At 52.4% G+C, this 288,358-nt stretch overlaps 2 protein-coding genes across 10 annotated transcripts; both read right to left on the bottom strand.

Annotated features, from left to right (window-relative positions):
- Nucleotides 1-69,679: 69,679 nt before the first annotated feature.
- On the bottom strand, nt 69,680-217,563 carry tbrg1 (transforming growth factor beta regulator 1). Of its 7 annotated transcripts, none has more exons than XM_041176520.1 (17): nt 217,386-217,563; nt 212,267-212,433; nt 209,640-209,697; nt 205,554-205,636; nt 180,029-180,065; nt 176,607-176,669; nt 170,367-170,606; nt 169,637-169,707; nt 168,924-169,165; nt 157,249-157,388; nt 153,647-153,793; nt 142,156-142,253; nt 141,764-141,874; nt 130,724-130,866; nt 126,759-126,887; nt 119,100-119,216; nt 69,680-69,950 (listed from the first exon to the last, which is right to left on the bottom strand). In XM_041176520.1, the coding sequence occupies exons 1-17, from the start codon at nt 217,494-217,496 to the stop codon at nt 69,826-69,828; spliced, it is 2,082 nt and encodes a 693-aa protein (XP_041032454.1). In that variant the 5' UTR covers nt 217,497-217,563; the 3' UTR covers nt 69,680-69,825. The 7 variants fall into 7 exon arrangements, with proteins under 7 accessions (XP_041032454.1, XP_041032455.1, XP_041032456.1 ...); XM_041176521.1 differs by having other exon boundaries at nt 119,106-119,216; XM_041176522.1 differs by having other exon boundaries at nt 119,160-119,216.
- Nucleotides 217,564-226,432: 8,869 nt separating this feature from the next.
- Nucleotides 226,433-266,515, bottom strand: LOC121270743 (leucine-rich repeat-containing protein 20-like). Of its 3 annotated transcripts, none has more exons than XM_041176124.1 (5): nt 266,476-266,515; nt 241,840-241,950; nt 234,070-234,219; nt 230,349-230,516; nt 226,433-227,120 (listed from the first exon to the last, which is right to left on the bottom strand). In XM_041176124.1, the coding sequence occupies exons 2-5, from the start codon at nt 241,907-241,909 to the stop codon at nt 226,987-226,989; spliced, it is 522 nt and encodes a 173-aa protein (XP_041032058.1). In that variant the 5' UTR covers nt 241,910-241,950; nt 266,476-266,515; the 3' UTR covers nt 226,433-226,986. The 3 variants fall into 3 exon arrangements, with proteins under 3 accessions (XP_041032058.1, XP_041032057.1, XP_041032059.1); XM_041176123.1 differs by lacking the exon at nt 266,476-266,515 and adding an exon at nt 243,970-244,112; XM_041176125.1 differs by lacking the exon at nt 266,476-266,515 and adding an exon at nt 237,478-237,588 and having other exon boundaries at nt 241,840-241,941.
- Nucleotides 266,516-288,358: the final 21,843 nt, after the last annotated feature.

The following is a 288,358-nucleotide window of genomic DNA, read 5'->3' as shown; positions in this document are numbered from 1 at the left end:
ATGATCACCTGCAGCATATTATGCAGCTGTTGTGTGATCACATGCAGCTTATCATGCAGCTGGTGTGTGATCACATGCTCCGTATCATGCAGCTAGTGTATGATCACATTCATTATCATGCACCTGATGTATGAGCACATGCAGCATATCATGTCGCTGGTGTATGATCACATGCAGCATATCATGCAGCTGATGAGTGATCACATGCAGCATATCATGAAGCTGGTGTATGATCACATGCATAGTATCTTGCAACTTGTGTGTGATCACCTACAGTCTATCATGCGGCTGGTTTATGATCAAATGCAGCATATCATGCAGCTGGTGTGTGATCACATGCAGCGTATGATGCAGCTGGTGTATGATCACATGCAGCTTATCATGCAACTGATTTATGATCACATGCAGCATATCATGCAGCTGGTGTATGATCACATGCATTGTATCATGCAGCTGGTATGTGATCACATGCAGCATAGTATGCGGCTGGTATGTGATCACATGCAGCATAGCATGCAGTTGTTGTGTGATCACATGCAGCGTATCATACAGCTGGTTTATGATCACTGGAAGCATATCATGCAGCTGTTGTGTGATCACATGCAGCATATCGTGCAGCTGTTGTGTGATCACATGCAGCGTATCGTGCCGCTGTTGTGTGATCACATGCAGCATATCATGCAGCTGGTGTGTGATCACATGCAGTGTATCATGCAGCTGGTATGTGATCACATGCAGTGTATTATGCAGCTGGTATGAGATCACATGCAGCGTAACATGCAGCTGGTGTGTGATCACATGCAGCGTATCATACAGCTGGTTTATGATCACTGGAAGCATATCATGCAGCTGTTGTGTGATCACATGCAGCATATCGTGCAGCTGTTGTGTGATCACATGCAGCGTATCGTGCCGCTGTTGTGTGATCACATGCAGCATATCATGCAGCTGGTGTGTGATCACATGCAGTGTATCATGCAGCTGGTATGTGATCACATGCAGTGTATTATGCAGCTGGTATGAGATCACATGCAGCGTAACATGCAGCTGGTGTGTGATCACATGCAGCGTATCATACAGCTGGTTTATGATCACTGGAAGCATATCATGCAGCTGTTGTGTGATCACATGCAGCATATCGTGCAGCTGTTGTGTGATCACATGCAGCGTATCGTGCCGCTGTTGTGTGATCACATGCAGCATATCATGCAGCTGGTGTGTGATCACATGCAGTGTGTCATGCAGCTGTTGTGTGATTACATGCAGTGGATCATGCAGCTGGTGTATGATCACATGCAGCGTATCATGCAGCTGGTGTATGATCACTTGCAGCATATCATGCAACAGTTGTGTGATCACATGCAGTGTATCATGCAACTGGAGTATTAGCACATGCAGCGTATTATGCAGCTGGTGTGTGATCACATGCAGCGTATGATGCAGCTGGTGTGTGATCACATGCAGCATAACATGCAGCTGTTGTGTGATCACATGCAGCCTATCATGCAGCTGGTGTATGATCACTTGCAGCATATCATGCAGCTGTTGTGATCACATGCAGTCTATCATGCAGCTGGTGTATGATCACCTGCAGCATATTATGCAGCTGTTGTGTGATCACATGCAGCTTATCATGCAGCTGGTGTGTGATCACATGCTCCGTATCATGCAGCTAGTGTATGATCACATTCATTATCATGCACCTGATGTATGAGCACATGCAGCATATCATGTCGCTGGTGTATGATCACATGCAGCATATCATGCAGCTGATGAGTGATCACATGCAGCATATCATGAAGCTGGTGTATGATCACATGCATAGTATCTTGCAACTTGTGTGTGATCACCTACAGTCTATCATGCGGCTGGTTTATGATCAAATGCAGCATATCATGCAGCTGGTGTGTGATCACATGCAGCGTATGATGCAGCTGGTGTATGATCACATGCAGCTTATCATGCAACTGATTTATGATCACATGCAGCATATCATGCAGCTGGTGTATGATCACATGCATTGTATCATGCAGCTGGTTTATGATCACTGGTAGTGTATCATGCAGACACTGTGTGATCTCATGCAGCGTATCATATAACTGTTGTGTGATCACATGCAGCATATCATGCAGCTGGCAGGTGATCACCTGCAGCGTATCATGCAGCAGTTGTGTGATCACATGCATCATATCATGCAGCTGGCGTATGATCACATGCAGCGTATCATGCAACTGTTGTATTATCACATGCAGTGTATCATGCAGCTGGTGTGTGATCACATGTAGCGTATAATGCAGCTGGTGTGTGATCACATGCAGCATATCATGCAGCTGCTGTGTGATCGCATGCAGTGTATCATGCAGCTGTTGAGTGATCACATGCTGCGTATCATGCAGCTGGTGTATGATCACATGCAGCGTATCATGTAGCCGGTATAGGATCACATGCAGCGTACCATGCAGCTGATGTATGATCACATAGAGTGTACCATGGAGCTGGTGTATGATCACATGCAGCGTATCATGCAACTGGTGTGTCATCGCTTGCACCGGATCATGCAGCTGGTGTGTCTTCACATGCAGCTGGTATGTGATCACATCCAGCGTATCATGCGGCTGGCATGTGATCACATGCAGCGTATCCTGCAGCTGCTGTATGATCACATGCAGTGTATCATGCAGCTGGTGTGTGATCACAAACAGCGAATCATGCAGCTGGTGTGTGATCTCATGCAGCGTATCATGCAGCTGCTCTATGATCACATTCATTATCATGCACCTGATTAATGATCACATGCAGCACATCATGCAGCTGGTGTGTCATCACTTGCTCAGTATAATGCAGCTGCTGTATGATCACATTCAGCGTATCATGTGGCTGGTTTGTGATCACACGCAGCGTATCATGCAGCTAGTGTATGATCACATGCAGCGTATCATGCAGCTGGTGTATGATCACATGCAGTATATCATGCAGCTGGTGTATGATCACATGCAGCACATCATGCAGCTGATGTATGATCACATGCAGCATATCATGCAGCTGATAAGTGATCACATGCAGCGTATCATGATGCTGGTGTATTATTACATGCAGGGTATCATTCAGCTGGTGCATGATCACATGCAGCATATCATGCGGCAGGTGAATGATCTCATGCAACGTAACATACACCTGGTGTATGATCACATGCAGCATGTCATGCAGCTGGTGTGTGATCACATGCAGTGTATCATGCAGCTATGGTGTATGATCACATGCAGCTGTGGTGTGATCCCATGCGGCATATCATGCGGCTGTTGTGTGATCACATGCAGTGTAACAAGCAGCTGGTGTATGATCACACGCAGTGTATCAGGCAGCAGTTGTGTGAACACATGCAGCGTAACATGCAGCTTGTGTATGATCACATGCAACGTATCGTGCAGCTGCTGGGTGATCACATGCAGCTTATCATGCGGCTGGTGTATGATCACATTTGGTGTATCATGCAGCTGGTGTATGATCACATGCAGCATATCTTGCAGCTGGTGTATGATCATATGCAGCGTATCTTGCAGCTTTTGTATGATCACATGCAACGTATCATGCAGCTGTAGTATGATCACATGCAGCATTTCATGCAGCTGGTATGTTATCACATGCATTGTATCATGCGGCTGGTATGTGATTACATGCAGCGTATCATACAACTGGTGTGTGCTCACATGCAGCATATCTTGCAGCTGGTGTATGAACACTGGTAGCGTATCATGCAGCTGCTGTGTGATCTCATGCAGTGTATCATGCAGCTGGTGTGTGATCACATGCAGCCTTTCATGCAGCTGGTGAATGATCACTTGCAGCATATCATGCAGCTGTTGTGTGATCACATGCAGCGTATCATGCAGCTGGTGTGTGATCACATGCAGCGTATCATGCAGCTGGTGTATGATCACTTTCATTATCATGCAGCTGATATATGATCACATGCAGCGTATCATGCATCTGAAGTATGATCACCTGCAGCATATCATGCAGCTGGTGTGTGATCACATGCAGCGTATCATGCAGCTGGAATACGGTCACAAGCAGCGTATCATGCAGCTGGTGTATGATCACATGCAGCATATAATGCAGCTGGTGTGTGATCACATGCAGCGTATAATGCAGCTGGTGTGTGATCACATGCAGCGTATGATGCAGCTGGTGTTTGATCACATGCAGCGTATAATGCAGCTGGTGTGTGATCACATGCAGCGTATGATGCAGCTGGTGTATGATCACATGCATCGTATGATGCAGCTGGTGCATGATCACATTCAGCATATCCTGCAGCTGGTGTATGATCACATTCATTATCATGCAGCTGATGTATGATCACATTCAGCGTATCATGCAGCTGGTGTATGTTCACATGCAGCATTTCATGCATCTGAAGTATGATCACCTGCAGCATATCATGCAGCTGGTGTGTGATCACATGCAGCGTATCATGCAGCTGGTATACGGTCACAAGCAGCGTATCATGCAGCTGGTGTATGATCACATGCAGCATATAATGCAGCTGGTGTGTGATCACATGCAGCGTATAATGCAGCTGGTGTGTGATCACATGCAGCGTATGATGCAGCTGGTGTTTGATCACATGCAGCGTATCATGCAGCTGGTGTGTGATCACATGCAGCGTATGATGCAGCTGGTGTATGATCACATGCATCGTATGATGCAGCTGGTGCATGATCACATTCAGCATATCCTGCAGCTGGTGTATGATCACATTCATTATCATGCAGCTGATGTATGATCACATTCAGCGTATCATGCAGCTGGTGTATGATCACATTCATTATCATGCAGCTGATGTATGATCACATTCAGCGTATCATGCAGCTGGTGTATGTTCACATGCAGCATTTCATGCATCTGGTGTATGAACACATGCAGCTTATCATGCAGCTGGTGTCTGACCACATGCAGCCTATCATGCAACTGCTGAGTGAGCACATGCAGCGTATCGTGCAGCTGGAGTATTATGACATGCAGCGTATCATGCAGCTGGCATGTGATCACATGCAGTATATCATGCAGCTGGTATATGATCTCATGCAGCATATCATGCATTTGGTGTCTGATCATTTGCATCTTATCATGCAGCTGGTGTGTGATCATTTGCAGTGTATCATGCAACTGGTGTATGATCACAGGCCGTGAAACTTGCAGCTTTTTTATGATCACATGCAGTGTATCATGCAGCTGGTGTGTTATCACATGCAGAGTATCATGCAGCTGGTGTATGATCACATGCAGCGTATCATGCGGCTGGTGTGCAATCACATGCAGCGTATCTTGCAGCTGGTGTATGATCACTGGTAACGTATCATGCAGCTCCTGTGTGATCTCATGCAGCGTATCATGTAGCTGTTGTGTGATCACATGCAGCATATAATGCACCTGGTGGTTGATCACATGCAGCGTATCATGCAGCTGTTGTGTGATCACATGCAGCATATCATGCACCTGGTGGTTGATCACATGCAGCATATCATGCAGCTGCTGTGTGATCACATGCAGCCTTTCATGCAGCTGGTGAATGATCACTTGCAGCATATCATGCAGCTGGTGTATGATCACTTTCATTATCATGCAGCTGATATAAGATCACATGCAGCGTATCATGCATCTGGTGTATGATAACATGCAGCGTATCATGCAGCTGGTATGTTATCACATGCAGCGTATCAAGCAACTGGTGTATGATCACATGCAGCTTATCATGCAGCTGGAGTGTTATCACATGCAGCATATCTTGCAACTGGTGTATTATCACATGCAGTGTATCATGCATCTGGTGTGTGATCAGATGTAGCGTATAATGCAGCTGGCCTGTGATCACATGCAGCATATCATGCAGCCGCTGTGTGATCACATGCAGTGTATCATGCAGCTGGTGGGTGATCACATGCAGCGTATAATGCGGCAGGTGTATGATCACATGCTGTGTAACATGTAGCTGGTGTGTGTTCAACTGCAGCGTATCTTGCAGCTGATGTATGATCACATTCAACATATCATGCAGCTGGTGTATGATCACATGCAGTGTATCATGCAACTGGTATGTGATCACTTGCAGCGTATTATGCGGCTGATATGTGATCACATGCAGTGTATCATGCAGCTGGTGTGTGATCACATGCAGCGTATCATGCAGCAGGTTCATGATCACTGGCAGCATATCATGCAGCTGTTATGTGAACACATGCAGCATATCATGCAGCTGGCGGGTGATCACATGCAGCATATCATGCAGCTGCTGTGTGATCACATGCAGTGTATCATGCAGCTGGTGTATTATCACATGCAGCATATCATGCAGCTGGTGTGTCATCACTTGCACCATATAATGCGGCTGATGTATGATCACATCCAGCGTATCATGCAGCAGGCAAGTGATCACATGCAGCGTACCATGCAGTCGGTATATGATCACATGCAGCGTATCATGCAATTCGTGTGTGATCACTTGCCCATTATCATGCAGCTGGTGTGTGATGACATGCAGCGTATCATGCAGCTGTTGTGTGATCACATGCAGCTTATCATGCAACAGGTGTATGATCACATGCAGTGTATCATGCAGCTGGTGTATTATTACATGCAGCATATCATGCAGCTGGTGTGTCATCACTTGCACCATATAAAGCGGCTGATGTATGATCACATTCAGTGTATCATGTGGCTGGTTTGTGATCACTCGCAGCGTATCATGCAGCTGGTGTATGATCACATGCAGGGTATCATGCAGCAGGTTCATGATCACTGGCAGCATATCATGCAGCTGTTGTGTGATCACGTGCAGCATATCATGCAGCTGGCGGGTGATCACATGCAGCGTATCATGCAGCTGGTGTGTGATCACTTGCAGTCTTTCATGCAGCAGTTGTGTGATTACATGCAGCGTATCATGCAACTGGTGTATTATCACATGCAGTGTATCATACAACTGGTGTGTCATCACTTGCACCGGATCATGCAGCTGGTGTGTCATCACATCCAGCGTATCATGCAGCAGGCAAGTGATCACATGCAGCGTACCATGCAGTTGGTATATGATCACATGCAGCACATCATGCAGTTCGTGTGTGATCACTTGCCCATTATCATGCAGCTGCTGTGTGATGACATGCAGCGTATCATGCAGCTGTTGTGTGATCACATGCAGCTTATCATGCAACAGGTGTATGATCACATGCAGTGTATCATGCAGCTGGTGTATTATCACATGCAGCATATCATGCAGCTGGTGTGTCATCACTTGCACCATATAATGCGGCTGATGTATGCTCACATTCAGTGTATCATGTGGCTGGTTTGTGATCACTCGTAGCATATCATGCAGCTGGTGTATGATCACATGCAGCGTATGATGCAGCAGTTGTGTGAACACATGCAGCGTAACATGCAGCTTGTGTATGATCACATGCAGCGTATCATGCAGCTGCTGGGTGATCACATGCAGCTTATCATGCGGCTGTTGTATGATCACATTCGGTGTATCATGCAGCTGGTGTATGATCACATGCAGCGTATCTTGCAGCTGGTGTATGATCACATGCAGCGTATCTTGCAGCTTTTGTATGATCACATGCAGCACATCATGCAGCTGTAGTATGACCACATGCAGCGTTTCATGCAGCTGGTATGTGATCACATGCATTATATCATGTGGCAGCTTTGTGATTACATGCAGTGTATCATGCAGCTGCTGTGTGATCACATGCAGCGTATCTTGCAGCTGGTGTATGATCACTGGTAGCATATCATGCAGCTGTTGTGTGATCTCATGCAGCATATCATGTAGCTGTTGTGTGATCACATGCAGCATATAATGCACCTGGTGGTTGATCACATGCAGCATATCATGCAGCTGCTGTGTGATCACATGCAGCATATTATGCAGCTGCTGTGTGATCACATGCAGCATAACATGCAGCTGTTGTGTGATCACATGCAGCCTTTCATGCAGCTGGTGAATGATCACTTGCAGTGTATCATGCAGCTTTTTTGTGATCACATGCAGCGTATCATGCAGCTGGTGTGTGATCATATGCAGTGTATCATGCAGCTGGTGTATGATCACTTTCATTATCATGCAGCTGATATATGATCACATGCAGCGTATCATGCATCTGGTGTATGATCACCTGCAGCATATCATGCGGCTGGTGTGTGATCGCATGCAGCATATCATGCAGCTGGTGTATGGTCTCAAGCAGCATATCATGCAGCTGGTGTATGATCATATGCAGAGTATCATGCAGCTGCTGCATGATCACATGCAGCGTATCATGCAGCCGCTGTGTGATCACATACAGTGTATCATGCAGCTGGTGTAGGATCACTTTCATTATCATGCAGCTGATATATGATCACATGCAGCGTATCATGCATCTGGTGTATGATCACCTGCAGCATATCATGCAGCTGGTGTGTGATCCCATGCAGCGTATCATGCAGCTGGTATATGGTCACAAGCAGCGTATCATGCAGCTGGTGTATGATCACATGCAGATTATCATGCAGCTGCTGCGTGATCACATGCAGCGTATCATGCAGCTGGTGTATGATCACATACAGTGTATCATGCGGCTGGTGTATGATCACATTCATTATCATGCAGCTGATGTATGATCACGTTCAGCGTATCATGCAGCTGGTGTATGTTCACATGCAGCATTTCATGCATCTGGTGTATGATCACATGCAGCCTATCATGCAGCTGCTGAGTGAGCACATGCAGCTTTTTGTGCTGCTGGAGTATTATGACATGCAGCGTATCATGCAGCTGGCATGTGATCACATGCAGTGTATCATGCAGCTGGTATATGATCACATGCAGCTTATCATGCATTTGGTTTGTGATCATTTGCACCTTATCATGCAGCTGGTGTGTGATCACTTGCAGCGGATCATGCAACTGGTGTATGATCACAGGCCGTGAATCTTGCAGCTTTTTTATGATCACATGCAGTGTATCATGCAGCTGGTATATGATCACAAGCAGCTTATCATGCGTTTGGTGTGTGATCATTTGCACCTTATCATGCAGCTGGTGTGTGATCACTTGCAGCGGATCATGCAACTGGTGTATGTTCACAGGCCGAGAATCTTGCAGCTTTTTTATGATCACATGCAGTGTATCATGCAGTTCGTGTGTTATCACATGCAAAGTATCATGCAGCTGGTGCATGATCACATGCAGCGTATCATGCGGCTGGTGTGTGATCACATGCAGCATATCTTGCAGCTGGTGTATGATCACTGGCAGCGTATCATGCGGCTGCTGTGTGATCTCATGCAGCGTATCATGTAGCTGTTGTGTGATCACATGCACCATATAATGCACCTGGTGGTTGATCACATGCAGCATATCATGCAGCTGTTGTGTGGTCACATGCAGCATATCATGCAGCTGCTGTGTGATCACATGCAGCTGGTGTGTGATCACATGCAGCATAACATGCAGCTGGTGAGTGATCACTTGCAGCATATCATGCAGCTGTTGTGATCACATGCAGTGTATCATGTAGCTGGTGTATGATCACATGCAGCGTATCATGCAGCTGGTGTATGATCACATGCAGCGTATCATGCAGCTGGTGTGTGATCACATACAGTATATCATGTGGCTGGTGTATGATCACATGCAGCGTATAATGCAGCTGGTGTGTGATCACATGCAGCGTATCATGCAGCTGGTCTATGATCACATTCATTATCATGCACCTGATGTATGATCACATGTAGCACATCACGCAGCTGGCGTGTCATCACTTGCTCCGTATAATGCAGCTGCTGTATGATCACATTCAGCGTATCATGTGGCTGGTATGTGATCACATGCATTGTATCATGCGGCCGGTATGTGATTACATGCAGCGTATCATGCAGCTGGTGTGTAATCACATGCAGTGTTTATCTTGCAGGTGGTGTATGATCACTGTTAGCGTATCTTGCAGCTGCTGTGTGTCTCATGCAGCATATCATGTAGCTGGTGTGTGATCACATGCAGCATAACATGCAGCTGTTGTGTGATCACATGCAGCCTTTCATGCAGCTGTTGAATGATCACTTGCAGCATATCATGCAGCTGTTGTGATCACATGCAGTGTATCATGTAGCTGGAGTATGATCATTTGCAGTGTATCATGCAGCTGTTGTGTGATCACATGCACCGTATCATGCAGCTGGTGTGTGATCACATGCAGCGTATCATGCAGCTGGTGTATGATCACTTTCATTATCATGCAGCTGATATATGATTACATGCAGCGTATCATGCATCTGGTGTATTATCACCTGCAGCATATCATGCAGCTGGTGTGTGATCACATGCAGCGTATCATGCAGCTGGTGTATGGTCCCAAGCAGCGTATCATGCAGCTGGTGTATGATCACATGCAGAGTATCATGCAGCTGCTGCGTGATCACATGCAGGGTATCATGCAGCTGGTGTATGATCACATGCAGCATATAATGCAGCTGGTGTGTGATCACATGCAGCGTATGATGCAGCTGGTGCATGAACACATTCAGCATATCCTGCAGCTGGTGTATGATCACATTCATTATCATGCAGCTGATGTATGATCACATTCAGCGTATCATGCAGCTGGTGTATGTTCACATGCAGCATTTCATGCAGCTGGTGTATGATCACATGCAGCGTATCATGCAGCTGGTGTATGATTACATGCAGCCTATCATGCAGCTGCTGAGTGAGCACATGCAGCTTTTCATGCAGCAGGAGTATTATGACATGCAGCGTATCATGCAGCTGGCATGTGATCACATGCAGTATATCATGCAACTGGTGTATGATCACATGCCGTGAATATTGCAGCTTTTTTATGATCACATGCATTGTATCATGCAGCTGGTGTGTTATCACATGCAGAGTATCATGCAGCTGGTGCATGATCACATGCAGTGTATCATGCAGCTGCTGTGTGATCACATGTAGTGTATCTTGCAGCTGGTGTATGATCACTGGTAGTGTATCATGCAGCTGCTGTGTGATCTCATGCAGCGTATCATGTAGCTGTTGTGTGATCACATGCAGCATAAAATGCAACTGGTGTTTGATCACATGCAGCGTATCATGCAGCTGTTGTGTGATCACATGCAGCTGGTGTATGATCACATGCAGCATAACATGCAGCTGTTGTGTGATCATATGCAGATTTCATGCAGCTGTTGAATGATCACCTGCAGCATATCCTGCAGCTGTTGTGATCACATGCAGTGTATCATGTAGCTGGTGTATGATCACTTGCAGTGTATCATGCAGCTTTTGTGTGATCACATGCAGCGTATCATGCAGCTGGTGTGTGATCCCATGCAGCGTATCATGTAGCTGGTGTATGATCACTTTCATTATTATGCAGCTGATATATGATCACATGCAGCGTATCATGCATCTGGTGTATGATCACCTGCAGCATATCATGCAGCTGGTGTCTGACCGCATGCAGCGTATCATGCAGCTGGTGTATGATCACATGCAGCGTATCTTGCAGCTGGTGTATGATCACATGCATCGTATCTTGCAGCTTTTGTATGATCACATGCAGCGTATCATGCAGCTTTAGTATGATCACATGCAGCGATTCATGCAGCTGGTAAGTGATCACATGCATTGTATCATGCGGCTGGTATGTGATTACATGCAGTGTATCATGCAGCTGGTGTGTAATCACATGCAGCGTATCATGCAGCTTTAGTATGATCACATGCAGCGTTTCATGCAGCTGGTATGTGATCACATGCATTGTATCATGCGGCCTGTATGTGATTACATGCAGCGTATCATGCAGCTGGTGTGTAATCACATGCAGTGTTTATCTTGCAGGTGGTGTAGGATCACTGTTAGCGTATCTTGCAGCTGCTGTGTGTCTCATGCAGCATATCATGTAGCTGTTGTGTGATCACATGCAGCATATAATGCACCTGGTGGTTGATCACATGCAGCGTATCATGCAGCTGTTGTGTGATCACATGCAGCATATCATGCAGCTGCTGTGTGATCACATGCAGCATAACATGCAGCTGTTGTGTGATCACATGCAGCCTTTCATGCAGCTGTTGAATGATCACTTGCAGCATATCATGCAGCTGTTGTGATCACATGCAGTGTATCATGTAGCTGGAGTATGATCATTTGCAGTGTATCATGCAGCTGTGTGATCACATGCACCGTATCATGCAGCTGGTGTGTGATCACATGCAGCGTATCATGCAGCTGGTGTATGATCACTTTCATTATCATGCAGCTGATATATGATTACATGCAGGGTATCATGCATCTGGTGTATGATCACCTGCAGCATATCATGCAGCTGGTGTGTGATCACATGCAGCGTATCATGCAGCTGGTGTATGGTCCCAAGCAGCGTATCATGTAGCTGGTGTATGATCACATGCAGAGTATCATGCAGCTGCTGCGTGATCACATGCAGGGTATCATGCAGCTGGTGTATGATCACATGCAGCATATAATGCAGCTAGTGTGTGATCACATGCAGCGTATGATGCAGCTGGTGCATGATCACATTCAGCATATCCTGCAGCTGGTGTATGATCACATTCATTATCATGCAGATGATGTATGATCACATTCAGCGTATCATGCAGCTGGTGTATGTTCACATGCAGCATTTCATGCAGCTGGTGTATGATCACATGCAGCGTATCATGCAGCTGGTGTATGATTACATGCAGCCTATCATGCAGCTGCTGAGTGAGCACATGCAGCTTTTCATGCAGCAGGAGTATTATGACATGCAGCGTATCATGCAGCTGGCATGTGATCACATGCAGTATATCATGCAACTGGTGTATGATCACATGCCGTGAATATTGCAGCTTTTTTATCATGCAGCGTATCATGCAGCTGGTGTGTGATCCCATGCAGCGTATCATGTAGCTGGTGTATGATCACTTTCATTATTATGCAGCTGATATATGATCACATGCAGCGTATCATGCATCTGGTGTATGATCACCTGCAGCATATCATGCAGCTGGTGTCTGACCGCATGCAGCGTATCATGCAGCTGGTGTATGATCACATGCAGTGTATCATGCAGCTGCTGCATGATCACATGCAGCGTATCATGCAGCTGGTGTGTGATCACATACGATCTATCATGCGGCTGGATTATGATCACATGCAGCATATAATGCAGCTGGTGTGTGATCACATGCAGCGTAAGATGCAGCTGGTGCATGATCACATGCAGCATATCCTGCAGCTGATGTATGATCACATTCATTATCATGCAGCTGATGTATGATCACATTCAGCGAATCATGCAGCTGGTGTATGTTCACATGCAGCATTTCATGCAGCTAGAGTATGATCACATGCAGCGTATCATGCAGCTGGTGTATGATCACATGCAGCATATCATGCAGCTGCTGAGTGAGCACATGCAGCGTATCATGCAGCTGGAGTATTATGACATGCAGCGTATCATGCAGCTGGCATGTGATCACATACAGTGTATCATGCAGATGGTATATGATCACATGCAGCTTATCATGCATTTGGTGTGTGATCACTTACACCTTATCATGCAGCTGGGGTGTGATCACTTGCAGCATATCATGCAACTGGTTTAGGATCACATGCAGTGAATCTTGCAGCTTTTGTATGATCACATGCAGTGTATCATGCAGCTGGTGTGTGATCACATGCAGCGTATCATGCAGCTGGTGCATGATCACATGCAGCGTATCATGCAGCTGGTGCATGATCACATGCAGCATATCATGCAGCTGTTGTGTGATCAATTGCAGCGTATCATGCAGCTGTTGTGTAATCACATGCAGCTTATCACGCAGCTCGTGTGTGATCACATGCAGCGTATCATGCAGCTGTAGTATGATCACATGCAGCGTTTCATTCATCTGGTATGTGATCACATGCAGCGTATCATGCGGCTGGTATGTGGTTACATGCAGCGTATTATGCAGCTGGTGTGTGATCACATGCAGCGTATCTTGCAGCTGCTGTGTGATCTCATGCAGCGTATCATGTAGCTGTCGTGTGATCACATGCAGCATATAATGCACCTGGCAGTTGATCACATGCAGCGTATCATGCAGCTTTTGTCTGATCATATGCAGCATATCATGCAGCTGTTGTGTGATCACATGCAGCTGTTGTGTGATCACATGCAGCCTTTCATGCAGCTGGTGAATGATCACTTGCAGCATATCATGCAGCTGTTGTGTTCACATGCAGTGTATCATGTAGCTGGTGTATGATCACTTGCAGTGTATCATGCAGCTGGTGTGTGATCACATGCAGCGTATCATGCAGCTGGTGTATGATCACTTTCATTATCATGCAGCTGATATATGATCACATGCAGCGTATCATGCATCTGGTGTATGATCACCTGCAGCATATCATGCAGCTGGTATGTGATTGCATGCAGCGTATCATGCAGCTGGTGTGTGATCACTTACAGTGTATCTTGCGGCTGGTGTATGATCACATGCAGCGTATAATGCAGCTGGTGTGTGATCACATGCAGCGTATGATGCAGCTGGTGTATGATCACATGCAGTGTATCATGCAACCGGTGTATTATCACATGCAGTGTATCATGCAGCTGGTGTGTCATCACTTGCACCGGATCAAGCAGCTGGTGTGTCATCACATGCAGCTGGTATGTGATCACATCCAGCGTATCATGCGGCTGTTTTATGATCATATGAAGCGTGTAATGAGGCTGGTGTATGATCACATGCAGCGTGTAATGCGGCTGCTCTATGATCACATGCAGCGTATCTTGCGGCTGGCATGTGATCACATGCAGTGTACCATGCAGTTCGTGTGTGATCACTTGCACCTTATCATGCAGCTGGTGTATGATCACAGGCAGCTTATCATGCAACTGGTGTATGATCACATGCAGCATATCATGCAGCTGGTGTATGATCACATGCAGTATATCATGCAGCAGGTGTGTGATCACAAGCAGCGAATCATGCAGCTGGTGTGTGATCACATGCATCATAACATGCGGCTGGTGTATAATCACATGCAGCATATCATGCGGCTGGCGTGTGATCACTTGCAGTGTACCATGCAGTTCGTGTGTGATCACTTGCACCTTATCATGCAGCTGGTGTATTTTCAAATGCAGCTTATCATGCAGCTGGTGTATGATCACATGCCACATATCATGCAGCTGGCGTATGATCACATGCAGTGTATCATGCAGCTGGTGTGTGATCACAAACAGCGAATCATGCAGCTGGTGTGTGATCGCATGCAGTGTATCATGCAGCTGGTGTATGATCACATGCAGTGTATCATGCAACTGGAGTACGATCACATGCAGCGAATCATGCAGCTGGTGTGTGATCACATGCAGCGTATCATGCAGCAGGTTCATGATCACTGGCAGCATATCATGCAGCTGTTGTGTGATCACACTCAGCATATCATGCACCTGGCAGGTGATCACATGCAGCGTATCATGCAGCTGTTGTGTGATCACATGCAGCATATCATGCAGCTGGTGTGTGATCACATGCAGTGTATCATGCAGCTGTTGGGTGATTACATGCAGCTTATCATGCAACTGGTGTATTATCACATGCAATGTATCATACAACTGGTGTGTCATCACTTGCACCGGATCATGCAGCTGGTGTGTCATCACATCCAGCCTATCAAGCGGCAGGCAAGCGATCACATGCAGCGTACCATGCAGTCGGTATATGATCACATGCAGCGTATCATGCAGTTCGTGTGTGATCACTTGCCCATTATCATGCAGCTGGTGTGTGATGACATGCAGCATATCATGCAGCTGTTGTATGATCACATGCAGCTTATCATGCAACAGGTGTATGATCACATGCAGCGTAACACGCAGCTGGTGTATGATCACATGCAGTATATCATGCAGCTGGTGTGTGATCACATGCAGCGAATCATGCAGCTGCTGTGTGATCACATGCAGTGTATCTTGCAGCTTTTGTATGATCACATGCAGCGTATCATGCAGCTGCTGTATGATCACATGCATTGTATCATGCAGCTGGTTTATGATCACTGGCAGTGTATCATGCAGCCGCTGTGTGATCACATGCAGCATATCATGCAGCTGGCAGGTGATCACATGCAGCTTTTCATGCAGCTGTTGTGTGATCACATCTAGCATATCATGCAGCTGCTGTGTGATCACATGCAGCCTATCATGCAGCTGCTGTGTGATCGCATGCAGTGTATCATGCAGCTGTTGGGTGATCACATGCAGCGTATCATGCGGCTCGTGTATGATCAGATGCAGTGTATCATGCAGCTGGTGTATGATCACATGCAGCGTATCATGCAGCCGGTATATGATCACATGCATTGTACTATGCAGTTGATGTATGATCACGTAGAGTGTACCATGCGGCTGGTGTATGATCACAAGCAGCGTATCATGCAACTGGTGTATTATCACATGCAGTGTATCATACAACTGGTGTGTCATCACTTGCACCAGATCATGCAGCTGGTGTGTCATCACATGCAGCTGGTAGGTGATCACATCCAGCGTATCATGCGGCAGGAAAGTGATCATATTCAGCGTACCATGCAGTCAGTATATGATGACATGCAGCGTATCATGCAGTTCGTGTGTGATCACTTGCCCATTATCATGCAGCTGGTGTGTGATCACATGCAGCGTATCATGCAGCTGGTGTATTGTCACATGCAGCATATCATGCAGCTGGTGTGTCATCACTTGCACCGTATAATGCGGCTGCTGTATGATTACATTCAGCGTATCATGTGGCTGGTTTGTGATCACTCGCCGCATATCATGCAGCTGGTTTATGATCACATGCAGCGTAGCATGCAGCTGGTGTATGATCACATGCAGCATATCATGCAGCTGGTGTATGATCACATGCAGTGTATCATGCAGCTGGTGTGTGATCACAAACAGCGAATCATGCAGCTGGTGTGTGATCGCATGCAGTGTATCATGCAGCTGGTGTATGATCACATGCAGTGTATCATGCAACTGGAGTACGATCACATGCAGCGAATCATGCAGCTGGTGTGTGATCACATGCAGCGTATCATGCAGCAGGTTCATGATCACTGGCAGCATATCATGCAGCTGTTGTGTGATCACACGCAGCATATCATGCACCTGGCAGGTGATCACATGCAGCGTATCATGCAGCTGTTGTGTGATCACATGCAGCATATCATGCAGCTGGTGTGTGATCACATGCAGTGTATCATGCAGCTGTTGGGTGATTACATGCAGCTTATCATGCAACTGGTGTATTATCACATGCAATGTATCATACAACTGGTGTGTCATCACTTGCACCGGATCATGCAGCTGGTGTGTCATCACATCCAGCCTATCAAGCGGCAGGCAAGCGATCACATGCAGCGTACCATGCAGTCGGTATATGATCACATGCAGCATATCATGCAGTTCGTGTGTGATCACTTGCCCATTATCATGCAGCTGGTGTGTGATGACATGCAGCATATCATGCAGCTGTTGTATGATCACATGCAGCTTATCATGCAACAGGTGTATGATCACATGCAGTGCATCATGCAGCTGGTGTATTATCACATTCAGCATATCATGCAGCTGGTGTGTCATCACTTGCACCATATAATGCGGCTGCTGTATGATCACATTCAGCGTATCATGTGGCTGGTTTGTGATCACTCGCAGCGTATCATGCAGCTGCTCTATGATCACATGCAGCATATCATGCAGCTTGTGTATGATCATATGCAGTATATCATGCAGCTGGTGTGTGATCACAAACAGCGAATCATGCAGCTGGTTTGTGATTACATGCAGTGTATCATGCAACTGGAGTACGATCACATGCAGCGTATCATGCAGCTGATGTACGATAACATGCAGCGTATCATGCAGCTGGTATGTTATCACATGCAGCTTATCATGCAGTTCGTATGTGATCACATGCAGCGTATCATGCTGCTGGTGTATGATCACATGCAGCATATCATGCAACTGGAGTACGATCACATGCAGCGTATCATGCTGCTGGTGTATGATCACATGCAGCATATCATGCAACTGGAGTACGATCACATGCAGCATATCATGCAGCTGGTGTATGATCACATGCAGTGTATCATGCAACTGGAGTACGATCACATGCAGCGTATCATGCAGCTGATGTATGATAACATGCAGCGTATCATGCAGCTGTTATGTTATCACATGCAGCTTATCATGCAGTTCGTATGTGATCTCATGCAGCGTATCATGCTGCTGGTGTATGATCACATGCAGCATATCATGCAACAGGAGTACGATCACATGCAGCATATCCTGCAGCTGGTGTATGATCACATTCATTATCATGCAGCTGATGTATGATCACATTCAGCGTATCATGCAGCTGGTGTATGTTCACATGCAGCATTTCATGCAGCTGGTGTATGATCACATGCAGCGTATCATGCAGCTGGTGTATGATTACATGCAGCCTATCATGCAGCTGCTGAGTGAGCACATGCAGCTTTTCATGCAGCAGGAGTATTATGACATGCAGCGTATCATGCAGCTGGCATGTGATCACATGCAGTATATCATGCAACTGGTGTATGATCACATGCCGTGAATATTGCAGCTTTTTTATGATCACATGCATTGTATCATGCAGCTGGTGTGTTATCACATGCAGAGTATCATGCAGCTGGTGCATGATCACATGCAGTGTATCATGCAGCTGCTGTGTGATCACATGTAGTGTATCTTGCAGCTGGTGTATGATCACTGGTAGTGTATCATGCAGCTGCTGTGTGATCTCATGCAGCGTATCATGTAGCTGTTGTGTGATCACATGCAGCATAAAATGCAACTGGTGTTTGATCACATGCAGCGTATCATGCAGCTGTTGTGTGATCACATGCAGCTGGTGTATGATCACATGCAGCATAACATGCAGCTGTTGTGTGATCATATGCAGATTTCATGCAGCTGTTGAATGATCACCTGCAGCATATCCTGCAGCTGTTGTGATCACATGCAGTGTATCATGTAGCTGGTGTATGATCACTTGCAGTGTATCATGCAGCTTTTGTGTGATCACATGCAGCGTATCATGCAGCTGGTGTGTGATCCCATGCAGCGTATCATGTAGCTGGTGTATGATCACTTTCATTATTATGCAGCTGATATATGATCACATGCAGCGTATCATGCATCTGGTGTATGATCACCTGCAGCATATCATGCAGCTGGTGTCTGACCGCATGCAGCGTATCATGCAGCTGGTGTATGATCACATGCAGCGTATCTTGCAGCTGGTGTATGATCACATGCATCGTATCTTGCAGCTTTTGTATGATCACATGCAGCGTATCATGCAGCTTTAGTATGATCACATGCAGCGATTCATGCAGCTGGTAAGTGATCACATGCATTGTATCATGCGGCTGGTATGTGATTACATGCAGTGTATCATGCAGCTGGTGTGTAATCACATGCAGCGTATCATGCAGCTTTAGTATGATCACATGCAGCGTTTCATGCAGCTGGTATGTGATCACATGCATTGTATCATGCGGCCTGTATGTGATTACATGCAGCGTATCATGCAGCTGGTGTGTAATCACATGCAGTGTTTATCTTGCAGGTGGTGTAGGATCACTGTTAGCGTATCTTGCAGCTGCTGTGTGTCTCATGCAGCATATCATGTAGCTGTTGTGTGATCACATGCAGCATATAATGCACCTGGTGGTTGATCACATGCAGCGTATCATGCAGCTGTTGTGTGATCACATGCAGCATATCATGCAGCTGCTGTGTGATCACATGCAGCATAACATGCAGCTGTTGTGTGATCACATGCAGCCTTTCATGCAGCTGTTGAATGATCACTTGCAGCATATCATGCAGCTGTTGTGATCACATGCAGTGTATCATGTAGCTGGAGTATGATCATTTGCAGTGTATCATGCAGCTGTGTGATCACATGCACCGTATCATGCAGCTGGTGTGTGATCACATGCAGCGTATCATGCAGCTGGTGTATGATCACTTTCATTATCATGCAGCTGATATATGATTACATGCAGGGTATCATGCATCTGGTGTATGATCACCTGCAGCATATCATGCAGCTGGTGTGTGATCACATGCAGCGTATCATGCAGCTGGTGTATGGTCCCAAGCAGCGTATCATGTAGCTGGTGTATGATCACATGCAGAGTATCATGCAGCTGCTGCGTGATCACATGCAGGGTATCATGCAGCTGGTGTATGATCACATGCAGCATATAATGCAGCTAGTGTGTGATCACATGCAGCGTATGATGCAGCTGGTGCATGATCACATTCAGCATATCCTGCAGCTGGTGTATGATCACATTCATTATCATGCAGATGATGTATGATCACATTCAGCGTATCATGCAGCTGGTGTATGTTCACATGCAGCATTTCATGCAGCTGGTGTATGATCACATGCAGCGTATCATGCAGCTGGTGTATGATTACATGCAGCCTATCATGCAGCTGCTGAGTGAGCACATGCAGCTTTTCATGCAGCAGGAGTATTATGACATGCAGCGTATCATGCAGCTGGCATGTGATCACATGCAGTATATCATGCAACTGGTGTATGATCACATGCCGTGAATATTGCAGCTTTTTTATCATGCAGCGTATCATGCAGCTGGTGTGTGATCCCATGCAGCGTATCATGTAGCTGGTGTATGATCACTTTCATTATTATGCAGCTGATATATGATCACATGCAGCGTATCATGCATCTGGTGTATGATCACCTGCAGCATATCATGCAGCTGGTGTCTGACCGCATGCAGCGTATCATGCAGCTGGTGTATGATCACATGCAGTGTATCATGCAGCTGCTGCATGATCACATGCAGCGTATCATGCAGCTGGTGTGTGATCACATACGATCTATCATGCGGCTGGATTATGATCACATGCAGCATATAATGCAGCTGGTGTGTGATCACATGCAGCGTAAGATGCAGCTGGTGCATGATCACATGCAGCATATCCTGCAGCTGATGTATGATCACATTCATTATCATGCAGCTGATGTATGATCACATTCAGCGAATCATGCAGCTGGTGTATGTTCACATGCAGCATTTCATGCAGCTAGAGTATGATCACATGCAGCGTATCATGCAGCTGGTGTATGATCACATGCAGCATATCATGCAGCTGCTGAGTGAGCACATGCAGCGTATCATGCAGCTGGAGTATTATGACATGCAGCGTATCATGCAGCTGGCATGTGATCACATACAGTGTATCATGCAGATGGTATATGATCACATGCAGCTTATCATGCATTTGGTGTGTGATCACTTACACCTTATCATGCAGCTGGGGTGTGATCACTTGCAGCATATCATGCAACTGGTTTAGGATCACATGCAGTGAATCTTGCAGCTTTTGTATGATCACATGCAGTGTATCATGCAGCTGGTGTGTGATCACATGCAGCGTATCATGCAGCTGGTGCATGATCACATGCAGCGTATCATGCAGCTGGTGCATGATCACATGCAGCATATCATGCAGCTGTTGTGTGATCAATTGCAGCGTATCATGCAGCTGTTGTGTAATCACATGCAGCTTATCACGCAGCTCGTGTGTGATCACATGCAGCGTATCATGCAGCTGTAGTATGATCACATGCAGCGTTTCATTCATCTGGTATGTGATCACATGCAGCGTATCATGCGGCTGGTATGTGGTTACATGCAGCGTATTATGCAGCTGGTGTGTGATCACATGCAGCGTATCTTGCAGCTGCTGTGTGATCTCATGCAGCGTATCATGTAGCTGTCGTGTGATCACATGCAGCATATAATGCACCTGGCAGTTGATCACATGCAGCGTATCATGCAGCTTTTGTCTGATCATATGCAGCATATCATGCAGCTGTTGTGTGATCACATGCAGCTGTTGTGTGATCACATGCAGCCTTTCATGCAGCTGGTGAATGATCACTTGCAGCATATCATGCAGCTGTTGTGTTCACATGCAGTGTATCATGTAGCTGGTGTATGATCACTTGCAGTGTATCATGCAGCTGGTGTGTGATCACATGCAGCGTATCATGCAGCTGGTGTATGATCACTTTCATTATCATGCAGCTGATATATGATCACATGCAGCGTATCATGCATCTGGTGTATGATCACCTGCAGCATATCATGCAGCTGGTATGTGATTGCATGCAGCGTATCATGCAGCTGGTGTGTGATCACTTACAGTGTATCTTGCGGCTGGTGTATGATCACATGCAGCGTATAATGCAGCTGGTGTGTGATCACATGCAGCGTATGATGCAGCTGGTGTATGATCACATGCAGTGTATCATGCAACCGGTGTATTATCACATGCAGTGTATCATGCAGCTGGTGTGTCATCACTTGCACCGGATCAAGCAGCTGGTGTGTCATCACATGCAGCTGGTATGTGATCACATCCAGCGTATCATGCGGCTGTTTTATGATCATATGAAGCGTGTAATGAGGCTGGTGTATGATCACATGCAGCGTGTAATGCGGCTGCTCTATGATCACATGCAGCGTATCTTGCGGCTGGCATGTGATCACATGCAGTGTACCATGCAGTTCGTGTGTGATCACTTGCACCTTATCATGCAGCTGGTGTATGATCACAGGCAGCTTATCATGCAACTGGTGTATGATCACATGCAGCATATCATGCAGCTGGTGTATGATCACATGCAGTATATCATGCAGCAGGTGTGTGATCACAAGCAGCGAATCATGCAGCTGGTGTGTGATCACATGCATCATAACATGCGGCTGGTGTATAATCACATGCAGCATATCATGCGGCTGGCGTGTGATCACTTGCAGTGTACCATGCAGTTCGTGTGTGATCACTTGCACCTTATCATGCAGCTGGTGTATTTTCAAATGCAGCTTATCATGCAGCTGGTGTATGATCACATGCCACATATCATGCAGCTGGCGTATGATCACATGCAGTGTATCATGCAGCTGGTGTGTGATCACAAACAGCGAATCATGCAGCTGGTGTGTGATCGCATGCAGTGTATCATGCAGCTGGTGTATGATCACATGCAGTGTATCATGCAACTGGAGTACGATCACATGCAGCGAATCATGCAGCTGGTGTGTGATCACATGCAGCGTATCATGCAGCAGGTTCATGATCACTGGCAGCATATCATGCAGCTGTTGTGTGATCACACTCAGCATATCATGCACCTGGCAGGTGATCACATGCAGCGTATCATGCAGCTGTTGTGTGATCACATGCAGCATATCATGCAGCTGGTGTGTGATCACATGCAGTGTATCATGCAGCTGTTGGGTGATTACATGCAGCTTATCATGCAACTGGTGTATTATCACATGCAATGTATCATACAACTGGTGTGTCATCACTTGCACCGGATCATGCAGCTGGTGTGTCATCACATCCAGCCTATCAAGCGGCAGGCAAGCGATCACATGCAGCGTACCATGCAGTCGGTATATGATCACATGCAGCGTATCATGCAGTTCGTGTGTGATCACTTGCCCATTATCATGCAGCTGGTGTGTGATGACATGCAGCATATCATGCAGCTGTTGTATGATCACATGCAGCTTATCATGCAACAGGTGTATGATCACATGCAGCGTAACACGCAGCTGGTGTATGATCACATGCAGTATATCATGCAGCTGGTGTGTGATCACATGCAGCGAATCATGCAGCTGCTGTGTGATCACATGCAGTGTATCTTGCAGCTTTTGTATGATCACATGCAGCGTATCATGCAGCTGCTGTATGATCACATGCATTGTATCATGCAGCTGGTTTATGATCACTGGCAGTGTATCATGCAGCCGCTGTGTGATCACATGCAGCATATCATGCAGCTGGCAGGTGATCACATGCAGCTTTTCATGCAGCTGTTGTGTGATCACATCTAGCATATCATGCAGCTGCTGTGTGATCACATGCAGCCTATCATGCAGCTGCTGTGTGATCGCATGCAGTGTATCATGCAGCTGTTGGGTGATCACATGCAGCGTATCATGCGGCTCGTGTATGATCAGATGCAGTGTATCATGCAGCTGGTGTATGATCACATGCAGCGTATCATGCAGCCGGTATATGATCACATGCATTGTACTATGCAGTTGATGTATGATCACGTAGAGTGTACCATGCGGCTGGTGTATGATCACAAGCAGCGTATCATGCAACTGGTGTATTATCACATGCAGTGTATCATACAACTGGTGTGTCATCACTTGCACCAGATCATGCAGCTGGTGTGTCATCACATGCAGCTGGTAGGTGATCACATCCAGCGTATCATGCGGCAGGAAAGTGATCATATTCAGCGTACCATGCAGTCAGTATATGATGACATGCAGCGTATCATGCAGTTCGTGTGTGATCACTTGCCCATTATCATGCAGCTGGTGTGTGATCACATGCAGCGTATCATGCAGCTGGTGTATTGTCACATGCAGCATATCATGCAGCTGGTGTGTCATCACTTGCACCGTATAATGCGGCTGCTGTATGATTACATTCAGCGTATCATGTGGCTGGTTTGTGATCACTCGCCGCATATCATGCAGCTGGTTTATGATCACATGCAGCGTAGCATGCAGCTGGTGTATGATCACATGCAGCATATCATGCAGCTGGTGTATGATCACATGCAGTGTATCATGCAGCTGGTGTGTGATCACAAACAGCGAATCATGCAGCTGGTGTGTGATCGCATGCAGTGTATCATGCAGCTGGTGTATGATCACATGCAGTGTATCATGCAACTGGAGTACGATCACATGCAGCGAATCATGCAGCTGGTGTGTGATCACATGCAGCGTATCATGCAGCAGGTTCATGATCACTGGCAGCATATCATGCAGCTGTTGTGTGATCACACGCAGCATATCATGCACCTGGCAGGTGATCACATGCAGCGTATCATGCAGCTGTTGTGTGATCACATGCAGCATATCATGCAGCTGGTGTGTGATCACATGCAGTGTATCATGCAGCTGTTGGGTGATTACATGCAGCTTATCATGCAACTGGTGTATTATCACATGCAATGTATCATACAACTGGTGTGTCATCACTTGCACCGGATCATGCAGCTGGTGTGTCATCACATCCAGCCTATCAAGCGGCAGGCAAGCGATCACATGCAGCGTACCATGCAGTCGGTATATGATCACATGCAGCATATCATGCAGTTCGTGTGTGATCACTTGCCCATTATCATGCAGCTGGTGTGTGATGACATGCAGCATATCATGCAGCTGTTGTATGATCACATGCAGCTTATCATGCAACAGGTGTATGATCACATGCAGTGCATCATGCAGCTGGTGTATTATCACATTCAGCATATCATGCAGCTGGTGTGTCATCACTTGCACCATATAATGCGGCTGCTGTATGATCACATTCAGCGTATCATGTGGCTGGTTTGTGATCACTCGCAGCGTATCATGCAGCTGCTCTATGATCACATGCAGCATATCATGCAGCTTGTGTATGATCATATGCAGTATATCATGCAGCTGGTGTGTGATCACAAACAGCGAATCATGCAGCTGGTTTGTGATTACATGCAGTGTATCATGCAACTGGAGTACGATCACATGCAGCGTATCATGCAGCTGATGTACGATAACATGCAGCGTATCATGCAGCTGGTATGTTATCACATGCAGCTTATCATGCAGTTCGTATGTGATCACATGCAGCGTATCATGCTGCTGGTGTATGATCACATGCAGCATATCATGCAACTGGAGTACGATCACATGCAGCGTATCATGCTGCTGGTGTATGATCACATGCAGCATATCATGCAACTGGAGTACGATCACATGCAGCATATCATGCAGCTGGTGTATGATCACATGCAGTGTATCATGCAACTGGAGTACGATCACATGCAGCGTATCATGCAGCTGATGTATGATAACATGCAGCGTATCATGCAGCTGTTATGTTATCACATGCAGCTTATCATGCAGTTCGTATGTGATCTCATGCAGCGTATCATGCTGCTGGTGTATGATCACATGCAGCATATCATGCAACAGGAGTACGATCACATGCAGCATATCATGCAGCTGGTGTATGATCACATGCAGCATATCATGCAGCTGGTGTATGATCACATGCAGTGTATCATGCAACTGGAGTACGATCACATGCAGCGTATCATGCAGCTGATGTATGATAACATGCAGCGTATCATGCAGCTGTTATGTTATCACATGCAGCTTATCATGCAGTTCGTATGTGATCTCATGCAGCGTATCATGCTGCTGGTGTATGATCACATGCAGCATATCATGCAACAGGAGTACGATCACATGCAGCATATCATGCAGCTGGTGTATGATCACATGCAGTATATCATGCAGCTGGTTTATGATCACTAGCAATGTATCATGCAGCTTCTGAATGATATCATGCAGCGTATCATGTAGCTGTTTTGTGATCACATGCAGCATATCATGCAGCTGGCGGGTGATAACATGCTGCGTATCATGCAGCTGGCGTGTGATCACGTGCAGCAGATGATTCAACTGATCTATTATCACATGCAGTGTATCATGCAGCTGGTGTGTGATCAGATATAGCGTATAATGCAGCTGGTGTGTGATCACATGCAGCATATCATGCAGCTGCTGTGTGATCGCATGCAGTGTATCATGCAGCTGTCGGGTGATCACATGCTGCGTATCATGCAGCTGGTGTATGATCACATGCAGTGTATCATGCAGCTGGTGTATGATCACATGCAGTGTATCTTGCAGCTGGTGTATTATCACATGCAGCGTATCATGCAGCTGGTATATGATCACATGCAGTGTATCTTGCAGCTGGTGTATTATCACATGCAGCGTATCATGCAGCAGGTTCATGATCACTGGCAGCATATCATGCAGCTGTTGTGTGATCACATGCAGTGTATCATGTAGCTGGTGTGTGATCACATGCAGCATATCTTGCACCTGGTGTATGATCACTGGCAATGTATCATGCAGCTGCTGTGTGATATCATGCTGCGTATCATGTAGTTGTTTTGTGATCACATGCAGCATATAATTCAGCTGGCGGGTGATAACATGCAGCATATCATGCAGCTGTTGTGTGATCACATGTAGCATATCATGCAGCTGGCATGTGATCACATGCAGCATATCATGCAACTGGTATTTTATCACATGCAGTGTATCATGCATCTGGTGTGTGATCAGATGTAGCGTATAATGCAGCTGGCCTGTGATCACATGCAGCATATCATGCAGCTGCTGTGTGATCATATGCGTCGTATCATGCAGCTGGTGGGTGATCACATGCAGCGTATCATGCGGCGGGTGTATGATCACATGCTGTGTATCATGCAGCTGGCATGTGATCACATGCAGCATATCATGCAACTGTTGTATGATCACATGAAGCATATAATGCAGTTCGTGTGTGATCACTTGCACCTTATCATGAGGCTGGCGTGTGATCACATGCAGCGTACCATGCAGCCAATATATGATCACATGCAGCGTATCATGCAGTTCGTGTGTGATCACTTGCACCTTATCATGCAGCTGGTGTGTGATCACATGCAGCGTATCATGCAGCTGTTGTATGATCACATGCAGCTTATCATGCAACAGATGTATGATCACATGCAGTGTCTCATGCAGCTGGTGTGTGATCACAAACAGTGAATCATGCAGCTGGTGTGTGATCTCATGCAGCGTATCATGCAGCTGGTCTATGATCACATTCATTATCATGCACCTGATGTATGATCACATGCAGCACATCATGCAGCTGGTGTGTCATCACTTGCTCCGTATAATGCGGCTGCTGTATGATCACATTCAGCGTATCATGTCGCTGGTTTGTTATCACACGCAGCATATCATGCAGCTGGTGTATGATCACATGCAACGTATCATGCAGCTGGTCTATGATCACATTCATTATCATGCACCTGATGTATGATCACATGCAGCGTATCATGAAGCTGGTGTATTATTACATGCAGGGTATCATGCAGCTGGTGTGTGATCACATAGAGTGTATCATACGGCTGTTGTATGATCACAGGCAGCGTATCATGCAGCTGGTGTGTGATCACATGCAGAGTATGATGCAGTTGGTGTATGATCACATGCAGCATATAATGCAGCTGGTGTATGATCACATGCATTGTATCATGCAGCTGGTTTATGATCACTGGCAGTGTATCATGCAGCCGCTGTGTAATCTCATGCAGCATATCATGTAGCTATTGTGTGATCACATGCAGCATATCATGCAGCTGGCAGGTGATCACACGCAGCATATCATGCAGCTGCTGTGTGATCACATGCAGCATATCATGCAACTGGTGTATTATCAAATGCAGTGTATCATGCAGCTGTTGGGTGATCATATGCAACCTATCATGTGGCTGGTGTATGATCACATGCAGTGTATCATGCAGCTGGTGTATGATCACATGCAGCGTATCATGCAGCTGGTATATGATCACATGCAGCGTACCATGCAACTGGTGTATGATCACATGCAGTATATCATGCAGATGGTGTGTAATCACAAACAGCGAATCATGCAGCTGGTGTGTGATCGCATGCTGAGTATCATGCAGCTGGTATATGATCACATGAAGCGTATCATGCAGCTGGTGTGTGATCACATGCAGCGTATCATGCAGCTGGTGTATGATCACATGCAGTATATCATGCAGCTGGTGTGTGATCACAAACAGCGAATCATGCAGCTGGTATGTGATCACATGAAGCGTATCATGCAGCTGGTGTGTGATCACATGCAGCGTATCATGCAGCTGGTGTATGATCACATGCAGTATATCATGCAGCTGGTGTGTGATCACAAACAGCGAATCATGCAGCTGGTGTGTGTTCGCATGCAGCGTATCATGCAGCTGGTCTATGATCAAATGCAGCATTTCATGCACCTGATTTATGATCACATGCAGCGTATCATGCAGCTGCTGTATGATAACATGCAGCGTATCATGCAGCTGGTATGTTATCACATGCAGCGTATCATGCAGTTCGTATGTGATCACATGCAGCGTATCATGCAACTGCAGTACGATCACATGCAGCGTATCATGCAGCTGGTGTATGATCACATGCAGCATATTATGCAGCTGGTGTGTGATCACATGCAGCATATCTTGCACCTGGTGTATGATCACTGGCAATGTATCATGCAGGTGCTGTGTGATATCATGCAGCTTGTCATGTAGTTGTTGTGTGATCACATGCAGCATATCATGCAGCTGGCGGGTGATAACATGCAGCGTATCATGCAGCTGCTGTGTGATCACATGTAGCATATCCTGCAGCTGGCATGTGATCACATGCACTGTATCATGCAACTGCTGTATTATCACATGCAGTGTATCATGCATCTGGTGTGTGATCAGATTTAGCGTATAATGCAGCTGGCCTGTGATCACATGCAGGATATCATTCAGCTGCTGTGTGATCACATGCATTGAATCATGCAGCTGGTGGGTGATCACATGCAGTGTATCATGCGGCTGGTGTATGATCACATGCTGTGTATCATGCAGCTGGTGTGTGATCACCTGCAGCGTATCTTGCAGCTGATGTATGATCACATTCAGCGTATCATGCAGCTGGTGTATGATCACATGCAGTGTATCATGCAGCTGGTATGTGATCACATGCAGCGTATTATGTGGCTGGTATGTGATCACATGCAGTGTATCATGCAGCTGGTGTGTGATCACATACAGCATATCATGCAGCTGTTCTGTGATCACATGCAGCATATCATGCAGCTGGTGTGTGATCACATGCACTGTGTCATGCAGCTGTTGTGTGGTTACATGCAGTGGATCATGCAGCTGGTGTGTGATCACATGCAGTGTATCATGCAGCTGGTGTATGATCACTTGCAGCGTATCATGCAACAGTTGTGTGATCACATGCAGTGTATCATGCAGCTGGTATATGATCACATGCAGCGTACCATGCAGCTGGCGTATGATCACATGCAGTATATCATGCAGATGGTGTGTAATCACAAACAGCGAATCATGCAGCTGGTGTGTGATCGCATGCTGAGTATCATGCAGCTGGTATGTGATCACATGAAGCGTATCATGCAGCTGGTGTGTGATCACATGCAGCGTATCATGCAGCTGGTGTATGATCACATGCAGTATATCATGCAGCTGGTGTGTGATCACAAACAGCGAATCATGCAGCTGGTGTGTGTTCGCATGCAGCGTATCATGCAGCTGGTCTATGATCAAATGCAGCATTTCATGCACCTGATTTATGATCACATGCAGCGTATCATGCAGCTGCTGTATGATAACATGCAGCGTATCATGCAGCTGGTATGTTATCACATGCAGCGTATCATGCAGTTCGTATGTGATCACATGCAGCGTATCATGCAACTGGAGTACGATCACATGCAGCGTATCATGCAGCTGGTGTATGATCACATGCAGCATATTATGCAGCTGGTGTGTGATCACATGCAGCATATCTTGCACCTGCTGTATGATCACTGGCAATGTATCATGCAGCTGCTGTGTGATATCATGCAGCGTGTCATGTAGTTGTTGTGTGATCACATGCAGCATATCATGCAGCTGGCGGGTGATAACATGCAGCGTATCATGCAGCTGCTGTGTGATCACATGTAGCATATCCTGCAGCTGGCATGTGATCACATGCACCGTATCATGCAACTGCTGTATTATCACATGCAGTGTATCATGCATCTGGTGTGTGATCAGATTTAGCGTATAATGCAGCTGGCCTGTGATCACATGCAGGATATCATTCAGCTGCTGTGTGATCACATGCATTGAATCATGCAGCTGGTGGGTGATCACATGCAGCGTATCATGCGGCTGGTGTATGATCACATGCTGTGTATCATGCAGCTGGTGTGTGATCACCTGCAGCGTATCTTGCAGCTGATGTATGATCACATTCAGCGTATCATGCAGCTGGTGTATGATCACATGCAGTGTATCATGCAGCTGGTATGTGATCACATGCAGCGTATTATGTGGCTGGTATGTGATCACATGCAGTGTATCATGCAGCTGGTGTGTGATCACATGCAGCGCATCATGCAGCTGGTGTATGATCACTGGCAGCATATCATGCAGATGTTGTGTGATCACATGCAGCATATCATGCAGCTGGCGGGTGATCACATGCAGCATATCATGCAGCTGTTCTGTGATCACATGCAGCATATCATGCAGCATATCATGCAGCTGGTGTGTGATCACATGCAGTGTGTCATGCAGCTGTTGTGTGGTTACATGCAGTGTATCATGCAGCTGGTGTGTGATCACATGCAGTGTATCATGCAGCTGGTGTATGATCACTTGCAGCGTATCATGCAACAGTTGTGTGATCACATGCAGCGTATGATGCCGCTGGTGTGTGATCACATGCAGCATAACATGCAGCTGTTGTGTGATCACATGCAGCCTATCATGCAGCTGGTGAATGATCACTTGCAGCATTTCATGCAGCTGTTGTGATCACATGCAGTCTATCATTCAGCTGGTGTATGATCACTTGCAGCGTATTATGCAGCTGTTGTGTGATCTCATGCAGCATATCATGCAGCTACTGTATGATCACATTCATTATCATGCACCTGATGTATGAGCACATGCAGCATATCATGCAGCTGGTGTATGACCACATGCAGCGTATCATGCAGCTGGTGTGTGATCACATGCAGCATATGATGCAGCTGGTGTATGATCACATGCAGTGTATCGTGCAACTGATGCATGATCACATGCAGCATATCATGCAGCTGGTGTATTATCACATGCATTGTATCATGCAGCTGGTTTATGATCACTGGTAGTGCATCATGCAGACACTGTGTGATCTCATGCAGCGTATCATGTAACTGTTGTGTGATCACATGCAGCACATCATGCAGCTGGTGTATGATCACATGCATTGTATCATGCAGCTGGTTTATGATCACTGGTAGTGTATCATGCAGACACTGTGTGATCTCATGCAGCGTATCATGTAACTGTTGTGTGATCACATGCAGCATATCATGCAGCTGGCATGTGATCACATGCAGCATGTCATGCAGCTGTTGTCTGACCACATGCATCATATCATGCAGCTGGCGTGTGATCACATGCAGCATATGATGCAACTGGTGTATTATCACATGCAGTGTATCATGCAGCTGGTGTGTGATCAGATGTAACGTATAATGCAGCTGGTGTGTGACCACATGCAGCATATCCTGCAGCTGCTGTGTGATCGCATGCAGTGTATCATGCAGCTGTTGGGTGATCACATGCTGCGTATCATGCGGCTGGTGTATGATCACATGCATTGTATCATGCGGCTGGTGTATGATCACATGCATTGTATCATGCAGCTGGTTTATGATCACTGGTAGTGTATCATGCAGACACTGTGTGATCTCATGCAGCATATCATGTAACTGTTGTGTGATCACATGCAGCATATCATGCAGCTGGCAGGTGATCACATGCAGCATGTCATGCAGCTGTTGTCTGACCACATGCATCATATCATGCAGCTGGCGTGTGATCACATGCAGCATATGATGCAACTGGTGTATTATCACATGCAGTGTATCATGCAGCTGGTGTGTGATCAGATGTAGCGTATAATGCAGCTGGTGTGTGACCACATGCAGCATATCCTGCAGCTGCTGTGTGATCGCATGCAGTGTATCATGCAGCTGTTGGGTGATCACATGCTGCGTATCATGCGGCTGGTGTATGATCACATGCATTGTATCATGCAGCTGGTTTATGATCACTGGTAGTGTATCATGCAGACACTGTGTGATCTCCTTCAGCGTATCATGTAACTGTTATGTGATCAGATGCATCATATCATGCAGCTGGCGTGTGATCACATGCAGCATATGATGCAACTGGTGTATTATCACATGCAGTGTATCATGCAGCTGGTGTGTGATCAGATGTAGCGTATAATGCAGCTGGTGTGTGATCACATGCAGCATATCATGCAGCTGCTGTGTGATCGCATGCAGTGTATCATGCAGCTGTTGGGTTATCACATGCTGCGTATCATGCGGCTGGTGTATGATCACATGCAGTCTATCATGCAGCTGGTGTATGATCACATGCAGCGTATCATGCAGCCGGTATATGATCACATGCAGCGTATCATGCAGCTGGTGTGTGATCACATTCATTATCATGCAACTGATGTATGAGCACATGCAGCATATCATGCAGCTGTTGTATGATCACATGCAGCATATCATGCAGCTGATGAGTGATCACATGCAGTGTATCATGAAGCTGGTGTATTATCTCATGCAGGGTATCATGCAGCTGGTGTGTGATCACATACAGTCTATCACATGGCTGGTGCGTGATCACATGCAGCGTATCATGCAGCTGGTGTGTGATCACATGCAGCGTATCATGCAGCTGGTGTATGATCACATGCAGCGTATCATGCAACTGGTGTATTATCACATGCAGCGTACCATGCAGCTGATGTATGATCACATAGAGTGTACCATGCAGCTGGTGTATGATCACATGCAGCGTATCACGCAGCTGCTGTGTTATCACATGCAGTGTATGATGCAGCTGGTGTATGATCACATGCAGCGTATCATGCACCTGGTATATTATCACATGCAGTGTATCATGCAACTGGTGTGTCATCGCTTGCACCGGATCATGCAGCTGGTGTGTCATCACATGCAGCTGGTATGTGATCACATCCAGCGTATCATTCGGCTGGCATGTGATCACATGCAGCATATCATGCAGCTGTTGTATGATCACATGAAGCGTGTAATGCGGTTGGTGTATGATCACTTGCACCTTATCATGCGTCCGGCGTGTGATCACATGCAGCGTATCATGCAGCCGGTATATGATCACATTCAGCGTATCATGCAGTTCGTGTGTGATCACTTGCACCTTATTATGCAGCTGGTGTGTGATCACATGCAGCGTATCATGCAGCTGTTGTATGATCACCTGCAGCTTATCATGCAGCAGGTGTATGATCACATGCAATGTATCATGCAGCTGGTGTGTGATCACAAACAGTGAATCATGCAGCTGGTGTGTGATCACATGCAGCACATCATCACTTGCTCCATATAATGCGGCTGCTGTATGTTCACATTCAGTGTATCATGTGGCTGGTTTGTTATCACATGCAGTGTGTCATGCAGCTGATGTATGATCATATGCAGCGTATCATGCAGATGGTGTATGATCACATGCAGTATATCATGCAGCTGGTGTGTGATTGCATGCAGCGTATCATGCAGCTGGTCTATGATCACATTCATTATCATGAAGCTGATTTATGATCACATGCAGCACATCATGCAGCTGATGATTGATCACATGCAGCGTATCATGAAGCTGGTGTATTATTTCATGCAGGGTATCATGCAGCTGGTGTGTGATCACATAGAGTGTACCATACGGCTGGTGTATGATCACATGCAGCGTATCATGCAGCTGGTGTGTGATCACATGCAGCGTATGATGCAGCTGGTGTATGATCACATGCATTGTATCATGCAGCTGGTTTATGATCACTGGCTTTGTATCATGCAGCCGCTGTGTGATCTCATGCAGCATATCATGTAGCTATTGTGTGATCACATGCAGCATATCATGCAGCTGGCAGGTGATCACATGCAGCATATCATGCAGCTGTTGTGTGATCACATGTAGCATATCATGCAGCTGGTGTGTGATCACATGCAGCATATCATGCAACTGGTGTATGATCACATGCAGCGTATCATGCAGCTGGTATATGATCACATGCAGCATACCATGCAGCTGGTGTATGATCACATAGAGTGGACCATGCGGCTGGTGTGTGATCACATGCTGTGTATGATGCAGCTGGTGTATGATCACATGCAGCATGTCATGCAACTGGTGTATTCTCACATGCAGAGTATCATGCAGCTGGTGCGTCATCACTTGCACCGGATCATGAAGCTGTTGTGTCATCACATGCAGCTGGTATGTGATCACATCCAGCGTATCATGCGGCTGGCATGTGATCACATGCAGCATATCATTCAGCTGTTGTATGATCGCATGAAGCATGTAATGCGGTTGGTGAATGATCACTTGCAACTTATCATGCAGCTGGTGTGTGATCACATGGAGCGTATCATGCAGTCGGTATATGATCTCATGCAGCATATCATGCAGTTCGTGTGTGATCACTTGCACCTTATCATGCAGCTGGTGTATGATCACATGCAGTGTATCATGCAGCTGGTGTATTATCACATGCAGCATATCATGCAGCTGGTGTGTCATCACTTGCACCGTATAATGTGGCTGCTGTATGATCACATTCAGTGTATCATGTGGATGGTTTGTGATCACACGCAGCGTATCATGCAGCTGGTGTGTGATCACAAACAGCGAATCATGCAGCTGGTGTGTGATCGCATGCTGCGTATCATGCAGCTGGTATGTGATCACATGCAGCATATCATGCAGCTAGTGTGTGATCACATGCAGCGAATCATGCAGCTGGTGTATGATCACTGGCACCATATCATGCAGCTGTTGTGTGATCACATGCAGCATATCATGCAGCTGGCGGGTGATCACATGCAGCGTATCATGCAGCTGTTGTGTGATCACATGCAGCATATCATGCAGCTGGTGTGTGATCAAATGCAGTGTGTCATGCAGCTGTTGTGTGATTACATGCAGTGGATCATGCAGCTGGTGCGTGATCGCATGATGCGTATCATGCCGCTGGTATGTGATCACATGCAGCGTATCATGTAGCTGGTGTGGGATCACATGCAGCGTATCATGCAGCTGATGTATGATCACTGGCAGCATATCATGCAGCTGTTGTGTGATCACATGCAGCATATCATGCAGCTGGCGGGTGATCACATGCAGCATATCATGCAGCTGGTGTTTGATCACATGCAGTGTGACATGCAGCAGTTGTGTAATCACATGCAGCATATCATGCAGCTGGTGTGTGATCACTTGCCGCGTATCATGCAACTGGTGTATGATCACATGCAGTGTATCATGCAGCTGGTGTGTGATCACATGCAGCCTATCATGCAGCTGGTGCATGATCACATGCAGCGTATCATGCGGCTGGTGTATGATCACATTCAGTGTATCATGCAGCTGGTGCTTGATCACATGCAGCATATCATGCAGCAGTTGTGTGATCAAATGCAGCGCATCATGCAGCTGTTGTGTGATCACATGCAGCATATCATGCAGCTGGTGTGTGATCATATGCTGTGTATAATGCAGCTGGCATGTGATCAAATGCAGCATATCATGCAGCTGGTGTATTATCACATGCACTGTATCGTGCGGCAGGTTTATGATCACCTACAGCATATCATGCAGTTTGTGTGTGATCACTTGCCCATTATCATGCAGCTGGTGTGTGATCACATGCAGCGTTTCATGCAGCTGGTGTATGATCACATGCATTGTATCATGCAGCTGGTGTGTGATCACATGCAGTGTATCATGCAGCTGGTGTATGATCACATGCAGCTGTGGTGTGATCCCATGCAGCATATCATGCGGCTGTTGTGTGATCACTTGCAGCGTATCAAGCAGCTGGTGTATGATCACATGCAGTGTATCAGGCAGCGGTTGTGTGAACAAATGCTGCATAGCATGCAGCTTGTGTATGATCACATGCAGCGTATCATGCAGCGGCTGGGTGATCACATGCAGCTTATCATGCAGCTGCTTTATGATCACATGCAGCGTATCTTTCAGCTTTTGTATGATCACATGCAGCATATCTTGCAGCTGTAGTATGATCGCATGCAGCGTTTCATTCAGCTGGTATGTGATCACATGCAGTGTATCTTGCAGCTGGTGTATGATCACTGGTAGCGTATTATGCAGCTGCTGTGTGATCTCATGCAGCGTATCATGTATCTGTTGTGTGATCACATGCAGCATATAACGCACCTGGCGGTTGATCATATGCAGCGTATCATTCAGCTGTTGGGTGATCAAATGCAGCATATCATGCAGCTGCTGTGTGATCACATGCAGCTGGTGTGTGATCACATGCAGCATTACATGCAGCTGTTGTGTGATCACATGCAGCCTTTCATGCAGCTGGTTAATGATCACTTGCAGCATATCATGCAGCTGTTGAGATCACATGCAGTGTATCATGTAGCTGGTGTATGATCACTTGCAGTGTATCATGCAGCGGTTGTGTGATCACATGCAGCGTATCATGCAGCTGTTGTGTGATCACATGCAGCGTATCATGCAGCTGGTGTATGATCCCGTTCATTATCATGCAGCTGATATATGATAACATGCAGGGTATCATGCATCTGGTGTATGATCACCTGCAGCATATCATGCAGCTGGTGTGTGATCACATGCAGCGTATCATGCAGCTGGTGTATGATCACATTCAGCATATCATGCAGCTGGTGTATGATCACATGCAGAGTATCATGCAGCTGGTGTGTCATCACTTGCACCGGATCATGCAGCTGGCGTGTCATCACATGCAGCTGGTATGTGATCACATCCAGCGTATCATGCGGCTGTTTTATGATCACATGAAGCATGTAATGCGTCTGGTGTATGATCACATGCAGTGTGTAATGCAGCTTCTCTATGATCACATGCAGCGTATCATGCGGCTGGCATGGGATCACATGCAGTGTACCATGCAGTTCGTGTGTGATCATTTGCACCTTATCATTCAGCTGGTGTATGATCACATGCAGAATATCACGCAGCTGGTGTATGATCACATGCAGTATATCATGCAGCTGGTGTGTGATCACATGCAGCGAATCATGCAGCTTGTGTGCGATCACATGCGTCATAAAATGCGGCTGGTGTATGATCACATGCAATGTATCATGCAGCTGGTGTATTTTTAAATGCAACTTATCATGCAACTGGTGTATGATGACATGCAGCGTATCATGCAGCTGGTTTATGATCACATGCAGCATATCACGCAGCTGGTGTATGATCACATGCAGTATATCATGCAGCTGGTGTGTGATCACATGCATCGTATCATGCGGCTGGTGTATGATCACATGCAGTGTATCATGCGGCTGGTGTATGATCACATGCAGCGTATCATGCTGCTGGTTTATGATCACATTCAGCGTATCATGCAGCTGCTGTATGATCACATGCATTGTATCATGCAGCTTTTTTATAATCACTGGCAGTGTATCATGCAGCCACAGTGTGATCTCATGCAGCGTATCATGTAACTGTTCTGTGATCACATGCAGCATATCATGCAGCTGGCAGGTGATCACATGCAGCGTATCATGCAGCTGTTGTGTGATCACATCTAGCATATCATGCATCTGCTGTGTGATCACAAGCAGCATATCATGCAGCTGCTGTGTGATCGCATGCAGTGTATCATGCAGCTGGTGTATGATCACATGCAGCGTATCATTCAGCTTGTGTATGATCACATGCAGTGTATCATGCAGCTGGTGTGTGATCACATGCATCATAACATGCGGCTGGTGTATGATCACATGCAGCATATCATTCAGCTTGTGTATGATCACATGCAGTGTATCATGCAGCTGGTGTGTGATCACATGCATCATAACATGCGGCTGGTGTATGATCACATGCAACGTATCATGCAACTGGTGTATTATCACATGCAGTGTATCATACAACTGGTGTGTCATCACTTGCACCGGATCATGCAGATGGTGTGTCAGAACATGCAGCTGGTATGTGATCACATCCAGCGTATCATGCGGCAGGCATGTGATCACATGCAGCATATCATGCAGCTGTTGTATGATCACATGAAGCATGTAATGCGGTTGGTGTATGATCACTTGCGCCTTTTCATGCCGCTGGTGTGTGATCACATGGAGCATATCATGCGGCAGGCATGTGATCACATGCAGCGTACCATGCAGCTGGTATATGATCACATGCAGCGTATCATGCAGTTCGTGTGTGATCACTTGCACCTTATCATGAAGCTGGTGTGTGATCACATGCAGTGTATCATGCAGCTGTTGTATGATCACATGCAGCTTATCATGCAACAGGTGTATGATCACATGCAGTGTATCATGCAGCTGGTGTATTATCACATGCAGCATATCATGCAGCTGGTGTGTCATCACTTGCACAGTATAATGCGGCTGCTTTATGATCACATTCAGCGTGTCATGTGGCTGGTTTGTGATCACTCGCAGCGTACATGCAGCTGGTGTATGATCACATGCAGCGTATCATGCAGCTGCTGTATGATCACATGCAGTATATCATACAGCTGGTGTGTGATCGCATGCAGCATATCATGCAGCTGGTGTATGATCACATTCAGCGTATCATGCAGCTGGTGTATGATCACATGCAGTGTATCATGCAGCTGGTGGGTGATCACATGCAGCGTATCACGCGGCTGGTGTATGATCACATGCAGCGTATCTTGCAGCTGATGTATGATCACATTCAGCGTATCATGCAGCTGGTGTATGATCACATGCAGTGTATCATGCTGATGGTGTATGATAACATGCAGCGTATCATGCAGCTGGTATGTGATCACATGCAGCGTATCATGCAGTTTGTATATGATCACATGCAGAGTATCATGCTTCTGGTGTATGATCACATGCAGCGTATCATGCAACTGGAGTACGATCACATGCAGCGTATCATGCAGCTGGCGTATGATCACATGCAGCGTATCATGCAGCTGGTGTGTGATCACATGCAGCATATGTTGCACTTGGTGTATGTTCACTGGCAATGTATCATGCAGCTGCTGTGTGATATCATGCAGCGTATCATGTAGTTGTTGTGTGATCACATGCAGTATATCATGCAGCAGGTGGGTGATAACATGCAGCGTATCATGCAGCTGTTGTGTGATCAAATGTAGCATATCATGCAACTGGCATGTGATCACATGCAGCGTATCATGCAACTGGTGTATTATCACATGCAGTGTATCATGCATCTGGTGTTTGATCAGATGTAGCATATAATGCAGCTGGCCTGTGATCACATGCAGCATATCATGCAGCTGCTGTGTGATCACATGTAGTGTATCATGCAGCTAGTGGGTGATCACATGCAGCGTATCACGCGGCTGGTGTATGATCACATGCAGCGTATCTTGCAGCTGATGTATGATCACATTCAGCGTATCATGCAGCTGGTGTATGATCACATGCAGTGTATCATGCAGCTGGTATGTGATCACATGCAGCGTATTATGCGGCTGGTATGTGATCACATGCAGCATATCATGCAGCTGGTATGAGATCACATGCAGCGTATCATGCAGCTGGTGTATTATCACATGCAGCATATCATGCAGCTGGTGTGTCATCTCTTGCACTGTATAATGAGGCTGCTATACGATCACATGCAGAGTATCATGTGGCTGGTTTGTGATCAAATGCAGCGTATCAGGCAGCTGGTGTATGATCACATGCAACGTATCATGCAGCTGGTGTATGATCACATGCAGTGTATCATGCAGCTGGTGTGTGATCACATGCAGCGTATCGTGCAGCTGGTGCCTGATCACATGCAGCGTATCATGCGGCTGGTGTACGATCACATTCAGCATATCATGCTGCTGGTGCATGATCACATGCAGCATATCATGCAGCTTTTGTGTGATCAAATGCAGCGTATCATGCTGCTGTTGTGTGCTCACATGCAGCATATCACGCAGCTGGTGTGTTATCGCATGCAGCGTAACATGCAGCTGTTATGTGATCACATGCAGTGTATCATGCAGCTGGTGTATGATCACATGCAGTGTATCATGCAGCTGGTATGTGATCACATGCAGCGTATCATGTAGCTGGTGTGTGATCACATGCAGCGTATCATGCAGCTCATGTATGATCACTGGCAGTGTATCATGCGGCTGCTGTGTGATCTCATGCAGCGTATCATTTAGCTGTTGTGTGATCACATGCAGCATATCATGCAGCTGGCGGGTCATCACATGCAGCATATCATGCGGCTGGTGTATGATCACATGCAGCGTATCATGCAGCTGGTGTATTATCACATGCAGTGTATCATGCAGCTGGTGTGTCAACACTTGCACCATATCGTGCAGTTGGTGTGTCATCACATGCTGCTGTTTTGTGATCACATGCAATGTATCATGCAGGAGGTGTATGATCACATGCAGCATATCATTTGGCTGGTTTGTGATCACGTGCAGCGTATCATGCAGCTGGTGTATGATCACATTCAGCTTATCATGCAGCTGGTGTATGATCACATGCAGCGTGTCATGCAGCTGGTGTATGATCACATGCAGTGTAGCTTGCAGCTGGTGTATGATCAAATGCAGCGAATCATGCAGCTGGTGTATGATCACATGCATTATCATGCAGCCGGTTTATTATCACATGCAGCGCATCATGCAGCTGGTGTATGATCACATGCAGCGTATTATGCAGCTGGTGTATGATCATATGCAGCGTATTATGCAGCTGGTGTATGATCACTTGCAGCGTATCATGCGGCTGGTGTATGATCACATGCAGCGTATTATGCAGCTGGTGTATGATCACATGCAGCGTATCATGCAGCTGCTGTATGATCACACGCAGCGTATCATGCTGCTGGTGTATTATCACATGCAGCATATCATGCAGCTGCTGAGTGAGCACATGCAGCATATGATGCAGCTGGAGTATTATGACATGCAGCAGTTCATGCAGCTGATTTATGATCACATGCAGCGTATCAGGCATCTCTTGTATGAACACAAGCAGCAGATCATGCAGCTGGTGTGTGATCACATTCATTATCATGCAACTGATGTATGATCACATGCAGCGTATCATGCAGCTGGTGTATGATCACATGCAGCGTATCATGCAGCTGGTGTGTGATCACATGCAGGGCATTAGGCAGCTGGTGTATGATCACATGCAGCGTATCATGCAGTTGGTGTATGATCACATGCAGTATATCATGCAGCTGGTTTGTGATCAAATGCAGCTTATCATGCGGCTGGTGTATGATCACATGCAGCGTATCATGCGGCTGGAGTATGATCATATGCAGCGTATCATGCAGCTGGTGTATGATCATATGCAGCGTAGCATGCGGCTGGTGTATGACCACATGCAGCGTATCATGCAACTGGTTTGTGATCACATGCAGCGTATCATGCAGCTGTTGTGTGATTACATGCAGTGTATCATGCGGCTGGTGTATGATCCTATTCAGCGTATCATGCAATTGTTGTGTGATCACATGCAGCATATCATGCAGCTGGCGTGTGATCACATGCAGCATATCATGTAGCTGGTATGTGATCACATGTAGCATTTCATGCAGCTGGTGTGTGATCACATGCAGCATCTCATGCGGCTGTTTCGTGATCACATGCAGCATATCATGTTGCTGGTTTATGATCACATTCATCGTATCATGCAGCTGTTGTGTGATCACATGCAGCGCATCATGCAGCTTTTGTGTGATCACTTGCAGTGTATCATGCATCTGGTGTGTGATTACATGCAGTGTATCATGCAGCTGGTATGTGATCACATGCAGCGTATTATGCGGCTGGTATGTGATCACATGCAGCATATCATGCAGCTGGTGTGTGATCACATGCAGCGTATCTTGCAGCTGGTGTATGATCACTGGCAGCATATCATGCAGCTGTTGTGTGATCACATGCAGTATATCATGCAGCTGGTGTGTGATCGCATGCAGCATATCATGCAGCTGGTGTATGATCACATGCAGCGTATCATGCAACTGGAGTACGATCACATGCAGCGTATCATGCAGATGGTGTATGATAACATGCAGCGTATCATGCAGCTGGTATGTGATCACATGCAGCGTATCATGCAGCTGGTGTATGATCACATGCAGCCTATCATGCAGCTGGTGTGTGATCACATGCAGCATATGTTGCACTTGGTGTATGTTCACTGGCAACGTATCATGCAGCTGCTGTGTGATATCATGCAGCGTATCATGAAGTTGTTGTGTGATCACATGCAGTATATCATGCAGCAGGTGGGTGATAACATGCAGCGTATCATGCAGCTGTTGTGTGATCACTGGCAGCGTATCATGTAGTTGTTGTGTGATCACATGCAGTATATCATGCAGCAGGTGGGTGATCACATGCAGTGTATCATACAACAGTTGTGTGATCACATGCAGCATATCATGCAGCTGGCAGGTGATCACATGCAGCGTATCATGCAGCTGTTGTGTGATCACATCTAGCATATCATGCAGCTGGTGTGTGATCACATGCAGCGTATCATGCATCTGGTGTATGATTACATGCAGCATATGATACAGCTGGTGTATGAACACATGCAGCGTATCATGCAGCTGGTGTATGATCACATGCAGCGTATCATGCAGCTGTTGTGTGATCACATACAGCATATCATGCAACTGGTGTGTGATTACATGCAGCGTATCATGCAGCTGTTGTGTGATCACTTGCAGCGTATCATGCATCCGGTGTGTGATTACATGCAGTGTATCATGCAGCTGGTATGTGATCACATGCAGCATATCATGCGGCAGGCATGTGATCACATGCAGTGTACCATGCAGCTGGTATATGATCACATGCAGCGTATCATGCAGTTCGTGTGTGATCACTTGCAGCTTATCATGCAGCTGGTGTGTGATCACATGCAGCTGTTGTATGATCACATGCAGCTTATCATGCAACAGGTGTATGATCACATGCAGTGTATCTTGCAGCTGGTGTATTATCACATGCAGCATATCATGCAGCTGGTGTGTCATCACTTGCACCGTATAATGCGGCTGCTTTATGATCACATTCAGCGTGTCATGTGGCTGGTTTGTGATCACTCGCAGCGTATCATGCAGCTGGTGTATGATCACATGCAGCGTATCATGCAGCTGCTGTATGATCACATGCAGTATATCATGCAGCTGGTGTGTGATCGCATGCAGCATATCATGCAGCTGGTGTATGATCACATGCAGCGTATCATGCAGCTGGTATGTGATCACATGCAGCGTATCATGTAGTTTGTATATGATCACATGCAGAGTATCATGCTGCTGGTGTATGATCACATGCAGCGTATCATGCAGCTGGTGTGTGATCACATGCAGCATATGTTGCACTTGGTGTATGTTCACTGGCAATGTATCATGCAGCTGCTGTGTGATATCATGCAGCGTATCATGTAGTTGTTGTGTGATCACATGCAGTATATCATGCAGCAGGTGGGTGATAACATGCAGCGTATCATGCAGCTGTTGTGTGATCACATGTAGCATATCATGCAACTCGCATGTGATCACATGCAGCGTATCATGCAACTGGTGTATTATCACATGCAGTGTATCATGCATCTGGTGTTTGATCAGATGTAGCATATAATGCAGCTGGCCTGTGATCACATGCAGCATATCATGCAGCTGCTGTGTGATCACATGTAGTGTATCATGCAGCTAGTGGGTGATCACATGCAGCGTATTACGTGGCTGGTGTATGATCACATGCAGCGTATCTTGCAGCTGATGTATGATCACATTCAGCGTATCATGCAGCTGGTGTATGATCACATGCAATGTATCATGCAGCTGGTATGTGATCACATGCAGCGTATTATGCGGCTGGTATGTGATCACATGCAGCATATCATGCAGCTGGTGTGTGATCATATGCAGCGTATCATCCAACTGGTGTAAGATCACATGCAGCGTATCATGCAGCTGTTGTATTATCACATGCAGCATATCATGCAGCTGGTGTGTCATCTCTTGCACTGTATAATGAGGCTGCTATACGATCACATGCAGAGTATCATGTGGCTGGTTTGTGATCAAATGCAGCGTATCAGGCATCTGGTGTATGATCACATGCAACGTATCATGCAGCTGGTGAATGATCACATGCAGTGTAGCATGCAGCTGGTGTGTGATCACATGCAGCGTATCGTGCAGCTGGTGCCTGATAACATGCAGCGTATCATGCGGCTGGTGTACGATCACATTCAGCATATCATGCTGCTGGTGCATGATCACATGCAGCATATCATGCAGCTTTTGTGTGATCAAATGCAGCGTATCATGCTGCTGTTGTGTGGGCACATGCAGCGTATCACGCAGCTGGTGTGTTATCACATGCAGTGTAACATGCAGCTGTTATGTGATCACATGCAGGGTATCATGCGGCTGGTGTATGATCACATGCAGTGTATCATGCAGCTGGTATGTGATCACATGCAGCGTATCATGCAACTGGTGTGTGATCACATGCAGCGTATCATGCAGCTCGTGTATGATCACTGGCAGTGTATCATGCGGCTGCTGTGTGATCTCATGCAGCGTATCATTTAGCTGTTGTGTGATCACATGCAGCATATCATGCAGCTGGCGGGTCATCACATGCAGCGTATCTTGCAGCTGTTGTGTGATCACATGCAGCATATCATGCAGCTGGTGTGTGATCAGATGCAGCGTATCGTGCAGCTGGTGCCTGATCACATGCAGCGTATCATGCGGCTGGTGTACGATCACATTCAGCATATCATGCTGCTGGTGCATGATCACATGCAGCATATCATGCAGCTTTTGTGTGATCAAATGCAGCGTATCATGCTGCTGTTGTGTGGTCACATGCCGCATATCACGCAGCTGGTGTGTTATCACAAGCAGCGTAACATGCAGCTGTTATGTGATCACATGCAGTGTATCATGCGGCTGGTGTATGATCACATACAGCGTATCATGCAGCTGGTGTATGATCACATGCAGTGTATCATGCAGCTGGTATGTGATCACATGCAGCGTATCATGCAGCTGGTGTGTGATCACATGCAGCGTATCATGCAGCTCGTGTATGATCACTGGCAGTGTATCATGCGGCTGCTGTGTGATCTCATGCAGCGTATCATTTAGCTGTTGTGTGATCACATGCAGCATATCATGCAGCTGGCGGGTCATCACATGCAGCGTATCTTGCAGCTGTTGTGTGATCACATGCAGCATATCATGCAGCTGGTGTGTGATCAGATGCAGCATATCATGCGGCTCGTTTATGATCACATGCAGCGTATCATGCAGCTGGTGTATTATCACATGCAGTGTATCATGCAGCTGGTGTGTCAACACTTGCACCATATCATGCTGCTGGTGTGTCATCACATGCTGCTGTTTTGTGATCTCCTGCAATGTATCATGCAGGAGGTGTATGATCACATGCTGCATATCATTCGGCTGGTTTGTGATCACGTGCAGCGTATCATGCAGCTGGTGTATGATCACATTCAGCTTATCATGCAGCAGGTGTATGATCACATGCAGCGTGTCATGCAGCTGGTGTATGATCACATGCAGTGTAGCTTGCAGCTGGTGTATGATCACATGCAGCGTATTATGCAGCTGGTGTATGATCACTTGCAGCGTATCATGCGGCTGGTGTATGATCACATGCAGCGTATCATGCAGCTGCTGTATGATCACATGCAGCGTATCATGCTGCTGGTGTATGATCACATGCAGCATATCATGCAGCTGCTGAGTGAGCACATGCAGCATATGATGCTGCTGGAGTATTATGACATGCAGCAGTTCATGCAGCTGATTTATGATCACATGCAGCGTATCAGGCATCTGTTGTGTGAACACAAGCAGCAGATCATGCAGCTGGTGTGTGATCACATTCATTATCATGCAACTGATGTATGATCACATGCAGCGTATCATGCAGCTGGTGTATGATCACATGCAGCTTATCATGCAGCTGGTGTGTGATCACATGCAGGGCATTAGGCAGCTGGTGCATGATCACATGCAGCGTATCATGCAGTTGGTGTATGATCACATGCAGTATATCATGCAGCTGGTTTGTGATCAAATGCAGCGTATCATGCGGCTGGTGAATGATCACATGCAGCGTATCATGCGGCTGGTGTATGATCACATGCAGTGTATCATGCAGCTGGTGTATGATCACATGCAGCGTATCATGCAGCTGGTATATGATCACATGCATCATACTATGCAGCTGATGTATGATCACATAGAGTGTACCATGCGGCTGGTGTATGATCACATGCAGCGTATCATGCAACTGGTGTATTATCACATGCAGTGTATCATACAACTGGTGTGTCATCACTTGCACCGGATCATGCAGCTGGTGTGTCATCACATGCAGCTGGTATGTGATCACATCCAGCACATCATGCGGCAGGCATGTGATCACATGCAGCATATCATGCAGCTGTTGTATGATCACATGAAGCATGTAATGCGGTTGGTGTATGATCACTTGCACCTTTTCATGCCGCTGGTGTGTGATCACATGGAGCGTATCATGTGGCTGGCATGTGATCGCATGCAGCGTACCATGCAGCTGGTATATGATCACATGCAGCGTATCATGCAGTTCGTGTGTGATCACTTGCACCTTATCATGCAGCTGGTGCGTGATCACATGCAGCGTATCATGCAGCTGTTGTATGATCACATGCAGCTTATCATGCAACAGGTGTATTATCACATGCAGTGTATCATGCAGCTGGTGTATTATCACATTCAGCATATCATGCAGCTGGTGTGTCATCACTTGCGCCGTATAATGCGGCTGCTTTATGATCACATTCAGCGTAGCATGTGGCTGGTTTGTGATCACTCGCAGCGTATCATGCAGCTGGTTTATGATCACATGCAGCGTATCATGCAGCTGCTGTATGATCACATGCAGTATATCATGCAGCTGGTGTGTGATCACAAACAATGAATCATGCAGCTGGTGTGTGATCGCATGCAGCATATCATGCAGCTGGTGTACGATCACATGCAGTGTATCATGCAGATGGTGTATGATAACATGCAACATATCATGCAGCTGGTATGTGATCACATGCAGCGTATCATGCAGTTTGTATATGATCACATGCAGAGTATCATGCTGCTGGTGTATGATCACATGCAGCGTATCATGCAACTGGAGTACGATCACATGCAGCGTATCATGCAGCTGATGTATGATCACATGCAGCGTATCATGCAGCTGGTGTGTGATCACATGCAGCATATGTTGCACTTGGTGTATGTTCACTGGCAATGTATCATGCAGCTGGTTTATGATCACATGCAGCGTATCATGCAGCTGCTGTATGATCACATGCAGTATATCATGCAGCTGGTGTGTGATCACAAACAATGAATCATGCAGTTGGTGTGTTATCGCATGCAGCGTATCATGCAGCTGGTGTATGATAACATGCAGCGTATCATGCAGCTGGTATGTGATCACATGCAGCGTATCATGCAGTTTGTATATGATCACATGCAGAGTATCATGCTGCTGGTGTATGATCACATGCAGCGTATCATGCAACTGGAGTACGATCACATGCAGCGTATCATGCAGCTGGTGTATGATCACATGCAGCGTATCATGCAGCTGGTGTGTGATCACATGCAGCATATGTTGCACTTGGTGTATGTTCACTGGCAATGTATCATGCAGCTGCTGTGTGATCACATGCAGCATATCATGCATCTGGTGTGTGATTACATGCAGCATATCATGCAGCTGTTGTGTGATCACTTGCAACGTATCATGCAGCTGGTATGTGATCACATGCAGCGTATTTTGTGGCTGGTATGTGATCACATGCAGCATATCATGCAGCTGGTGTGTGATCACATGCAGCGTATCATGCAGCTGGTGTGTGATCACTGGCAGCATATCATGCAGCTGTTGTGTGATCACATGCATCGTATCATGCAGCTGGTGTATGATCACATGTAGCGTATCATGCAGCTGATGTATGATCACATGCAGTGTTTCATGCAGCTGGTGTATGATCACATGCAGTGTATCTTGCAGCTTTTGTATGATCACATGCAGCGTATCATGCTGCTGGTGTATGATCACGTTCAGCGTATCATGCAGCTGCTGTATGATCACATGCAGCGTATCATGTAGCTGTTTTATAATCACTGGCAGTGTATCATGCAGCCGCTGTGTGATCTCATGCAGCGTATCATGTAGCTGTTGTGTGATCAGATGCAGCATATCATGCAGCTGGCAGGTGATCACATGCAGTGTATCATGCAGCTGTTGTGTGATCACATCTAGCATATCATGCAGCTGCTGTGTGATCACATGCAGCATATCATGCAGCTGCTGTGTGATCGTGTGCAGTGTATCATGCAGCTGTTGGGTGATCACATGCAGCGTATCATGCAGCTGGTGTATGATCACATGCAGTGTATCATGCAGCTGGTTTATGATCACATGCAACGTATCATGCAGCCGGTATATGATCACATGCATCGTACTATGCAGCTGATGTATGATTACATAGAGTGTACCATGCGGCTGGTGTATGATCACATGCAGCGTATCATACAACTGGTGTGTCATCACTTGCACCGGATCATGCAGCTGGTGTGTCATCACATGCAGCTGGTATGTGATCACATACGGCGTATCATGCGGCAGGCATGTGATCACATGCAGCATATCATGCAGCTGTTGTATGATCACATGAAGCATGTAATGCGGTTGGTGTATGACCACTTGCACCTTTTCATGCCACTGGTGTGTGATCACATGGAGCGTATCATGCGGCTGGCATGTGATCACATGCAGCGTACCATGCAGCTGGTATATGATCACATGCAGCGTATCATGCAGTTCGTGTGTGATCACTTGCACCTTATCATGCAGCTGGTGTGTGATCACATGCAGCGTATCATGCAGCTGTTGTATGATCACATGCAGTGTATCATGCAGCTGGTGTATTATCACATGCAGCATATCATGCAGCTGGTGTGTCATCACTTGCACCGTATAACGCGGCTGCTTTATGATCACATTCAGCGTATCATGTGGCTGGTTTGTGATCACTCGCAGCGTATCATGCAGCTGGTGTATGATCACATGCAGCGTATCATGAAGCTGCTGTATGATCACATGCAGTATATCATGCAGCTGGTGTGTGATCACAAACAATGAATCATGCAGCTGGTGTGTGATCGCATGCAGCGTATCATGCAGCTGGTGTATGATCACATGCAGCGTTTCATGCAACTGGAGTACGGTCACATGCAGCGTATCATGCAGCTAGTGTATGATAACATGCAGCGTATCATGCAGCTGGTATGTGATCACATGCAGCGTATCATGCAGTTTTTATATGATCACATGCAGAGTATCATGCTGCTGGTGTATGATCACATGCAGTGTATCATGCAACTGGAGTACGATCACATGCAACGTATCATGCAGCTGGTTAATGATCACATGCAGCGTATCATGCAGCTGGTGTGTGATCACATGCAGCATATGTTGCACTTGGTGTATGTTCACTGGCAATGTATCATGCAGCTGCTGTGTGATATCATGCAGCTTATCATGTAGTTGTTGTGTGATCACATGCAGTATATCATGCAGCAGGCCGGTGATAACATGCAGCGTATCATGCAGCTGTTGTGTGATCACATGTAGCATATCATGCAGCTGGCATGTGATCACATGCAGCGTATCATGCAACTGGTGTATTATCACATGCAGTGTATCATGCATCTGGTGTTTGATCAGATGTAGCATATAATGCAGCTGGCCTGTGATCACATGCAGCATATCATGCAGCTGCTTTGTGATCACATGTAGTGTATCATGCAGCTAGTGGGTGATCACATGCAGCGTATCATGAGGCTGGTGTATGATCACATGCAGCATATCACTGCAGCGTATCATGCAGCTGGTTTATGATCACTGGCAGCATATCATGCAGCTGGTGTGTGATCACATGAAGAATATCATGCAGCTGGCTGGTGATCACATGCAGTGTATCATGCAGCTGTTGTGTGATCACATGCAGCATGTCATGCAGCTGGTGTATGATCACATGCAGTGTATCATGCAGCTGGTGTGTGATCACATGCAGCGTATCATGCAGCTGGTGCCTGATCACATGCAGCGTATCATGCGGCTGGTGTACGATCACATTCAGCATATCATGCTGCTGGTGCATGATCACATGCAGCATATCATGCAGCTTTTGTGTGATCAAATGCAGCGTATCATGCTGCTGTTGTGTGATCACATGCAGCATATCACGCAGCTGGTGTGTGATCTCATGCCGAGTATCATGCGGCTGGTTTGTGATCACATGCAGTGTATCTTGCAACTGGTGTATGATCACATGCAGTGTATCATGCGGCTGGTGTATGAACACATTCAGCGTATCATGCAGCTGGTGTATTATAACATGCAGCGTAACATGCAGCTGTTATGTGATCACATGCAGTGTATCATGCAGCTGGTATGTGATCACATGCAGCGTATCATGCAACTGGTGTGTGATCACGTGCAGTGTATCATGCAGCTGGTATATGATCACTGGCAGTGTATCATGTGGCTGCTGTGTGATCTCATGCAGTGTATCATTTAGCTGTTGTGTGATCACATGCAGCATATCATGCAGCTGGCGTGTCATCACATGCAGCGTATCATGCAGCTGTTGTGTGATCACATGCAGCATATCATGCAGCTGGTGTGTGATCACATGCAGCATATCATGCGGCTGGTGTATGATCACATGCAGCGTATCATGCAGCTGGTGTATTATCACATGCAGTGTATCATGCAGCTGGTGTGTCAACACTTGCACCATATCATGCATCTGGTGTGTCATCACATGCTGCTGTTGTGTGATCACATGCAACGTATCATGCAGGAGGTGTTGTGTGATCAAATGCAGCGTATCATGCTGCTGTTGTGTGATCACATGCAGCATATCACGCAGCTGGTGTGTGATCTCATGCCGAGTATCATGCGGCTGGTGTGTGATCACATGCAGTGTATCTTGCAACTGGTGTATGATCACATGCAGTGTATCATGCGGCTGGTGTATGAACACATTCAGCGTATCATGCAGCTGGTGTATTATAACATGCAGCGTAACATGCAGCTGTTATGTGATCACATGCAGTGTATCATGCAGCTGGTATGTGATCACATGCAGCGTATCATGCAACTGGTGTGATCACGTGCATTGTATCATGCAGCTGGTGTATGATCACTGGCAGTGTATCATGCGGCTGCTGTGTGATCTCATGCAGTGTATCATTTAGCTGTTGTGTGATCACATGCAGCATATCATGCAGCTGGCGTGTCATCACATGAAGCGTATCATGCAGCTGTTGTGTGATCACATGCAGCATATCATGCAGCTGGTGTGTGATCACATGCAGCATATCATGCGGCTGGTGTATGATCACATGCAGCGTATCATGCAGCTGGTGTATTATAACATGCAGTGTATCATGCAGCTGGTGTGTCAACACTTGCACCATATGCAGCTGGTGTGTCATCACATGCTGCTGTTGTGTGATCACATGCAACGTATCATGCAGGAGGTGTATGATCACATGCAGCGTATCATTCGGCTGGTTTGTGATCACGTGCAGCGTATCATGCAGCTGGTGTATGATCACATTCAGCTTATCATGCGGCTGGTGTATGATCACATGCAGCGTGTCATGCAGCTGGCGTGTGATCCCATGCGGCATATCAGGCGGCTGGTATGTGATCACATGCAGCGTATCATGCAGCTGGTGTATGATCACATGCAGCGTATCATGCAGCTGGTGTACGATCTCATGCAGCGTAGCTTGCAGCTGGTGTATGATCAAATGCAGTGTATCATGCAGCTGGTGTATGATCACTTGCAACGTATCATGCGGCTGGTGTATGATCACATGCAGAGTATTATGTGGCTAGTGTATGATCACATGCAGCGTCTCGTGCGGCTGGTGTATGATCACACGCAGCGTATAATGCTGCTGGTGTATGATCACATGCAGCATATCATGCAGCTGCTGAGTGAGCACATGCAGCATATGATGCAGCTGGAGTACTATGACATGCAGCATTTCATGCAGCTGGTTTATGATCACATGCAGCGTATCAGGCATCTGTTGTGTGAACACAAGCAGCAGATCATGCAGCTGGTGTGTGATCACATTCATTATCATGCAGCTGATGTATGATCACATGCAGCGTATCATGCAGCTGGTGTATGATCACATGCAGCGTATCATGCAGCTGGTGTGTGATCACACACAGGGCATTAGGCAGCTGGTGTATGATCACATGCAGCATATCATGCAGCTGGTGTATGATCACATGCAGTATATCATGCAGCTGGTGTGTGATCAAATGCAGCGTATCATGCGGCTGGTGTATGATCACATGCAGCGTATCATGCGGCTGGTGTATGATCACATGCAGCGTATCATGCAGCTGCTGTATGATCACATGCAGCGTATCATGCACTCGTGTATAATCATATGCAGCATTTCTTGTGGCTGGTGTATGATCACATGCAGCGTTTCATGCAGCTGGTTTGTGATCACATGCACCGTATCATGCAGCTGTTGTGTGATTACATGCAGCGTATCATGCGGCTGGTGTATGATCACATTCAGCGTATCATGCAATTGTTGTGTGATCACATGCAGCATATCATGCAGCTGGTGTGTGATCACATGCAGCATATCATGCAGCTGGTATGTGATCACATGCAGCATATCATGCAGCTTGTGTGTGATCACATGCAGCATATCATGCGGCTGTTGTGTGATCACATGCAGCGTATCATGTGGCTGGTGTATGATCACATGCAGCGTTTCATGCAGCTGGTTTGTGATCACATGCAGCATATCATGCAGCTGGCGTGTGATCACATGCAGCATATCATGCGGCTGGTATGTGATCACATGTAGCATTTCATGCAGCTGGTGTGTGATCACATGCAGCATCTCATGCGGCTGTTTTGTGATCACATGCAGCATATCATGAGGCTGGTGTATGATCACATGCAGCGTATCATGCTGCTGGTTTATGATCACATTCATCGTATCATGCAGCTGTTGTGTGATCACATGCAGCGCATCATGCGGCTGGTCTGTGATCACATGCAACGTATCATGCAGCTGGTGTGTGATCACATGCACCTCGTGTATGATCACATGCAGCGTATCATGCAGCTGGTGTGTGATCACATGCACCTGGTGTATGATTACATGCAGCGTATCATGCAGCTGGTGTGTGATCACATGCAGCGTATCATGCATCTGGTGTGTGATTACATGCGGCATATGATACAGCTGGTGTATGTACACATGCAGCGTATCATGCGGCTGGTGTATGATCACATGCAGCATATCATGCAGCTGTTGTGTGATCACATGCAGCATATCATGCATCTGGTGTATGATTACATGCAGCATATCATGCAGCTGTTGTGTGATCACTTGCAGCATATCATGCATCTGGTGTGTAATTACATGCAGCGTATCATGCAGCTGATGCATGATCACATGCAACTGGTGTATGATCACTTGCAGCGTATCATGCAGCTGTTGTGTGATCACATGCAGTGTAATATGCAGCTGGTGTATTATCACATGCAGCATATCATGCAGCTGGTGTATTATCACATGCAGCACATCTTGCTGGTGAATTTCGAGTTTCTTGGCAGTAGTCATGATGCCTTCATTCTGCAGTTGTCACTGTACTGTCTGCCTTTGCAAACACACAGAGGGTGGGAACTGGACATGGATGGTATGGGTCACAATCATTGTGTACACATACACACAATTCGCCCAAGGGTTGATTCGAACAAAGTTTTGAAGATATTAAGAGTAAAGACAGGGTAAGGCAGGGTAAATTGAGAGAAACTCTTTCCGCTAGTTGGGAAGTGTAGGACTGTGCACCGCTATTTCACATGAGTTAGCCAATTAAGGCCCGCCCAGCGTGATGCATGGCCAGCAGCGCTCAGCACTCTGTGTGCAGGCAGGGGGAGGAGGGAGGGTCAGAGTCAGCGTTTAGCGTGCAAAAGGGAGCAGAAATCTCCCTGAGGGGATGCCTCAGGGAGATTCAGTACATAATAAAATTTCCTGAATAATAAAATTTAAAATGATTTAGATGTGTCCCCTCATGTGACGTGGGCTGGGACGTGTTTATGAATTGTGCAAAAATGATTTCATTATTTAATAAAATCTTCAGGAAACCTCATCCCACCCGTGGATGAGGCTTTCCTGAAAAATGCAAAGACCTTAAGGTTGGACAGGCAGCATTGGTTAAAGCAGTTTAATTGGGTTTTTAATGGCATTGACAGTTCAGCAGGCGTGCAGCTGCTGAATGTAATATCTAAGTGACCCGTGCTGATGTTGCCACGTGTCATTTTACACATCAGCATGCCCGGCCCACCCCCACACACCCTGGTCAAAATTCTGGCCATAATTTCATTTACAATGTACTCAGCAGCAACTACACGTGTGCTTTCAACTCCAACTCTGTCTCTATACTGACTGTTCCGATGGCCTGTGCTACTCTCCTATTGGTTACTACCGATCATGTGATCTTCCTTAACAAGTGTTATTCTTAAAGGTACGTTACCCACCGAATAAAACCATAGGTGCTACAGTGACAGAGCAGACTGTTGGGCTAATGCCAGGGAAATAGTAACACAATTGAATATTGGCTGGACACTGAGAATCCACCCTGATTTTGAATGAATACAAAAATTCCTCAACTCAACCAGTTCCATGTTAAATTGTGAGGAACTGTGCTTTGAATTACAGAACCCTGTTTAATTAATCATCCCAGCCTTAGTTAACAGTTGATTGTTCGTTGACCTCCGTCACACACTACATGAATGTTCACAGAAAGAGACAATGAGTCAATGCAAATGTTCTTATCTGATTCTGGGTAGGGTTAAATTAGCCTTTTATACTACTTCATTTTAAGAAGCAAGGTGTAATTACCAAACAACATTCTCACAGGAAAGTTATCTTTCAGTTAATCAACCAAGAAAACAATAGATTTATTCAGTGATTAACAGAAAACAGCAAATACATACTGGAAATATGTAAAAAATATGGCACACCTTAGAGATAGATCACTCAGTGAGACTACAGTAACCACAGCCTCATGGTTTACTAGGTCATGCTCATTGTACAGATTGATTGTTCACGCAGTGCCAATCAAACTGACTTTCTGTGATCAATCCTCAGCTCTGAGATCTGTATGCCCTCAAACGCACAGAGAGCTCTGTGTGGGAGGCATGTACTGCACTCAGTAAGGGCACAGACTGACTGTATGGCCTGCAATGTGCTTACAGCACCTAAACAGCCATTGATGCCAAATGGACATTGCACGATAGGTCAACTTGCTCAAGTTGGGAAATGTTATTTACAATCTGAGTGAGGAGCAATGGGTCAACCCAATGATTTGGTCGTTCATTTAGTGAATTTTATTTCTTGTTATCTTTACTGAAGCTTTCCACGACATTTTAACGGTTCCCTTCGAACATCCAGTGTGTTTGCCAAGGTTACTGTGACTGTCCCCAGGGTCTCTGAACATCCTGCACCAGGTTCTGGAGGAATGAGCACTTCAGGGGGGTCTGGGAGACAGTAGTCATTGGACCTTAGTGGATGAAGATGCTGCCATTACACCTTTACCCAACTGTCCCCAGCCAATGAGTCACAGGCACCATTGAATCATAGAACAGCTACAACACAGGAGGAGGCCATTCAGCCCATCGTGTCCATGATGGTTATCTGCAAGAGCAATTCTCCTAGTGCCATTCCCCTATCTTCTCTCTGTCGCCCTGTATATTTTTTCTTTTCAGGTAATTATCCAATTCCCTTGTCAGAGCCAAGATTGAACCTGCCTCAGCACATTCCAGATCCTAACCACTTCCTACAGGAAAATGATTTTCCTCATGTCTCCATTGCTTCTTTTCCCAATTATCTTAAATCTGTGCCCCCTCATTATCGATCCTTCAACCAATGGGAACAGTTTTTCCCTATCTACTCTGTCCAGGCCTCTCATGATTTTGAACACCTCTATCAAATCTCCTCTTAAACTCTCCTCAACCAGTCCCAACCTCTCCTGTCTATCTCCATAACTGAAGTTCCCCATCCCTAGAACTGCTCTCATGAATCTTTTTTGGCTTCTCTCTATAATCCCTTCACATCCAGCCCAGGACAATCCACAATGCTCCAGCTGAGAACTGAGTTTTGTACAGGTTTATCTTAAATTACCAGCTTTACTTTTCTGCCCCTATTGAGAAACCCCAGGATCTTGCCCACTGCTTTAACTACACTCTCAATATCTCTGCCAAGCCAGGACATTCGAGGACTCCTGCTGGCAGACACCCTGATTCCCTGAGGAATCTATTAATGAATCCAGTAATCTTCTGCAGACACTCCCTGGTTAGGGGCTCAGCCAACACTGACTGAGCCAAAGTTTTGAATCACTGTGTTCTTCTAAGTACCAACCAATCACTAGTTAAAGCTTCTAATCCCTTCTAAAGAATACACAAAAGAACAAACATGGGCTGGTAACTAATGCCCAGGTATGTTGACCCAGTGAACATATACATTAACACACAGAAAACAACCAGTAACAGAAAAATATTTAAACCTATCATAGGATCACATCTGTTACAGGATCACATCTGTTACAGGATCACACCTGTCACAGGATCACACCTGTCACAGGATCCCACCTGTCACAGGATCCCACCTGATAGAGGATATGAAGTATTACAGGAGCACCTCCAGCCAAAAATATTGGAAAATTGGTTACATAAAAATTTCAATGGTAGCAGGACAAATCCTCTCTGGCCAGTTCCCATCCCATCAGTCTACTCCCAGTCATCAGCATTTAGTGATAACACAATCAAACAACATTTACTCAGGGAAAACCTGCTCACTAATGCTCAGTTTGGGTTCTGCCAGGACCACTCAGCTCCTGACTTCATTCCAGCCTTGGTTCAAAGGTGAACTGTTGGTGAAAGGTGAACAAAACAGCTGAATTGCAGAGGTGAGGTGACTCTGGGGGACCAAGCGTTCCAGATTTTACAGGACCGTCCCATAACTGAGGTGGGTTTTTTGATGCTGGGACGTTGTTTATCCCGTGTGTCCAATTCACTGCTCCGGAGACCACATCGGACTCCTCACTTCTTCATTTCTGGAGTTCCTCCCAGTGGCCTGCTCCCAAAGAGTGCACTGCAGGAACTCACCAAGGCTCCTTAGACAGCACCTTCCAAACCCACGACCACTACCATCTAGAAGGACAAGGACAGCAGACACATGGGGAACACCACCACCTGGAAGTTCCCCTCCAAGCCACTCACCATCCTGACTTGGAAATATATCGGCCGTTCCTTCACTGTCACTGGGTCAAAATCCTGGAACTCCCTCCCTAACAGCAATGTGGGTGTACCTCCACCACATGGACTGCAGCGGTTCAAGAAGGCAGCTCACCACCACCTTCTCAAGGGCAATTAGGAATGGGCAATAAATGCTGGGCCCAGCCAGCAATGCCCACATCCCATGAATGAGTGAAAAAAGGGTGGAAAGGTCCCCAACCCCGCTCCCACAGCCTGGGTAGAATACCCCGCCATGCCAGCCCACCCCCACAGTCTGGATAGCATCCCAACCTCTCTTCCCATAGTATGGAAGCCACCCCATCTACTCCCACAGTCTGAACGTACCCCACCCCAACAGTCTGGAAGTACCCCCAAACCCTGGGTCCTACTGTTCCCCACACCAAAGTGTCCCCTATATTGCTACCTGACACTGAGTCACCCTGGAGTAACTGCCCTTGAAATCAAATGCCCTGCTTTTGACCGAGTGTGGCATCAAGGAGCCCAAACAAAGCTGGAGTCAATGGGAATCAGGGGGAAAGCTCTCCGCTGGTTGGAGTCATACCTAGCACAAAGGAAGATGGTTGTGGTTGTTGGAGGTCAGTCATCTCAGCTCCAGGACATCACTGCAGGAGTTCCTCAGTGTAGTGTCCTTGGCCCAACCATCTTCAGCTGCTTCATCAATGACCTTCCTTCCATCATAAGGTCAGAAATGGGGATATTCACTGATAATGGTACAGTGTTGAGTTCCATTTGTGACTTCTCAGGTACTGAAGCAGTCCATGCCTGCAGACAGCAAGACCTGGACAATATCTGGGCTCGAGCTGCTAACTGGCAAGTGATATACAATTGTCAAGCAATGACCATCTCCAGCAGAGAGTCTAACCACCTTTCCTTTACATTCAATGGCATTACCAAATCATTGAATCCCTCACTGTCACCATCCATGAGGTTACCATCGACAAGAAACTGAACTGGACTAGCCATATAAATATTATGGCCCCAACACAGGTCAGAGGCTGGGAGTCCTGTTGTGAGAAACTCGCCTCCTGACTCCCCAAAGCCTTTCTGTCACCTGTTGCTTAGGTGCTAACACCCTTGGCTCTAAGTCACAAAATTCTGGGTTCAAGTCGCACTGGAGGGCCTGAGCACTAAAAAGAGCTACACTAACACTTGAGTGCAGTACTGAGGGAGTGCTGCATTGTCAGAGGTGCTGCCTTTTGGATGAGACGTTAAACCATATCTACCTGCTCAGGTGGATATAAAAGGGCACATGATGCTATTTGGAAGAACAGACAAATCCTCCCAGTGTCCTGGCCAATACTCAACCCTCAGTCAACATCACAAGAAAAAGATCATAGTTCCTGGTCATCATCACAATGCAGGCGTTCCAAGATTTTCCAGTAATAGTGAGCATGGTTCCATGGTGACATGGTTCCAAGTCAGGATGGTAAGTGGCTGGGAGGGGAACTTGCCGGTGGTGGTGTTCCCACGCGTCTGCTGCCCTTGTCCTTCTAGGTGGTCGTGGTTGTGTGTTTGGAAGGTGCTGTCGAAGGGGTCTTGATGCACTGCTGCCATGCATCTTGTAGATGGTACACACTGCTGTCACTGTGCATTGGTGGTAAAGAGTGAATGTTTAGGGTGGTGGAAAGGGTGCCAATCAAGTGGATTGCTTTGTCCTGGATGGTGCCAAGCTTCTTATGTGTTATTGAAGCTTCATTCACTTTAAAGTGCTATATAAATGTAAGTCTTTATTTATTTCTGCAAAACACAAGTCAGGAGGGTAATGGAATACTCTGCGTTTGTCTGGATGAGTGCAGCTCCAGCAACACTCAAGAAACTCAACACCATCCAGGACAAAGCGGCCCACTTGATATTAAAAGGAGGAGAGTAGCTAAAGCAAATCATGTTCCCTTAGAGGCTGAGACAGGAGAAATTATCATGGGGGGTGAAGAAACATCAGTGGGAAATATTTTGTGTCTGTCTTCACAGTAGAATACACAATTTACACGTCAGAAATGGAGGGTAACCAAGGGGATTATAAGAGTGAGGAAATTAAGACAATTACTATCAGCAAAGAACTAGAGAAACCTAAGGTACTAAAATTCAACAAATCCCCAGGATCGGATGACCTACATCATAGATTCTAAAAGAGGGAGCTGCTGAGATAATGATGTGGTGGTTATCAGTTTTTTGTGGATGTAACTAGTAGGGTAGATAAAGGTGAACCAGTAGATGTAGTATGCCTGGATTTCCAAAAGGCATTTGATAATGTGCCACACACAAGATAAAGGCTTATGGATTTGGGGGTGTTATATTAGGAACACAAGCAGGAGTAGGCCATTCAACCCTTCGAGCCTGCTCCACCATTCAATAAGATCGTGGCTGGTCTGGTTGTGGTCTCAACTCTACTTTCCTCTCTGCACCTCTACAACCCCCGTCTATCAAAAATCTGGCTAACTCTGCATGAGATAAGTTCAATGACCCAGCCTGCACTGCTATCTGGGGAAGAAAATTCCACAGACTAATACACTCTGAGAGAAAAAAATCTCATCTCCGTCTTAAAAGGGAGACCTCTTACTCTTAAACTCTTTTCCCTAGTTCTAATCTCCCCCACAAGTGGAAACATCCTCCCACTATCCACCCTGTCCTCTCAGGATCTTATATTTTTCAATAAAGTCACCTCTCATTTTTCTAAACTCCAATGAGTTCAGGCCCAACCTGTTCAACCTTTCCTCACAAGCTCTTCATCCCAGGAATCAGTTACGTGAACCATCTCTGAACTGCTTCTAACACCATTATATCCTTTTTCAAATAAGGAGACCAAAACTGCGCACTGTATTCCAGATGTGGTCTCACCAAGGCCCTGCACAGCTGCAGTAAAACTTCCTTACTTTTATATCCCATCCCCCTTGCAATAAATAACAGCTTTCCATTTGCCTTCCTAACCACTTGCGGGTTCTTCTGCATACTAACTTTCAGTGATTCATGTACCAGGACACCCAGATCCCTCTGTACCTCAGAGTTCTGCAATCTCTCCCCATATAAACAATTTGTTGTTTTTCTATTCTTCCTGCCAAAGTGGACAAGCTCACATTTTCTCACCTTATACTCCATCAGCCAATTTTTTTCCCACTCACTTAACCTGTCTATATCCTTTTGCAGACTCTCTACCTCCACTTGACAACCTATCTTTGTGTCATTGGCAAATTCAGCCACCATACATTCAGTTCCTTCATCAAGTCATTGATCTAGACTGTAAATAGCTGAGGCTCCAGCACTGACCCCTGTGGCACTCCACTAGTTACAGCTTGCCAACCCAGAAAAGATCCATTTATTCCTACTCTCTGCTCCCTGTTAGCTAACCAATCCTTTATCCATGCTAATATGTTACCCCTACATCATTATCTTGTATAGTAACTTTTGATGTGACACCCCATCAAATGCCTTCTGGAAATCCAAGTACACGACGTCTACAGGTTCCCCTTTATCCAGCTTGCTTGTTACTTCCTCAAAAAACCCTAATAAATTAGTTAAGCATGATTTTCCTTTCACAAAGCCATGTTGACTCTCCCCAATTATATATTAACATGATTATGATTTTCTAAGTATTATGCTTTAATCTTCTTAATAATGGATTCTAGCAATTTTCCTATGACAGATGTTAGGCTAACTGACCTGTAGTTTCCCATATCCTGTCTCCCTCCTTTCTTGAATAAATTTGTTATATCAGTTATTTTCCAATCCAATGGGAATCTTCCAGAAACTCAGCAATTTTATAACCAATACATCTATTATCTTTTATACTTTTCATTCGTGGGATGTGGGCATCACTGGCTAGGCCCACATTTACTGCCCATCCCTAACTGCCCTTGTTCAGAGGGCATTTCTTAAGAGTCAACCACATGGTTGGTGGGTCTGGAGTCACATATAGGCCAGACCAGGTAAGGACAGCAGACTTCCTTCCCTAAAGGACATTAGTGAACCAAATGGGTTTTTACAACAATCAGACTTCTAATTCCAGATTTTTATTGAATTCAAATCCACCATCTGCTGTGCCCGGGTCCCCACAGCATTACCCTGGGTCTCCGAATTACCAGTCCAGTGGCAACCCCACTTCACCACCGCCTCCACATCTCTGCAGCCACTTTCTAGGATGCAAGCCATCTGGTCCTGGGGGCTTGTCGGCATTTAGGTCTAATAGTTTCCACAGCACCTTATCCTTGGTGAATATGATTGTTTAAAGTTCCTTCCTCCCGATCACCTTTAAGGTGAAGTAAAAGATTTTCAAGTATCTTTGGGGAGTTTTCTAAGGGCAGGATTTTATTTGTGGTGTGTGGGTGGGTGACCAGGCGTAATGACCTCGGGAGAGAGTCCTGACATCATTGTGACTTTTGCGACCTTTCGGTCAGCGGGGACATGTGAGAGTCAGCAACATGTCCGCTGACAATTAAGAGACTTACTAAGGCCCTTAAACAGGTAATTCATTTGTATTTTTCGCTGCCCGCTCAACCTTTCGGCCAAACCGACCAGGCAACCTTTGCATTTTTAAACAAAACCTCATCCAAGGGAGGGATGAAATTCCCAATGGCAAATAACAACACCGAAAAACTTTTCAACTTCATTTCAAACGTGTCTCTCTTCATGTGACTGAGTCACATGTGGGGACACGTTTATATCGCTTATTAAATCTTTATTTCCCTTTGTCCAAATATTCAGCTCCCCGAGACAGCTCGGTGCCCTCAGGGAGCTGACAGCGCCCACGCAAACCCCCCCCAACAACCCCACACCCCCACACACACGCAGACTCCCACACTCGCCCTCCTCCCGCCACCACCCCGGCAGTACTGAGCCTATCAGGACCAGCCCGGGTGAAATCGCGGGGGGGGGGGTGCCATTTCGTGGCCTCTCCCAGTCCCACCTGATGAAGGGAAAATCCTGCCCTAAATCTTCTACAGCGATGACAGACACAGAATACCTGTTCAATGCCTCTGTCATTTACCTGTTTTCCATTATCCATTCCCCAGACTCACTCTCTGGGGGGCCAACACTCACTTTAGTTACTCTTTACCCATTCAGATTCTTGTAGAAAATCTTACTATCTGGTTTCATGTTACTAATTAGCTTTCTTTCATACTCTATTTCTCCCTCTTTATTATTTTTAGTCATTCTTTGCTCATTCTTAAAATCTGACCAATCTTCTGACCTTCCACTAGTTACAGGATCGAACTCATTACAGGGTCAGATCCATGACGGGACCAAACTCATTACAGGATCAAACTTCTGACAGGATCTCACCTGTTACAGGGTCAATCCCATTGCAGGATCACACCTGTTACAGGATCAAACCTGCTCCAGAATCAAACTCATTACAGGATCATACATGTTACAGGATCAAACTCGTTACAGGATCAGACCCATTACAGGATTAAACCTGTTGCAGGATCAAACCCATTACATGTTGCTCCTGATGCCAGTTTGTATCGCTGCAATTGTCGTGGTCATCTGGCCTTATTAACTTTTGAGGATGTACTTCTCATGTATTTGTGCTGCCTTCTGCCTCAGTGATCTTGTTCATTCTGATGTGGTTGAGTTGATGTATCCTTATGATGTGCATGCAGAGGGACCAGAGCTGGTGCACAGCGACTGCTGATGCTTTATGAAGGTGCAACCCAGCGGTGCTGCTTCTCTCATTGGACGAGAGTTGCTCCTGTGTGAGTCACTTCCTCTGGCACTGGCTCTGTGGTTAAACAGCTGCCATGATTTCATTTGTTTATCGTGCAGTGAGCGGATGGGATTTACAAACACTGAAACGCAGCAAGAAAGTCCAACCAGTGTCCCTGCTCCAAGTACTGCTTATCCCTGCAGTCACCTTTAAAGACGTTGGCCAAATATCCAATCCCAAAAGTGTGGATAAGTAGCAGATGGGTGGCTTCAGTAATCATTCTCCAGCACAGGACTAACTCTAACCTTATTCTAATTTTAAACATTTTTTCAAAACTCCATCACTTCAACAAGTTCTCTGCAGTATCTCCGAACCTCTCTTCCCCATTCCAGCAGATATTCCTGAAACCCATCTATCAAACCTTTTGCAATGGTGAAGATTGCAGTTGGTGCTCAGATTAGCATTTGTACCTTCCCCACATACGAGCAAGGAGCAGGAGTAAGCCATTCAGCCTCTCGAGTCTGCTCCACCAATTAGTAAGATCATGGCTGATCTGATAGTAACCTCAAATCTGCATCCTGCCCACCCCCAATAACCCCCTTGCTGACCAAGAATCTATCCACCTCTGCCTTAAAAGTAAACAAAGACTCTGCGTCCACCACCTTTTCAGGAAGGGAGTTCCAAAGACTCATGATCCTTTGATTGAAAAAATTTTGCCTCATCTTCATTTTAAATGGGCGGCCCCTTATTTTTAACCAGTGATCCTTAGTTCTAGATTTTCCCACAAGAGGAAACATCCTCTCCACATCCACCCTGTCAAGACCCCTCAGGATCTTATATGTTTCAATTAAGTTGCCTCTTACTCTTCTGAACTCCAGCAGATACAAGCCTAGTCTGTTAGTCTGTCCAACCTTTCCTCATAAAACAACCCATCCATTCCAGGTATTAGTCTCTCTGAACTGCTTCCAATGCATTTACATCTTTCCTTATACTGTACACAGTACTCCAAATGTGGTCTCACTAGCGGCCTGTACAACCAATGCATAACCTCCCTACTTTTATATTCAATTCCCCTCACAATAAATGATAACATTCTATTCGCTTTTCTAATTATTTGCTGTAACTCTTTCGAGTACAAACCCGTTTCCATCTGTTTCCAGATGAAGTTACATTGTTTCATAGTTTGCCATTGTGAGATTTGAACTCTTGATCTTGGTACTTGCCTTTTGTGATTCATGCACTAAGACACCCAGATCCCTCCGTATCTCAGAGCTCTGCAACCTCTCACCATTTAGATAATAAGCTTCTCTTTTATTCTTCCTGCCAAAATGGACAATTTCACATTTTCCCACATTATACTCTATCTGCCAGATCTTTGCCTGCTCACTTAACCTATCCAGATCTGTTTGTAACCTCCTTATGTCTTCTTCACAAATTACTTTCCTACCTATCTTTGTGTCATCAGCAAATTTGGCAACCATCCCGTCCATCCCTTCATCCAAACCATTTCTATAAATTGTAAACAGTTGAGGTCCGAGCACTGATCCCTGTGACACACCACCCATTACATCCTGCCAATAAAATTCTATGCTTATTAAAATGAAGCTTTATTTTAACCTCAGAGAGTAGGAATGTATCTGACCAGTGTCTTCATCCTCCTTTTGACTCATGGGAAAAAAGGATTTGAACATACATTCAGCACCTGTACAGGGATCTGGGTGTCCTTTCCTCAGAGTTCATCTTCTGGCTGAACAGAGATGGTCAACGTTATCAAAACCAGAGTGTGGTAGGGACAGAGGCATCTCTGAAGACCCAAAACCAGCATTAAAATAACTTAACCTGTTTCAGGCTATTAAATACCACACTTGGGAGCAGAGCTGTATGTGGAAAGGAGCAGGGTAGCTATGGATCATGCAGTTTCAATGTTGGGTGTCACTGAATAATAGCAGTATTTTGGATGTGTTATAGAAACTGAGGATATAGCAGTTAGAGGGAAATGTGGTGTATCGGGAGGCAAAGTTAGGGGCATCATGGTACACCTCAACAGCCACAGTTTCTCCTGCTATCCACACCTTAGGCACGGTCGACAACTGGAGGAGGTCCTCCTCCATTCAGGTTCAGTGACACGTTGTGTAAGATAGATAGGCTCCCAATCCTATACAGTTCCAACATGTAGTCTACATCTATCAGAAAGGCCTTGCTGCAAGTCCACAAATTGCTCCCTTGTTCTAACACATGTACGTCAGAGCTTGGATTGGGAAAGTGCAGCAAATTTAACAGCACTGGCTAACAGACTGCACTGGTGGAAAGGTAAGACCTCTTAGCCTTGGCCTTAGGTCAGCTACCCTTCCCCAGAGCCCAGGAGCAGACTTTCATACAACAGGGCTTGGTTTTAGCAAAATACTAGGTACCATCAGTCACCCAACACTGATCGTTTTATTCATTCCCAGGATGTGGGCTCCGGTGGCTGGGCCAGCATTCTGCCCTTGAGAAGGTGGTGGTGAGCTGCCTTCTTGAACCGCTGCAGTCCATGTGGTGTAGGTACACCCACAGTGCTGTTAGGGAGGGATTTCCAGGATTTTGACCCAGCGACAGTGAAGGAACGGCCGATATATTTCCAGGTCAGGATGGTGAGTGATTTGGAGGGGAACTTCCAGGTGGTGGTGTTCCCATCTATCTGCTGCCCTTGTCCTCCTAGATGGTAATGATTGTGGGTTCAGATGGAAGGTGCTGTCTAAGGAGCCTTGGTGAGTTCCTGCAGTGCATCTTGTAGATGGTACACACTGCTGCCACTGTGCATCGGTGATGGAGGGAGTGAATGTTTGTGGATGTGGTGCCAATTAAGAGGGCTGCTTTGTCCTGGATGGTGTCGAGTTTCTTGAGTGTTGTGGGAGCTGCACTCATCCAGGCAAGTGGGGAGTATTCCATCACACTCCTGACTTGTGCCTTGTAGATGGTGGACAGGCTTTAGGGAGTCAGGAGGTGAGTTACTCGCCACAGGATTCCTAGCCTCTGACCTGTTGTCATAGCCACAGTATTTATATGGCTCGTCCAGTTCAGTTTCTGGGCAATGGTAACCCCCAGGATGTTAGTGGTGTGGATTTTGTGGGGGGGGGGGGGGTGGTTTGGGTGGGGGGGAACAGGAGGAAATTTAGCAAACAATCCAGAAATCTGACTGGGCAAACTTTCCCCCATTCCCAAGTCATTAGGCACTGTGCACAATCCCACACTCCCCATCACCTAGATTCACAAACCAACCCTCAAAGTTTTATTCCGATGAGATTTAACCCCGTACAGTTTCAACTGACAAACAACAGAGCAGACAAAGTGTCAAAACCATCTCACTAGCTGCCAGAGACGGGTTTGAGTGATCCAGACTGAGACGGGTTTGTGAGTGATCCGGACTGAGACGAGTTTGTGATTGATCCAGACTGAGACGGGTTTGAGTGATCCGGACTGAGACGGGTTTGTGAGTGATCCGGACTGAGACGAGTTTGTGAGTGATCCAGACTGAGACGGGTTTGAGTGATCCGGACTGAGACGGGTTTGTGAGTGATCCGGACTGAGATGGGTTTGTGAGTGATCCGGACTGAGATGGGTTTGTGAGTGATCCAGACTGAGACGGGTTTGAGTGATCCGGACTGAGACGGGTTTGTGAGTGATCCGGACTGAGACGGGTTTGTGAGTGATCCGGACTGAGACAGGTTTGTGAGTGATCCGGACTGAGACGAGTTTGTGAGTGATCCGGACTGAGACGGGTTTGTGAGTGATCCGGACTGAGACGGGTTTGTGAGTGATGCGGACTGAGACGGGTCTGTGAGTGATCCGGACTGAGATGGGTTTGTGAGTGATCCGGACTGAGATGGGTTTGTGAGTGATCCGGACTGAGACGGGTCTGTGAGTGGTCCGGACTGAGACGGGTCTGTGAGTGGTCCGGACTGAGACGGGTCTGTGAGTGGTCCGGACTGAGACGGGTTTGTGAGTGATGCGGACTGAGACGGGTTTGTGAGTGATCCGGACTGAGACGGGTTTGTGAGTGATCCGGACTGAGATGGGTTTGTGGGTGATCCGGACTGAGACGGGTTTGTGAGTGATCCGGATTGAGACAAGTTTGTGAGTGATCCGGACTGAGGCAGGTTTGAGTGATCTGGACTGAGGTGGGTTTTTGAGTGATCCGGATTGACACGGGTTTGTGAGTGATCCGGACTGAGACGGGTTTGTGAGTGATCCGGACTGAGACGGGTTTGTGAGTGATCCGGACTGAGACGGGTTTGTGAGTGATCCGGACTGAGACGGGTTTGTGAGTGATCCGGACTGAGATGGGTTTGTGAGTGATCCGGACTGAGACGGGTTTGAGTGATCCGGACTGAGACGGGTTTGTGAGTGATCCGGACTGAGACAGGTTTGTGAGTGATCTGGACTGAGACGGGTTTGTGAGTGATCCGGATAGAGGCCGGTTTGTGAGCTATCCGGACTGAGACGGGTCTGTGAGTGATCTGGATTGAGACGGGTTTGTGAGTGATCCGGACTGAGACGGGTTTGTGAGTGATCCGGACTGAGACGGGTCTGTGAGTGGTCTGGACTGAGACGGGTCTGTGAGTGATCCGGACTGAGACGGGTTTGTGAGTGGTCCGGACTGAGACAGGTTTGTGAGTGATGAGGACTGAGACGGGTTTGTGACTGATCCGGACTGAGATGGGTTTGTGAGTGATCCGGACTGAGACGGGTCTGTGAGTGGTCCGGACTGAGACGGGTCTGTGAGTGGTCCGGACTGAGACGGGTTTGTGAGTGATCCGGACTGAGACGGGTTTGTGAGTGATCCGGACTGAGACGGGTTTGTGAGTGATCCGGACTGAGATGGGTTTGTGAGTGATCCGGACTGAGATGGGTTTGTGAGTGATCCGGACTGAGATGGGTTTGTGAGTGATCCGGACTGAGACGGGTCTGTGAGTGGTCCGGACTGAGACGGGTCTGTGAGTGGTCCGGACTGAGACGGGTTTGTGAGTGATCCGGACTGAGATGGGTTTGTGGGTGATCCGGACTGAGACGGGTTTGTGAGTGATCTGGATTGAGACAAGTTTGTGAGTGATCCGGACTGAGGCAGGTTTGAGTGATCTGGACTGAGGTGGGTTTGTGAGTGATCCGGATTGACACGGGTTTGTGAGTGATCCGGACTGAGGTGGGTTTGTGAGTGATCCGGACTGAGACGAGTTTGTGAGTGATCCGGACTGAGGTGGGTTTGTGAGTGATCCGGACTGAGACGAGTTTGTGAGCTATGGTACTGATCTGGTTTGATATTGGAACCCAATGATGAGACATTTAGAAAGGATACTGGATATTTTGGCCACTTCAGCACTGACCTGGGCATATCAACAACCACATTAACCACTACAGTCATCCCAGCTTTCAAGATCCACATAAAGGTTGACACCCCACACCCCCACGACCCTGAATTCCATTTCCTGGATGTATTTGATCTGCTGCTATCCAGAATCTCACACACACCAGGTGGGAGCTTGGTGCAGTCCCTCCAGTGATAAAAGGTGATCAACAATGATGAACAATCAGAAACAACAAACCAGTTAATAAATGAATGAAATAGGACTGAGGGTTTGAAAACTGTAAAACTTTATCACCTATTTAAATCAGTTCATGTGTAGAACATCAATATCACATCTTGCTCGAGGTAGCTGCACATTCCCAGCAGACACCCAGCCACCTCCATTCGCCACATTGGGCCGGAGAGTCCCCTCACTCAGCCAGTTTGGGAGAGGTGAATGCTGATCTGTGCTGTTGCGAGGAGGTAATCTGTGGGGGTGGTATCCATGCTAAAACAGGCAGCTGGGAAGCGAGACTCCTACTTAAGTCCAGTGAAGCTGTAACAAGATCACAGCAATGTCAAGTGAGGGATCACAGAAAGGTCCAGCACAAAACAATCATCTCGTCACTGCTTTTCTCCGTAAATCCAGGCTAATCCCACTCTCACGCTCCCCTCTTCAAAAGCTTTAGCATTCCCTTTTTCCAACATGTATCCTGATTCACTTCATCATCGACCACACCAAAACATTCTAATTCCGTCCCACTCCAAAGCGAGCGACTTTACACCGTCCCATCAAGCTCTCTCCCCGCTCCGTCACACTCTCTCCCCGCTCCGTCACACTCTCTCCCCGCTCCGTCACACTCTCTCCCCGCTCCGTCACACTCTCTCCCCGCTCCGTCACACTCTCTCCCCGCTCCGTCACACTCTCTCCCCGCTCCGTCACACTCTCTCCCCGCTCCGTCACCCGCTCTCCCCGCTCCGTCACACTCTCTCCCCGCTCCGTCACCCGCTCTCTCCCCTCTCAGTCACACTCTCTCCCCGCTCCGTCACATTCTCTCCCCGCTCCGTCACACTCTCTCCCCGCTCCGTCACCCGCTCTCTCCCCGCTCCGTCACACTCTCTCCCCGCTCCGTCACACTCTCTCCCCGCTCCGTCACCCGCTCTCTCCCCGCTCCGTCACCCGCTCTCCCCGCTCCGTCACACTCTCTCCCCGCTCCGTCACATTCTCTCCCCGCTCCGTCACACTCTCTCCCCGCTCCGTCACACTCTCTCCCCGCTCCGTCACCCGCTCCGTCACACTCTCTCCCCGCTCCGTCACCCGCTCTCCCCGCTCCGTCACACTCTCTCCCCGCTCCGTCACCCGCTCTCTCCCCGCTCCGTCACACTCTCTCCCCGCTCCGTCACACTCTCTCCCCGCTCCGTCACACTCTCTCCCCGCTCCGTCACCCGCTCCGTCACACTCTCTCCCCGCTCCGTCACCCGCTCTCCCCGCTCCGTCACACTCTCTCCCCGCTCCGTCACACTCTCTCCCCGCTCCGTCACCCGCTCTCCCCGCTCCGTCACACTCTCTCCCCGCTCCGTCACCCGCTCTCTCCCCTCTCAGTCACACTCTCTCCCCGCTCCGTCACATTCTCTCCCCGCTCCGTCACCCGCTCTCCCCGCTCCGTCACACTCTCTCCCCGCTCCGTCACCCGCTCTCTCCCCGCTCCGTCACACTCTCTCCCCGCTCCGTCACACTCTCTCCCCGCTCCGTCACCCGCTCTCTCCCCGCTCCGTCACCCGCTCTCCCCGCTCCGTCACACTCTCTCCCCGCTCCGTCACATTCTCTCCCCGCTCCGTCACACTCTCTCCCCGCTCCGTCACACTCTCTCCCCGCTCCGTCACCCGCTCCGTCACACTCTCTCCCCGCTCCGTCACCCGCTCTCCCCGCTCCGTCACACTCTCTCCCCGCTCCGTCACCCGCTCTCTCCCCGCTCCGTCACACTCTCTCCCCGCTCCGTCACACTCTCTCCCCGCTCCGTCACACTCTCTCCCCGCTCCGTCACCCGCTCTCCCCGCTCCGTCACACTCTCTCCCCGCTCCGTCACATTCTCTCCCCGCTCCGTCACCCGCTCTCCCCGCTCCGTCACCCGCTCTCCCCGCTCCGTCACACTCTCTCCCCGCTCCATCACACTCTCTCCCCGCTCCGTCACACTCTCTCCCCGCTCCGTCACACTCTCTCCCCGCTCCGTCACACTCTCTCCCCGCTCCGTCACCCGCTCTCCCCGCTCCGTCACACTCTCTCCCCGCTCCGTCACCCGCTCTCCCCGCTCCGTCACACTCTCTCCCCGCTCCGTCACCCGCTCTCCCCGCTCCGTCACACTCTCTCCCCGCTCCGTCACACTCTCTCCCCGCTCCGTCACACTCTCTCCCCGCTCCGTCACACTCTCTCCCCGCTCCGTCACCCGCTCTCTCCCCGCTCCGTCACCCTCTCTCCCCGCTCCGTCACACTCTCTCCCCGCTCCGTCACACTCTCTCCCCGCTCCGTCACACTCTCTCCCCGCTCCGTCACCCGCTCTCCCCGCTCCGTCACACTCTCTCCCCGCTCCGTCACCCGCTCTCTCCCCGCTCCGTCACCCGCTCTCCCCGCTCCGTCACACTCTCTCCCCGCTCCGTCACACTCTCTCCCCGCTCCGTCACCCGCTCTCCGCGCTCCGTCACCCGCTCTCCCCGCTCCGTCACCCGCTCTCCCCGCTCCGTCACACTCTCTCCCCGCTCCGTCACCCTCTCTCCCCGCTCCGTCACACTCTCTCCCCGCTCCGTCACCCGCTCTCCCCGCTCCGTCACCCGCTCTCTCCCCGCTCCGACACCCGCTCTCTCCTCGCTCCGTCACACTCTCTCCCCGCTCCGTCACACTCTCTCCCCGCTCGTCACACTCTCTCCCCGCTCCGTCACCACTCTCTCCCCGCTCCGTCACACTCTCTCCCCGCTCCGTCACACTCTCTCCCCGCTCCGTCACCCGCTCTCCCCGCTCCGTCACACTCTCTCCCCGCTCCGTCACCCGCTCTCTCCCCGCTCCGTCACCCGCTCTCTCCTCGCTCCGTCACACTCTCTCCCCGCTCCGTCACACTCTCTCCCCGCTCCGTCACACTCTCTCCCCGCTCCGTCACCCGCTCTCCCCGCTCCGTCACCCGCTCTCCCCGCTCCGTCACCCGCTCTCCCCGCTCCGTCACACTCTCTCCCCGCTCCGTCACCCGCTCTCCCCGCTCCGTCACCCGCTCTCCCCGCTCCGTCACACTCTCTCCCCGCTCCGTCACCCGCTCTCCCCGCTCCGTCACCCGCTCTCCCCGCTCCGTCACACTCTCTCCCCGCTCCGTCACCCTCTCTCCCCGCTCCGTCACACTCTCTCCCCGCTCCGTCACACTCTCTCCCCGCTCCGTCACCCGCTCTCTCCCCGCTCCGTCACCCTCTCTCCCCGCTCCGTCACCCGCTCTCCCCGCTCCGTCACACTCTCTCCCCGCTCCGTCACACTCTCTCCCCGCTCCGTCACACTCTCTCCCCGCTCCGTCACACTCTCTCCCCGCTCCGTCACCCGCTCTCCCCGCTCCGTCACACTCTCTCCCCGCTCCGTCACCCGCTCTCCCCGCTCCGTCACACTCTCTCCCCGCTCCGTCACCCGCTCTCCCCGCTCCGTCACACTCTCTCCCCGCTCCGTCACACTCTCTCCCCGCTCCGTCACACTCTCTCCCCGCTCCGTCACACTCTCTCCCCGCTCCGTCACACTCTCTCCCCGCTCCGTCACCCGCTCTCCCCGCTCCGTCACCCGCTCTCTCCCCGCTCCGTCACCCGCTCTCCCCGCTCCGTCACACTCTCTCCCCGCTCCGTCACACTCTCTCCCCGCTCCGTCACACTCTCTCCCCGCTCCGTCACACTCTCTCCCCGCTCCGTCACCCGCTCTCTCCCCGCTCCGTCACCCTCTCTCCCCGCTCCGTCACCCGCTCTCCCCGCTCCGTCACACTCTCTCCCCGCTCCGTCACCCGCTCTCTCCCCGCTCCGTCACCCGCTCTCCCCGCTCCGTCACACTCTCTCCCCGCTCCGTCACACTCTCTCCCCGCTCCGTCACCCGCTCTCCGCGCTCCGTCACCCGCTCTCCCCGCTCCGTCACCCGCTCTCCCCGCTCCGTCACACTCTCTCCCCGCTCCGTCACCCGCTCTCCCCGCTCCGTCACACTCTCTCCCCGCTCCGTCACCCGCTCTCCCCGCTCCGTCACCCGCTCTCTCCCCGCTCCGTCACCCGCTCTCTCCTCGCTCCGTCACACTCTCTCCCCGCTCCGTCACACTCTCTCCCCGCTCTGTCACACTCTCTCCCCGCTCCGTCACACTCTCTCCCCGCTCCGTCACACTCTCTCCCCGCTCCGTCACCCGCTCTCCCCGCTCCGTCACACTCTCTCCCCGCTCCGTCACCCGCTCTCTCCTCGCTCCGTCACACTCTCTCCCCGCTCCGTCACACTCTCTCCCCGCTCCGTCACACTCTCTCCCCGCTCCGTCACCCGCTCTCCCCGCTCCGTCACCCGCTCTCCCCGCTCCGTCACCCGCTCTCCCCGCTCCGTCACACTCTCTCCCCGCTCCGTCACCCGCTCTCCCCGCTCCGTCACCCGCTCTCCCCGCTCCGTCACACTCTCTCCCCGCTCCGTCACCCGCTCTCCCCGCTCCGTCACCCGCTCTCCCCGCTCCGTCACACTCTCTCCCCGCTCCGTCACACTCTCTCCCCGCTCCGTCACACTCTCTCCCCGCTCCGTCACACTCTCTCCCCGCTCCGTCACCCGCTCTCTCCCCGCTCCGTCACCCTCTCTCCCCGCTCCGTCACCCGCTCTCCCCGCTCCGTCACACTCTCTCCCCGCTCCGTCACACTCTCTCCCCGCTCCGTCACCCGCTCTCTCCCCGCTCCGTCACCCGCTCTCCCCGCTCCGTCACCCGCTCTCCCCGCTCCGTCACCCGCTCTCCCCGCTCCGTCACACTCTCTCCCCGCTCCGTCACACTCTCTCCCCGCTCCGTCACACTCTCTCCCCGCTCCGTCACACTCTCTCCCCGCTCCGTCACACTCTCTCCCCGCTCCGTCACCCGCTCTCCCCGCTCCGTCACACTCTCTCCCCGCTCCGTCACACTCTCTCCCCGCTCCGTCACCCGCTCTCCCCGCTCCGTCACACTCTCTCCCCGCTCCGTCACCCGCTCTCCCCGCTCCGTCACACTCTCTCCCCGCTCCGTCACACTCTCTCCCCGCTCCGTCACACTCTCTCCCCGCTCCGTCACACTCTCTCTCCGCTCCGTCACACTCTCTCCCCGCTCCGTCACACTCTCTCCCCGCTCCGTCACCCGCTCTCCCCGCTCCGTCACCCGCTCTCCCCGCTCCGTCACACTCTCTCCCCGCTCCGTCACACTCTCTCCCCGCTCCGTCACACTCTCTCCCCGCTCCGTCACACTCTCTCCCCGCTCCGTCACCCGCTCTCCCCGCTCCGTCACCCGCTCTCCCCGCTCCGTCACACTCTCTCCCCGCTCCGTCACACTCTCTCCCCGCTCCGTCACATTCTCTCCCGCTCCGTCACACTCTCTCCCCGCTCCGTCACACTCTCTCCCCGCTCCGTCACACTCTCTCCCCGCTCCGTCACCCGCTCTCCCCGCTCCGTCACCCGCTCTCCCCGCTCCGTCACACTCTCTCCCCGCTCCGTCACACTCTCTCCCCGCTCCGTCACCCGCTCTCCCCGCTCCGTCACACTCTCTCCCCGCTCCGTCACACTCTCTCCCCGCTCCGTCACACTCTCTCCCCGCTCCGTCACACTCTCTCCCCGCTCCGTCACACTCTCTCCCCGCTCCGTCACACTCTCTCCCCGCTCCGTCACACTCTCTCCCCGCTCCGTCACCCGCTCTCCCCGCTCCGTCACCCGCTCACCCCGCTCCGTCACACTCTCTCCCCGCTCCGTCACCCGCTCTCCCCGCTCCGTCACACTCTCTCCCCGCTCCGTCACACTCTCTCCCCGCTCCGTCACCCGCTCTCCCGCTCCGTCACCCGCTCTCCCCGCTCCGTCACACTCTCTCCCCGCTCCGTCACACCTCTCTCCCCGCTCCGTCACACTCTCTCCCCGCTCCGTCACACTCTCTCCCCGCTCCGTCACACTCTCTCCCCGCTCCGTCACACTCTCTCCCCGCTCCGTCACACTCTCTCCCCGCTCCGTCACCGCTCTCTCCCCGCTCCGTCACCCCTCTCTCCCCGCTCCGTCACACTCTCTCCCCGCTCCGTCACCCGCTCTCCCCGCTCCGTCACACTCTCTCCCGCTCCGTCACACTCTCTCCCCGCTCCGTCACCCGCTCTCTCCCCGCTCCGTCACACTCTCTCCCCGCTCCGTCACCCTCTCTCCCCGCTCCGTCACACTCTCTCCCCGCTCCGTCACACTCTCTCCCCGCTCCGTCACACTCTCTCCCCGCTCCGTCACCCGCTCTCCCCGCTCCGTCACACTCTCTCCCCGCTCCGTCACACTCTCTCCCCGCTCCGTCACACTCTCTCCCCGCTCCGTCACCCTCTCTCCCCGCTCCGTCACACTCTCTCCCCGCTCCGTCACACTCTCTCCCCGCTCCGTCACACTCTCTCCCCGCTCCGTCACACTCTCTCCCCGCTCCGTCACACTCTCTCCCCGCTCCGTCACCCGCTCTCTCCCCGCTCCGTCACCCGCTCTCTCCCCGCTCCGTCACCCGATCTCTCCCCGCTCCGTCACACTCTCTCCCCGCTCCGTCACACTCTCTCCCCGCTCCGTCACACTCTCTCCCCGCTCCGTCACACTCTCTCCCCGCTCCGTCACACTCTCTCCCCGCTCCGTCACACTCTCTCCCCGCTCCGTCACCACTCTCTCCCCGCTCCGTCACCCGCTCTCTCCCGCTCCGTCACACTCTCCCCGCTCCGTCACCCGCTCTCCCCGCTCCGTCACACTCTCTCCCCGCTCCGTCACACTCTCTCCCCGCTCCGTCACCCGCTCTCTCCCCGCTCCGTCACCCGCTCTCTCCCCGCTCCGTCACCCGCTCTCTCCCCGCTCCGTCACCCGCTCTCTCCCCGCTCCGTCACCCGTTCTCTCCCCGCTCCGTCAACCGGTCTCTCCCCGCTCCGTCACACTCTCTCCCCGCTCCGTCACCCGCTCTCCCCGCTCCGTCACACTCTCTCCCCGCTCCGTCACACTCTCTCCCCGCTCCGTCACACTCTCTCCCCGCTCCGTCACCCGCTCTCCCCGCTCCGTCACACTCTCTCCCCGCTCCGTCACACTCTCTCCCCGCTCCGTCACCCGCTCTCCCCGCTCCGTCACACCTCTCTCCCCGCTCCGTCACACTCTCTCCCCGCTCCGTCACCCGCTCTCCCCCGCTCCGTCACCCTCTCTCCCCGCTCCGTCACCCGCTCTCTCCCCGCTCCGTCACACTCTCTCCCCGCTCCGTCACCCGCTCTCTCCCCGCTCCGTCACCCGCTCTCCCCGCTCCGTCACCCGCTCTCCCCGCTCCGTCACACTCTCTCCCCGCTCCGTCACCCGCTCTCCCCGCTCCGTCACACTCTCTCCCCGCTCCGTCACACTCTCTCCCCGCTCCGTCACACTCTCTCCCCGCTCCGTCACACTCTCTTCCCGCTCCGTCACCCGCTCTCTCCCCGCTCCGTCACACTCTCTCCCCGCTCCGTCACACTCTCTCCCCGCTCCGTCACACTCTCTCCCCGCTCCGTCACCCGCTCTCCCCGCTCCGTCACCCGCTCTCCCCGCTCCGTCACCCGCTCTCTCCCGCTCCGTCACCCGCTCTCCTCCCGCTCCGTCACCCACTCTCCCCGCTCCGTCACCGCTCTCTCCCCGCTCCGTCACCCGCTCTCCCCGCTCCGTCACACTCTCTCCCCGCTCCGTCACACTCTCTCCCCGCTCCGTCACACTCTCTCCCCGCTCCGTCACCCGCTCTCCCCGCTCCGTCACCCGCTCTCCCCGCTCCGTCACCCGATCTCCCCGCTCCGTCACCCGCTCTCCCCGCTCCGTCACACTCTCTCCCCGCTCCGTCACCCGCTCTCTCCCCGCTCCGTCACCACTCTCTCCCCGCTCCGTCACCCTCTCTCCCCCGCTCCGTCACACTCTCTCCCCGCTCCGTCACACTCTCTCCCCGCTCCGTCACACTCTCTCCCCGCTCCGTCACACTCTCTCCCCGCTCCGTCACCCGCTCTCCCCGCTCCGTCACCCGCTCTCCCCGCTCCGTCACCGCTCTCCCCGCTCCGTCACCCGCTCTCCCCGCTCCGTCACCGCTCTCCCCGCTCCGTCACACGCTCTCCCCGCTCCGTCACACGCTCTCCCCGCTCCGTCACCCGCTCTCTCCCCGCTCCGTCACACTCTCTCCCCGCTCCGTCACACTCTCTCCCCGCTCCGTCACCCTCTCTCCCCGCTCCGTCACACTCTCTCCCCGCTCCGTCACCCGCCTCTCCCCCGCTCCGTCACACTCTCTCCCCGCTCCGTCACACTCTCTCCCCGCTCCGTCACACTCTCTCCCCGCTCCGTCACCCGCTCTCCCCGCTCCGTCACCCGCTCTCCCCGCTCCGTCACCCGCTCTCCCCGCTCCGTCACACTCTCTCCCCGCTCCGTCACACTCTCTCCCCGCTCCGTCACACTCTCTCCCCGCTCCGTCACCCGCTCTCTCCCCGCTCCGTCACCCGCTCTCTCCCCGCTCCGTCACACTCTCTCCCCGCTCCGTCACCCACTCTCCCGCTCCGTCACCCGCTCTCCCCGCTCCGTCACACTCTCTCCCCGCTCCGTCACACTCTCTCCCCGCTCCGTCACACCCGCTCTCCCCGCTCCGTCACAGTCTCTCCCCGCTCCGTCACCCGCTCTCCCCGCTCCGTCACACTCTCTCCCCGCTCCGTCAGTCTCTCCCCGCTCCGTCACACTCTCTCCCCGCTCCGTCACACTCTCTCCCCGCTCCGTCACACTCTCTCCCCGCTCCGTCACACTCTCTCCTCGCTCCGTCACACTCTCTCCCCGCTCCGTCACACTCTCTCCCCGCTCCGTCACACGCTCTCCCCGCTCCGTCACACCTCTCTCCCCGCTCCGTCACACTCTCTCCCCGCTCCGTCACACTCTCTCCCCGCTCCGTCACCGCTCTCTCCCCGCTCCGTCACACTCTCTCCCCGCTCCGTCACCCTCTCTCCCCGCTCCGTCACACTCTCTCCCCGCTCCGTCACACTCCTCTCCCCGCTCCGTCACCCGCTCTTCCCGCTCCGTCACACTCTCTCCCGCTCCGTCACCCGCTCTCCCCGCTCCGTCACACTCTCTCCCCGCTCCGTCACCCGCTCTCCCCGCCTCCGTCACCCGCTCTCTCCCCGCTCCGTCACCGCTCTCTCCCCCGCTCCTGTCACACTCTCTCCCCGCTCCGTCACACTCTCTCCCCGCTCCGTCACACTCTCTCCCCGCTCCGTCACACTCTCTCCCCGCTCCGTCACACTCTCTCCCCGCTCCGTCACCCGCTCTCCCCGCTCCGTCACACTCTCTCCCCGCTCCGTCACACTCTCTCCCCGCTCCGTCACCCGCTCTCCCCGCTCCGTCACACTCTCTCCTCGCTCCGTCACCCGCTCTCTCCCCGCTCCGTCACACTCTCTCCCCGCTCCGTCAGTCTCTCCCCGCTCCGTCACCCGCTCTCCCCGCTCCGTCACACTCTCTCCCCGCTCCGTCACACTCTCTCCCCGCTCCGTCACACTCTCTCCCCGCTCCGTCACACTCTCTCCCCGCTCCGTCACCCGCTCTCCCCGCTCCGTCACCCGCTCTCCCCGCTCCGTCACCCGCTCTCCCCGCTCCGTCACCCGCTCTCCCCGCTCCGTCAAACTCTCTCCCCGCTCCGTCACCCGCTCTCCCCGCTCCGTCACCCGCTCTCCCCGCTCCGTCACCCGCTCTCCCCGCTCCGTCACACTCTCTCCCCGCTCCGTCACACTCTCTCCCCGCTCCGTCACACTCTCTCCCCGCTCCGTCACCCGCTCTCTCCCCGCTCCGTCACACGCTCTCCCCGCTCCGTCACCCGCTCTCTCCCCGCTCCGTCACCCGCTCTCTCCCCGCTCCGTCACACTCTCTCCCCGCTCCGTCACCCGCTCTCTCCCCGCTCCGTCACACGCTCTCCCCGCTCCGTCACCCGCTCTCTCCCCGCTCCGTCACCCGCTCTCTCCCCGCTCCGTCACACTCTCTCCCCGCTCCGTCACACTCTCTCCCGCTCCGTCACACTCTCTCCCCGCTCCGTCACCGCTCTCCCCGCTCCGTCACACTCTCTCCCCGCTCCGTCACACTCTCTCCCCGCTCCGTCACACTCTCTCCCCGCTCCGTCACACTCTCTCCCCGCTCCGTCACCCGCTCTCCCCGCTCCGTCACCGCTCTCCCCGCTCCGTCACACTCTCTCCGCGCTCCGTCACCCGCTCTCTCCCGCTCCGTCACCCGCTCTCCCCGCTCCGTCACCCGCTCTCTCCCCGCTCCGTCACACTCTCTCCGCGCTCCGTCACCCGCTCTCCCCCGCTCCGTCACACTCTCTCCCGCTCCGTCACACTCTCTCCCCGCTCCGTCACCCGCTCTCTCCCGCTCCGTCACACTCTCTCCCCGCTCCGTCACCCGCTCTCTCCCGCTCCGTCACCCGCTCTCCCCGCTCCGTCACCTCTCCGCCGCTCCTCCCCGCTCCGTCACCCGTCTCTCCCCGCTCCGTCACCCTCTCTCCCCGCTCCGTCACACTCTCTCCCCGCTCCGTCACACGCTCTCTCCCGCTCCGTCACACTCTCTCCCCGCTCCGTCACACTCTCTCCCCGCTCCGTCACCCCGCTCTCCCCGCTCCGTCACACTCTCTCCCCGCTCCGTCACACTCTCTCCCCGCTCCGTCACCGCTCTCTCCCCGCTCCGTCACCCGCTCTCCCCCGCTCCGTCACACTCTCTCCCCGCTCGTCACCTCTCTCCCGCTCCGTCACCCGCTCTCCCCGCTCCGTCACCCGCTCTCCCCGCTCCGTCACCCCGCTCTCCCCGCTCCGTCACACTCTCTCCCCCGCTCCGTCACCCGCTCTCTCCCCGCTCCGTCACACTCTCTCCCCGCTCCGTCACACTCTCTCCCCGCTCCGTCACCCGCTCTCTCCCCGCTCCGTCACACTCTCTCCCCGCTCCGTCACACTCTCTCCCCGCTCCGTCACCCGCTCTCCCCGCTCCGTCACACTCTCTCCCCGCTCCGTCACACTCTCTCCACGCTCCGTCACCCGCTCTCCCCGCTCCGTCACCCGCTCTCTCCCCGCTCCGTCACCCGCTCTCCCCGCTCCGTCACACTCTCTCCCCGCTCCGTCACAGTCTCTCCCCGCTCCGTCACACTCTCTCCCCGCTCCGTCACACTCTCTCCCCGCTCCGTCACACTCTCTCCCCGCTCCGTCACACTCTCTCCCCGCTCCGTCACCCGCTCTCCCCGCTCCGTCACCCGCTCTCTCCCCGCTCCGTCACCCGCTCTCTCCCCGCTCCGTCACCCGCTCTCCCCGCTCCGTCACCCGCTCTCTCCCCGCTCCGTCACACTCTCTCCCCGCTCCGTCACACTCTCTCCCCGCTCCGTCACCGCTCTCCCCGCTCCGTCACCCACTCTCCCCGCTCCGTCACACTCTCTCCCCGCTCCGTCACACTCTCTCCCCGCTCCGTCACCCGCTCTCTCCCCGCTCCGTCACACTCTCTCCCCGCTCCGTCACACTCTCTCCCCGCTCCGTCACCCTCTCTCCCCGCTCCGTCACACTCTCTCCCCGCTCCGTCACCACTCTCTCCCCGCTCCGTCACCCTCTCTCCCCGCTCCGTCACCCTCTCTCCCGCTCCGTCACCCTCCTCTCCCCGCTCCGTCACACTCTCTCCCCGCTCCGTCACCCGCTCTCCCCGCTCCGTCACCGCTCTCTCCCCCGCTCCGTCACACTCTCTCCCCGCTCCGTCACCCGCTCTCCCCGCTCCGTCACACTCTCTCCCCGCTCCGTCACCCGCTCTCCCCGCTCCGTCACACTCTCTCCCCGCTCCGTCACACTCTCTCCCCGCTCCGTCACACTCTCTCCCCGCTCCGTCACACTCTCTCCCCGCTCCGTCACACTCTCTCCCCGCTCCGTCACCCGCTCTCCCCGCTCCGTCACACTCTCTCCTCGCTCCGTCACCCGCTCTCTCCCCGCTCCGTCACCCGCTCTCCCCGCTCCGTCACACTCTCTCCTCGCTCCGTCACCCGCTCTCTCCCCGCTCCGTCACACTCTCTCCCCGCTCCGTCACACTCTCTCCCCGCTCCGTCACACTCTCTCCCCGCTCCGTCACACTCTCTCCCCGCTCCGTCACACTCTCTCCCCGCTCCGTCACACTCTCTCCACGCTCCGTCACACCCTCTCCCCGCTCCGTCACCCGCTCTCCCCGCTCCGTCACCCGCTCTCTCCCCGCTCCGTCACCCGCTCTCTCCCCGCTCCGTCACACTCTCTCCCCGCTCGTCAACTCTCTCCCCGCTCCGTCACACTCTCTCCCCGCTCCGTCACACTCTCTCCCCGCTCCGTCACACTCTCTCCCCGCTCGGTCACACTCTCTCCCCGCTCCGTCACCCGCTCTCCCCGCTCCGTCACCCGCTCTCCCCGCTCCGTCACCCGCTCTCTCCCCGCTCTGTCACACTCTCTCCCCGCTCCGTCACCCGCTCTCCCCGCTCCGTCACACTCTCTCCCCGCTCCGTCACACTCTCTCCCCGCTCCGTCACACTCTCTCCCGCTCCGTCACACTCTCTCCCCGCTCCGTCACCCGCTCTCTCCCCGCTCCGTCACCCGCTCTCTCCCCGCTCCGTCACACTCTCTCCCCGCTCCGTCACATTCTCTCCCCGCTCCGTCACACTCTCTCCCCGCTCCGTCACCCGCTCACTTCCCGCTCCGTCACCCGCTCTCTCCCCGCTCCGTCACACTCTCTCCCCGCTCCGTCACACTCTCTCCCCGCTCCGTCACCCGCTCTCCCCGCTCCGTCACCCGCTCTCTCCCGCTCCGTCACACTCTCTCCCCGCTCCGTCACACTCTCTCCCCAGCTCCGTCACCCGCTCTCTCCCCGCTCCGTCACACTCTCTCCCCGCTCCGTCACACTCTCTCCCCGCTCCGTCACACTCTCTCCCCGCTCCGTCACACTCTCTCCCCGCTCCGTCACCTCTCTCTCCCCGCTCCGTCACACTCTCTCCCCGCTCCGTCACCCGCTCTCCCCGCTCCGTCACCCGCTCTCCCCGCTCCGTCACCCGCTCTCCCCGCTCCGTCACACTCTCTCCCCGCTCCGTCACCCGCTCTCTCCCCGCTCCGTCACACTCTCTCCCTGCTCCGTCACACTCTCTCCCCGCTCCGTCACACTCTCTCCCCGCTCCGTCACCCGCTCTCTCCCCGCTCCGTCACACTCTCTCCCCGCTCCGTCAGTCTCTCCCCGCTCCATCACATTCTCTCCCCGCTCCGTCACACTCTCTCCCCGCTCCGTCACACTCTCTCCCCGCTCCGTCACACTCTCTCCCCGCTCCGTCACACTCTCTCCCCGCTCCGTCACCCGCTCTCCCCCGCTCCGTCACACTCTCTCCCCGCTCCGTCACACTCTCTCCCGCTCCGTCACCCACTCTCTCCCCGCTCCGTCACCCGCTCTCCCCTCTCCGTCACCCGCTCTCCCCGCTCCGTCACCCGCTCTCTCCCGCTCCGTCACCCGCTCTCTCCCGCTCCGTCACACCTCTCTCCCCGCTCCGTCACACTCTCTCCCCGCTCCGTCACCCGCTCTCCCCGCTCCGTCACACTCTCTCCCCGCTCCGTCACCCGCTCTCTCCCCGCTCCGTCACCCGCTCTCCCCGCTCCGTCACACGCTCTCCCCGCTCCGTCACACTCTCTCCCCGCTCCGTCACACTCTCTCCCCGCTCCGTCACCCGCTCTCCCCGCTCCGTCACACTCTCTCCCCGCTCCGTCACACTCTCTCCCCGCTCCGTCACACCTCTCTCCCCGCTCCGTCACCCGCTCTCTCCCCGCTCCGTCACACTCTCTCCCGCTCCGTCACACTCTCTCCCCGCTCCGTCACACGCTCTCCCCGCTCCGTCACACTCTCTCCCCGCTCCGTCACACTCTCTCCCCGCTCCGTCACCCGCTCTCTCCCCGCTCCGTCACCCGCTCTCCCCGCTCCGTCACACTCTCTCCCCGCTCCGTCACCCGCTCTCTCCCCGCTCCGTCACACTCTCTCCCCGCTCCGTCACCCGCTCTCTCCCCGCTCCGTCACCCGCTCTCCCCGCTCCGTCACCCGCTCTCTCCCCGCTCCGTCACACGCTCTCCCCGCTCCGTCACACTCTCTCCCCGCTCCGTCACACTCTCTCCCCGCTCCGTCACCCGCTCTCCCCGCTCCGTCACCCCTCTCCCCGCTCCGTCACACTCTCTCCCCGCTCCGTCACACTCTCTCCCGCTCCGTCACACTCTCTCCCCGCTCCGTCACACTCTCTCCCCGCTCCGTCACCCGCTCTCCCCGCTCCGTCACCCGCTCTCTCCCCGCTCCGTCACACTCTCTCCCCGCTCCGTCACACGCTCTCCCCGCTCCGTCACCCGCTCTCCCCGCTCCGTCACACTCTCTCCCCGCTCCTTCACCCGCTCTCCCCGCTCCGTCACCCGCTCTCCCCGCTCCGTCACAGTCTCTCCCCGCTCCGTCACCCGCTCTCCCCGCTCCGTCACACTCTCTCCCCGCTCCGTCACACGCTACTCTCCCCGCTCCGTCACCTCTCTCCCCGCTCCGTCACACTCTCTCCCCGCTCCGTCACACTCTTCCCCGCTCCGTCACACTCTCTCCCCGCTCCGTCACACTCTCTCCCCGCTCCGTCACGCTCTCTCCCCGCTCCGTCACACTCTCTCCCCGCTCCGTCACACTCTCTCCCCGCTCCGTCACACTCTCTCCCCCTCCGTCACACTCTCTCCCGCCTCCGTCACCCGCTCTCTCCCCGCTCCGTCACCCTCTCTCCCCGCTCCGTCACCCGCTCTCCCCGCTCCGTCACCCGCTCTCCCCGCTCCGTCACCCGCTCTCCCCGCTCCGTCACCCGCTCTCTCCCCGCTCCGTCACCCTCTCTCCCCGCTCCGTCACACTCTCTCCCCGCTCCGTCACACTCTCTCCCCGCTCCGTCACACTCTCTCCCCGCTCCGTCACACTCTCTCCCCGCTCCGTCACACGCTCTCCCCGCTCCGTCACACTCTCTCCCCGCTCCGTCACACTCTCTCCCCGCTCGTCACACTCTCTCCCCGCTCCGTCACCCGCTCTCCCCGCTCCGTCACACTCTCTCCCCGCTCCGTCACACTCTCTCCCCGCTCCGTCACACTCTCTCCCCGCTCCGTCACCACTCTCTCCCGCTCCGTCACACTCTCTCCCCGCTCCGTCACCCGCTCTCTCCCCGCTCCGTCACACTCTCTCCCCGCTCCGTCACACTCTCTCCCCGCTCCGTCACCCGCTCTCCCCGCTCCGTCACACTCTCTCCCCGCTCCGTCACACTCTCTCCCCGCTCCGTCACCCGCTCTCCCCGCTCCGTCACACCTCTCTCCCCGCCCCGTCACACTCTCTCCCCGCTCCGTCACCCTCTCTCCCCGCTCCGTCACCCTCTCTCCCCGCTCCGTCACACTCTCTCCCCGCTCCGTCACCCGCTCTCCCCGCTCCGTCACACTCTCTCCCGCTCCGTCACCCTCTCTCCCCGCTCCGTCACCGTCTCTCCCCGCTCCGTCACCCTCTCTCCCCGCTCCGTCACACTCTCTCCCCGCTCCGTCACACTCTCTCCCCGCTCCGTCACACTCTCTCCCCGCTCCGTCACCGCTCTCCCCGCTCCGTCACACTCTCTCCCCGCTCCGTCACACCGCTCTCCCCGCTCCGTCACACTCTCTCCCCGCTCCGTCACCCGCTCTCCCCGCTCCGTCACACTCTCTCCCCGCTCCGTCACCCGCTCTCCCCGCTCCGTCACCCCTCTCTCCCCGCTCCGTCACACTCTCTCCCCGCTCCGTCACACTCTCTCCCCGCTCCGTCACACTCTCTCCCCGCTCCGTCACCCGCTCTCTCCCGCTCCGTCACCGCTCTCCCCGCTCCGTCACACTCTCTCCCCGCTCCGTCACACTCTCTCCCCGCTCCGTCACACTCTCTCCCCGCTCCGTCACCACTCTCTCCCCGCTCCGTCACACTCTCTCCCCGCTCCGTCACACTCTCTCCCCGCTCCGTCACCCGCTCTCTCCCCGCTCCGTCACACTCTCTCCCCGCTCCGTCACCTCTCTCCCCGCTCCGTCACACTCTCTCCCCGCTCCGTCACCCGCTCTCACCCGCTCCGTCACCCTCTCTCTCCCGCTCCGTCAGACTCTCTCCCGCTCCGTCCACACTCTCTCCCCGCTCCGTCACACTCTCTCCCCGCTCCGTCACACTCTCTCCCCGCTCCGTCACCCGCTCTCTCCCCGCTCCGTCACACGCTCTCCCCGCTCCGTCACCCGCTCTCTCCCCGCTCCGTCACCCGCTCTCTCCCCGCTCCGTCACCCGCTCCCCGCTCCGTCACCCGCTCCGTCACACTCTCTCCCCGCTCCGTCACACTCTCTCCCCGCTCCGTCACCCGCTCTCTCCCCGCTCCGTCACCCCTCTCTCCCCGCTCCGTCACCCGCTCTCTCCCCGCTCCGTCACACTCTCTCCCCGCTCCGTCACACTCTCTCCCCGCTCCGTCACACTCTCTCCCCGCTCCGTCACACTCTCTCCCCGCTCCGTCACACTCTCTCCCCGCTCCGTCACACTCTCTCCCCGCTCCGTCACACTCTCTCCCCGCTCCGTCACCCACTCTCTCCCCGCTCCGTCACCCGCTCTCCCCGCTCCGTCACACTCTCTCCCCGCTCCGTCACACTCTCTCCCCGCTCCGTCACACTCTCTCCCCGCTCCGTCACCCGCTCTCCCCGCTCCGTCACCCGCTCTCTCCCCGCTCCGTCACACTCTCTCCCGCTCCGTCACACTCTCTCCCCGCTCCGTCACACTCTCTCCCCGCTCCGTCACACTCTCTCCCCGCTCCGTCACCCGCTCTCCCCGCTCCGTCACCCTCTCTCCCCGCTCCGTCACCCGCTCTCTCCCCGCTCCGTCACACTCTCTCCCCGCTCCGTCACACTCTCTCCCCGCTCCGTCACCCGCTCTCTCCCCGCTCCGTCACACTCTCTCCCCGCTCCGTCACGCTCTCTCCCCGCTCCGTCACACTCTCTCCCCGCTCCGTCACACTCTCTCCCCGCTCCGTCACACTCTCTCCCCGCTCCGTCACACTCTCTCCCGCTCCGTCACCACTCTCTCCCCGCTCCGTCACACTCTCTCCCGCTCCGTCACACTCTCTCCCCGCTCCGTCACACTCTCTCCCCGCTCCGTCACACTCTCTCCCCGCTCCGTCACACTCTCTCCCCGCTCCGTCACCCTCTCTCCCCGCTCCGTCACCCGCTCTCCCCGCTCCGTCACCCGCTCTCCCCGCTCCGTCACACTCTCTCCCCGCTCCGTCACATCTCTCTCCCCGCTCCGTCACACGCTCTCCCCGCTCCGTCACCCCTCTCTCCCCGCTCCGTCACCCGCTCTCCCCGCTCCGTCACACTCTCTCCCCGCTCCGTCACACTCTCTCCCGCTCCGTCACCACTCTCTCCCCGCTCCGTCACCACTCTCTCCCCGCTCCGTCACCCACTCTCTCCCCGCTCCGTCACCCGCTCTCCCCGCTCCGTCACACTCTCTCCCCGCTCCGTCACCCGCTCTCTCCCCGCTCCGTCACACTCTCTCCCCGCTCCGTCACACTCTCTCCCCGCTCCGTCACACTCTCTCCCCGCTCCGTCACACTCTCTCCCCGCTCCGTCACCCTCTCTCCCCGCTCCGTCACCCGCTCTCCCCGCTCCGTCACCCACTCTCCCCGCTCCGTCACACTCTCTCCCCGCTCCGTCACCCGCTCTCCCCGCTCCGTCACCCGCTCTCCCCGCTCCGTCACACTCTCTCCCCGCTCCGTCACCCTCTCTCCCCGCTCCGTCACACTCTCTCCCCGCTCCGTCACCCTCTCTCCCCGCTCCGTCACACTCTCTCCCCCGCTCCGTCACACTCTCTCCCCGCTCCGTCACACTCTCTCCCCCGCTCCGTCACCCGCTCTCCCCGCTCCGTCACCCGCTCTCCCCGCTCGTCACCCGCTCTCCCCGCTCCGTCACCCGCTCTCCCCGCTCCGTCACCCGCTCTCTCCCCGCTCCGTCACCGCTCTCTCCCCCGCTCCGTCACCCGCTCTCTCCCCGCTCCGTCACACTCTCTCCCCGCTCCGTCACCCCTCTCTCCCCGCTCCGTCACCCGCTCTCCCCCGCTCCGTCACACTCTCTCCCCGCTCCGTCACACTCTCTCCCCGCTCCGTCACACTCTCTCCCCGCTCCGTCACCCGCTCTCCCCGCTCCGTCACACTCTCTCCCCGCTCCGTCACGCTCTCTCCCCGCTCCGTCACCCGCTCTCTCCCCGCTCCGTCACCCTCTCTCCCCGCTCCGTCACACTCTCTCCCCGCTCCGTCACACTCTCTCCCCGCTCCGTCACCCGCTCTCTCCCCGCTCCGTCAGCCGCTCTCCCCGCTCCGTCACACTCTCTCCCCGCTCCGTCACACTCTCTCCCCGCTCCGTCACCCGCTCTCTCCCCGCTCCGTCACACTCTCTCCCCGCTCCGTCACACTCTCTCCCCGCTCCGTCACCACTCTCTCCCCGCTCCGTCACACTCTCTCCCCGCTCCGTCACCCGCTCTCCCCGCTCCGTCACCCGCTCTCCCCGCTCCGTCACCCCTCTCTCCCCGCTCCGTCACACTCTCTCCCCGCTCCGTCACACTCTCTCCCCGCTCCGTCACCCTCTCTCCCCGCTCCGTCACCCGCTCTCCCCGCTCCGTCACCCTCTCTCCCCGCTCCGTCACCCGCTCTCCCCGCTCCGTCACCCGCTCTCCCCGCTCCGTCACACTCTCTCCCCGCTCCGTCACACTCTCTCCCCGCTCCGTCACCCGCTCTCCCCGCTCCGTCACACTCTCTCCCCGCTCCGTCACCCTCTCTCCCCGCTCCGTCACACTCTCTCCCCGCTCCGTCACACTCTCTCCCCGCTCCGTCACACTCTCTCCCCGCTCCGTCACCCGCTCTCTCCCGCTCCGTCACACTCTCTCCCCGCTCCGTCCACACTCTCTCCCCGCTCCGTCACACTCTCTCCCCGCTCCGTCACACTCTCTCCCCGCTCCGTCACACTCTCTCCCCGCTCCGTCACACTCTCTCCCCGCTCCGTCACACTCTCTCCCCGCTCCGTCACACTCTCTCCCCGCTCCGTCACACTCTCTCCCCGCTCCGTCACACTCTCTCCCCGCTCCGTCACACTCTCTCCCCGCTCCGTCACACACTCTCCCCGCTCCGTCACACTCTCTCCCGCTCCGTCACACTCTCTCCCCGCTCCGTCACACTCTCTCCCCGCTCCGTCACACTCTCTCCCCGCTCCGTCACACTCTCTCCCCGCTCCGTCACCACTCTCTCCCCGCTCCGTCACACTCTCTCCCCGCTCCGTCACACTCTCTCCCCGCTCCGTCACACCTCTCTCCCCGCTCCGTCACACCGCTCTCCCCGCTCCGTCTCCCACTCTCTCCCCGCTCCGTCACCCCCGCTCTCCCCGCTCCGTCACACTCTCTCCCCGCTCCGTCACCGTCTCTCCCCGCTCCGTCACACTCTCTCCCCCCGCTCCGTCACCACTCTCTCCCCGCTCCGTCACCACTCTCTCCCCGCTCCGTCACCTCTCTCCCCGCTCCGTCACCGCTCTCCCCGCTCCGTCACACTCTCTCCCCGCTCCGTTCACCACTCTCTCCCCGCTCCGTCACACTCTCTCCCCGCTCCGTCACACTCTCTCCCCGCTCCGTCACACTCTCTCCCCCGCTCCGTCACACTCTCTCCCCGCTCCGTCACCCGCTCTCTCCCCGCTCCGTCACCACCTCTCTCCCGCTCCGTCACCGCTCTCTCCCCGCTCCGTCACCACTCTCTCCCCGCTCCGTCACACTCTCTCCCCGCTCCGTCACACTCTCTCTCCCCGCTCCGTCACACTCTCTCCCCGCTCCGTCACACTCTCTCCCCGCTCCGTCACACTCTCTCCCCGCTCCGTCACACTCTCTCCCCGCTCCGTCACCCTCTCTCCCCGCTCCGTCACACTCTCTCCCCGCTCCGTCACACTCTCTCCCCGCTCCGTCACCGCTCTCTCCCCCGCTCCGTCACACTCTCTCCCCGCTCCGTCACACTCTCTCCCCGCTCCGTCACACTCTCTCCCCGCTCCGTCACACTCTCTCCCCGCTCCGTCACACTCTCTCCCGCTCCGTCACACTCTCTCCCCGCTCCGTCACACTCTCTCCCGCTCCGTCACACTCTCTCCCCGCTCCGTCACCCTCTCTCCCCGCTCCGTCACACTCTCTCCCCGCTCCGTCACACTCTCTCCCCGCTCCGTCACACTCTCTCCCCGCTCCGTCACACTCTCTCCCCGCTCGTCACACTCTCTCCCCGCTCCGTCACCCTCTCTCCCGCTCCGTCACCCGCTCTCCCCGCTCCGTCACACTCTCTCCCCGCTCCGTCACACTCTCTCCCCGCTCCGTCACACTCTCTCCCCGCTCCGTCACACTCTCTCCCCGCTCCGTCACACTCTCTCCCCGCTCCGTCACACTCTCTCCCCGCTCCGTCACACTCTCTCCCCGCTCCGTCACACTCTCTCCCCGCTCCGTCACCCTCTCTCCCCGCTCCGTCACCTCTCTCCCCGCTCCGTCACCCGCTCTCCCCGCTCCGTCACCCTCTCTCCCCGCTCCGTCACCCTCTCTCCCCGCTCCGTCACCCTCTCTCCCCGCTCCGTCACACTCTCTCCCCGCTCCGTCACACTCTCTCCCCGCTCCGTCACACTCTCTCCCCGCTCCGTCACACTCTCTCCCCGCTCCGTCACACTCTCTCCCCGCTCCGTCACACCTCTCTCCCCGCTCCGTCACCCGCTCTCCCCGCTCCGTCACACTCTCTCCCCGCTCCGTCACACTCTCTCCCCGCTCCGTCACACTCTCTCCCCGCTCCGTCACACTCTCTCCCCGCTCCGTCACACTCTCTCCCGCTCCGTCACCCGCTCTCTCCCCGCTCCGTCACACTCTCTCCCCGCTCCGTCACACTCTCTCCCCGCTCCGTCACACTCTCTCCCCGCTCCGTCACACTCTCTCCCGCTCCGTCACCCGCTCTCCCCGCTCCGTCACCCGCTCTCCCCGCTCCGTCACACTCTCTCCCCGCTCCGTCACCCGCTCTCCCCGCTCCGTCACACTCTCTCCCCGCTCCGTCACACTCTCTCCCCGCTCCGTCACACTCTCTCCCCGCTCCGTCACCCTCTCTCCCCGCTCCGTCACCCGCTCTCCCCGCTCCGTCACCCGCTCTCCCGCTCCGTCACCCGCTCTCCCCGCTCCGTCACCCCTCTCTCCCCGCTCCGTCACACGCTCTCCCCGCTCCGTCACACTCTCTCCCCGCTCCGTCACACTCTCTCCCCGCTCCGTCACCCTCTCTCCCCGCTCCGTCACCACTCTCTCCCCGCTCCGTCACACTCTCTCCCCGCTCCGTCACACTCTCTCCCCGCTCCGTCACACTCTCTCCCCGCTCCGTCACACTCTCTCCCCGCTCCGTCACCACTCTCTCCCCGCTCCGTCACCAGCTCTCTCCCCGCTCCGTCACCGCTCTCTCCCCGCTCCGTCACCCGCTCTCCCCGCTCCGTCACACTCTCTCCCCGCTCCGTCACACTCTCTCCCCGCTCCGTCACCCGCTCTCCCCGCTCCGTCACCCCTCTCTCCCCGCTCCGTCACACTCTCTCCCCGCTCCGTCACACTCTCTCCCCGCTCCGTCACACTCTCTCCCCGCTCCGTCACCCTCTCTCCCGCTCCGTCACCCGCTCTCCCCGCTCCGTCACACTCTCTCCCGCTCCGTCACACTCTCTCCCCGCTCCGTCACACTCTCTCCCCGCTCCGTCACACTCTCTCCCCGCTCCGTCACACTCTCTCCCCGCTCCGTCACACTCTCTCCCCGCTCCGTCACACTCTTCTCCCCGCTCCGTCACACGCTCTCCCCGCTCCGTCACACTCTCTCGCCCCGCTCCGTCACACGCTCTCTCCCCGCTCCGTCACCCGTCTCTCCCCGCTCCGTCACCCGCTCTCCCCGCTCCGTCACCCGCTCTCTCCCGCTCCGTCACACTCTCTCCCCGCTCCGTCACACTCTCTCCCCGCTCCGTCACCCGCTCTCCCCGCTCGTCACCCGCTCCGTCCAGCACTCTCTCCCCGCTCCGTCACACTCTCTCCCCGCTCCGTCACACTCTCCCCGCTCCGTCACACCTCTCTCTCCCCGCTCCGTCACCCTCTCTCCCCGCTCCGTCACACTCTCTCCCCGCTCCGTCACACTCTCTCCCCTCTCCGTCACCCGCTCTCCCCGCTCCGTCACACTCTCTCCCCGCTCCGTCACCCGCTCTCTCCCCGCTCCGTCACACTCTCTCCTCCCGCTCCGTCACACTCTCTCCCCGCTCCGTCACACTCTCTCCCCGCTCCGTCACCCGCTCTCTCCCCGCTCCGTCACACTCTCTCCCCGCTCCGTCACACTCTCTCCCCGCTCCGTCACACTCTCTCCCCGCTCCGTCACACCTCTCTCCCCGCTCCGTCACACTCTCTCCCCGCTCCGGCACACTCTCTCCCCGCTCCGTCACACTCTCTCCCGCTCCGTCACACTCTCTCCCCGCTCCGTCACGCTCTCTCCCCGCTCCGTCACCACTCTCTCCCCGCTCCGTCACCGCTCTCTCCCCGCTCCGTCACACTCTCTCCCGCTCCGTCACACTCTCTCCCCGCTCCGTCACCCGCTCTCCCCGCTCCGTCACCCTCTCTCCCCGCTCCGTCACCCGCTCTCTCCCCCGCTCGTCACCCTCTCTCGCCGCTCCGTCACCCGCTCTCCCCGCTCCGTCACACTCTCTCCCCGCTCCGTCACACTCTCTCCCCGCTCCGTCACCCGCTCTCTCCCCGCTCCGTCACACTCTCTCCCCGCTCCGTCACACTCTCTCCCCGCTCCGTCACACTCTCTCCCCGCTCCGTCACACTCTCTCCCCGCTCCGTCACCCGCTCTCCCCGCTCCGTCACACTCTCTCCCCGCTCCGTCACCCGCTCTCCCCGCTCCGTCACCCGCTCTCTCCCCGCTCCGTCACACTCTCTCCCCGCTCCGTCACACTCTCTCCCCGCTCCGTCACACTCTCTCCCCGCTCCGTCACACTCTCTCCCCGCTCCGTCACACTCTCTCCCCGCTCCGTCACACTCTCTCCCCGCTCCGTCACACTCTCTCCCCGCTCCGTCACACTCTCTCCCCGCTCCGTCACACTCTCTCCCCGCTCCGTCACCCCTCTCTCCCCGCTCCGTCACCCGCTCTCCCCGCTCCGTCACACTCTCTCCCCGCTCCGTCACCCGCTCTCCCCGCTCCGTCACACTCTCTCCCGCTCCGTCACACTCTCTCCCCGCTCCGTCACACTCTCTCCCCGCTCCGTCACACTCTCTCCCCGCTCCGTCACACTCTCTCCCCGCTCCGTCACGCTCTCTCCCCGCTCCGTCACACTCTCTCCCCGCTCCGTCACCACTCTCTCCCCGCTCCGTCACCTCTCTTCCCGCTCCGTCACACTCTCTCCCCGCTCCGTCACCCGCTCTCCCCGCTCCGTCACCCGCTCTCCCCGCTCCGTCACCCGCTCTCCCCGCTCCGTCACCCGCTCTCTCCCCGCTCCGTCACACTCTCTCCCCGCTCCGTCACACTCTCTCCCCGCTCCGTCACACTCTCTCCCCGCTCCGTCACACTCTCTCCCCGCTCCGTCACACTCTCTCCCCGCTCCGTCACACGCTCTCCCCGCTCCGTCACACTCTCTCCCCGCTCCGTCACCCGCTCTCCCCGCTCCGTCACCCGCTCTCCCCGCTCCGTCACACTCTCTCCCCGCTCCGTCACCCTCTCTCCCCGCTCCGTCACCTCTCTCCCCGCTCCGTCACACTCTCTCCCCGCTCCGTCACCCGCTCTCCCCGCTCCGTCACCCGCTCTCTCCCCGCTCCGTCACACTCTCTCCCCGCTCCGTCACACTCTCTCCCCGCTCCGTCACACTCTCTCCCCGCTCCGTCACACGCTCTCCCCGCTCCGTCACACTCTCTCCCCGCTCCGTCACACTCTCTCCCCGCTCCGTCACCCGCTCTCCCCGCTCCGTCACACTCTCTCCCCGCTCCGTCACACGCTCTCCCCGCTCCGTCACACTCTCTCCCCGCTCCGTCACCCGCTCTCCCCGCTCCGTCACACTCTCTCCCCGCTCCGTCACCCGCTCTCTCCCCGCTCCGTCACCCTCTCTCCCCGCTCCGTCACACTCTCTCCCCGCTCCGTCACACTCTCTCCCCGCTCCGTCACACTCTCTCCCCGCTCCGTCACACTCTCTCCCCGCTCCGTCACCCGCTCTCTCCCCGCTCCGTCACACTCTCTCCCCGCTCCGTCACACTCTCTCCCCGCTCCGTCACCCGCTCTCCCCGCTCCGTCACCCGCTCTCCCCGCTCCGTCACCCGCTCTCCCCGCTCCGTCACCCTCTCTCCCCGCTCCGTCACACTCTCTCCCCGCTCCGTCACACGCTCTCCCCGCTCCGTCACCCCTCTCTCCCCGCTCCGTCACACTCTCTCCCCGCTCCGTCACCACTCTCTCCCCGCTCCGTCACACTCTCTCCCCGCTCCGTCACACTCTCTCCCCGCTCCGTCACACTCTCTCCCCGCTCCGTCACACTCTCTCCCCGCTCCGTCACCCGCTCTCCCCGCTCCGTCACCCGCTCTCCCCGCTCCGTCACACTCTCTCCCCGCTCCGTCACCCGCTCTCTTCCCGCTCCGTCACACTCTCTCCCCGCTCCGTCACACTCTCTCCCCGCTCCGTCACCCTCTCTCCCCGCTCCGTCACACTCTCTCCCCGCTCCGTCACACTCTCTCCCCGCTCCGTCACACTCTCTCCCCGCTCCGTCACACTCTCTCCCCGCTCCGTCACACTCTCTCCCCGCTCCGTCACACTCTCTCCCCGCTCCGTCACACTCTCTCCCCGCTCCGTCACACTCTCTCCCCGCTCCGTCACCCGGTCTCTCCCCGCTCCGTCACACTCTCTCCCCGCTCCGTCACAGTCTCTCCCCGCTCCGTCACCCTCTCTCCCCGCTCCGTCACACTCTCTCCCCGCTCCGTCACCCGCTCTCCCCGCTCCGTCACCCGCTCTCTCCCCGCTCCGTCACACTCTCTCCCCGCTCCGTCACACTCTCTCCCCGCTCCGTCACACTCTCTCCCCGCTCCGTCACACTCTCTCCCCGCTCCGTCACCCGCTCTCCCCGCTCCGTCACCCGCTCTCTCCCCGCTCCGTCACACTCTCTCCCCGCTCCGTCACACTCTCTCCCCGCTCCGTCACCCACTCTCCCCGCTCCGTCACCCGCTCTCTCCCCGCTCCGTCACACTCTCTCCCCGCTCCGTCACACTCTCTCCCCGCTCCGTCACACTCTCTCCCCGCTCCGTCACACTCTCTCCCCGCTCCGTCACACTCTCTCCCCGCTCCGTCACACTCTCTCCCCGCTCCGTCACACTCTCTCCCCGCTCCGTCACACTCTCTCCCCGCTCCGTCACACTCTCTCCCCGCTCCGTCACCCGCTCTCTCCCCGCTCCGTCACACTCTCTCCCCGCTCCGTCACCCGCTCTCCCCGCTCCGTCACCCGCTCTCCCCGCTCCGTCACACTCTCTCCCCGCTCCGTCACCCGCTCTCCCCGCTCCGTCACACTCTCTCCCCGCTCCGTCACCCGCTCTCCCCGCTCCGTCACACTCTCTCCCCGCTCCGTCACCCGCTCTCTCCCCGCTCCGTCACACTCTCTCCCCGCTCCGTCACACTCTCTCCCCGCTCCGTCACACTCTCTCCCCGCTCCGTCACACTCTCTCCCCGCTCCGTCACACTCTCTCCCCGCTCCGTCACACTCTCTCCCCGCTCCGTCACACTCTCTCCCCGCTCCGTCACACTCTCTCCCCGCTCCGTCACACTCTCTCCCCGCTCCGTCACCCGCTCTCCCCGCTCCGTCACCCGCTCTCCCCGCTCCGTCACACTCTCTCCCCGCTCCGTCACACTCTCTCCCCGCTCCGTCACCCACTCTCCCGCTCCGTCACCCGCTCTCCCCGCTCCGTCACCCGCTCTCTCCCCGCTCCGTCACACTCTCTCCCCGCTCCGTCACCCGCTCTCCCCGCTCCGTCACCCGCTCTCCCCGCTCCGTCACCCGCTCTCCCCGCTCCGTCACCCGCTCTCTCCCGCTCCGTCACCGCTCTCCCCGCTCCGTCACACTCTCTCCCGCTCCGTCACACTCTCTCCCCGCTCCGTCACCCGCTCTCCCCGCTCCGTCACCCGCTCTCCCCGCTCCGTCACACTCTCTCCCCGCTCCGTCACACTCTCTCCCCGCTCCGTCACACTCTCTCCCCGCTCCGTCACACTCTCTCCCCGCTCCGTCACCCGCTCTCTCCCCGCTCCGTCACACTCTCTCCCCGCTCCGTCACACTCTCTCCCCGCTCCGTCACACTCTCTCCCCGCTCCGTCACACTCTCTCCCCGCTCCGTCACACTCTCTCCCCGCTCCGTCACACTCTCTCCCCGCTCCGTCACCCGCTCTCCCCGCTCCGTCACACTCTCTCCCCGCTCCGTCACACTCTCTCCCCGCTCCGTCACACTCTCTCCCCGCTCCGTCACCCGCTCTCCCCGCTCCGTCACCCGCTCTCTCCCCGCTCCGTCACACTCTCTCCCCGCTCCGTCACACTCTCTCCCCGCTCCGTCACCCGCTCTCCCCGCTCCGTCACCCGCTCTCCCCGCTCCGTCACACTCTCTCCCCGCTCCGTCACACTCTCTCCCCGCTCCGTCACACTCTCTCCCCGCTCCGTCACACTCTCTCCCCGCTCCGTCACACTCTCTCCCCGCTCCGTCACCCGCTCTCCCCGCTCCGTCACACTCTCTCCCCGCTCCGTCACACTCTCTCCCCGCTCCGTCACACTCTCTCCCCGCTCCGTCACACTCTCTCCCCGCTCCGTCACACCCTCTCCCCGCTCCGTCACCCGCTCTCCCCGCTCCGTCACCCGCTCTCCCCGCTCCGTCACCCGCTCTCCCCGCTCCGTCACACTCTCTCCCCGCTCCGTCACCCGCTCTCCCCGCTCCGTCACCCGCTCTCTCCCCGCTCCGTCACACTCTCTCCCCGCTCCGTCACACTCTCTCCCCGCTCCGTCACCCGCTCCCCGCTCCGTCACCCGCTCCGTCACACTCACTCCCCGCTCCGTCACACTCTCTCCCCGCTCCGTCACCCGCTCTCTCCCCGCTCCGTCACCCGCTCTCTCCCGCTCCGTCACACTCTCTCCCCGCTCCGTCACCCGCTCTCCCCGCTCCGTCACCCGCTCTCCCCGCTCCGTCACCCGCTCTCCCCGCTCCGTCACCCTCTCTCCCCGCTCCGTCACCCGCTCTCCCCGCTCCGTCACACTCTCTCCCCGCTCCGTCACACTCTCTCCCCGCTCCGTCACACCCTCTCCCCGCTCCGTCACAGTCTCTCCCCGCTCCGTCACCCGCTCTCTCCCCGCTCCGTCACCCGCTCTCCCCGCTCCGTCACACTCTCTCCCCGCTCCGTCACACTCTCTCCCCGCTCCGTCACACTCTCTCCCCGCTCCGTCACACTCTCTCCCCGCTCCGTCACACTCTCTCCCCGCTCCGTCACACCCTCTCCCCGCTCCGTCACACTCTCTCCCCGCTCCGTCACACTCTCTCCCCGCTCCGTCACACTCTCTCCCCGCTCCGTCACACTCTCTCCCGCTCCGTCACACTCTCTCCCCGCTCCGTCACACTCTCTCCCCGCTCCGTCACACTCTCTCCCCGCTCCGTCACCCGCTCTCCCCGCTCCGTCACACTCTCTCCCCGCTCCGTCACCCGCTCTCTCCCCGCTCCGTCACCCGTTCTCTCCCCGCTCCGTCACACTCTCTCCCCGCTCCGTCACCCGCTCTCTCCCCGCTCCGTCACACTCTCTCCCCGCTCCGTCACACTCTCTCCCCGCTCCGTCACACTCTCTCCCCGCTCCGTCACACTCTCTCCCCGCTCCGTCACCCGCTCTCCCCGCTCCGTCACACTCTCTCCCCGCTCCGTCACATTCTCTCCCCGCTCCGTCACACTCTCTCCCCGCTCCGTCACACTCTCTCCCCGCTCCGTCACACTCTCTCCCCGCTCCGTCACATTCTCTCCCCGCTCCGTCACCCGCTCTCCCCGCTCCGTCACCCGCTCTCTCCCCGCTCCGTCACCCGCTCTCCCCGCTCCGTCACATTCTCTCCCCGCTCCGTCACATTCTCTCCCCGCTCCGTCACCCGCTCTCTCCCCGCTCCGTCACACTCTCTCCCCGCTCCGTCACACTCTCTCCCCGCTCCGTCACCCGCTCTCCCCGCTCCGTCACCCGCTCTCTCCCCGCTCCGTCACCCGCTCTCTCTCCGCTCCGTCACCCGCTCTCCCCGCTCCGTCACCCGCTCTCCCCGCTCCGTCACCCGCTCTCTCCCCGCTCCGTCACACTCTCTCCCCGCTCCGTCACACTCTCTCCCCGCTCCGTCACCCGCTCTCTCCCCGCTCCGTCACACTCTCTCCCCGCTCCGTCACACTCTCTCCCCGCTCCGTCACACTCTCTCCCCGCTCCGTCACCCGCTCTCCCCGCTCCGTCACACTCTCTCCCCGCTCCGTCACCCGCTCTCTCCCCGCTCCGTCACACTCTCTCCCCGCTCCGTCACCCGCTCTCCCCGCTCCGTCACCCGCTCTCCCCGCTCCGTCACACGCTCTCCCCGCTCCGTCACCCGCTCTCCCCGCTCCGTCACACGCTCTCCCCGCTCCGTCACACGCTCTCCCCGCTCCGTCACCCGCTCTCCCCGCTCCGTCACACTCTCTCCCCGCTCCGTCACCCGCTCTCCCCGCTCCGTCACCCGCTCTCCCCGCTCCGTCACACTCTCTCCCCGCTCCGTCACACTCTCTCCCCGCTCCGTCACCCACTCTCCCCGCTCCGTCACACTCTCTCCCTGCTCCGTCACCCGCTCTCCCCGCTCCGTCACCCGCTCTCCCCGCTCCGTCACACTCTCTCCCCGCTCCGTCACCCGCTCTCCCCGCTCCGTCACACTCTCTCCCCGCTCCGTCACACTCTCTCCCCTCTCCGTCACACTCTCTCCCCGCTCCGTCACACTCTCTCCCCGCTCCGTCACACTCTCTCCCCGCTCCGTCACCCGCTCTCTCCCCGCTCCGTCACACCCTCTCCCCGCTCCGTCACACCCTCTCCCCGCTCCGTCACCCGCTCTCCCCGCTCCGTCACACTCTCTCCCCGCTCCGTCACACCCTCTCCCCGCTCCGTCACACTCTCTCCCCGCTCCGTCACACTCTCTCCCCGCTCCGTCACACTCTCTCCCCGCTCCGTCACACTCTCTCCCCGCTCCGTCACACTCTCTCCCCGCTCCGTCACACTCTCTCCCCGCTCCGTCACACTCTCTCCCCGCTCCGTCACATTCTCTCCCCGCTCCGTCACCCGCTCTCCCCGCTCCGTCACACTCTCTCCCCGCTCCGTCACACTCTCTCCCCGCTCCGTCACACTCTCTCCCCGCTCCGTCACACTCTCTCCCCGCTCCGTCACACTCTCTCCCCGCTCCGTCACCCGTTCTCTCCCCGCTCCGTCACCCGCTCTCCCCGCTCCGTCACACTCTCTCCCCGCTCCGTCACACTCTCTCCCCGCTCCGTCACACTCTCTCCCCGCTCCGTCACCCGCTCTCCCCGCTCCGTCACACTCTCTCCCCGCTCCGTCACCCGCTCTCCCCGCTCCGTCACACTCTCTCCCCGCTCCGTCACACTCTCTCCCCGCTCCGTCACACTCTCTCCCCGCTCCGTCACACTCTCTCCCCGCTCCGTCACACTCTCTCCCCGCTCCGTCACACTCTCTCCCCGCTCCGTCACACTCTCTCCCCGCTCCGTCACACTCTCTCCCCGCTCCGTCACCCGCTCTCCCCGCTCCGTCACCCGCTCTCTCCCCGCTCCGTCACACTCTCTCCCCGCTCCGTCACCCTCTCTCCCCGCTCCGTCACACTCTCTCCCGCTCCGTCACACTCTCTCCCCGCTCCGTCACACTCTCTCCCCGCTCCGTCACACTCTCTCCCCGCTCCGTCACACTCTCTCCCCGCTCCGTCACCCGCTCTCTCCCCGCTCCGTCACACTCTCTCCCCGCTCCGTCACCCGCTCTCCCCGCTCCGTCACACTCTCTCCCCGCTCCGTCACACTCTCTCCCCGCTCCGTCACACTCTCTCCCCGCTCCGTCACACTCTCTCCCCGCTCCGTCACACTCTCTCCCCGCTCCGTCACACTCTCTCCCCGCTCCGTCACACTCTCTCCCCGCTCCGTCACACTCTCTCCCCGCTCCGTCACCCGCTCTCCCCGCTCCGTCACACTCTCTCCCCGCTCCGTCACCCGCTCTCTCCCCGCTCCGTCACACTCTCTCCCCGCTCCGTCACACTCTCTCCCCGCTCCGTCACACTCTCTCCCCGCTCCGTCACACTCTCTCCCCGCTCCGTCACAGTCTCTCCCCGCTCCGTCACACTCTCTCCCCGCTCCGTCACACTCTGTCCCCGCTCCGTCACCCGCTCTCTCCCCGCTCCGTCACCCTCTCTCCCCGCTCCGTCACCCGCTCTCCCCGCTCCGTCACCCGCTCTCCCCGCTCCGTCACCCGCTCTCTCCCCGCTCCGTCACCCGCTCTCCCCGCTCCGTCACCCGCTCTCCCCGCTCCGTCACCCGCTCTCTCCCCGCTCCGTCACCCGCTCTCCCCGCTCCGTCACACTCTCTCCCCGCTCCGTCACCCGCTCTCTCCCCGCTCCGTCACACTCTCTCCCCGCTCCGTCACACTCTCTCCCCGCTCCGTCACCCGCTCTCTCCCCGCTCCGTCACCCGCTCTCTCCCCGCTCCGTCACCCGCTCTCCCTGCTCCGTCACCCGCTCTCCCCGCTCCGTCACACTCTCTCCCCGCTCCGTCACCCGCTCTCCCCGCTCCGTCACACTCTCTCCCCGCTCCGTCACACTCTCTCCCCGCTCCGTCACACTCTCTCCCCGCTCCGTCACACTCTCTCCCCGCTCCGTCACCCGCTCTCTCCCCGCTCCGTCACACTCTCTCCCCGCTCCGTCACCCGCTCTCTCCCCGCTCCGTCACACTCTCTCCCTGCTCCGTCACACTCTCTCCCCGCTCCGTCACACTCTCTCCCCGCTCCGTCACACTCTCTCCCCGCTCCGTCACACTCTCTCCCCGCTCCGTCACCCGCTCTCCCCGCTCCGTCACACTCTCTCCCCGCTCCGTCACCCGCTCTCCCCGCTCCGTCACACTCTCTCCCCGCTCCGTCACACTCTCTCCCCGCTCCGTCACCCGCTCTCCCCGCTCCGTCACCCGCTCTCCCCGCTCCGTCACACTCTCTCCCCGCTCCGTCACACTCTCTCCCCGCTCCGTCACACTCTCTCCCGCTCCGTCACACTCTCTCCCCGCTCCGTCACATTCTCTCCCCGCTCCGTCACACTCTCTCCCCGCTCCGTCACACTCTCTCCCCGCTCCGTCACACTCTCTCCCCCGCTCCGTCACACTCTCTCCCCGCTCCGTCACCCGCTCTCTCCCCGCTCCGTCACCCGCTCTCTCCCCGCTCCGTCACACTCTCTCCCCGCTCCGTCACACTCTCTCCCCGCTCCGTCACACTCTCTCCCCGCTCCGTCACACTCTCTCCCCGCTCCGTCACACTCTCTCCCCGCTCCGTCACACTCTCTCCCCGCTCCTTCACCCGCTCTCCCCGCTCCGTCACACTCTCTCCCCGCTCTGTCACACTCTCTCCCCGCTCCGTCACACTCTCTCCCCGCTCCATCACCCGCTCTCCCCGCTCCGTCACACTCTCTCCCCGCTCCGTCACACTCTCTCCCCGCTCCGTCACACTCTCTCCCCGCTCCTTCACCCGCTCTCCCCGCTCCGTCACACTCTCTCCCCGCTCCGTCACACTCTCTCCCCGCTCCGTCACACTCTCTCCCCGCTCCATCACCCGCTCTCCCCGCTCCATCACCCGCTCTCCCCGCTCCGTCACCCGCTCTCCCCGCTCCGTCACACTCTCTCCCCGCTCCGTCACCCGCTCTCCCCGCTCCGTCACACTCTCTCCCCGCTCCGTCACACTCTCTCCCCGCTCCGTCACACTCTCTCCCCGCTCCGTCACCCACCCTCTCCCCGCTCCGTCACCCGCTCTCTCCCCGCTCCTTCACCCACTCTCCCCGCTCCGTCACACTCTCTCCCCGCTCCGTCACCCTCTCTCCCCGCTCCGTCACCCGCTCTCTCCCCGCTCCGTCACCCGCTCTCCCCGCTCCGTCACACTCTCTCCCCGCTCCGTCACACTCTCTCCCCGCTCCGTCACACTCTCTCCCCGCTCCGTCACCCGCTCTCCCCGCTCCGTCACACTCTCTCCCCGCTCCGTCACACTCTCTCCCCGCTCCGTCACCCGCTCTCCCCGCTCCGTCACCCGCTCTCCCCGCTCCGTCACCCGCTCTCTCCCTGCTCCGTCACCCGCTCTCCCCGCTCCGTCACCCGCTCTCCCCGCTCCGTCACCCGCTCTCTCCCCGCTCCGTCACCCGCTCTCTCCCCGCTCCGTCACACTCTCTTCCCGCTCCGTCACACTCTCTCCCCGCTCCGTCACCCGCTCCCCCCGCTCCGTCACCCGCTCTCCCCGCTCCGTCACACTCTCTCCCCGCTCCGTCACCCGCTCTCTCCCCGCTCCGTCACACTCTCTCCCCGCTCCGTCACACTCTCTCCCCGCTCCGTCACACTCTCTCCCCGCTCCGTCACCCGCTCTCTCCCCGCTCCGTCACACTCTCTCCCCGCTCCGTCACACTCTCTCCCCGCTCCGTCACACTCTCTCCCCGCTCCGTCACCCGCTCTCCCCGCTCCGTCACCCGCTCTCCCCGCTCCGTCACCCGCTCTCTCCCCGCTCCGTCACATTCTCTCCCCGCTCCGTCACACTCTCTCCCCGCTCCGTCACACTCTCTCCCCGCTCCGTCACCCGCTCTCTTCCCGCTCCGTCACACTCTCTCCCCGCTCCGTCACCCGCTCTCCACGCTCCGTCACCCGCTCTCCCCGCTCCGTCACCCGCTCTCCCCGCTCCGTCACCCGCTCTCCCCGCTCCGTCACACTCTCTCCCCGCTCCGTCACCCGCTCTCTCCCCGCTCCGTCACACTCTCTCCCCGCTCCGTCACACTCTCTCCCCGCTCCGTCACACTCTCTCCCCGCTCCGTCACACTCTCTCCCCGCTCCGTCACACTCTCTCCCCGCTCCGTCACACTCTCTCCCCGCTCCGTCACCCGCTCTCCCCGCTCCGTCACACTCTCTCCCCGCTCCGTCACCCGCTCTCCCCGCTCCGTCACCCGCTCTCCCCGCTCCGTCACCCGCTCTCCCCGCTCCGTCACCCGCTCTCTCCCCGCTCCGTCACCCTCTCTCCCCGCTCCGTCACCCGCTCTCCCCGCTCCGTCACACGCTCTCCCCGCTCCGTCACACTCTCTCCCCGCTCCGTCACACTCTCTCCCCGCTCCGTCACCCGCTCTCTCCCCGCTCCGTCACCCGCTCTCCCCGCTCCGTCACACTCTCTCCCCGCTCCGTCACCCGCTCTCCCCGCTCCGTCACCCGCTCTCTCCCCGCTCCGTCACCCACTCTCTCCCCGCTCCGTCACACTCTCTCCCCGCTCCGTCACACTCTCTCCCCGCTCCGTCACACTCTCTCCCCGCTCCGTCACACTCTCTCCCCGCTCCGTCACACTCTCTCCCCGCTCCGTCACACTCTCTCCCCGCTCCGTCACACTCTCTCCCCGCTCCGTCACACTCTCTCCCCGCTCCGTCACCCGCTCTCTCCCCGCTCCGTCACCCGCTCTCCCCGCTCCGTCACACTCTCTCCCCGCTCCGTCACACTCTCTCCCCGCTCCGTCACACTCTCTCCCCGCTCCGTCACACTCTCTCCCCGCTCCGTCACACTCTCTCCCCGCTCCGTCACACTCTCTCCCCGCTCCTTCACCCGCTCTCCCCGCTCCGTCACACTCTCTCCCCGCTCCGTCACACTCTCTCCCCGCTCCGTCACACTCTCTCCCCGCTCCGTCACACTCTCTCCCCGCTCCGTCACACTCTCTCCCCGCTCCGTCACCCGCTCTCCCCGCTCCGTCACATTCTCTCCCCGCTCCGTCACACTCTCTCCCCGCTCCGTCACCCGCTCTCCCCGCTCCGTCACACTCTCTCCCCGCTCCGTCACCCGCTCTCCCCGCTCCGTCACACTCTCTCCCCGCTCCGTCACACTCTCTCCCCGCTCCGTCACCCGCTCTCCCCGCTCCGTCACACTCTCTCCCCGCTCCGTCACCCGCTCTCCCCGCTCCGTCACACTCTCTCCCCGCTCCGTCACACTCTCTCCCCGCTCCGTCACACTCTCTCCCCGCTCCGTCACCCACCCTCTCCCCGCTCCGTCACCCACCCTCTCCCCGCTCCGTCACCCGCTCTTACCGCTCCTTCACCCACTCTCCCCGCTCCGTCACACTCTCTCCCCGCTCCGTCACCCTCTCTCCCCGCTCCGTCACCCGCTCTCTCCCCGCTCCGTCACCCGCTCTCCCCGCTCCGTCACACTCTCTCCCCGCTCCGTCACACCCTCTCCCCGCTCCGTCACACTCTCTCCCCGCTCCGTCACCCGCTCTCCCCGCTCCGTCACACTCTCTCCCCGCTCCGTCACACTCTCTCCCCGCTCCGTCACCCACTCTCCCCGCTCCGTCACCCGCTCTCCCCGCTCCGTCACCCGCTCTCTCCCCGCTCCGTCACCCGCTCTCCCCGCTCCGTCACCCGCTCTCCCAGCTCCGTCACCCGCTCTCTCCCCGCTCCGTCACCCGCTCTCTCCCCGCTCCGTCACACTCTCTTCCCGCTCCGTCACACTCTCTCCCCGCTCCGTCACCCGCTCTCCCCGCTCCGTCACACTCTCTCCCCGCTCCGTCACACTCTCTCCCCGCTCCGTCACACTCTCTCCCCGCTCCGTCACACTCTCTCCCCGCTCCGTCACCCGCTCTCTCCCCGCTCCGTCACCCGCTCTCTCCCCGCTCCGTCACCCGCTCTCCCTGCTCCGTCACCCGCTCTCCCCGCTCCGTCACACTCTCTCCCCGCTCCGTCACCCGCTCTCCCCGCTCCGTCACACTCTCTCCCCGCTCCGTCACCCGCTCTCTCCCCGCTCCGTCACACTCTCTCCCCGCTCCGTCACCCGCTCTCTCCCCGCTCCGTCACACTCTCTCCCTGCTCCGTCACACTCTCTCCCCGCTCCGTCACACTCTCTCCCCGCTCCGTCACACTCTCTCCCCGCTCCGTCACACTCTCTCCCCGCTCCGTCACACTCTCTCCCCGCTCCGTCACACTCTCTCCCCGCTCCGTCACACTCTCTCCCCGCTCCGTCACACTCTCTCCCCGCTCCGTCACACTCTCTCCCCGCTCCGTCACACTCTCTCCCCGCTCCGTCACACTCTCTCCCCGCTCCGTCACACTCTCTCCCCGCTCCGTCACACTCTCTCCCCGCTCCGTCACACTCTCTCCCCGCTCCGTCACACTCTCTCCCCGCTCCGTCACCCGCTCTCTCCCCGCTCCGTCACACTCTCTCCCCGCTCCGTCACACTCTCTCCCCGCTCCGTCACACTCTCTCCCCGCTCCGTCACACTCTCTCCCCGCTCCGTCACCCGCTCTCTCCCCGCTCCGTCACCCGCTCTCCCCGCTCCGTCACCCGCTCTCTCCCCGCTCCGTCACCCGCTCTCTCCCCGCTCCGTCACCCGCTCTCTCCCCGCTCCGTCACACTCTCTCCCCGCTCCGTCACACTCTCTCCCCGCTCCGTCACACTCTCTCCCCGCTCCGTCACACTCTCTCCCCGCTCCGTCACACTCTCTCCCCGCTCCGTCACACTCTCTCCCCGCTCCTTCACCCGCTCTCCCCGCTCCGTCACACTCTCTCCCCGCTCCGTCACACTCTCTCCCCGCACCGTCACACTCTCTCCCCGCTCCGTCACACTCTCTCCCCGCTCCATCACCCGCTCTCCCCGCTCCGTCACCCGCTCTCCCCGCTCCGTCACACTCTCTCCCCGCTCCGTCACCCGCTCTCCCCGCTCCGTCACACTCTCTCCCCGCTCCGTCACACTCTCTCCCCGCTCCGTCACACTCTCTCCCCGCTCCGTCACACTCTCTCCCCGCTCCGTCACCCACCCTCTCCCCGCTCCGTCACCCACCCTCTCCCCGCTCCGTCACCCGCTCTTACCGCTCCTTCACCCACTCTCCCCGCTCCGTCACACTCTCTCCCCGCTCCGTCACACTCTCTCCCCGCTCCGTCACACTCTCTCCCCGCTCCGTCACACTCTCTCCCCGCTCCGTCACCCGCTCTCCCCGCTCCGTCACCCGCTCTCCCCGCTCCGTCACACTCTCTCCCCGCTCCGTCACACTCTCTCCCCGCTCCGTCACCCGCTCTCCCCGCTCCGTCACCCGCTCTCCCCGCTCCGTCACCCGCTCTCTCCCCGCTCCGTCACCCGCTCTCCCCGCTCCGTCACCCGCTCTCCCCGCTCCGTCACCCGCTCTCTCCCCGCTCCGTCACCCGCTCTCCCCGCTCCGTCACACTCTCTCCCCGCTCCGTCACACTCTCTCCCCGCTCCGTCACCCGCTCTCCCCGCTCCGTCACCCGCTCTCCCCGCTCCGTCACACTCTCTCCCCGCTCCGTCACCCGCTCTCTCCCCGCTCCGTCACACTCTCTCCCCGCTCCGTCACACTCTCTCCCCGCTCCGTCACCCGCTCTCTCCCCGCTCCGTCACACTCTCTCCCCGCTCCGTCACACTCTCTCCCCGCTCCGTCACACTCTCTCCCCGCTCCGTCACACTCTCTCCCCGCTCCGTCACACTCTCTCCCCGCTCCGTCACCCGCTCTCCCCGCTCCGTCACACTCTCTCCCCGCTCCGTCACACTCTCTCCCCGCTCCGTCACCCGCTCTCCCCGCTCCGTCACCCGCTCTCCCCGCTCCGTCACACTCTCTCCCCGCTCCGTCACACTCTCTCCCCGCTCCGTCACACCCTCTCCCCGCTCCGTCACCCGCTCTCCCCGCTCCGTCACCCGCTCTCCCCGCTCCGTCACCCGCTCTCCCCGCTCCGTCACACTCTCTCCCCGCTCCGTCACCCGCTCTCCCCGCTCCGTCACACTCTCTCCCCGCTCCGTCACCCGCTCTCTCCCCGCTCCGTCACCCGCTCTCTCCGCTCCGTCACACTCTCTCCCCGCTCCGTCACCCGCTCTCCCCGCTCCGTCACCCGCTCTCCCCGCTCCGTGACCCTCTCTCCCCGCTCCGTCACCCGCTCTCTCCCCGCTCCGTCACACTCTCTCCCCGCTCCGTCACACCCTCTCCCCGCTCCGTCACAGTCTCTCCCCGCTCCGTCACCCGCTCTCCCCCGCTCCGTCACCCGCTCTCCCCGCTCCGTCACACTCTCTCCCCGCTCCGTCACACTCTCTCCCCGCTCCGTCACACTCTCTCCCCGCTCCGTCACACTCTCTCCCCGCTCCGTCACACTCTCTCCCCGCTCCGTCACACTCTCTCCCCGCTCCGTCACACTCTCTCCCCGCTCCGTCACACTCTCTCCCCGCTCCGTCACACTCTCTCCCCGCTCCGTCACCCGCTCTCTCCCCGCTCCGTCACACCCTCTCCCCGCTCCGTCACACTCTCTCCCCGCTCCGTCACACTCTCTCCCCGCTCCGTCACCCGCTCTCCCCGCTCCGTCACCCGCTCTTACCGCTCCTTCACCCGCTCTCCCCGCTCCGTCACACTCTCTCCCCGCTCCGTCACCCGCTCTCTCCCCGCTCCGTCACACTCTCTCCCCGCTCCGTCACACTCTCTCCCCGCTCCGTCACACTCTCTCCCCGCTCCGTCACACTCTCTCCCCGCTCCGTCACCCGCTCTCCCCGCTCCGTCACACTCTCTCCCCGCTCCGTCACACTCTCTCCCCGCTCCGTCACACTCTCTCCCCGCTCCGTCACACTCTCTCCCCGCTCCGTCACCCGCTCTCCCCGCTCCGTCACACTCTCTCCCCGCTCCGTCACACTCTCTCCCCGCTCCGTCACACTCTCTCCCCGCTCCGTCACACTCTCTCCCCGCTCCGTCACACTCTCTCCCCGCTCCGTCACACTCTCTCCCCGCTCCGTCACACTCTCTCCCCGCTCCGTCACACTCTCTCCCCGCTCCGTCACACTCTCTCCTCGCTCCGTCACCCGCTCTCTCCCCGCTCCGTCACCCGCTCACCCCGCTCCGTCACACTCTCTCCCCGCTCCGTCACCCGCTCTCCCCGCTCCGTGACCCTCTCTCCCCGCTCCGTCACCCGCTCTCCCCGCTCCGTGACCCTCTCTCCCCGCTCCGTCACCCGCTCTCTCCCCGCTCCGTCACCCGCTCTCTCCCCGCTCCGTCACCCGCTCTCTCCCCGCTCCGTCACCCGCTCTCCCCGCTCCGTCACCCGCTCTCCCCGCTCCGTCACACTCTCTCCCCGCTCCGTCACACTCTCTCCCCGCTCCGTCACACTCTCTCCCCGCTCCGTCACCCGCTCTCCCCGCTCCGTCACACTCTCTCCCCGCTCCGTCACCCGTTCTCTCCCCGCTCCGTCACACTCTCTCCCCGCTCCGTCACCCGCTCTCTCCCCGCTCCGTCACACTCTCTCCCCGCTCCGTCACACTCTCTCCCCGCTCCGTCACACCCTCTCCCCGCTCCGTCACACTCTCTCCCCGCTCCGTCACCCGCTCTCCCCGCTCCGTCACCCGCTCTCCCCGCTCCGTCACCCGCTCTCCCCGCTCCGTCACCCGCTCTCTCCCCGCTCCGTCACATTCTCTCCCCGCTCCGTCACACTCTCTCCCCGCTCCGTCACACTCTCTCCCCGCTCCGTCACACTCTCTCCCCGCTCCGTCACATTCTCTCCCCGCTCCGTCACCCGCTCTCCCCGCTCCGTCACCCGCTCTCTCCCCGCTCCGTCACCCGCTCTCTCCGCTCCGTCACATTCTCTCCCCGCTCCGTCACATTCTCTCCCCGCTCCGTCACACTCTCTCCCCGCTCCGTCACACTCTCTCCCCGCTCCGTCACACTCTCTCCCCGCTCCGTCACCCGCTCTCCCCGCTCCGTCACACTCTCTCCCCGCTCCGTCACACTCTCTCCCCGCTCCGTCACCCGCTCTCCCCGCTCCGTCACCCGCTCTCCCCGCTCCGTGACCCTCTCTCCCCGCTCCGTCACCCGCTCTCTCCCCGCTCCGTCACACTCTCTCCCCGCTCCGTCACCCGCTCTCCCCGCTCCGTCACCCGCTCTCCCCGCTCCGTCACACTCTCTCCCCGCTCCGTCACACTCTCTCCCCGCTCCGTCACCCGCTCTCCCCGCTCCGTCACCCGCTCTCTCCCCGCTCCGTCACCCGCTCTCTCCCCGCTCCGTCACACGCTCTCCCCGCTCCGTCACACTCTCTCCCCGCTCCGTCACCCGCTCTCCCCGCTCCGTCACCCGCTCTCTCCCCGCTCCGTCACCCGCTCTCCCCGCTCCGTCACACTCTCTCCCCGCTCCGTCACATTCTCTCCCCGCTCCGTCACACTCTCTCCCCGCTCCGTCACACTCTCTCCCCGCTCCGTCACACTCTCTCCCCGCTCCGTCACATTCTCTCCCCGCTCCGTCACCCGCTCTCCCCGCACCGTCACCCGCGCTCTCCCCGCTCCGTCACCCGCTCTCCCCGCTCCGTCACATTCTCTCCCCGCTCCGTCACATTCTCTCCCCGCTCCGTCACACTCTCTCCCCGCTCCGTCACACTCTCTCCCCGCTCCGTCACACTCTCTCCCCGCTCCGTCACCCGCTCTCCCCGCTCCGTCACCCGCTCTCTCCCCGCTCCGTCACCCGCTCTCTCTCCGCTCCGTCACCCGCTCTCCCCGCTCCGTCACACTCTCTCCCCGCTCCGTCACCCGCTCTCTCCCCGCTCCGTCACACTCTCTCCCCGCTCCGTCACACTCTCTCCCCGCTCCGTCACCCGCTCTCCCCGCTCCGTCACACTCTCTCCCCGCTCCGTCACCCGCTCTCTCCCCGCTCCGTCACACTCTCTCCCCGCTCCGTCACCCGCTCTCCCCGCTCCGTCACACTCTCTCCCCGCTCCGTCACCCGCTCTCCCCGCTCCGTCACACTCTCTCCCCGCTCCGTCACCCGCTCTCTCCCCGCTCCGTCACACTCTCTCCCCGCTCCGTCACACTCTCTCCCCGCTCCGTCACATTCTCTCCCCGCTCCGTCACCCGCTCTCCCCGCTCCGTCACACGCTCTCCCCGCTCCGTCACCCGCTCTCCCCGCTCCGTCACACGCTCTCCCCGCTCCGTCACACGCTCTCCCCGCTCCGTCACCCGCTCTCCCCGCTCCGTCACCCGCTCTCTCCCCGCTCCGTCACACTCTCTCCCCGCTCCGTCACACTCTCTCCCCGCTCCGTCACACTCTCTCCCCGCTCCGTCACACTCTCTCCCCGCTCCGTCACCCGCTCTCTCCCCGCTCCGTCACACTCTCTCCCCGCTCCGTCACACTCTCTCCCCGCTCCGTCACCCGGTCTCTCCCCGCTCCGTCACCCGCTCTCCCCGCTCCGTCACACTCTCTCCCCGCTCCGTCACACCCTCTCCCCGCTCCGTCACACCCTCTCCCCGCTCCGTCACCCGCTCTCCCCGCTCCGTCACCCTCTCTCCCCGCTCCGTCACACTCTCTCCCCGCTCCGTCACACTCTCTCCCCGCTCCGTCACACTCTCTCCCCGCTCCGTCACACTCTCTCCCCGCTCCGTCACACTCTCTCCCCGCTCCGTCACCCGCTCTCTTCCCGCTCCGTCACACTCTCTCCCCGCTCCGTCACCCGCTCTCTCCCCGCTCCGTCACACTCTCTCCCCGCTCCGTCACCCGCTCTCTCCCCGCTCCGTCACCCGCTCTCTCCCCGCTCCGTCACACTCTCTCCCCGCTCCGTCACACTCTCTCCCCGCTCCGTCACACTCTCTCCCCGCTCCGTCACCCGCTCTCCCCGCTCCGTCACACTCTCTCCCCGCTCCGTCACACTCTCTCCCCGCTCCGTCACACTCTCTCCCCGCTCCGTCACACTCTCTCCCCGCTCCGTCACACTCTCTCCCCGCTCCGTCACATTCTCTCCCCGCTCCGTCACCCGCTCTCTCCCCGCTCCGTCACACTCTCTCCCCGCTCCGTCACACTCTCTCCCCGCTCCGTCACATTCTCTCCCCGCTCCGTCACCCGCTCTCTCCCCGCTCCGTCACACTCTCTCCCCGCTCTGTCACACTCTCTCCCCGCTCCGTCACACTCTCTCCCCGCTCCGTCACACTCTCTCCCCGCTCCGTCACACTCTCTCCCCGCTCCGTCACACTCTCTCCCCGCTCCGTCACCCGCTCTCCCCGCTCCGTCACACTCTCTCCCCGCTCCGTCACCCGCTCTCCCCGCTCCGTCACACTCTCTCCCCGCTCCGTCACACTCTCTCCCCGCTCCGTCACACTCTCTCCCCGCTCCGTCACACTCTCTCCCCGCTCCGTCACACTCTCTCCCCGCTCCGTCACACTCTCTCCCCGCTCCGTCACACTCTCTCCCCGCTCCGTCACACTCTCTCCCCGCTCCGTCACACTCTCTCCCCGCTCCGTCACACTCTCTCCCCGCTCCGTCACACTCTCTCCCCGCTCCGTCACACTCTCTCCCCGCTCCGTCACCCGCTCTCCCCGCTCCGTCACCCGCTCTCTCCCCGCTCCGTCACCCGCTCTCTCCCCGCTCCGTCACACTCTCTCCCCGCTCCGTCACACTCTCTCCCCGCTCCGTCACACTCTCTCCCCGCTCCGTCACACTCTCTCCCCGCTCCGTCACACTCTCTCCCCGCTCCGTCACACTCTCTCCCCGCTCCGTCACCCGCTCTCCCCGCTCCGTCACCCGCTCTCCCCGCTCCGTCACCCGCTCTCCCCGCTCCGTCACCCGCTCTCCCCGCTCCGTCACACTCTCTCCCCGCTCCGTCACACTCTCTCCCCGCTCCGTCACCCGCTCTCCCCGCTCCGTCACCCGCTCTCCCCGCTCCGTCACACTCTCTCCCCGCTCCGTCACCCGCTCTCCCCGCTCCGTCACCCGCTCTCTCCCCGCTCCGTCACCCGCTCTCTCCCCGCTCCGTCACACTCTCTCCCCGCTCCGTCACACTCTCTCCCCGCTCCGTCACCCGCTCTCTCCCCGCTCCGTCACACTCTCACCCCGCTCCGTCACCCGCTCTCCCCGCTCCGTCACACTCTCTCCCCGCTCCGTCACACTCTCTCCCCGCTCCGTCACACTCTCTCCCCGCTCCGTCACACTCTCTCCCCGCTCCGTCACACTCTCTCCCCGCTCCGTCACCCGCTCTCCCCGCTCCGTCACCCGCTCTCTCCCCGCTCCGTCACACTCTCTTCCCGCTCCGTCACACTCTCTCCCCGCTCCGTCACACTCTCTCCCCGCTCCGTCACACTCTCTCCCCGCTCCGTCACCCGCTCTCTCCCCGCTCCGTCACACTCTCTCCCCGCTCCGTCACACTCTCTCCCCGCTCCGTCACACTCTTTCCCCGCTCCGTCACCCGCTCTCCCCGCTCCGTCACCCGCTCTCTCCCCGCTCCGTCACCCGCTCTCTTCCCGCTCCGTCACCCGCTCTCCCCGCTCCGTCACCCGCTCTCTCCCCGCTCCGTCACCCGTTCTCTCCCCGCTCCGTCACACTCTCTCCCCGCTCCGTCACCCGCTCTCTCCCCGCTCCGTCACCCGCTCTCCCCGCTCCGTCACCCGCTCTCTCCCCGCTCCGTCACACTCTCTCCCCGCTCCGTCACCCGCTCTCTCCCCGCTCCGTCACACTCTCTCCCCGCTCCGTCACACTCTCTCCCCGCTCCGTCACACTCTCTCCCCGCTCCGTCACACTCTCTCCCCGCTCCGTCACCCGCTCTCTCCCCGCTCCGTCACCCGCTCTCTCCCCGCTCCGTCACCCGCTCTCTCCCCGCTCCGTCACCCACTCTCTCCCCGCTCCGTCACACTCTCTCCCCGCTCCGTCACACTCTCTCCCCGCTCCGTCACACTCTCTCGCCGCTCCGTCACACTCTCTCCCCGCTCCGTCACCCGCTGTCACCCGCTCTCTCCCCGCTCCGTCACACTCTCTCCCCGCTCCGTCACACTCTCTCCCCGCTCCGTCACACTCTCTCCCCGCTCCGTCACACTCTCTCCTCGCTCCGTCACACTCTCTCCCCGCTCCGTCACCCGCTCTCCCCGCTCCGTCACACTCTCTCCCCGCTCCGTCACCCGCTCTCTCCCCGCTCCGTCACACTCTCTCCTCGCTCCGTCACACTCTCTCCCCGCTCCGTCACACTCTCTCCTCGCTCCGTCACACTCTCTCCTCGCTCCGTCACACTCTCTCCCCGCTCCGTCACACTCTCTCCCCGCTCCGTCACACTCTCTCCCCGCTCCGTCACCCGCTCTCCCCGCTCCGTCACACTCTCTCCCCGCTCCGTCACACTCTCTCCCCGCTCCGTCACACTCTCTCCCCGCTCCGTCACACTCTCTCCCCGCTCCGTCACCCGCTCTCCCCGCTCCGTCACCCGCTCTCTCCCCGCTCCGTCACCCTCTCTCCCCGCTCCGTCACACTCTCTCCCCGCTCCGTCACACTCTCTCCCCGCTCCGTCACACTCTCTCCCCGCTCCGTCACCCGCTCTCCCCGCTCCGTCACCCGCTCTCCCCGCTCCGTCACCCGCTCTCTCCCCGCTCCGTCACCCGCTCTCTTCCCGCTCCGTCACCCGCTCTCTCCCCGCTCCGTCACCCGCTCTCTCCCCGCTCCGTCACCCGCTCTCCCCGCTCCGTCACCCGCTCTCCCCGCTCCGTCACCCGCTCTCCCCGCTCCGTCACATTCTCTCCCCGCTCCTTCACCCTCTCTCCCCGCTCCGTCACCCGCTCTCCCCGCTCCGTCACACTCTCTCCCCGCTCCGTCACCCGCTCTCTCCCCGCTCCGTCACCCGCTCTCTCCCCGCTCCGTCACCCGCTCTCCCCGCTCCGTCACCCGCTCTCCCCGCTCCGTCACCCGCTCTCCCCGCTCCGTCACATTCTCTCCCCGCTCCTTCACCCTCTCTCCCCGCTCCGTCACACTCTCTCCCCGCTCCGTCACACTCTCTCCCCGCTCCGTCACCCGCTCTCCCCGCTCCGTCACCCGCTCTCCCCGCTCCGTCACACTCTCTCCCCGCTCCGTCACACTCTCTCCCCGCTCCGTCACACTCTCTCCCCGCTCCGTCACACTCTCTCCCCGCTCCGTCACCCGCTCTCCCCGCTCCGTCACACTCTCTCCCCGCTCCGTCACCCGCTCTCCCCGCTCCGTCACCCGCTCTCCCCGCTCCGTCACCCGCTCTCCCCGCTCCGTCACCCTCTCTCCCCGCTCCGTCACACTCTCTCCCCGCTCCGTCACACTCTCTCCCCGCTCCGTCACACTCTCTCCCCGCTCCGTCACACTCTCTCCCCGCTCCGTCACACTCTCTCCCCGCTCCGTCACACTCTCTCCCCGCTCCGTCACCCGCTCTCCCCGCTCCGTCACACTCTCTCCCCGCTCCGTCACACTCTCTCCCCGCTCCGTCACACTCTCTCCCCGCTCCGTCACACTCTCTCCCCGCTCCGTCACACTCTCTCCCCGCTCCGTCACCCGCTCTCCCCGCTCCGTCACCCGCTCTCTCCCCGCTCCGTCACCCGCTCTCCCCGCTCCGTCACCCGCTCTCCCCGCTCCGTCACACTCTCTCCCCGCTCCGTCACACTCTCTCCCCGCTCCGTCACCCGCTCTCCCCGCTCCGTCACACTCTCTCCCCGCTCCGTCACACTCTCTCCCCGCTCCGTCACACTCTCTCCCCGCTCCGTCACCCGCTCTCCCCGCTCCGTCACCCGCTCTCTCCCCGCTCCGTCACACTCTCTCCCCGCTCCGTCACACTCTCTCCCCGCTCCGTCACCCGCTCTCCCCGCTCCGTCACCCGCTCTCCCCGCTCCGTCACCCGCTCTCCCCGCTCCGTCACACTCTCTCCCCGCTCCGTCACACTCTCTCCCCACTCCGTCACACTCTCTCCCCGCTCCGTCACACTCTCTCCCCGCTCCGTCACACTCTCTCCCCGCTCCGTCACACTCTCTCCCCGCTCCGTCACACTCTCTCCCCGCTCCGTCACACTCTCTCCCCGCTCCGTCACACTCTCTCCCCGCTCCGTCACCCGCTCTCCCCGCTCCGTCACCCGCTCTCTCCCCGCTCCGTCACACTCTCTCCCCGCTCCGTCACCCGCTCTCCCCGCTCCGTCACACTCTTTCCCCGCTCCGTCACACTCTCTCCCCGCTCCGTCACATTCCCTCCCCGCTCCGTCACCCGCTCTCTCCTCGCTCCGTCACACTCTCTCCCCGCTCCGTCACAGTCCCTCCCCGCTCCGTCACCCGCTCTCTCCCCGCTCCGTCACCCGCTCTCCCCACTCCGTCACACTCTTTCTCCCCGCTCCGTCACACTCTCTCCCCGCTCCGTCACACTCTCTCCCCGCTCCGTCACACTCTCTCCCCGCTCCGTCACCCGCTCTCTCCCCGCTCCGTCACCCGCTCTCTCCCCGCTCCGTCACACTCTCTCCCCGCTCCGTCACACTCTCTCCCCGCTCCGTCACACTCTCTCCCCGCTCCGTCACACTCTCTCCCCGCTCCGTCACCCGCTCTCTCCCCGCTCCGTCACACTCTCTCCCCGCTCCGTCACACTCTCTCCCCGCTCCGTCACACTCTCTCCCCGCTCCGTCACACTCTCTCCCCGCTCCGTCACACTCTCTCCCCGCTCCGTCACACTCTCTCCCCGCTCCGTCACACTCTCTCCCCGCTCCGTCACACTCTCTCCCCGCTCCGTCACACTCTCTCCCCGCTCCGTCACCCGCTCTCTCCCCGCTCCGTCACACTCTCTCCCCGCTCCGTCACCCGCTCTCCCCGCTCCGTCACCCACTCTCTCCCCGCTCCGTCACCCGCTCTCCCCGCTCCGTCACACTCTCTCCCCGCTCCGTCACACTCTCTCCCCGCTCCGTCACACTCTCTCCCCGCTCCGTCACACTCTCTCCCCGCTCCGTCACACTCTCTCCCCGCTCCGTCACACTCTCTCCCCGCTCCGTCACACTCTCTCCCCGCTCCGTCACCCGCTCTCCCCGCTCCGTCACCCGCTCTCTCCCCGCTCCGTCACACTCTCTCCCCGCTCCGTCACCCGCTCTCCCCGCTCCGTCACACTCTTTCCCCGCTCCGTCACACTCTCTCCCCGCTCCGTCACATTCCCTCCCCGCTCCGTCACCCGCTCTCTCCTCGCTCCGTCACACTCTCTCCCCGCTCCGTCACATTCCCTCCCCGCTCCGTCACCCGCTCTCTCCCCGCTCCGTCACCCGCTCTCCCCACTCCGTCACACTCTTTCTCCCCGCTCCGTCACACTCTCTCCCCGCTCCGTCACACTCTCTCCCCGCTCCGTCACGCTCTCTCCCCGCTCCGTCACCCGCTCTCTCCCCGCTCCGTCACCCGCTCTCTCCCCGCTCCGTCACACTCTCTCCCCGCTCCGTCACACTCTCTCCCCGCTCCGTCACACTCTCTCCCCGCTCCGTCACACTCTCTCCCCGCTCCGTCACCCGCTCTCCCCGCTCCGTCACCCGCTCTCTCCCCGCTCCGTCACACTCTCTCCCCGCTCCGTCACACTCTCTCCCCGCTCCGTCACCCGCTCTCCCCGCTCCGTCACCCGCTCTCTCCCCGCTCCGTCACACTCTCTCCCCGCTCCGTCACACTCTCTCCCCGCTCCGTCACCCGCTCTCCCCGCTCCGTCACCCGCTCTCCCCGCTCCGTCACCCGCTCTCCCCGCTCCGTCACACTCTCTCCCCGCTCCGTCACACTCTCTCCCCACTCCGTCACACTCTCTCCCCGCTCCGTCACACTCTCTCCCCGCTCCGTCACACTCTCTCCCCGCTCCGTCACACTCTCTCCCCGCTCCGTCACACTCTCTCCCCGCTCCGTCACACTCTCTCCCCGCTCCGTCACACTCTCTCCCCGCTCCGTCACCCGCTCTCCCCGCTCCGTCACCCGCTCTCTCCCCGCTCCGTCACACTCTCTCCCCGCTCCGTCACCCGCTCTCCCCGCTCCGTCACACTCTTTCCCCGCTCCGTCACACTCTCTCCCCGCTCCGTCACCCGCTCTCTCCTCGCTCCGTCACACTCTCTCCCCGCTCCGTCACATTCCCTCCCCGCTCCGTCACCCGCTCTCTCCCCGCTCCGTCACCCGCTCTCCCCACTCCGTCACACTCTTTCTCCCCGCTCCGTCACACTCTCTCCCCGCTCCGTCACACTCTCTCCCCGCTCCGTCACACTCTCTCCCCGCTCCGTCACCCGCTCTCTCCCCGCTCCGTCACCCGCTCTCTCCCCGCTCCGTCACACTCTCTCCCCGCTCCGTCACACTCTCTCCCCGCTCCGTCACACTCTCTCCCCGCTCCGTCACACTCTCTCCCCGCTCCGTCACCCGCTCTCTCCCCGCTCCGTCACACTCTCTCCCCGCTCCGTCACACTCTCTCCCCGCTCCGTCACACTCTCTCCCCGCTCCGTCACACTCTCTCCCCGCTCCGTCACACTCTCTCCCCGCTCCGTCACACTCTCTCCCCGCTCCGTCACACTCTCTCCCCGCTCCGTCACACTCTCTCCCCGCTCCGTCACACTCTCTCCCCGCTCCGTCACCCGCTCTCTCCCCGCTCCGTCACACTCTCTCCCCGCTCCGTCACCCGCTCTCCCCGCTCCGTCACCCGCTCTCTCCCCGCTCCGTCACCCGCTCTCCCCGCTCCGTCACACTCTCTCCCCGCTCCGTCACACTCTCTCCCCGCTCCGTCACAGTCTCTCCCCGCTCCGTCACACTCTCTCCCCGCTCCGTCACACTCTCTCCCCGCTCCGTCACACTCTCTCCCCGCTCCGTCACACTCTCTCCCCGCTCCGTCACCCGCTCTCCCCGCTCCGTCACCCGCTCTCTCCCCGCTCCGTCACACTCTCTCCCCGCTCCGTCACCCGCTCTCCCCGCTCCGTCACACTCTTTCCCCGCTCCGTCACACTCTCTCCCCGCTCCGTCACATTCCCTCCCCGCTCCGTCACCCGCTCTCTCCTCGCTCCGTCACACTCTCTCCCCGCTCCGTCACATTCCCTCCCCGCTCCGTCACCCGCTCTCTCCCCGCTCCGTCACCCGCTCTCCCCACTCCGTCACACTCTTTCTCCCCGCTCCGTCACACTCTCTCCCCGCTCCGTCACACTCTCTCCCCGCTCCGTCACGCTCTCTCCCCGCTCCGTCACCCGCTCTCTCCCCGCTCCGTCACCCGCTCTCTCCCCGCTCCGTCACACTCTCTCCCCGCTCCGTCACACTCTCTCCCCGCTCCGTCACACTCTCTCCCCGCTCCGTCACACTCTCTCCCCGCTCCGTCACACTCTCTCCCCGCTCCGTCACCCGCTCTCTCCCCGCTCCGTCACACTCTCTCCCCGCTCCGTCACACTCTCTCCCCGCTCCGTCACCCACTCTCCCCGCTCCGTCACCCGCTCTCTCCCCGCTCCGTCACACTCTCTCCCCGCTCCGTCACACTCTCTCCCCGCTCCGTCACCCGCTCTCTCCCCGCTCCGTCACCCGCTCTCTCCCCGCTCCGTCACCCGCTCTCTCCCCGCTCCGTCACCCGCTCTCTCCCCGCTCCGTCACACTCTCTCCCCGCTCCGTCACCCGCTCTCCCCGCTCCGTCACCCGCTCTCCCCGCTCCGTCACACTCTCTCCCCGCTCCGTCACACCCTCTCCCCGCTCCGTCACACCCTCTCCCCGCTCCGTCACACCCTCTCCCCGCTCCGTCACCCGCTCTCCCCGCTCCGTCACCCGCTCTCCCCGCTCCGTCACACTCTCTCCCCGCTCCGTCACACTCTCTCCCCGCTCCGTCACACTCTCTCCCCGCTCCGTCACACTCTCTCCCCGCTCCGTCACACTCTCTCCCCGCTCCGTCACACTCTCTCCCCGCTCCGTCACACTCTCTCCCCGCTCCGTCACCCGCTCTCTCCCCGCTCCGTCACCCGCTCTCTCCCCGCTCCGTCACACTCTCTCCCTGCTCCGTCACCCGCTCTTCCCGCTCCGTCACACTCTCTCCCCGCTCCGTCACAGTCTCTCCCCGCTCCGTCACCCGCTCTCTCCCTGCTCCGTCACCCGCTCTTCCCGCTCCGTCACACTCTCTCTCCGCTCCGTCACATTCTCTCCCCGCTCCGTCACCCGCTCTTCCCGCTCCGTCACCCTCTCTCCCCGCCCCATCACCCTCTCTCCCCGCCCCATCACCCTCTCTCCCCGCCCCATCACCCTCTCTCCCCGCCCCATCACCCTCTCTCCCCGCCCCATCACCCGATCTCCCTGCTCCATCACCTGCACCACTGCTCTCCATCACTCACCCACTCTGCCTATCACACCTGCCCACCCTAATATGCCAGCTCAGAGCTTTGTTCAGTTCTCCTCCACACTGCCAGACACATCTCACTCCTCTCCTTAGCGTTGAAATTGTGGATTTAAGTGACTTACATGTACCTCGCAATATTGGCTCTGATAACGTGCTTGAAGAATGCAAGGATTGATGGGTACCTGGAGTATGAGAGGGTGAGGGCTGCAGTGCTGGTGCTAACTGAAGACTTGAGCTGCCTGTTAGGACAGGTGAAACAAAATATGAGCAACATTGACGCACCCACATCATATGCATGATTGAATAACATGAAAGAACATGGAGAGGATATTACAGAGACAAGTCAGTTTGTAAAATTAATCCCCATTTATGGTCATCTTTGACATTCCAAACACCTTTATTTATCTCTCCTCTTCCCTTCTTTCTTGAAGGAAGATCTGAGCTGTGCTGAGGTGAGTTTCCACAGGCACTGTGACCTCTCCAGTACCTCCCCCAATGTACAGCTGAATACTGGTGAAAAATCTTGTCAGTCACCTTCAATAAGGGTCCTGGCTCCATAAAAGTTTTTCTGATGATCCAGTCCATGCTGGCTTTGACTGAACCTCACTGATCTTAAAAATCATCTGACAAGAGCTGACACAACAGAATGTACCAAAATAAATTAAAAAAAAAGCTGCTGTTACAAAATTTTAATTTTTTGTTGATATACTGAAACATTAAACGAGGAATTCCACTCAAACCTTGTTATCCACCTGACTCCAACTTGCTCAGGTATGCCCTGTCCTCAAAAAGCAGGACAAATCAATCTGCCCCATCAGTCTATTCTCAATCAGCAGAAAAGTGTTGGAAGGTGTTATCAGGCTGCATTTACTTATTTTGAATGGCCATTTTTTTAATTTCATCAGCATTTCACAGACTTGTGAGTGTTATTATGTAACTCATTGGTTTGGTACCAAGTGCGTACCAGAAAAGTATTTCAAAGACTCAACAGATGTCAGGACATTAAATCAATGTGAAAATCACAGCCCCCCACCCCCTCTCCCCCACCCGCCCCCCCCCCCCCCACCCACTACATACATTCATATCTGATTCATTATACTGTAGTGTGCAGAAGACTTTATCCACTGGAGGAAGTACTTTAATGCATCTGAACCCTAACACAGGGCTGGCTTATTTAATGGTCTTTTACCAGTTAAGGACAGAGGCTTATGATCAATTACTGCATTTAAAACATACTTAACACTACGCAAAGCCTTAAACAAAAACTTAATTAAATATATTATCAAATACTATCTAAACACTTTTTAAACTTACTTGTCGAAAGGTTCCCAACCCCAGACTAAGGCTCCCCTGGTTCAAGACACCTCTGAATAGCTGTGAACCACGTCTCCTGCATAAGCCATCAGAATTGCAGGTGGCCAGAAATGTCCAGCACCAGCAATGCAGCCAGTAAGGTCCGGAGTGCTGTGTGAGGGCTCACTACCTGCACCCTTACCCTGAGCTGGCAAAAGTTGCCAGAACAAAGAATGGGGTAGGAATGCTGGAATCAGGTCCTACCCGCCATTTTTAAAGCCCTTTCCATACAGTCGTTGGTATAAAACCTGGCCCCAGGTTCTACAAGACCGAGACAATATTCAGCTTTGTGCTGATAAGTGAATAACATTCATGTCACACAAGTGCCAGGCAAGAACCATCACCCTCTGTCATTCAGCAGCATTGTCATCACTGAATGCACCCCTATCAACATCTTTGGCCGGGTGTTGCGGTGGAGTGGGGGTGGGGGTAGCATCACCATTGACCAGAAACCTACCTGCCTAACTGGACTAGACATGTAAATATTGTGGCTACAAGAGCAGGTCAGAGGCTGTGAATACTACGGTGAGTAACTCACCTCCTGACTCCCCAAAGCCTGTCCACCATCTACAAGGCACAAGTCAGGAGTGTGATGGAATACTCTCCACTTGCCTGGATGAGTGCAGTTCCCACAACACTCGAGAAGCTTGACACTGTCCAGAACAAAGCAGCCCACTTGATCAGCACCCCATCCACAAACATTCAGTCCCTCCAGCACCAACACACAGTGGCAGCAGTGTGTACCATCTACAAGATGTATTGAAATAAATCGCCAAGATAGCAGCTTCCAAGCCCACGATCTCTACCACCTCAAAGACAAGGGCAGCAGACAGATGGGAACACCACCACCTGGAAGTTCCCCTCCAAGTCACTCACCCTCCCGACTGGGAAATATATCACCGTTCCTTCACTGTCACTGGATCAAAATCCTGGAACTCCCTCCCTAACAGCACTGTGGGTGTACCTACACCACATGGACTGCAGCGGTTCAAGAAGGCAGCTCACCACCACCTTCTCAAGGGAAACTAGGGATGTAAAACAGCTGCTGGGCCCAGCCAGTGACACTCACATCCCTTGAATGAATTTGAAAAAAGCAAAGTTTGTCCGGGCTTCAAAAAGTGAGGAATCTTGAAGTGAACAGAAGTGAAAGTCCAGATTAGATGTCGAGGGTTGATCAGATTTCTTGAAGCTAACGATTGATAAAGGCAGTGTTTTTCAAAGTAGGAGGAACCAGAACAAGTCCGGAGTAAAGGGACCTACAAGAGGATGCTGGTTGTTCTCACATTTATTAATAATATTTAGTTAATTTCTTAGTTTCCTTTTATGAATTAACCTTTGTATTTACTTTATTTTGCTTTACGTTTTGTCTTGCTGAAGACCTGGAGTAGGGCTTGAACTGAGAGCCTGGTTACTCAGGCCAGGTTACTGACAGCTGGAGCGAGGACATTTGAGTCTGTCAGCATGGTTACGGTTCTGTGAATCTGTCTTCCACATATTCTACTGTGCATTAAACTACCTTCAGTTACTGAATTTGAGCCACTAGCCCCAAACTGCACATGTTCTTCCCCTTTCTCAAGGGCTGTAGGGATAAGAGAACCCAAACCAGAGCCACTGGGAATCACAGTGTAAACTGTGGGATTGAGGAATGGAGAACACAAAGGCAGATGTTTTCCAGCCTTTGCCAGTGGCTGAGAACCATTCTCTGATAGAATGGTGTATGGGAAACTGGTTTCAGAGTTTGAAATCTCAGCAACAGGGTTCCTGCAATCTCTTTATAAAAGAATTGCAGGGTAAAGTGAGGTGGATAGTAACAGACTTCACAAGAACGTGGGCAGACTGGTGAAATAGGCAGAGACATGGCAGATGCAATATAATGTGGCAAAGCTTGAGGTGATACATTTTGGTTGGATGAATGAAGAGAACCAATGAGCTAAATGGTACCACTTGAAAGGGTCACAGTAACAGAAATCTGGAGGTGGACATATACAAGTCTGAAGGCAGCAGGCCAAGTTGAGAAAGCTGTTAATAACACACACACACTCTTAGCTTTATAGAGAGAGGCAGAGAGTACATAAGCAAGGAAGTGATTATGAACATTTATAAATCAATAATTTGGTCCCAGCTGGAGGATTGTGTCCAATTCTGGGTCTCGCACTTTCAGAAGGATGTGAAGGGTTTGGAGAGAGTGCAGAAGGGATTTATTAGAATTATACCAGGGATGAGGGATTTCAGTTAATGTGCAGAGACCGCAGACCAGATTACTTTCCTTAGAGTGGAGAGGTTAAGGGGAGATTTAATACCAGTGATGAAAATTATGAAGGGTTTTTTTATTCATTTAGGGGATGTGAGTGTCACTGGCTGGGCCAGCATTTATGACCCATCTCTAATTAACTTTGAGAAGGGGGTGGTGAGCTGCCTTCTTGAACCACTGCAGTCCATGTGGTGTAGGTACACCCACAGTGCTGTTAGGGAGGGAGTTCTAGGATTTTGACCCAGCGACAGTGAAGGAACGGTGATATATTTCCAAGTCAGGATGGTGAGTGACTTGGAGGGGAACTTCCAGGTGGTGGTGTTCCCATCTGTCTGCTGCCTGTGTTCTTCAAGATGGTAGAGGTTGTGAGTTTGGAAGATGTTGCCTAAGAAGTCTTCGTGAATCCCTGCAGTGCATCTTGTAGATGGTACACACTGCTGCTACTGTGCATCGGTGGTGGAGGGAGTGAATGTTTGTGAATGGGGTGCCAGTCAAGTCGGCTGCTTTGTCTTGGATGGTGTTGAGCTTCTTGAGTGTTGTGGGGGCTGCACTCATCCAGGCAAGTGGGGAGTATTCCATCACACTCCTGACTTGTGCCTTGTAGATGGTGGACAGGCTTTGGGGAGACAGGAGGTGAGTTACTCACCACAGGATTCTCAGCCTCTGACCTGCTCTTGTAGCCACAGTATATATATGGCTAATCCAGTTCAGTTTCTGGTCAATGGTAACCCCCAGGATGTTGATTGTGGGGGACAAAAACAGAAACAGAAACACCTGGAAAAACTCAGCAGGTCTGGCAGCATCGGCGGAGGGAGAGCACAGTTGACTGTTCCGTTAAAAAGTCATGAGGTCTCGAAACGTCAACTGTGCTCTCCTCCGCCGATGGTGCCAGACCTGCTGAGTTTTTCCAGGTGTTTCTGTTTCTGTTTTTCTGTTGGATTTCCAGCATCCGCAGTTTTTTGCTTTTATCTCTGTTGATAATGGGGGATTCAGCGATGGTAATGCCATTGACTGTCAAGTGGCGATGGTTAGATTCTCTCTTGTTGGAGATGGTCATTGCCTGGAACTTGTGTGGTGTGAATGTTACTTGCCAGTTGTCAGCTCAAGCCTGGATATTGTCCAGGTCTTGCTGCATTTGTACATGGGCTGCTTCAGTATCTGAGGAGTCGTGAATGGTGCTGAACATTGTGTAATCATCAGTGAACATCTCCACTTCTGACCTTATGATGGAAGGAAGGTCATTGATGAAGCAGCTGAAGATGGTTGGGCTGAGGACACTACCCTGAGGAACTCCTGCAGTGATGTCCTGGAACTGAGATGACTGACCTTCAACAACCACAGCCATCTTCCTTTGTGCTCGGCATGACTCCAACCAGCGGAGAGTTTTCCCCCTGATTCCCATTGGCTCCAGTTTTGCTGGGGCTCCTTGATACCACATTCGGTCAAATGCTGTCTTGATGTCAAGGGCAATCACTCTCACCTCACCTTGTGAGTTCAGCCCTTTTGTCCATATTTGAACCAAGGCTGTAATGAGGTCAGGAGCTGAGTGGCCCTGGTGGAACCCAAACTGAGCATCAGTGAACAGGTTATTGCTAAGCAAGTGCCGCTTGATAACACTGTTGATGACCCCTTCCATCACTTTACTGATGATGAAGAGTAGACTGATGGGGCAGTAACTGGCCGGGTTGGATTTGTCCTGCTTTTTGTGTACAGGACATACCTGGGCAATTTTCTACATAGCCGGGTAGATGCCAGTGTTGTAGCTGTACTGGAAAAGCTTGGCTAGGGGCACGGCAAGTTCTGGAGCACAAGTCTTCAGTACTATTGCTGGAATACTGTCAGGACCCATAGACTTTGCAGTTTTGATGGAGTAAATAAGGAAGAGCATTTTTCACTGGCAGGGAGATCGATGTCAGATGAATAATGAAAGAGACAGTGGAAGGGTGAAGAGAATTTTTTTTTGGGAGCTGTTACAATTTGGAATGTCTGGAAGGTGATGAATGCACATTCAACAATAACTTTCAAAACGAGTGTTAGATAAATGCTTCAAGAGGGAAAATTTGTAGGGTTTTGGGTAAGGAGTAGGGGAGGGGAACTAACTGAGATGTTCTTTCAGAGAGCTGTCACAGGCACAATGCACTGACTGAGCTCTGTCCGCACTGCATGGCTCCTACCTTTTGATGAGTTCATTCAGAGTTAATCCAAAATATAAGACATCAAAGAGCAGAGCTACAGAAATTCTGAAACCATATTCATTTACAATTTTTAGAAACAACACATAGGCTAGACTTCATCGATCAGAAATGTTGACCCAGGAATCCTGTGGATGAATCACTGTTGGGTTGCTACTCTGCTCCATTTTACTTTCCCAGGTCAAGAGCTGCACATTTCCCATACAATGCTTCATCCCAGGCCTGGTGTGAACTGTGCAGCACAGCAACTCCAGAGTTCCCCTGTGCGGTACAGCATCCCGGAATCCTCCAGTGTGGCATGGCAACTCCAGTGCAGCGCAACACTCTGGAATCCGCCAGTGCAGCGCAGCGCAGCACCCGGAGCCCTCCAATGCAGTGCAGTGTAGAACTCTGGAATCCTCCAGTGCAGCACAGTGCAGCACCCCAGAGTCCTCCAGTGCAGCGCAGTGTAGAACTCTGGAATCCTTCAGTGCAGCGCAGTGCAGCACCCCGGAGTCCTCCAGTGCAGCGCAGCGCAGCACCCCGGAGTCCTCCAGTGCAGCGCAGTGTAGCACCCCAGAGTCCTCCAGTGCAGCACCGCGCAGCACCCCAGCGTCCTCCAGTGCACTGCAGTGCAGCACTCCGGAGTCCTCCAGTGCAGTGCAGTGCAGCACCACAGAGTCCTCCAGTGCAGCGCAGCGCAGCACCCCAGAGTCCTCCAGTATAGCGCAGCGCAGCACCCCAGAGTCCTCCAGTGCAGCGCCGCGCAGCACCCTGGAGTCCTCCACTGCACCGCAGTGCAGCACTCCGGAGTCCTCCAATGCACCGCAGTGCAGCATCCCAGAGTCCTCCAGTGCAGCACAGCGCAGCACCCTGGAGTCCTCCAGTGCAGCGGTGTCAGAGGAAGTGAACCCATGCCCCTTTTTAAAGCACTAGCTGCTGTAAAGGTTTAATGGCCCCAGACACTTCAGGGAGCTGGGGAAATGCTAAGTGTTTAAGGTAAGTGGATGAGGGGTCAGGGTGGTCGTGGGGGATGTCAGGTTGTCAGGGGGGGCATCGGGCCGTTGCGGGTATAATCAGGGTGGTAGGCCATGAGGTAGTCAGAGGGGTTGGGGGGGGTCAGGAGGGTAGTCGGTGGGATTGGTGGGGGGTGGTGTTGGGGGACCTGGAGGTTGGGCGGGTATTTGGGGAGCTGAGGGGGGTGGCCCAGCCTTACCCGTGGTTTCAGTTTTGAGGGAGTAGGGGCCAGATGAAGGGCATTGGAGGGGTGGGGGGGGGGTTGTAGTCAGGGGTCTGGAGAGTAGTCGTGGGGATGGAGGGTAGACCAACGTTCGGGAGGGTAGTCAAGGGGTTGGGAGGATTTTTAGGGGGTTGGGGGAGTTGGGGTGGGTGAGGGGGGTATTCAGGGGGTTGGGAGGATTTTTAGGGGGGGTGGGGGAGTGGGGGTGGGTGAGTGGGGTAGTCAGGGGGTCCAGTGCGAGATCGTTACCCAGGAATTAGAAGTGGTTTTAATCCTTCTAACTGTTCCTGAGGAACTGTTCTGCTGAGACTGAGAATCATCTGAATTCCCCAATTTAAATTGGAGTTTTGGATGGTTCCAGGCGCAGAGCGATCGTCCATCCAAACGTGGGGAACCTCCTGCTCCGTACACAAAGAAACTCTCTGATTCACTGATGTCCTTTAGGGAAGGAAATCTACCATCCTCACCTGGTCTGGACTACACGTGACTCCAGGCCCACAGCAATGTGCTTGACTCCTAACTACCCTCCGAATGGCCGAGCAAGACCCTCAGTACAAGGGTAATTAGGGACGGGCAACAAGTGCTGACCTCACCAATGCAGCATACATCCTGTGTAAGAAAAACAAAGTGCAGAGCACAGACGGTGCAGAGAGTGAACTGAATCGGGAAGATCCTACCGTCCTGTATCTGAATCCCGGGAATTGGAGCTGAATACGTTAAGGTGAAAGTTTACTGAATAAAAATACAGACACAAACTCTCACCAACCTGAGGTGTGCAGCCCAAGGGCAGGCGTGTCTGCACTTTGCAGTTCATGTGTGGGCATTAATGCAGGCACTCTGGGTTTACATCTGGATCCAATCGGGATGCCATCCTCCTCATCTGAAGACGCTTGCTCTAGTGGGTAAATCAGCATCAGTTTGAGAAATTCTACACAGCGAAAATACACACGGCAACACAACCATGGACACAATACCCATTAAAAAGGGCTCTCCCACTCAGTAACACAGAGCAGTGTTCATTCACCACCCACACACCAGGCCCCCCTGAATTGACATCAGTGTGTCCCCGGTCAGTCACTCTCTCACTCCACCCCCCCGGACGGAGTGTCAGTCACTCTCTCACTCCCCCCGGACGGAGGTTCAGTGTGCTGGGTCAGTCACTATCTCACTCCCCCCCGGACGGAGGGTCAGTCACTCTCTCACTCCCCCTGGACGGAGGGTCAGTGTGCTGGGTCAGTCACTATCTCACTCCTCCCGGACGGAGGGTCAGTGTGCTGGGTCAGTCACTATCTCACTCCCCCCCCGGACGGAGTGTCAGTCACTCTCTCACTCCCCCCGGACGGAGGGTCAGTGTGCTGGGTCAGTCACTATCTCACTCCCCCCGGACGGAGGGTCAGTGTGCTGGGTCAGTCACTCTCTCAATCCCCCCGGACGGAGGGTCAGTCACTCTCTCACTCCCCCCCGGACGGAGGGTCAGTCACTATCTCACTCCCCCCGGACGGAGGGTCAGTGTGCTGGGTCAGTCACTCTCTCACTCCCCCCGGACGGAGGGTCAGTCACTCTCTCACTCCCCCCGGACGGAGGGTCAGTGTGTGCTGGGTCAGTCACTCTCTCACTCCCCCCGGACGAGGGTCAGTGTGTGCAGGGTCAGTCACTCTCTCACTCCCCCCCGGACGGAGGGTCAGTGTGTGCAGGGTCAGTCTCTCTCTCACTCCCCCCAGACGGAGGGTCAGTGTGTGCTGGGTCAGTCACTCTCTCACTCCCCCCGGACGAGGGTCAGTGTGTGCAGGGTCAGTCACTCTCTCACTCCCCCCCGGACGGAGGGTCAGTGTGTGCAGGGTCAGTCTCTCTCTCACTCCCCCCAGACGGAGGGTCAGTGTGTGCAGGGTCAGTCTCTCTCTCACTCCCCCCAGACGGAGGGTCAGTGTGTCCCCGGTCAGTCACTCTCTCACTCCCCCCGGACGAGGGTCAGTGTGTGCAGGGTCAGTCTCTCTCTCACTCCCCCCAGACGGAGGGTCAGTGTGTCCCCGGTCAGTCACTCTCTCACTCCCCCCCGGACGGAGGGTCAGTGTGTGCAGGGTCAGTCTCTCTCTCACTCCCCCCGGACGGAGGGTCAGTCACTCTCTCACTCCCCCCCGGACGGAGGGTCAGTCACTCTCTCACTCCCCCCCGGACGGAGGGTCAGTGTGTGCAGGGTCAGTCACTCTCTCACTCCCCCCCGGACGGAGGGTCAGTGTGTGCAGGGTCAGTCACTCCCTCACACCCCCCGGACGGAGGGTCAGTGTGTGCTGGGTCAGTCACTCACTCCCCCTGGACGGAGGGTCAGTGTGTGCAGGGTCAGTCACTCTCCCACTCCCCCCCGGACGGAGGGTCAGTGTGTCCCCGGTCAGTCACTCTCTCACTTCCCCCGGACGGAGGGTCAGTGTGTGCAGGGTCAGTCACTCCCTCACACTCCCCGGACGGAGGGTCAGTGTGTGCTGGGTCAGTCACTCACTCCCCCTGGACGGAGGGTCAGTGTGTGCAGGGTCAGTCACTCTCTCACTCCCCCCGGACGGAGGGTCAGTGTGTCCCCGGTCAGTCACTCTCTCACTTCCCCCGGATGGAGGGTCAGTGTGTGCAGGGTCAGTCACGCTCTCACTCCCCCCGGACGGAGGATCAGTCACTCTCTCACTCCGCCCCCCCCGGACGGTGGGTCAGTGTGTGCAGGGTTAGTCAGCCCCACCCCCCTCTCTGTGGACGGGTCTCTCCGTGAAGATTCTGTCATGCTTTGTAATGTCTGCTAAATGTGGACAATGTTGGGTCAGAATAGGATCAGGTTTAACACGATGCCCTACATGTGTTAACAGGACATCTAAAGTAAAAACAGAAAATGCTGGAAAAACTCAGCAGGTCTGACAGAATCATGACTCTCCTTCAGAGCTAAAGAGAAGTCGAAATGTGATGGAATTTATACTGTGTAAGGGGGTTGAGTAGGTGAAGCTGGATAGAAGGCCAGCGATAGGTGGGGCTAAGCAGAGATTGACAGAGATGTCATGGACGCAAGACAAAGGGCGTGTTAATGGTGGTGGTGAGGGCTAAAGGAGGTGCTGTTAGTGTCATAAAGGTGAGAAAGCAGAATGTGTGAATGTGTGAAAAGCAGAACAAAGGTGAGCACTCTGTGAAAGAACAACTAGAACAAGTAACAAACAGCCCTTTTGGGGGTGGGGACAATGTTTGAGGAAAAAGCATAGAAAGTGGGATAAAAAAGGGGATAAAACAATGAATAAATGAATGAAAATTAAAATCAGTAAATAAAATATGAAATTAAATTTTAAAAAAGGATTATAAAGGGGTGGGGATGGAGGAGAAAGCTCATGGTCTGAAGTTGTTAAACTCAATATTCAGTCCGGAAGGCTGTAAAGTGCCTAGTCGGAAGATGAGGTGCTGTTCCTCCAGTTTGCGTTCAGCTTCACTGGAACAATGCAGCAGGCCAAGGATGAACATGTGGGCATGAGAGCAGGGTGGGGGTGTTAAAATGGCAAGTGACAGGGAGGTCTGGGTAATGCTTGCGGACAGTCCGAAGGTGTTCCACAAAGCGGTCACCCAGTCTGCGTGTAGAGGAAACTGCATTGGGAGCAGTGAATGCAGTAGACTAAGTTGAAGGAAGTGCAAGTGAAATGCTGCTTCACTTGAAAGGAGTGTTTGGGCCCTTGGGCGATGAGGAGGGAGGAAGTGAAGGGGCAGGTGTTGCACCTTCTGCGGTTGCATGGGAAGGTGCCGTGGGAGGGGATGAGGTGTTGGGAGTGATGAAGCAGTGGACCAGGGTATCCCGGAGGGAACGATCCCTATGGAATGCTGACAGGGCGGGTGAGGAGAAGATGTGTTTGGTGGTGGCATCATGCTGGAGTTGGCAGAAATGGTGGAGGAAGATCTTTTGAAGGCGGAGGCTGGTGGGGTGAAAACTGAGGTCAAGGGGGGACCCTATAATGGTTCTGGGAGGGAGGGGAAGATGTGAGGGCAGAGGAACAGGAGATGGGTCAGACATGGCTGAGGGCACCTAAAGTCACTGTTCATCAGCTGGGCAGAGTACCTTTGAGCTTTGACCACTTGTGGAACAGGGACTGCCCATACAGGAAGAGGGCTGAAAATGATAAAAGTCTAGTGTCGGGTGGGTCTCCTTTCTCCTCTGACTCAGTCAGGTAAATATGATTTGTTAATTTAACTAAAGTAATGAGTCAGTTAGAAACTAGTGCACTCACTAGGCAAATGAGAAAAGCTACCAATCGGCAGAGTCAATACACCAAACCCCCAATCAGCAGAAGCGATGAATCAAACCCCCAATCAGCAGAGTCAATAAACCAATCCTCCAATCAGCAGAGTCAATAAACTAATCCTCCAATCAGCAGAGTCAATAAACCAAACCCCCAATCAGCAGAATCAATAAACCAAACCCCCAATCAGCAGAATCAATAAACCAAACCCCCAATCAGCAGAGTCAATAAACCAATCCTCCAATCATGATTTCCTCACTGTGGATGATCCCTGACCCTGCTCAATATAAACAGTTAAACTGATATCTCTAACAAAATTCAAATAAATTTAAGAACAAATTCTATAATCCTTCAAAAAAATCTTAAATTTATTCTCTTCAACAGAGGCCCATACCCCTAAAATATTTCTCTATAAAATTATTTTTCACACGTTATTACAAATGCAAGGTTGCTGAATGGGTGAATTGAAAGGTGTTAATACCTGATATGGGCTGATTGTTCACACCCTCCTCAAAGACCTGCTGTCTCAGGGCTTCGAAATTCATTGAAGCATCATCTTCTGGGAGCCCGCGTGGTACCTGTCCATCTCCAGGCCGACACACCTCAAATCTGACCCAACGATAACTGCAAATAAAGGGCACATCTCAGCTATCTGCAAATTCCAAGATCCGTCAAAACAAGCTTATACATAAGACAGCACAGTCTGCAGCGCACTGTACAGTTCCAATGGGGAGCACAGTCTGCAGTACACTGTACAGTTCCAATGGGGAGCACAATCTGCAGTACACTGTACAGTTTCAGACAGGAGCACAGTCTGCAGTATACTGTACAGTTCCAACGGGGAGCACAGTCTGCAGTACACTGTACAGTTCAAACTAGGAGTACAGTCTGCAGCGCACTGTACAGTTGTAACGGGAGCACAGCCTGCAGTACACTGTACAGTTCTAACTGGGAGCACTGTCTGCAGTACACTGTACAGTTCAAACTAGGAGTACAGTCTGCAGCGCACTGTACAGTTGTAACGGGAGCACAGCCTGCAGTACACTGTACAGTTCCAACGGGGAGCACAACCTGCAGTACACTGTACAGTTCCAACAAGGAGCACAACCTGCAGTACACTGTACAGTTCTAACGGGGAGCACAGCCTGCAGTACATTGTACAGTTCAAACTAGGAGTACAGTCTGCAGCGCACTGTACAGTTGTAACGGGAGCACAGCCAGCAGTATACTGTACAGTTCCAATGGGGAGCACAGTCTGCAGTACACTGTACAGTTCAAACTAGGAGTACAGTCTGCAGTGCACTGTATAGTTGTAACGGGAGCACAGCCTGCAGTACACTGTACAGTTCTAACTGGGAGCACTGTCTGCAGTACACTGTACAGTTCAAACTAGGAGTACAGTCTGCAGCGCACTGTACAGTTGTAACGGGAGCACAGCCTGCAGTACACTGTACAGTTCCAACGGGGAGCACAACCTGCAGTACACTGTACAGTTCAAACTAGGAGTACAGTCTGCAGCGCACTGTACAGTTGTAACGGGAGCACAGCCTGCAGTACACTGTACAGTTCCAATGGGGAGGACAGTCTGCAGTACACTGTACAGTTCCAATGGGGAGCACAGTCTGCAGTATACTGTACAGTTCTAACTGGGAGCACTGTCTGCAGTACACTGTACAGTTCAAACTAGGAGTACAGTCTGCAGCGCACTGTACAGTTGTAACGGGAGCACAGTCTGCAGTAAACTACAGCTTCAGCCAGGAGCATAATCTGTAGTACACTGTACAGTTCTAACGGGGAGCACAGCCTGCAGTACATTGTACAGTTCAAACTAGGAGTACAATCTGCAGCGCACTGTACAGTTGTAACGGGAACACAGTCTGCAATACACTGGACAGTTTCAGCTGAGAGCACAGTCTGCAGTACACTGTACAGTTCCAGCTAACAGCACAGTCTGCAGTACACTGTACAGTTCCAACTGTGAGCAGAGTGTGCAGCACATGGTACAGTTCCCAGCCAGGAGCACTGTCGGCAGTATGACAATCTGCAATACGGCAATCTGCAATATGATAAGACAGGATCTGGCCAAAGTGGACTGGGAGCTGCTACTTGTAGGAAAGTCTACATCAGAGCAGTGGGAGTCATTCAAAAAGGAAATAGTGAGAGTTCAGGGCCAATGTGTTCCCCTAAAGGTGAAGAGTGGGACCAACAAATCCAGGGAACCCTGGATGTCAAGGGATATCGAGGATTGGATAAGGGGAATAAAGGAGGCTTATGGCAGATACAGAGGCTCAAAACAGCAGAAGCCCTAGAGGAGTATAGAAAGTCTAGGGGGGTTCTTATAAAAGAAATTAGGAGAGAAAAGAGGCGGCATGAGAAAACACTGATAGGCAAGGTAAAGGGAAATCCCAAGGCATTATAAATATATTAATGGCAAGAGAATAACCAGGAAAAGAGTAGGGCCCACTAAGGACCAAAGTGGAGCTGGAGGGCGTAGGGGAGGTTTGAATAGGGATAAACCAGGTAATTACAGGCCAGTGAGTCTAACATCAGTAGCAGGGAAACTATTGGAAAAAATTCTGCGAGACAGGATTAATCTCCATTTGGAGAGGCAGGGATTAATCAGGGATAGTCAGCATGGTTTTGTCAGAGGAGATCATGCCTAACAAACTTGATTGAATTTTTCGAGGAGATGACTAGGTGCATAGATGAGGGTAGTGATGTTGATGTAGTCTACATGGACTTCAGTAAGGCTTTTGACAAGGTCCCACATGGGAGACTGGTCTAGCAGATAAGAGCCCATGGGATCCAGGGCAATTTGGCAAATTGGATCTAAAATTGCCTTAGTGGCAGGAGGCAGATGGTGGTGGTCGAAGGTTGTTTTTGTGATTGGAAGCCTGTGACGAGTGGTGTACCACAGGGATCGATGCTGGGACTCTTGCTGTTTATAGTGTACATTAATGATTTAGATGTGAATATAGGAAGTATGATCAGTAAGTTCACAGGTGACACGAAGATTGGTGGTGTGGTAAATAGTGAGAAGGAAAGCCTTAGATCACAGGACGATATAGACGCTGGTCAGATGGGCAGAGCAGTGGCAAATGGAATTTAATCCTGGGAAGTGTGAGGTGATGCATTTTGGGAGGACTAACAGGGCAAGGGAATACACAGTGAATGGTTTCACCCTTGGAGGTTCAGAGGGACCTTGGTGTACATGTCCATAGATCCCTGTAGGCAGCAGCACAAGTAGATAAGGTGGTTAAGAAGCATATGAGATACTTGCCTTTATTAGCCGAGGCATAGAATATAAGAACAGGGAGGTTATGACGCAGCTGTATAAAACACTAGTTAGGCCACACTGGAGTACTGTGTGCAGTTCTGGTCACCACAGTATAGGAAGGATGTGATTGCACTGGAGAGGGTGCAGAGGAGATTCATCAGGATGTTGCCTGGGCTGGAGCATTTCAGCTACGAAGAGAGACTGGATAGGCTGGGATTGTTTCATGTAGAGCAGAGAAGGCTGAGGGAGGAACCTGATTGAGGTGTACAAAATTATGAGGGGCATAGATAGGAAGAAACTTTTTCCCTTAGCGGAGGGGTCAATAACCAAGGGGCATTGATTTAAGGTAAGGGGCAGGGGGTTTAGAGGGGATTTGAGGAGAAATACTTTCACTCAGAGGGTGGGGGTATCCAGAACTCACTGCCTGAGGGGTGGTAGAGACAGGAACCCTCACAACATTTAACAAGTATTTAGATGAGCAGTTGAAATGCCATAGCATACAGGGCTACGGGCCAAGTGCTGGAAAATAGGATTAGAGTAGATAGAGACTTGATGGCCGACACAGACATGATGGGCTGAAGGGCCTGTTTCTGTGCTGTAAAACCAAATGACTCTATGAGTCTACACTGTATAGTTCCAGCTACAGCACAGTCTGCAGTCCCTTGAGTGAAACAGCATGGAGAATGAACAACAGTAATGCAAGTGACCATAATTCACAGCTTCCATGTCCCAGTAACTGGTGCTCCCTGGCCAGTCACTGAACCTGTGTAGATCTGCCCGTCGGACATTCTGGTAAACTGATAAGCGATCTCAACTACCTGAAAACTCCCATTTCACTTGACTTCTTTATGTGAAGCTGTAAAACAGAAATTCCGGAACAATGCTTCACATCACTGAAGGGGGAGGTATCTGTGCTGGGAGTAGGACCTCTCACTCCTGAGGTTAGTATAGCTCCTGGGAAACAGCTCCATAGGGTTGTTTTGCTAATTAATGAAAGCTAAGTGAAATTCTATGACTGGCTGTATCCATTTTTAATTTCATTGTTATACTGAACCTTATATTTTTAACTCTTTCCTGTGGCACTCTCTGGGTAAAAGTAGCTGAGAAATGACTTGATGAGGGATCAATGTAAAAAACATTGAGCAGCACGTGGCAACAAACAGGCAGCTGAGCGAGAACCATAAGATGAACAGAGACCCCGATATGGGCAGAGATGAGACAACACAGACAGGTAACCAGGCCATCAGAAACAAAAGCAGAAAATCCTGGAGCAGCTCAGTAACTCTGGCAGTGTGTGTGGAGAGAGAAACAGAATTAATGTTTCATGTCAGTTTGACGAGCCATCAGGTTTTCCTCATCTTGGTGAGGAACCAGGATTGAAATATTTTTACCAGCTGACAGGAGTCTGAGCGTCGGCAAGTTTGACCTGACTTTGGGGTTCGGTGGGGGATGGGGGCAGATTGGTAAATGAGGTGGAAGAACAGACCATCTCTGCTAACCAGAAGCTTATAGTCAATTTGTATTGTGAAGCCAGGCCCACTAGGATCTGAGTCCAGACTGTTCCTCTGCTTCACAGAGGACAGAAAGTGGGATCTGTGCCACTGGGACAGTCTATACCTGAACCATGCTGGGGCTGGTGTCCCCATGAGCAGCCTAACTAGGGAAGTAGAGAAGGTTTTAAACTGAATAGTGGGGGCAAAGGATACAATTTGGGAAGATGTGGTAAACCAAAGAGTAGAGACAAGGCAAGAGAGAAAGGTATTACTATGGGAAATGATAAATATACTGTGACAGGAAGGGACAGAGAGAACAAATCTAAGAGTAAATCAGCAGATAAGGCTAGAGGTTACAAAAATAATACAAGGACAGAACTTAAGGCTCTGTATCTGAATGCATGTAGCATTTGAAACAAAACAGATGAACTGATAGTGTAAATAGAAATAAATAAGTCTGATCTGATAGCCATTACAGGGACATGGTTGCAGGATAACATAGACTGGGATCTGAATATTGAAGGGTATGTGACATTTAGGAAGGACAGGAAGCTAGGAAAAGGTGGAGGGGTGACTCTGTTAATTAATGATAGTTTTGGCATATTAGAGATGGCTCTGAAAATTTCAGTGAACTGCCCTGAGGTTCATCCTAACCCAAAGTGGAAACATGAAAAACAAGCAAATGCTTCCAGCAAAATACCAGAGGTGCTGGTCTGAAATAAAACCAGAAGGTGCTGGAAAGACTCAGCAGGTCTTTGTGGAGAAAAACCGAGTTAACGTTTCGAGCCCAACATGAGTCTTCTTCAGAACTATAGAGAGGTAGAAACACGATGGGTTTTGATGTTGAATAAAGGGGGGAGGGGCCGGTGGAGCAGAATAGATCAGGGATAGTTTAGAGGGCAGGAGAGATTAAATGACAAAAATGTCATAGAATACAAGATAATGGGAGTGGTAATGATGGTGTTAAAGACTAAAGCTTTGATCCAAAATAGGTTTGATTAACAGAAAAAGGGTCTGAAAGCAAACACATGAGAATACGATACAGACTGTACAGGAAATAAAACTCAAAAAGGAGGGCAGAATTCATGGTATGAAGTCTGGGAGGCTGGAAAGTGCCTAATCGGAAGATGAGGTGCTGTTCCTCCAGTTTGTATTGGGTTTTATTGGAACATTGCAGTAGGCCAAGGACAGACATGCGAGTGCGAGAGCAGGATGGGGAATTGAAATGGCAGCGACAGGAAGCTCTGGGTCACGCTGCAGACTGAGCAGAGGTATTCCACAAAGTGGTCACTCAGTCTGCATTTGGTCTTCCCAATGGAGAGGACACTGCATTGTGAGCAGTGAATACAGTAGGCCAAAGTGAAAGAAATGCAAGTAAATTGCCCTCCAGATCCTCCCTCCACCCCTGCCTGTCCCTCCGTCCCCATCCCGTCTTCCAATCCCAGCCCCGGCCGTGTATTCACTATACCCCCTGACCCTCCCCTCTCTGATGCTGAACGTTCAGTGCTTAGCAGAGGACTCAGTTTCATACCCTTACTCCCTCATCTCAATGAAGTTCGGGCTCGGCAGGATGCTAAACTCTTCTTCTGCAGCCTTCATATCCGGGCTCACTTCTTTGGGCAGGAATCCTCTCCCCATTCAACGGATCCTTTTACCCACCTCCAATATTCTCCCTCCACCTGGACCTCTCCTTCTGGATTCTTACCTTCTCTTGATCTTTTCATTGAGAACTGTCTGCTCCTCTCACCCATTCTAACCTGTCTCTCTCTGAACTTACTGCACTCCGTTCTCTCAGGTCCAACCCTGACATTGTCATCAAACCCGCTGACAAGGGTGGTGCTGTTGTTCCCTCCACATTGGAGAGACCAAACGTAAACTGGGTGACCGCTTTGCATAACACCTGCGGTCTGTCCGTAAGCATTACCCAGACCTCCCTGTCACTTGCCATTTTAACACTCCACCCTGCTCTCTTGCCCACATGTCTGTCCTTGGCTTGCTGCATTGTTCCAGTGAAGCTCAACTCAAACTGCAGGAACAGCACCTCATCTTCCGACTAGGCACTTTACAGCCTTCCGGACGGAATATTGAATTCAACAACTTTAGGTCTTGAACTCCCTCCTCCATCCCCACCCCCTTTCTGTTTCTTCCCCCTTCCTTTTGTTTTTTACAATAACTTATATAGATTTTTCTTTCCCCACCTATTTCCATTATTTTTAAATCTTGTATGCCCTGCTAGTCCTTCCACCCCACCTCCACTAGAGCTGTACCGTGAGTGTCCTGCCATCCATTCTTAATTAGCACATTCGTTTAGATAATATCACCACCTTCTTTGTTCCTTTGTCTGTGACATCTTTTGATGATCTGCTCCTATCACTGCTTGCTTGTCCCTACAACCACACCACCTCACCCCCACTTCTCTACCCCCCCACCTTAAACCAGCTTATATTTCACCCCTCTTCTAATATTCAATCAATTCTGTTGAAGGGTCATGAGGACTCGAAACGTCAACTCTTTTCTTCTCCGCTGATGCTGCCAGACCTGCTGAGTTTTTCCAGGTAATTCCGTTTTTGTTTTGGTGCTGTTGTTGTTTGGCGTACTGACCTCTATCTCACAGAGGTTGAGTGCCAACTCTCAGACACTTCCTCCTACTTCCCCCTGGACCATGACCCCACTACCAAACATCAAGCCATTGTTTCCAAGACTGTTACTGACCTCATCTCCTCTAGAGATCATCCCTCCACAGCTTCCAACCTCAAAGTCTCTGAACCCCATACAGAACGCTTCTACCTCCTACCCAAAATCCTCAAACAGGACTGTCCCGGTAGACTGATCGTGTCAGCTTGCTCCTGCCCCATGGAACTCTTTTCTTCCTATCTTGACTCCCTTCTCTCCCCTTGTCCAGTCCCTTCCCACCTACATCCGCGATTCCTCTAGGGCCCTGCATCATATCAAAAATTTCCAGTTCCCTGGCCCCAACCGCTTCCCCTTCACCATGGACGTCCAATCCCTCTACACCTCCATCCCCCACCGGGATGGTCTGAGGGCCCTTAGCTTCTTCCTTGAACAGAGGCCCGAACAATCCCCATCCACCACTACTCTCCTCCGTCTGGCTGAACTTGTTCTCACACTGAACAATTTCTCCTTTAACTCCTCTCACTTCCTCCAAATAAAAGGTGTGGCTATGGGTACCCGCATGGGCCCCAGTTATGCCTGTCTCTTTATGGGGTATGTGGAACACTCCTTGTTCCAGTCTTGCTCCGGCCCCCTCCCACAACTCTTTCTCCGGTACATCGATGATTACTTTGGTGCCGCTTCATGCTCTCGTCTGGACCTGGAAAAATTTATTAATTTTGCTTCCAATCTCCACCCCTCCATCATTTTCACATGGTCCATCTCTGACACTTCCCTTCCCTTCCTTGACCTCTCTGTCTCTATTTCTGGTGATAGACTGTACACCAATATCCATTACAAGCCTACCGACTCCCACAGCTACCTCGACTACAGCTCCTCACACCCCACTTCCTGTAAGGACTCCATCCTATTCTCTCAGTTCCTTCGCCTCCGTCGCATCTGTTCTGATGATGCTACTTTCAAAAACAGTTCCTCTGACATGTCCTCCTTCTTCCTTAACCGAGGTTTTCCACCCACAGTGGTTGACAGGGCCCTCATCTGTGTCTGGCCCATCTCCTGCACATCCGCCCTCACGCTTTCTCCTCCCTCCCAGAAACATGATAGGGTCCCCCTTGTCCTCACTTATCACCCCATCAGCCTCCGCATTCAAAGGATCATCCTCCGCCAACTCCAGCATGATGCCACCACCAAACACATCTTCCCTTCATCCCCCCTGTCAGCATTCCATAGGGATCGTTCCCTCCAGGGTCCCTACCTGGTCCACTCCTCTATCATCCCCCAACGCCTCAACTCCCTCCCACAGCCCCTTCCCATGCAACCGCAGAAGGTGCAACACTTGCCCCTTTACCTCCTCGCTCCTCATCGTCCAAGGGCCCAAACACCTTTCAAGTGAAGCAGCATTTCACTTGCACTTCCCTCAATTTAGCCTACTGCATTCGTTGCTCCCAATGCGGTTCCCTCTACATTGGAGAGACCAAACGTAAACTGGGTGACCGCTTTGCGGAACACCTTCGGTCTGTCTGCAAGCATTACCCAGACTTCCCTGTCGCTTACCATTTTAATACCCCACCCTGCTCTCATTCCCACATGTCTGTCCTTGGCTTGCTGCATTGTTCCAGAGAAGCTCAACACAAACTGGAGGAACAACACCTCATCTTCCGACTAGGCACTTTACAGCCTTCGGGACTGAATATTGAGTTCAACAACTTCAGACCATGAACTCTCTCCTCCAGCTTCACCCTTTCTTTAACCCCTTTTATATTTTTTTTTTTTTAATTTTATTTACTTACTTTTTTATTCATTTATTCATTGTTTTATCCCCTTTTTATCCTTTTTCTATCCTTTTTCCCCAACCACCACCCCCTCCCCTCACCTCACCACCCTCAGGGCCGTCTGTTACTTGTTCTATGTTGTTCTTTCACAGGGTGCTGGCCCTTGTTCTGCTATTCACACATTCTGCTTTCTCACCTCTATGACACTATCAGCACCTCCTTTAGTCCTTACCACCACCATTAACATGCCCTTTGTCTTGTGTCCATGACATCTCTGTCAATCTCTGCTTAGCCCCACCTATCGCTGGCCTTCTATCCAGCTTCACCTGTTCCACCCCCTTACACAGTATAAATTCCATCACATTTCGACTTCTCTACAGCTCTGAGGAAGGGTCATACAAACTTGAAACGTTAATTCTGTTTCTCTCTCCACAGATGCTGTCAGACCTGCTGAGTTTTTCCAGCATTTTCTGTTTTTATTTCAGATTTCCAACATGTGCAGTGTTTTGCTTTTATCCTGATGGAGTGCTGTACTGTCATAGGGTCTATACTTAGGGATGGCTGCACTTTCAGAGGATTAGTACTAAGGGAGAGGGGCAGAACTGAGGTGTGTTGCACTGTCAGAAGGTGAGCATGGAGGGAGTACTGCATTGTCAGAGGAGCAACACACACTGTCAAAGGAACAGTTCTGAAGAGTCCTGCACTATTACAGGGCATTACGTGGAATATACGGCACAGAAACAGGCCATTCAGCCCAACCTGTCTGTGCTGGTGTTTATGTTCCACTCAAGTCTCCTCCCATCTCTAAGCCTACCATCATGACCACCTTTCTTTCTCATATACTTTCCCCTTAAACATATTTATACACGGAGTCTAGAACAAGGGGTCCCAGTCTCAGGATAGGGCATAGACCATTTAGGACTGAGATGAGGAGAGACTTATTCACTCAGAGGGTGTTGAACCTGTGGAATTCTCTACCACAGAGGCTGTGGAGGCCAAGTTACTGAATATATTTAAGAACAAAACAAATAGATTTCTATACTCTAAAGGCATCAAGGGGTATGGGGAGAGAGCAGGAGTACGGTGTTGAGATAGAGGATCAGCCATGATCATAATGAATGGTGGAACAGACTCGAAGGGCCAAATGGCCTACTCCTGCACCTGGTTTCTATGTTTTCTACGTTATAACTGTTCACTTCAACTACTCTCTGTGATAGCGAGTTTCACATTCTCACCAGTCTTTACATAAAGCAGTTTCTTCCCAGGGAGTGCTGTGCTGCAGGAGGAACTGTGGCCCTGTCTGCTCAGTCAGGTGGACATAAACGATCCCATCAGCACTATCTTGAACAACAGGAAATGGGTCCACCCAGTGCCCTGAACAATATTTACCCCTCAACCAACACCTAATACTAATTATCCAGTCATCATCACCTTGTTGTTTTTGGGAGCTTGCTGTGTACAAATTGGCTGCTGAATTTCCTACATTTGAGCAGTGACTACACTTCAAAAGTGTTTCTTTGGCTGTAAAGCACTTTGGGACATCTTGAGGTTATGAAAGGCACCATATAAATGCACATTATTGTAGCTTCATTGTACACGGTGTCCATCTTTTCCACAACTCTGTGTTTGAATCCCTCCGAGCAGGTTTGCCACCGTGTTGAAATGGCTCTTAATACTCAAAAGATCTGATTCTGCTAACAGTACAAAGCGCTGTGAGCTCTGAGGAGTAGACAAAGAGGCTGCACAGAGGTATAGACAGGTTAGACAGGCTAACTGAGCGGTCAGCAAGGTGGTAGATGAAGTATAATGTGGGGAAGAATGAGATAGTAAGAATAGAAAAGCAGAATTCTATTTTTTTAAAGTGTGGAACTTGTAAATGTTGATGGTGAGAGAGGCTTGGGCATACTTGTACAACAAACACAGAAAGTTAGCTTGGAGGTGCAGCAAACAGTTAGGAAGGCAAATGCTAGCCTTTATTGCAAGGAGATTGGAGTACAGGAATAAAGAGGTCTTGCTACAATTCTACGGGGCTTTGTTGAGACCACACCTGGAATAGTGTGTGCAAATTTTGTCTCCATATTTGCATTGGAGGTGGTTCACCAGACTGGTTCCTGGGATGAGGGGGTCATATGATGAGAGGCTGGGGAAACAGAAGTGCTAGAATTCCCTCCCTAAATCTCTCTGGATCTCGCCCTTTAAGTTGTTACTTAAAACCTACGTCTTTGACCAAGGCTTTGGTTACCTGTCCCAGTATCTCCTTATTTGCCTGGTGGCTGGTAACCCTCCTGGGAAGGTTTACTCTGTTCAAAGTGTTTTGGGAATGTGAGTACTTGTTTTTGTAACCTTACCAGACACACTTCCTGGCACCAGGGCAGCTCTGAATCAGGTTCTGGATGGTGGGGTGAGAGAAACCAAAGAAATCTGCCCCAGATGGCAGCACGTTGATGAACGGCTTTCCTCTGGGTAGAGACAGAAAAGTAGAACACGTTTATAAATAAACCCAACCCCGATACTTGCTGGTATTACACACAAAACAAGTCAAGTGACAGAGGTTTGTGTCCCTTACTGAAAGATTGCTTGCTCTGTGAGCCTTCACAGCCCAGTTCAGTCACCCAGTCCGGTCCCAAGCATCAGGCCAAGTGTCTCTGACCTTCCCACCCTGTCTGCCTCAAAGGCAACACCATTTGGTGACATTACTAACTGTACCACCCAGACCCCAGGAGCAGTAACCCACACTCACCGGGCCATGGCAATGGCTTTCAGCAGGCTGGCGTGACAGGCTGAAGCAGAGGTGGCAACAAGTGCATTCTGAGGGTCAACTTCAGGCGTAATCTCAAACTGTAATACACAAACAGTCAGTCAATACCTTTCCTCCTTTGCTGCACTGATGATTCTCACTCTGTTTCCTATTTACACTGGGCGATTAGGCTCTCCACATAGCCCTGACCACAGCTCGCTGCTCCTCCCGGTGTAGGAACAAGTGAAATCTGACACGTGACGATCCAGACTGTACCAGGCAGCAGGTGTGAACACCTTGTGACACACTGTCTATGACATGGGAGCTGATCTCAGAGCACTGCACAAGGTTAAAAGAGCAACAGGGCTTTCAGTTTGATTTTGCCTTGAGTGATGTGCTCATTATTTACGCGAACTCTATTAACAGAGAACAAGCAAACAGCCCTCTGCACCCCAGCAGCACACTCCCAGCAGCCCTCTGCGCCCCAGCAACACACTCCCAGCAGCTGTGTGTGCCCCAGCAACACACTCCCAGCAGCCCTCTGCACCCCAGCAACACACTCCCAGCAGCCCTCTGCACCCCAGCAGCACACTCCCAGCGGCCCTCTGCGCCCCAGCAGCACACTCCCAGCAGCACACTCCCAGCAGCCCTCTGCACCCCAGAAGCACAGTCTCAGCAGCCCTCTGCACCCCAGCAGCACACTCCCAGCAGCCCTCTGTGCCCCAGCAGCACACTCCCAGCAGCACACTCCCAGCAGCCCTCTGCGCCCCAGCAGCACACTCCCAGCAGCACACTCCCAGCAGCCCTCTGCACCCCAGCAGCACACTCCCAGCAGCCCCCTGCACCCCAGAAGCACAGTCTCAGCAGCCCTATCCTCTCAAGCAGGGCATTCCCAGCAGTCCAGTGGTCAGAGACAGGACACTCCCAGCAGCTCTCTGCACCCAAACAGGAGGCTCCCAACAGCTCTGTGCTACCTTGCAGGACACTCCCAGCAGCCCTGTGCTCTCCAGCAGGTCCCTCCCAGCAGCCCTGTGCTCCCCGGACAACTACATCTGCAGGAAGTGTACCCAATTGCAGCTCCTCACAGACCCGCATGGATCGGTTGGAGCAGCAGTTGATGCACCTAGGAGCATTCAGCTGGTGGAAAGCGTCATTGACAGGAGTTTTACAGACGTGGTCACACCCAAGGGACAGACAGATAGGTGATTGCTAGAAGGGGCAGGCAGTCAGTGCAGAAATCCCCTGTGGCTGTCCCTCTCTAACAGGTATACCGTTCTGGATACTGTTGGGGGGGATGGTCTATCAGGGGAAATCAACAGCAGTAGCAGAGCAGTGGCACCACGGCTGTCTCTGTTGTTCAGCGGGGGGGTCAAAGCACAGAAGAGCAATTGTCATAGGGGACTCTATAGTCAGGGGCTCAGATAGGCGCTTCTGTGTTCGTGAAATAAACACCAGGATGGTATGTTGCCTCCCTGGTGCCAGGGTCCAGGATGTCTCTGATCAGGTATGGGACATTCTGAAGGGGGAGGGAGAACAGCCAGAGGTCGTGGTACACATTGGTACTAACCACATAGGCAGGAAGAGTGACGAGGTCCTGAAGCGGGAGTTCAGGGAGTTAGGCAGAAAGTTAAAAAACAGGACGTCTAGGGTTGTAATCTCAGGATTACTCCCTGCGCCATGTGCCAGTGAGGCTAGAAATAGGAAGATAATGCAGCTAAACACATGGCTGAACAGATGGTGTAGGAGGGATGGTTTCGATATCTGGATCATTGGGAGCTCTTCCGGGGCAGGTGTGACCTGTACAAGAGGGACGGGTTGCATCTAAACTGGAGGGGCACCAACATCCTGGCTGTGAGGTTTGCTAGTGTCACTCGGGAGGGTTTAAACTAGTATGGCAGGGGGTGGGAACCAGAGCAATAGGTCAGCAGGTGAAATAAGTGACTGGGAACCAGTGAAAATGGCCAGTAGGACTAAGAGGAAGGGCAGGCAGGGAGAAATGACTGAACACAGTGGGACTGGGGGTCTGAAATACATTTGTTTCAATGCGAGAAGTATAACAGGCAAGGCAGTTGAGCTTAGAGCTTGGATTAGTACTTGGGACTATGATGTTATTGCTATTACAGAGACTTGGTTGAAGGATGGACAGGATTGGCAGATAAACGTTCCAGGATTTAGATGTTTCAGGCAGGATACAGAAGGATGTAGAAGAGGTGGGGGAGTTGCACTGCTGGTTAAGGGGAATATCACAGCTGTACGACAGGAGGACACCTCGGTGGGCTCATGCAGCGAGGCAATATGGGTAGAGCTCCAGAATAGGAAGGGTGCAGTCACGATGTTGGGGGTTTACTATAGGCCTCCCAATTGCCAGCAGGAGATTGAGGAACAGGTATGGAGGCAGATTTTGGAAAGATGTAAAAGTAATAGGGTTGTTGTGGTGGGTGATTTTAACTTTCCTTATATTGACTGGGAATCACTTAGTGCTAGGGGTTTGGATGATGCAGAATTTGTAAGGTGCATCCAGGAGGGCTTCCTGAGACAATATGTAGATAGTCCAACTAGGGAAGGGGCAATACTGGACTTGGTATTAGGGAATGAACCCGGCCAGGTGGTCGAAGTTTCAGTAGGGGAGCATTTCGGGAAGAGTGACCATAATTCAGTAAGTTTCATGGTACTGGTGGATAAGGATAACAGGGATCCTCGGGTTAAGGTGCTTAATTGGGGGAAGGCTAATTATAACAATATTAGGCAGGAACTGAGGAATCTAGACTGCAGGCGGATGTTTGAGGACAAATCAACAACTGACATGTGGGGGGCTTTCAAACGTCAGTTGATAAGAATTCAGGACCTGCTAGGATGAAGGATAAGCATGGCAAGTTTCAGGAACCTTGGATAACGAAGGATATTGTGAGATTAGTCAAAAAGAAAAGGGAAAAATTCGTAAGGGCTAGAAGGCTGGGAACAGATGAAGCCCTTGGAGAATATAAAGAAAGGAGGAAGAAACTTAAGCAAGGAGTCAGGAGGGCTAAAAGGGGTCATGAAAAGTCATTGGCAACCAGGATTAAGGAAAATCCCAAGGTCTTTTATACATAAGTAAAAAGCAAGAGGGTAGCCAGGGAAAGGGTGGGCCCACTCAGGGACAGAGGTGAGAATCTGTGTGTGGAGCCAGAAGAAATGGGAGAGATACTAAATGAGTACTTCTCATCAGTATTCACCAAAGAGAAGGACTTAGTGGTCGATTTGTCTAGGGAAGAGTGTGTAGATAGCCTGGATCATGTTGAGATCAAAAACGAGGAGGTGTTAGGCGTCTTGAAGAATATTAAGGTGGATAAGTCCCCAGGGCCAGATGGGATCTACCCCAGAGTACTGAGGGGGGCAAGAGAGGAGATTGCTGGGGCCTTGACAGAAATCTTTGTATTCTCACTGGCGACAGGTGAGGTCCCAGAGGACTGGAGAATGGCCGATGTTGTTCCATTGTTTAAGAAGGGTAGCAGGGATAATCCAGGAAATTACAAGCCGGTGAGCCTTACATCAGTGGTAGGGAAATTATTGGAGAAGATTCTTCGTGACAGGATTTACCACCGTTTGGAAGCAAATGGGCATATTAGTGAGAGGCAGCATGGTTTTGTGAAGGGGAGGTCGTATCTCACTAGCTTGATCGAATTTTTCGAGGAAGTGACAAAGATGATCGACGATGGAAGGGCAGTGGATGTTATCTACATGGATTTCAGTAAGGCCTTTGACAAGGTCCCTCATGGTAGACTGGTACAGAAGGTAAAGTCTCACGGGATCACAGGTGAGCTGGCAAGATGGATACAGAATTGGCTTGGTCATAGAAGAAAGAGGGTAGCAGTAGAAGGGTGCTTTTCTGAATGGAGAGCTGTAACTAGTGGCGTTCCGCAGGGATCAGTGCTGGGACCTTTGCTGTTTGTAGTATACGTAAATGATTTGGAGGAAAATGTAACTGGGCTAATTAGTAAGTTTGCAGACGACACTAAGGTTGGAGGAGTTGCAGATAGTGAAGAGGTTTGTCAAAGGATACAACAGGATATAGATCGGTTGGAGACTTGGGCGGAGAAATGGCAGGTGGAGTTTAATCCGGACAAATGCAAGGTAATGCATTTTGGAAGATCTAATACAGGCAGGAATTATACAGTATATGGCAGAACCCTTAAGTGTATCAATGGGCAGAGGAATCTGGGTGTACAGGTCCACAGGTCACTGAAAGTGGCAACGCAGGTGGATAAGGTAGTCAGGAAGGCATATGGCATGCTTGCCTTCATTGGCAGGGGTATTGAGTATACATGAGTATACATGCTGCAGCTGTATAGAACCTTGGTTAGGCCACACTTGGAATATTGAGTACAATTCTGGTCATCACATTACCAGAAGGATATGGAGGTGTTGGAGAGGGTGCAGAGAAGGTTTACCAGGATGCTGTCTGGTCTGGAGGTTATTAGCTATGAGGAGAGGTTGGAGAAACTCGGATTGTTCTCACTAGAGCGACAGAGATTGAGGGGGTGACTTGATAGAAGTTGACAAAATTATGAGTGGCATGGACAGAGTAGATAGTCAGAAGCTTTTTCCCAGGGTGGAAGAGTCAATTACTAGGGGACATAGATTTAAGGTGAGAGGAGAAAACTATAGAGGAGATGTGTGGGGCAAGTTTCTTACACAGAGAGTAGTGAGTGTCTGGAATTCGCTGCCAGAGGAGGTGGTGGAAGCAGGTACGATAGTGGTGTTTAAGAGGCAGCTTGACAAATAATACATGAATAGGATGGGAATAGAGGGAAACGGACCCTGGAAATGCAAAATGTTTTAGTTAACGGGCAATATGATCGGCACAGGCTTGGAGGGCCGAAGGGCCTGTTCCTGTGCTGTACTTTTCTTTGTTCTTTGTTAACACTCCCATCAGGCCTGTGCATCCCAGCAGCACACTCCCAGCAGCCCTGTGGTCTGAGACAGGACATTCCCAGCAGTCCTGTTCACCCAAACAAGACACTCCCATCAGGCCTGTGCTCCCCAGCAGCACACTCCCAGAAACCCTGTGCTCCCAAACAGAACACTCATAGCAACCCTGTGCTCCCCAGCAGGACATTCCTAGCAGCCCAGTGGTCAGAGACAGGACACTCCCTGCAGTCCTCTGCACCCACAAGGAGACTCCCACCAGCCCTGTGAAACTAAACAGGACACTCCCAGCAGCCCTCTGCTTCCCAGCAGGACATTCCCAGCAGCTGTGTTCCCCAGCAGGACATTCCCAGCAGCCCTGTGCTCCCCAGCAGGACATTCCCAGCAGCCCTGTGCTCCCCAGCAGGACATTCCCAGCAGCCCTGTGCTCCCCAGCAGGACATTCCCAGCAGCCCTGTGCTCCCCAGCAGGACACTCCCAGAAGTCCCATAGAACCAAGCAGGACACTCCCAGCAGCCCTGTGCTCCCCAGCAGGACACTCCCAGCAGCCCTGTGTTCCCCAGCAGGACACTCCCAGCAGCCCTCTGTTCCCCAGCAGGACACTCCCAGCAGCCCTCTGTTCCCCAGCAGGACATTCCCAGCAGCCCTGTGCTCCCCAGCAGGACATTCCCAGCAGCCCTGTGCTCCCCAGCAGGACACTCCCAGCAGCGCTGTGCTCCCCAGCAGGACACTCCCAGCAGCGCTGTGCTCCCCAGCAGGACACTCCCAGCAGCTGTGTTCCCCAGCAGGACACTCCCAGCAGCCCTGTGCTCCCCAGCAGGACACTCCCAGCAGCCCTGTGCTCCCCAGCAGGACACTCCCAGAAGTCCCATAGAACCAGGCAGGACACTCCCAGCAGCCCTGTGTTCCCCAGCAGCACATTCCCAGCAGCCCTGTGCTCCTCAGCAGGACATTCCCAGCAGCCGTGTTTCCCAGCAGCACACTCCCAGCAGCCGTGTTCCCCAGCAGCACACTCCCAGCAGCCCTGTGCTCCCAGCAGCACACACCCAGAAGTCCTTTGGTCTCCAGCAGCACACTCCCAGCAGCCATGCACTACCCAGCAGATCACTCCCAACTGACGTTTGCTCCCCAGCAGCATGCTGTCAGCAGCCCTGTGTTCCCCAGCAGGACATTCGCAGCAGCCCTGTGTTCCCCAGAAGGACACATCCAGCAGCCATTTGGTCTAAGACTGGACACTCCCAGCAGCCCTGTGCTCCCAAACCATAGAACCATAGAAAAGTTACAGCACAGGAGGCCATTCGGCCCATCTTGTCCATGCCAGCCCCAGGACACCCAGGTGCTCTTTCTAATCCCACCTTCCTGCACCCGGCCCATAGCCCTGCAGTTTACAGCACTTTAGGTGCTGATCCAGGTACTTTTTAAAAGAGTTTAGAGTTTCTGCCTCTACCACCAACTTGGGCAGCGAATTCCAGACACTCACTACCCTCTGTGTAAAAAAGTTCTTCCTCATGTCCCCCCTACACCTTCTGCCACTTATCTTGAATCTATGTCCCCTGGTTCTAGAATTCTCCACCAAGGGGAACAATTTTATTATGTCCACTCTATCTATTCCCCTCATAATTTTGTACACCTCAATCAAGTCACCTCTCAGCCTTCTTTGTTGTAAGGAAAATAACCCCAACCTATCCAATCTCTCCTCGTAGCTACACTTTTCTAACCCTGGCAACATTCTTGTAAACCTCCTCTGCACTCTCTCCAGAGCTATTACATCCTTCCTGTAATGTGGTGACCAGAACTGCACACAATACTCCAGTTGTGGCCTCACCAGTGTTTTATACAATTCCAACATTATATCCTTACTTTTATTTTCTATACCTCTGCCAATGAAGGAGAACATTCCATATGCCTTCTTTACAACCTTGTCTACTTGAACTGTTGCTTTCAGGGACCTGTGTACTTGTACAACAAGATCTATCACTTCATCTACCTCTCTTAGTATATTCCCATTTATTGTGTAATCTCTGTAACTGTTTGACCTCCCTAAATGTATGACCTCACACTTCTCTATGTTAAAATCCATCTGCCACTTTACCGCCCACTCCACCAACCCATCTGGTTTTGGAGATTATGACTATCCTCTACACTACCCACTACTCGGCCAATCTTTGTGTCATCTGCAAATTTCCCAATCCTGCCCCTCACATTCACGTCCAAATCGTTAATATATAACACAAACAGCAAGGGTACCAACACCGAGCCCTGTGGAACACCACTTGAGACAACTTTCCATTGGCAAGGGCATCCATCGACCATTACCCTTTGTTTCCTGTTACAAAGCCAACCTTTTATCCATTTTGCCACATTACCCTGAATCCCATGGGCTTTTACTTTCCTGACCAATCTGCCATGTGGGACCTTGTCAAATGCCTTGCTAAAATCCATGTACACAACATCCACTGCACTACCTTCTTCAACCCTTCTTGTCACTTCCTCAAAGAATTCAATCAAATTTGTGAGGCAAGACCTTCCTTTAACAAATCCACGCTGACCATCCCTGACTAGTCCATGCCTTTCCATATGACAGTTAATCCTATCTCTCAGGATTGATTCTACTAATTTGCTCACCACTGATGTAAGACTAACTGGCCTATAATTGTTTGGTGTTTCCTTTGATCCCTTTTTAAACAATGGAACTATGTTTGCATTTCTCCAGTCCTCCAGTACCTCCCCTGTATCTAGTGAAGATTGGAAAATCATCCTCAGAGCATCTGCTATCTCCTCCCTGGCTTCCTTCAGCAGCCTCAGAAACAATCCATCCGGCCCTGGTAACTTATCCACTTTCAAGGATTTCAGCCCTTCGAGTACTTCCTCTCTCTTTATGACTATCCCGTCCAATATCTCGCAGTGTTCCTCCTGGACTACTATATCTACATCCTCCCTTTCCTTTGTAAACACAGAGACAAAATATTCATTCAAAACCCTTCCCACAGCCTCTGCATCTACACACAAGTTTCCATCTTCATCTCTGATAGGTCCCACTTTTTCCTGAACTAACCTTTTAGCATTAATGTATTGGTAAAACATCTTTGGGTTATCTTTAACTTTACTTGCGAATCTTTCTTCATGCCCTCTCTTTGATTTCCTTATTTCCATTTTTACTTCATCCCTGCACTTCCTATATCCGTCTAGGCTATCTGCAGTGCTTAGTTCTTTGTGCCTATCGTACGCTTTCTTTTTCTGTTTGATCTTCCCCTGTGTTCCTCTAGACAACCGGGGGGTCTAGATTTGGCAGTACCACTCTTATTTTTGTAGGGGACACATCTACTTTGTATAATTAGGATCTCGCTTTTTAGTGCTTCCCACTGGTTTCCCACTGTTTTATCCTCCAGCATTGCTATCCAGTCCACCTCAGCCAAGTCCCTTCTCATTTCTGCAAAATTTGCCTTCCCTCAGTTCAAGACTTTTACTCCTGCCTTATCTCTGTCCTTTTCCATCGTAATGCTAAATCTAATTGAATTGTGATCACTATACTCGATATGGTCACCAACTGTCACTTCACCCACTTGCCCTTCTTCATTCCCCAAGACTAGGTCTAGAATTGCATCTCCTCTCATTGGGTTTGTCACTAATTGGTTGAAAAAATTTTCCTGGACACACTGCATGAATTTTTCTCCCTCAATGCCCCTTATATTGTTTGAATTCCAGTTGATATTAGGATAGTTGAAATCTCCTACTATTATTGCCCTCTTGTTCTTACAAGCAGAAATTTGCCTCCACATTTGTTCTTCTATCTCCCTTTCACTATTTGGGGGTCTGTAGTATACTCCCAGCAGTGTGACTGTCCCTTTTTTATTGCTAAGCTCAATCCATGCAGCCTTGTTTGTTGACCCATTTAGTATATCATCCCTTCTCACAACTGGACTTGATTCTTTAACCATTAGTGCTAGCCCCCTCCTTTTTTATCTCCTACTCTATCGTGTCTGAAGATTCTATAGCTCGGGATATTTAGCTGCCAGTTTTGTCCCTCCCAGCAACCTTGTGCTCCCCAGCACGACACTCCCAGCACTCCTGTGTGCTCCAGCAAGATACTTCCAGCATCACTGTGCTCTACAGCAGGTCACTCCCAGCAGCCCTGTGCTCCCCAGCAGCACAATACCAGCAGCCCTGTGCTCCCAAACAGGGCATTCCCAGCAGCCCTATGCTCTCCAGTCGGAGAATCCCAGCAACACTGTGCTCCCCACCAGCACACTCCCAGTAGCCTTGTGCTACCAAACAGGACATTCCCAGCAGCCCCGTGCTCCCCAGCTGGACTGCCCAGCAGCCTGTGCTCTTCAGCAGGACACACCCAGATGAACCATAGTCCCAGGCAGGACATTCCCAGCAGACTTGTGCTCCCCAGCAGGTCATTCCCAGCAGCCTTGTGCTCCCCAGGTCATTCCCAGCAGCCCTGTGCTCTCCAGCAGGTCATTCCCAGCAGCCCTGTGCTCCCCAGCAGGTCATTCCCAGCAGCCCTGTGCTCCCCAGCAGGTCATTCCCAGCAGCCCTGTGCTCCCCAGCAGGTCATTCCCAGCAGCCCTGTGCTCCCCAGCAGGTCATTCCCAGCAGCCCTGTGCTCCCCAGCAGGTCATTCCCAGCAGCCCTGTGCTCCCCAGCAGGTCATTCCCAGCAGCCCTGTGCTCCCCAGCAGGTCATTCCCAGCAGCCCTGTGCTCCCCAGCAGGTCATTCCCAGCAGCCCTGTGCTCCCCAGCAGGTCATTTCCAGCAGCCTGTGCTCTTCAGCAGGACACACCTTTTTGATTATATTTTGTACCTGATCACAACATTTTGTGCTTTGTGCCAGAATCCCTAAATTTCTTTGGAACTCCACTGTTCTTAGCTTTTCACCAGTTAAACAATTCTCTGATCTCTCCTTTTCAGTCCAACATAAATGGCCTCAAACTCACCTGCACTGAAATCCACCCGTCAGCTTCACCCACTCAATAAATCCATCAAATACAGGACACCCGCACCATCATTACAGGACACCCGCACCATCATTACAGGACACCCGCACCATCATTACAGGACACCCGCACCATCAAAAACAGGACACCCGCACCATCAATACAGGACACCCGCATCATCATTACAGGACACCCGCACCATCATTACAGGACACCCGCACTATCAAAAACAGGACACCCGCACCATCAATACAGGACACCCGCATCATCATTACAGGACACCCGCACCATCATTACAGGACACCCGCACCATCATTACAGGACACCCGCACCATCATTACAGGACACCCGCACCATCAAAAACAGGACACCCGCACCATCAATACAGGACACCCGCACCATCATTACAGGACACCCGCACCATCATTACAGGACACCCGCACCATCAATACAGGACACCTGCATCATCATTACAGGACACCCGCACCATCATTACAGGACACCCGCACCATCATTACAGGACACCCGCACCATCAAAAACAGGACACCCGCACCATCAAAAACAGGACACCCGCACCATCAAAAACAGGACACCCGCACCATCAAAAACAGGACACCCGCACCATCATTACAGGACACCCGCACCATCATTACAGGACACCCGCACCATCGCTACAGGACACCCGCACCATCGCTACAGGACATCCCCACCATCTTTGCAGGACACCCGCACCATCTTTGCAGGACACCCGCACCATCTTTGCAGGACACCCGCACCATCTTTGCAGGACACCCGCACCATCTTTGCAGGACACCCGCACCATCATTACAGGACACCCGCACCATCATTACAGGACACCCGCACCATCTTTGCATGACACCCCCACCATCATTACAGGACACCCGCACCATCTTTGCAGGACACCCGCACCATCTTTGCAGGACACCCGCACCATCTTTGCAGGACACCCGCACCATCTTTGCAGGACACCCGCACCATCTTTGCAGGACACCCGCACCATCTTTGCAGGACACCCGCACCATCTTTGCAGGACACCCCCACCATCATTACAGGACACCCCCACCATCATTACAGGACACCCGCACCATCTTTGCAGGACACCCGCACCATCTTTGCAGGACACCCGCACCATCTTTGCAGGACACCCGCACCATCTTTGCAGGACACCCGCACCATCTTTGCAGGACACCCGCACCATCTTTGCAGGACACCCGCACCATCTTTGCAGGACACCCGCACCATCTTTGCAGGACACCCGCACCATCTTTGCAGGACACCCGCACCATCTTTGCAGGACACCCGCACCATCTTTGCAGGACACCCGCACCATCGTTACAGGACACCCACAGCATTACTGGGCAGCCGTGCCATTACAGGGACATCCAGACCCATTACAGGGCACCCACACTAGAGCATTCACGTCATTATGGGACACCCAACCAACACAGGGATCCTGCCCTATTACATAGCATCCACACTAACACAGGCCACCCACACTATTACAGGGTACTCTGCAATAAAATGCAGATTCAAAACTTTAGAAAATATTGGACTAAAATGGAATTAACATCATTGCATACCAGCACTAATTTTGAAGAATTGTACACTGTGTATTTTGAAATACCTGTGGTCCGCTTCCACCATCTTTGATCTGACAGGTGTAGAGACACTTGTGGTTGGGGTTCTTCATACTGGCATAGACTCGGGTGCTGCAAAACCCCACGGGATAGATCGCAGTCTCATCACAAAAACCTGAGCGATCGGCAATTATCTAATATCCAAAAGAATGGAGCTTAGTGCAATTAATAATTCAAAACGACAGCTCAATAGAGACAGGCGCACAGGACAAGAATGGGCTCTGATTGGCCAGCTGACCGGTGGTGACCTGTGCTATTGGTTTACCCAGATAAGGACGACCATTCAGTTGCACAAGTGCTATCCCATCACACGAGCACAGTCAGCTTCTATGGCCACACTGTGTACTGCTGTGTAGTTCCTGGCTGTGCAGCAAGTGAATTACTCCAAAGTGAATTGCACATTAGATGCCGGGGTCCCCGGTGAGTGATCTCCTCCCCATTGTTTCTCCTGCACACACTAACTTTTAGTTCCACAGATACCATCAGTTCCCAGGGACCCCCTCACACACATGAGCCAGAAAGATGTCAGAGCTCGGTGACAGGTGGGGGGTGGCGGGGGGGGAGGTGGAGCGGTGGGTGTTGGGGGTCGGGTCAGCTATGGCTCAGAGGTAGCACACTTGCCTCCGAGTCAAAGGTTTGTAGGTTCAAATCCCTCTCCAGAGACCTGAGTACAAAATGCAGGTGGAAACTGACGGAGTGCTGCACAGTCCGAGCTGCTGTCTTTAGGGTGCGATGTTAAACTGAGGCTTTGTCTGCCCTTTCAGGTGGATGCAAAATATCCCTAAGGGCCCTATGAAGAAGAGCTGGGGTGTCCTCCCAGTGTCTTGGCCAATACTTAACCCTCAACCTAAAAAGAACAGGTGATCTGGTCATTCCCACATTGCTGTTAGTGGGAGCTTGCTGTGCACTGGCTGCCACTGTTCCTACAATGACCACACTCCAAAAGTACTTTGGTAGAAGCAAAATACTGCGGATGCTGGAAATCTGAAATAAAAGCAAAAAAGGCTGGAAAAACTCAGCAGGTCTGGCAGCATCTGTGGAGAGAGAAAGAGTTAACGTTTCGAGTCCATGTGACTCTCCTCCAGAGCAGGGGTAGGGGTCCCTGCGTACAGGTCATACGGACTCGGAACGTTAACTCTGTTTCTCTCTCCACGGATGCTGACAGACTCGTTGAGTTTTTCCAGCACTTTCTGTCTTTACTTCACTGGCTGCAGAAGTGCTTTAAGCATACACTGAGATCAAGAAAGGCGCTATATAAATCCAAGCCTTTTCTTTTTCTCTGTGTTTTTTGAGATGAGAGGATGGAAATCACAAGCACACACAATCCCCTCACCGGACATCCACGCATGGGCACCTACCAGCCACGGGAAAGGGGAGGGGAAGTTGCTGGATGCCACTCAGGAATAGGAACTAAGGCATATTTTTGTACACTTCACAGTGCAGGAGTGTGAGGCCAATTATCAAAGCCAGCTAACTCAGCGTACAGTAACTTGGAGTTCACTGATCTGCGTGTCTCAGTTACTCACTGGATAAACTTGCTGAGGCATCAGAGACTCCCCAGTACTTGCCTTCTCAGTTATTATGCCCCATTCCTCTTTCTTGGATCTTCATGTGTCATCTAAAATCTCCTCAAACCCAGCAGTGTCCATCGCTCTGTTTAGGAGCTGCAGCAGAGTGGCCTACAGTAGCAGGGGGAACCTTTATCCACCTTTCTGAAGTAAAGTCCAACCCATGACTGAGTCCCAACCCATTCCAGCATGTAGTGACAGCAGGTCCAGATCTACATTCCAGTGGTCCGACATATGGAGGCTCCAATATCTACGCAGAACAAAAAGTTAACGCGTGCAAATCCAACCCTGGAGTTGTTTATTGCACCACACACTCCAAGACGGGCTGAACTATAAACAGAAATTTATAAACCTTTCTATCTTACTTTTGATGGAGTTTTGTGCTCAATAATTTGAGGAATATTAGAGCAGATTAATGGGGCACTTGCCCATTCAGACAACTAGTATCTGTATCAAACACTCCCAGGGCAGGCATAGTACAGGTTAGATACAGAATAAAGCTCCCTCGACACTGTCCCCATCAAACACTCCCAGGACAGGTACAGCACGGGGTTAGATACAGAGTAAAGCTCCCTCTACACCGTCCCCATCAAACACTCCCAGGACAGGTACAGCACGGGGTTAGATACAGAGTAAAGCTCCCTCTACACCGTCCCCATCAAACACTCCCAGGGCAGGTACAGCACGGGGTTAGATACAGAGTAAAGCTCCCTCTACACTGTCCCCATCAAACACTCCCAGGACAGGTACAGCACGGAGTTAGATACAGATAAAAGCTCCCTCGACACTGTCCCCATCAAACACTCCCAGGACAGGTACAGCACGGAGTTAGATACAGATAAAAGCTCCCTCGACACTGTCCCCATCAAACACTCCCAGGACAGGTACAGCACGGGGTTAGATACAGAGTAAAGCTCCCTCTACCCTGTCCCCATCAAACACTCCCAGGACAGGTACAGCACGGGGTTAGATACAGAGTAAAGCTCCCTCTACACCGTCCCCATCAAACACTCCCAGGACAGGTACAGCACGGGATTAGATAGAGTAAAGCTCCCTCTACACTGTCCCCATCAAACACACCCAGGGCAGGTACAGCACGGGGTTAGATACAGAGTAAAGCTCCCTCTACACTGTCCCCATCAAACACTCCCAGGACAGGGGCAGCACGGGGTTAGATACAGAGTAAATCTCCCTCTACACTGTCCCCATCAAACACTCCCAGGACAGGTACAGCACGGGGTTAGATACAGAGTAAAGCTCCCTCTACACTGTCCCCATCAAACACTCCCAGGACAGGTACAGCAGAGGGTTAGATACAGAGTAAAGCTCCCTCTACACTGTCTCCATCAAACACTCCCAGGACAGGTACAGCACGAGGTTAGATACAGAGTAAAGCCACCTCTACACTGTCCCCATCAAACACTCCCAGGGCAGGTACAGCACGGTGTTAGATACAGAGTAAATCTCCCTCTACACTGTCCCCATCAAACACTCCCAGGGCAGGTACAGCACGGGGTTAGATACAGAGTAAAGCTCCCTCTACACTGTCTCCATCAAACACTCCCAGGACAGGTACAGCATGGGATTAGATACAGAGTAAAGCTCCCTCTACACTGTCCCCATCAAACACTCCCAGGACAGGTACAGCACGGGGTTAGATACAGAGTAAAACTCCCTCGACACTGTCCCCATCAAACACTCCCAGGGCAGGTACAGCACGGGGTTAGATACTGAGTAAAACTCCCTCGACACTGTCCCCATCAAACACTCCCAGGACAGGTACAGCACGAGGTTAGATACAGAGTAAAACTCCCTTGACACTGTCCCCATCAAACACTCCCAGACAGGTACAGCACAGGGTTATATATGCTGTACCCAAACCAGCAATGTGACCTCTCAGAATGAGATTGCCAATTTATTGTTGAATGTCGGATGTTTAAGTTTGCCACCACAAAGCCGAGGGTTATCTAGCAATGGGGATGTTTTCTCTTGGGATCAAAGGGAAAAATAAGAATGCAAACCTCTCCTAAACTGTAAATAGTCAGTCCTCCAAGCACAATTGGAAAGATTGGTCTGCCGCAGGAGTCCAGAGGAATGGGCTGGATGGGTTTCCGTGTGCTCCTATCCCTAGTTCGCTTCTTCTTCGATACTTTTCTCATACCTAGGATTAATTGCACGTTAGCCCTTCAAACAAACCACAGATATCAAGCACAAAATGTGAAAACATCTGCTTTGATGTTAGGAACATAATTCGAAGCCATCACAGAAAGCTGCTCCACATCCATATATTTTGTTCTGAGAAACCAATGCCCGGAGACAGCTTCTGAAGTGGCCCAGGCCGTGTTATTGTGCCAGGCTACACCTTGGGATTAGGGGCACACGCTAGGAGCCACACACAGACCAGTAGAGTCAAATCAAAAAGTGTCGGTAGATGGAAAAGGGTATTGTATGGTTGGGTAGTTGTGCGTACAAAGCTGTAAGACCAGCTGCAGTCATGAAAGGCTCTGCTGGTTTACAGACATATTTGATATTGAGGGAGCAGGGGGGGATGTGGCAGTTTCCAGGAAAGGGTCCAATAGTCCAGTGCTCCTGCTGGAGACTGTACATTCCAATTGGCTTTTGCTCCACAGTTATGTGCGCTGTGGGGAGGGGTAGACTGCACCATGGGGCATCTTTTGTCTGGTAGCGGCACTTTGCCAGGAAGGATCATTTTTCCAATAAGTAGGCCCAAAGAGATCGATGAACTGATCAGAGAAACCAGCTTAGATTTATCTCGGGTAAATCAGGTCTAACGAACCTAATTGAACGTTTTGAGGCCACTAAAATGGTGGATAAGGAAGTGTCAATGCATGTTCTTTATATGGACTTCCAGAAAGTTTTTGGTGAGGTACCATACGAGAGACTGTTAGCAGAAATGAAAGTGTATTGAATGGGAGGCAACCTTTTGGCTTGGAGAGGGAATTATTAGGAGGTAGCAGGCACAGAGTAGGGATAATGGGCATATGCTCCATGGGCCTCAACATTTCACTATATTTACCAATGACCTGATGCAGGAATAGAGAGCCGTTTATCCAAGTTTGCTGATGACTCTCAGCTAGGTGGCACAGTAAATAGTATAGATGGGAGCAGAAAGCTACAAAAAGAACATTGATAGATTTAGTGAATGGGCAAAACTGCAACTGATGGAATTCAGTGTGGGGAAATAAGAGGGCATCCCCTCTGAACTTAAAGATAGAAAGGGTATCTTCTAAATGGTGAAAAACTGGGAACTATGAAGGAGCAGGGAGACTTAGGCATCAGTGTACAGAAATCACTAAAAACTGGTGGACAGGTACAAAAAAAATTAAACAGCTAATGGAATAGGGACCTTCATCTGAAGGGAGCTGGCTGGAATATAAAGAGATGGATTTACAGAACTCTGGTTAGATCCCATCTGAAATCCTACATTCAGTTCTGGGCACCATGTCTCTGGAAGGATAATAGCAACCTCACATGGATACAGCACACATTCACCAGAACGATATTAGGCTAAAAGGGTTAAATGATGATGGCAGATTGCAGAGACTAAGCTTATATTCCCATGCTTATAGACAATGGATGGGCAATATAATTGGGTACAAAATAATTAAACAATTTGATAATGTGGCTAGAGAGAAACTTTTCCTTCTGGTGGGAGAGTCCAGAACATGGGGGCCATAACCTTCAAATGACAGCCAGGCTGTTCAGGGGTGGTCTTTATTCATATAAAACGTAGTGAAAATCTCAACTCTCTCCTTTAAACAGCTATTGAGGCTCATTGGAAGCCAACTGAAAACTTCAAATGGGTTTGATCGATGTTAATTAAGGGTATTGAGGGTTACAAAGTATTAGAAAATAGTTACAACAGAGAAACAAACCGCTCAATCCATGCCAGAGTTTATACTCCACAGGAGCCTCTTCATCTCACCACGTCATTATAGCGTTCTATTTTCTCCCTCCAGTGTTTATCTAGCTTCCCCCCACCTCCACCATCACTGTGTTCACCGTAACCACTCCGAGTGGTAGAAAGTTCAACATTCCAGCCACTCTCCCGGTAAAGAAGTTTTCCCTGAATTCCCTGTTGGATTTATTAGTGGCTATTTTATATATATGGCCCTTAGTTTGGTCTTGTCCTGTTGCAGAAGCATCTTCACTATGTCTACCCTTTGAAGGCCTCTATCAGGTAACCCCCCCGTCTTCTCTTTTCTAGACAGAACTCCAGCCTGCTCAATCTTCCCTGATAGATGTGCAACCTTTCAGTCCAGGAATCATTCTAATCAATATTTTTTGCACCTTCTCCAGTGTTCCCATATTCTTATTACAAAATGGAGACCAGAAATATTCACAGTACTCCAAGTGAGCTCCAACCTTATTCTATTTAGATCACTTCTTTTTGGTTGTATCCCTCTAGAAATGAACTATTTTGATGCTTATTTAGCAATTACACGTTGATTCTGTATGTTCATTGTCTCCCTGTATTTTGTCACATTCTGTATTAACTACACACTCCAGTTTAGTGCAGTCAACAATTTTTGACATTGTACTTCCAATTCCTGAATCCAAGTCATTTCTGTAAGTTGTGAACAACAGGGATCTTAGCATCGATCCTTGTGCAGCATCATTTCTCATATTATGGGACCAAAGTGGATAGAGATCAGCCATGATCCAACTGAATGCGGAAACAGGTTTGAGGGGCAGAATGGTCTGCTCCCATTCCTCAGGAGCTGTAAATGAGTGGCTTCACAATGTATATCTTTGTCAGCAGCTACCCTGCATATTCTTGCACCTTCGTGAGAGTTCACAATCTTGAGGTTTATGTTCAGATCTGTCCCCATTCCTCCTCCTCTATCTGGTGGCCTCTTACTTCCAGGTAAACCCCCCCCACTGGATTTACAGTGTTGTTTTTCAATCTGTAGCAACCATGCAGGGGAGGGTAAAGTTGTCCTTGTAGTGTCGATTATGGTGTGAAGTGCAGCTTTAGCGGGTTAGCTCCAACAGGATTCAGTCATGTCCTGCAGGAACAGGTTTAGTCGTGTTGGCGAGCTGGTGGAAAGAAATCAAGACAATCCCAGCCTGGTGCCAGGTTGAGAATCGAACCATCATGAATAAGTGTGAAGGAAGTGGCATATTGCAACATGCATCTCAAGACCCCATGGCATTGTCAAAGGGGTTTTTCAGGCTGATAGTGTCACTGTTCTCATATCATGGAGTATTCCTGGATCTCTCTGTTCTCATTATCATGGAGTGTTCCTGGATCTCTCAGGTGGGATTCTCAGGTGGACTACAAAGGACAAGCTGAGTTTATTTAAAGTTCCAGCCATGGGTTGGATTTAAGGCCATAATTCTCGAGAGTTGGGCTGACCATTAGTGATGGTTAGGCCAGAGGAAACCAGAATCTCCTTCATGTGTGAGGAGCTGGAGGTGTCTGCAACATATTTATGGTTTCTTGATTTCCATAATGATCTCGAGGTCTCAGAACTATTGAATGAGCCCTAGGAAACATATATTAGTCTAGACATTTCATATCTTAGTCTGGACATTTCAGCTTTCAGGGTTTTAGTTACTCGCATGGACAAGCTGCAACTCAGTACAACGTTGAGGGTATCTTCACTGGCTCAGGTTGCCGGGTAACCATTGAGAATATGCCCAGAGTAACAACAGAAACTTTAGATTCCTTTAGCTACAGGATCTATTCTGTATCGACAGGAGTCTTTGCATGTGCTCCAAGAAGAGGCAGAATATCATCACACCAGACCTGGTTTTTGGCTTTAAATGCCAAGTGAATTTATTGAACAATAGGTTAACACATGAATGAATAACAACAATATAGAATGCATATGTTTAAAGTAGATGTTAAACATGTTAATTCCTCAAAAGAAGGAACATAAATGATGTACACTCTATAAATTAAACTGTGTATTTTTAAAATTAAACTTACGTATACAGTTATTTATTCCTTAGAAGCTTGCTACCTGCGGGAGCTTATTGTCATAGCCTGAGCTTTGTGAAGGTTTCAGAGTCCAACAGCTACTTCAGCACCACCCAAAGCAGTTGTGGATTTGAATAACTATCAGCTGAATCCAAAAGGAGCTGCCAATGGCACAGTGCCTCATATTGGATGCAAATTCCAGGCACTGACTGAGTAACAACTTGTGACCATCAGCAGGTGCAGATCAATAAGCCAGTGATTCAGTGTGTGGAGGCTGCAATATCCATGCAGAACCATTCTGGCTAACCCATGCAGGTATAACCCTCAGTTAGAAATATTTAATAAACCACCCATTCCAAGCACAATTCATTTAGACAGTGTTGGACAATAAACATTTCTTTCCAAACCTTTTTACTTTTTTTGATGTAATTTTGTAGCTATTAAGGTACAGTTAAAGAGGGCACTTTCTCATGTCAGGCATCCATTGTCCCCATCAAACACTCCCAGCACAGGTACAGCACGGGGTTAGATACAGAGTAAAGCTCCCTCTACACTGCCCCCATCAAACACTCCCAGGACAGGTACAGCACAGGGTTAGATACAGAGTAAAGCTCCCTCTACACTGTCCCCATCAAACACTCCCAGGGCAGGTACAGCACAGGGTTAGATACAGAGTAAAGCTCCCTCTACACTGTCCCCATCAAACACTCCCAGGACAGGTACAGCACGGGGTTAGATACAGAGTAAATCTCCCTCTACACCGTCCCCATCAAACACTCCCAGGACAGGTACAGCACGGGGTTAGATACAGAGTAAATCTCCCTCTACACCGTCCCCATCAAACATTCCTAGGACAGTTACAGCACGGGGTTAGATACAGAGTAAATCTCCCTCTACACCGTCCCCATCAAACACTCCCAGGACAGGTACAGCACGGGGTTAGATACAGAGTAAATCTCCCTCTACACCGTCCCCATCAAACACTCCCAGGACAGGTACAGCACGGGGTTAGATACAAAGTAAAGCTCCCTCTGTACTGTCCCCAACAAACATTCCTAGGACAGTTACAGCACGGGGTTAGATACAGAGTAAAGCTCCCTCTATACTGTCCCCATCAAACACTCCCAGGACAGGTACAGCACGGGGTTAGATACAGAGTAAAGCTCCCTCTACACCGTCCCCATCAAACACTCCCAGGGCAGGTACAGCACGGGGTTAGATACAGAGTAAAGCTCCCTCTACCCTGTCCCCATCAAACACTCCCAGGGCAGGTACAGCACGGGGTTAGATACAGAGTAAAGCTCCCTCTACACTGTCCCCATCAAACACTCCCAGGACAGGTACAGCACGGTGTTAGATACAGAGTAAAGCTCTCTCTACACTGTCCCCATCAAACACTCCCAGGGCAGGTACAGCACGGGGTTAGATACAGAGTAAATCTCCCTCTACACTGTCCCCATCAAACACTCCCAGGACAGGTACAGCACGGGGTTAGATACAGAGTAAAGCTCCCTGTACACTGTCCCCATCAAACACTCCCAGGGCAGGTACAGCACGGGGTTAGATACAGAGTAAAACTCCCTCTACACTGTCTCCATCAAACACTCCCAGGACAGGTACAGCACGGGGTTAGATACAGAGTAAAGCTCCCTCTACACTGTCCCCATCAAACACTCCCAGGGCAGGTACAGCACGGGGTTAGATACGGAGTAAATCTCCCTCTACACTGTCTCCATCAAACACTCCCAGGGCAGGTACAGCACGGGGTTAGATACACAGTAAAGCTCCCTTCACACAGTTCTCATTAAACACTCCCAGGATAGGAACAGCAGAGGTGTCTGAGCAGATAGCTTGGCTCATCCCTCTTGCTATGTGCTCAGATACCAAAACTACTTGGAGCCCTTGCGAGATGTATATTGACTTATATCAGGACATGAGTCTGGATTTGAACTTCTTAAATATTCTGTCTGAATTTAAAAAATAAAAATCAAGCTAAAAGACAAAAATGTTTGTCAACATCTGGGTGACAGCGAAAGGACATAGCAGCAGGAGATCCTTTCGATCATTGGGTCTGTCCACCATTCAATGAGATCATGGCTGATGTGTGACCTTACTCTGTCGGCACCCCTACCTCCCCCACCTTTACCCCATATCTCTTAATAACTACAGTAACAAAAGTCTATAAATCTCACATTTAAAATTAGCAATTGATCTTGCATTAATTTCTATTTACAGCAGAGAGTTCCAAACTTCTCCCATCCTGTATGTAAAAGTGTTTCCTAATTTCACCCCTGAAAAGAGTGCCTCTAATTTTAGCCTATGCCCCCTGGCCCTGGACTCCCCAACCAGGAGAAAGTACCTGAAATAAGTAGGGAGACAGAGAATACACTAACTGTTGTTGTATCAGGAGGGAAATAGGAAGAAATGCCATGGACATTACTAGCAAATACCCTTTGACAACAAGCAAACAATAAAGTCCAGTCCTACTCAGGTCCTCTCCTCCATCCCTTTCTCTGATATGCTGATGACTCTCTTGATGCCACTTCTGCTTCTCGGCCCAAACTGAAAATTTTCATCAACACCGCTTCAAATTTCCACCCCCCACCCTCAGCTTCACATGGTCCACCTGCAGTTCTCCTTCCCCCCTTCTCTAATCCCCCCCAGTCCCACAAACTCTGAGATATCTGTGTTCCTCTAATCCTGGCTTCTTGTGCATTCCCAATAATCATTGCCCCCATCGTTGGCAACCAAGCCTTCAGTTGCCTTGACCCCAAGCTCTGGAATCCCCTCCCTACATCCCTTTATCTGGCTTCCTTCCTTTACAACACTTCTTAAAACCTACCTCTTTGGTCATCTCACCCAATAACCCTCATGTGGTTTGGTCTCATACTTTGCTTCATAATTGCTGCTGTGAAGAGTCTGGAGATCTTACTTTATATTAAATGCATTAAGTTGTTGTTGTCCTTCTTCACTTCCCTTTCTCAACTTCTCTGTCTACATTTCTGGGGATAGACTCTTCATCAATTGCGACCATTAGCGCACCGACTCCCATATCTGCCTGGACTACACTTCCTCACAGGCCGCTTCCTGTCAGGGCTCTATCCCATTCTGGTAGGTTCTTCTTTATCACATCGGTTCTGACGAAGCAACCTTCCACACCAGTGCTTCCAATATGTTTTCCTTGTTCTTCAACCAATGATTCTCCCCCTCCCCCTGGTTGACAGGGCCCTTGACCGCATTCGCTTGGTTTCTCACACATCTGCTTTCACCCCTCTGCCAATCCCACCACTCCCAGAGCCAGCATGGGGCTCCCCCTGCCCTTACCTGCCACCTCACCAACCTCTGCATTCAACCTCTCATGTTCCGCCATGTTCATCAGCAATGGCACCACGTCACCAACAAACCCACCTTCGCCTCCTCACCACTTCCAGCATTCTGGACAGACTGTTCCCTCTGCAACACCTCGTCTACTCCTCAATACCCCCAATACCTACCCACAGCGCCATTGTATCAAATGCAGGAGATGCAACATCTTTCCTTTCATCTCCTCCCTTCCCATTGTCCAGGGCCCCAAACCCTGCTTGCAGGTGAAATGATAATTTGATTTCACTGTTCACAAGGCTGTTTCCTCTACACTGGGGAGACCGAGTACAGACTGGCTACTGCTTTGCTGCAAACCTCACCTCAGTCCATAAGCACAACTCTGAGCTTCTGGTCATCTTCCATTTAATTCTCTGACCTACTCCCAATCTGATCTCTCCATTTTTAGCTTCCTACACTGTTTCAATGAAGTTCAAAGAAGAACAGCATTTCATCAGGCACTTTACAGCCTTCCAGACTCAGTACTGACTTCAACAATTTCAGATCATATCATTCAGATCATTCTTTCAGATGGTAGCTGTTGGTAATGATCCTGTTATTCCCATTTCCACCTCCATCTTTTGTTTCTTTACCTGTCCCATCCCCTTTTGTCTTACACCATCATCCCTTCTGTCATTTAATCTCTCCAGCCTTCCGGCCTAACACATGCCTTCTCTTTTGCCCTTTCTGCACCCACCCCACTCCTTTTATTGCCTCTCTACTTGCTTAAAATAGGTTTCATTTCTGCCTTTTTCCAGGTCTGATGATAGGCCTCTGATCTGAAACATTAACACTGCTTCTCTCTCCACAGACATTGCCAGACTTGCTGAGTATTTCCAGCATTTTCTGTTTTTAATAACAGAATACAGAGAATAAGTTAAACTTTGATGACAGTGAGATGAGTGAGAAATCTGCAGAATTCCTTACCTCCCTGTATACCTCAGGATCCAGACCCCTTCCCAGATCCACCAATGGCCACATTACTCTCTTTCGAGAAGAGACAGCAGCACGTGATGTCCTGGTCCCAGCAAAGTAGCAGTACAGAGCTCCAGCCCATAAAAAGCTCTGGACTGGATCACTGACCAGCGCTATATGTCTCTCCTCTCGAATGGACATGCCTCCTGCTAGAATTCTCCCACCATGTTAAAGAGACAGGTATCCTCCCTGTTGCTTTCAAGAAAATTATGATCACACTAATGCACCAAATAGGTACAGACCTATAACCCAGCTTAACATTAAGTTTATGATGCTGGCCAATGTCTGCCCACAGGATTGGACACTGGCACCTTGGTCCAGTGGACACTGGCTAAGTGCTTTTACCCATTCCAGAATTGCCACCAGGCACCGTACTCAATGTGTTGCATTACTCCAACGACATTCACTTGTAAACATTGATACTCTCCCAGCTTGTGCTTCATCAAATTGCCTTTCCCTTGGCAACACCGCATTTTCCATCAGTCGAGGGAGGAAACAAGGATGCTCCAATCAGCCCTCCTCTTCGCCCTCGTAATAGCGTTCCTGGCAGCAAGGCGAGATCAGGCACTGATATCCACGGAGTGAAGGCTGCGGAGCTGAACACAAAGTGTCACTGTACGCTGGTGTCATCTTCCTCCCCCACCCAACTCCCGAATCATTTTCAAAACAAATCTGGAGTTTGGCCACTGCTAGCACACTAGGTGAACTCCTGCATTCTGGGCATCCCTACAGAGATTCACAAGTCGGGCTGCTTTGGGTGGTCAGTGCCTCATGTGACATGTCCTGGGACAATCATTGCTGCCAAACTATCTACCCTCCACAAAAGAATCGTTCCTCCCAAGCCCCCCAGACCCCCACCCCTTCCAATACAAATAATGGCCTGGCCAGGTGGAACAATCTACCTTGCGAGTTGGATCCAATGCGGAATAATATTTTGCTCAGGTATAAGCAGGAGTGTTTTCACTGACACTGACAGCAGTATTCTTAGTTCACCCCAGCCTATCTCAGAATCCACTCAATGCTCTCTATTGTCTTTTATATTGGGAGTGCATTGTACTGTCAGCATTCTGTGGCACATAGTGACCTGACAAAACGACTGCACAGCCCCTGGAAACTGAGAATGTGACAGTAACGTTCCTGGTGACTGACAGGGTGAAGCACAGCCCCTGGTGACTGACGGTGACAGCGTGACCCCTGGTGACTGACAGGGTGACTGCGTGACCCCTGGTGACTGCATGACCCCTGGTGACTGACAGGGTGAAGCACAGCCCTGGTGACTGACAGGGTGACAGCGTGACCCCTGGTGACTGACAGGGTGAAGCACAGCCCCAGGTGACTGCACAGTCTCTGGCAGCTTGTAGGCATTTGTTGAGCTGTGGGTGGAGAGGGAAGTTTAGACCACCTGTTACAGTCTCTGAGCTTTCTCTGTGGATTAACATTTGGGGCATAGACACCGAGTGTTGTGATAAAGTGTCAACTAGTGTGAACATTTACCAGGATGCAGCCACTAACTTTCCCTGGGATGGTCAGTGTTAGGATTCTCTCCTGTTTCTCCCTCAGAATAAACGGGAATGGAGACAATTGCCAAATGTACTCTTTGATTCACAAGGAAGATACCAGAAGTGACAGGAGCTAGAAAAGGCTGGTGGCTGGACCTCTGTTCTCCTGAAGAGAGAAAACTGAGGTGTGACCTGATAGAGGTCTTTAGCATTATGAATAAGTTAGACATAGAGAAAATGTTTCCATTGTGGGAAAGTTCAAACTAGGGATTCGAAATACAAGATAGTCACTAATAAATCAATAGCGAATTCAGGAGAAACTTCTTTACCCAGAGAACAGTGAAAACTAGCTATCACAACAAGTGGCTGAATTTAATAAGCACAAGTATTTCAAGGGAAGCTAGAGAAGTATATGAGGGAGAAAGGAATAGAACATGTTGCCAGGGTGGATGACAGCTCCTGTGCAGCATAACTACCAGCACAGATTAGTTGCGTTGAGTGGCCTGTTTCTGTGCTGTAGACTTAATAAGGGTAAGCCTCATAATATCCAGGGAGATAATCTGGAGTTCAGCCATGGCCAATGTTACATTATTGAAGTTCGTTTTGGAACAGTGTTCTATTCTGCATGGTGATGTTCCATTTAGTTGGACATGGAATCCACAGGGCCAATAGCCATGAGTGTTTCCTTCAAATAGGAGGGAACGATCTCTAAACTGGGCCAACTAGAAAACCAACAATGTGGGAAATACCCCATGAGGTGACCCAAATGGAGACGGACTGACTCCCTCCCCACTATTCTTCACCAAAAGATATGGTCTCCCAGCCTCAACTGCAAGTTTGTTCTGGAGAGAGGTGTGTGTGGAACGACTGGAGGTGGCATGTTTCACCATGACAGCACCTAGAGGTATCTCTTATGATTTAAAATTCAGCATGAGGAATCTTTCCCAATGACTAACAGAGTGAGGATGGACAGTCACCGCAACACTGAGCCTTTCAGACCAAGAGGTCCCAGATACTGTGGTGTGTAAGCACAACATCTGGGGTGCTACAAGTGGTCTCATCACCCTTGGACAGAGAATGATCTTTCAGGGTTCATCCTCCTGATTTCTATCCAGTGACTCCTGTTGGAAAGTGCTGGCTCTGATCCCACCCCCCTGCCCACCCCAAGGTACGATAGTCTCCTGTGACCCACTCCTCAGTCTCATGGGCAAAGGATAGTAACATATTCAAGTACCAGAGAGCTGGCAACATCCACAGAACGGCAGATTCCGAACAGGAGAAAACTGGTGGGAAAACCCATCTTTAGGAGAAGTCAGATGACAGGAATGCTGAACATGTCTGCAGCACTGCTTTCAAAACAGAATCTCCATTATCAACAATAACAGGACCTGCCCCATGGCACAGAGCAAAGAGTGGGGGATAATGAGGCTCCGCAGGAGACCTCAGCAGCTCAGTGACACCGCAGGGGCTCTCCAAACCTTTTATAGATTTATTCTGCAGCTGCCTCTCACTGACCTTGCTGTCCTTCTGCTCCACCATCGCTGCCCCTTGAAGCCTCTTTACCAACCTCCCACATCGTATCTTGACAAGCGGCCCTTCCCTGTTTGGCCTGCACCTGAAACAGTAACTCCCTTCTGTGTCTGCTCCGCCTCTAATATTAGGAGGATGTGCAGATCAGTGCCTGGGACAGGCAAACCAGTAGTTTTGTAATAGAGCTGCTAAAGGAAGCTGCACTCCATGCTCAATGAGATTATGTGATCTGTACTGACTCCCCTGACGCTCTGCTGGGATTGCACAGTCAGCAGCAGTTACATTAAACACATGCTCTGCTTCCTGACACCAACTTGCAACCATTGTGCATCAAACAAGCACGCTGGTCACTCCCGAAGTGTATACAGGTTACCCAAAGGCTTACCATCATCTTTGCCATTATCTTTTTCTTTATCTCTTTTGTCTTTCTTGGACTTTTTCCCCAGTGCCTCCTCTCCAACTGAAGTACTGGTAACCGGTGTTGTGGGGAGGTTTGACACTCCTGGCACTTGGTTGGTTCCTCCAGGGACATTGTACATGGGAGAGGTAAGCACACCGCTGGTGGGTCCTGCAAGGTCAGCCCCTTCAGTTAAGTTCTGGTGCTGCAATAGCCTCTTTAATAGGAACCTAAGTGCATTTAAAGAGAGATGGACAACATCATGGCTAGAAACATCCGGTTTATGTATCAGCAATTAAACTGGATAAATGAGTTTGTGAAATGGAGGAGAAAAAATGGAAAGTTACAAATCCTGCTCATTTCAAAAGTTTATTCTTTTGAGAAAAGTCGATTGACAGACTAACAGCTTCTTATATGAATATTGTCTTTGAAGAATGAATAAATGCAACTTTTTAAAGTTTCAAATGCTTTGGTAAAACAATTTTACAGTTCAAAGGGCAAGGAACTTTAACACTTTAGACAAAAACATCCACAAAGGTTGTAACTCACTGTAAATTTTCAATTATTACCACCCATTTTTGTTTCAGTACTGAGTGTAACAATATGTTTACCCTAATCTGTCCACACAACAGACAACCAATCAGCCACAAGCAGAGGCAGCTAAAACATGAAGCATAAATATCGATGAAAATATCCCTTACCGTCTTTCCTCTTTAGTTTGGATGAATTTCTGCTCAATGTAAGCAATTTCATCACAGAGAGCTGCATTCTCCTGAAATATACAGACATCATACCCATAAGGAGGCTGGTAAAGATAGGTCACTTTTGTACTGAACTCAGAAATGTGCATCCCATACTTCCCGCTCTACTCCCTCACAGAATGTTTACTATGTTTGACAACATAGTCTACATAAAACAGCAGCTAAAATGCTTGCTAGAACCTCAGTGACTTATAATTTGGGGCTTTCACAGTTAATCATTTCTCAGATTCAGCATCACCAATCCATTCTAAATGTAACCCTGCTGCTCCCTATGAGTTAAAGTACATCAATTCTGCACAAAATCTCAGTAAATGATAGCCAGGACCAAGGATCTTAAACAAGAACAGAAAATGCTGGAAAAACTCAGCAGGTATAACAACATCTGTGGAGAGAAAAGAAACAGTTAACGTTTCGAGTCTGTATGACTCTTTTCAAGAATCTTAACCTCGGTTCCTGAAATGTGTCGTGTCTTTTTCACAAGGAGACTTGATGCACATACTTACCAGACCAAAGCTTAGGCCTGATTCAATTTATTAATTTTCACAAGCAGGGAGCAGTACAATACAATGAAATGTATATTATCTTTACATAAAATAATAAAGACTGGTAATAACTACACGCTCCTGCTTCCAGTCCAACAATGCTGCTCAAAATTAATGCAAATACTCACAAAAATCAGAGCTTTCACAGTTTTCCGCAGTCTGAGGTACTTAATCTTATACTTTTCATTCAGGGTCTTCTTCAAAACCTTCTTCAGTTTGGGTTTTGACTCCTGGAATATGGCCGGGGAAGGGAAGTTGGAGAGATGGTCCATTAACTGAGGATTCGGATACTCAGGTGGGTGAGTCACTGGCACGAGGAAGGGCTGTGTCGGGTAGGTCTGGAGGAGTTGCTGCCGTTCTTTCTCCGTCTAGAAGGCAAAATTCGACCATTTTAGAAGAAATAGGTTTTCTTGTCCGTCATTACCATGTCTCTATCACTGCAAAAGGCAAGTTTTCTCTGATGATGCTCCTGTAAAGTGCCTTGAGATGCTTTACTACTTTAAAGAAATTATCTTCAAAAGCTGCTCGTTCAAAAGTGATATCAGATATCTGTCCATTTTTTTCTTCCTCCTTAAAACTGTTGACTGAGGATCAGACAGCTGTTCAGCTAATGCCAGTACTTTGGGTGTCGGGACCAAGTGGCTGGATATTGCATGTGTATCAACAGGCTATTTCACAATGGAGCGTGTCACACCTGAGCCCATAGAGTCCTCACCCGTTGCTGGTGCTGGTGAGTTTTCCAGCAGTGGTCACAGGATTGCCATTCAAAGTAGGGACCCTGGCTGATTGCTTTTCCTCAGCTGGTAGACTACATGTAGCCACAGACACCATCTACAGTCAGGACCTAATCCAACACCAGCCACAGGTCTATATTTGCAGGCGTGATGAGATTTGATGGGTTGTTATATCTTGTACTACACACAACACAGTTAATCTCTTGTGATACTGGTCACTCACAGAAAGTAATCTCTTTCTGTAATCATCTCTCTGCATCTTTCCCAATCTCTATTTTTGTGTCACACACTCTCACTCTTTTGACGCACCACATTTTTCTCAATGTGCTATCACTCTGTGAAACGTTCCTTTATTGGACTACTCAATTTCAACCTCTGATTCTGCTCTAAGGTTTCCGGTATACAGGATGATCAAAGTGATACTCCAACATAAACAATTGAAGGAGAAGGTGGGGTGTGGCTTGGAGGAAGCAAGAGGCAAGAGAGAGTGGTTTAGGGTTGGCTAGTTTCTGGAGTGGTCACGCAATAAACGAACGTACTGGCTGGGGTGTGAAGCCTGGGAGCAATGTTGAGTGGTGCAGGATGCAGAGAGTGTTCTGGGAAGAGCCAAGGAGGAAACTGAGAAGGCTCAGGGGGTTAGGGAGAGCTGGTGGGATGCTGGAATTGAGGGGATTCTGAGGACTGGGGTATGGGAGAAATGGAGTGGCTTAGAGTACGGGAGTGCTAGACAGCCACTTCCAGACCTGAAAAGTCCCCAGTCTACCTCAAATTACTCTGGAAGGGTAAGGCATCTCAAAGATTTGAACGATGGGTGAAGATGGCAGATGGAATGTAATGTGGGAAAATGTGAACCTGTCCACTTTGGCAGGAAGAATAAAAAAAGCAGTAAAGTATTTGAATGGAGAAAGACTGCAGAAATCTACAGTACAGAGGGATCTGAGTGTCCTGGTACAAGAGTCACAAAATGTTAGTATGCAGGGGCAGCAAGTATTAAGGAAGGCAAATGGAATGCTGGTGTTTATTACGAAAGGAATTGAGTATTAAAGTAGGGAAGTGCTGCTACAACTGTACAAGGCCTGAGTGAGATTGCATCTGGAATACTGCTTTGGTCTCCTCACTTAAGGATAAAGCTGCATTGGATGGAGATCAGAGAAGGTTCACTCAGCTGACTCCTGGGATGAAGGGGTTATTCCATTTCAGAAAGTTTGAGCAGGTTGGGCCGATACCCATTGGAGTTTTGAAGAATGAGAGGTGAGAAGAAATTTTTTCTCTCAAAGGGTTATTAGTTTGTGGAAGTGTCTTCCCCAAGACAGCAATGGAGGCTGGGTGATTGAATCTATTCAAGGCTGCCTTAGATTTTTGATCAACAAGGGAGTCAAAGGTTACGGAGGGGCAAACAAGAAAACGGAGTTGAGGTTACAATCAGATCAGCTAGGATCTTATTGAATGATGGAGCAGGCTCGAGAGGCTGAACGGCCTACTCCTGCTCCTAATCATTGTGTTCTTGAGGCAAAATAGTTCCATGGTGCATTCTCCAGGGCAACACCCCGACCTATCAGAGTCAACTTGCCAACTAATCAGCACCCTTTTCTCATGTTGCTTCCTTTGAAATTTGGTATTCTTGCATCTGTCCTATGAATGCAAAACAAAAAGCTACAACAACATGTCTCTTTTTTCAGCAATATTAGAGATTTGAGCAACGATGAACCAGCTTGTGGGAGCCCTAGACAGGAAAGGGGACTTGTCCTTACTGGCAGGCACATCGAATTCTGCTGCAAACTGGAGTAAAACGTTCTGTATTCATATTTCTACACCTGACTTCACTCACTTATGACCATCCCAGACAATAACAAAAATCAATTGATTCAGCACTTCTCAATTTTTTCACAGTGTCAGCAGAAAACTCTCATCCTCTTCCACTCTTCTTGTCTCCAAAATAGTCTCACTTGTTCCTGTTTCACTTCTGCACACACCCTCTAACTTTCTAAAAGAAGAGACTTGCGATTATACAGTATCTTTCATGACCTTGGGCGTCCCAAACTGCTTTTTTTATTCGTTCATGGGGTGTGGGCTTCGCTGGCTAGGTCAGCATTTATTGCCCATCCCTAGTTGTCCTTGAGAAGGTGGTGGTGAGCTGCCTTCTTGAACCGCTGCAGTCCATGTGGTGTAGGTACACCCACAGTGCTGTTAGGAAGGGTGTTCCAGGATTTTGACCCAGTGACAGTGAAGGAACAGTGATATATTTCCAAGTCAGGATGGTGAGTGGCTTGGAGGGGAACTTCCAGGTGGTGGTGTTCCCATCTATCTGCTGCCCTTGTCCTTCTAGGTGGTAGTGGACTTGCATTTGGAAGGTGCTGTTAAAGGAGCCTTGGTGAGTTTCTGCAGTGCATCTTGTAGATGGTACACACTGCTGCTACTGTGTTGGTGATGGAGAGAAGTGTAAGTGGACGATGGGGTGCCAATCAAGTGGCTGCTTTGTCCTGGCTGGTGTCAAGCTTCTTGAGTGTTGTGGGAGCTGCACTCATCCAGGCGAAATGGGGAGTATTCCATCACACTCCTGACTTGTGCCTTGTAGAGGGTGGACAGGCTTTGGGGAGACAGGAGGTGAGTTACTCATCGCACGATTCCCAGCCTCTGACCTGCTCTTGTAGGCACAGTATTTATATGGCTAGTCCAGTTCAGTTTCTGGTCAATGGTAACTCCCAGGATGTTGATAGTGGGGGATTCAGCGATGGTAATGCCATTGAATGTCAAAGGGCGATGGTTAAATTCTCTCCTGTTGGAGATGGTCATTGCCTGGCACTTGTGTGGTGTGAATATTACTTGCCATTTGTCAGCCCAAGCCTGGATATTGTCCAGGACTTGCTGAATTTGAACATGGACTGTTTCAGTATCTGAGGAGTCGTGAATGGCACGGGACATTGTGCAATCATCAGTGAACATCCCCACTTCGGACCATATTTTGGAGGATAGGTCATTGATGAGACCAATTTGCAGCCAATGAAATTCTTCTGATGTGTGCTCACTATTATAATGTAGGAAACGCAGCAGCCAATGGGTGTCCAACAAACTCCCAAAAATAGCAATAAGATATTTAACCATATAACCCATTTTACTGATATTAGTTGGGGGTTAAATAATATTCAGGACACTAGGAGAACTATTTTACTCCTAGAAATAATTCCACGGGATCTTTTAGTTCCACCTGAAAAGAGAGGTGGGGCCTCAGTTTAATCCCTCATCCAAAAGGCAGCTTCTTCAATCGTGCAGCACTCCCTCAGTACTGCACAGCATGAGACAGCTTGGAGTCTGTGCCCAGGGCTCTGGGGTGGAAACTGAACCTACAACCTACCGACAAATAGACAAGAGTGAATCATATCTGACACATCCTAAGTCACCCTCCTCCTTCATTCATTCGCTTGCTCCCCTCAACTAATTCTAATTTGCTCCAGTTTCCCCTCTTTTAACTAGTCTTTCAAGCGCCTCCTCTCCTATCATGATCTCCTCCTGCAGCTCTAGCCCTGCCTGGAAGTACTCTGGAAGGGTGGTTCAAGGATGTGATAAGCAAGATGTCCAACAGGCGCAGAGACAGGCAAATGGGGGAGCAAGAGGTTCTGAAGAAGACATGAATCGGGAACTGCGTTAAGAGATAGAAAGAAGTGGGTTGTTGGAACTTCATCATAAGCTGTGGGTAAGGTCAAAATGAAATGCGTGACGGTTTCCATGTCTGGTGGGGGAGGGTGTGGAATGCATAGAGAATAAATAATCTAATTATTTAAACTCCAGACAATAATTCAAATGGAGCTCAAGGAGTAGGCCTGAGAACATGTTTCTAGGGACTGTACGGGCAACACTATGAGCCAGGAAGAACACTTGATTCTGAAGTGTTTCTTAGGTTCTACGTATTTTCACATGGGTATGTTTTCAGGTAACTGAAATTTCCAGTGATGACTAAAGCATTTATTCACCAATCTGATTGGTTGCTTAATGCTATTTGCCAGTTCACAATTGCTACTTTGGAAAAAAACCAAGTGATTTGATTGTTCTGTTTTTAGCCACTGATTTATTCCCTATTGGCACTGGTGCAACTGAACTGCTCCTGATTGGTTGATTATTTGGCTCACTAAACATGAACCAATCATGTCACAGGAAGATTTCTTTCAACCAATCACGAAGCTGTGTCCTAATCATGTAACTCTGAGATGTGATTGTTTCTGGCAGGTTCTTGGAGAGCTGATACACACAGGTAAAAGAAAAGTGGTGCACTGGAGCCAAGACTGGAACGGAGTTTGGAGTTCGCACAATGGATCAAGTGGAGACAATGATGAAGGAAATTATTTTACTGGGGATTTTATTTTTATATCCATTCTCAGGACATGGAAGTCACTGGAAAGACCGGCATTTGTTACCCATCTCTAACAACTGAGTGACATGCCCTGCCATTTCAGGGTGTAGTTAACAGTCAATCACTTTAGTGGGGAACTGGAGTCACGTATAGGCTAGTAAGGTAAACATCATTTGTAAACCAGTCCAGTTTCCACAACGACCAAAATGATTTTATATTTTCTTATGCAGATACCAGATCTTATTTTTCTGGATTTTTAAGCTGAATATTCTCAAAGTGGCATGAATGGATTTGTACGGTTTTATAAATATTGTTAGGGAAAGTGAGTGGCTCAGGGAAATCTGGGCCCATTAAAGATACATGCAGGTGATACTGTCATTAACAAGAAGGAATGGCAGAATTACTCAGTGAAGATTTTGAGTCTACACAGCAGGGAAGGGGATAGAACACTAGTTGCTCAAGGGAAATTAAAGATAAATCAAGGGGAGGAATTTATTGGGTTCATATAAGTAACAAAAAAAGGTAACAGATTAAATAAGACTTAGACAAATCTCCAGGACTGGGCAGTTTGCACTCCAGGATATTCAAAGAGGTAGCTGAGAAAATTGCACTTATTCTTAATAATCTTCCCAAACTCTTGATTTGAGAATTGCATTAGATTAGAAAATTATAAAGGTCACTCGATTAGTTAGTCAGAGTCGGAGAGAATGGCACTGGGGATGAGGGACTTAGTTATGTAGAGAGAGTGGAAAAGCTGCATTGGTCCTATTTACAGAACAAAGATTAAGAGGAGAGTTGATGGAGGGGTTGAAAATCATGAAGGGCTTCGATAGAGCAACTAAAGAGGAACTGTTTCCAATGGCAGAATGTTTGATAACCAGAGGTAAATGCCATGAGCATGTGTAGCAACATGAGAAAACATTTTATTTGTTTTACATAGTGAGTTGTGATCTGGAATAAATGGTTGAAGCAGACGGAACAGCATTATTCAAAAGAACTGAATTAATATTTGAAGGGAAGAAAATATACAGGGTCATGGGTGACAGTGCTTAAATTAGTAAGAGAAGGGACTTCCCTCTGTCTCCCAGACCTCATCCTGCCTCCCAGAACTGCTGGCCAATCAGAAGCTGGCAGCACTCCACAATGGCAGAGGCTTTCCAGGTTTTTTGTTTTATTTTTAAACCTATGGAAAGCACCCCAGTCAATGCCTCCAGGAGAGGAGGGGAAAGGGGAAGAAAATGTCAAATAAACAAGCCACAGCAATTAAAATAACCCGAGTTCCCACTTACCAACAGAGCAAAGACCCCATTCCTGTTCTCCAGTCTCTTGAATCGTCTGCTGCCTTTCTGAGTCTGTAAGACAGTAAATACACTGACGCTCAACACAACATCCTATCACCCCGAAAACAACAGCTCTTAGACCCGTACTGCAGCCTCATTAAAAAATATTTCATTTAAACCGAGTGCAATTCAACAAGGGTCAGAAAATGTCACAAAGAATCGAATCATGGGAGCATTTAAAGAAATATCATCCATTTTTACATCTGGTGCTCAGGGATAAGTTGTCTTCCCTAACTTGGAAAAGTCAGTGTTTCTAAAAGCTATGGAGGATGTTGATGCAGATGTGGAGCAGATCTGTTTGTAAAAGTAAAGAGTTTAGAAATGATTGTCTCAATTTAAAAACTGTCCATCTATAGAACTGATGAACTTGGCTGGCATTGAAAGAGCAAATGGGCAAATAGCGATCTAGGAGTACAAATACACACATCACAAAACAACATGAGACATAAAGAAAGCAAACCAAGCATTTATTTCTGGAGGCACAGAACCGAAAAGTAAATAAGTTACGTTAACTTGTACCAAACCTTGGGCCCAATTCTGCTCACCTTATATAAGAGATACAGGGGCACTGGGGATGGAGCAGAAAAGGTTCAAAAAGATGAGATCAGAAATGTGTAGAAGGTATACCTATCAGAAAAAAATGAACACGTGCTTGTTTTCTCTTGAAAAATTAAGGCTAAGGGGTCCCCCTAATGGAGGTCTTTCAAATTACGAAGGTTTTGATAGAGTGGATACAGAGAGATAAGAACGAGAGGCTGCCAATATAAGATAATCACCGAGAAATCCAATCGGGAATTCAGAAGAAACTTCTCTACCCAGAGAATGGTGAGAATGTGGAACTCACCACCACATCCAGTAATTGAAGCAAACAGTATCGATATATTTATGGGTGAGCTAGATAAGCGTATGAGAGAGAAGGAAATCCTGAAGGATGCTAACAGGGTTAGATGAGGAATGACAGGAGGAGGGCCAAGTGGAGCACAAACAGCAGCTTAACCTGGTTGGGCTGAAAAGCCTGTTTCTGTACTGTTTATCCTTAGTGATGGTTACCCTGATGTCTAACATAAGAGGGAGGTGGAAAATCTGAGCAGATCCTAACCATGCAGAATACAGACTCACAGCCCAAACTCCTCACTGACGCTGGGTAGCATCCACCCTGAGCAGCAAGACAGCTCACCACCACCTTCTCAAGGGCAACTAGGGACAGGCAATAAATACTGGCCCAGCCAGCGAAGCCCACATCCTATGAATAAATGTTTTAAAACAGTGATATCTGCTGCTCACAAGGGCCAGTCAGTGTGGGAATGAGATAGCTTACCTAATCATGGTAGTTTACTGATAAATATACCAGCCTATGATCATCTGCAAATCCCATGCTGCTCAAAGTGGTGCAGCCAATGGCCAACTCCTATATGAACAGAACCGAGAATTTTATAAAGCTGGGTTTCACTCAAATGATCTGCTCCGCGCAGATAAAGCAGTATCTGTTTTATTAACGGACTGCTGCTGCTGATGCTGACAAGCCCCTTCATGTCTCAGTTAAAAATGATATGAATGAAGTGGAAACACCATCCTCATGGTCCTCATGTCCCAGAGCAACTAAAGAGCTGCTTTTACCATCCAGGTAAAGCATTGTTTGTGTGGCCCTCACCCTGACATCTGACTGCTGATGTCGCTCTCTGTAGATGAAAATCAAGATTCCCAAAGAGGTGCTTGGGTACAGAAATTCCAAACTGTCAGAGTGTGTAAAATCTGCAATCAGTGCACACCATTACTGGATGGGGATAGCAACCTTGCTAAGGAATCTTGTTCTGTAGGTGTTAAGGTGTTAAAAGTTATTCGAGAGAACATAGATTCGCACCAATATATTGCACAGCAACTGGCAGAACACTGTAAGGTGGTCAACATACAGCTCAGAGGTCACCGGGACTCTGCACAGTTACTGTTCCATGTCTCACTGAGCCACAGTTCTCAGCTTTCTAGTTCTAGGGCAGCAGTTCCCCAACTGGGGTCGCCGAAACAGTGAACGGGGTCACATGTTCACTCTCCTCTAAGACTGCACCCCACATTGGCACCAAAGCCCAGGTGGTGTGTGGCCCTGCCCTTGTCCTGCTCACCTCTCAGTCTCTCTCTCTTTCTCTTTCTCCAGGCCATGGGGTCTTGCCTACGGCTGCTTCACTTAATCTCCAATCCGCTTCACTGGATTTCAGGACCTGGCCCCACCTCGTACCCAGCTGCTGAACTTCTGACCTCAACCCTGTCACTGTTTAACAACCTGGGTTCCAACATAAGCCATCTCCAGACCCTCAACCTGCACTTCTGCTGCTTCCCGCCCACGATCCATGAACTGGAGTGGCTCGGGTGATGTGACGAACTGGTGAATACGTAAAACAATCATATTTTTACAAAGTACTTTAAAAACACATTTTAAAAATTTATACGTTGATCTATATTCCGCAAACTTTAATAGTTATTGACTGAATGTTACACGATGGTTTTATTGCTGTTTTGTTATTGTTGGTGTTTAGGGTTGTGTCAATTTTCAAGGGTTAAAATGGGGTCAAGCTGGAAAATAGTTTGGGAAGTGTTGCTCTAGTGTGTTGCTGCATCTAGGATTCTGTAAAATCAGAACGGTAGAGAGAAAACTTAAAATCCTTATAAGAAGAGAAATAGTCTCAATGAACTGATCAGGGAGTAGCTAAGCCACAAATGCCAAGATCGAGGTTTCATCCCTGATCGACATTGGGAGGGATCACAGGCAAGGATTCTTCATCCTATTTGCTATTCAGGGATCCTTCCTAGAAATGTCTAAGTGTGATCAAATGGTGAAGAGAGATCTCTCATAGCTGTGATGTCAAGTAGCTAAAGACTTAGTCAAGGTCCAGCAGTAATTAAGGCAGACAGTTGGTGAGAGGGAAACAGAGTAGACTTGTTTCATGGTAAATCTGATTCCTTCAATGCTTGGGACCGTTGGCCTTCAATAGATCAGAAAGAGCTCGAGTTACAGTGACAATATAACAGCAAAACAAATACACCTTTCCTAAATTAAACTGCAGATCACTGGAATTGGAGGGGAAAAACGAAAGTATACAGGGATGCAATTTTAAATTGAATGTTTGGATTTGGAAATTTAGCAAGAGGAATGCGAGCATAGAGAGTGCAAGATTAATCTTTGGAAATTTGGGAATGCACTCCTTAGGCACAGCGATAAATCTGCCCTGCATTCTCTGCCTTTGAAGGAAAAAATAATTAATTCAGGAAAGAGAGGAATTTTATTAAAAGAGCTGCAACAAGTGAATCAGACCATCAGGATGTAATGAATAGTGAGAATAGGAGAGTAACAGGTCCACATGTATACAAGGAACACTCACCTCTCGGTACAGAACGGCTTCGAGGCTCGATTTGGAGCTATAGGAAAGAAGAGCAAGTCAGTCAGTGGGTAATATGAGGTAGTTTCACACTGACATTGATACAGATTCATTGCATATTGGACCTTGGGATGTCACAAAGCACTTCAGGGCCAATGAAGTATTTTCGAAGTGTATTTTCAGTTGTAATATAGGAAGTGCAGCAAGATCCCAAAAGCAGCAATAAAATAGGTGACCAGATAATCAATTCCAATGGATTCTTACTGAGCAAGACACCAGGGAGAAATCCCCAGCTCTTCTCTGAAATAGTGCCACAGGATCTTTTGCACGAGTAGACAGACAGTACCTCAGCTCAACATCTGATCCGAAAAACAGAACCGACAACTGTGCAGTACTTAATCAGCACTGCACTGAAACATCATCCTAGATTATCTGGAGCAGGGTTTCAACCCATGGCCTCTGACTGAGAGCCAGCACTCTCCAACTGAGCCACATCTAACATCTGCGTCAAATACTTAAAGAGAAGGCGTCATATGTTGATATTGGATAGATTTATTTATTAAAGGAAAGCACTGGGAATGGGATTTCCATTTCCACTCCGGATCCCTTGCAGCATTCCCACTTATCCTGGATAAGTATCTATATTGGGCACATTCACTGACCATTTGCAAGTACCAAAGGTCCTAATTACAAAGGCACCATTTAAACCAGGTTTAAGTAGGTTAAATGTTTCAGGCAAGACAAGCAGCTGTTTGTTGAGTGATTACTGGTTAAATATTAATTGTTTAGAGAGGAGGAATTTCCCTGCCTAATGAACTCAGTTATCTGGGAGAAGGAGTTTTTTCGGAAATGGGAGATTATTGGGAATAGAAGCACCTTTCTCTGCTCCTGTCACAATCACTTAGATCATAAGACAGAGGAGCAGAAATTAGGCCATTCAGCCCATCAAGTCTGCTCCTCCATTCAATCATGGCTGATAAGTTTCTCAACCCCATTCTCCCGCCTTCTCCCTTAAACAGCTTTACACTGACTGACTGACTGGTGTACTCGCTGCTCACACAAAGACCCCTCAGTGTACTCACTGCTGACACAAAGACCCCTGGGTGTACTCGCTGCTCACACAAAGACCCCTGGGTGTACTCGCTGCTGACACAAAGACCCCTCAGTGTACTCGTTGCTCACACAAAGACCCCTGGGTGTACTCACTGCTGACACAAAGACCCCTCAGTGTACTCGCTGCTCACACAAAGACCCCTCAGTGTACTCGTTGCTCACACAAAGACCCCTGGGTGTACTCACTGCTGACACAAAGACCCCTCAGTGTACTCGCTGCTCACACAAAGACCCCTCAGTGTACTCGCTGCTGACACAAAGACCCCTCAGTGTACTCGCTGCTCACACAAAGATCACTGGGTGTACTCGCTGCTCACACAAACACCCCTGGGTGTACTCGCTGCTGACACAAAGACCCCTCAGTGTACTCGCTGCAGACACAAAGACCCCTCGGACACAATGTTTTGCTTGTCGGGTGGGGTCGCAGCCAACCCGAATAAGTGTAGGAGGAGGCGCGATGTGTAAGATGAGGAGCAACGTGTTAGATGTGGAGCGATGTGTTAGATGAGGAGCGATGTGTTAGATGTGGAGCGATGTGTTAGATGAGGAGCGATGTATTAGATAAGGAGTGATGTGTAAGATGTGGAGCGATGTGTTAGATGAGGAGCGATGTGTAAGATGAGGAGCGATGTGTTAGATAAGGAGCGATGTGTAAGATGTGGAGCGACGTGTTAGATGAGGAGCGATGTGTTAGATGAGGAATGATGTGTTAGATGAGGAGCGATGTGTTAAGATGAAGAGCGATGTGTGAGATGAGCGATGTGTAAGATGAGGAGCGATGTGTAAGATGAGGAGCGATGTGCAAGATGAGGAGCGATGTGTAAGATGAGGAGCGATGTGTACGATGAGGAGCGATGTGTAAGATGAGGAGCGGTATGTAAGATGAGGAGCGGTATGTAAGATGAGGAGCGATGTGTAACATGAGGCGCAATGTGTAAGATGAGGCACAATGTGTAAGATGAAGAGCGATGTGTAAGATGAGGAGCGATGTGTAAGAAAAGGAGCGATGTGTTAGATGAGGAGCGATGTGTACGATGAGGAGCGATGTGTAAGATGAGGAGCGATGTGTAAGATGAGGAGCGATGTGTAAGATGAGGCGCAATGTGTAAGATGAAGAGCGATGTGTAAGATGAAGAGCGATGTGTAAGATGAGGAGCGATGTGTAAGATGAGGAGCGATGTGTTAGATGAGGAGCGATGTGTACGATGAGGAGCGATGTGTACGATGAGGAGCGATGAGTAAGATGAGGAGCGATGTGTAAGATGAGGAGCGATGTGTAAGATGAGGAGCGATGTGTACGATGAAGAGCGATGTGTTAGATGAGGAGCGATGTGTTAGATGTGGAGCGATGTGTTAGATGTGGAGCGATGTGTTAGATGAGGAGCGATGTGTTAGATGTGGAGCGATGTGTTAGATGTGGAGCGATGTGTTAGATGAGGAGCGATGTGTTAGATGAGGAGCGATGAAATTGTGCGAGTGTCCTGACACCATCGCGCACTCGTCTGATGTTCTGGTCAGCGAGCGTGTGTGGGAGCAGGCAGTGCACCCACGCACAATTAAAAGACCAATTAAGGCCATTAACGATCCAATTGATTTAAATTTTTCGCTGCCCTCACAGTAGGGCAGGCAAGCGACCTGTAGATTTTTGGTGAAGCCTCAGTCAAGGGCAGGTTTCGATCGGTCATTAAAAAGCTCTGTGGCTCAGGGAGGTTTTCCAGTGTGAAGTTCCTGCTCACCCCGCTGCCCATCCTCCACCTTTCCACCCTCCCCTCCCCCCCGCTGCTGCGCATCCTCCACCTTTCCACCCCCCTACCCCCCACACACAGGCAGCGCTCAGCGCTGCAGCACGTGTCTCACGCTGGCTGGGTGGGCTTTAATCGGCCCATCAGCGTGAAATCGTGGTCCAGCCCCGATTGTGGGTGGCGGCTGACTTCTTGCCCGCCCCCCACCGAGCCTGCCCCACGAGGGCAAAATTCTGCCCCTCATCACGTAAATCCAGTGAACTTCCTAATACCTCATAGAACAAGAGTAAATATCACCAACAAGCATTTGCTTTCTCTCACTTTTCTGCAAAATAATTTGTTCCAACAATGAGAAGCCTCTGTGCCCCAGTCAGTAACTAATAAATGAATCAACTTTGCTGAGATTGTAGCCCTGGACTGTTCTTTGATGTAGGAACCGAGCGGGTGATGAGGGTATTGCAGTTCATGGTATACGAACTTTCAAAAGACATCTGATAAATACCCACATAATTGAGGTGTTAGCAAAATTAAAGCCAACAGGATGAAAGGGGCGGTGGCTGCATGAATACAAGACTGGCTGAGGGGCAGAAAACTGAGAGTAATGGTGAACAGTTGTTTCTCTGGACTGGAAGGTAGTAACGGCAGAGGAGTCAGCACTGGTCTTACAGACATATACCAACGACCTGGACTTCGGTACATGGGCACTTTTACAAAACTTGCAAATGGCAGGAAACTCTGAAGCTCAGTAGGAGACAGTAACAAACTTCAATAGGCAGGAGAAGGGCTGGTGAAAGGGACAGATGTATGGCAGATGACATTTAATGCATTGCAGTGATAGACTTTGGTAGGAAGAATGTGAAGAGGCAATACAAAATAAAAGTCACAATTTTAAGGGAGGAAGAGAGACCTGGGGGGCAGGGGTACTGGTCTATCCACAAACTAGGAAAGCTGTTAAACGGCATAGCTTTGTAAATAGAGGCAGAGAGTACAAAAACAAGGAAACGATATTTTCCATTTTTATAAATCACTGGTTAGGCCCCAGCTAGAATAGTGTGGCCAATTCTGAGCATCACAAGGCACAAATAGCCATGTGCAAATATGATCTAGTGGCAGTAACAGAAAAGTGGCTTAAATTAGTGAGGACTGGGCACTTAACATTCAAGGAGATAGAGAGTTCCGAAAAGATAGGGAAGTAGGAGAGGGAGATGGGGTGGCAATACTGAATAGGGAAGACATTGTAGTGTTAGAAAGAGGGGATGTCCTTGAAGGGACAAAGACAGAATCCATTCGGTTAGAGTTGAGAAGCAGAAGCAGATGATCACAGTGCTGGGCTTTTCTGTATGGCCTCCAAATAATGAGAGAGAGAGGGAGAGAGTGAGTGAGGGAGAGGGAGGGAGTGAGTGAGGGAGAGGGAGGGAGTGAGGGAGAGGGAGTGAGGGAGAGGGAGGGAGTGAGGAAGAGGGAGGGAGGGAGAGATAGAGAGAGAGAGATAGGGATAGAGAGAGAGAGCGAAAGAGACAGAGACAGAGAGAGAGAGACAGCAAGAGAGCAATAGAGAAAGTGAGAAAGATACAGAAAGAGAGAGGGAGAGATAGATAGGGAGAGGGAGAGGGCAACAGAGAGAGAGACAGACAGACAGAGAGGGAGAAAGAGAGAGAACAATAGAGAGAGAGAGAGAGAGACACACACACAGCAGAACAAATCTGCCAGAAATTCACAGAGCTGTGCAAGAACTATAGACCGGTGATATTGGGGAACATTAATTACCCAAAATCGATTGTGATAGTATTAGAGTAAAGGATAAGGAGGGGCAAGAGTTTATGAAATATGTTCAGGAGAACATCCTTGATCAGTACGTTCTCCATCTGACAATAAAGAAGGCATTGTCCAATGTGGTGGTGGGGAACACGGGAGCCAAGTATCTGTGTGGGAACAATTGGGTAAGAATTTATCAAAAGACTTAGACTTGTAATGCAGAAGACCAAGGAATAATCTAAAGTCAACCATCTAAATTAGAAGAGGGCCAATTTCAATGGGATGGGAAGGGATCTAACCAGAGTAAAACAAAACCAAAAACTGTCTGCAAAACCTGAAATGGGACAATGGGCGATCATCATGGAGGAGATGTGTCAAGGCTGGGTACATTCCAACCAGAGCGAAAGCCAGAGGAACCAAAGCCAGGGGGACCAAAGCCAGAGGAACCAAAGCCAGAGGAACCAAAGCCAGAGGAACCACAGCCAGAGGAACCAAAGCCAGGCCTCCTTGGATGATGAGGGAAATGGAGAATGTGAAGAAACAAAGAAAGAGTGAAAAATGGTGCAGGTCATGTGAATTCTTCAAGTGAGAAGCAGATCAAATACAAGACAGGAGAATAAGACTATATGAGAATAGGAAAATACAATGGCAGGCAACATAAAAGGGGACTTCAAAATCTTGCAACTAGTATGTAATTAGTAAGTGGCAGTAAGAAGTGGAGTGGATCCTGTTAGGGACAAAGGAGGCGATAAATGTTTAGCAGCAGAGGACAAGGCAACGATATTTATGAGTACTTTATCTCAGTATCAGTACTTATTGAGTACTTTGTCTCAATATTAATACTTAATGAGTACTTTGTCTCAATATTAATACTTAATGAGTACTTTGTCTTGATACTAACTAAGGGAAAGGAAGCTGTCAAAATATCAGTAGAAGTGGAGATGGTAGAGCTAATGGATGAGGTGTGAATTGAGAGGCAGGAGGTACTGGAAAAGCTGGGCTTTGCTTGGAGCATGGTCCGGGTGACTTACATCCCAGGTTGGTAAAGGCAGGGGGAGTGGAGATAGTGGAAGAGTTTGCCATAATCTTCCAATCCTTCCTAGGTATGGGGGAGGTGTCAGAGGATTGGGGAGTGTTGAATGTGACACCCATATTCAAGAAAGGGTGTTAAAGACAGTCCTAGTAATGACAGGCCCGACAGTTTAGGAAAGCGGTGACAAAGTACACATAAGAGGCTGGTTAACAAAATTTTGGCTCATGGTATGGGAGGGTTTGTGTCAGCTTGGATAAAAAAAGTGGTTTAAGGGGAGATAAAAACAAAAAACTGCGAATGCTGGAAATCCAAAACAAAAACAGAATTACCTGGAAAAACTCAGCAGGTCTGGCAGCATCGGCAGAGAAGAAAAGAGTTGACGTTTCAAGTCCGCATGACCCTTCGACAGAACTTGGACTCGAAACGTCAACTCTTTTCTTCTCCGCCGACGCTGCTAGACCTGCTGAGTTTTTCCAGGTAATTCTGTTTTTGTTTTGGTTTAAGCGGAGAAACTAGCAAATCAGAGTAAATACTAGTTTTTCAGACTGGAGGATGGTTAGACAGTGCTGTTCCCCAAAGATCAGCACTAGGCCCAAAGCATTTTTGATGCACAGAAACGAGGTGGATACAGAGCAAAATTTCAAAACCGGCTGATGGTACCAAACTTGGAGCAATGGCAAACAGTGAGGATGATACAAATTGGCTGCAACGTGACATAGATAGGCAAGCAGAATGGGTAGACAAGTTAATACAGAGAAGTGTGAGGTGATGCATTTTGGGAGAAGGGACAGGGAGAGGCAATGGAACAATTCTAGAGCTTACGGGGGCAGAGGGACTTCCAGGGGGCATGTGCAGAGATCTTGAAAGGTGGTGGGACATATTGAGTGTGTGGTTAGCAAAGCACATGGGATCTTGGACTTAATAAACAGAGGCATTCAGCACAAAAGCAGGGAGTTATACTGAACCTTTAGAAAGCTCTGGTTAGACCACAGCCAGAGTATTGTGTCCAGTTCTGGTCACCACACTTAATGAAGGATGTGAGGGTCCTTGAGAGGGTGTAGAGGAGATTTACCAGAATGGTTACAGGGATGAGGGTATTTTAGCTACAAGGAGAAACTGGGGTTGAGCTCCTTGGCGTGAAGGAGGTTGAGGGGAGGTTTGATAGAGGTGAGCAAGATAATGACAGGTTTAGATGAGACAGTTCCCATTAGCTGGTAGTACAAGGAATGGGGGACACAGGTTTAAGGTTTTGGGCAAGAGATTCAGAAGCAATGTGAGGAAGACCCTTTTTACCCAGCGAATGGTAATGAGCTGGAACTCACTGCCCATGGAGGCGGAGACAATCAATGATTTCAAAAGGAGATTGGATGGGTGCTTGAAGGAAATAAACCTGCAGAACTATAGGGATCGAGCAGGGGATGGGACTAAGCAGATTGGTCTACAGAGAGCCAGTATAAAGCCAATGGGCCAAATGGCCTCCTTGTGCTGTAATGACTCTATGGCCCAGATTTTCTGGTCAGTGATGGAGAGGGTACGCCCACTGTTAACTGAGATTTAATCTGCCCATTTAACAATTTACGCTGGAGCTGCTGCAGAGATAACCTTCTGCTGCAGACTCTAGAAGGGATGCAGAGAAAGGCAGACAGGTCACGTAGCGACCATACACTCTTTAAAATGGAGCTGTCAAGCCCAACGATGCACAGCGTCTACTCACTGACAGAGCTCAACCCTTCCTCACCACAAAAATGCTCAAAGACCACCCTCAATGCCAATAATATACCCCTCAGCCAGAACAGAGCTCACCCCACACCTGACCCCTAACCGTGCTCACTCCCCCCAGACCCCTAACCATACTAACTCCCCCCAGACCCCTAACCATACTCACTCCCCCCAGACCCCTAACCATGCTAACTCCCCCCAGACCCCTAACCATGCTAACTCCCCCCAGACCCCTAACCATACTCACTCCCCCCAGACCCCTAACCATGCTCACTCCCCCCGGACCCCTAACCATACTCACTCGCCCCCCAGATCCCTAACCATACTCACTCCCCCCAGACCTCAAACCGTACTCACTCCCCCCAGACCCCTAACCATGCTAACTCCCCCCAGACCCCTAACAATGCTAACTCCCCCCAGACCCCTAACCATACTAACTCCCCCCAGACCCCTAACCATACTAACTCCCCCCAGACCCCTAACCGTGCTCACTCCACCCCGAGACCCCTAATCATGCTCACTCCCCAGACCCCTAACCGTACTCAATACCCAAAGACCCCTAACCATACTCACTCACCCCCAAGACCCCTAACCATACTCACTCACCCCAAGAGCCCTAACCATACTCACTCCCCAGACCCCTAACCATGCTCACTCAACCCAGACCCCTAACCATACTCACTCCCCCCAGACCCCTAACCATACTAACTCCCCCCAGACCCCTAACCATGCTCACTCCCCCCAGACCCCTAACCATACTCACTCCCCCCAGACCCCTAAGCATGCTCACTCCCCCCAGACCCCTAACCATACTCACTCCCCCCAGACCCTTAACCATACTAATTCCCCCCAGACCCCTAACCATATTCACTCCCCCCAGACCCCTAACCATGCTCACTCCCCCCAGACCCCTAACCGTGCTCACTCCACCCCGAGACCCCTAACCATGCTCACTCCCCAGACCCCTAACCGTACTCACTACCCAAAGACACCTAACCATACTCACTCCCCCCAGACCCCTAACCGTGCTCACTCCACCCCGAAACCACTAACCATGCTCACTCCCCAGACCCCTAACCGTACTCACTACCCAAAGACCCCTAACCATACTCACTCACCCCCAAGACCCCTAACCATGCTCACTCCCCCCAGACCCCTAACCATACTCACTCCCCCCAGACCCCTAACCATGCTCACTCCCCCCAGACCCCTAACCATACTCACTCCCCCCAGACCCCTAACCATACTCACTCCCCCCCAGACCCCTAACCATACTCACTCCACCCCCCCAGACCCCTAACCATACTCACTCCCCTCCTCCCAGACCCCTAACCATACTCACTCCCCCCAGACCCCTAACCATACTCACTCCCCCCCAGACCCCTAACCATACTCACTCCCCCCCAGACCCCTAACAAAACTCACTCCACCCCGGACCCCTAACCATACTCACTCCCCCCAGACCCCTAATTATACTCACTCCCCCCAGACCCCTAACTATACTCACTCCCCCCCGGACCCCTAACTATACTCACTACCCCCAGACCCCTAACCATACTCACTACATCCCCAGACCCCTAAACATACTCACTACACCCCCCCAGACACCTAACCATACTCACTCCCCCCAGACCCCTAAACATACTCACTCCCTCCCCAGACCCCTAAACATACTCACTCCCCCCCCAGACCCCTAAACATACTCACTACCCCCCCAGACACCTAACCATACTCACTAACCCCCCAGACCCCTAACCATACTCACTACATGCCCCCAGACACCTAAACATACTCACTCCCCCCCCGACCCCTAACCGTACTCACTCCCCCCAGACCCCAAACCGTACTCACTCCCCACAGACCCCTAACCATACTCACTCCCCACAGACCCCTAACCATACTCACTCCCCCCAGACCCCTAACCATACTCACTCCCCCCAGACCCCTAACCATACTCACTCCCCCCAAACCCCTAACTGTACTCACTCCCCCCCAGACCCCTAACCGTGCTCACTCCCCCCAGACCCCTAACCATACTCACTCCCCCCAGACCCCTAACCATACTCACTCCCCCCAAACCCCTAACTGTACTCACTCCCCCCCAGACCCCTAACCGTGCTCATTCCGCCCCAGACCCCTAACCATACTCACGCACCCCCCCCAGACCCCAGACGCCTAACCATAATCACTCCCCCCAGACCCCTGACCGTGCTCACTCCAACCGAGTCCCCTAACCATGCTCACTCCCCCCGGACCCCTAACCATACTCACTCGCCCCCCAGACCCCTAACCATACTCACTCACCCCAGACCTCAAACCGTACTCACTCCCCCCAGACCCCTAACCATACTCACTCCCCCCAGACCCCTAACCATGCTAACTCCCCCCAGACCCCTAACCATACTCACTCCCCCCAGACCCCTAACCATGCTAACTCCCCCCAGACCCCTAACCATACTAACTCCCCCCAGAACCCTAACCATACTAACTCCCCCCAGACGCCTAACCATACTAACTCCCCCCAGACCCCTAACCGTGCTCACTCCACCCCGAGACCCCTAACCATACTCACTCCCCAGACCCCTAACCGTACTCACTACCCAAAGACCCCTAACCATACTCACTCCCCCCCAAGACCCCTAACCATACTCACTCCCCCCAAACCCCTAACCATACTCACTCCCCCCAGACCCCTAACCATGCTCACTCCCCCCAGACGCCTAACCATACTCACTCCCCCCAGACCCCTAACCATGCTAACTCCCCCCAGACCCCTAACCATGCTCACTCCCCCCAGACCCCTAACCATACTCACTCCCCCCCAGACCCCTAACCATACTCACTCCCCCCAGACCCCTAAGCATACTAACTCCCCCCAGACCCCTAACCATATTCACTCCCCCCAGACCCCTAACCATGCTCACTCCCCCCAGACCCCTAGCCATACTCACTCCCCCCAGACCCCTAACCATACTCACTCCCCCCAGACCCCTAACCATGCTAACTCCCCCCAGACCCCTAACCATACTAACTCCCCCCAGACCCCTAACCGTGCTCACTCCACCCCGAGACCCCTAACCATGCTCACTCCCCAGACCCCTAACCGTACTCACTACCCAAAGACCCCTAACCATACTCACTCCCCCCAGACCCCTAACCATACTCACTCCCCCCAGACCCCTAACCATACTCACTCCCCCCAGACCCCTAACCGTGCTCACTCCACCCCGAGACCCCTAACCATGCTCACTCCCCAGACCCCTAACCGTACTCACTACCCAAAGACCCCTAACCATACTCACTCACCCCCAAGACCCCTAACCATGCTCACTCCCCCCAGACCCCTAACCATACTCACTCCCCCCAGACCCCTAACCATGCTCACTCCCCCCAGACCCCTAACCATGCTCACTCCCCCCCCGACCCCTAACCGTACTCACTCCCCCCAGACCCCAAACCGTACTCACTCCCCACAGACCCCTAACCATACTCACTCCCCACAGACCCCTAACCATACTCACTCCCCCCAGACCCCTAACCATACTCACTCCCCCCAGACCCCTAACCATACTCACTCCCCCCAAACCCCTAACTGTACTCACTCCCCCCCAGACCCCTAACCGTGCTCACTCCCCCCAGACCCCTAACCATACTCACTCCCCCCAGACCCCTAACCATACTCACTCCCCCCAAACCCCTAACTGTACTCACTCCCCCCCAGACCCCTAACCGTGCTCATTCCGCCCCAGACCCCTAACCATACTCACGCACCCCCCCCAGACCCCAGACGCCTAACCATAATCACTCCCCCCAGACCCCTGACCGTGCTCACTCCAACCGAGTCCCCTAACCATGCTCACTCCCCCCGGACCCCTAACCATACTCACTCGCCCCCCAGACCCCTAACCATACTCACTCACCCCAGACCTCAAACCGTACTCACTCCCCCCAGACCCCTAACCATACTCACTCCCCCCAGACCCCTAACCATGCTAACTCCCCCCAGACCCCTAACCATACTCACTCCCCCCAGACCCCTAACCATGCTAACTCCCCCCAGACCCCTAACCATACTAACTCCCCCCAGAACCCTAACCATACTAACTCCCCCCAGACGCCTAACCATACTAACTCCCCCCAGACCCCTAACCGTGCTCACTCCACCCCGAGACCCCTAACCATGCTCACTCCCCAGACCCCTAACCGTACTCACTACCCAAAGACCCCTAACCATACTCACTCCCCCCCAAGACTCCTAACCATACTCACTCACCCCCAAGACCCCTAACCATACTCACTCCCCCCCAAGACCCCTAACCATACTCACTCACTCCCCAGACCCCTAACCGTACTCACTACCCAAAGACCCCTAACCATACTCACTCCCCCCCAAGACCCCTAACCATACTCACTCCCCCCAAACCCCTAACCATACTCACTCCCCCCAGACCCCTAACCATGCTCACTCCCCCCAGACGCCTAACCATACTCACTCCCCCCAGACCCCTAACCATGCTAACTCCCCCCAGACCCCTAACCATGCTCACTCCCCCCAGACCCCTAACCATACTCACTCCCCCCCAGACCCCTAACCATACTCACTCCCCCCAGACCCCTAAGCATACTAACTCCCCCCAGACCCCTAACCATATTCACTCCCCCCAGACCCCTAACCATGCTCACTCCCCCCAGACCCCTAGCCATACTCACTCCCCCCAGACCCCTAACCATACTCACTCCCCCCAGACCCCTAACCATGCTAACTCCCCCCAGACCCCTAACCATACTAACTCCCCCCAGACCCCTAACCGTGCTCACTCCACCCCGAGACCCCTAACCATGCTCACTCCCCAGACCCCTAACCGTACTCACTACCCAAAGACCCCTAACCATACTCACTCCCCCCAGACCCCTAACCATACTCACTCCCCCCAGACCCCTAACCATACTCACTCCCCCCAGACCCCTAACCGTGCTCACTCCACCCCGAGACCCCTAACCATGCTCACTCCCCAGACCCCTAACCGTACTCACTACCCAAAGACCCCTAACCATACTCACTCACCCCCAAGACCCCTAACCATGCTCACTCCCCCCAGACCCCTAACCATACTCACTCCCCCCAGACCCCTAACCATGCTCACTCCCCCCAGACCCCTAACCATGCTCACTCCCCCCAGACCCCTAACCATACTCACTCCCCCCAGACCCCTAACCATACTCACTCCCCCCCAGACCCCTAACCATACTCACTCCACCCCCCCAGACCCCTAACCATACTCACTCCCCTCCTCCCAGACCCCTAACCATACTCACTCCCCCCAGACCCCTAACCATACTCACTCCCCCCCAGACCCCTAACCATACTCACTCCCCCCCAGACCCCTAACCATACTCACTCCCCCCAGACCCCTAACCATACTCACTCCCCCCAGACCCCTAACCATACTCACTCCCCCCAGACCCCTAACCATACTCACTCCCCCCAGACCTCTAACCGTGCTCACTCCACCCCGAGATCCCTAACCATGCTCACTCCCCAGACCCCTAACCGTACTCACTACCCAAAGACCCCTAACCATACTCACTCACCCCCAAGACCCCTAACCATGCTCACTCCCCCCAGACCCCTAACCATACTCACTCCCCCCAGACCCCTAACCATGCTCACTCCCCCCAGACCCCTAACCATGCTAACTCCCCCCAGACCCCTAACCATACTCACTCCCCCCAGACCCCTAACCATACTCACTCCCCCCCAGACCCCTAACCATACTCACTCCACCCCCCCAGACCCCTAACTATACTCACTCCCCTCCTCCCAGACCCCTAACCATACTCACTCCCCCCAGCCCCTAACCATACTCACTCCCCCCCAGACCCCTAACCATACTCACTCCCCCCCAGACCCCTAACCATACTCACTCCACCCCGGACCCCTAACCATAGTCACTCCCCCCAAACCCCTAACCATGCTAACTCCCCCCAGACCCCTAACCATACTCACTCCCCCCCAGACCCCTAACCATACTCACTCCACCCCGGACCCCTAACCATACTCACTCCCCCCCAGACCCCTAACCATACTCACTCCACCCCGGACCCCTAACCATACTCACTCACCCCCAGACCCCTAACCATACTCACTCCCCCCAGACCCCTAACCATGCTCACTCCCCAGACCCCTAACCGTACTCACTCCCCACAGACCCCTAACCATACTCACTCCACCCCGGACCCCTAACCATACTCACTCACCCCCAGACCCCTAACCATACTCACTCCCCCCAGACCCCTAACTATACTCACTCCCCCCAGACCCCTAACTATACTCACTCCCCCCCGGACCCCTAACTATACTCACTACCCCCAGACCCCTAACCATACTCACTACGCCCCCAGACCCCTAAACATACTCACTACACCCCCCCAGACACCTAACCGTACTCACTCCCCCCAGACCCCTAACCGTACTCACTCCCCACAGACCCCTAACCGTACTCACTCCCCCCAGACCCCTAACCGTACTCACTCCCCACAGACCCCTAACCATACTCACTCCACCCCACAGACCCCTAACCATACTCACTCCCCCCAGACCCCTAACCATACTCACTCCCCCCAGACCCCTAACCATACTCACTCCCCCCCAGACCCCTAACCGTGCTCACTGTCCCCAGACCCCTAACCATACTCACTCCCCCCCAGACCCCTAACCATACTCACTCCCCACAGACCCCTAACCATACTCACTCCCCTCCTCCCAGACCCCTAACCATACTCACTCCCCACAGACCCCTAACCGTACTCACTCCCCCCAGACCCCTAACCGTATTCACTCCCCACAGACCCCTAACCATACTCACTCCCCCCAGATCCCTAACCATACTCACTCCCCCCAGACCCCTAACCATACTCACTCCCCCCAAACCCCTAACTGTACTCACTCCCCCCCAGACCCCTAACCGTGCTCATTCCGCCCCAGACCCCTAACCATACTCACGCACCCCCCCCAGACCCCAGACGCCTAACCATAATCACTCCCCCCAGACCCCTGACCGTGCTCACTCCAACCGAGTCCCCTAACCATGATCACTCCCCCCGGACCCCTAACCATACTCACTTGCCCCCCAGACCCCTAACCATACTCACTCCCCCCAGACCTCAAACCGTACTCACTCCCCCCAGACCCCTAACCATGCTAACTCCCCCCAGACCCCTAACCATACTCACTCGCCCCCCAGACCCCTAACCATACTCACTCGCCCCCCAGAACCCTAACCATACTCACTCCCCCCAGACCCCTAACCATGCTAACTCCCCCCAGACCCCTAACCATACTCACTCCCCCCAGACCTCAAACCGTACTCACTCTCCCCCCAGACCCCTAACCATGCTCACTCCCCCCCAGACCCCTAACCATACTAACTCCCCCCAGACCCCTAACCATACTAACTCCCCCCAGACCCCTAACCGTGCTCACTCCACCCCGAGACCCCTAACCATGCTCACTCCCCAGACCCCTAACCGTACTCAATACCCAAAGACCCCTAACCATACTCACTCACCCCCAAGACCCCTAACCATACTCACTCCCCCCAAGAGCCCTAACCATACTCACTCCCCAGACCCCTAACCATGCTCACTCAACCCAGACCCCTAACCATACTCACTCCCCCCAGACCCCTAACCATACTAACTCCCCCCAGACCCCTAACCATGCTCACTCCCCCCAGACCCCTAACCATACTCACTCCCCCCCAGACCCCTAAGCATGCTCACTCCCCCCAGACCCCTAACCATACTCACTCCCCCCAGACCCCTAACCATACTAATTCCCCCCAGACCCCTAACCATATTCACTCCCCCCAGACCCCTAACCATGCTCACTCCCCCCAGACGCCTAACCGTGCTCACTCCACCCCGAGACCCCTAACCATGCTCACTCCCCAGACCCCTAACCGTACTCACTACCCAAAGACACCTAACCATACTCACTCCCCCCAGACCCCTAACCGTGCTCACTCCACCCCGAAACCACTAACCATGCTCACTCCCCAGACCCCTAACCGTACTCACTACCCAAAGACCCCTAACCATACTCACTCACCCCCAAGACCCCTAACCATGCTCACTCCCCCCAGACCCCTAACCATACTCACTCCCCCCAGACCCCTAACCATGCTCACTCCCCCCAGACCCCTAACCATACTCACTCCCCCCAGACCCCTAACCATACTCACTCCCCCCCAGACCCCTAACCATACTCACTCCACCCCCCCAGACCCCTAACCATACTCACTCCCCTCCTCCCAGACCCCTAACCATACTCACTCCCCCCAGACCCCTAACCATACTCACTCCCCTCCAGACCCCTAACCATACTCACTCCCCCCCAGACCCCTAACAAAACTCACTCCACCCCGGACCCCTAACCATACTCACTCCCCCCAGACCCCTAATTATACTCACTCCCCCCAGACCCCTAACTATACTCACTCCCCCCCGGACCCCTAACTATACTCACTACCCACAGACCCCTAACCATACTCACTACGCCCCCAGACCCCTAAACATACTCACTACACCCCCCCAGACACCTAACCATACTCACTCCCCCCAGACCCCTAAACATACTCACTCCCTCCCCAGACCCCTAAACATACTCACTCCCCCCCCAGACCCCTAAACATACTCACTACCCCCCCAGACCCCTAACCATACTCACTAACCCCCCAGACCCCTAACCATACTCACTACATGCCCCCAGACACCTAAACATACTCACTACACCCCCCCAGACACCTAACCATACTCACTCCCCCCCAAGACCCCTAAACATACTCACTCCAACCGAGACCCCTAACCATACTCACTCCCCCCCCGACCCCTAACCGTACTCACTCCCCCCAGACCCCAAACCGCACTCACTCCCCACAGACCCCTAACCATACTCACTCCCCACAGACCCCTAACCATACTCACTCCCCCCAGACCCCTAACCATACTCACTCCCCCCAGACCCCTAACCATACTCACTCCCCCCAGACCCCTAACCATACTCACTCCCCCCAAACCCCTAACTGTACTCACTCCCCCCCAGACCCCTAACCGTGCTCACTCCCCCCAGACCCCTAACCATACTCACTCCCCCCAGACCCCTAACCATACTCACTCCCCCCAAACCCCTAACTGTACTCACTCCCCCCCAGACCCCTAACCGTGCTCATTCCGCCCCAGACCCCTAACCATACTCACGCACCCCCCCCAGACCCCAGACGCCTAACCATAATCACTCCCCCCAGACCCCTGACCGTGCTCACTCCAACCGAGTCCCCTAACCATGCTCACTCCCCCCGGACCCCTAACCATACTCACTCGCCCCCCAGACCCCTAACCATACTCACTCACCCCAGACCTCAAACCGTACTCACTCCCCCCAGACCCCTAACCATACTCACTCCCCCCAGACCCCTAACCATGCTAACTCCCCCCAGACCCCTAACCATACTCACTCCCCCCAGACCCCTAACCATGCTAACTCCCCCCAGACCCCTAACCATACTAACTCCCCCCAGACGCCTAACCATACTAACTCCCCCCAGACCCCTAACCGTGCTCACTCCACCCCGAGACCCCTAACCATGCTCACTCCCCAGACCCCTAACCGTACTCACTACCCAAAGACCCCTAACCATACTCACTCCCCCCCAAGACCCCTAACCATACTCACTCACCCCCAAGACCCCTAACCATACTCACTCCCCCCCAAGACCCCTAACCATACTCACTCACTCCCCAGACCCCTAACCGTACTCACTACCCAAAGACCCCTAACCATACTCACTCCCCCCCAAGACCCCTAACCATACTCACTCCCCCCAAACCCCTAACCATACTCACTCCCCCCAGACCCCTAACGATGCTCACTCCCCCAAGACCCCTAACCATACTCACTCCCCCCAGACCCCTAACCATGCTAACTCCCCCCAGACCCCTAACCATGCTCACTCCCCCCAGACCCCTAACCATACTCACTCCCCCCAGACCCCTAACCATGCTAACTCCCCCCAGACCCCTAACCGTGCTCACTCCACCCCGAGACCCCTAACCATGCTCACTCCCCAGACCCCTAACCGTACTCACTACCCAAAGACCCCTAACCATACTCACTCCCCCCAGACCCCTAACCATACTCACTCCCCCCAGACCCCTAACCATACTCACTCCCCCCAGACCCCTAACTGTGCTCACTCCACCCCGAGACCCCTAACCATGCTCACTCCCCAGACCCCTAACCGTACTCACTACCCAAAGACCCCTAACCATACTCACTCACCCCCAAGACCCCTAACCATGCTCACTCCCCCCAGACCCCTAACCATACTCACTCCCCCCAGACCCCTAACCATGCTCACTCCCCCCAGACCCCTAACCATGCTCACTCCCCCCAGACCCCTAACCATACTCACTCCCCCCAGACCCCTAACCATACTCACTCCCCCCCAGACCCCTAACCATACTCACTCCACCCCCCCAGACCCCTAACCATACTCACTCCCCTCCTCCCAGACCCCTAACCATACTCACTCCCCCCAGACCCCTAACCATACTCACTCCCCCCCAGACCCCTAACCATACTCACTCCCCCCCAGACCCCTAACCATACTCACTCCCCCCAGACCCCTAACCATACTCACTCCCCCCAGACCCCTAACCATACTCACTCCCCCCAGACCCCTAACCATACTCACTCCCCCCAGACCCCTAACCGTGCTCACTCCACCCCGAGACCCCTAACCATGCTCACTCCCCAGACCCCTAACCGTACTCACTACCCAAAGACCCCTAACCATACTCACTCCCCCCAGACCCCTAACCATACTCACTCCCCCCAGACCCCTAACCATACTCACTCCCCCCAGACCCCTAACCGTGCTCACTCCACCCCGAGACCCCTAACCATGCTCACTCCCCAGACCCCTAACCGTACTCACTACCCAAAGACCCCTAACCATACTCACTCACCCCCAAGACCCCTAACCATGCTCACTCCCCCCAGACCCCTAACCATACTCACTCCCCCCAGACCCCTAACCATGCTCACTCCCCCCAGACCCCTAACCATGCTCACTCCCCCCAGACCCCTAACCATACTCACTCCCCCCAGACCCCTAACCATACTCACTCCCCCCCAGACCCCTAACCATACTCACTCCACCCCCCCAGACCCCTAACCATACTCACTCCCCTCCTCCCAGACCCCTAACCATACTCACTCCCCCCAGACCCCTAACCATACTCACTCCCCCCCAGACCCCTAACCATACTCACTCCCCCCCAGACCCCTAACCATACTCACTCCCCCCAGACCCCTAACCATACTCACTCCCCCCAGACCCCTAACCATACTCACTCCCCCCAGACCCCTAACCATACTCACTCCCCCCAGACCCCTAACCGTGCTCACTCCACCCCGAGATCCCTAACCATGCTCACTCCCCCCAGACCCCTAACCATACTCACTCCCCTCAGACCCCTAACCATGCTCACTCCCCCCAGACCCCTAACCATGCTAACTCCCCCCAGACCCCTAACCATACTCACTCCCCCCAGACCCCTAACCATACTCACTCCCCCCCAGACCCCTAACCATACTCACTCCACCCCCCCAGACCCCTAACTATACTCACTCCCCTCCTCCCAGACCCCTAACCATACTCACTCCCCCCAGCCCCTAACCATACTCACTCCCCCCCAGACCCCTAACCATACTCACTCCCCCCCAGACCCCTAACCATACTCACTCCACCCCGGACCCCTAACCATAGTCACTCCCCCCAAACCCCTAACCATGCTAACTCCCCCCAGACCCCTAACCATACTCACTCCCCCCAGACCCTAACCATACTCACTCCCCCCAGACCCCTAACCATACTCACTCCCCCCCAGACCCCTAACCATACTCACTCCACCCCGGACCCCTAACCATACTCACTCCCCCCCAGACCCCTAACCATACTCACTCCACCCCGGACCCCTAACCATACTCACTCACCCCCAGACCCCTAACCATACTCACTCCCCCCAGACCCCTAACCATGCTCACTCCCCAGACCCCTAACCGTACTCACTCCCCACAGACCCCTAACCATACTCACTCCACCCCGGACCCCTAACCATACTCACTCACCCCCAGACCCCTAACCATACTCACTCCCCCCAGACCCCTAACTATACTCACTCCCCCCAGACCCCTAACTATACTCACTCCCCCCCGGACCCCTAACTATACTCACTACCCCCAGACCCCTAACCATACTCACTACGCCCCCAGACCCCTAAACATACTCACTACACCCCCCCAGACACCTAACCATACTCACTCCCCCCAGACCCCTAAACATACTCACTCCCTCCCCAGACCCCTAAACATACTCACTCCCCCCCACAGACCCCTAAACATACTCACTACCCCCCCAGACCCCTAACCATACTCACTAGACCCCCCAGACACCTAAACATACTCACTCCCCCCCACAGACCCCTAAACATACTCACTCCAACCGAGACCCCTAACCATACTCACTCCCCCCCCGACCCCTAACCGTACTCACTCCCCCCAGACCCCTAACCGTACTCACTCCCCACAGACCCCTAACCGTACTCACTCCCCCCAGACCCCTAACCGTACTCACTCCCCACAGACCCCTAACCATACTCACTCCACCCCACAGACCCCTAACCATACTCACTCCACCCCACAGACCCCTAACCATACTCACTCCCCCCAGACCCCTAACCATACTCACTCCCCCCAGACCCCTAACCATACTCACTCCCCCCCAGACCCCTAACCGTGCTCACTCCCCCCAGACCCCTAACCATACTCACTCCCCCCAGACCCCTAACCATACTCACTCCCCCCAAACCCCTAACTGTACTCACTCCCCCCCAGACCCCTAACTATACTCACTCCCCCCAGACCCCTAACTGTACTCACTCCCCCCCAGACCCCTAACCATACTCACTCCCCCCAAATCCCTAACTGTACTCACTCCCCCCCAGACCCCTAACCGTGCTCACTCCCCCCCAGACCCCTAACCATACTCACGCACCCCCCCCAGACCCCAGACGCCTAACCATAATCACTCCCCCCAGACCCCTGACCGTGCTCACTCCAACCGAGTCCCCTAACCATGCTCACTCCCCCCGGACCCCTAACCATACTCACTCGCCCCCCAGACCCCTAACCATGCTCACTCCCCCCAGACCCCTAACCATACTCACTCCCCCCAGACCCCTAACCATACTCACTCCCCCCCCAGACCCCTAACCGTACTCACTCGCCCCCCAGACCCCTAACCATACTCACTCCCCCCAGACCTCAAACCGTACTCACTCCCCCCAGACCCCTAACCATGCTAACTCCCCCCAGACCCCTAACCATACTCACTCGCCCCCCAGACCCCTAACCATACTCACTCGCCCCCCAGACCCCTAACCATACTCACTCCCCCCAGACCCCTAACCATGCTAACTCCCCCCAGACCCCTAACCATACTCACTCCCCCCAGACCTCAAACCGTACTCACTCTCCCCCCAGACCCCTAACCATGCTCACTCCCCCCCAGACCCCTAACCATACTCACTCCCCCCAGACCCCTAACCGTGCTCACTCCCCCCCAGACCCCTAATCATACTCACGCACCCCCCCCAGACCCCAGACGCCTAACCATAATCACTCCCCCCAGACCCCTGACCGTGCTCACTCCCCCCAGACCGCTAACCATACTCACTCCCCCCAGACCCCTGATCGTGCTCACTCCCCCCCCCAAGACCCCTGACTGTACTCACTACCCCCCCCCGAGACCCCTAACCATACTCACTCCCCCCCCAGACCCCTGATCGTGCTCACTCCCCCCCCAAGACCCCTGACTGTACTCACTACCCCCCCCCGAGACCCCTAACCGTACTCACTCCCCCCAGACCCCTGATCGTGCTCACTCCCCCCCCAAGACCCCTGACTGTACTCACTACCCCCCCCCGAGACCCCTAACCGTACTCACTCCCCCCAGACCCCTAACCATACTCACTCCCCCCAGACCCCTAACCATACTCACTCCCCCCCCAGACCCCTAACCATACTCACTCCCCCCCCAGACCCCTAACCATACTCACTCCCCCCAGACCCCTAACCATACTCACTCCAACCGAGTCCCCTAACCATGCTAACTCCCCCCAGACCCCTAACCATACTCACTCCCCCCAGACCCCTAACCATACTAACTCCCCCCAGACCCCTAACCATACTAACTCCCCCCCCACCACCAACACTCTGCCCCCTGCACTGCCCAACATCGCTGACTCTTCCGAGAATGTCTGACCAAGAGCTGCAGATGTCAGAAGGTGAGTCGGGCGCGGATGTGGTAAGGGGTGAAATTTGTCAGCAGGGTTATGGGTTTATGGAGTTATAGGGTAAGCCAGGATGGGGGTGGGGGGTGGGTTGAACATGGCTGGGGAGGGTGGGCAGGGGTTGGCTTTGAAGGTGGAGGGGGTCAATTTTGCCAGGAGGAAGGTAAAATTGTCGGGAGACGGGTGAAAATTGTCAGCAGGTACGAGGGGCGAGAGTGAGCGGGATTGTCGGGGTGAATCTCGTCGGGGGTGAATCTCGTCGGGGGTGAATCTTGTTTGGGGGTGAATCTTGTCGGGGGTGAATCTTGTCGGGGGTGAATGTTGTTGGGGGTGTAACTCGTTTGGGGGTGAATCTTGTCGCGGCTGAATCTTGTCGGGGTGAATCTTGTCGGGGTGAATCTTGTTTGGGGGTGAATCTTGTTTGGGGGTGAATCTTGTCGGGGGTGAGTGTTGTTGGGGGTGAATCTTGTTAGGGGTGAATCTTGTTTGGGGGTGAATCTTGTCGGGGGTGAGTGTTGTTGGGGGTGTATCTCATTTGGGGGTGAATCTCGGTTGGGGGTGAATCTTGTTTGGCGGTGAATCTTGTCGGGGGTCAGTGTTGTTGGGGGTGAATCTTGTTTGGGGGTGAATCTTGTTTGGGGGTGAATCTTGTTTGGGAATGAATCTTGTCGGGGGTGAATCTTGTTTGGGGGTGAATCTTGTTGGGGGTGAGTGTTGTTGGGGGTGAATCTTGTTTGGGGGTGAATCTTGTCAGGGGTGAGTGTTGTCAGGGGTGAATCTTGTTGGGGGTGAGTGTTGTTGGAGGTGAATCTTGTTTGGAGTGAATCTTGTCGGGGGTGAATCTTGTCAGGGGTGAATCTTGTTTGGGGGTGAATCTTGTTTGGGGGTGAATCTTGTCAGGGGTGAATCTTGTTGGGGGTGAATCTTGTCAGGGGTGAATCTTGTTTGGGGGTGAATCTTGTTTGGGGGTGAATCTTGTCGGGGGTGAGTGTTGTCGGGGGTGAATCTTGTCGGGGGTGAATCTTGTCCGGGGTGAATCTTGTCCGGGGTGAGTGCTGTTGAACAGGGTGAACCTCGTTCTGGTTGCCATTTTGCTTTGACAGTCCAGCTGATTTATTTGATTTATTTATGGATTTACACTGCTTAGCCAGCTGACAGCTACTGTGACAAACTCCATTTAAATCCATTTAAAAAGCCGGAGAGGTATAGTGTAAACAGGCCACGTCTGTGTGCTTTTGGCCACCTGATCCCTCAGTCATAGGGAAGTGTGCATCAATCTGGGCAGGGAAAGTATAGAATCTGAAGCTTAAAGTTGCCATGTTCAGTCCTGCATGCAAGTGCACTTCCCCAGGGTCCTGACGCACATCAGTGACCAAAGCTGAGTTGTTTGCCTCTCCCCAGACCCACAGATTTGTGCCCATGACCGCACTTTAGGAAGGGGAGAGAGGCTACAGAGAAATGTTACTGGAACAGTACCAGAGAGCTGCTACCGGGAGAGATTAGTGGAACAGGAGTTATTCTCCTTAGAGCAGAGAAGGTTAAGGGGAGATTTGATAGGGATGTTCAAATTCTGACAAAGTAAATAAGAAAAAACTGTTCCAAATTGGCAGGGTGATTGAAAACCAAAGATCACAGATAAATGGCAAAAGAACTAGGGTAGGGATGATGTTTTCTTAGACAGCGAGTTGTTCTGATCTGGAATGCGCTGCCTGAAAGGATAGCGGAAGCAGATTTAAGGGTAACTTACAAAAGGGAAGTGGATAAATCCTCAGAGGAGGAAATTGTGCAGTCCTGTGAGGAAGGAGCCAGGGGAATGGGATTAATTGAACAATTTCCCCTAAGAGTTGGCACAGGGAAATGCCTCCCTCTGTGCTGTACCATTCTATGATTCTAGTAAGTGGGCATTCAATAAATATAAAAAACATATTTTTGGGTATTCAGACACAGCAAGGAATGAGATTGAAGGGGATTGCTTTAGTGGAGAAGTGACACTGACAGCACTGAAAAAGATATACAATACTGAGCTGAAAGGGCTGCTTTGGTCCCTACATTTCAATTCTCTTATTTTCCACTAGAGGGAACTCTTTCACCGCCTGAAGCCGCTGACAATTGGAAGGTCACCTTGCTCTGCTGTACAACAACCACAATTCTAACAAGTGAATCTGTGCTCATTCATGGGTAGTTCGACCCAGTATGATGGCACTGTCACAAGTCTCCCTTCTGCCAACTTTCTCCCTCGAAGAAGCAGTTGCTCTGCTATAGTTGTGAGTGTGACACACTGTAGGGCTGAATATAGGCAGCTCTGATCTGGAGCTCTGTGTGTAACGACTGATATACAAGTGCTTGATGGTGTCCAGCAGCTCTCTGCTACTTTGCCAAGTTCCCATTCTTGTGTGAGCCTGGGCCCAGTAGCAATAACAAAAACAGAATTACCTGGAAAAACTCAGCAGGTCTGGCAGCATTGGCAGAGAAGAAGAGTTGACGTTTCAAGTCCTCATGACCACTAATCGCTCCAGCCCAGTAGCAATAAGCTATTCCCCTATCGAGGCAGTCCAATTTTCACCCTCACCAACATCCAAACACGTGGATTTTACAACAAAAACAGGAAATGCTGGAAAATCTCAGCAGGTCTGAGAGCATCTGTGGAGAGAGAAACAGAGTTAATGTTTCGAGTCCGTATGACTCTCCTTCAGAACTAAAGTGAATTAGAAATGTGGTGAAATATAAACGGTTTAAGGGGCTGGGACAGGTGGAGCTGGATAGAGGGCCAGCGATAGGTGGAGGCAAAGGAGAGGTTGTGAAAGATGTCATAGACAAAAGGTTAAAGGGGTGTTAATAGTGGTGGTTCTGGCTAAAGGAGGTGCTAATGGTGACATTGAGTGGAAAGCAGAACAACTTCAGACCGTGAACTCTCTCCTCCATCCCCCCCTGCCCCCCCCGTTTTGATCCCCCCCCTTTTTTCTTATTCATGTTTATTTATTTTTTTCCAACTGATTTTCATTATTATTATTTTTTAAATGTATTTCCATTTTTACTCATTGTTTTATCCCCAGCTTTTAACCTTTTTGATCTTTTTTCCCACCACCACCCCCTCTCCCCACCCCCACTAGGGCCACCTGTCACTTTCCAGAGTGCTTACCCTGATCCGGCCATTATCACATTCTGCTTTCCACTCAATGTCACCATTAGCACCTCCTTTAGCCAGAACCCCCACAATTAACACCCCTTTAACCTTTTGTCTATGACATCTTTCACAACCTCTCCTTTGCCTCCACCTATCGCTGGCCCTCTATCCAGCTCCACCTGTCCCAGTCCCTTAAACAGTTTATATTTCACCACATTTCTACTTCACTTTAGTCCTGAAGAAGAGTCATACGAACTCGAAACGTTAACTCTGTCTTTCCCACCACAGATGCTGTCAGACCTGCTGAGATTTTCCAGCAATTTTTGTTTTTATTTCAGATTTCCAGAATCCGCAGTATTTTGCATGTATTTCACATCTGGGAGGAAGACTGGGGAACCCTGGCTGACATTGTTCACCCCACCCCCCCCGCCCCCCCACCGCCCCCAGCCTAGCTCAGGAGCACTGAGGCCTTTTGCATCACTCCACCTACCCCTGTGGCAGAGTTAACCCCCCTGACTGGCAATCAACTCTGGGATCTTTAGGCCTTCAGTTCAGGTTCCTGTGTCACACTGCACCCAGCCCAGCTTTGCCTATCGTGTGAGGGTTCAATGCTAAATGCCAGCTTACTTCGACTGCACCAGTCCTCGATCCAGTATCCTCTGCTTGATTTCCTTGATATGCAATGGCCTCCCAGCCTCTTCCAGAACAATCTGTAATTAAACATGCAAACAATTTTCAGCAGCTTCAAACCTCACAATTCCCAACTCCGAAGGCAGGACCGAGAAACAAGTGAAATTTACAAGTGAGGTTTGAGAAAGGTCTTTTGGGAATTTTGTGCTAATAACCGGTGAGAGCTGTTAATGCTGGGTGTGGAACACTTTCCATTTCAGGTAAACTCAGGTCAGCAGCGAACACTCCTAACTGAGACCCAGGACGGAGATTGAGAGAAAAAACTCTTTTTATTTTGTTTCAATCTCCAACCCGGACTGAGTGCTGTTTTGCCAGGGCTCCTGGATATTTGATGGAATGCTGCCTGGGAACGTTCCCACCTCCCCTGACACTCGGCTGCTGTGCAGATGTCAGGATCGAGCTCAGGATGAGATGTGGAGCAAAGTCATTCCGATGGGAACACTGATTGAGTGAGCGTCAGCGAGCAGGTTCATAGCTGTTGCCTGATGACACTATTGCAGACTCCTTCCATCACTTTCCTGGTGATGGGAGGCTGGCAGAGCAGGAATTGGCTGCTGTAGATTTGTCCTGTCCTGTGTAGATATGGGACAGATGGAAAATCTTCCATTTTGTAACGTCTGAACTGAAACAACTTGGCGAAGGAAGACCCCAGCTCCAAGGGAACAGTAGTGTACTGGTACAAAAACAAAAACAGAATTACTTGGAAAAACTCAGCAGGTCTGGCAGCATCGGCGGAGAAGAAAAGAGTTGACGTTTCGAGTCCTCATGACCCTTCGACAGAACTTGAGTTCGAGTCCAAGAAAGAGTTGAAATATAAGCTGGTTTAAGGTGTGTGTGTGGGGGGCGGAGAGAGAGAGAGAGAGAGAGAGGTGGAGTGGGGGTGTGGTTGTAGGGACAAACAAGCAGTGATAGAAGCAGATCATCAAAAGATGTCAGCAACAATAGTACAAAAGAACACATAGGTGTTAAAGTTAAAGTTGGTGATATTATCTAAACGAATGTGCTAATTAAGAATGGATGGTAGGGCACTCAAGGTATAGCTCTAGTGGGGGTGGGGAGAGCATAAAAGATGTTTTTTTTATACAATGGAAATAGGTGGGAAAAGGAAAATCTATATAATTTATTGGAAAAAAAAGGAAGGGGGAAACAGAAAGGGGGTGGGGATGGAGGAGGAAGTTCACGACCTAAAGTTGTTGAATTCAATATTCAGTCCGGATGGCTGTAAAGTGCCTAGTCGGAAGATGAGGTGTTGTTCCTCCAGTTTGCGTTGGGCTTCACCGGAACAATGCAGCAAGCCAAGGACAGACATGTGGGCAAGAGAGCAGGGTGGAGTGTTAAAATGGCAAGCGACAGGGAGGTTTGGGTCATTCTTGCGGACAGACCGCAGGTGTTCTGCAAAGCGGTCGCCCAGTTTACGTTTGGTCTCTCCAATGTAGAGGAGACCACATTGGGAGCAACAAATGCAGTAGACTAAGTTGGGGGAAATGCAAGTGAAATGCTGCTTCACTTGAAAGGAGTGTTTGGGTCCTTGGACGGTGAGGAGAGAGGAAGTGAAGGGGCAGGTGTTGCATCTTTTGCGTGGGCATGGGGTAGTGCCATAGGAGGGGGTTGAGGAGTAGGGGGTGATGGAGGAGTGGACCAGGGTGTCCCGGAGGGAGCAATCCCTACGGAATGCCTATAAGGGGGGTGAAGGGAAGATGTGTTTAGTAGTGGCATCATGCTGGAGTTGGCGGAAATTGCGGAGGATGATCCTTTGAATGCGGAGGCTGGTGGGGTGATAAGTGAGGACAAGGGGGACCCTATCATGTTTCTGGGAGGGAGGAGAAGGCGTGAGGGCGGATTCGCGGGAGATGGGCCGGACACGGTTGAGGGCCCTGTCAACGACTGTGGGTGGAAAACCTCGGTTAAGGAAGAAGGAGGACATGTCCGGTGAAGCCCAATGCAAACTGGAGGAACAACACCTCATCTTCCGACTAGGCACTTTACAGCCATCCGGACTGAATATTGAATTCAACAACTTTAGGTCGTGAGCTCCCTACCCCATCCCCACCCCCTTTCTGTTTCCCCCTTCGTTTTTTTTTCCAATAAATTATATAGATTTTCCTTTTCCCACCTATTTCCATTATATAAAAAAACATCTTTTATGCTCTCCCCACCCCCACTAGAGCTATACCTTGAGTGCCCTACCATCCATTCTTAATTAGCACATTCGTTTAGATAATATCACCAACTTTAACTTTAACACCTATGTGTTCTTTTGTACTATTGTTGCTGACATCTTTTGATGATCTGCTATCACTGCTTGTTTGTCCCTACAACCACACCCCCACTCCACCTCTCTCTCTCTCTCTCCGCCCCCCACACACACACCTTAAACCAGCTTATATTTCAACTCTTTCTTGGACTCGAACTCAAGTTCTGTCGAAGGGTCATGAGGACTCGAAACGTCAACTCTTTTCTTCTCCGCCGATGCTGCCAGACCTGCTGAGTTTTTCCAGGTAATTCTGTTTTTGTTTTTGTTTTGGATTTCCAGCATCCGCAGTTTTTTTGTTTTTATCAGTAGTGTACTGGTAATGTTACTGGACTAGAGTCCAGACATCTGGACTAATACTTTGGAGACATGAGTTCAAATCCCACAACGGCTCCTCCTCCCTCTTTCAGGTACCATATCCTAACATAGAAAATAGAAGCAGGAGTAGGCCATTTGGCCCTTCGACAACCATGGACTTCAATCTGCAGTGGTTTGCTGTTGCCTTCTGCAGTATGACTAACCAGGAAACTCTCCCACTCTTTACCAACTACCAGCAAGTGTCTTGGAAGGATTTACAGGCTGATGATCAGCCTGTTTGGCCACATTATGAACACAGCTTCCCTTGGCCTTCAAGCCCTGAAGTGGAAATTGAACCTGGAGCTTCTGTGAGAGGTAGAGACACCAACGCTGCTCCACAACACCTCCCAGCTCCCACCACGGCTGCTGGTGAAATTTAAACAATAAAGAGCTAATCTCAGTAATGATGATCATAACGCTGTCGGACTGACATTAAAAACCATCAGATTTAGTAATGTCCTTTAGGGAATGAAATCTCTTGTCCTTATCCAGTCCGGTCTACATGTGACTCCAGGCCCACAGCAATGAGTTTGATTCTTAGCTGCCCTCTGCAGGCCTTCTTAAGGGCAATTAGGGATTGGCAACAAATGTTGTCCTTAAACCCACCGGTTACAGCGAGCCACTCCCCTGGTCAAACTCTTCCTGCAACTGTTTTGCTCAATATTTCCTACTCTTGAATTGCTTGTAATGGTCACTCTGGCTGTTTAATGGCCACGTGTTTTCCCCTCTCTTTCTACGGCTCTCCTATAGAGCCCATGGTGAGTCTCTATCTGCATCAGGCTCTTTTTCTGTTATTTTGTAAACCTCACGTCTTGTCTCTGCTCTCTGGTGCCTACCCTGCAATGCGACTCGGACATGCTCTTCTGCGTTGAGGTAGTCCATTTCCAAACTTTATTTTAAATCCTAGGGTACGCAGTGAGACAGCCAATGAGCGGCCGGTCAGAGGAGGGTATCAGAATTCGATAGACTGTTGGGATTGAAGATGAGGCACATGACCACACGGTAGGAATAGAAGGCCGGTGCATGGATACTCAGATGAGCAGAGGAGGGAGTCTGAGAGGACACAGGGGGCTGAATGTAGGTGCCTCTACCCAGCCCATGTGTTATTGTGCGCAGCACCGAGCATCAGTAGTTCCTTCAGAGGTCTCATTGCTGTTTGATAACAAGACTGATGACTCCTTCCACCATTTAACTGACGATAGGGGCAGAAAGAGAGATAACTGATCATTTAGATCTATTCTCTGAGGACAGGACAAAGCTGGGCAGTCTTCCCCATGTGAGGTAAATGTCAGTAACATGACTGCACTGGGACAGTTTTGCGAGGGGAGAGCTTAGATCTGCAGTAATCTAAGAAAGCACTGGTGATCCAATCATTCTCAGCATGAAGAGCAATATACAACAATAACAGTGCGTACCTGCGCAGCATCCAACCATGTCATGTTTGGCTTGTCACTCACATCTGTTGTTGGTTCACTAGTTGGGAGAAATAAAAAATATACTGTTTTTCATCATATTCTCTAATGATCTGTGTGCTGAAAATAATGATAACCTATCATCAGGCTGTCAAGGATAAAAATGAAGGGGAAGGAGTGAATCAGGAGACAGCAGTTCAACGCTTCCCAATCTATTTCCAAATGTGACCCCATTTTAACACCTGAAAATTAACATGACCCCAGACACCAGTAAAAATAAAACAGCATAGTTATTATTAAAGTTCACCTATTATAGATCAACATCATTAAAATATGAACGTCTGTGTTTTCAAAGTACTTTGTATAAATGTTACTATTTTATCTATTCACAGGTGAAGCCTTCTCTCTCTCACACACACACACACCAACCCCCCACCTCCACATCCCAAACTCCCTCACTTTCTCTCCCCCACCCCGCTCACTCACACAGAGCCTGTCTTCCCAGCTCCCTTGCCCCTCTCTCCACCCACCCACCCCCGCTCACTCATTCAGCAGTCTGGTCTTTCTAACAGCAACACAGAGCTGCCCTGGGGCTCCACAAGCCCCTTCTTGTCCAAAGCCACCAAGGCTGAAAACCAGCGGTGATTCACTATAATCAGCTCAGGCTCCGCTGCTCCCTCCTGGAGAGTTGTCCATTTGTCCTATTTTGCAAAAACTCCTATTGTGACTCAGTCCAACGAAGAACTCATATTATAAACAAAAAAGTCTACCCGTCTGTATCAGCAGCAGCAGCAAGTTGTCAAATTAAGTCTGGAATACTAATTAATCTGAACAAGATTGTTCTGAGTCTACTTCCTAAAAGTCCTTTGGTTAATGAATAACACCTTTCACAATAACTGCATATCTCATTCTCAATGTGCTGAAGTTGCATTTTTTAAGAAAAATTCTTGTGAGGTTTTCCTTGGACAAGTATTGAAACGTCAGACATTTTAAAGCTAATTACAGTGTAACATCTCCCAGAATAAAGGAGAAAACCTTCCTGTCTAACCAGCAAAAAATTCTGTAATTTCTTTTACTGCCAGAGATCAGAAGTCATCAACCTTCACATGCTCCCTTCCAGTGCACAAGTATAAACATCTCACTCGCTTGTGGCTGGACAAACCAATAAATAACGCAGTGCAGCATCTACTTCACTAACACTGGGAATTTCCACTTTCGGCGCATCTTCATTTATATCCTCGGCAGCAACTGTTTCCAGAGAAATGAGTTCTGCATCAGACTCAAGCTCCACTTCGCCCACCCTGGGCCTGCCAAAACCCAGCACCACACGTCTCCCCACCTTCCCCCCACCCCAGACCTGCCAAACCTCTTCTCCACCCAGCTACCCCCTCCCTCCCCCCCACCCCCACAAGCCTGCCAAGGCCTGTGGCTTCACCGAGCAACCAGTAGCAGCGCGCGCCCTCCCAGTAGGATGAGCGACAGTTCCCCCGCCTGCTCCCAGCCCCATTCATCATTGGCAGAGTGAGAGATCTTTATGGGCTTTCTGAAAATTGCTCCTCCATTGGAGGGGGCGGCAGCCAGGGGGGATTCCGACGGTGGAATTCCATTATCCAAAGACTGAATTCCGCTAAATGGCAGAAATTTCTCATCTCTGAAAATGCCACATAACACGCTTGTCAAAGTTAGAGCCCACAGAACGAAAGGGAGAGTGTCAGCATGGATACAAACTTAGCTGAGTGGCAGGAAAGAGGGAGTCATGGGGAACAGTTGTTCATCAGACTAGAGGAAGGTAGATAGTGGGGGTTCTCCAGCAATGGCCTCTGCTTTTCTTGAACTAGACTTGGGCATAAAGGACACAATTTCAAAATTTGCAGATACACGAATCCTGGAAGCATTGTAAACTGGTGAGTGGAGGGAGTAGGACCACAGCGATGCTAGGAGAAAGCTAGGGTCACAGCTTTTTCTGATATAAATGAGGTGGATATTGGAATACAGAGTAAAATTTCAAAATCTGCTGCTGAGGAGCATGTCCACATATTGCGCCTTTTTCAGCTGAACAATAGCTTGGGGGGTGGCAGCCACATTCCCTGGTTCATTCCCCATGACAATGCCTTGACCAGAGTCAACCTGTCTGGTTTGAATTTGAACAATAGCTGGGCAGTTAACTCTTCCCTGCTGCATTGTCCATGGCAACACCTCCACCAATTAGGGTCCACTTGCTAACCAATCAGCACTCTCTTCTCATACAGTATAAATTGTTGTTCCCTTTATTGTTGATATTCTTGCATTTGTCCTGATGAATGCAAGATGAAAAGCTTTGATAGCAAGTCTCCTTTTTCAGTGATACTCAACTTTTGAACTGTAGCCACTAGTGTAATGTCAATTTGCATACAGCACACTCCCTCAAACAGTAATGTGATAAATGAGCAGATAATTTGGTTTAGTGGTGCTGACTGAAGGGTAAGTGTTGACCAGGACATCAACATAAAAGGAGCAAACAAAGCGTGACTGAGAAGCATGAGTAATTCTACCGTGACCTCCCATTAATAACAGTTAACGTTTTTTAACTGAAGTGTAGTCAGACACGCTCCCCCAGTAATGACACATACTGCACTTACAGCTAAACTTACCTTTCCAACGCTTCACTGGTTCCAGACAAAATTGTCACATTATCGAGGGCTGGGAAAAGAGAATAATTCCCCTGTCCATCGTGGTCTATTTCAGATTCAAAGTTGGATAGAGAATTCATGGTGTCAATGGGAGATAGCGATGTCTCTGGAGAATGACTGCTTGTGGACTGTTCAGGGCAAAAACACACAGCCACAATTAATTTTAAAATTCACTGCTTTATACCCAAGGCTTCACTAAAATACTTAATGTTTTGATCGGTGTCTGACACTACGACAGTGTTGTCACTCATGTCAGCTTGGCTACAAATCAGGGCTTATTTAAGCTTTTCTGTTGACCCTGAGAGGTAAGAGTCTGGCTTTAGGATTTCAATGCAGCGTAATAGTGGGCATGTGGGATTTCCACTCCACTCCCATTTGAAAAGTGCAAGAGACTGTAGTACAGTGGCGTTCTGGCACTGGACTGCCTCAGTTCATATTCCACACAGCAAGTTTTACATTGCGTTAGATCAACTCCACAGGACAGAAGTAGGTCAGTTGGCCCAAATGGTCTCTTCCCACCCAATTTCATCACAGCCTACCAGTATATCCTTCTATTCCTTTCCCCCTCATCTGTTTAATCTAGCTTCCCATATATGTATATATATATATATATATCTATGCCTCAACAGCTCCATGTGGTAGCAAGTTTCACATTCTAACTACTCTCTGTGTAAGTTGCAGCCCTATTTGCCCTTGTCATGAAAGCACCTTTCTTTGACCATTGAGTCCTGGAGTGGGACTTGAACCTGGAGCTTCTTGCTCAGAGGAAGGGACACTAACCACTGCTCCACGGAACCCCCTATTCTGCTTCCTGAGATTTTAAGCTATCAAAGGTTGAAATACTTGAAACTGAGGTTCCAGCTTCTGGCGGTTCAAGGAAAAGTAGGAATCCTAGTCTCAGCTGGTGAGTTTTGTTGTTAACTGATCTGTAACTCACCAATCGCACAACTACACAGTCTCTGCTGGCGAGAAAGCTCAGCGTAGGAACAGACATCATTAACTAAAATGATAATGATGAAATGATTGGAACACCCTCTACTGGTGCAGCAGTAATACTCACTCAACAACCAAACACTGAGCAAGGAGTGTTTAATACTGAAATGTTGTCAAATATTCAGTGATAGTGTAGGAGGAGATGATGGAAAGTTGATAAGACAATAGATGTAGTCCAACATATCCTCGTTGTGTACCAGTGGCTTTAAGGAATAAGTGAATGAAAGCCTGAATGGTCAGAGAGGACATCATTGCTCCTGTAACAATGCTGACCTTATGGATTAGTTTGAAGGTGATTGTACTGAAGGAGCTCAGCAGACTACGGATCTGCTAAGATCTTAAAGACTTAAAAAAAAGCCCACTAGTGCCAGCATTCTGCTTTGCTGAATATTGAGGATGTAGCTATGTGCCTACTCGCTGCTAAAGTTTTCACAATTCTCAATGTCCACAGCGGGTCTGGGCATGAGTCTCAGAACAATCTCATATTTAAACACGTTCCACACACCTTATGGCCAATATTGCCAGAAATGTATTTCATTTAGGATCAGCTCAGAATCAGAAATCTTCCAATACAAGATGGTGGAAGGGCTGGAGGGGTTAGAGGTGATTTTATAACATTTGGGTTTGGAGACACATTCGAAGAAGCAACTTGAGCCCATCACACCTGAAGTTTTTCTTCATCGATGCAATGAACACAGCGTGGTCTTAAACATGGACAAACTGAAGTTTTGTAGACAAGAACACAGGAGCAGGAGAAGGTCACCTACTCCCTCGAGTCTGTTCCATCAGTCAATGGGATCATGGCTGATCTGCAGCCTAACTCCATATATCCACTTTCATCCCTTAATCCATGACATCTTAGTTACCAAAAATCTAACAATCTCAGATTTAAATTTAGCAATTCACCTCCCATCGATTGCCATTTGTGAAAGAGACTTCCTAAGGTTTATCATGTTTTGTGAAGTTAATCTACAACACCATGCATCTCAGTCTGGCCTTGAAGCAGCACTGGTGCAGAATGGAGAACCAGTTTTCTATGCGTTAAGAGCATTAACATCAGCAGAGAGGTGATAGAAACAGATTGAGAAAGAGTTTGTACTGTTTGTGCTCCCCTGTGATACACTTGAAGGCTGAGTCAATGGCCAGGACATTGTGAATACTGAAATGGATCATCACCAAATTGATATTCAAGTGAGAGTATTGTGGGACAGCATTCGTAATGCACAAGGAATTAGTAGTGTCAGTCACCCACAGTGAACACACACTGGCAGAGAAGGTTGTATCTATAGAGTCAGTGACAGCCTCTATTGGCACGGGGTGTCCACAGACAATACATTGTAAAGTGTGTTATCAGTTTGGTTCATCACAGTTCTCGAGGTAAGGAGCTGTTATGACAGTACAAGATTGTGGTTAGGGCTCAAAGGCTGACCTTTGTGAGATACATGGCTGTACTCTGCTTGCCGTGTATGCTTCCTACAGTAACTTCATCGAACATGTGAACAAGGAGCAGGAGTAGGCCATTCAGCCTCACTTCTGCTACTACCTGACGTTCTGAGAGAACTAAAGAGAATGTTTGCAAGATTTGGACAACCAGACATCCTCGTAGCAGATAACAGTCCACAATTTGCATCAGCAGAATTTGCAGTGTTTGCCAAGACGTGAGGAATTAAACATCACCTCACTAGCCATAGTCCACTCAGCAAATCTAAAAATGCAGTCAAGATCACAAAACCACTCTTCCTGAAATGCAGGGAGCCCAGTCAACCGGCTCCTCACTCTATTAGATTGATGTAACACGTTGAGTGAGTGGAGAAGTACAAGCAATGCAGAGAGACTTGGCTCATGGGTGCAAGACAGAACTTCCAACAGTGGCAATACTCCTGCAGCATCAATATTCAGCTGAGGAAGGCAGGTATAAACTAGTCAACATGAAGCAACAGCAGCAACAGGAATGCTAAACCACTTCATCAATAACCCCCAGGCTACAGAACAGATAAATCTTCCTGCTTAGAGTGTTTAGAATCCTGGAACTACATCGGGGTGCAGCTCGGCCCTCTGTGCCCAGAGGCACCGGGGTGCAGCTCGGCCCTCAGTGCCCAGAGGCATCGGGGTGCAGCTCGGCCCTCAGTGCCCAGAGGCACCGGGGTGCAGCTCGGCCCTCAGTGCCCAGAGGCATCGGGGTGCAGCTCGGTCCTCGGCGCCCAGGGAGTGGGACAGGGTGCAGCTCTGCCCTCAGTACCCAGGGAGTGGGATCGGGGTGCAGCTCTGCCCTTGGCATGCAGAGAGTGGGATTGGGGCCTCGGCGCCCAGAGAGTGGGATTGGGGTGCAGCTCTGCCCTCGGCACCCATGGAGTGGGATCAGGGCCTCGGTGCCCAGGGAGTGGGATCGGGGTGCAGCTCTGCCCTCAGTGCCCAGGGAGTGGGATCAGTGTGCAGCTCTGCCCTCGGCACCCAGGGAGTGGGATCGGGGTGCAGCTCTGCCCTCGGCATCCAGGGAGTGGGATCGGGGTGCAGCTCTGCCCTCGGCGCCCAGGGAGTGGGATCAGTGTGCAGCTCTGCCCCCAGCACCCAGGGATTGGGATCTGGGTGCAGCTCTGCCCTCAGTACCCAGGGAGTGGGATCGGGGTGCAGCTCTGCCCTCGGTACCCAGGGATTGGGATCTGGGTGCAGCTCTGCCTTCAGTACCCAGGGAGTGGGATCGGGGTGCAGCTCTGCCCTCGGCACCCATGGAGTGGGATCAGGGCCTCGGTGCCCAGGGAGTGGGATCGGGGTGCAGCTCTGCCCTCAGTGCCCAGGGAGTGGGATCGGTGTGCAGCTCTGCCCTCGGCACCCAGGGAGTGGGATCTGGGTGCAGCTCTGCCCTCAGCGCCCAGGGAGTGGGATCTGGGTGCAGCTCTGCCCCCGGCGCCCAGGGATTGGGATCTAGGTGCAGCTCTGCCCTCGGCGCGCAGGGAGTGGGGTCAGGGTGCAGCTCTTCCCTCGGCACGCAGGGAGTGGGATCAGTGTGCAGCTCTGCCCTTGGCACCCAGGGATTGGGATCTGGGTGCAGCCCTGCCCTGGGCGCCCAGGGATTGGGATCTGGGTGCAGCTCTGCCCTCGGCGTGCAGGGAGTGGGAGCGGGGTGCAGCTCTGCCCTCGGTGCCCAGGGAGTGGGATCGGGGTGCAGCTCTGCCCTCGGCGCCCAGGGAGAGGGATCTGGTTGCAGCTCTGCCCTCGGCACCCAAGGAGTGGGATCTGGATGCAGCTCTGCCCTCGGCGTGCAGGGAGTGGGAGCGGGGTGCAGCTCTGCCCTCGGCGCCCAGGGATTGGGATCGGGGAGCAGCTCTGCCCTCGGCACCCAGGGATTGGGATCGGGGTGCAGCTCTGCCCTCGGCGCCCAGGGAGTGGGATCGGGGTGCAGCTTCGCACTCGGCGCCCAGGGAGTGGGATCGGGGTGCAGCTCTGCCCTTGGCGCCCAGGGAGTGGGATTGGGGTGCAGCTCTGCCCTTGGCGCCCAGGGAGTGGGATCGGGGTGCAGCTCTGCCCTCGGCGCCCAGGGAGTGGCATCGGGGTGCAGCTCTGCCCTCGGCGCCCAGGGAGTGGGATCGGGGTGCAGCTCCGCCCTTGGCGCCCAGGGAGTGGGATCGGGGGGCAGCTCTGCCCTCGGCGCCCAGGGAGTGGGATCGGGGTGCAGCTCCGCCCTTGGCGCCCAGGGAGTGGGATCGGGGTGCAGCTCTGCCCTCGGTGCACAGGGAGTGGGAGCGGGGTGCAGGTCTGCCCTTGGTGCCCAGGCAGTGGGATCGGGGGGCAGCTCTGCCCTCGGCGCGCAGGGAGTGGGATCAAGGTGCAGCTCCGCCCTCGGTGCCCAGGGAGTGAGATCGGGGTGCAGCTCCGCCCTCGGTGCCCTCCTCCCCCTTGCTCCGATTGGCCATTTCCTGGAGCTTTCACCACATGACCACCCCCACCCCTCGCGAGACTCCCGGGCGGTCCGGTAGAGTTGGCAACCCCCGAGCCCCCGCCCAGCCGGTGCCCCGACAGCGGGGCAGGCGGGATAGGAAAGTGCGGTGGAAGCGCTGGGCCCCGGGTGGGGGGGGTGTAGACGACTCACCACCGGCAGGAGGATGGGGGGTTTGTGCCCGTGTCGGAGCTGCTCCTTCCCGTGGATCATCGGCGACTTGTGGAGAATCTCCCCTTCCGTCTCCAGACTGTGAGACTCCATAACGGAGCCGAGCGGAGTGAGGCCGGGCCGGCGGCAGCGGGAACTCGGGGAGGGGGGACTCGGGCCTTCCCGGGGCCGCTCGGGGAGACTCGGGCCTTCCCGGGGCCGCTCGGGGGGAACTCGGGTGTTTCCGGGGCCGCTCGGGGGGACTCGGGCCTTCCCGGGGGGACTCGGGCCTTCCCGGGGCTGCTCGGGGGGACTCGGGCCTTCCCGGGGCTGCTCGGGGGGACTCGGGCCTTCCCGGGGCTGCTCGGGGGGACTCGGGCCTTCCCGGGGCTGCTCGGGGGGACTCGGGCCTTCCCGGGGCCGCTCGGGGGGAACTCGGGTGTTTCCGGGGCCGCTCGGGGGGACTCGGGCCTTCCCGGGGCTGCTCGGGGGGACTCGGGTGTTTCCGGCGTCCCTGGGATTCGGTTCCTGCAGTTTGAACCTTTAAAGGGGCCTCGAAACCCCTGCTCAACAACAACAACAAAGTTTGTTTATATAGCGTCTTTAATGTAATAAAAGATTCCAAGGAGCTTCACAGGAGAATTATAATCAGAATATGACACTGAGCCACATAAGGAGATATTAGCTAAGCTGACCAAAAGCTTGGCCAAAGAGGTTTTAGAGGAGAAAAGTGATATAGAAATGCAGAGAGGTTTAGGGAGGGAATTTACAGGATTTAGTACCAAGGTAACTGAAAGCAGGGCCTCAACTGCTGGATCAATAAAAATTGGGGGTGCTTAAGATATCAGATTTAGGGGAGCTGATATATTTTTAAGGGTGTGGGAGTGGAGGAGGTGACAGAGATAGGGAGGGGCGAGGCTTTGCTGGGATTGGAGAATTTTAAAATGGGTGTATCAGCAAACACAGAGCAACGGCTTCAGTCTTCCCAAGGCTGGAGGAAATTTCTGCTCATCTAGATGTCGGATAAGCGACCTGATTGTTTAGCAACAGTGGAGGTGTCGAGGGAGGTGGCAGTGTAGTAAAGCTGGGCATCATCAGTGTAAGTACGGACACTGCCTTCGGACAAGGTCACCAAGCAGCAATGTGTAGATAAGAAATAGGAGGGGGCCAAGGATAGATCCTTGGGAGGTACCAGAGGTTACCCTGTGGGAGCAGGTGGAGAAGGAGAGGGATTTAAGAAGACAGTTTGTGCTCAAGAAAAGAAGCCAGGGGTTATCTTTGCATTCCAGGATGATCCTAGAATAGTGAACAGTTCTAGCAGTAGAGAGCAGAACTCCACAGTGCTTTATATGGTCCAACCAGTTCTGGTGGCGAATGACTAAATGCATTATCCACTATATCCTATTTAAGCCTGTGTCCCTTGGACTTCAGGGAGCAGAGATAAGGGACGTACCAGGGAAAAATTCTGTCTGATAACCATCCTGTGATATGTCTAGCAACATTTTACTCTGTTAAAGGTGCTATACAAATATCAGTTACTGTTATTGATTCCCTTAAGGACTTTGAATGTGTCTGCATCTGACTCATTATTAGATGACACTGTGTTTCATAAATTAGGACAGGTCCTCAGGAGTGTCTCAATATTTTCAATGCAGTAATCACTCAAAGGTGATCACCTCTCTGTCTTATTATGTCCTTATTCAAAAAGGGGGGGAGGCAGAAAGTAGGAAACTATAGACCAGTTGTTTTAACGTCTGTCATTGGGAAATTGTTGGAATCCATTATTAAGGAAGTAGTAATGGGGCATTTGGAAAGTCAAAATGCAATCCATCAGAGTCAGCATGGTTTTATGAAGAGTAAATCGTGTTTGACTAATTTGCTAGAATTCTTTGAAGATGTGACAAGCAAAGTGGATAATAGGGATCCTGTAGATGTAGTATATCTGGACTTCCAGAAGGCCTGTGATAAGGGCTGCACAAAAGATTAATGCACAAGATATGATCACACGGAGTTAGGGGTAATATATTAGCTTGAATAGAGGATTGGCTAACCAACAGAAAGCAGAGAGTCGGGATAAGTGGCTCTTTTTCTGGATGGCAAGCTGTAACTAGTGGGGTGCCACAGGGTTCAGTCCTTGGGCCCCAACTATTTGCAATCTATATTAATACTTGGATTCAGGGATAGAAGGCACTATAGCTAAATTTGCAGATGACACCAAAATAGGTGGGAAAGTAAGTTCCAATGAAGAAATAAGAAATTTACAAATGGATATGGACAGGTTAGGTGAATGGGCCAAAATTTGGCAGATGGAGTTTAACTTGGATAAATGAGAGGTTATCCATTTTGATTGGAAGAATAAAAAGGTGACATTATTTAAATAGAGAGAAGCTTCAGTGCAGAGGGATCTGGGAGTCCTCGTGCATGAATCGCTGAAAGCTAATATGCAGGTACAGCAGAAAGGCAAATGGAATTTTGGCATTTATTGCTAAAGGAATAGAGTATAAAAGTAGGGAACAAAAACAAAAATTGCTGGAAAAACTCAGCAGTGGAAAGGAAGACAAGAGTTAACATTTCGAGTCCGTATGACTCTTCATCAGAACTAAAGAGGAATAAGAAATGTGGTGAAATATAAGCTGTTTAAGGGGGGGTGGGACAGGTAGAGCTGGATAGAGGGCCAGTGATAGGTGGAGGCAAAGGAGAGATTGCCAAAGTTGTCATAGACAAAAGGACAAAGGGGCGTTGACGGTGGTGATATTAGCTAAAGGATGTGCTAATGGGGACATTAAGGGTAGAAAGCAGGATGAGCAAGTGACAGATGGCCCTAGTGGGGATGGGGTGGGGGGAAGGGAGCGAAATAAACTAAATGGTGGAGATAAAACAATGGGTGGAAATAAATTTTAAAAATAATAATAGAAAAGGGTGGGAAAAGAAAAATATATATATAAAAAATATATAATAATTATTAGAAAAAAGGGGATCAAAAAGGAGGTGAGGATGGAGGAGAGAGTTCATGATCTGAAGTTGTTGAACTCAATATTCAGTCCGGAAGGCTGTAAAGTGCCTAGTCGGAAGATGAGGTGCTGTTCCTCCAGTTTGCGTTGGGCTTCACTGGAACAATGCAGCAGGCCAAGGACAGACATGTGGGCAAGAGAGCAGGGTGGAGTGTTAAAATGGCAAGCGACAGGGAGGTTGGGATTATACTTGCGGACAGACCGAAGGTGTTCCGCAAAGTGGTCACCCAGTCTGCGTTTAGTCTCTCCAATGTAGAGGAAACCACATTGGGAGCAGTGAATGCAGTAGACTAAGTTGAGGGACATGCAAGTGAAATGCTGCTCCACTTGAAAGGAGTGTTTGGGCCCTTGGACGGTGAGGAGAGAGGAAGTAAAGGGGCAGGTGTTGCATCTTCTGCGGTTGCATGGGGAGGTGCCGTGGGAGGGGGTTGAGAAGTAGCGGGTGATGAAGGAGTGGACCAGGGCGTCCCGGAGGGAATGATCCCTACAGATAGCTGCCGGGGGGGTGAAGGGAAGATGTGTTTGGTGGTGGCATCATGCTGGATTTGGCGGAAATGGCGGAGGATGATCCTTCGAATGCGGAGGCTGGTGGGGTGATAAGTGAGGACAAGGGGGACCCTATCATGTTTCTGGGAGGGAGGAGAAGGCGTGAGGGCGGATGCGTGGGTGGAAAATCTCAGTTAAGGAAGAAGGAGGACATGTCAGAGGAACTGTTTTTAAAGGTAGCATCAGCAGAACAGATGCGACGAAGACGAAGGAACTGAGAGAATGGGATGGAGTCCTTACAGGAAGTGGGGTGTGAGGAGCTGTAGTCGAGGTAGCTGTGGGAGTCGGTAGGCTTGTAATGGATATTGGTGGACAGTCTATCACCAGAGATTGAGACAGAGAGGCCAAGGAAGGGAAGGGAAGTGTCAGAGATGGACCATGTGAAAATGATGGAGGGGTGGAGATTGGAAGCAAAGTTAATAAATTTTTCCAGGTCCAGACGAGAGCATGAAGCAGCACCGAAGCAATCATCGATGTACTCCTCTATCACCCCCTACACCTCAACCCCCCTTCTACGGCACCTTCCCATGCAACCGCAGAAGGTGCAACACCTGCCCCTTTACCTCCTCGCTCCTCATCGTCCAAGGGCCCAAACACTCCTTTCAAGTGGAGCAGCATTTCACTTGTACTTCCCTCAATTTAGTCTACTGCATTCACTGCTCCCAATGTGGTTTCCTCTACATTGGAGAGACTAAACGCAGACTGAATGACCGCTTTGCGGAACACCTTCAGTCTGTCCGCAAGCATGACCCAGACCTCCGTGTCGCTTGCCATTTTAACACTCCACCCTGCTCTCATGCCCACATGTCTGTTCTTGGCTTGCTGCATTGTTCCAATGAAGCTCAACGCAAACTGGAGGAACAGCATCTCATCTTTCAACCAGGCACTTTACAGCCTTCTGGACTTAACATTGAGTTCAACAATTTCAGATCATGAACTCTCTCCTCCATCCCCACCCCCTTTCCGATCCCCCTTTTTTCTAATATTTATTATATAATGTTTTATATATATTTTTTCTTTTCTCATCTTTTTCCATTATTATTTTTAAAATTTATTTCCATCCATTGTTTTATCTCCACCATTTAGTTTATTTCACTCCCTTCCCCCCCCACCCCACCCCCACTAGGGCCATCTGTCACTTGCTCATCCTGCTTTCTACCCTTAATATCCCCATTAGCACATCCTTTAGCTAATATCACCACCGTCAACACCCCTTTGTCCTTCTGTCTATGACATCTTTGGCAATCTCACCATTGCCTCCACCTATCACTGGCCCTCTATCCAGCTCTACCTGTCCCACCCCCCCTTAAACAGCTTATATTTCACCACATTTCTTATTCCTCTTTAGTTCTGATGAAGAGTCATACGGACTTGAAACGTTAACTCTGACTTCCTTTCCACAGATGCTGTCAGACCTGATGAGTTTTTCCAGCAATTTTTGTTTTTGTTTCAGATTTCCAGCATCCGCAGTATTTTGCTTTTAACTTGGTATAAAAATAGGGAAGTGTTGTTGCAACTGTACAAGGCATTGGTGAGAATGCACCTGGAGTACTGTGCACAGTTTTGGTCCCCTCACTTGAGGAAGGATGTAGTTGCATTGGAGGCGGTTCAGAGGATGTTCACTAGATTGCTTCCAGAAATGCGGGGCTTGTCTTATGAGAAGTGATTGAGCAGCTTAGACTTATATGTGCTAGAGTTTATAAGAATGAGAGGAGATCTAATTGAGCTATATAAGATGTTAAAGAGGTTAGACAAAGTAGACGTGGAGCGGATGTTTTCCCTTGTGGGACATTCTAGAATGAGAGGCCATAGTTTTAGGCTAAGGAGCGGTAGATTTAAATCAGAGGTGAGGAGGAATTACAAAGGGTCATGAATCTGTGAAATTCACCACTTCAGAGTGCAGTGGATGCCGGGACACTGAATAAATTTAAGGAGGAGATAGACAGATTTTTAATCAGTAATGGGTTAAAAGGTTATGGGGAGAGGACGGGAAATTGGAGTTGAGGCCGAAATGAGATCAGCCATGATCGTATTGAACGGCAGGGCAGGCTTGAGGGGCTGAATTGGCCACTCCTGCCCCTAGTTCTTATGTTCCTACCAGAGTCAAAAGGCTAATTTCCTGTCTGAAGTTCTAATTTGTGACAATCACTGCTTTACTCTGGGTAAACTCAAGGAAGATGCCAGAATACAGGTCTGAATTTCCATCATTCAGAAACTTGCCTATGAGTGATGAGTATTAATTCTTCTAACAGGAGAGGGAGTCTGGCTGCTGAACTTCTTTCATGAATGCCAATGTTTATCTTTTATTCTGTCGATTTTCTCCCTCTTCCCACCCTTTCCCATTTGTTACACACATTACCCTATCAGTGAGTATCCGATGGGTGAGTTACACGTTACCCTATCAGTGAGTATCCAATCGGTGAGTTACACGTTACCCTATCGGTGAGTATCCGATCGGTGAGTTACACGTTACCCTATCGGTGAGTATCCGATGGGTGAGTTACACGTTACCCTATCGGTGAGTATCCGATCGGTGAGTTACACGTTACCCTATCGCTGAGTATCCGATCGGTGAGTTACACGTTACCCTATCGGTGAGTATCCGATCGGTGAGTTACACGTTACCCTATCGGTGAGTATCCGATCGGTGAGTTACACATTACCCTATCGCTGAGTATCCAATTGGTGATTATTCGATCGGTGAGTTACACATTACCCTATCGGTGAGTATCCGATCGGTGAGTTACATGTTACCCTATCGATGAGTATCCGATTGGTGATTATTCGATTGGTGAGTTACATATTACCCTATCGGTGAGTATCCGATCGGTGAGTTACACGTTACCCTATCGGTGAGTATCCGATCGGTGAGTTACACATTACCCTATCGCTGAGTATCCAATTGGTGATTATTCGATCGGTGAGTTACACATTACCATATCGGTGAGTATCCGATCGGTGAGTTACATGTTACCCTATCGATGAGTATCCGATCGGTGAGTTACATGTTACCCTATCGATGAGTATCCGATTGGTGATTATTCGATTGGTGAGTTACATATTACCCTATTGGTGAGTTACACATTACCCTATGGGTGATTATCCGCTTGGTGATTATTCAATCAGTGAGTTACACATGCACGATCGGAATTAACCGATCGTGGTGATTATCCTATTGGTGAGTTACATATTACCCTATCAGTGATTACCCAGTCGCTGATTATGCTAAGATAGATATCTTTAGAATCACAAAATCACACAGTGTAGAAGAGGCCCTTCGGCCCATCGAGTCTGCACCGACATGTGAGAAACACCTGACCTACCTACTTAGTCCCATTTACCAGCACTTGGCCCATAGCCTTGAATGTTATGATGTGCCAAGTGCTCATCCAGGTACTTTTTAAAGGATGTGAGGCAACCCGCCTCCACCACCCTCCCAGGCAGCGCATTCCAGACCCTCACCACCCTCTGGGTAAAAAAGTTTTTCCTCACATCCCCCCTAAACCTCCTGCCCCTCACCTTGAACTTATGTCCCCTCGTGACTGACCCTTCAACTAAGGGGAACAGCTGCTCCCTATCCACCCTGTCCATGCCCCTCATAATCTTGTACACTTCGATCAGGTCGTCCCTCAGTCTTCTCTGCTCCAACGAAAACAACCCGCGTCTATCCAACCTCTCTTCATAACTTAAATGTTTCATCCCAGGCAACATCCTGGTGAATCTCCTCTGCACCCCCTCCAGTGCAATCACATCCTTCCTATAATGTGGCAACCAGAACTGCACACAATACTCCAGCTGTGGCCTCACCAACGTTCTATACAACTCCAACATGACCTCCCTACTTTTGTAATCTATGCCTCGATTGATAAAGGCAAGTGTCCCATATGCCTTTTTCACCACCCCACTAACATGCCCCTCCGCCTTCAGAGATCTATGGACACACACGCCAAGGTCCCTTTGTTCCTCAGAACTTCCTAGTGGCATGCCATTCATTGGATACTTCCTTGTCAAATTACCCCTTCCAAAGTATATCACCTCACACTTTTCAGGGTTAAATTCCATCTGCCACTTATCTGCCCATTTGACCATCCCGTCTATATCTTCCTGTAGCCCAAGACACTCAGCCTCACTGTTATCACAATTATCCTATTGGCGAGATACACATTACACTATCGGTGATTACCCGATCGGTGATTACCTGATAGGTGAGTTACACATTACCCTATCGGTGAGTATCTAGTCGGTGATTACCCGATCGGTGAGTTATGCGTTACTGTATTGGTGAAATTACCATCTTGGTGAGTTACACGTTACTGTAATGATGAGTTACACAATATGCCAATGCAGTAGGTTGTACTGTGTAAGCAAACAAAGTGACAATGTGTTTACATGCAGACAACCTGTTGTATAGCTCTTGCAGCCGGAGTTTGATTTCTGCTGACTTTAGTCCAGCTGATTCTGGGCACCAGAATATTCCAGCCTTTCTACCCACCAATGACCCAAATCACATGACAGGCCTCTGCTTTCATGACAGTTTCTGTTTGAAATTGAAACTGTAAATGGCCCAATTATAATGTGTGCTTCACAGGGTCATGCTCTTGCTGGCTGGTAAGCTTGGCTTCTGCCTTTCAGTATTTCTCCACACTCTAATCTATCCTGGAATCCTCCAGCCTGAAGGAGACCATTCGGCCCATCATGCTTGTTGAAAGACCTATCCAATTTAATCCCATACCCCTGCTCCTCCCCTAATTAATTATGCAAATTAGTTCTAACAAGTACATGTCCTTTTGAAAGTTTCGATGGAATTTTTTTTATCCACAGGATGTGGGTGTCACTGGCTGGGCCAGCATTTATTGCCCATCCCTAATTGCTGTTGAGAAGGTGGTGGTGAGCTGCCTTCTTGAACCGCTGCAGTCCATGTGGTGTAGGTACACCCACAGTGCTGTTAGGGAGGGAAATTAAGTAATGCGTTCCAAATCTTAAACCATCTGTGTAAAGAAATTTCTCCTAATTTCCTCTCTAGTTCTTTTTATAATAAATTTAAACCTGTGATCCACTGACCCACATGCCAGAGGAAATTGTTTCTCCTTTCTTGATCTATCAAAGCCCTTTGTAATTTTGAAAACCTTCACTAGGTCTCCCTTGAACCTTCTCTGTTCTAAGAAGGATAATCCCAGCCTCACCAATCTCTCCACACAGTGGAACCCCTCTCAGCCCTGCTATCATCCCAGTAAACATAACCTCGCCAGGGCTTTAACATCATTCCACAGGAGGACTCTGCTGCATCCTTCCCTCCAGTCTTGCCTTCTGTTAATTATAAGTACCTGCCAGTTATACAGTGTATTGCATAGGTTACTCACTGTATTGTAACTCTCAGTTACCGGGTATTTTATCTATTGTGCTGTGTCAGTGTATTGTATTAACAGGTTACAATTGATGCACTGGACACTGCTGGTGAATCACTGGAACAAATATACAGATCCACAATAAACAAACACATCAGCTCTTTAATTCAATCAGCACAATGCTTAATTATAATTTTACTGCAAAACCATAACTATTAACCATCATGCAGTAACAATTTTACATCAACAGTTTAAAGGAGAAACTGTTAAGTGCTCCCCATTTTACACTGGAAAAGATATTTAAATAATGAACTCCTCAGAGTGACAGACAACTGAGGACAGAAAGCAAATCCCTTTTACCTTTACTACAGTCACGTCAAAATAATGTCAAATCCAAGTACTTTATCATCACATCATCGTAAATCAGAATAGTTAACAATCTAATTGCTTCATTTCAGAAGAAAACTCAAAGCTGCCACTATCAATGAATACAAGGCTCCAGGAGACTTTAGTGCAGCCACTGCTTCATTCACACTGACTTATTTGAACCATCCAATTATTCCTGGATTGGCACAGTGGGATTTCCTCCTTTTGTGAAAAGCCACATTTTGCTACACACAATCCTGTATTCCAGGGACATACCCTTGAACCAGTGGCATTGCTCACTCCAAACAAGCTCTGATGTCTAATCCACATAACTGTTTATTCATCTGCTGTCAGTAGTTCAAATGATAATACTGTCTGCTGAGTAGTCTGGGTTTCACTCCTCAAAGGGTTTGCTTTCATATTCAGCAACTTGAGGAAGGGCATAGACGCCAGGCTCTGAACCGGTATCTCTGAAAAGCAGAAATAGATCATCTAAACCTTAGCTTGTAAGAAACACACAATGATTCACAGCCCAAGGCTGCTAGGTAACTGAAGGCATGGCCATCAATGGTAGATTGATTAAAACTGGGGTACACAGAAGGCCAGAATTAAAGGAGTGCAGATATCTCTGAGGGTTGTGGGGCTGGAAGAGCTGAGTCAGATATGGAGGGGCAAGGCTATGGAGGGACTGAAAACAAGGGTGAGAATTTTAAAATCAAGACATTGCTTGAACGGGAGCCAATGTCAGTCAGCGAGCACAGAGTTGATAAGGGATCAGGACTTGGTGTGGAGACACGAGCAGCAAAGTTTTCAATGATGTCATGTTTACAGAGGGTACAACATGGAAGACCAGCCAGCAGTGTGTGAGTTAGTCAAGTCTAGAGGTAATAAAAGCATGAATGAGCTCAGCAGGAGTTTCGCTGAGACCAGGGTGGAGTTGGTCAATGTTATGGAGGTGGAAATAGGAGATCTTATTGATGGTGCAAATATGAGGTCAGAAAGCCATCTAGGGTCAAATGTGACACCAAGATTATGAACACACTGAGATAAAAGCAAAAAACTGCGGATGCTGGAAATCCAAAACAAAAACAAAAATATCTGGAAAAACTCAGCAGGCCTGGCAGCATCTTGAGTTCAACAATTTTAAATCATGAACTCTCTCCTCCATCCCCACCCTCTTTCCGATTTTCCCCCTCCTTTTTGTTTTTTCCAATAATTTATATAGATTTTTCTTTTCCTACCTATTTCCATTATTTTTAAGTGTATTTCCATCCTTTGTTTTATCTCCACCTTATAGCCTTTTTCGATTCCTTCACCCCACCCCACCCCCACTAGGGCTATCTGTACCTTGCTTGTCCTGCTTTCAAACTCAGTCAGTCAAACCAAAGGATTTAGGGAAAGATGACCCAAAACAGGTGCTGCAATGCCAGGCAGAAGAAAAGGACTGCTTTTGAGGGAACCACCAAGCAAAGGGCTGATGAGGACGGAACCCAATTCCAACAAAACAAAGAACCTAAAGGGTTAGAGACCATGGAATCACCACAGGAAACCTTGCAATGGGAGTTCGTTCCATTAACCTCAAAGAGTTAAGTGAAGGTGACTTTGTTTAAAAGGACACTAGAAGATTCACCATTGTGAAGCAGGGAGAAGAGATCCTGTTAGAGCAGGCTGGAGCTTTGGACGTTCAACTCAAGACTTCATGCATACTGAGAATGAGATGTCATGTATAAACGTGTTATGGGATTTTCAGTTGTGTTAAGAAGTTACCAAGAAATACCTGTTCTGTAGCTTTGTGCATTAGTTGCCTACTTAGTAATGTTTAGTCAATGTTGATTTTAATTTGTTACAGTAAAAGTCTTAAAACGTGAAATCTTGCCATGCAATTCTCTGCATATGTCACCGCAGGGCAGCATGTAGATGAAAAATATGTGGGGGCTAAGGTCCTTGGGGGAACAATCAGAAGTAAAAGTGTAAGCGTAGGAAGAGAATCCATTGCAAGTGATACTCTGGCTATGATTAGGTAGATGGGAACAGAACCAGGCAAGAGTAGTTGCATCTGATTGATGACAGTGGAGAAGTGTTGGAGGAGGATGCAGTCAGCATATATCAAAGGCTACATGCAAACAGGCCGAAAAATACAAGGGGGAAGAGTTTACCTTTGTCACTGTCACGTTGGATGTCATTTGTGACTTTGATAAGCATTTGGGTAATGTAGTCGAGGTGGAAAACTGATTGGAGGGATTCAAACTCCGGGAAAGATAAGCATGAATTTTGGAGACAACAACACATTCAAGGACTTTGGAGAGGAATGGGAGGTTGGGGATGGAACAGTAGTTGCAAGGACAGTGGGGTCAAGGGTTGTTTTTTTGAGGAGAGAGGTGATGACAGCAGATTTAAAAGAGAGGGAGAGAGAGAGACAACACCTGAAGAAAGAGAACCATTAACAACACTGGCTAACATGGGGGTCAAGTGGAGAAGTTGGGTGGTCAGCAGAATAGGGTCAAGGGTGCAGGAAGTGGGCCTCATGGACATAATGAGCTTGAAGAGGGCACGAGGGAAGATGGAAGAGAAACTAGAGAAAGTTGTGAGCTCAGGGCCAGGGCAGAGGGAACTCCAGAGGAAGTTTGGTCCAGTGGGTTAGGGGAAGGGAGGGACATGGCTGAGGTAGCCGATTGGTTGTCTCAATCTTAGTGACAAAGTTGTCTGTGAGCTCCTCGGACTTATCGTTGGAAGTGAAGGTGGAGAGGAGGAGGACAGGAGTTTAAGATGGTGGTTTTCAGCAAAAAAAAACAAGGCACAAGCTATCTTATTTCAGGATGATCCTGGAGTTGTGAGCAGAACCTGACAGCTCTTAATGTGGTCCAGCCAGATCTGGTGTCTGCTCTATTCTTTCAAATCTTCATCCCCTAGTCTTGAGGAAGTGGAGATAGGGCCGTACCGAGGGGAAAAGCCCTTGGCTAATGGTTTTATGTGGAACTTGGGCATCAAAGGTAGCTGCAGAAATGTTGTGGAGAACAGGCTAGACAGTTGGGATTTTAAAAGTGTGGTTGTAAGTTGGGGGATAGTTTTTTTACAGGGATGGATACAGAAGAACGTAGGATTGGGATGAAGAAAGGGGATACAGGAGCGATATAAGGAAGTGATCAGAGAAGTCTTAATTGGATGGGACTGACAAGACCATGTCAGATGGCAAGCTCAAGGGGGTGGTGTGAATATGGGTCGGGGTGTTTACATAGAGAGATTCAGGGAGAATAGGAGGGCGCGAACTCAGAGAAGAGAGAACATGATCAGATGAGATGGAGTTTGAAATCATCGTGGATAAGAGATCACTCTGTGCAGATGCTGAGTGAGGAAAGCAGTGAAGAAATCTTGGTGAGAAAATTTTTACATAAATCCTTTCCCCCTGCACAAAGCCCACACACCAACTTTCATAATCTTCCTCTCCTTAATTTGCCCAGAGCATGGCACAGAACGTAACCAAGGGATTAGCCCCTTGAGGGTCTGTTTTGCAATCTGGTTTGTGATCCAGAATGAAATCCAGCAATTATTGAGAGTGAGAAAGAGGAAAAGAGTCCAGTTACTACCTCAAAATATTGCAAATGGTTGTGAGCTGGCAATGTTGAGGAGAAGTATAAGTGTTGATACAACCAGACAATCCTGGGTTCATTTACCTTGTACCATTGGCCTAAAATACTCACCAGTGATCTCATTCGCCTCCAGATTAATCACTTGCAGTGTTTTCAGTTCAGTTAGTTGGTGTGGGAAGACAGAGAATTTATTCCTTGCTAGATTAATGGTTGTCAAGTGTGCCAAAGCTTTGACTTCATCAGGGAGCTTTTTCAGTTCATTACCTGCAAGGTTTAATTCTGAGGAGACAGAGTTGTTGAAATAGAGTAAGTCACAAAAGCAATCTAAAGACAAAAATTGAATGTAGCTAAACCTTCCATTTACGACAAGAGCTCCCTGAGACAAAAACAAAGCATTTTTATCTATCATGGTATTGGCTTCATACTTTATCACGGTCCATGTGGGATTAAAATCCAGGTTCACTGCTGAACATGGTCAAGCTTTTAATACAGTGATCCCAGAATATAGAAGTCAGAGGTTAGAAATTCCACAATTGTATCAATTCTCAGCAGGGCTTCCATGTGTACTTTGCTCATAACCCAAAGCTAAAGGGTTTCAACTATTTCAGAACAGTTCAAGGGCAGATTATAGCACTACTGGGACTCTACCTTATCAGGTAGATGGAAAAGATCCCATGGCATTCTTTGAAGAGGAACAGGGGAATTCTGACCAGTATTTATCCCTCAACCAACATCACTAATAACAGATAATTTAATAGAAATCTGATCAAGTATAACAGAAATCATTCACATAGCTGTTTGTGGGAGCTTGCTGTGCACAATGTTGCCGCTGCATTTCCTACATTACAGCAGTGACTATTTTTCAAAGATACTTCACTGGTTGACGAGTGCTTCTGGAGCTTGTGAGAGGTACTACATAAGTGGAAGTTCTTTCTTGTAACCAGGAGTCAAAGTACAGTAAGGAGGGTTTGTTTTGTTCATTAATTTTAACTGGGAAGGTGAAAGCACACTGAGTCACAGGGAGCAAGGAATCACCAATGTGAGCCAAACCCCAAAACGGTAGTCCTTTCCAAATTTTTCCAAGTATCACAAGTCAGATCAAAGAGGGAGCTTTCTCACTGGACACCTTCTAAAAGTCGACGAGTTAAAAAATCAACACAGCTCTCCCAATGGTAGATGAAACCCCTCACTGTGCTACTGGGACACAGGTCATCAGGATCTGATTCAATCTGTACTGTGTTCATTGATCTCAGAGCAGCCACTGGAGCATTATAATTGGCCTCAGTGCCCGAGACGACAATCCATCAGTGTGTACACTCTTATTGCTCTCCAGTGATGCTGTCCTCTGAGTGTGAATATTTGTCATAGGAACAGGAGAAAGCCATTCAGCCCATCGAGCCTGCTCCGCCATTCAATGTGATCATGGCTGATCGAACACTTCAATGTCTTTTGCCCACTCTATCCCCATAACCCTTTATGTTATTGTTAATCAGAAATCCATCAATCTCTGCTTTAGACATACTCAGTGACTGAGCCTCCACAGCCCTCTCGGGTAGAGAATTCCAAAGATTCACAACCCTCTGAACAAAGAACAAAGGAAAGTACAACACAGGAACAGGCCCTTCGGCCCTCCAAGCCTGCGCCGATCATATTGCCCGTCAACTAAAACATTTTGCACTTCCGGGGTCCGTATCCCGCAATTCCCATCCTATTCATGTATTTGTCAAGCTGCCTCTTAAACACCACTATCGTACCTGCTTGCACCACCTCCTCTGGCAGCGAATTCCAGACACTCACTACCCTCTGCGTAAAAAACTAGCCGTGCACATCTCCTCTAAAGTTTTCTCCTCTCACCTTAAATCTATTTCCCCTAGTAATTGACTCTTCCACCCTGGGAAAAAGCTTCTATCTTCTTTGTCCAGGCCACTCATAATTTTGTAAACTTCTATCAAGTCACCCCTTTTCTTTTAATCTTACACAATCCTTAACTTCCTTTGCCAGCCATGGTTGACTGACTATTTTGGGGGTTTTGCACCTTGAAGGAATGTATAGGTGCTGTGAGCTATGTAATTGTTCTTTGAAGACTATCCAGGAACGTATAGGTGCTGTGAGCTATGTAACTGTTCTTTGAAGACTATCCAGGAATGTATAGGTGCTGTGAGCTATGTAATTGTTCTTTGAAGACTATCCAGGAATGTATAGGTGCTGTGAGCTATGTAATTGTTCTTTGAAGACTATCCAGGAATGTATAGGTGCTGTGAGCTATGTAATTGTTCTTTGAAGACTATCCAGGAATGTATAGGCGCTGTGAGCTATGTAATTATTCTTTGAAGACTATCCATTGCCTGTGTACAGTCATACCTTTTCATGTATTTTCCCAATCCACCTCAGCCAATTTGTCCCTCATGCCTTCATAATTTCCTTTATTCAACTATAACACTCTTGCTTCAAATTGAACTACCTCACTTTCAAACATAATGTAAAATTCTATCACACTATGGTCACTTATCCCTAAAGATTCTTTTACAACAAGATTATTAATCAGCCCTTTTTCACTACATAATATTAGATCTAAAGTAGCCTGTACTCTAGTTGGCTCCTCAACATACTTCTCTAGAAAACCATCCCTAACGAACTCCAGAAACTCCTCTTCTACAGCATTAGTGTTGGATTGGTCTACCCAGTCTATATACAGTTTGAAGTCACCCATGATAACTGTATTGCCCATGCTACATGCTTCTGTCATCTCTTGATTAATACCATGCCCCACATTATCATTACTGTTTGGTGGCCTATAAACAACTCCAATCAAAGTCTGCTGCACTTTTTTGTTTCTTAGCTTGACCCAAACAGATTGCACACATTGTTCTTCCGATCTCAGATCCTCCCTTAGTGATGCACTGATCCCATCCCTTTTTATCAGCGCAACTCCACCTCTTTTCCCTTCTTGTCTGTCCATCCTAAATGTCGAATATCCTCGAATATTCAGTTCTCAACCTTGGTCACCGTGCAGCCATGTTTCCGTAATCCTTAACCCTTAGGGACATTTATTTTCTTAAATTGCACGCAGCATTCGCAATAAGGTAGATGATCTAAAGGCACAAATAGCAGAGGGTTGGACCAAGCTTGGGGTGTGATGATGCATGCACGAGGAGTATTCTGTTGTATATAACTGGCTCAGCTCTCACATAAAGATTGGTTCTTTGGATGAGGCTCTCAGGCTGTCAGTGGAACTGGGCAGTCACCACCTTCAAGGGAGGAAGGAGGGAGCGAATTTAATGAACCTTCTTAAAAATGTAGGCATGGCTGGCAATTATTACCCATCCCTTAACACCCTAAGAAGGTGGAAGTACAACTGAGCATTTTTAGAGGACAGTTAAGAGTCAACCACATTGGTGTGGATTTGAGGTCACATATAGGCCAGACCAGGTAAGGGTGGCAGATTTCCCCAAAGGACATTCATGAACCAGATGGCTTTTTACAACAATCCCATTGCTCCATAGCCACTTTTACTCACACCTGCTTATTTGCTTTAAACTGAATTCAAATTTTCATTGGTGTTCTGAACTCATATTCACCATTAACTATTAATTATTAATCCAGTCACACAATCACCACATGACAATTAAGAACATTTTTCTTGCAGATAATATTTTATATAGCTCCAGTAACTGGGCTTCTGGGAAATAGCTGTTATTAAAATACTATCTTATAACGTTAGTTGCCAAATTAATGCTGCACCCATTGTCTGGGACTGTAACATTACTCATTGCCCAGTGATTGGCTCTCTGGGAATTACTGTTAGCACAGAGACAACATGGGGAACCCTTACCCCGGAGCTGGTTAAAGTTGGTCATAAAATCACTGGAGATGAATTTCAGTTCATTGTTTTCCAGTGAAATGAACTGAATGTTCGCCAGTACATCCCTCATAACCTTGAAGAGTGCAACTGGAAAACTGGTTAGTTTGCAGTTCGACAGGTCTAGGAAAAATAACAAATAAATATCGTCAGACAGAAAACAAAGAATCAGAGAATTTTACAGCACAGGAGACCATTCAGCCTAACATATAAGAGCTGTCACTCTCATAGGGCTCTCCCCTTAGTCCCAATTCCTTCACCCTTTCCCTGTGGCTTTTTAACCTTCCTCTTATCCACTTCCCTTTCACAAGATACTCTGCATTCTGCTTCAGATTGGACTTTCTGCATCCTTAAAATATTCTCTGTAAATAAGTTCCCCTCATCTCTCTCGCTTCATTTTTTTGTTGAAGATCTAAAATGTACTCTCTAGTTAATGACTCACTAAATAGTAGAAATAGATTTTTCATGCTTGCCTCATTGAAAACCTCTCATAATATTTGGATACCTTTAACAAATCTCTTAAACTCTCTAAATAAAAAGTCCCCTAGTTTCTATCTGATAACTAAACTCTCCTCATTTAGTGAAATTTCTCCCCATGGCCTTAACATCCTTATTAACTTGGAGCATCCAAAACGGGACATAATTACTTGAAGTGTGGCCTGTCAATGATGGTCATTCTACACCCCTATTTATAAACTTTGGATCCCATGTGCTTGATCAATTTATCCTCCTATTTTTAGATATGTTTATCTATGTCTTTAAGTCTCTCTGCTCTTGTACGCCTCTTGTTCTATCATTTAGTCGATATGGTCTCTCTTTATTGTTCCTCCTGAAATGTATAACCTTGTTTTTCTCTGAACTAAATGTACTTGAACATCTCTCTGCCATTTGTTATATGACAGGTGGTATTTGCTGCTCTGACCAAAGGGAAACTTGGTCAGGCTGTCATACCGATTTTGCAATTTGTATTTATTACAAAAAGGTATGTGTATTGAAGTCAGAAGTAAAGATTTCACTACCACTTTTGATGATTTTAAATATTAAGTTAAAACATTTATTAACAAAAGGAAAGAAAACTTAAACACACAAGATTACAGTTACACAGTTAAAGTTAGTCTTATAACATTTCACAAAAGATTTCTACTTAGCTAGACTCACAAATAAACACCCCTTTTCAGACAACAGTCCCTATAGATTCTTAATCTATAAAAGATCCAGTAATATTAATGCAAGGCACCCACTGTTGCTAGGAGGAGATATTTCACAAGCCTCTCTCTCCATCTCACTCAACAATGGAAATCCAAGGCTTGTAACAAAATTTTGCTTTCTGGACCAACTAGACACTTCTCTGGGGTGGCTAGAAGCTGCTTCCTTCACAAGACTGTGCTCGCACAGCACGCTTTTCAAGATCACATGGCCACACCCCTTATACAGCTTTCAATCTTTCGTTAAAGACAGTTACCCTTTCATCTTTTAAACCCCATTGTTCTGAACTTTCTTTTGAAAGTTACCTTTCCAAGAATCTAAAAATCTTTCATATTGTCATTGTGGCCACCACTTTCAGGAGAAATGAACTTAATAACTTTGCTTTATTTATGATCTTTGCCAGTTGTAAAACTTCCTTTATGTCTCTTTTAAATTCAACAGCTAAAAATTTACTCCTCATTTACCACCGAATGTAAATTCAGGTTGTATCTACCAGGATCCCATTTTACCTTGTCCATCTCCACTTCAAAAACCTAACCCCTTTGATGATTTAAACCTTGCAGTCTGTCTTCAGTTTAATTAAATTAGACACACACAGACACACACAGACACAACATGCACACAGTCCCCACAAGCCTGCTTCACAGTATCCCACAGTAACATTGGAAAAAATTATATTCTCTTTACACAACCTACTGAGCTCACTATGCTCCTGAGGTCTCACACAATCCCTTTCACACTTATGCACACTATTATTATATCATCTTCACGTTTTGACACTGTGCTCCTATGTCCAAATCTAGATCATTGATCTGTTGAGATGAGCAATGGTCCCAACCAAAGTTTTCTTTAAAATGTCATTGTTGTGAGAAGCCAGTTTTTTTCAATGTGTGGTATCTTTAAATGTTCACACGGCCACACCCGTGTAGTATCTGACACGGAACAAGGCCTGTGCTCTACCTTCCAGGTTACTATGTGGCCACACAGATATGCAGCTTAATAGGAAAGCTGGTCTTCACAATAACCCTGGTGCACCATTGATATCCCTCCAGTCCAAAAAAAAAATCCATTGACTACTACTCTCTGTTTTCGATCCTTTAACTAATTTTCTAACCTTACTGTTTATTCCCTTTGACACCATGTTTCTTCATTTTAACAACTAGCCTCTCAGTGCTCACTGTTTAAACTCAGGTAGTTAGGAGATGATGTTAACTACTACCTGTGAGTGTGTGTTCAACCCCTAACTTGGTCAACACTGCTATTTCGTTTGCCTGATAATCAGCGTACAGTATTTCAGTTTTGTGCATCAGCTGACTATTTTTTTCTGGCTCAGGAATGATGGGCTGACTGGCCTCCTTCTGTGTCATAAATCTTTCCATCTTTTTATTTGGAACTTCATCAAGCACCTTTTTGAAAATCTATACAGGCAATGTCCACTGCATTTCCTTTAGTAACAGTGTAATCTCCTCAAAGAATTTCAAAAAATTTCTCAGCCCCAACTCACCTTTATACAAATCCTCATTGGTCTTTGTCTTTCTTGCTGAATATTAATTGTACACTGTATTAACGCGTTTAGAAGCTCACTCACTAATGATTTTAGGTTGACCAGTCTATGGTCACCTGGTCTATCAATGGCCCTTTTTGAACATATGCTACAGTATATACTGTACTTTTATACAGATATCGCAGAGGGTTGTAGCACCGGAGGAGGTTACTGAGAGAGGAAGGGATGAGACCATGGAGGGTTTTGAAAACAAGGATAAACATTTTAAATACAAATGGAAAATGTTGAAAACATTCAGCAGGTCTGGCAGCATCTGCAGAGACAGAAACAGAGTTAATGTTTCAGGTCAATGACCTTTCAGCAGAACTGGAGAATGGTGGTCCATGAGTCAGTGTTGGCCAACAAGCGAAAGCTGAGTTATGGTCACTCCATCCCCCAAGGCAGCATTTCCTATCCTGACTCATTCTTTCCCAATATCTCCATCTCATTAACTTCCTTTGACTCTATAACTTACAGGACACATGCCTGGAGTTGCCTCATCACAAAACTCAGCATTACTTTCTCTCTCCTACACTTTGACCCATGATCCTGCCCTGCACTTTGAACCTTGACCCTTCACTTTGCTTTCGTGGTAGGAAACGGTTTTTCCGGAACATGAACTTGAAACTTAACTTGCTGAAAATAGAACGGAGTCCCTAGATTTGACATACAGTCACGACAACTGGAGGCCCAGGTCACCTTACACTTCTATTTGCAGTCAGCAGGCTCTCCGAGGAAGATGACTGGTTTGGGTCAGGGGAGGGAACAATGGGAACAGAAAAGAGAAAGAGTGATAACAACAGGAATGAGCGAAAAAAAGCTCAATGGGAAATACAAAAACAACTGAAATAAAACAGATTGTGGGACTAAAACCAATGCAAAATACTGGGGGAGGGCAACGGGGGAGAAGTACATAATAAAAACTGGAAAGAATAGAAACCACCATGTGTTTTAAACCACTGAAAATGTAGGTACTGAGCTCCCATTCACCAAGCACCATGGATTCTGTCACTACTGCACCAATATTCATGTCTTTGATACCGTGCAGAGGTATCCCACTCTGACTCTCCAGCAAAGAAAGATAAGGAGAAAGAGAGAGTAAGAGAGAAAGTGAGAGAGAGAGAGAGAGGATCAGTTTCAATTGGATATTGAGCCACTCCAAGTTATTGCCAAGGTCTCCTAGCAACTTGGGTGTTGACACTAGGCATGATCAATGTACTAAAACACCATGGAAATTAGCAAAACAAAAACAGAATTACCTGGAAAAACTCAGCAGGTCTGGCAGCATCGGTGGAGAAGAAAAGAGTTGACGTTTCGAGTCCTCATGACCCTTCGACAGAACAACTTTAGGTCGTAAGCTCCCTCCCCCATCCCCACCCCCTTTCTGTTTCCCCCTTCCCTTTTTGTTTTCCAATAAATTATAAAGATTTTCCTTTTCCCACCTATTTCCATTATATATATATAAAAAAAATATAAAAAAACCCACTAGAGCTATACCTTGAGTGCCCTACCATCCATTCTTAATTAGCACATTCGTTTAGATAATATCACCAACTTTAATTTTAACACCTATGTGTTCTATTGTACTATTGTCGTTGACATCTTTTGATGATCTGCTTCTATCACTGCTTGTTTGTCCCTACAACCACACACCCCCACCCCCCCTCCACCTCTTTGTCTCTCTATCTCTCCGCCCCCCACACACACACCTTAAACCAGCTTATATTTCAACTCTTTCTTGTAAAAATTAGCAAGTTCTGTCGAAGGGTCATGAGGACTCGAAACGTCAACTCTTTTCTTCTCCACCGATGCTGCCAGACCTGCTGAGTTTTTCCAGGTAATTCTGTTTTTGTTTTGGATTTCCAGCATCCGCAGTTTTTTTGTTTTTATCTATGGAAATTAGCACCCTGGGGTCAGCACACTTCTCTGTGAGGTGATAGATTTACACCATCAAAGCCAGCACCAAAAACACTGAACCCACCAGTAATGAACCCCTCCTTGTTTGTCCTTTGAGTTGAAGATGACCATGTTCATTATCTGGAGTGTTTGGTAGGTTCCCATGGCCACATGGATGACTGCTAAGGCCAATCAGCACCCAAAAGGTTTGCTGCAAGTAGGGCAGGATTCCAGGCAATTGGGTTTTGGACAAGTTGCTGGCTCAGCATTTCCTTTCCTTGTGTTTTCTCTCAGCCTCTCACATGCGCTTGTTTTTGAAGGAGGTGAGGCTTCACCATTTTTTATTTGGTTGTGCCAGGTGCAGCGATCCTGGGAGAGCTTCTCCCAGGAGTCAAAGTTCCTAAATGAAGTCTTCAGAACGTCCTTGTAGCACTTCCTTTGACCATCATGAGAGTGTACCCCAGACTCAAACTCGCCAGAGAAAATTAGCTTTGGCAAGCGGGTGCCAGGTATCCTGGCCATGTGACCAGCCCAACTCGGTTGTGACTGTCTCAATCTGGTGATGATATTGGGTATGCCAGCCCAGGTGGGCACCTCAGTGCCTGGTATTTTGTCCTGCCATCTAATCTTCAGAAGCTTCCAAAGGCAGCTCAGGTGAAAGTGGTTGAGCCCCTGGGTGTGATACTGGTACACAGACCAAGCCTTGCACACACAGGGCAGAGCAGTCAAAACTGCTCCTCTGTAGACCAGGCTTGTCCAACCTTTCCATACAGGGGCCACATTTCAATCTCTCGCTCGCTCAGGGGGGCCAAAGAACAAATTGCAGAAAGATAAGGTTTGGCACAACATGAAACATGAATTTAAATAAACCTGAGGTATGAAAATAAACACTTTGCTGAGAAAAAAATCCCAACAATAAATTGATAATTTATTCCTCATTTTTTAAAAGTTAGGACACCTTTGAGTGTGAAAGAGTGAGAGTGTGTGTGTCCAGCTGACACCCAGTCTCAGCACTGAGAGCGCCTGTTGGTGTGTGAGTGTGAGGCTGAATGAGAACCCTGAAACTGGGAGTGAGCCAGACACATTCTCCCCTCCCTCTCACACACACCTCCCGAGACACACACACACACCCTCTCTCTCTCTCAAACACACATTCACCCTCTCTCTCTCAAACACACACACACCCTCTCTCCATCTCTCACACCCACACACACTCACCCTCTCCCACACACACACACGCTCACCCTCTCTCTCTCTCTCCCTCTCTCACACCCACACAAACTCACCCTCTCTCTCATACACACACACACACTCACCCTCTCTCTCTCTCAAACACACACTCACCCTCTCTCTCACACATATACACAAACTCACCCTCTCTCTCACACACACACACACACACTCACCCTTCCACTTTCACACATACATTCACCCTCTCTCTCTCTCTCAAACACACACTCACCCTCTCACACATACACACACATTCACCCTCTCACACACACACACATACACACACACTCACCCTCTCTCTCACACACACACACACAGACACTCACCCTCTCTCTCACACACACACACAAACTCACCCTCTCACACACACACACACACACACTCACCCTCTCTCTCACACACACAAACTCACCCTCTCACACACACACATACACACACACTCACCCTCTCACACACACACACACACTCACCCTCTCACACACACACACGCACACTCACCCTTCCACTTTCACACATACATTCACCCCCTCTCTCTCACACACACATACACACACACTCACCCTCTCACACACACACATACACTCACCCTCTCTCTCTCACACTCACCTTACATCACACACACACTCATCCTCTCTCAAACACACACACTCTCACCCCCTCTCTCTCACACACTGTCTCTCTCTCACACACACACACTCACCCTCTCTCTCTCACAGAGAAACACACTCACCCTCTCTCTCTCACACACACACTCACGCTCTCTCTTGCATGCACTCACCCTCCCTCTCACACTCACCTTCTCTCTCACACTCAACTCTCTTTCTCACATACACACCCTCTCTCTCTCTCTTCCACACCCTCATTTGCTCTCTCTTACACACATACTCACCCTCTCCCTCACACATATTTTCTCTCCGTCTCACACACACTCTCTCTCTGTCTCACACACCCTCATTTGCTCACTCTCTCACACGCTCACCCTCTCTCTCTCTCACAGACATCCACATACCCACTCTCACTCACTCACCCACCCACCCTAACCCACTGACTCACCCTCACTCATTCACCTACTGATCCACTCACCCACCCTCACACTCACACACTTACCCTCACTCACCAAATCGGCTGTGGGGCCAGGGCAGGTGTGATGAGAGCTGAAGAGAGGCCTGGGGTGAGGCCTGAGGCCTAGCGGCACCTGCCAAGGGGAGGAACCAGGGGAAAGCGAGAGGGACCAGGGGAACGGGGTTGGAGCCAGAGGAACCCCGGGGGGCATTAGTGAACCAGATAGGTTTTTAAGATGATCTATAATTTCTAGGTCATCATTACTGAGACTAGCTTTATATTCCAGATTTAATGAACAGAGTTAAACAGCCTAGCTGCCATAGTGGGATTTTCCTTAGCCCAGACCTCGGAGTTACTGTAACCACTATGTGACCATAGCCCATATTGCAGAGTAGGATATGGGAACTTTCTTCCAGGGTTCCTCATTGCACATTGTGGTTGGCACCAGACAACACGATATAGGGAGTTTTCATGTAGATTTACCCCACCCTCAGTGCTATCTGCCTCTCTGGCTGAGGCTGGTGCTGGGCCTGTGATCTCTCCCACTGTGGCAAGGGAGTGTCGACACTGCTCCAACCACCCAGAGCTTGGCACCCTTCAGATCCCCTTCATTCACCGCTACCCCACAATGCCCAAAACTTAACCCTTCCATTTTGAGAATTAATAAGTTGTAAAAAGGAAACTGATCTTATCTGGATCTTGAACAGAATGTGAGCTTCCAGCCCCAGCTCCCACTCTCTGGGAGTTCCCCAAGTCCCCAGCGACCCTGAACTCAGCACTGTTAGGCCCACCTCCAGGGTGCTTACCCAATGAGCTCCTGCCCTCCTCCACCGCCTCATTGACTATCCGAGCGACTCTTGCTGCATCTTTCGCCATTGTCTCCACGACACACAGACTTCAAAGGAGCAGCAACAAAACTGAAACATAAAATCATCACCTTAAACAAACCAGAACACTATCAGTGACTTTCTGTGCACAGCAGCATTAGGGTGTTTGTACTGGGAATCAGGCATTCTCTGTGTGTGTGGCACACAGTGTCAGACCAAGCCCAGAGGTACAGTTAGATACTTTCCTCTGTTCCAGTGTTGTAAAAGGATGTAAACTGCCCTCTTTCTTTCTGGGGCCCCCTTCCACTTTCCACAGGTAGTCAGAGAATCATTACAACACAGAACAAGGCCTTTCTGCCCATCGAATCCATGCCAGCCCTCTTCAGAGCAATCCGTCTGTCCGATCCTCCTGCTCTATCCCCGTGGTCCCACAAGTTTAATTCCCTCAAGTTCCCATCCAATTTCCTTTTAAAATCATTGATCATCTCCACTTGCAGCTCTTTGGTCAGAGTTCCACACCATTACCACTTGCTGTCACATGAGACTCCACACACTGACTGGTGGTATATGGAAATACATTTCAGTTAAGTTCACCCAACTATACCTAGTTAGCATCACTGGATCCTGACTGACTTTTCCCTCCTCATTCCAGGGACACAAAAGCTGGCCATGCTGTCTGAGATTAGCTAACTCAATGTAACCTAGGGTTAAGATTATTAACTGAGAGAAGGGGCATTCAGGCTGTCTTTGTCAATCATCCCTGAAGCCCCTCCATGGCAGTTTCCAATTGTTACTGATTACAGGGTTTCCACTTTCCCTAATCTTTCTGTGTATTGGAGCGTTTAGTGTACATGTCAGTCATTTTTACAGTACCATGGAATCGAATTACAGGAAAAAAGTCTTGCATTTATATAGCATCCTTCTCAGGATGTCTCACAGCCAGTGAAATACCTTCTGAAGTGCAGACGCTGGGGATTGTGTGTGGTCCATTTTCGCTTGTACAGTCAGTATTTTACAACTGCCTGGATAAAGTTCCATCTACTATTGATCTGCTCACTTATACAGCTTCTCCAATGACCTTCTCTTAATTCTCAGCCCCTCCTAGCTCAATGTGCGCTGTAAATTTGAAGCAGTCCATTCAGTACGTCCCCCACCCAGAAACAGCTCCTCTAACAGGTCCTTGCTGCTTTCTGCCCTTCAGCCAAGCTCTTACACACTCCTGCATGGTGCCCCAGCTTTGAGCTCAGCTAACAGCCTTTCACATGAACCTTTCCCAATACCTTTGGGAATCTGGGTCACTACAAGGCTTCCTACAGTCCACTTGGATTGTCACTCCCTCAGAGAAAGCAGGATCTCTGAAGTCGTGTCAAGACATAAAAGATCCCATGACACTATTTCAAAGGAGAGTGGGGAGGTATCTCCAATGTCCTGGTCAATTTTTAATCCCTCAACTAAACAGCAATAAAACAATTGATCTGATTTTCTACCTCGTTGCTGTTTCTGGGAGCTTGCTATGCGCAAATTGTCTGTCTTGTTTCTTACATTTCAAAAAGTACTTCATTGGCTTTAAATTGCTTTGAGATGGCCTGAGATTATGAAAGGCGCTATAGAAATGCAAGTCTTTCTTTTTCCCTGATAATCAATCCCATTGTTACACAAGCTGGGGGGTGTTTGGACTCAGCCTGTATCTGTTTTGTTGCTGAATGTGAGTGTGACACCACATTGTCCATTATTGTACTGAGTAAACTGGTAGCTCCGAGTGTCCAGTGACTCCCTCCTTGCCTCACAAATCACTTCCCTAGTCTCTCTCAGTACCCTGGAATAAATGGTCTGTGTGACTCACACACTGGGCTGCAGGTTTACCAATTAAACCAAGGGCGATGGAGCTGATAGTCAATGGTGCTTGTCTCACAATCCCTGAGCAACTATCAGAGGCCTTGCTGAACACAGACTCCCTTCCGCCAAGAAGCTCCAAGCAGCCCGACAAGAGTGTCAGGTGTTTTATGAAATAATGCTCTGACTGGCATTTGCTTTCCCCATTGCTGCAGAATTGATATAAAGCACCTCAAGATAATATGAATGGTAAAATCTGTTCAATTCTGTACTTACCGGTTTGAAATCTAAAGGAAATTATCGACAGGTTTCTTAAAACAGTGAAACATATAACACAAAGTGGCCTCCTACATCGAAATGACAGGAGTCCAAATCACACAGCTGATGTTTCTCATCTGCTAGCACATACTTTACAGGGTAAACTTGCTGAACCTGTCAAATCAGCTTTCAGTCATGTGGAATCACTCCCCCAACAGAATATACAGAACGAAACATTCCGCCTCTCACAGTTACTGACGCTGACGCTGTGTGTGCAGCAATGACATTTCTATCTGCTCTACTGTGGGCAGCTCCATTTCACAGCCTCACCACACAGGATTGTGGACAGGTCAGGGGAGGTGGCTGGAGTCCGGGGCAGCAGTGGACAGGTCAGGGGAGGTGGCCAGAGGACAGGGCAGCAGTGGACAGGTCAGGGGAGGCGGCCGGAGTACGGGGCAGCAGTGGACAGGTCAGGGGAAGCGGCTGGAGTCTGGGTCAGCAGTGGACAGGTCAGGGGAGGTGGCCGGAGTACAAGGCAGCAGTGGACAGGTCAGGGGAGGTGGCCAGAGGACAGGGCAGCAGTGGACAGGTCAGAGGAGGCGGCTGGAGTACGGGGCAGCAGTGGACAGGTCGGGGAGGCGGCTGGAGTATGGGGCAGCAGTGGACAGGTCAGGGGAGGTGGCCGGAGTCCGGGGCAGCAGTGGACAGGTCAGGGGAGGTGGCCGGATTACGGGGCAGCAGTGGACAGGTCAGGGGAGGTGGCCGGAGTCCGGGGCAGCAGTGGACAGGTCAGGGGAGGTGGCCGGATTACAGGGCAGCAGTGGACAGGTCAGGGGAGGTGGCCGGAGTACGGGGCAGCAGTGGACATGTCAGGGGAGGTGGCCGGATTACGGGGCAGCAGTGGACAGGTCAGGGGAGGTGGCCGGATTACGGGGCAGCAGTGAACAGGTCAGGGAGGCCGCTGGAGGGCAGGGCAGCAGTGGACAGGTCAGGGGAAGCGGCTGGAGTCCGGGGCAGCAGTGGACAGGTCAGGGGAGGTGGCCGGAGTACGGGGCAGCAGTGGACATGTCAGGGGAGGTGGCCGGATTACGGGGCAGCAGTGGACAGGTCAGGGGAGGTGGCCGGATTACGGGGCAGCAGTGAACAGGTCAGGGAGGCCGCTGGAGGGCAGGGCAGCAGTGGACAGGTCAGGGGAAGCGGCTGGAGTCCGGGGCAGCAGTGGACAGGTCAGGGGAGGTGGCCGGAGAACAAGGCAGCAGTGGACAGGTCAAGGGAGGTGGCCGGAGTATGGGGAAGCAGTGGACAGGTCAGGGGACGTGGCTGCAGTACGGGACAGCAGTGGACAGGTCAGGGGAAGCGGCCAGAATACGGGGCAGCAGTGGACAGGTCGGGGAGGTGGCCGAAGTACAGGACTGCAGTGGACAGGTCAGGGGAAGCGGCTGGAGGACAGGGCAGCAGTGGACAGGTCAGGGAAGGCGGCCGGAGTACGGGCAGCAGTGGACAGGTCAGGGGAGGCGGCCGGAGTATGGGGCAGCAGTGGACAGGTCGGGGGAGGTGGCCAGAGGACAGGGCAGCAGTGGACAGTTCAGGGGAGGTGGCCAGAGGACAGGGCAGCAGTGGACAGGTCAGGGGAGGTGGCCGGAGTACAGGACAGCAGTGGACAGGTCAGGGGAGGTGGCCGGAGTACAGGGCAGCAGTGGTCAGGTCAGGGGAGGTGGCCGGAGTATGGGGCAGCAGTGGACAGGTCAGGGGAGGTGGCCAGAGGACAGGGCAGCAGTGGACAGGTCAGGGGAGGCGGCCGGAGTATGGGGCAGCAGTGGACAGGTCAGGGGAGGTGGCCGGAGTACGGGACAGCAGTGGACAGGTCAGGGGAGGTGGCCAGAGGACAGGGCAGCAGTGGACAGGTCAGGGGAGGCGGCCGGAGTATGGGGCAGCAGTGGACAGGTCAGGGGAGGTGGCCAGAGGACAGGGCAGCAGTGGACAGGTCAGGGGAGGCGGCCGGAGTATGGGGCAGCAGTGGACAGGTCAGGGGAGGTGGCCGGAGTACGGGACAGCAGTGGACAGGTCAGGGGAGGTGGCCAGAGGACACGGCAGCAGTGGACAGGTCAGGGGAGGCGGCCGGAGTATGGGGCAGCAGTGGACAGGTCGGGGAGGTGGCCAGAAGACAGGGCAGCAGTGGACAGGTCAGGGGAGGTGGCCAGAAGACAGGGCAGCAGTGGACAGGTCAGGGGAGGTGGCCGGAGTACGGGACAGCAGTGGACAGGTCAGGGGAGGTGGCCAGAGGACAGGGCAGCAGTGGACAGGTCAGGGGAGGTGGCCAGAGTATGGGGCAGCAGTGGACAGGTCCGGGGAGGTGGCCGGAGTGCAGGGCAGCAGTGGACAGGTCAGGGGAGGTGGCCGGAGTACAGGGCAGCAGTGGACAGGTCAGGGGAGGTGGCCGGAGTATGGGACAGCAGTGGACAGGTCAGGGGAGGTGGCCAGAGGACAGGGCAGCAGTGGACAGGTCAGGGGAGGCGGCCGGAGTATGGGGCAGCAGTGGGATGTGAATGCCTCACTGCTTCAAAAAGACCTGTATTTATATAGCACCTTCTGTGACCACCAGACATCTGGAAGCATTTTATAACCAATGAATACTTGTGAAATGTAGTTGCTGTTGTAATGCAGGAAGCAGGGCAGCCAATTTACACACAGCAAACTCCCCCAAACAGCAATGTGGCCGTGAGCAGACAATCTGCTCTTTGATGTTGATTGAGGGATAACTAATAACCAGGACAACAGTATCATTCACCTGCTTTTCTTCAAATTCGTGCTATGGAATTGTTTGCGCTCATCCAGGCAGCTGGGGCCTCTGTTTAATATCTCAACCGAGAGACAGTGCAGCACTATCTCAGTACCGCACTCAACTACCAGCCCTGATTGATATGATCACGTGCTGGAGAGGGATAGGAACCTAGAGCCTCCTGACCTGGAGGTGTGAGTACTACCAACTTAGGCACAACTGAAAGAAACCAAAGGAAGATTTTGCCCTGTTCTCCTGGACTGGGCCACAATGCTGCTTAGATTCTGCCTCTTATCTCCCTCTGCACAACCCCTCCCACCCCCAAAATACTTTTGGATTCCATCACTCCCAGTTCTGCTTCTCTAAAGTTCCAGTTAGTTCTCACAGGCCAGCTGGATATCAGAACACCCTCTCCCCACCATACCCCGAGACCTCTCACAATCACTTACTGCATTCCTATGTTTACTCATCTCAGCAAAGCACTCAATCCTCCTGGATTTCATCCTCCCTCCAAAGTAATTCCAGAACCATAGCACTCCTCCCAATGACCAGTGTTGGGATCCGAAGGCATCATCCCATTCCCACTGCCTGTTAGCTTCTCTCATTACTGATGTCAATTATCCCTGAAAACCTCTGATTCACTGTGAGCAATGCCAGGGGTGTTTACTGACAGTGATACTTCACTGTGAGCAATGCCAGGGGTATTTACTAACAGTAATACTTCACTGTGAGCAATGCCAGGGGTGTTTATTGAAAGTAATACTTCACTGTGAGCAATGCCAGGGGTGTTTACTGACAGTAATACTTCACTGTGAGCAATGCCAGGGGTGTTTACTAACAGTAATACTTCACTGTGAGCAATGCCAGGGGTGTTTACTGACAGTAATACTTCACTGTGAGCAATGCCAGGGGTGTTTACTGACAGTAATACTTCACTGTGAGCAATGTCAGGTGAGTTTACTGGCAGGAATACTTCACTGTGAGCAATGCCAGGGGTGTTTACTGGCAATAATAATTCCCTGTGAGCAATGCCAGGGGTGTTTACTAGCAGTAATAATTCACTGTGAGCAATGATAGGGGAGTTTATTGGCAGTAATACTTCACTGTGAGCAATGCTAGGGGAGTTTACTCACAGGAATACTTCACTGTGAGCAATGTCAGGTGAGTTTACTAGCAGTAATACTTCACTGTGAGCAATGATAGGGGAGTTTACTGGCAGTAATAATTCCATGAGCAATGCCAGGGGAGTTTGCTGGCAGTAATAATTCCCTGTGAGCAATGCCAGGGAAGTTTACTGGCAGTAATAATTCCTTGTGAGCAATGCCAGGGGAGTTTGCTGGCAGTAATAACTCACTATAAACAATGCCAGGTGAGACACCCGGCAGTAATAATTCACAATGAGCAACACCAGGCAAGTTTGCTGGCAGTAATAATTCCCTGTGAGCAATGCAAGGCAGGTTGTTGGCATTCACTGCAAGCAATGCCAGGCAATGCTACTGGCGGTAATAATTCACTGTGAGCAATGCCAGGCAAGTTAGCTGGCAGAAATAATTCACTGTGAGCAATGCCAGGTGAGTTTGCTGGCAATAATAATTCACTGTGAACAGTGCCAGGTGAGTTTGCTGGCAGTAATAATTTTCTGTGAGCAATGCCAGGTGCGTTTGCTGGCAATAATAATTCACTGTGAGCAATGCAAGGTGATGCTACTGGCAGTAATAATTCCCTCTGAGCAAAGCCAGAAAAGTTTGCTGGCAATAATAATTCACTGTGAGCAGTGCCAGACAAGTTTGCTGGCAGTAACAATTCACTGTGAACAATGCCAGGCGGGTTTGTTGGCAGTAATAATTCCCTGTGAGTAATGCCAGGTGAGTTTGCTGGCAGTAATAATTCCCTGTGAGCAACGTCAGATGAGTTTTCTGGCAGTAATAATTCCCTGTGAGCAATGCCAGATGAGTTTGCTGGCAGTAATAATTCCCTGTGAACAATGCGAGGCGAGTTTTGTTGGCAGTTTTAATTCACTGAGAGCAACGCCAGGTGTGTTTTCTGGCAGTAATAATTCACTGTGAGTAATGCCAGGTGAGTTTGCCTGGCAGTAATAATTCACTTTGAGCAATGCCAGGTGAGTTTGCTGGCAGTAATAATTCCCTGTGAGCAGTGCCAGATGAGTTTGCTGGCAGTAATAATTCACTGCAAGCAATGCCGGGTGAGTTTGCTGGTAGTAATAATTCCCTGTGAACAATGCGAAGTGAGTTTTGTTGGCAGTAATAATTCACTTTGAGCAATGCCAGGTGAGTTTGCTGGCAGTAATAATTCCCTGTGAGCAATGTCAGGGGAGTTTGCTGGCAGTAATAATTCACTGTAAGCAATGCCAGATGAGTTTGCTGTCACTAATAATTCACTGCAAGCAATGCCGGATGAGTTTGCTGGCAGTAATAATTGACTGTGAACAATGTGAGGTGAGTTTGTTGGCAGTGTTAATTCACTGTGAGCAATGCCAGTGGAGTTTGCTGGCAGTAATAATTGACTGTGAGCAATGCCAGGGGTGTTTGTTGGCAATAATAATTCCCTGAGTAATGCCAGGCGATGCTACTGGCAGCAATAATTCACTGAATACTGCCAGGTGAGTTTGCTGGCAGTAATAATTCACTCTGTGCAATGCCAGCTGAATTTGAACCCCCCCCCCCCCCACCACCGATATCCATGCTGCCCCACCCCCAAACACACTATCCCCACACCTCCATACCCACTTTCCACATACTCACAGCTCCCATACCTACTGCCTCCACACCCCCTTAGCCAATTTTGCCCCATACCCACTCTCCCTCTCAGGCAGAAATGGAAGCAGATGAGTTTCAGGGATCAGGTTAGGGGCAGGAGTCTCCATACCAGGTAGCCAAAATCCCACAGGGTTAGTCAGAAGTGACACAAACAGGCCAGAGGCAATGCTGTCAAAGAGCCGAATAGCAGAGCTGGTTCAAAGAGCTTATTGGCCTACTCCTGCTCCTAATTCCTGGGTTCCTATGAAGCGGGGACAGTTTAGGAGAAAGTGATGCAGGTTGTTCGATGGAACCTCAGCCTCACCTGGTATGTGGAGGGCAGAGAGTAGGGAAACCCGACAGCCTTATTACTGTGGGCAAACTCCCTTAGCATTGCTCACAGTGAATCATTGCTGCGGGCAAACTCCCCTAGCATTGCTCACAGTGAATTATTACTGTGGGCAAACTCCCCTAGCATTGCTCACAGTGAATTATTACTGCGGGCAAATTCCCCTAACATTGCTCACAGTGAATTATTGCTGCGGGCAAACTCCCCTAGCATTGCTCACAGTGAATTATTGCTACAGGCAAACTCCCCTAGCATTGCACACAGTGAATTATTGCTGCGGGCAAACTCCCCCAGCATTGCTCACAATGAATTATTGCTGCAGGCAAACTCCCCCAGCATTGCACACAGTGAATTATTACTGCAGGCAAACTCCCCCAGCATTGCTCACAGTGATTTATTTCTGCAGGCAAACTCCCCCAGCATTGTTCACAGTGAATTATTGCTGCAGGCAAACTCCCCCAGCATTGCTCACAGTGATTTATTACTGCAGGCAAACTCCCCCAGCATTGCTCACAGTGAATTATTGCTGCAGGCAAACTCCCCCAGCGTTGCTCACAGTGATTTATTACTGCAGGCAAACTCCCCTAGCGTTGTTCACAGTGAATTATTACTGCAGGCAAACTCCCCTAACATTGCACACAGTGAATTATTACTGCAGGCAAATTCCCCTAGCATTGTTCACAGTGAATTATTACTGCAGGCAAATTCTCCCAAAATTGCTCAGTGAATTATTACTGCGGGCAAACTCCCCTAGCATTGCTCACAGTGAATTATTACTGCAGGCAAACTCCCCTAGCATTGCTCACCATGAATTATTACTGCCAGAAAACTCCCTGAGCATTGCCCACAGTAAATTATTACTGCCACCTACTGCTCCCCATACCTACTGCTACCATACTAACTGCCTCCACACCCCCATTCCCACTGCCCTCACACCCCTGTACCATTGTCCCCACATCCATTGGCCCCATACCCACTGCCCTCACACAAACTGCCCCACAGCCCCATACCCACTGCCCTCATATCCAGTGGCACCACACACTCTTTATCCACTGCCCCCAGACCTACAGCTCCACATTCGTTTAACCACTGCCCCATGCCCACTTCCCCCACACCCATTATCCCCACACCCACTGTCCCCACACCCACCGTCCCCACAACCACTGTCCCCACACCCATTACCCCCACACCCACTTCCCCCACACCCATTACCCCCACACCCACTGTCCCCACACCCACTGTCCCCACATCCACTGTCCCCACACCCATTACCCCCACACCCACTGCCCCGACACCCACTGCCCCCACACCCACTGCCCCCACACCCACTGCCCCCACACCCACTGCCTCCACACCCACTGCCCCCACACCCACTGCCCCCACACCCACTTCCCCCACACCCACTGCCTCCACACCCATTACCCCCACACCCACTGCCCCCACACCCACTTCCCCCACACCCACTGCCCCCACACCCACTGCCTCCACACCCACTGCCCCCACACCCACTTCCCCCACACCCACTTCCCCCACACCCACTGCCTCCACACCCATTACCCCCACACCCTATGCCCCCACACCCACTTCCCCGACACCCACTTCCCCCACACCCACTGCCCCCACACCCACTGCCCCCACACCCACTGCTCCCACACCCACTGCCCCCTCATACCCAAACCCAACAAATGTCCACTCCCACCCATACACACTGCCTGCTGATACCCACCCTAGACTCACCTGCAGCATCAACATCACCTTCAGTCTCTCACTCAGTGTCTCCCTCGTGACAGTCCCTCTCCCTCTCTCTCCTTCAGCCCTTTTTTCTTTCACAAGGTCTCCCCATCCTTCAGTCTGTCTTTTGCACTCTCGCTCCCTCTCAGTGTCTATCTCTCCCTCACAGTCTCACTGTCCTTTAGTCTCCCCGTCTCTCAATCTCTCTCTCTCTCTCTCTCTATCCCTCTCCCTCTGTCTCTCCCCTTCACACCACCTTCTGCTCTCTCGCCGACAGTTTTGCTGTAGAGATAAACAACCTTCAAAAATAATTCTCTTGACAAATTTGCCTTGAACATAATGAATAAAAATTCCTGCTTTTACTTGTTTCGATGATTTAAGAAAAACAACACAAATCCCAGCTGCATTGCTTAGACTGGCCGGAACCTTCCGGACCCACTGTGGGTGGCCCAGCCAGAAGTCCATAGATTTTCAGTGGGACGTGGCGATCACGGTGGTGGGCAGAGCCGGAAAATCCTGCCCAGCTCAGCTGAAAATCCATCCAACTCAAAATATATAAATCACTCAAAATAGCGACGTGGGTTGGCAAGGCCATGACTGAGCAAACTAAACCCTGCTATTTATTTCTAAAAGGACAGAATTGAAAAGCTAAAAGTGCAGGTTAAGCCAGTGTACAAACGAACATAGCAGTTAGGAGCAGCAGTAGTAGGCCATTCAGCCCCTCTCGCCTGCTACTCAATAAGGTAATGGCTGATCTGATTGTGGCCTCAAATCCACTTTCCTGCCTACCCCAAATAGCCTTTGACTCCCTTGTTGGTCAAGGATCTATCCAACCCTGCCTTAAAAACATTCAGTGATTGTGCCTGCACTGCTCTCTGCAGAAGGGAGTTCCACAGACTCCTGACCCTCAGAGGAAATAATTCTCTTCATCTCCGCCTTAATGGGAAGACCCTTATTTTTAAACTGTGTCCCCTAGTTCTAGCACCTCCTGTGAAGGGAAACATCCTTTTAGCATCCATCCTGTCAAGTCCCCTCACAATCTTATATGTTTCAATAAGATCACCTCTCATTCTTCTAAGCTCCCATGGATACAGGCCCAGCCTGTCCACTCTTTCTTCATAAGATAACCACAGATATCAGTCTAATCAACCTTCTCTAAACTGCTTCTAACACATTTATATCTTTTTTAAAATAAGGAGACCAAAATTCTACACAATACTCCTAGGCATGATCTCACCAATGACCTGTACACCTGTACCAAAATATCCCTTGTTTTACATTCCATTCTCCTTGCAATAAACATCATTCCATTTGCCATCCTCATCACTTGTTGTACCTGCATAGTAACTTTTTGTGATTCATGCACCAGGACACCCAGGTCCCTCTGTACCTCAGAGTTCTACAATCTCTCTCCATTTAAATAATTTGCTGCTTTTCTATTCTTCCTGCCAAAGTGACCAAGTTCACATTTTCCCACATTATACTCCATCTGGCAGATTTTTGTCCGATTACTTAACCTGTTCCATATCCCTTTGCAGACTCCTTATGACCTCTTCACAAATTCCTCTCTTACCTACCTTTGTGTCATCAGCAAATTTAGAAACCAAACATTTGGTCCCTTCATCCAAGTCATTTATATAAATTATAAATAGTTGAGGCCCCAACACTGGTCCCTGTGGCACACCCCTAGTTACATCCTGCCATCCAGAAATGACTCATTTATGCCGACTCTCTGTTTCCTGTTAGCTAACCAATCCTCTATTCATGCTAATATATTGCCCCTTACTCCATGAGCTCTTATTTTGCATAATAACCTTGGATGTGGCACCTTATCAAATGCCTACTGGAAATCCAGGTACACCACATCTACAGTTTCCCCTTTATCCGCTTTGCTTGTTACTTCCACAAAGAACTCCAACCAATTAGTCAAACACGATTTCCCTTTTCACAAATCCATGTTGAGTCTGGCTGATTGGAATGAGATTTTCTAAGTGGCAGATATTAAGCTAACTGGCCTGTAATTTCTAGCATCTGTGCCACCCCATTCTTGAATCGAGGAGTCACATTTGCTATTTTCGATTCGGATGGGACCTTTCCAGAAACCAGGGAAGTGTTGAAAATTAAAACCAATGGGTTTACTGAGGGGGAGTGCAGTGAGCGTAAGTGCAAGTTGAGCTGGTGTGAGTGAGACTGCGGAGTGAGACTGCAGGGTGAGTGAGACTGCGGGGTGAGTGAGACTGCGGGGTGAGTGAGACTGCAGAGTGAGGCTGTGGGGTGAGTGAGACTGCGGGGTGAGACTGCGGGGTGAGTGAGACTGCGGTGTGAGTGAGACTGCGGGTGAGACTGCGGGGTGAGTGAGACTGCGGGGTGAGACTGCGGGGTGAGTGAGACTGCGGTGTGAGTGAGACTGCGGGTGAGACTGCGGGTGAGACTGCGGGGTGAGAATGCGGGGTGAGTGAGACTGTGGAGTGAGACTGCAGGGTGAGTGAGACTGCGGGGTGAGACTGCGGGTGAGACTGTGGGGTGAGTGAGACTGCGGGGTGAGTGAGACTGAGGGGTGAGACTGTGGGGTGAGACTGCGGGGTGAGTGAGACTGCGGGGTGAGTGAGACTGAGGGGTGAGACTGCGGGGTGAGACTGCGGGGTGAGACTGCGGAGTGAGTGAGACTGCGGAGTGAGTGAGACTGCGGGGTGAGTGAGACTGCGGGGTGAGTGAGACTGAGGGGTGAGTGAGTCTGCGGGGTGAGTGAGACTGTGGGGTGAGACTGCGGGTGAGACTGCGGGGTGAGAATGCGGGGTGAGTGAGACTGTGGAGTGAGACTGCAGGGTGAGTGAGACTGCGGGGTGAGTGAGACTGTGGGGTGAGACTGCGGAGTGAGACTGCGGGGTGAGTGGGACTTCGGGGTGAGTGAGACTGCGGGGTGAGTGAGACTGCGGGGTGAGTGAAACTGAGGGGTGAGACTGCGGGGTGAGTGAGACTGCGGGGTGAGACTGCGGGGTGAGACTGCGGGGTGAGACTGCGGATTGAGACTGCGGAGTGAGTGAGACTGCGGGGTGAGTGAGACTGCGGGGTGAGTGAGACTGAGGGGTGAGTGAGACTGCGGGGTGAGTGAGACTGCGGGTGAGACTGCGGGTGAGACTGCGGGGTGAGAATGCGGGGTGAGTGAGACTGTGGAGTGAGACTGCAGGGTGAGTGAGACTGCGGGGTGAGACTGCGGGTGAGACTGTGGGGTGAGTGAGACTGCAGGGTGAGTGAGACTGAGGGGTGAGACTGTGGGGTGAGACTGCGGGGTGAGTGAGACTGCGGGGTGAGTGAGACTGAGGGGTGAGACTGCGGGGTGAGACTGCGGGGTGAGACTGCGGAGTGAGACTGCGGAGTGAGTGAGACTGCGGGGTGAGTGAGACTGCGGGGTGAGTGAGACTGAGGGGTGAGTGAGTCTGCGGGGTGAGTGAGACTGTGGGGTGAGACTGCGGAGTGAGACTGCGGGGTGAGTGGGACTTCGGGGTGAGTGAGACTGTGGGGTGAGTGAGACTGCAGGGTGAGACTGCGGGGTGAGTGAGACTGTGGGGTGAGTGAGACTGCGGGGTGAGTGAGACTGCGGGGTGAGTGAGACTGTGGGGTGAGTGAGACTGCAGGGTGAGTGAGACTGCGGGGTGAGTGAGACTGTGGGGTGAGTAAGACTGCGGGGTGAGACTGCGGGGTGAGTGAGACTGTGGGGTGAGTGAGACTGCGGGGTGAGTGAGACTGAGGGGTGAGACTGCGGGGTGAGACTGCGGGGTGAGTGAGACTGAGGGGTGAGTGAGACTGCGGGGTGAGACTGTGGGGTGAGTGAGACTGAGGGGTGAGACTGCGGGGTGAGACTGCGGGGTGAGTGAGACTGCGGGGTGAGTGAGACTGCAGGGTGAGACTGCGGGGTGAGTGAGACTGCGGGGTGAGACTGCGGGATGAGTGAGACTGCGGGGTGAGTGAGACTGCAGGGTGAGTGAGACTGAGGGGTGAGACTGCGGGGTGAGACTGCGGGGTGAGTGAGACTGTGGGGTGAGTGAGACTGCGGGGTGAGTGAGACTGAGGGGTGAGACTGCGGGGTGAGACTGCGGGGTGAGTGAGACTGAGGGGTGAGTGAGACTGCGGGGTGAGTGAGACTGAGGGGTGAGACTGCGGGGTGAGACTGCGGGGTGAGTGAGACTGCGGGGTGAGTGAGACTGCGGGGTGAGACTGCGGGGTGAGTGAGACTGCGGGGTGAGACTGCGGGGTGAGTGTGACTGCAGGGTGAGTGAGACTGCGGGGTGAGACTGAGGGGTGAGTGAGACTGCAGGGTGAGTGAGACTGCAGGGTGAGTGAGACTGAGGGGTGAGACTGAGGGGTGAGACTGCGGGGTGAGACTGCGGGGTGAGTGAGACTGAGGGGTGAGTGAGACTGTGGGGTGAGACTGCGGGGTGAGTGAGACTGCGGGGTGAGTGAGACTGAGGGGTGAGACTGCGGGGTGAGACTGCAGGGTGAGTGAGACTGCGGGGTGAGTGAGACCGCGGGGTGAGACTGCGGGGTGAGTGAGACTGCAGGGTGAGTGAGACTGAGGGGTGAGACTGCGGGGTGAGACTGCGGGGTGAGTGAGACTGAGGGGTGAGACTGCGGGGTGAGACTGCGGGGTGAGTGAGACTGCAGGGTGAGTGAGACTGCGGGGTGAGACTGCGGGGTGAGTGAGACTGCGGGGTGAGACTGCGGGGTGAGACTGCGGGGTGAGTGAGACTGCAGGGTGAGTGAGACTGAGGGGTGAGACTGCGGGGTGAGTGAGACTGCAGGGTGAGACTGCGGGGTGAGACTGCGGGGTGAGTGAGACTGAGGGGTGAGTGAGACTGCGGGGTGAGACTGCGGGGTGAGACTGCGGGGTGAGTGAGACTGCGGGGTGAGTGAGACTGTGGGGTGAGTGAGACTGCGGGGTGAGTGAGACTGCAGGGTGAGACTGTGGGGTGAGTGAGACTGCGGGGTGAGTGAGACTGCAGGGTGAGACTGTGGGTTGAGTGAGACTGCGGGGTGAGTGAGACTGCAGGGTGAGTGAGACTGCGGGGTGAGACTGCGGGGTGAGTGAGACTGCGGGGTGAGTGAGACTGCGGGGTGAGACTGCGGTGTGAGTGAGACTGCGGGGTGAGACTGCGGGGTGAGACCGCGGGGTGAGTGAGACTGCAGGGTGAGTGAGACTGAGGGGTGAGGCTGCGGGGTGAGCGAGACTGCAGGGTGAGTGAGACTGCGGGGTGAGACTGCGGGGTGAGACTGCGGGGTGAGTGAGACTGCGGGTGAGGCTGCGGGGTGAGTGAGACTGCGGGGTGAGACTGCGGGGTGAGACTGCGGGGTGAGTGAGACTGCGGGTGAGGCTGCGGGATGAGTGAGACTGCGGGGTGAGTGAGACTGCGGGGTGAGACTGTGGGGTGAGACTGCGGGGTGAGTGAGACTGCGGGGTGAGTGAGACTGCGGGGTGAGACTGGTGTGTGTGTGTGTTTTATTACTTCACAGGATGTGGGCTTCGCTGGCTGGGCCAGTATTTATTGCCCATCCCTAGCTGTCCTTGAGAAGGTGGTGGTGAGATGCCTTCTTGAACCGCTGCAGTCCATGTGGTGTAGGTACACCCACAGTGCTGTTAGGGAGGGAGCTCCAGGATTTTGACCGAGTGATAGTTGAAGGAACGGCCGATATATTTCCAAGTCAGGATGGCGAATGGCTTGGAGGGGAACTTCCACAGAAACTAGGAGCAGGAGTAGATCATTCAGCCCTTCAAGCACCATTCAATATGATCATGGCTGATCCTCCATCTCAACACCATACTCCCATTCTCTCTCCATGCCCTGTTACACCTTTAAAGTCTAGAAATCCATCTATTTCCTTCTTAAATATATTCAGTGCCTTGCCCTCCACAGCCTCTGTGGTGGAGAATTCCACAGGTTCACCACCCTCTGAGTGAAGACGTTTCCCCTCATCTCAGTCCTAAATGGCCTGCCCTGTGTCCTGAGACTGTGACCCTTGTTCTAGACTCCCCCAGCCAGAGGAAACATCATCCCTGTATCCAGTCTGTCCATCCCTGTCAGAAGTTTATATATTTCAATGAGATCCCCTCTCATTCTTCTAAACTCCAGTGAATACAGGCCTAGTGGACCCAATCTCTCCTCATACAACAATCTTGCCATCCCAGGAATCAGTCTGGTGAACATTCACTGCGCTCCCTCTATGGCAAGTATATCCTTTCTTAGGTAAGGAGACCAAAACTGCACACAATACTCCAGGTGTGGTCTCACCAAGACCCTGTACAGCTGCAGTAAGACATCCTTGCTCCTGTACTCAAGTCCTCTCGCAACTAAGGCCAACATACCATTTTCCTTCTTAACTGCTTGCTGACCCTGCATGCTTGCTTTCAGTGATTGGTGTACAAGGACACCCAGGTCCCTTAGAACGTCAACATTTCCCAATCTATCACTATTTAAATAATACTCTGCCATTCTGTTTTTCCTAACAAAGTGGATAACTTCACACTTATCCATGTTATACTGCATCTGCCATGTATTTGCCCACTCACTCAACCTGTGTAAATCACCTTGAAGCTTCTTAACATCCTCCTCGCCACTCACATTCCCACCTAGTTTTGTGTCGTCCTCAAACTTGGAAATATTACATTTTGTTCCCTCATCCAAATCACTGATATATATTGTGAATGGCTGGGGCCCAAGCACAGATCCCTGTGGTACCCCACTAGTCACCGCCTGTCACTCTGAAAAAGATCTGTTTATTCCTACTCTCTGTTTCCTGTCTGATAACCAATTCTCAATCCATGCCAATATATTACCCCCAATCCCATGTGCTTTAATTTTATACACTAACCTCTTATGTGGGACTTTACTAAAAGCTTTCTGAAAATCCAAATACACCACATCCACTGGCTCTCCCTTATCTATTCTGCTAGTTACATCCTCAAAAAACTTTAGTAGGTTTGTCAAACGTGATTTCCCTTCATAAATCCATGTTGACTTTGTCAAATCCCGCTGATATTTTCTAAGTGTCCTGTTATCATTTCCTGTATAATAGACTCTAGCATTTTCCCTACTACTGATGTTAGGATAACCGGCCTGTAATTCCCTGTTTTCTCCCTCCCTCCTTTTTTAAATAGGGGGGTAACATTTGTCACCCTCCAATCTGCTGGGACTGTTCCACAATCTGCAGAATTTTGGAAGATGACAACACATGCACTGTTTCCATGGCCACCTCCTTTAGCACCCTGGGATATGGACTATCGGGCCCTGGGGATTTATCAGTTTTCAGTCCCATTCATTTCTGCAGCACTTTTCTTTAATAATATTAATTTCCTTCAAACCCTCCTTCTCACTAGACTCTTGGTTCCCTAGCATTCCAAGTAGAGTTGTTCCTATGTATTCCCTGCCCCTGTCAGGATGGTGAATGGTTTGGAGGGGAACTTCCAGGTGGCGGTGTTCCTATGTATCTGCTGCCCTTGTCCTTCTAGATGGTAGTGGTTGTGGGTTTGGAAGGTGCTGTCTAAGGGGCCTTGGTAAGCTTCTGTAATGCATCTTGTAGATGGTACACACTGCTGCTACTGTGTGTCGGTGATGGAGGGAGTGAATGTTTGTGGATGGGGTGCCAATGAAATGGGCTGCTTTGTCCTGGATGGTGTCGAGCTTCTTGAGTGTTGTGGGAGCTGCACTCATCCAGGCAAGTGGAGAGTATTCCATCATACTCCTGACATGTGCCTTGTAAATGGTGGACAGGCTTTGGGGAGTCAGAAGGTGAATTACTCACCACAGGATTCCCAGCCTCTGACCTGCTCTTGCAGCCACAGTATTTATATGGCTAGTCCAGTTCAGTTTCTGGTCAATGGTAAACCCCAGGATGTTGATACTGGGGGATTCAGTGATGGTAATGCCATTGAATGTCAAGAGGTGATGGTTAGATTCTCCCTTGTTGGAGATGGTCATTGCCTGGCACTTGTAAGTCACAAACATTACTTGCCATTTGTCACTTGAGAGTGAGAGTGAGTGAGGATTGAGCTGGAGTGAGTGTGTACACTGAGTGTGAGTGAGGGTTGAGCCGGGGTTGGTGCGTACAATGAGTGTGAATGAGGATTCAAAGAATCACAGGGCAGAAGAGGCCCTTCGGCCAATCGAGTCAGCACCGACATGTGAGAAACACCTGACCTACCTAACTAAGCGTACACTCCAGGCTCAGTCGGATACAGTATGCGCTCTGGATGATGTCGGATACAGTGTGCGCTCCGGGTGAAGTCGGATACACTGTGCGCTCCAGGTTCAGTCGGATACAGTGTGTACTCCGGGTTCAGTCGGATACAGTGTGTGCTCCGGGTTCAGTCGGATACAATGTGTACTCCGGGTTCAGTCGGATACAGTGTGCGCTCCGAGTGAAGTCGGATACAGTGTGCGCTCCGGGTTCAGTCGGATACAGTGTGCGCTCCGGGTTTATTCGGATACAGTGTACGCTCCGGGTTCAGTGGGATACAGTGTACGCTCCAGGTTCAGTCGGACACAGTGTACGCTCCGGGTTCAGTCGGATACGGTGTGCTCTCCGGGTGCAGTCGGATACGGTGTGCGCTCCGGGTTCAGTCGGATACGGTGTGCGCTCCGGGTTCAGTCGGATACGGTGTGCGCTCCGGGTTCAGTCCGATACGGTGCACGCTCCGGGTTCTGTTGGATACTGTGTGCGCTCCGGGTTCAGTCGGATACGGTGTGCGCTCCGGGTTCAGTCGGATACAGTGTGCGCTCTGGGTGAAGTCGGATACAGTGTGCGCTCCGGGTGAAGTCGGATACAGTGTGCGCTCCGGGTGAAGTCGGATACTGTGTGCGTTCCGGGTGAAGTCGGATACAGTGTGCGTTCTGGGTTCAGTCGGATACAGTGTGCGCTCCGGGTGAAGTCGGATACAGTGTGTGCTCCGGGTGAAGTCGGATACAGTGTGCACTCCGGATGAAGTCGGCTACACTGTGCGCTCCGGGTTCAGTCGGATACACTGGGTGCACCGGGTTCAGTCGGACACAGTGTGGACTCCGGGTGAAGTCGGATACAGTGTGCGCTCCGGGTGAAGTCGGATACAGTGTGCGCTCCGGGTGAAGTCGGATACAGTGTGCGCTCCGGGTGAAGTCGGATACAGTGTGCGCTCTGGATGAAGTCGGATACAGTGTGCAATCCGGGTGAACTCGGATACAGTGTGCACTCCGGGTTCAGTCGGATACAGTGTGCGCTCCGGGTGAAGTCGGATACAGTGTGCGCTCCGGGTGAAGTCGGATACAGTGTGCGCTCCGGATGAAGTCGGATACAGTGTGCGCTCTGGGTTCAGTCGGATACAGTGTGCGCTCCAGTTTAGTCGGATACAGTGTATGCTCCGGGTTTAGTGGGATACACTGGGCACACCGGGTTCAGTCGGACACAGTGTGCGCTCCGGGTTCAGTCGGACACAGCGTGCGCTCAGGGTTCAATCGGATACAGCGTGCGCTCCGGGTTCAGTCGGATACAGTGTGCGCTCCGGGTTCAGTCGAATATAGCGTGCGCTCCGGGTTCAGTCGGATACAGTGTGTGCTCCGGGTTCAGTCGGATACAGTGTGTGCTCCGGGTTCAGTCGGATACAGCATGCGCTCCGGGTTCAGTCGGATACAGCGAACGCTCCGGGTTCAGTCGGATACAGCGTGCGCTCTGGGTTCAGTGGGATACAGTGTACGCTCCGGGTTCAGTCGGACACAGTGTACGCTCCGGGTTCAGTTGGATACGGTGAGCTCTCCGGGTGCAGTCGGATAGAATGTGCGCTCCGGGTTCAGTCAGATACGGTGTGCGCTCCGGGTTCAGTCGGATATGGTGTGCGCTCCGGGTTCAGTCGGATACGGTGTGCGCTCGGGTTCAGTCGTATACGGTGTGCGCTCCGGGTTCAGTCAGATACGGTGTGTGCTCCGGGTTCTGTCGGATACTGTGTGCGCTCCGGGTTCAGTCGGATACGGTGTGCGCTCCGGGTTCAGTCGGATAGTGTGCGCTCCGGGTTAAGTCGGATACAGTGTGCACTCCGGGTGAAGTCGGATACTGTGTGCGCTCCGGGTGAAGTCGGATACTGTGTGCGTTCCGGGTTAAGTCGGATACAGTGTGCGTTCTGGGTTCAGTCGGATATAGTGTGCGCTCCGGGTTCAGTCGGATACAGTGTGCGCTCCGGGTGAAGTCGGATACAGTGTGCACTCCAGATGAAGTCGGCTACACTGTGCGCTCCGGATGAAGTCGGATACTGTGTGCGTTCCGGGTGAAGTCGGATACGGTGTGCGCTCCGGGTTCAGTCAGATACGGTGTGCGCTCCGGGTTCTGTCGGATACAGTGTGCGCTCCGGGTGAAGTCGGATACAGTGTGCGCTCCGGGTTTAGTCGGATACAGTGTATGCTCCGGGTTCAGTGGGATACACTGGGCGCACCGGGTTCAGTCGGACACAGTGTGCGCTCCAGATTCAGTCGGATACAGTGTGCGCTCCGGGTTCAGTCGGAGTACAGCGTGCGCTCAGGGTTCAATCGGATACAGCATGCGCTCCGGGTTCAGTCGGATACAGTGTGCGCTCCGGGTTCAGTCGGATACAGCGTGCGCTCCAGGTTCAGTCGGATACAGGGTGCACTCCGGGTTTAGTCAGATACAGCGTGTGCTCCGGGTTCAGTCGGATACAGCGTGTGCTCCGGGTTCAGTCGGATACAGCGAGCGCTCCGGGTTCAGTCGAATACAGCGTGTGCTCCGGGTTCAGTCGGATACAGCGTGCGCCCCGGATGAAGTCGGATACAGCGTGCGCTCCGGATGAAGTCGGATACAGCGTGCGCTCCGGGTTCAGCCGGATACCGCGTGCGCTCCGGGTTCAGTCGGATACAGCGTGCGCTCCGGGTTCAGTCGGATACAGCGTGCGCTCCGGGTTCAGTCGGATACAGCGTGCGCTCCGGATGAATTCCGATACAGTGTGCGCTCCAGATCAATTCGGATACAGTGTGCGCTCCAGATGAAGTCGGATACAGTGTGCGCTGTGGATGAAGTCAGATACACAGTGCGCTCCAGGTTCAGTCGGATACAGTGTGCGCTCCGGGTTCAGTCGGATACAGCGTGCGCTCCGGATGAATTCCGATACAGTGTGCGCTCCAGATCAATTCGGATACAGTGTGCGCTCCAGATGAATTCGGATACAGTGTGCGCTCCAGATGATGTTGGATACAGTGTGCGCTTCGGATGAAGTCGGATACAGTGTGCGCTGCGGATGAAGTCAGATACACTGTGCGCTCCAGGTTCAGTCGGATACAGTGTGCACTTCGGGTGAAGTCGGATACAGTGTGCGCTTCGGGTGAAGTCAGATACAGTGTGCGCTCTGGGTGAAGTCGGATACAGTGTGCGCTCCGGGTGAAGTCGGATACAGTGTGCGCTCCGGGTGAAGTCGGATACAGTGTGCGCTCCGGATGAAGTCGGATACATTGTGCGCTCCGGGTTCAGTCGGAAACACTGTGCGCTCCGGGTTCAGTTGGACACAGTGTGCGCTCCAGGTTCAGTGGGATACAGCGTGCGCTCCGGGTTCAGTCGGATACAGCGTGCGCTCCGGGTTCAGTCGGATACAGTGTGCGCTCCAGATGAATTCGGATACAGTGTGCGTTCCGGGTGAAGTCGGATACAGTGTGCGCTCCGGGTGAAGTCGGATACAGTGTACGCTCCGGGTGAAGTCGGATACAGTGTGCGCTCTGGGTGAAGTCGGATACAGTGTGCGCTCCAGATGAAGTCGGATACACTGTGTACTCCGGGATCAGTCGTATATAGTGTCTGCTCCTGGTTTAGTTGGATACAGTGTGTACTCCGGGTTCAGTCGGATACAGTGTGTACTCCGGGTCAGATACAGTGTGTACTCCGGGTCAGATACAGTGTGTGCTCCGGGTTCAGTCTGATACAGTGTGCATTCCGGGTTCAGTCGGATACAGTGTGCGCTCCGGGTGAAGTCGGATACAGTGTGCACTCCGGGTGAAGTCGGATACAGTGTGCGCTCTGGATGAAGTCGGATACAGTGTGCGCTCTGGGTTGGATACAGTGTGTGCTCCGGGTTCAGTCGGATACAGTGTGTACTCCAGGTTGGATACAGTGTGTACTCTGGGTTCAGTCAGATACAGCGTGTGCTCCAGGTTCAGTCGGATACAGTGTGTACTCCGGTTTGGATATGGTGTGTACTCCGGGTTCAGTCAAATACAGTGTGTACTCCGGGTTCAGTCGGATACAGTGTGTACTCCGGATGAAGTCGGATACAGTATGTACTCCAGATGAAGTTGGATACAGTGTGTACTCCGGATGTAGTCGGATACAGTGTGCGCTCCGGGTGAAGTCGGATACAGTGTGCGCTCCGGATGAAGTCGGATACATTGTGCGCTCCGGGTTCAGTCGGAAACACTGTGCGCTCCGGGTTCAGTCGGACACAGTGTGCGCTCCGGGTTCAGTCGGACACAGCGTGCGCTCCGGGTTCAGTCGGATACAGCGTGCGCTCCGGGTTCAGTCGGATACAGCGTGCGCTCCGGGTTCAGTCGGATACAGCGTGCGCTCCGGGTTCAGTCGGATACAGCGTGCGCTCCGGGTTCAGTCGGATACAGTGTGTGCTCCGGATGAATTCGGATACAGTGTGCGCTCCAGATGAATTCGGATACAGTGTGCGCTCCGGATGAAGTTGGATACAGTGTGCACTTCGGATGAAGTCGGATACAGTGTGCGCTCCGGATGAAGTCGGATACACTGTGCGCTCCAGGTTCAGTCGGATACAGTGTGTACTCCGGGTTCAGTCGGATACAGTGTGTACTCCGGGTTCAGTCGGATACAGTGTGTGCTCCGGGTTCAGTCGGATACAGTGTGTACTGCGGGTAGGATACAGTGTGTAATCCGGGTTCAGTCGGATACAGTGTGTACTGCGGGTCGGATACAGTGTGTACTCCGGGTTCAGTCGGATACAGTGTGAACTCCGGGTTCAGTCGGATACAGTGTGTACTCCGGGTTCAGTCGGATACAGTGTGTACTCCGGGTTCAGTCGGATACAGTGTGTGCTCCGGGTTCAGTCGGATACAGTGTGTGCACCGGGTTCAGTCCGATACAGTGTGTACTCCGGGTTCGGTTGGATACAGTGTGTACTCCGGGTTCAGTCGGATACAGTGTGTGCTCCGGGTTCAGTCGGATACAGTGTGTGCACCGGGTTCAGTCCGATACAGTGTGTACTCCGGGTTCGGTTGGATACAGTGTGTACTCCGGGTTCAGTCGGATACAGTGTGCGCTCCGGGTTCAGTCGGATACAGTGTGTACTCTGGGTTCAGTCCGATACAGTGTGTACTCTGGGTTCAGTCCGATACAGTGTGTACTCTGGGTTCAGTCCGGTACAGTGTGTACTCCGGGTTCAGTCGGATACAGTGTGTACTCCGGGTTCAGTCGGATACAGTGTGTACTCCGGGTTGGATACAGTGTGTACTCTGGGTCAGACACAGTGAGTACTCCGGGTTCAGTCGGATACAGTGTGTACTCCGGCTTGGATACAGTGTGTACTCCAGGTTGGATACAGTGTGTACTCCGGGTTGGATACAGTGTGTACTCCGGGTTCAGTCGGATACAGTGTGTACTCCGGGTTCGGTTGGATACAGTGTGTACTCCGGGTTCAGTCGGATACAGTGTGCGCTCCGGGTTCAGTCGGATACAGTGTGTACTCTGGGTTCAGTCCGATACAGTGTGTACTCTGGGTTCAGTCCGATACAGTGTGTACTCTGGGTTCAGTCCGTTACAGTGTGTACTCCGGGTTCAGTCCGATACAGTGTGTACTCTGGGTTCAGTCCGATACAGTGTGTACTCTGGGTTCAGTCCGATACAGTGTGTACTCTGGGTTCAGTCCGTTACAGTGTGTACTCTGGGTTCAGTCCGATACAGTGTGTACTCTGGGTTCAGTCCGATACAGTGTGTACTCTGGGTTCAGTCCGTTACAGTGTGTACTCTGGGTTCAGTCCGATACAGTGTGTACTCTGGGTTCAGTCCGTTACAGTGTGTACTCTGGGTTCAGTCCGATACAGTGTGTACTCTGGGTTCAGTCCGATACAGTGTGTACTCTGGGTTCAGTCCGTTACAGTGTGTACTCCGGGTTCAGTCGGATACAGTGTGTACTCCGGGTTCAGTCGGATACAGTGTGTACTCCGGCTTGGATACAGTGTGTACTCTGGGTCAGACACAGTGAGTACTCCGGGTTCAGTCGGATACAGTGTGTACTCCGGGTTGGATACAGTGTGTACTCCGGGTTCAGTCGGATACAGTGTGTACTCCGGGTTCAGTCGGATACAGTGTGTACTCCGGCTTGGATACAGTGTGTACTCTGGGTCAGACACAGTGAGTACTCCGGGTTCAGTCGGATACAGTGTGTACTCCGGGTTGGATACAGTGTGTACTCCGGGTTCAGTCGGATACAGTGTGTACTCCGGGTTGGATACAGTGTGTACTCCGGGTTCAGTCGGATACAGTGTGTACTCTGGGTCAGACACAGTGAGTACTCCGGGTTCAGTCGGATACAGTGTGTACTCCGGGTTGGATACAGTGTGTACTCCGGGTTCAGTCGGATACAGTGTGTACTCCGGGTTGGATACAGTGTGTACTCCGGGTTCAGTCGGATACAGTGTGTACTCTGGGTCAGACACAGTGAGTACTCCGGGTTCAGTCGGATACAGTGTGTACTCTGGGTCAGACACAGTGAGTACTCCGGGTTCAGTCGGATACAGTGTGTACTCCGGGTTGGATACAGTGTGTACTCCGGGTTCAGTCGGATACAATCTCCGCTCCTGATCCTTTTCGGAAACAATGTTACTGTTCCCGGGATTCAGACACTTTGTTTCCCCGCCCGACGCCCCGGTTCTTACCTGATGGCGGAAACTGAGAGACCGGCAAAGGAAGAGGCGGAGCCCGGAACAGAAACTGAAACACGGACAGAGAGAGAGAGACTGGGGAGGGGGAGAGAGAGAAAGATTGGGGGGAGAGAGACTGGCCGGGGGTGGGGGGGGGGGGGGGGGGGCGGAGAGAGAGAAAGACTGGGGGTGGGGGGGAGAGACTTGGGGGGATGGGGGGGAGAGAGAGAGACTGGGGGGGGGGATGGGGGAGAGAGAGAGAGACTGGGGGTGGGGGGGAGAGACTTGGGGGGATGGGGGGGAGAGAGAGAGACTGGGGAGGGGGAGAGAGAGACTGGGGGGGGATGGGGGGAAAAGAGAGAGACTGGGGGGGATGGGGGAGAGAGAGAGAGACTGGGGAGGGGGAGAGAGAGAAAGATTGGGGGGAGAGAGACTGGCCGGGGGTGGGGGATGGGGGAGAGAGAGAGAGACTGGGGGTGGGGGGGAGAGACTTGGGGGGATGGGGGGGAGAGAGAGAGACTGGGGGGGGATGGGGAAGAGAGAGAGAGACTGGGGGTGGGGGGGAGAGACTTGGGGGGATGGGGGGGAGAGAGAGAGACTGGGGGGGGATGGGGGAGAGAGAGAGAGACTGGGGGGGGATGGGGGGAAGAGAGAGAGACTGGGGGGGGGATGGGGGGAAGAGAGAGAGACTGGGGGGAAGAGAGAGACGGGGGGGGGATGGGGGGGAGAGAGAGAGACTGGGGGTAAGAGAGAGAGACTGGGGGGAAGAGAGAGAGACGGGGGGGATGGGGGGGAGAGAGAGAGACTGGGGGGGGGGTGGGGGGAAGAGAGAGAGACTGGGGGGGGATGGGGGGAAGAGAGAGAGACTGGGGGGGGATGGGGGGAAGAGAGAGAGACTGGGGGGGGATGGGGGGAAGAGAGAGAGACGGGGGGGGATGGGGGGAAGAGAGAGAGACTGGGGGGGGGGTGGGGGGAAGAGAGAGAGACTGGGGGGGGGATGGGGGGAAGAGAGAGAGACTGGGGGGGGATGGGGGGAAGAGAGAGAGACTGGGGGGGGATGGGGGGAAGAGAGAGAGACGGGGGGGGATGGGGGGGAGAGAGAGAGACTGGGGGGAAGAGAGAGAGACTGGGGGAAGAGAGAGAGACGGGGGGGATGGGGGGGAGAGAGAGAGACGGCGGGGGATGGGGGGGAGAGAGAGAGACTGGGGGGAAGAGAGAGAGACGGGGGGGGGATGGGGGGGAGAGAGAGAGACTGGGGAGGGATGGGGGGGAGAGAGAGAGACTGGGGGGGGTGGGGAGAAGAGAGAGAGACTTGGGGGAGAGAGAGAGAGACTGGGGGGGGTAAGAGAGAGAGACTGGGGGGGGGGTAAGAGAGAGAGATTGGGGGGAGAGAGATGGGGGAAGAGAGAGAGAGACTGGGGGGGGGTAAGAGAGAGAGATTGGGGGGAGAGAGATGGGGGAAGAGAGAGAGAGACTGGGGGTGGGGGGGAGAGACTTGGGGGATGGGGGGGAGAGAGAGACTGGGGGGGGGATGGGGGGGAGAGAGAGAGAGACTGGGGGGGAGAGACTTGGGGGGGTGGGGGGGGAGAGAGAGAGACTGGGGGGGGTGGGGAGAAGAGAGAGAGACTTGGGGGAGAGAGAGAGAGACTGGGGGGGGTAAGAGAGAGAGACTGGGGGGGGGGTAAGAGAGAGAGATTGGGGGGAGAGAGATGGGGGAAGAGAGAGAGAGACTGGGGGTGGGGGGGAGAGACTTGGGGGATGGGGGGGGAGAGAGAGACTGGGGGGGGGATGGGGGGGAGAGAGAGAGAGACTGGGGGGGAGAGACTTGGGGGGGTGGGGGGGAGAGAGAGAGACTGGGGGGGGTGGGGAGAAGAGAGAGAGACTTGGGGGAGAGAGAGAGAGACTGGGGGGGGGGTAAGAGAGAGAGATTGGGGGGAGAGAGATGGGGGAAGAGAGAGAGAGACTGGGGGGGGGTAAGAGAGAGAGATTGGGGGGAGAGAGATGGGGGAAGAGAGAGAGAGACTGGGGGTGGGGGGGAGAGACTTGGGGGGATGGGGGGGAGAGAGAGAGACTGGGGGGGGATGGGGGGGAGAGAGAGAGAGACTGGGGGGGGATGGGGAAGAGAGAGAGAGACTGGGGGTGGGGGGGAGAGACTTGGGGGGATGGGGGGGAGAGAGAGAGACTGGGGGGAAGAGAGAGAGACTGGGGGGGGATGGGGGGAAGAGAGAGAGACTGGGGGGGGGATGGGGGGAAGAGAGAGAGACTGGGGGGAAGAGAGAGACGGGGGGGGGGATGGGGGGGAGAGAGAGAGACTGGGGGTAAGAGAGAGAGACGGGGGGGATGGGGGGGAGAGAGAGAGACTGGGGGGGGGTGGGGGGAAGAGAGAGAGACTGGGGGGGGGATGGGGGGAAGAGAGAGAGACTGGGGGTGGGGGGGAGAGACTTGGGGGGATGGGGGGGAGAGAGAGAGACTGGGGGGAAGAGAGAGAGACTGGGGGGGGATGGGGGGAAGAGAGAGAGACTGGGGGGGGGATGGGGGGAAGAGAGAGAGACTGGGGGGAAGAGAGAGACGGGGGGGGGGGATGGGGGGGAGAGAGAGAGACTGGGGGTAAGAGAGAGAGACGGGGGGGATGGGGGGGAAGAGAGAGAGACTGGGGGGGGGATGGGGGGAAGAGAGAGAGACTGGGGGGGGGATGGGGGGAAGAGAGAGAGACTGGGGGGGGATGGGGGGAAGAGAGAGAGACTGGGGGGGGATGGGGGGAAGAGAGAGAGACTGGGGGGGGATGGGGGGAAGAGAGAGAGACGGGGGGGGGATGGGGGGAAGAGAGAGAGACTGGGGGGGGGGTGGGGGGAAGAGAGAGAGACTGGGGGGGGGATGGGGGGAAGAGAGAGAGACTGGGGGGGGATGGGGGGAAGAGAGAGAGACTGGGGGGGGATGGGGGGAAGAGAGAGAGACTGGGGGGGGGTGGGGGGAAGAGAGAGAGACTGGGGGGGGGATGGGGGGAAGAGAGAGAGACTGGGGGGGGATGGGGGGAAGAGAGAGAGACTGGGGGGGGATGGGGGGAAGAGAGAGAGACTGGGGGGGGATGGGGGGAAGAGAGAGAGACGGGGGGGGATGGGGGGGAAGAGAGAGAGACTGGGGGGAAGAGAGAGAGACTGGGGGGAAGAGAGAGAGACTGGGGGGAAGAGAGAGAGACGGGGGGGATGGGGGGGAGAGAGAGAGACGGGGGGGGATGGGGGGGAGAGAGAGAGACTGGGGGGAAGAGAGAGAGACTGGGGGGAAGAGAGAGAGACGGGGGGGGGATGGGGGGGAGAGAGAGAGACTGGGGAGGGGGAGAGAGAGATTGGGGGGAGAGAGATGGGGGAAGAGAGAGAGAGATTGGGGGGAGAGAGAGAGAGACTGGGGGGGGTAAGAGAGAGAGATTGGGGGGAGAGAGATGGGGGAAGAGAGAGAGAGACTGGGGGGGGGTAAGAGAGAGAGATTGGGGGGAGAGAGATGGGGGAAGAGAGAGAGAGACTGGGGGTGGGGGGGAGAGACTTGGGGGATGGGGGGGAGAGAGAGACTGGGGGGGGGATGGGGGGGAGAGAGAGAGAGACTGGGGGGGAGAGACTTGGGGGGGTGGGGGGGAGAGAGAGAGACTGGGGGGGGTGGGGAGAAGAGAGAGAGACTTGGGGGAGAGAGAGAGAGACTGGGGGGGGTAAGAGAGAGAGACTGGGGGGGGGGTAAGAGAGAGAGATTGGGGGGAGAGAGATGGGGGAAGAGAGAGAGAGACTGGGGGGGGTAAGAGAGAGAGATTGGGGGGAGAGAGATGGGGGAAGAGAGAGAGAGACTGGGGGTGGGGGGGAGAGACTTGGGGGGATGGGGGGGAGAGAGAGAGACTGGGGGGGGATGGGGGGGAGAGAGAGAGACTGGGGGGAGAGACTTGGGGGGGTGGGGGGGGGAGAGAGAGAGACGGGGGGTGAGAGAGAGAGAGAGACTGGGCGAGGGAGTGAGAGAGACAGAGAGACTGGGACGGGGAGGGAGGGAGAGACTATGGAGCAGGTGGGGAGAGTGAGAGATTGGGTGTGAGAGAGTCAGACTGGGGAGGAGAGTGTGAATTGTTATTTCACTCAGGAATATTTGGAGCCTTTAATGCTGAGAAGGGAGGAGGTAAAAGGGCCAATATTGCATCTCCTGCTCTTGTATGGTTCGGTGCTGTAAGGAAGGGGGGGGTGTTTGTAGTGACTGAGGAGCAGGCCAGTCACAGAGCTAATGGTCCCTGCAGAATACTGGAATGTGGCAGCAAATGTGCCCTTCAATACAGAGGCTGTGGGTCAGGGGTGTAATGCAGCCACAGCACACCTGGGCAGTGCTGGGCACCACCAACCAGGCCCTGGGAAGTGTGACCTGGGGAGCAGAGTGTCAGGGTCTCAGGGAGGAGAGGCTGGCTGCAAGGTCAGGGAATGACTGCGGAGCCTCAGGTCGAGGGTGGTGGGGGGAGGGGGGAAGAGGCTGACTCCCACGTGTGGGAATGAGATAGAGTATGTGTGTGTGTGTGTGTGTGTCGGAGGGGGGGACCGGGGGCTAGTGAGTGTGTGTGTGTTGGGGGGGTGGGTGGTGAGAGATAATGTGTGTGTGGGAATGAGAGTGTATATGTGTGTGTGTCGGAGTGAGTGTGTGTGTGTGAGTGAGAGTGAGAGAGTGTGTGTGAGAGTGATTGTTGTGTCTTACTATCTGTCTCAGGTTTCTAACTTACCCTCAACAACACACACCAACTCATACATTCACTCTTTTTCTTTTGGAAAAATATCTGAAAGAACATTACAAACATTTCTAAATGACCATCAGAGTGCAATCAGATTCAACTTTTACACGTGGATCACGAAGTGCTTCAATACAATCAATGAATATTACAGACATTTCAGTGTGGTCATTACAGACAGTCAGACTGTGCAATGGGATTGGACTTACTGACATACATCATGTTACATTCTGTGGTGCTTTAATATAATTATGATACATTTAGTATTTACCACATACACATTCACAGTGAGTGTGTGAGTGAGCACCCTGAGACTGGGAGTGAGCCTGGCACACACACACTCTGACCCTCTCACAGTCTGGTCATATTTGTTAATTACTCTTTTTTGTCATTTGATTGTACAGAACATGCTGAAAAAAAAAGATTTTTTGTCAAAGCTTTCGTTTTACACTCAGGACCATTGACAAGAATATTAAATATAAAGGGAACAACAATTTATTCTGTGGGAGGAGTGCGCTGATTGGTTGGCAAGTGGACTCTGATTGATAGAGGCATTGCCATGTAGAATGCACCAGTTGATGGTGACTGACAGTTAACTGCCTAGCATTGTTTGAAATTTAAACCAGGCAGCTTGACTCTGATTGGTCAAGGCAGTACCCTGAGAAATGGGTCAGTGAATGGCTGTCACTTGTTTAGCTGAAACAGACGTATGTACATGTTCTTTCTGTCTGCAAAAACAGGCCCCTCTGTGTTAATATATATAGCTCCCAGTACATAATTCTTAGCACCCTGATGATTATTTAAATGTTGTCCGACTGTGGAATCACATCTAATGTTGGACACTGTGTTTTGAGTTTTGTAAGCACGGGCTGGTTGGGTACAGTCTGTATCCTGCCCATTTCGAACAGTGGCTGGGACATGCTGTTTGATATGATCCATCAGTCTTTGGGATGTACAGCCTACATACCTCGCATCACACCGGCACTGAAATTCATATACCACATTACTCATTTGAGTGATAGGCAGAACATCTTTTTGCCTTAACAGCAGCATCCTGTTAGTGATGAATACCACTCATGTTGTCACTGCATAGTAGCAGCGTGAAACAGCTAGCTTCACCTGTTGCTCAAATTTTTGCAAAACCTTGCCCTTCCAGGGTAATCTGAGGTAGACTGGGCACTTTTCAGGGCCATAAGTGATGGCCTTAGGCCTGTTTAAGAGTTTGCGCAATATACAGCGCAAAATGATCTGGCTAGGGTAGCCATTATCCCGCAGGATGTCTTTGATGTGCTCTATTTCAGCATCAAGCTTGCATGGTGAACGGGTGGCTCAGGCCCTATTTGCGAGGTTGCTGGTGAAACCAATCTCATAGCGTGTGGAACTGTAAGAATCCCAACCTGTGTCTTGACCAGTGCAGGTCAGCTTGCAGTAGACCATCCCTGGCAGATTTCTCAATTAGTACGTCAAGGAAAGTGAGTTTATCTGGCTGCTTCATTTCAAAGGTGAATTTGAGCACAGCATGGAGTTGTTATGATCCCAGCTGAGATTACCCCTGAGCAAGCCTGATCCCAGATTGAAGCCCAGCTTGATAGATCCTAACTTTTATTTGTTTGTTTAGATACATGGAGAGTAGCTACCGAACAGAGTCACAGGAATTAGCTAATGAACTTTTAACAGAAGCATAAAACATTTATTAAACAAGAAAAGATGAGATATATTACAACACTCCTTCACCCATAACTATACCGTTACAGATATATACAGATTTGTAAGGATAACATAAGTTACAAAAGCTATCTTATACTTTAATGTTCCCAGTAGATACATAGTCCATGAAGAGGCACCCTGTGGTCAGACACACCACACTCTGAAGCCAAGTGACAGGTGCCAACTCAACCAGATGCTATGGATCTCTCCTCAACTCCCCCCAGATGCTTACTACATTGTGAGCCAACCAGCCTCTCTGCACTTCATCTTTCACAAAGGGTTTCCAATCTCCACTCTCCAAGACCTTGCCTTGGAATCTTGTCCCAAACCAATGCTTTCTCTCAGATGCCTTCCGCAAGGGTTCATCTCCAGGGTTTCAAACTCTCCTGATGTTCCTGTTCCCTGGGTCATCACATACACACAAGCTGTCTTCCGCACACCCCCTCTCACTGAGTCAGCCGACAACAGCACCACTGCTTCACATGCCCATAGAATGAAGTTACAGGCCTTCAGCCATCTCTTTGGACCTTCTTGCCTCTTGCAAGCTGTGTGTGACAGTGGGAGGGACCTGCCTCTCTGGACCCCTGTTGCTAGGCAACAACACTTTTTTTTCTCCTCTTTGCTTAACTTAGTTTACAGGCCGTAAGACTCTCATTAGAGATGCAGGCTCCTTTTAAAGTGAAAATAAAACTCCATTTGACCTTTCTTAACACACAAATACAGAAATACAAATCAAACTTAAACTTTAAAGCTAAAACTCAATCCTAACACCCACAAAATATAAATATACCTTACTTAAAATGTCCCTATTTCCTAACAGCCCATTAAGACATGCAAGAAAATTAATATATGCAGCTGCAAATTTGAATATAGCAAACGTATCATCCACATGTTGGAAAATGTGAGGGGTAGGAGGATAGGTGTCATTCCATCGAAGACAAGTTTCTCATGGAGCCCAACAAAGATGTTTGCGAGAGTTGGGCCTAGAGGGGATCCCATGGCAACACCATCTCTATGGGCATACATGGTGTCATTAAAACTGAACTCAATGGTGCGAGTTGCCGAGTTCATAAGTTCAATGAGTGCTGATTCACGTAATGGTAGTGGATCTAGATCACTATGATATAGTGCTGTAGCACAAATATCTATGGCTTCTTTAGTGGAGTATTAGTGAATACGCTAGCAATGTCAGTTGAGCACATGGACACAGCATTGATATCGATATGCAAGTCTGGTGTGGTCTTTGCGAATGTGAAGGAATCCCTCACTCTGAATGTGAAAAACCTGCTCAAAACTGGTTGTAACAAATCACCCAACCGTTTGACCAAATCTTGATGTGCAGAACTGGTGATAGATAAGATAGAGCGTAAAGGGACATCATTTTTGTGTGTCTTGGACAGCCCATACATATGCAGACAGGGTGAACTGTGAGGACGAACTCTGTCATATATAACACACGGCAGCTCATCGCTCTTGCACAAGTCCTGCAAGCATTTTTTTTTTAACATACTTCCGAGCAAGGTCATGTTGAGCAGCAGGTCCAATGGATACAAATTTGGACCTGCCATTAAGAATGACATGCATTTTGTTGATATAGTCACACTTGTTAAGGGTGACTATTCATGTGCCTTTGTCAGGTTTACTGATGTGTATGTCCAGCCTGGTCTTAAAGCCTCCCAATGTTCATATTACACGTGAAAATCAGACAAATCATTCAAAATCCCACAATATGCATGCTCTAGATCAGCTAGGCATCCTTTCAAAGATTCAGCACCTTCAGAGGATGCTGTTCTGTGACGTGATAGTTGGGAGTACAGGAGTTCAAATTCAGCATATCATAGTCATAGAGTCTACGGTACAGAAAAAGGCCCTTCAGCCCATCGAGTCTGCACTGGTCAAACAAGTACCTAACTATTGTAATCCCATTTTCCAGCACTAGGCCCATAGTCTTGTATGCCATGGCATCACAAGTGCACATCCAAATACTTCTTAAATGTTATGAGGGTTTCTGCCTCTACCACCCTTTTAGGCAGTGAGTTCCAGATTCCCATCACCCTCTGGGTGAAAAAATTCTTCCTCACATCCCCTCTAAACCTCCTGCCCCTTACCTTAAATCTATGCCCCCTGGTTATTGATTCCTCCTCCAAGGGGAAAAGTTCCTTCCTGTCTACCCTATCTATGCCCCTCACAATTTTATACACCTCAATCATGTCCACCCTCAATCTCCTCTGCTCCAGAGAAAATAACCCCAGTCTATCCAATCTCTCCTCATAACTAAAGCTCTCCAGCCCAGGCAACATCCTGGTAAATCTCCTCTGCACGCTCTCTAGTGCAATCACATCCTTCCTATAAAGCAGATTTCAGAACTGCACACAATACTCTAGCTGTGGCCTAACCAGCATTTTATACAGTTCCAGCATAACCTCCCTGCTCTTATATTCTATGCCTTGGCTAATAAAGGCAAGTATCCCATATGCCTCCTTAACCACCTTATCTACCTGTCCCACTACCTTAAGGGACCAGTGGACATGCACACCAAGATCCCTCTGATCCTCGGTACTTCCCAGGATCCTAACATTCATCGTGTATTCCCATGCCTTGTTTGTCCTGCCCAAGTGCATCACCTCACATTTATCCGGATTAAATTCCATTCGCTACTGATCAGCCCATCTGAACAGCCCATCTATATCATCCTGTAATCTAAGGCTAACCTCCTCACTATTTACTACCCCACCAATTTTTGTGTCATCCGTGAACTTACTGATCAACCCTCCTACATTCAAGCCTAAATCATCTATATATACCACAAACAGCAAGAGACCCAACACCGATCCCTGTTCTGATGAAGAGTCATAGGGACTCGAAACGTTAAGTCTGCCTTCCTCTCCACAGATGCTGTCAGACCTGCTAAGTTTTTCCAGCAATTTTTGTTTTTGTTTCAGATTTCCAGCATCCAGCTTTTACTGATCCCTGTGGAACTCCACTGGACACAGGCATCCAGTCATAAAAACACCCCTCGACCGTCACCCTCTGCTTCCTGCCACTCAGCCACTTCTGGATCAAATTTGCCAAATTGCCTTGGATCCACTTCATTATCAGTCTCCCATGTGGGACCTTATCAAAAGCCTTGCTGAAGTCCAAGTAGACTACATCAAATCCATTGCCCTCATCTACACACCTGGTCACCTCTTCAAAAAATTCAATCAAATTGGTCAGACGTGATCTCCCCTTAACAAAACCATGCTGACTGTCCTTGATTAATCCCCGCCTCTCCAAGTGTAGATGAATTCTGTCCCTCAGAATTGCTTCCAATAGTTTCCCCACCACTGAGGTTAGACTGACTGGCCTGTAGTTCCCTGGTTTATCCCTTCCTCCCTTCTTGAATAACGGTACCACATTGGCTGTCCTCCAGTCCTCTGGCATCTCCCCTGTGACCAGAGAGGTATTGAAAATTATTGCCAGCGCCCCACTGTCTCCTCCCTTGCCTCACTCAACAGCCTGGATACATTTCATCCAGGCCTGGAGATTTATCTACTTTTAAGCCTGCCAGACCACTCAGAAACTCCTCCCTTTCTATGCTAATTTCTTTAATCATATCACAGTCCTTCTGCCTGATTTCCATACCCACATCGTCCCTCTCACTTGTGAACACCAACACAAAGTATTCAGTTAGAACCCTACCTACGTCTTCTGGCTCCACACACAAATCACCACTATGGTCCTTAATGGGCCCTACTCTTTCCCTAGTTATCCTCTTACTCTTAATGTACTTGTGAAATAACTTTGGATTTTCCTTTATTTTACCTGCCAATGTTTTTTCATGCCTCCCTTTTGCTCTCCTAATTTCCTTTTTAAGTTCCACCCAACACATTCTATGCTCCTCTAAGGCTTCTGCTGTTTTGAGCCCTCGGTAACTGCCATAAGCCTCCCTTTTTCTCTTTATCCAATCCTGTATATCCCTCGACACCCATGGTTCCCTGGATTTGTTGGTCCCACTCTTTATCTTTACTGGAATATGTTGGCCCTGTACTCTCCCTATTTCCTTCTTGAATGAGTCCCATTGCTCTGACACAGATTTACCTAAAAGTAGCTGCTCCCAGCCCACTCTGGCCAAATCAAACTTGATCTTATTAAAATCAGCCTTTCCCCAATTTAGAACTCTGATTTCTGGCCCATCCTTGTCCTTTTCCATAACATCCTTGAATCTAACGGCGTTATGATCACTATCTGCAAAATGTTCCCCCAGTGACACCTCTATCACTTGTCTGGCTTCATTCCCTAAAATTAATTCCAGGACCGCCCTCTCTCTTGCAGGACCTTCTATAGACTGGCTTCAAAAGCTCTCCTGGATGCATTTTAAGAATTCAGCTCCCTCTAAACCTATCACATTATGACTAACCCAGTTAATGTTGGGGAAGTTGAAATCCCCCACTATTACTACCCTATTATTTTTACATTTCTCTGAAATTTGCCTACATATCTGCTCTTCTATTTCTCTCTGACTGTTTGGGGGCCTATAGTACACTCCCAGCAATGTGATTGCTCCTTTTTTGTTTTTCAGTTCTACCCATATGGCTTCATTTGAGGAGCCTTCTAAGATGTCATCCCTCCTTACTACTGTAATTGATTCCTTGATCAATCTTGTGATACCCCCTCCTCTTTTACCTCCTTCCCTGTCTCGCCTGAAGAGCCTATATCCTGGAATATTGAGCTGCCAATCCTGCCCCTGTCTCAACCATGTCTCTGTGACAACAATGACATCATACTTCCATATGTTAATTTGTGCCCTCAACTCATCTGCCTTATTCGTCAGACTCCCTGCATTAAAATAAATACCATCCAACCTTGCCAAGCTCCCTGTGCCTTACTTAACTGGCCTATAATTTCTATGCCTTCCAGACTCACTTGCTCTTTTAATTTTGGCGTGCATCTCCCCGTGCTGAACCTCCTCTCAGGATCCCATCCCCCTGTCAAGTTAGTTTAAACCCTCCCCAACAGCACTAGCAAACCTCCCCGCAAAGATGTTGGTCCCATTCCAGTTCAGGTGCAACCCGTCCTCCTGGTACAGGTCCCACCGCTCCCAGAAACGGTTCCAATGTCCCAGAAATCTAAAGCCCTCCCTCCTGCACCATCTCTCCAGCCACGCATTCATCTGGACAATCCTCCTATTTCTATACTCACTAGCGCGTGACACCAGGAGTAATCCAGAGATTATCACCTTTGAGGTCCTGTTTTTTAATCTGTTTCTTAGCTCCCTAAATTCTGCTTGCAGGACCTCATCCCTCTTTCTACCTATGTCGTTGGTACCAATATGTACCACGATCTCTGTCTGTTTGCCCTCCCCCTTTAGAATGCCCTGCAGCTATTTAGTGACATCCTTGACCCTGGCACCAAGGAGCCATCATACCATCCTGGAGTCACGTCTACAGCCACAGAAATGCCTGTCTGTTCCTCTTACTATCGAGTCTCCTACCACTATTGCTCTTCCCCTCTTTTTCCTCCCCCACTATGCAGCTGAGCCACTCACAGTGCCATGAGTGTGGCTGCACTCCCCAGCGGAACCGTCACTCTCACCGTTTTCCAACACAGAAAAACGGTTCTCCAGTGAGATGCACCCTGGGGATTTCCTGACTACCTGCCTGACACCTTTCTTCTGACTGATGGTCACCCATCCCCTCTCTGTCTGCACTTCTGTAAGCTGTGGGGTGACCACGTCTAGAAACATGCTATCCACAAAACTCAGCCTCGTGGATACACCTCAGTGCCACCAGCTGCTCCTCAAGCTCCCAAGCTCAGAGCACAAGTAACTGCAGCTGGTGGCATTTCCGGCACATGTGGTTGGTCAGAGCACAAGGAGCATCTAGGACTTCCCACATGCTACAGGCGGTACATGATACAAGACTAAGCTGCCCCGCCATGCCTCTAGTTAAAAAAAACACCCTTACTCTAAGTTAAATACAGTAAAAAAAAATTAAATTATGTATGTACTTTAAATAAAAACTAGAACCCTTACCTTTATTTAGCTTAATCTATTTTAAACTGGGGGAAAAAGCAGGATAAAAATATTGACTCAGTAAAGACCTTTGTGAAGTGATTCCTTCAACTCGACGTTGACTGCGGGACACATTGCCCGGACTCCTTCACCGTGATGCTGACTGCGGGACACTCTTCCCGGACTCCTTCACCGTGATGCTGACTGCGGGACACTCTTCCCGGACTCCTTCACTGTGATGCTGACTGCGGGACACACTTCCCGGACTCCTTCACTGTGATGCTGACTGCGGGACACTCTTCCCGGAATCCTTCACTGTGATGCTGACTGCGGGACACTCTTCCCGGACTCCTTCACCGTGATGCTGACTGCGGGACACTCTTCCCGGAATCCTTCACCGTGATGCTGACTGCAGGACACCCTTCCCGGACTCATTCACCGCGATGCTGACTGCGGGACACTCTTCCCGGACTCCTTCACTGTGATGCTGACTGCGGGAGACACTTACCGGACTCCTTCACCGCGATGCTGACTGCGGGAGACACTTACCGGACTCCTTCACCGCGATGCTGACTGCGGGACACTCTTCCCGGAATCCTTCACCGTGATGCTGACTGCAGGACACTCTTCCCGGACTCCTTCACCGCGATGCTGACTGCGGGACACTCTTCCCGGACTCCTTCACTGTGATGCTGACTGCGGGACACTCTTCCCGGACTCCTTCACACGATGCTGACTGCGGGACACACTTCCCGGACTCCTTCACCGTGATGCTGACTGCGGGACACTCTTCCCGGACTCCTTCACCGCGATGCTGACTGCGGGACACTCTTCCCGGACTCCTTCACTGTGATGCTGACTGCGGGACACTCTTCCCGGACTCCTTCACCACGATGCTGACTGCGGGACACACTTCCCGGAATCCTTCACCGCGATGCTGACTGCGGGACACTCTTCCCGGACTCCTTCACTGTGATGCTGACTGCGGGACACTCTTCCCGGACTCCTTCACTGCGATGCTGACTGCGGGACACTCTTCCCGGACTCCTTCACTGCGATGCTGACTGCGGGACACACTTCCCGGACTCCTTCACAACGATGCTGACTGCGGGACACACTTCCCGGACTCCTTCACTGCGATGCTGTCAGCGGGACACTCTTCCCGGACTCCTTCACCGTGATGCTGACTGCAGGACACTCTTCGCGGACTCCTTCACTGTGATGCTGACTGCAGGACACTCTTCCCGGACTCCTTCACTTTTATGCTGACTGCGGGACACTCTTCCCGGACTCCTTCACCACGATGCTGACAGCGGGACACTCTTCCCGGACTCCATCACCGCGATGCTGACTGCGGGACACTCTTCCCGGACTCCTTCACTGTGAAGCTGACTGCAGGACACTCTTCCCGGACTCCTTCACCGCGATGCTGACGGCGGGACACACTTCCCGGACTCTTTCACTGTGATGCTGACTGCAGGACACTCTTCCCGGACTCCTTAACCACGGTGCTGACTGCGGGACACTCTTCCCGGACTCCTTCACCGCGATGCTGACTGCGGGACACACTTCCCGGACTCCTTCACTGAGATGCTGACTGCGGGACACTCTTCCCGGACTCCTTCACCGCGATGCTGACTGCGGGACACTCTACCCGGACTCCTTCACCGCGATGCTGACTGTGGGACACTCTTCCCGGAATCCTTCACCGCGATGCTGACTGCGGGACACGCTTCCCGGCCTCCTTCACTGTGATGCTGACTGCGGGACACTCTTCCCGGACTCCTTCACCGCGATGCTGACTGTGGGACACTCTTCCCAGACTCCTTCACCACGATGCTGACTGCGGGACACTCTTCCCGGACTCCTTCACCACGATGCTGACTGCGGGACACTCTTCCCGGAATCCTTCACCGTGATGATGACTCTGGGACACTCTTCCCGGACTCCTTCACCGTGATGCTGACTGCGGGACACTCTTCCCGGACTCCTTCACCGCAATGCTGACTGTGGGACACTCTTCCCAGACTCCTTCAACACGATGCTGACTGCGGGACACTCTTCCCGGAATCCTTCACCACGATGCTGACTGCGGGACACTCTTCCCGGAATCCTCCACCGTGATGATGACTCTGGGACACTCTTCCCGGACTCCTTCACCGTGATGCTGATTGCAGGACACTCTTCCTGGACTCCTTCACCGTGATGCTGATTGCAGGACACTCTTCCCGGACTCCTTCACCGTGATGCTGACTGCAGGACACACTTCCCGGACTCCATCACTGCGATGCTGACTGCGGGACACTCTTCCTGGACTCCTTCACCGTGATGCTGACTGCGGGACACTCTTCCCGGACTCCTACACCGCGATGCTGAACGCGGGACACTCTTCCCGGACTCCTTCACTGTGATGCTGACTAGCGGGACACACTTCCCGGACTCCATCACCGCGATGCTGACTGCGGGCACTCTTCCCGGAATCCTTCACCGTGATGCCGACTCTGGGACACTCTTCCCGGACTCCTTCACCGTGATGCTGATTGCAGGACACTCTTCCCGGAGTCCTTCACCGTGATGCTGACTGCAGGACACACTTCCCGGACTCCTTCACCACGATGCTGACTGCGGGACACTCTTCCCGGACTCCTTCACCGTGATGCTGACTGCAGGACACACTTCCCGGACTCCGTCACCGCGATGCTGACTGCGGGACACTCTTCCTGGATTCCTTCACCGTGATGCTGACTGCGGGACACTCTTCCCGGACTCCTTCACCGCGATGCTGAACGCGGGACACTCTTCCCGGACTCCTTCACTGTGATGCTGACTAGCGGGACACACTTCCCGGACTCCATCACCGCGATGCTGATTGCGGGACACTCTTCCCGGACTCCTTCACCGTGATGTTGACTGCGGGACACTCTTCCCGGAATCCTTCACTGTGATGCTGACTGCGGGACACTCTTCCCGGACTCCTTCACCGTGATGCTGACTGCGGGACACTCTTCCCGGAATCCTTCACCGTGATGCTGACTGCAGGACACTCTTCCCGGACTCCTTCACCGCGATGCTGACTGCGGGACACTCTTCCCGGACTCCTTCACCGTGATGCTGACTGCAGGACACTCTTCCCGGACTCCTTCACCGCGATGCTGACTGCGGGACACTCTTCCCGGACTCCTTCACTGTGATGCTGACTGTGGGAGACACTTACCAGACTCCTTCACCACGATGCTGACTGCGGGACACACTTCCCGGACTCCTTCACCGTGATGCTGACTGCAGTGCACTCTTCCCGGACTCCTTCACCGCGACGCTGACTGCGGGACACTCTTCCCGGACTCCTTCACTGCGATGCTGACTGCGGGAGACACTTACCGGACTCCTTCACCACGATGCTGACTGCGGGACACACTTCCCGGACTCCTTCACTGTGATGCTGACTGCGGGACACACTTCCCGGACTCCTTCAACACGATGCTGACTGCGGGACACACTTCCCGGAATCCTTCACCGCGATGCTGACTGCGGGACACTCTTCACGGACTCCTTCACTGTGATGCTGACTGCGGGACACTCTTCCCGGACTCCTTCACTGCGATGCTGACTGCGGGACACTCTTCCCGGACTCCTTCACTGCGATGCTGACTGCGGGACACACTTCCCGGACTCCTTCAAAACGATTCTGACTGCGGGACACACTTCCCGGACTCCTTCACCGCGATGCTGACAGCGGGACTCTCTTCCCGGACTCCTTCACCGTGATGCTGACTGCGGGACACTCTTCCCGGAATCCTTCACCGCGATGCTGACTGCGGGACACTCTTCCCGGTCTCCTTCACCGCGATGCTGACTGTAGGACACTCTTCCCAGAATCCTTCACCGCGATGCTGACTGCGGGACACTCTTCCCGGACTCCTTCACCGCAATGCTGTCTGCGGGACACTCTTCCCGGACTACTTCACTGTGATGCTGACTGCGGGACACTCTGCCCGGACTGCTTCACCACGATGCTGACTGCGGGACACACTTCCCGGACTCCTTCACCACGATGCTAACTCCGGGACACTCTTCCCGGACTCCTTCACCTCGATACTGACTGCGGGACACTCTTCCCGGACTCCTTCGCTGTGATGCTGAGTGCGGGACACTCTACCCGTAATCCTTCACCACGGTCCTGACTGCGGGAAACACTTCCCGGACTCCTTCACTGTGATGCTGACTGCGGGACACTCTTCCAGGACTCTTTCACTGTGATGCTGACTGCGGGACACTCTTCCCGGAAACCTTCACCACGATGCTAACTGCGGGACACTCTTCCCGGACTCCTTCACTGTGATGCTGACTGCGGGACACTCTTCCCGGAATCCTTCACTGTGATGCCGAGTGCGGGACACTCTTCCCGGACTCCTTCACTGTGATGCTGACTGCGGGACACTCTTCCCGGACTCCTTCACCGTGATGCTGTCTGTGGGACACTCTTCCCAGACTCCTTCACCACGATGCTGACTGCGGGACACTCTTCCCGGAATCCTTCACCACGATGCTGACTGCGGGACACTCTTCCCGGAATCCTTCACCGTGATGCTGACTCTGGGACACTCTTCCCGGACTCCTTCACCGCGATGCTGATTGCAGGACACACTTCCCGGACTCCTTCACCACGATCCTGACTGCGGGACACTCTTCCCGGACTCCTTCACCGTGATGTTGACTGCAGGACACACTTCCCGGTCTCCTTCACCGCGATGCTGACTGCGGGACACTCTTCCCGGACTCCTTCACCGCGATGCTGAATGCGGGACACTCTTCCCGGACTCCTTCACTGTGATGCTGACTGCGGGACACACTTCCCGGACTCCTTCACCGCGATGCTGTCAGCGGGACACTCTTCCCGGACTCCTTCACTGTGATTCTGACTGCTGGACACTCTTCCCGGAATCCTTCACTGTGATGCTGACTGCGGGACACACTTCCTGGACTCCTTCACCACGATGCTGACCGTGGGACACACTTCGCGGACACCTTCACCGCGATGCTGTCTGCGGGACACTCTTCCCGGACTCCTTCACCGTGAAGCTGACTGCAGGACACTCTTCCCGGACTCCTTCACCGCGATGCTGACGGCGGGACACACTTCCCGGACTCTTTCACTGTGATGCTGACTGCAGGACACTCTTCCCGGACTCATTCACCACGATGCTGACAGCGGGACACTCTTCCCGGACTCTTTAACTGTGATGCTGAATGCTGGACACTCTTCCCGGACTCCTTAACCACGGTGCTGACTGCGGAACACTCTTCCCGGACTCCTTCACCGCGATGCTGACTGCGGGACACACTTCCCGGACTCCTTCACTGAGATGCTGACTGCGGGACACTCTTCCCGGACTCCTTCACCGCGATGTTGACTGCGGGACACTCTTCCCGGAATCCTTCACCGCGATGCTGACAGTGGGACACTCTTCCCGGAATCCTTCACCGCGATGCTGACTGCGGGACACGCTTCCCGGCCTCCTTCACTGTGATGCTGACTGCGGGACACTCTTCCCGGACTCCTTCACCGCGATGCTGACTGCGGGACACTCTTCCCGGAATCCTTCACCACGATGCTGACTGCGGGACACTCTTCCCGGAATCCTTCACCACGATGCTGATTGCTGGACACTCTTCCCGGACTCCTTCACCGTGATGCTGACTGCAGGACACACTTCCCGGACTCCTTCACCACGATGCTGACTGCGGGACACTCTTCCCGGACTCCTTCACCGTGATGCTGACTGCAGGACACACTTCCCGGACTCCATCACTGCGATGCTGACTGCGGGACACTCTTCCCGGACTCCTTCTCCGTGATGCTGACTGCGGGACACTCTTCCCGGACTCCTTCACCGCGATGCTGAACGCGGGACACTCTTCCCGGACTCCTTCACTGTGATGCTGACTAGCGGGACACACTTCCCGGACTCCATCACCGCGATGCTGACTGCGGGCACTCTTCCCGGAATCCTTCACCGTGATGCCGACTCTGGGACACTCTTCCCGGACTCCTTCACCGTGATGCTGATTGCAGGACACTCTTCCCGGAGTCCTTCACCGTGATGATGACTCTGGGACACTCTTCCCGGACTCCTTCACCGTGATGCTGATTGCAGGACACTCTTCCTGGACTCCTTCACCGTGATGCTGATTGCAGGACACTCTTCCCGGACTCCTTCACCGTGATGCTGACTGCAGGACACACTTCCCGGACTCCATCACTGCGATGCTGACTGCGGGACACTCTTCCTGGACTCCTTCACCGTGATGCTGACTGCGGGACACTCTTCCCGGACTCCTACACCGCGATGCTGAACGCGGGACACTCTTCCCGGACTCCTTCACTGTGATGCTGACTAGCGGGACACACTTCCCGGACTCCATCACCGCGATGCTGACTGCGGGCACTCTTCCCGGAATCCTTCACCGTGATGCCGACGCTGGGACACTCTTCCCGGACTCCTTCACCGTGATGCTGATTGCAGGACACTCCTCCCGGAGTCCTTCAACGTGATGCTGACTGCAGGACACACTTCCCGGACTCCTTCACCACGTTGCTGACTGCGGGAGACTCTTCCCAGACTCCTTCACCGTGATGCTGACTGCAGGACACACTTCCCGGACTCCGTCACCGCGATGCTGACTGCGGGACACTCTTCCTGGATTCCTTCACCGTGATGCTGACTGCGGGACACTCTTCCCGAACTCCTTCACCGCGATGCTGAACGCGGGACACTCTTCCCGGATTCCTTCACTGTGATGCTGACTAGCGGGACACACTTCCCGGACTCCTTCACCGTGATGTTGACTGCGGGACACTCTTCCCGGAATCCTTCACTGTGATGCTGACTGCGGGACACTCTTCCTGGACTCCTTCACCGTGATGCTGACTGCGGGACACTCTTCCCGGACTCCTTCACCGCGATGCTGACTGCGGGACACTCTTCCCGGACTCCTTCACTGTGATGCTGACTAGCGGGACACACTTCCCGGACTCCATCACCGCGATGCTGACTGCGGGACACTCTTCCCGGACTCCTTCACCGTGATGCTGACTGCGGGACACTCTTCCCGGAATCCTTCACTGTGATGCTGACTGCGGGACACTCTTCCTGGACTCCTTCACCGTGATGCTGACTGCGGGACACTCTTCCCGGAATCCTTCACTGTGATGCTGACTGCAGGACACTCTTCCCGGACTCCTTCACCGCGATGCTGACTGCGGGACACTCTTCCCGGAATCCTTCACCGTGATGCTGACTGCAGGACACTCTTCCCGGACTCCTTCACCGCGATGCTGACTGCGGGACACTCTTCCCGGACTCCTTCACTGTGATGCTGACTGTGGGAGACACTTACCAGACTCCTTCACCACGATGCTGACTGCGGGACACACTTCCCGGACTCCTTCACCGTGATGCTGACTGCAGTGCACTCTTCCCGGACTCCTTCACCGCGATGCTGACTGCGGGACACTCTTCCCGGACTCCTTCACTGCGATGCTGACTGCGGGACACACTTCCCGGACTCCTTCACCACGATGCTGACTGCGGGACACACTTCCCGGACTCCTTCACTGTGATGCTGACTGCGGGACACTCTTCCCGGACTCCTTCACCGCGATGCTGACTGCGGGACACTCTTCCCGGACTCCTTCACTGTGATGCTGACTGCGGGACACTCTTCCCGGACTCCTTCACTGTGATGCTGACTGCGGGACACTCTTCCCGGACTCCTTAGCTGTGATGCTGACTGCGGGACACTCTTCCCGGACTCCTTCACTGTGATGCTGACTGCGGGACACTCTTCCCGGACTCCTTCACAGCGATGCTGACTGCGGGACACTCTTCCCGGACTCCTTCACCGCGATGCTGACTGCGGGACACTCTTCCCGGACTCCTTCACCGTGATGCTGACTGCGGGACACTCTTCCCGGACTCCTTCACCGCGATGCTGACTGCGGGACACTCTTCCCGGACTCCTTCACCGTGATGCTGACTGCGGGACACTCTTCCCGGACTCCTTCACCGCGATGCTGACTGCGGGACACTCTTCCCGGACTCCTTCACTGTGATGCTGACTGCGGGACACTCTGCCCGGACTGCTTCACCACGATGCTGACTGCGGGACACACTTCCCGGACTCCTTCACCACGATGCTAACTCCGGGACACTCTTCCCGGACTCCTTCACCTCGATACTGACTGCGGGACACTCTTCCCGGACTCCTTCGCTGTGATGCTGAGTGCGGGACACTCTACCCGTAATCCTTCACCACGGTCCTGACTGCGGGAAACACTTCCCGGACTCCTTCACTGTGATGCTGACTGCGGGACACTCTTCCAGGACTCTTTCACTGTGATGCTGACTGCGGGACACTCTTCCCGGAAACCTTCACCACGATGCTAACTGCGGGACACTCTTCCCGGACTCCTTCACTGTGATGCTGACTGCGGGACACTCTTCCCGGAATCCTTCACTGTGATGCCGAGTGCGGGACACTCTTCCCGGACTCCTTCACTGTGATGCTGACTGCGGGACACTCTTCCCGGACTCCTTCACCGTGATGCTGTCTGTGGGACACTCTTCCCAGACTCCTTCACCACGATGCTGACTGCGGGACACTCTTCCCGGAATCCTTCACCACGATGCTGACTGCGGGACACTCTTCCCGGAATCCTTCACCGTGATGCTGACTCTGGGACACTCTTCCCGGACTCCTTCACCGCGATGCTGATTGCAGGACACTCTTCCCGGACTCCATCACCGTGATGCTGACTGCAGGACACACTTCCCGGACTCCTTCACCACGATCCTGACTGCGGGACACTCTTCCCGGACTCCTTCACCGTGATGTTGACTGCAGGACACACTTCCCGGTCTCCTTCACCGCGATGCTGACTGCGGGACACTCTTCCCGGACTCCTTCACCGCGATGCTGAATGCGGGACACTCTTCCCGGACTCCTTCACTGTGATGCTGACTGCGGGACACACCTCCCGGACTCCTTCACCGCGATGCTGACTGCAGGACACTCTTCGCGGACTCCTTCACTGTGATGCTGACTGCAGGACACTCTTCCCGGAATCCTTCACTGTGATGCTGACTGCGGGACACACTTCCCGGACTCCTTCACCACGATGCTGACCGTGGGACACACTTCGCGGACACCTTCACCGCGATGCTGTCTGCGGGACACTCTTCCCGGACTCCTTCACCGTGAAGCTGACTGCAGGACACTCTTCCCGGACTCCTTCACCGCGATGCTGACGGCGGGACACACTTCCCGGACTCTTTCACTGTGATGCTGACTGCAGGACACTCTTCCCGGACTCATTCACCACGATGCTGACAGCAGGACACTCTTCCCGGACTCTTTCACTGTGATGCTGAATGCTGGACACTCTTCCCGGACTCCTT

Source organism: Carcharodon carcharias, chromosome 28, assembly GCF_017639515.1.
Source record: "Carcharodon carcharias isolate sCarCar2 chromosome 28, sCarCar2.pri, whole genome shotgun sequence".
NCBI classification, from domain to species: Eukaryota; Metazoa; Chordata; class Chondrichthyes; order Lamniformes; family Lamnidae; genus Carcharodon; species Carcharodon carcharias.
The sequence above is the reverse complement of the archived record's forward strand: the minus strand, read 5'-3'. Positions and strand labels throughout refer to the sequence as shown.

Excerpts from the sequence above, each read along its gene's own strand:
- tbrg1 (XM_041176520.1), bottom strand. The coding sequence starts at position 217,496 with ATGGAGTCTCACAGTCTGGAGACGGAAGGGGAGATTCTCCACAAGTCG. Across the intron at positions 142,254-153,646 it reads ATGGTGGAAGCGGACCACAG|TTTGAGATTACGCCTGAAGT; the intron begins GTATTTCAAAAT and ends TGTGTATTACAG. Across the intron at positions 130,867-141,763 it reads GGTGCCAGGAAGTGTGTCTG|TTATCGTTGGGTCAGATTTG; the intron begins GTAAGGTTACAA and ends CTTTATTTGCAG.
- LOC121270743 (XM_041176124.1), bottom strand. The coding sequence starts at position 241,909 with ATGGCGAAAGATGCAGCAAGAGTCGCTCGGATAGTCAATGAGGCGGTG. Across the intron at positions 234,220-241,839 it reads GGAGGGCAGGAGCTCATTGG|ACCTGTCGAACTGCAAACTA; the intron begins GTAAGCACCCTG and ends TATTTTTCCTAG. Across the intron at positions 230,517-234,069 it reads CAACTTTAACCAGCTCCGGG|AATTAAACCTTGCAGGTAAT; the intron begins GTAAGGGTTCCC and ends CTGTCTCCTCAG.